This window comes from Salvelinus namaycush, chromosome 7, assembly GCF_016432855.1.
Source record: "Salvelinus namaycush isolate Seneca chromosome 7, SaNama_1.0, whole genome shotgun sequence".
Lineage (NCBI taxonomy): Eukaryota > Metazoa > Chordata > Actinopteri > Salmoniformes > Salmonidae > Salvelinus > Salvelinus namaycush.
Window position 1 is genome coordinate 38,268,302 of NC_052313.1, and position 288,358 is coordinate 38,556,659.

General features: G+C 41.6%; 1 protein-coding gene across 1 annotated transcript; it reads left to right on the top strand.

The window, feature by feature from the left end:
* Positions 1-76,793: 76,793 nt before the first annotated feature.
* On the top strand, positions 76,794-208,113 carry LOC120050711 (neural cell adhesion molecule 2-like). The gene is made up of 17 exons (XM_038997278.1): positions 76,794-76,797; positions 77,671-77,745; positions 93,442-93,648; positions 97,761-97,916; positions 100,156-100,293; positions 115,603-115,720; positions 119,874-120,043; positions 131,791-131,936; positions 135,398-135,548; positions 138,876-139,063; positions 139,344-139,440; positions 141,853-142,026; positions 149,674-149,915; positions 166,463-166,637; positions 196,816-197,020; positions 205,364-205,480; positions 207,999-208,113. Exons 1-17 carry the CDS (start codon positions 76,794-76,796, stop codon positions 208,111-208,113), a joined length of 2,478 nt encoding a protein of 825 aa, XP_038853206.1.
* The last annotated feature ends 80,245 nt before the right edge of the window (positions 208,114-288,358 follow it).

The window sequence follows — 288,358 nt, forward strand, 5'->3', positions numbered from 1 at the left end:
AAGATCACTGTGTTTACAGTGAATGTGTCCACATATGTTCAACTCATTGAGGGCTTGAAGATTAGTTGAACAGTTGAATCAGGTGTGCTTGTCCAGGGATACAATACAAATGTGTACTGTTGAGGATACTCGAGGACCAGGGTTGGGAAACACGGCTCTATGGTATTAACTAATCAGGCTTTGGGGGCTGAAACTGTCCCATCTAGGCTACAAATGACTGTACAGTATATCAACGAGTCATGTGATTGATTTCTTTCAATTTAATCGTTTCAGCGATGTGCCCGTCAAATCAGTCACGTTGGGAGGTTATACACTTCAAACAGAGCTGACACTGCCCAAAACATTTGCACAGTATGCGTTTTGGAATGTCTTCAAAGCTTTTGCCACATACTGTATACTCAACTATCCTCAAGGGTATCCTATATCCAAGGCCTTTGAAAGTGGTCTTCACTTTGCAGAAAGATCATGATATGTGAATACACAAAACTCAAACTTCATGATAACCACTTCTTGATTCATCTCTATATGTTTGGTTATTTGTTTTTCCATGGGGAGCATTGATAAATTGACAGAAATCTGTAGATTAACATTTAAAAAGCATGAAGGAAATCAAATGTTTTTTGGGTTAATTGAATGATAACCTTGTTTTCAACATCTGCCTGGAAAGTAATCAGATTGAGATTGTAGAGAAAGAAATCACAACATACCCAAAGGCGGTTTGCAGAGGACGTAGTTGAATGAAAATGTTTGTGTGTCTTTGTATTGTGTGTGGGTGTTGGTTTGCACGTTGTTTGTGTGTGTGTGTGTATGTGTGTGTGTGTTGTACGTTGTTTGTATGTGTGCGTGCGTGCGTGTATGCATACATGCTTGTGTGTGTGAATGTGTGTGGATTGGTAGTAGAAAAGGTAGCTGTATGGCAGATCAGTGGAGGGTTGAAACAAGCGCCTGTTTGGAGGTTTGGACCCTTTCGAGGCCTTGTGGCAGAACTCACAGCCCCAGAGATGTGAGAGAATAGCAGAGGTAGAAAGTGACACTTCGGGCTGTTACGGTGACCGTATTACCGCCACACCGGCGTTCACGAGTCATGACGGCAGTCAAATTCCACGTGACATTTTAGTCATGATAATTAGGCTTCTCCAAGCTCTGATGCTGCTGATGGTCATTAGCACCAAACGTGCTATCTGCCTGGTACTTAGCACTCTATTATCCCTGTAATCACTCTGACATCAATGCAAATGTAATCGAAATTCTAATCAAATACTTTGAGAGCCCATGAGAAATGTAGAAAATACTAAAAATAAAGAAAAACCCTGGAATGAGTAGGTGTGGCCAAACGTTTGACTGGTACTGTATATCATTTTGTATATGTAAAGACAATATTAAATCAAGAATGGTGTGATGGGTGACAATATTAGCCTATCACTTGTGAATGATGTACAGTATTATCACTTGTGAATGATGCCCAGCTTAAGGAAAACAGTGCATGCTTTATTAAACAGTCGCACACATCATGTAGCCAAGCCCATAGGCCTATATGTTTTGATACGGTTTGTATCACAACTAAAGAGGCCAAATAACATCTTAAAATGAAGTACATTAATCATCTTTACAACGGGTGTAGAGCCTAACTGGCATACCTCAGGCAGTGCCTGAGTTTCAAGTTTGGGGAAGATAATTTTCACCATAAAAATGAACCTTTTTATAATAAAAACATTACATGCATCACTTTTGAGAATGGTGTTTTCCTGCTCGTGGAACATTCACGCTTATAGCCTACTGCCATGTGCACATTGGTGCGCTGATAATGTGAATAAATAGCCTGAAAGTTTATCAACATTTTAAGCTAAATGTTCTCATCTGTTGCATCAGGCTTATTGCTTATATCAGGTTTTTTGATGCTAGTTGTTTTATTAATTTGGGATCTATCACATCCCACAACTGTCCCAGACTATGTTTGGAATATGTATTTCTTGCACAGAATAGAATAGGTCAACTTTTGTACTATGGGGGTGTCGTGACGTGACTACCATTAATGTGATGACTTATTTTATCGAATCAATGAACTGTGTTTAACTTCTCTAGGGTATGAATTTTGAATGAAAAGTGTGCCCAAATTAAACTGCCTGCTACTCAGCCATAAAAGCTAGAATATGCATATAATTAGTAGATTTGGATTGAAAACACTCTGAAGTTTCTAAAACTGTTTGAATGATGTATATGAGGATAACAGATCTCATATGGCAGGCAAAAACCTGAGATAAAATCCAACCAGGAAGTGGGAAATCTGAGGTTTGTAGTTTTTCAACTCTTGGCATATCGAATACACACTGTCTATGGGGTCATATTGCACTTCCTAAGGCTTCCACTAGATGTCAACATTCTTTAGAACCTTGTTTGATGCTTCTACTGTGAAGTAGGGGCGATTGAGAGGGGAATGAGTCAGAGGTCTGCCAGAGAGCCACGAGCTGACCATGCGCGTTCACGTGAGAGTTAGCTTGCGTTCCATTGCATTTCTGAAGACAAAGGAATTCTCCGGTTGGAACGTTATTGAAGATGTATGTTAAAAACATCCTAAAGATTGATTCTATACATCGTTTGACATGTTTCTACAGACAGTAACTGAACTTTTTGACTTTTCGTCTGCACCTAGTGATCGCGCAGTAAACAGTTTTGTTTACTGGGCTAAACGCGCTGACAAAAAGGAGGTATTTGGACATAAATTATAGAGATTATCGAACAAAACAAACATTTATTGTGGAACTGGGATTCCTGTGAGTGCATTCTGATGAAGATCAACAAAGATAAGTGAATATTTATAATGCTATTTCTGACTTCTGTTGACTACACAACATGGCGGATATCTGTTTGGGTTGTTTGGGCTCTGAGCGCTGTACTCAGATTATTGCATGGTGTGATTTTTCCTTAAAGTTTTTTTTAAAATCTGACACAGCGGTTGCATTAAGGAGAAGTGGATCTAAAATCCCATGCATAACAGTTGTATATTTTATCAATGTTTATTATGAGTATTTCTGTAAATTTTTGTGGCTCTGCAAAATCACCGGATGTTTTGGAACTACTGAACATAACGCGCCAATGTAAACTCAGATTTTTGGATATAAATATGAACTTTACCGAACAAGCTTTTTGTGACTCCTCTCTTTGGCTGGAAAGATAACCAGAGACTCACACAACCAGAGTCTTACATCACTCGAAAACTTGAGATGTGACTAAGTATAGAAAGATTGATTATATTCTTAGTTTGACAAGTTTATTCGACCTGTAATATAACTTTTTTAAGTTTTCGTCCAAAGTTCGCCTGGACCTGCACGAGCGTTTGGATATGTGTACCAAACGTGCTAACAAAAGTAGCTACTTGGACATAAATAATGGACATTATTTAACAAAACAACAATTTAGTAGATTGTAGATAGTAGATTGACATAGGCTAGTGCTTTTTCGGTTCATTAGGCCTTGCTGACGAAAAGTAAATATGGACAGGTCTTCCAATATCTTCAATATGCACCTCGGAATTGGATAAGGACGTGCACAGTTTCATACTCGATGTGTCTATCTTCACTTGTAGCCTGTGAGAAAGACCCAATCATGTGACGGAGAGCCATGTGAGTGAGATGTGCTTCGGCACTCAGCCGGGAGAAGGGAATTATAATTATTATATTCAGCCCAAGGGTACAATGGCGACTGGCCGCAAAAGGCATGGATTTCTTTAGGGGGCATTACAGCCACACAAACGGGATGCAGCCAGGAAATTTGAGACATTATCAAGTGCTTGTCAAATTGTGAATGAGTGACTCATCATTAGAGTCGCATCATGCAGCCTTAGAATGTATAAAAAAATCTAAAAATATAGCCCAACATTTGTATCACAACTTGTAACGGTTATCTTCCTGGGATGAAGGAGAGGACCAAAACGCAGCACGGCTAGTGTTCAACATGTTTAATAAAGAGAATTAACTACAAAACAATAAATGTGAAAACCGAAAACAGTCCTATCTGGTGCAGAACACAAAGACAGGAAACAACCACCCACAAACCCCAACACAAAACAAGCCACCTAAATATGGTTCCCAATCAGAGACAATGACAAACACCTGCCTCTGATTGAGAACCATATCAGGCATACATAGAAATGGACAAACTAGACACACAACATAGAATGCCCACCCAGCTCACGTCCTGACCAACACTAAAACAAGTAAAACACACAAGAACTATGGTCAGAACGTGACACAACTAAAGTTACATAAATAACTATAGATTACGCATATTAGATTCCGTACCTGTTTCATTGTTAACTGCTCAACACAGAATAGCCGCATCTGCGCACTCCCTCAAATCATTTGGAGAAAATATCCATGGAATTCTAAGCAAATATTGTCTGCTAGATGAACTAGCGTAGCCCACAGCCATATGGCATAGCCAAATCAGGGCCTTACATGAGGAGAACTCAGACTATGCTATTCTGTTATTCTGAAAAAAACAACATTTTCTTCATATCATGTTTCTTTAGACCTGTCTAAAATAAATAATGGATTTATTGTGATGGTGTAGGCGATATTACATGGATTTATTAGACTTTTTTACATTTAGATGTTCCAAATTTATGTTAATTAATGGTCAGTTACTGTGAGGCCGGCAGTTATTTGCTTGACAGTCATTTCATGACCACGAAATGTCATGCCCACCACATCCCTAGTGACACCCATCCCTCGTTACCTCCCCTGTTAGCACAGAGAGAGAGGACAGAAAGAGAGAGTTAATAGTGCCCTCTCAAAAGGTTAATCACCCAACACAGTAAGCAAGTTACCCACTCTCGCTCACTCACAACCAGCAGTCATAATCATAACTCCAGAAACTGCCTGGGCACAGTGCTCGAGTCATCCGTTCAAGCACATTGGCACCAGTCCTCGCCCACAGTAAAGCAATAGGTAACCCACTTGTCTCACAGTATGGCATGGGTGGGTGCGAGTGTGTGTACCGACTGTCTTAATTGAAATGTAACGACGTGCCACAAGTAGAGACCCAGAGGCGAAACATTTCTCCTCCTCTTTCCCCTCCTCTGCCCTGCTCTCTTTCCTCTTACGGGGATGACACCACTACCCACCACCCCATGACTTTTGTCTCTCTCGCTAGCTCTCCTGCTAGCTTGCTAGCTCATTAGTGACTTTTTGTGTGCAGATTGCGCCTTGATTGTTTACTAACCCTCCGTGTTTGATCTTAATGCTTTGTTTCCTGAGGGGGCTCTTGCTCTCTTGTTCACACTACAAAAAAACACAAACACCACACACACACATACACACACATACACACACAAGTATAGCTGCACATATTCACACGCACGCACATGCACGTGTTCCGCTGCCGCCGTACTCTAACTGCTCATATTACTTCCATATCTCAGTTAATGGTTCTGTTATGTGTTGAGATTACCAGGGCAGAAAAGGAGGATTTCTTTGCTAGGGATAATTCTAATTGTCACCTTCATCCTATCTGAACCCTTTATGATGCTATTGTATCAGATAACTGGTATAATGTCTCGGGTGGTTTTATTCCTATCCCAGCTAGCACATAACGTTCTGAGAACCATATGTTTCGTAGTGCTTGGTGAGAGCATGGTTGTCCTATGGTTATTTTGCGAACAACCTTACCATAACTTTCTGGGAATTGTGCAGAATAGTTGCTTGGCTTTGGAACATTTAAGGAACTTGACAAAAAACACTACTTTCTTCATATTTCATTACTTTAACAGAACGTTTCCCTAAAGTTCAAACATTTAATTACAATTTTGGTAATGTTCTAGGAACGTTCTCCAACTGGTTTGACAATGGAAATGTTCTCCAATTGTTCAGAGAAGGTTAAGAAAATGTTCCATAAAAACCACTTACTCTGTAGGAATTTCAGTACTTCAGCATAATGTTTCCTTATGGTTCTATTTAAAGTACATTTTTCATTGTTCAGAGAATATTAAGAAAAGGTTCCATTAAAAACCACAAGAAAACTAGTAACATTCAGAGAACTTTCTAAGAATGTTCTTTAAAAACATTCTTACATTCCATTTTCAGCATCAACAAAACTCTCTCTAACCTCTATCATGTGAAGTGTTTCCCGGAGTGGTGCTTTGCCCTCTTATTGGCCACACCTGCTCTTAATAAGTGATTGTTTCCTTTGAAATGGGGTCTGTTTGAATAGACTAAAATGAACGGCTTTGTATGCTTAAGAAAATATAGCATGCCACCTCCATCCTGGTGGCGCAGTGGACTAATACCATGGATAGAGAACGCAAGGTTATATATTTGAATCTCACTGATGCCGTTTCACAATAATAAAAAAAAAACATTTATTTTCATGATTAATGCCTAAAAAAAAGCATTTCCATATGTCCTATCTGTGCTTGGAGTAAAACAAAAAAAGGTAACTCAAAATATCCTAGCAGTGTTATTGAAACAGTCAGTGAAAGTTTTAACAAATTTATTCAAAAACATCAAAATAATCTATACTTTCCGTTCTCAGAGCATTACTAAAACCTCCCAGAAAAACTTTCAAGGAACTGGAGTAAAACATTATCTAAACCTCCCTGCAACCTAAAAATAAATGTTCCCAGAATAGGCAAAAATGTCACTTATGTTCTCAGAACGTTTATAAAAGTCCAGTTGTACCGATCAGGAAACATATGCCTTCATTCCCACAACCAATGTGAAACCAAAAACATATGTTCCCACAACTTCCAAGGAACCAAATATGCTAGCTGGGATGTCTGCTTGTATCTGCTCAGTAAGTACAGTATCACATTGCTAATGCAGATTTTACTGCTGGATTTGACTGAACAATTCAGATTAGCAATGCAGTGTGTGGGTGGGGTAGAGGTGTGTGTGTGTGTGTGTGTGTGTGTGTGTGTGCTGATTTGTGTCTGTGTATATACCCGCAGACACGCATTTGCGTATACAATTTTGTTTTTATGAACGTCTCCTCTAATGTGTGCTGGTGTGATTTCCTTCTCCACAGCATAGGAATAGCAGAGAGAAAAACAAAGCACGCCCCGGAGGCTGCGATCGGCTGTCTCTCTCCACCTAACACCCACCTCATCATTTACCTCTTAATGCACAGATCAGAATCCCTCATTCATCTGCATGCTGCTCTCTGTCTCTCACTGTCTAAAATAGGTTTTTAACCTAGTGATGGGGAACAGCGCTCGTCATCTCCCACCAGAATATCTATGGCAATGCTGAATCTGAATCGTGTGGGAGGAAAACAAATTTTATGGAAATCAAATGTGATACAGAAAACAAACAATACACACACACACACATAAACAAACAAAACGGAGCGCGAATCTGGCCCCCATCCACCCTGGCTTATTTCACGCCAGGGCACAGCGATTAGCATTACATTAATAAACCACACTTTTTGAAAGAGAGGGGTGATTACAGAAACAAATAATATGACGGCGGGTGGAGACACGAGCCAGGCGAGAATATCATGACTAACTGACATTTGGTATTCACATCCTCCGTCTTGGCATTCAATAGCGCCGCTTAACGGATAAGGTTTTGTTAATTATCAAATCGCGGAGACCGACCACGAGGACAACAAAACTCTGTGCCAATCATGATAATGGCGTTTTTTTTCTTCTATGGCTGGATGTTGCCGTGTGTATGGGGGGGGGGGGGGGGGGGGGGGTGTTATGTGTGTGTGTCTGGAGGATTATTTTATGTATGTCTGCATCCTGCTTCGAGAACCAGCTCCTGTAATCCAGTTTGTTTGTTTGTTCAGAACTACATGTATGTAAATGCACCCTGGGTTGTTGCTGTGATACACCTAAAGGCTAAATATGTTATACGCTTTGATCTTGTTTTTTTGGATTCCCTACCATGATCAAACATGTCGGCCAGTTTCATCATTACATTTTCACAATGTTACTCAGTCTGTCTGTAGATGATTCATGTGTATAAAATGTAATGTCAATATGTTTAGTGGTCTGGCTGGTACTTTTCTAGGCAACTGTTTCATTTGTTCACAAAAAGAGAGGGCACATCATTTGTACACTGTGACAACAATAAATGCCACATTTTAGAATGAATGAACAAAAAAAATAATTATGGGTTAATTAATGAAGGAAAGAAGGAATCATGTTTTTATGTTTGTGTCAAGTCATTCTTAGTGATACATAATATATACAGGATTAATTGACACATTTTCATGAAAAATTATAACAATTTCACAAAAACAAACAATTTCATCTTTAAGCATTATTCCTGTGTGTCTTTATTTTCCCTGTATGTATCTTTATACTGGTGACAAATCCAATTTCCCTTGTAGGGGTCAACAAAGTGTATTCATTAATTCGAGTTTCATTGTCCCCCCCATTGAGTACTGACCCAAAACATATTATGGTCACCAATTTACTTTATACAATTAAATACATTTCTACCTCCCCTCAGTTGTTGGCAATTATGAAGGTATTGTCAGGTCACAAATAATATTTATTCATTGAACCTTTATCTTACAAATTGTCTGAGAACACACTTTCAAATACTGCAACTAGCTGGGAAATAGTTGCAGAGGAGAGGGCATGAATGAGCCAGTTAGAAAACGCCGATTCCCCAGACTGTATCATTCAATTACCAAACATTCCCTCTACGTCCCAAATGACACCCTATTCACGATAATGTGCACTCCTTTTGACAAAGGCCCATTCGGCTCTGGTCAAAAGTAGTATAACTTAAAGGGAATATGGTGTCATTTGGGATGCGGACTCCATGGATGGAGTGAAACACATCTTAACACACCTTTTGGATGTACTATAGCTACATATTTCCATCTCCAATGCTCACTATGGACATCCTTTCACATTGGGCCCTAAGAAAAAAGGTGAATGTGTCCGAAAGGCTGCCGAGCATATAAAAGAGATTTCCAGAGGAGATAGGGCCGCAGACACACATGATAATGACCCATCTCCTGGCAGACCAAAGAACCGTGACTGGCTCTCATTCCCAGCTCCAGGGCAGGTTGGACCGATAAGGGCAGCCAGACAGCTAGGCAGTCTGTCCCCCATAATGTATGCTGCTGCTCTGCAACTGAACTGACAGGAACCCACAGTGGGTTGAACACTTTTATTATCGCCACTGCATTGTGTATTACCTTTACTGTGCTGTAGGTTCTGTTGTCTAAGCTGGAGACCTTACTTGTGAATGTTGAAATTTCATGAACCAAATGGTTAATTGTGGTCTTAAACTGTATAGTGTGTATTGTCTGTCAGGAGGGAGGAAGAGCGAGTGAACCAGTTGGTTGGAGGAGAGAGAAACAATGACGGATCGGGTTCAAGCTAATAGCTTTTGGATGTGGGGAAGGATGGCGAGCTGGGACACAGGAAGACAGAGTTGGGTATCTGTTGATTTCCACACAGCAGATGAACCATGTATTTAGCGAGTTGGACCGCTCCCCACTCTAAATGGTAATGGCAGAGGTTCTAGCGCTCTAGGTCCATGGCTGCCAGAGATGGCCTGCATATGTAACAGTCACAGATGACTGTCATTCAGCACGAACTGTGACAAGGTTTGCACGTGGTCAAACGGCTCAACCGTGCCACATGAGGCCAGAGTGACCTTGCACGCAGAATGGAAATGCTGCCAAGACAGTGTCCGGGAATCACTCCCTGTGTAGATGGAGAAAGTGTGAGTGTGTGTCTGAGAGATGTGAGTGTGGAGTGCAGCTATCGCAGCCTTCTGCTGGCGCTCAAGTCTGGTGGTTAGTCTGGCCAATTGCATTGGACCTCATGGCGCTGTTCATCCAAACGGCTCGAACTTCACGTGCCATTGAGCCAGTCAGCTTGGACTTGCATGATTGGTTATGCTTTGTCCCTCTCTCTCACGGTTGGAGTGTGTTGACTTGGACCAGTTTGGATGCTTTGAGGCCTCTGTCTTTCTAGTCTCAGCACACCCAATATGTTTCTGTGTCTTATCATTGATGGACAGCAGAACTAACACAAACACACACAGATACACAGACTCACACAAACTGTCTCCCCCTCCCCCACCTCACACACTGACTGACAGGCAGATATCTGGATCGGGAATGCTTTGTGTTGGCTCATAATCTATGCTGATGAGAAATTAACAAGACATTTGTGAGACATTAATGAGACAATCACATGTTAATGTTTGGCTGGTGAACACATCTATTCAGCTGCTGAGTGTGTGTGTGTGTGTGTGTGTGTGTGTGTGTGTGTGTGTGTGTGTGTGTGTGTGTGTGTGTGTGTGTGTGTGTGTGTGTGTGTGTGTGTGTGTGTGTGTGTGTGTGTGTGTGTTTGTGCATCTCCCGGCTAGGGCTCCTGGGCTACTCCTGAAGCCCACTCCTCGGCTACAATATCCGGACCCCTTCTACTGCCGGTGCGGGGCACGGGACCCCGCCAATCCTTCACGACTGGAATACCGACATAATCCCAACAGGCCCCTCAGGCGCGACGTCCCCTGAAGGCCCATTCTGCTAACCGCGGCCTGCTAGCTATCTATAGCATATTGGGCTGTTAGCTGATCCACAAGACAGTTTCTTGGACCACTATACCCATTTTGCCAATTGGACTTGGACCCCTCTGCTACTTGGAACCCTACTAATTCCACGACTGGTCTATCGACGTCACCGCACGAGGAGGCAAAAACAGACTTTTCCCCCATCGCGATGTCCCTCTAAGGCCCTTGTGCTAGCTTGCTAGCCCCAGCTTGCTAACTGCTAGCTTGCTAAAAGCCCCATATACTACTCCCCACTGCGACCTGTATGATCTCGTTTGCTGGCCCTCGCTTCATACTCGTCGCCAAACCCACTGTCTCCAGGTCATCTACAAGTCTCTGCTAGGTAAAGCCCCGCCTTAGCTGAGCTCACTGGTCACCACAGTAGCACCCACCCGTAGCACGCGCTCCAGCAAGTATATCTCACTGGTCACCCCCAAAGCCAATTCTACCTTTGGCCGCCTTTCCTTACAGTTCTCTGCTGCCAATGACTGGAACGAACTGCAAAAATCTCTGAAGCTGAAGACTCTTACCTCCCTCACTAGCTTTAAGCACCAGCTGTCAGAGCAGCTCACATATCACTGCACCTGTACATAGCTCATCTGTAAATAGCCCAAACAATCTACCTCATCCCCATACTGTATTTATTTATTTATTTTTCTTGCTCCTTTGCACCCCAGTATCTCACCTTGCACATTCATCTTCTGCACATCCTACCATTCCAGTGTTTAATTGCTATATTGTAATTACTTTGCCACCTTGGCCTATTTATTGCCTTACCTCTCTTATCCTAACTCATTTGCACATGCTGTATATAGATTTCCCTACTGTATTATTGATTGTATGGTTGTTTATTCCATGTGTAACTCTGTGTTGTTGTATGTGTCAAACTGCTTTGCTTTATCTTGGCCAGGTCGCAGTTGCAAATGAGAACTAGTACTCAACTAGCCTACCTGGTTAAATAAAGGTGAAATGAAATTTAAAAAATTAACACATTGGGTGCAAGTGGTGATCCGACATACTGCCTCTTCAGATGTAACTATCACTCTGGTGGTGGCGTGTGTGTGCGTGGGACGGTGGATGGTGGTTGTTTCTGTGTGTGTGTTTATGTCAGGGGAATGTGTTTGTGTGTGATGTAGGGGACATGTGTGTGCATGCATGTGTGTGAGAGAGTGCTCATTAGTGTGTTGTGAATATGTGACAGTGTATGTGTGTGTTTTCCAACTTGACCTCATTGTTTCACTTCAAATTTGCCAAAATTGGATGAACATAGATTTTCTTTTCCTTTTTATTAATTCCACATGGTTACATGGTTAAAACAGAAGCAACTCGAAGGGTTACGTTTAAGTATTAATTTAGAGTGCTTAAGGTTAGGACTGTGGTTTGGGGAAGGCTTAGTATCATCGAGTACTCTCACTGCTTGCAAGGGAATTGTGAACTGGTGTGGCGCAGTGGTCTAAGTAGTGTGTTCTGGCTCTGAGCCTCATGAGTTTGATCCCAGTACTCTGCCATTTTTTGGGTGAGTGCCGACGAAGGCATATATTGACGTCTTCAGGACCTTTTTTAAATGTCCGAAATTGACGTCTCTTTCTTTGTACCAGCCGGGTTCTCACGACTGTCTATCAGCAGTATTTTCTTGGTACTTTAGTTATATCCTCTACTATCCCAGCACAACTGGGCTGGTAGGATATGTGACGTTGAGGTGAGCCTAGAAGCAGGGTGGCATTTGCGTGACTACACTAACTGTAAGTCGCTCTGGATAAGAGCATCTGCTAAATGACTAAAATCGTATTATTGGTCATCTCCCTGTGCTGCTGAGTACTGCTGTGTGTGTGTGTGTGTGTGTGTGTGTGTGTGGGTCACCGACCATGGACGCGAGCCCCAGGTAGCCTCTTACTGAGTAATAATGGGATTTTCTGTATAGGGATGAGAGGCGAGCGAGCACGCGCGTGTGTGTGTGTCTGTGTGTGTGTGTGTGTGTGTGTGTGTGTGTGTGTGTGTGTGTGTGTGTGTGTGTGTGTGTGTGTGTGTACAGGGTCCACCGTGGCTGTATCTCTGCAAAGCCTGTCTGGGTGACTAATGTGTATAGTTAAGCAGTGCAGCCCCGGGTCCAGATATTAATGTATTGTTAGACAAACACACACCCACCCACACACGTCAGCCCACTCACTGTAAGCACAAACAAACATACTCACCCACTCTCCAGTCCATGGCCGCACATTCACAAACAGAAAGACCACCTACACATACACTCCATTACTCACACACACACGTAAACACACACTCAAACTCACGTGCAATCACGGACAGACACACACATGCACACTCCAACACTTAAACAAACACATTTGCTCACATTCACTTGCACACACACACACACCCCTATTAATCAACAAAATCCCAATCCTGAAGTCTTCAATACCCTCATTTTCATCCATAAGGCAATCATTTTAACTATAAGTTAGCCATATTGACCGAGTTGCTCAGACAGTACGTCAAATAAGACACGAAACAGTAGCAATCACATTAATTAATCATTTGATACGATTGCACCCAGATTGCAGCCAGACATAGTTAATGGATATTGTGTGTGTGTGCGCGTGTGTGTTCGCACAGTGAAATAAGGTCGATGTCCAGGTCTGAGGACTTATCTGAACCCAGTCCGCCGCGTTTGATTTATGCGCTTGCCCGGCCTCGCGGGGTCCCAAAGTTTTCTGGTGTCCCGGTGTAATTAATGGAATGTAGAACGCGCGACTGAGATTCCACCAGACCACAAAGCTGCTAGAGTACTGGGAGACTTCCTCCAGCCCTCCATTCGTCCCCCAGGTTGGTTTCCCGCTGCGATGGCTGTTATTGACGATTGGCTCCCGCACTCCGGAGGGGGACCTTATTGAGATGGTGTCTGTGTGGTTAGCCCATCTCCCTCTCTTTCTCTCTCTGTTTTGTGGAAAGACACACTTTAACTGCACTGGCACACACATTGCTGTTCTAACAATGAGCCTGCAGAATGGCCTTGACATTACGTAATGTTTACTCCTGCTTTTCATTGGAGTGTGTAAGCTGTGTAACCTGTGGAGTCCACATGCATCTTTTCTGTGCGTGTCCATGCATGTGCATGGCTTTGTGTGCATATGTGTGTGTGTGGCCTACCTGTCAACTCACAATGCAGACCGACCATCTGTTGCCTGCTCGGCTCTGCCCCTATTCAGATGGATGGGGAGCATGGGGTTGTCTGTTTTTTGCATTTCATTAGCTGTGTGTTTTCCTGCTCTAACTCATTAAACCACACACAGCCAGAGCAGCCACTCAAGCCCTGGGACCCATTTAGACAGGACGGACACACGCTCAGACAGCTATCAGCAGACTGGGGTCCTCGCAAAGCCAGACAGGCAGATGGTTAGACAGGGGACATAGTAAACAGGTTGGAGCAGAGTAGGGCTGGCACAAGGGATGGCACCGTGTCTCCAGCCTGATATCATTCTTTCCATCCTTCCTTTGTTCCTTCCTTCCTTGTATTATTCCATTCCTTTGCTTCTTTCCTACTTTGATTCCTTCCTTCCTTCCTTCCTTCCTTCCTTCCTTCCTTCCTTCCTTCCTTCCTTCCTTCCTTCCTTCCTTCCTTCCTTCCTTCCTTCCTTCCTTCCTTCCTGCCTTCCTTCCTGCCTTCCTCCCTTCCTTCATGCCTTCCTCCCTTCCTTCATGCCTTCCTCCCTTCCTTCATGCCTTCCTTACCTGCTTCTTCCTCCTTTTAATTGTGTCATTCCTTCTTTCATTCCTTTCCTCTTTTCTTCATTCATACATTTCATCCTACAAACATACTCACCCACTCTCTCCAGTCCATGGCCACACATTCGCAAACAGAAAGACCACCTACACATACACTCCAATACTCACACACAAGCAAAAACACGCTCTCAGTATTCACCCATTCATGATCCTTTTCACCTACACATATTCATTTTAGACCAGAGAAAGAAATAGTGGAAAAGTAGTGTGACTCGTATGACTCATTACTGCTCTCCATCATTTTCAATGTCACATTTCGCACGTTACTGATGTCAACTGAGGACAGCCAGAACTGCACACATATTCAGGTCAATATCAGACAACAATAACTCATCCGTTAAAGTACAGTACTGTACTCCAACATCAGGCCACTTTTCTGGCTCACCCAACAGGCTATTTAAAACAGGAGACAATAGAGTCACTCTCTCTAGACTTGGAACAGATCCCGCTCCAGGCAAAGCTCCAATAATATCAGACTATCGCTCAAATATGAATTAGAGTCCAAGGCAGATTGTGAATAGTACATTTACTTTAGCCCAGAATGGGACAGATCAATAGGAGATATTCCCACCGGCACAGGCATGGCTAGCAGCAATGGGTTATTGCCAAGGGTGTGTGTGTGTGTGTGGGCATGTACTTGCTTGCATGCCTCTTTGAGTGTTAGTGATGTACCACTGTATTAAATGATTCTACAACATTAGAATTACAACAATTGCTCTTTGAAACAGAGCAAAGTAGATAGCCCACGTGCATGTCAGTTCTATACAGACCAATCCAACATTTCAATCTGGCTTTTTCTCAGGGTCTCCTTCTCTGCATCCAAAATGGTCCCCTATTCCTCATATAGCGCAATACTTTTCACAAGGGCTCCCATATGGCTCTGGTCAAAAGTAGTGCATTATATGAGGAATATGGTGCAATTTGGGACACACTATTGTCTTTGCCCACAGGAAAAAATACTATATTATTTAATGTTTTGTTTTTGCGGACTTTACACTGTATTATTCACTGAAGTATACTATTTTGTAGTGTAGTATTTACAGTTTACTATAGTATAAATACTGTAGTAAAAGAAAATGGTAGTATATAGTATTTACTGTCGTACCATAGTATTTACTGTAGTGGTTTTGCGGACTGTAGTATTTACTGTAGTGTTTTTTGTGGACATCACTGTAGTATATAGAAGTGGGGGCTTTCTCTTTGAGGAAACCTACTGGAGAAATACTAAATTAGCACATGTTACATAACCTGTAAGTAGGTAGGACTGGCGTCTGAATGGATAGGTCAGAGCTTCTGCTCTTTTCTATAACCTGTAGGGAACACAATATATGATCTATACTTGGTATGTACACTACCTAATATTGAGTTGTACCCCCTTTTGCCCTCATAACCAGTTCAATTAGTCGGGGCATGGACGCTACAAGGTGTTGAAAGCATTTCAAAGGGATGCTGGCCCATGTTGTCTCCAATGCTTCCCACACTTATGTCAAGTTGGCTGGATGTCCTTTGAGTGGTGGACCATTCTTGATACACACGGGAAACGGTTGAGCGTGAAAAACCCAGCAGCGTTGCAGTTCTTGATACATTCAAACCGGTGTGCTTGGCGTCTACTACCATACCCTGTTCAAAGGCACTTAAATATTTTGTCTTGCCCATTCACCCTCTGTATAGCACACATACACAATCCATGTTTCAATTGTCTCAAGGTTTAAAAATCCTCCTTTAACATGTCTCCTCCCCTTCATCTACACTGATTTAAGTGGATTTAACAAATTACATCAATAAGGGATCATGGGTGTCACAAATTGAGATATGGGTCAGGGGAATGGGCAGGGCATGTGCACATTGAATACTGTATTATTACTATGGTTCTAAAAACTACAGTGTTTTTCAGACATTACTGTAGTATTTACTCGTGTTCTTTTTTTATATAATACTGTAGCATTTACTATAGTATTTTACAGTATACCATACAATTCTATAGGAAGTACTACACATCATCGAGGGATACTACAGTGTGTAGTATATTATTCTACAGTATACAAAAATTGACTACAGAATGATATAGTAAGTACTATTGCATTCTATTGTAAACTGTAATGTTTTTTTCATTTGGGGGTGTGAATTGAGGGATATTTAAAGCACTGAGTCCCTTTGCATTGTGGATGCAGAGCATTGTGGGTGCCGTCCTGCCAATATGCTGTCAAAGCAGTGAATGGAACTGACACACACACACACAAATTGTCTGTTTTAACCTGAGGCCAGAGCCTTCCTTTAGAGCTAGGCTCAGACACAAGAGGTAAAAAGACGTAGACTGACAGAACCCTGCGGAGAGCAGCCCAGCGTTGCCCGCCAGCATAGTAGGAATGCACTCCAACATGGCACCAATTAGTACCATGCTAATGAGCAGCGGGCATTGAGGTTTGTCTCTTTACCAGAGAGCTTAGAGTGTTATTCACATTGTTATTCCATGCCCGGTCCAGGCACCTTGTCCATGGGGTGATGTGTGGGTATATAAAGTGTGTGTGTTTAATGCTGACAGGTATGTGTGTGTGTGTGTGTGTGTGTGTGTGTGTGTGTGTGTGTGCGTGTGTGTGTCTTTCCTGCGTGTGTGTGTGTGTGTGTCTACGTGTGTGTTTTTTAACGCTGGTAGCTAAGAGGTGAGGCGTGGTACTGAGTGAATGTGTGTTTTAGGAGATGGTGTTGGCTCTGGGGACTGCCAGGTAAACACATGGAGGATGAGTCAAGGGCAGGCCGGGCGGCTAATCGAGTAATACCCATGCTTTCAGCCAAGTGTGTGTGTGTGTGTGTGTGTGTGTGTGTGTGTGTGTGTGTGTGTGTGTGTGTGTGTGTGTGTGTGTGTGTGTGTGTGTGTGTGTGTGTGTGTGTGTGTGTGTGTGTGTGTGTTTGAATACTTGAGCGTGCACGTGTATGTGCGTGTATGGATCACTCCACATTGACTAGGTAACAAGGAGTAAGGGAGGATGGGGTTGAGGAGTGGGGGGCATAGGGATAAAGAACAGGGAGTGTGGAGTTTAGGAGGAGGAATTGGATCAGCCATCTGTCTCTCTATGATTCAATGAAGGCAGTGTAGTCTGAGTGGTGGTGGGGCAACTAGCACTCAAAACAGTTCATCCAGATCGACAGTATAGCGTCATTTTTGGGCCTTTTATTCCCCCGACTCTGTAAGACTTAAGTCAGTCTCTCAATTGGCCATCAAACTCACAATTTGTCCAGACTCTTTACCCTTTTACCCTATTTATCCAGAATTCATACAAAACAATGAGAGTAAAAATAAACATTCTACAAGCTATATTGAACAGAAATGGGAGGAGGTACTTAACATTGAAATAACTGATGAAAAATGGTTGAACATATTTGAGACTCAACAAAGCTCCGCCAACTCAAGGTCATGGAGAGAATTCTGTTGGAAGAATGTTTTACGTTTCTTCATAACACCTAAACTGAAATCAAAACAGACTGGCTCCCTACACCCTTGTTGGAGAGAATGTTATACGTTTCTTCATAACACCTAAACTGAAATCAAAACAGACTGGCTCACTACACCCTTGTTGGAGAGAATGCGGTCTATCGAGGGTGGATCACTCTCACATCTTTTGGACCTGCCCTGCAATCGAAACTTACTGGGGAGAAATAAGATCTAACATTGGAAAAATAATGGGATTTGACATAGAACAAACATTCATTTATTTGTACTTGGGTGAAATACCTGATAACTTACACAATAGAGAAAAGTACCGGTTGAAGGTCCTACTGGCAGCCAGTAAAAAGGCTATCCCTAGGAAATGGCTACAAAAAGACCCTCCCACCGTGACACAATGGATAGATATTGTATAAGAAATACACCATATGGAGCGTATGACCTTTGCTTTAAGAAGTCAAGAGGAGAGAGGTCAGGAATACTGGTAAAAATGGGTTTCGTATTTGAAAATGGTCCAATTCAAAGATGATGTCAACGTAACTAATATGGTGAATGTGTGTGTGTGTGTGTGTGTGTGTGTGTGTGTGTGTGTGTGTGTGTGTGTGTGTGTGTGTGTGTGTGTGTGTGTGTGTGTGTGTGTGTGTTTAATTAAATGTACAATATCAAACGAGATAATATAAATCATAAGACAGTTATGTATATTCTTCTGTATATCAAATTATAAATTTATAACTGCCAGATCTTTATTTTTGTTCTTTTACTTTGTACTTTCTTTGTGTTCCTCAATAAAAAAAAAAGCATATAAAATTAAAAAAAACTATGAGAAAAGACTCATTGAAATGTCTCTCTTCACACTTGCTCTTCAATTTCAATGTGTGACTTCCCTTTCAGTTCTGTGAAAAGGCAAAAATGTGTCACTTGATAAGAGAGAGAAAAAGCAGAATGTATTATAGAAATGTATATTATTCACACTGTTTCTGTTGAGCTGAAGCCTTGTGCTGTCCCTTACAGCACTGGTTATTTCATTCAATGGTTATTTCATTCATACCATGGTACTACAATGTACCATTGGTTTTAGCGTTGAGGTATGATGGTACTACCATGGTACTGGCATTGTACCTAATCATTACCATGGTATAAATCTTAATCATGGAAATATACCATGATTTTAGCTTTGAAGTTTGATGGTACTGCAATGCACCTAAATAATACCATGGTATTGCATCATTTAAACGATGGTAGATGTAGATTATGGAAATACCATGATTATCATATGGTACCATCTTTATTAATTTTGCATTGGGCATGTTTCTGAAGTCAGTCAGGCTACTATTGTTGGTCCTAGTTTTTCTGGAACATCAAAGAAAAAGGGAAACGGTTGATGTGACCGATTCAAGGCCAAGACCAGAGCGAATTGAGTCCGAGTCAAAACCTAGAGTGGAGGGTGGGCGAGACCGAGTCACGAACAACACCGGGAGGGGGACAAGAGGTTCGAGACCGAGTCAAGACCGAGACTGTAATTTTGTCAAATCGTCTCCATAAGAGTTCAAAATGTCCAGTATTTCTGTGTTCATATTTCAGAAGAACATTTAGATTTTTTAGACATTCAGAATGGTGAAACAACTTATGCGGAGGGAAAATAGAGCCACTAAATACAGTGGGGCAAAAAAGTATTTAGTCAGCCACCAATTGTGCAAGTTCTCCCACTTAAAAAGATGGGAGAGGCCTGTAATTTTCATCATAGGTACACTTCAACAATGACAGACAAAATGAGAAAAACAAATCCAGAAAATCACATTGTAGGATTTTTAATGAATTTATTTGCAAATTATGGTGGAAAATAAGTATTTGGTCACCTACAAACAAGCAAGATTTCTGGCTCTCACAGACCTGTAACTTCTTCTTTAAGAGGCTTCTCTGTTCTCCACTCGTTACCTGTATTAATGGCACCTGTTTGAACTTGTTATCAGTATAAAAGACACCTGTCCACAACCTCAAACAGTCACACTCCAAACTCCACTATGGCCAAGACCAAAGAGCTGTCAAAGGACACCAGAAACAAAATTGTAGACCTGCACCAGGCTCGGAAGACTGAATCTGCAATAGGTAAGCAGCTTGGTTTGAAGAATTCAACTGTGGGAGCAATTATTAGGAAATGGAAGACATACAAGACCACTGATAATCTCCCTCGATCTGGGGCTCCACGCAAGATCTCACCCCGTGTGGTCAAAATGATCACAAGAACGGTGAGCAAAAATCCCAGAACCACACGGGGGGAGCGAGTGAATGACCTGCAGAGAGCTGGGACCAAAGTAACAAAGCCTACCATCAGTAACACACTACGCCGCCAGGGACTCAAATCCTGCAGTGCCAGACGTGTCCCCCTGCTTAAGCCAGTACATGTCCAGGCCCGTCTGAAGTTTGCTAGAGAGCATTTGGATGATCCAGAAGAAGATTGGGATAATGTATTAGGGCAACATTTTGGAGTGACAGTGGAATCAACCAATCACATTGACTTGTAATGGCCAACAGGTAACTGTGCAATAGCGAGCAGGAGTTTTCCCACAGTCTAGCTAGCTAGCTTTTGTTGTAAGCTAGTTTGCAGTGGCTGCAGCATTGTGTAATCGAAATAGGATGTTGTTGCTAATTTGTTAGCTTCTCCCTTTTCAAGAATAACTTTCAACAAGTGGTATAACATATTTTTTGTTGCAGCTTTTGTTGTCAGCCATCTCTTTGAATATAACTTGTGTGTGAAACATTGTTGCATTTAAACTTTAGATCACTGCTAACTTACTTAAACTTTGATTGGGAAATGCTTAGCCTATTGGTTGTGTTTTTGTTTGTGACCTACTGGCTTATTATATCCGAATGAATGAACTGCTGTCTTTCCATCGGGCCCTATGCAGTGATGTAGTGGTGCCTGGAGAAGTGGGTCCTTTGTGAAGGAAAGGTGCCCTATGTGGAAAAATCTTATGTTTGACTGTATATGATTTGTTGACAACAATGTTTATACCACATCAGGAGACCATTTTTGAGGTCTGGGAAAAATCAATAAAATATTTTTTGGAGGGTGAAGTTGCTTTTAATTCAATTGAGCAAAACAAATGCCCTCCCCATTGATGCACATCAGCATTATGTAATAATGTCATGTAGGCCTACGTTGCAGTCAACATTTAAATGGTAAGGTTTTTGGGAAAGCCTTGCCAAATATTCATGCAAACAGTGCATGATAACTGGATTGCACATCGCAAATAGCCTACTAACCAAGACTAAGGAGCAATTTTTGTCAATACCTGGTTTGCATACCCATTGTTGCTTTAGATAGCATTTACTGGTAGATATCATAAGTTGAAAGGTCTTTCCTACCTACCGGCTACCGATGTCATTCTTCTGAGAGCTGCTCCATGCGACAAGCAGTTGAGAGGTGTGCGCTTTTGCAGCCTGCAGATGATATTCTGCTGAAACTAGACTATGTGTGCTGCACACGTGAATATATTTCACATAATTTGTGTAGGCTACTTTCTGCATTCATGATTTCTCTATTGTACTACATATTTAATAAGTTGTATACCTCCACTACACTACTTTGATACGCAACAGAAGGAATTAAGAAGTGAGTATAGGCAATGCCCACTGAAGAAAAAGTGGGTTTAAGGCGTATACCTGCATATAGCCTCTACTACACCACTGGCCCTTTTTGTGTTACAAAAAGTGCACTCCTACATGAGTGTGCTGGTATTACCGTTGCTGTCCTTTCAACATCACGAGCCTGTCACACACTGAAGGTCCAATAGTTTTGCCACTACGCAATATAAAGACTTACAATAGTAGATATAAAGACTTACAATTTTTCCGTCTTCCCTTCACTATTAGTGAGTTCACAACATTCCAACAAGTTCTCCCACTCTTTCCTACCAGGAAGTCAAGGAAATATGGATATTTTTCAATGAAAGTATAAGACAGTAATGTTACAAGTAAAGTAGGAATCATTTCAATAGGTTTCAATAGGCAATAACATATTAATGTTTCAGGGAATGGAGTAGATATATTTGGCCTGGCAAAGCGATTTCATGCACTGACTGACTGGAAGCTGCTAATTATGAGATTTTTACTCTCTGGTCTCAGCTGGTCTCGGGAAGAAATTATGAGTCCTCAGTGTCAGAGACCAAGTCTAGACTGAGTGAAAATGTATAACTGAGACAAGACCAAGCCACTTAACATGTGGTCACGAGACCAGACTCGAGTACCACAACACTGGAGAAAGGGGCAATACATTCTGTATTAATTGTAAAAAATGTTGTTAATGTTTGGGTTCCCTGTGTTGCCAACCTGGAATTTGGGAGAATGTAAGATATATGGTAGCCTAATATTATTTATAGCCAAGGGGTGTTGGGCTTGTTTTGGCCCACAGAGGGAGCCACTCGCTCTAGCGGCTGCTTCAGGCGCTCTCACTCACGCACTAACCTGCCTAGTCAGTCAGTTGAATGAAAGTGACAACTGAAGAGAGAAGCATCGGATAAACAAAATATTTGAAACTTTATTTCTTTAATTGGCCTACCCCGGCCAAACCCTAACCCGGACGACGCTGGGCCAATTGTGCGCCGCCCTATGAGACTCCCAATCACGGCCGGTTGTGATACAGCCTGGAATCGAACCAGGGTCTGTAGTGACGCTTCTAGCACTGAGATGCAGTGCCTTAGACCGCTAAGCCACTCGGAAACCCCACAGTGAGCGAGTTATAAAGCATATGATATGAAACACCAAGTTAAGTGGGATGCAATTATATAGTTGTACTTTTTTTATGATGTTTTGATAGTTTATTCATTTAAAAAGTCTGTTATCATAGAAGCTAAAATCATCAAAAGTTAGCTCCAGTCAAGTTAGCCTGTCGTTGTCATGGCGACAAGACCAACGAACATTCACACAGTCTAAACAAAGGGAAACATTATAACTTGCTGTTTTTAGGGCTATGTTGAGAATTACATGTTGAGTATTACATGATGAAAATGTATCTATGAGATAAGATAATTATTAGCTTATTATTTATTTTTTATTATTATTATTTTTGAATTTTACCCCCTTTTCTCCCCAATTTCGTGGTATCCAATTGTTAGTAGTTACTATCTTGTCTCATCGCTACAACTCCCGTACGGGCTCGGGAGAGACGAAGGTCGAAAGCCATGCGTCCTCCGAAACACAGCCCAACCAAGCCGTACTGCTTCTTAACACAGCGCGCATCCAATGTGTCGGAGGAAACACCGTGCACTTGGCAACCTGGTTAGCACGCACTGCGCCCGGCCCGCCACAGGAGTCGTTAGTGCGTGATGAGACAAGGATATCCCTACCGGCCAAACCCTCACGACGCTAGGCCAATTGTGCGTCGCCCCATGGACCTCCCGGTCGCGGCCGGCTGCGACAGAGCCTGGGCTCGAACCCAGAGTCTCTGGTGGCACAGCTAGCACTGTGATGCAGTGCCTTAGACCACTACGCCACCCAGGAGGCCCCTAATTATTAGCTTTTTACAAATAGTTTTTTAGTATGTTGGCTATTTAGAATTGTGGAAGAGTAGCCAAGTCAGTTGAATGAGGGAGAGCCAACTGAAAACTATATTGAAGAGAGAAGCACCAGATAAACTAAACTCAGCAAAAAAAGATACGTCCCTTTTTCTCTGTCTTTCAAAGATAATTCGTAAAAATCCAAATAATCTTCATTGTAAAGGGTTTAAACCATGTTTCCCATGCTTGTTCAATGAACCATAAAAAATGTATGAACAGGTACCTGTGGAACGGTCGTTAAGACACTAACAGCTTACAGACAGTAGGCAATTGTGGTCACAGTTATGACAACTTAGGACACTAAAGAGGCCTTGCTACTGACTCTGAAAAACAACAAAATAAAAATGCCCAGGGTCCCTGCTCATCTGCGTGAACGTGCCTTAGGCATGCTGCAAGGAGGCATGAGAACTGCAGATGTGGCCAGGGCAATAAATTGCAATGTCCGTACTGTGAGACGTCTAAGACAGATTCGCGTTTATCGTCGAATGGAATGAGCGTTACACCGAGGCCTGTACTCTGAAGCGGGATCGATTTGGAGGTGGAGGGTCTGTCATGGTCTGGGGCCGTGTTTCACAGCATCATCGAACTGAGCTTGTTGTCATTGCAGGCAATCTCAACGCTGTGCGTTACAGGGAATACTTCCTCATCCCTTATCTGGTACCCTTCCTGCAGGCTCATCCTGACAGGACACTCCAGCATGACAATGCCACCAGCCATACTGCTCGTTATGTGCGTGATTTCCTGCAAGACAGGAATGTCAGTGATCTGCCATGGCCTTAGAAGAGCCCGGATCTCAATCCCATTGAGCACATCTGGGACCTGTTGGATCGGAGGGTGAGGGCTAGGGCCATTCCCCCCAAAAATGTCCGGGAACTTGCAGGTGCCTTGGTGGAATAGTGGGGTAACATCTCACAGCAAGAACTGGCAAATCTGGTGCAGTCCATGAGGAGGAGATGCACTGCAGTTCTTAATGCAGCTGGTGGCCACACCAGATACTGACTGTTACTTTTGATTTTGACCCCCCCCCTCTTGTTCAGGGACACATTATTCAATTTCTGTTAGTCACATGTCTGTGGAACTTGTTCAGTTTATGTCTCCGTTGTTGAATATTGTTATGTTCATACAAATATTTACACATGTTAAGAAATAAACGCAGTTGACAGTGAGAGGACATTTCTTATTTTGCTGAGTTCATTTAAAATCTTTAAGGTTTCAGACTCCCTTCATTCTTCTCACCATACCCTGTCCAGGTCCCTAGGTTTAAGAGGGTACACTAGACCTACGCTTTGCCATTGCAGAGCAAGTAGTCAATGTTGCATAATGTGAGTACCATAAATTACAACATTTTTGGTCACTTTAGCTGAACACCGATGGGAGACAGACCATCAGACAGAGTGATACATAGAGACAGAGAAGCACAGAAAGAGACGGAGACACATAGGACATACAGAGAGATACACACAGCACTATCGCCTAACTACCATCCACAGGATCTTTAGAAAGTAATTCCAACACTATGTGATCCATTGAGATGTGAACACTAGGGTGCCTTTGTGTGATATCACCTGAGGTATTGTATCTCATGCATTTTGTAATCTAAGTGAAGGCAACTGAGTACTTCTGTCTCCTCTCCCCGTAGGACACCCCTTACAAAAGTGTACCATGGTAGTACAATGAAAAAAATACTATGGTACTATCATTTGGTCACTACCATAGCAGGAAAATACAATGGTATTGCTGTCACGATCGTCGTTACGTGAAAAAGAGGAGGACCAAGGCGCAGCGTGAAATGAACACATATGTAATCAACGAAGAACACTTACAAACTAAACAAAACAACAAACCGACGAACGTGAAGCTATATAATGACAAGTGCAGACACAGGCAACTTAGACATAGACAATCACCCACGAACTACCTAATGACTATGGTTGCCTAAATATGGCTCCCAATCAGAGACAACGATAGACAGCTGTCTCTAATTGAGAACCAATCTAGGCAACCATAGACGTACATACACCTAGACGTACATACACCTAGACTAAACATTGCCCCATAAACATACAAAAAACCCTAGACAATCCAAAACACATACATCCCCCATGTCACACCCTGACCCAACTAAAATAATAAAGAAAACAAAGATAACTAAGGCCAGGGCGTGACAATTGCATGGTATTTTCCTGCCATGGTAGTGACCGCAAAAAAAAATGATAGTGCCATGGTCTTTTTTTTTGTACTACCATGGTATATTACATTTACATTTAAGTCATTTAGCAGACGCTCTTATCCAGAGCGACTTACAAATTGGTGCATTCACCTTATGATATCCAGTGGAACAACCACTTTACAATAGTGCATCTAACTCTTTTAAGGGGGGGGAGGGGGGGGTTAGAAGGATTACTTTATCCTATCCTAGGTATTCCTTAAAGAGGTGGGGTTTCAGGTGTCTCCGGAAGGTGGTGATTGACTCCGCTGACCTGGCGTCGTGAGGGAGTTTGTTCCACCATTGGGGTGCCAGAGCAGCGAACAGTTTTGACTGGGCTGAGCGGGAACTGTACTTCCTCAGAGGTAGGGAGGCGAGCAGGCCAGAGGTGGATGAACGCAGTGCCCTTGTTTGGGTGTAGGGCCTGATCAGAGCCTGAAGGTACGGAGGTGCCGTTCCCCTCACAGCTCCGTATATGTATTTAAGGGGTGTCCTACATGGAGAGGAGACAGGAGGCTTCAAAGTCCTCAGTTGCCTTCACTTACTTTAGATGATATTAGATGATATACATGATATACAGTGCCTCAGGTGATATCACACAATGGCACCCTAGTGTTCCCATCTCAATGGATCACAAGGTGTTGGAATGACTATGTCTAACGATCCTGTGGATGGTAGTTAGTCGATAGTGCTGTGTATACAGTTTCTTTATGTCCTTGTGAGTCTCTGTCTCTCTCTGTTAGAGGTCGGCCGATTATGATTTTTCAACACCGATGACGATTATTGGAGGACCAAATAAAGCCAATACCGATTAATCGGCTTATTTATATATATAATATATTTGTAATAATGACAATTACAACAATACTGAATGAACACTTTTATATTAACTTAATATAATACATGAATAAAATCAATTTAGTCTCAAATAAATAATGAAACATGTTCAATTTGGTTTAAATAATTCAAAAACACAGTGTTGGACAAGAAAGTAAAAGTGCCAAATGTGCCATGTGAAAAAGCTAATGTTTAAGTTCCTTGCTCAGAACATGAGAACATATGAAAGCTGGTGGTTCAATTTTCCCAGTTCTTCAATATTCCCAGTTAAGAAGTTTTAGGTTGTAGTTATTTTAGGAATTATGACACGTCAAATATTTCTCTCTATACCATTTGTATTTTATATACCTTTGACTATTGGATGTTCTTATAGGCACTTTAGTATTGCCAGGCTAATCTCGGGAGTTGATAGGCTTACGAGCCTGCTGCTGCCTACCACTGCTCAGTCAGACTGCTCTATCAAATATCAAATCATATACTTAATTATAATATAATAAATACAGAAATACGAGCCTTTGGTCATTAATATGGTAAAATCCGGAAACTATAATTTTGTTTATTCTTTCAGTGAAATACGGAACCATTCTGTATTTTATCGAATGGGTGGCAATCCTAAATCTAAATATTGCTGTTACATTGCACAACCTTCAATGTTATGTAAAATTCTGGCAAATTAGTTCACAATGAGCCAGGCGGCCCAAATGTAACGCTCTTCTGAAGAAGTGGACCAAAGCGCAGCGTGGTATGTGTTCATGATAAATTTATTCACCAAAAACGCTCAAGCAAAATAACAAAGTGAGAAACGAAACAGTTCTGTAAGGTGAGGACACAAAACCGAAAACAATTACCCACAAAACACAGGTGGGAAAAGGCTGCCTAAGTATGATTCCCAATCAGAGACAACGATAGACAGCTGCCTCTGATTGGGAACCACACTCGGCCAAAAACAAAGTAATATAACACATAGAATGCCCACCCTAATCACACCCTGGCCTAACCAAAATAGAGACTAAAACCCTCTCTATGGCCAGGGCGTGACACCAAACTGTTGCAAATACCCTGAATCTGTTCGCATTGAACGCAAGAGAAGTGACACAATTTCCTTAGTTAATATTGCCAGCTAACATTAATTTATTTTAACTAAATATACAGGTTTAAAAAAATATATACTTCTGTGTATTGATTTTAAGAAAGGCATTGATGTTTAGGTACATTTGTGAAACGATTGTGCTTTTTTCGCAAATACGCTTTTGTTAAATCATCTCCCGTTTGGCGAAGTTGAAGGAGGCTGTGATTCGATGATAAATTAATAGACACCGCATTTATTATATGCAACGCAGGACAAGCTAGTTAACCTAGTAATATCATCAACCATGGGTATTAACTAGTGAAGATTGATTGTTTTTTATAAGATACGTTTAATGCTAGCTAGAAACTTACCTTGGTTCCTTGCAGCACAAGGTCCTTTTGATGCTGCACTCGCGCTACAGGTGGTCAGCCTGCCTCGCAGTTTCCTCGTGGATTGCAATGTAATCGGCCATAATCGGCAACCAAAAAGGCAGATTACCGATTGTTATGAAAATTTGATATTGGCCCTAATTAATCGGCCATGCCAATGAATCGGTCGAACTCTAATCTCTGTGCCTCTGTCTCCATTTATCACTCTGTCACTATCTCTGTTTATCAGTCTCTGTGTATGAATTTGTACCATGTGGGTATCAAAGGAGGCTAGTCAGTTGAATGTATGGGGTCACCACTTAATAGGGCTGTGATGGTCTTGGAATTTGAGGTTACGGCAATTGGCCAGGCCAATGTACACGGTCACCGACATAACCGTTTAGGGGATGACCCCAAACATTCAGCTGTCTATCCTAAGTGTTATTATTATTTAGGTTGTTACTTATAAATATCAATCAACACTTTTTTTTATTGACACAATATTAACGGAGTCAAAAGAAAGATATATGCCTTCCTTGTCTGTTGGCTTTTCTGCAGAAGAAAGTAATAAACACTTTCCCCGAAATATTTGCATGTCACAAACCATGCTGCTGTCATATTTTGGTATTGGCATATGTTTTTCAAAGAGAGGACGCCGTAATAAGATAAGTAATGTAGCCTAAGCTACTGAAAATAGGCATTTTACAAGATTAAATCATGACAGGAGCATTATATTTTTATTGAAGAGATGGCATCCAGACTGGGTACTTTAGGAAACTTTCTATGGACATATATGCCTATAGAGAAAATCAGCGAACTTACACACGCACACCCCCAGAAAAGCACCCGTCAATCAAAGCCACAAGCAGAAACTTCTCCTTTTAAATCAAATCAAATGTTATTTGTCACATGCGCAGAATACAACAGGTGTAGGTAGACCTTACCGTGAAATGCTTACTTACAATGCAGTTCAAGAAATAGAGTTAAGAAAATATTTACTAAATAAACAAACAAAATACTATAGTAAGTAATACAGTAAAATAACATTAACGATGCTATATACAGGGGATACCAGTACCGAATCAAGGTAATTTGTACATGCAGGTAGGGGTAAAGTGACTATGCATAGAAAATAAACAGTGAGTGGCAGCAGTGTAAAAACAAGGGGGGGGGGGGGGGGGGGGGTGACAATGTAAATAGTCTGGGTAGCCATTTGATGAATTGTTCAGCAGTCTTATGGCTTGGGGGTAGAAGCTGTTAAGGAGCCTTTTGGACCTAGACTTGGCGCTACGGCACTGCTTGCCGTGTGGTAGCGGAGAGAACAGTATTAGGTGATTGGAGTCTTTGACCATTTTTTGGTCCTTTCTCTGACACCGCCTAGTATATAGGTCCTGGATGGCAGGAAGCTTGGCCCCAGTGATGTACTGGGCCGTACGCACTACCCTCTGTAGCGCCTTACAGTCGGATGCCGAGCAGTTGCCATTCCAGGCGGTGATGCAACCGGTCAGGATGCTCTCGATGTTGCAGCTGTAGAACTTTTTGAGGATCTGGGGACCCATGCCAAATCTTTTCTCCTGAGTGGGAAAAGGTGTTATACATATAAAACAAAAACGAATCATACCTTAGGTTTTCTGAAAGTAGGCTATACGATCATGAAATGACAAGGAAAGTATAAAGATGACAGCAATGCTGCAGTATGAAAATGTTATTGACAATCATTCAAATGGAAACAAATACACGCAGCATAGCCTATTTATCAGTGACACTGATTAGCGAGGGGGATAGTGATGGAATGATTTTTCAAATACTGTGACGAACTATTTATAATTTGAATGGATGTAAAAAAATATATATATATTTTTTAACTGACTTACTGTGTGAGGTGAATAAAAAATAACTACATTCCCACGATGAGTTTAAGCCAATATCTAGATAGGATAAGAAGAGGCAAAAAAGGTCATATCTTTCTCTCTCTTGGCTCTTTTGAAGTGGTGTGAGTGGAAAAGGGCAGATATATTGAAGGACTGGTGAATGATTGATAAATGCCTTCAAAGTCTCAGTGAATAATAATAGAATTGTCGCCATCATTGCTACACTGTCTCAATCCATATCTGACTTGGGTCAAATGCATATACAGTAGTTTCAAATACTTGAGATGCACTACATTTAGATAGCCAGTGGTAAAATGGAACAGTCCCAAAAACAAAAACACATTTGAAAGGTTACACTTCATTTGGATAGTCCGGATAGTCCTGCTCTACAGATGACCATACTATCAAACCATCTGTTGATAAACAACTGCTTGCTAAGGTTACAGTTAGGATTAGGTTTAGAATAAGGGATAGTGAAAGGGTTAAGTTTAGGGTTAGGGTTAGTAGATAGTTTAAACCCTCCTCCTCCTCTTACACCCTCCTCCTCTTCCTCTCACACCCTCCTCTTCCACCCTCCTCCTCCTCTTAGGAGACGCCTGGGTGTGAGTGGAAGAACAGAATAAAACCGTAAGAGGAGTTCAAATCCATGTCAGGGACTGGGTCAGTGGGTGGATGAATATTAGTAAATGAGAATCAAAGGGGAAATAGAGCATGGGAACATGATCACATTAGGCACATCAGCTAAATGAAATCCACAACTTTATGGGCCATTTACAATAATTGAAATGGAAATATGACTTTGAACTTTATAATGTCTAGGTTCGTAGACATACTTCAAATTATTTCTCTTAGCTTCTTGAAGAGCAAAGGGACTCAACAATGCATCTCTACTGAATCGTATTCTGGGCAGTTTTCTTGACTGCAGGTGATTTTATCTACATTGGTCCTTCTCCATGTTGACCGGTTAACCTTTCGTTTTTTGCCATGTCCAGGTTCAGCCACTTTAATCTCAAACAATCACTGTGCATTCTAATTTAGCTTTGGTACAATGGCAATGATTTCCGATATTGTCTTTTGTGACTGCAATGCACAGTCACTCTTCTGCACTACATTTATGGGGTCAGACTTTTTTTTCAGAGCAAATTCCCTAGCCTGTCTCAATGTCGCACAGCATCAGCCTCACCTGGACCCTGCTATCGTTAGCAATTCCACAATGAGTGTATGTTACCCGGAAACGTCTCGACGGTGACCACGGGTCAGCGGTCTCTCAGTCTGCATTACCTTCGCCATGTGACACCGGCTGCGTCTCAACACAGGCTCCGACCAGTCAGTTGAACTGGGTCATTGAGCTTTCACACATTATTAAGGCCTCGGCCTGAACGTCCAGTGCCCACACACAGACCGACCGGCCACATGAACCCCACTGTCACAAGTGTAGACGCTGTCTCAAAAGCTTGACCGAGTAACACCACTCTATGCATGGTCGGGTCATCCCTAGTACTCCCATTCTCCCACATCAGAAAAGATGTAGACATTGGAAGAGACAGACGATTGGCTGATTCAGGGCCAGTTTGCTCCGTGCTTTAGTTTGTGCGGAACTTTAATACTTTAAATGGGGCTGTAGAGTTCACACGCTACTCCAGGCTTTTAGACGTGCCCTTCAATACTGTATGTTCATTAGATATGTTTTAATGTAGGATGGATGACTCATCATCGCCATGGCTCTTAATATTCATGCTAACCCCGAAAGTATAAAGGGTGATTTCATCCCAGCGTGGACCGAAAATGTTTTTGGTATATCAGATTGTTCTGGAAACTCTCACATAGAAACTTAATTGGGAGGAAGGATGTTTGATATGCTTTTTTGTATTCAGCTTTAAAAAAAAATCATGACTTAAGCTCTTTTTATACCTATACATGATACAGACATCATCTTGGTGCCATTATACTGATAATGGGCGCAAAAATTTGGAGTATGTCTAGATTAAGGGTGTAAACATTATAAAATGTTAATCAAATTGGGATCCTTAACATTAAGAAAAATCCCTAACCCACAAATCTTTTTTATTTATTTTTATTTTTCACAAAATTAAAATCACAGTGCAGTTATCACGTGCACAATGCCATATAATGTGTATGACTGTGTGAGAGTGAAGTGTTGCATTTTGCTCATCTCAATATCCTAGCCTATTCATTGATGATAGTCCCTACTTTACTGAAGTTGCGTGACATTGCAAGCCAAGAAATTGTGAGATACATCATTCCATTGTGAGATACAGCTTTTGATCGCCGATAGATAGGCCTAGTGCACGGTTCTGACTATCTGCCTGGTGGCTGACCTGCCTATAATATGCCCCTCCCCTCTCTCTCCATCCCTCACTAGCTCGCTATGAAAGATGCAAGTCTTTGTGTTATCGGAAGTACGACAACTAATCAGTCTCCTCCTTTCAAAAAATCTTGAGCGTTAGGAATTGATCAATAGAGTCCAAGGCAACAAGGAATCAATTATTTTGGAATCGACTATCCGCCACAACATCAGCGTTGTTAACAGTTGGGAAAATAGCAGAGAAAGGCAAGTGACAGCAGCAAAGTCCTTTATTGCAATACTTTGAGAAGTTAAATGTGAAGAAAAGGCAAACTTTGCAAGGTGGAATTGAGGTACGGTAATGGTAGTACAGGTGCAATGTTTTACCATCTGAAAGGAATGCACTGTAAGAGCCTAACTGTTTCTGGCAGCACCGCAGCTGCATTGTGAATTCACATGGAATTTCATACATTTTGCTTATCGTTTTAACTGATATTTTACGGAAGTATATTATTCCCCCACCCCTACAAAAAAATCTAATCCAAAAAGTGTACTTTTGAGTTATTCATATTCATATTTTGAATGTTGAATAAATTGTAAAATCGTATTTCAGAATCTATACATACTCCATATTTTAGAGCACAGTACAGTATAAGGAGTATAATGACACCAAGATGTTGTCTGCATCATGTACGGTTCAAGGTTCACGGATCATAGGGTCTTACTTCGGAAAGTATTCAGACCCTTTGACTTTTTCCATTTAGGACGTTATAGCCTTATTCTAAAATGTATTAAATCGTTTTTTTCCTTCATCAATCTACACAATACCCCATAATGACAAATGAAAAAACGTTTTTTTGTTTACATTCTTGCTAATTTATAAAAATTCAAAAAACTGAAATATCACATTTACTAAAGTATTCAGACCCTTTACTCAGTACTTTGTTGAAGCACCTTTGGCAGCGATTACAGCCCTGGGTCTTCTTGGGTATGACGCTACAGGCTTGGCACATCTGTATTTGGGGAGTTTCTCCCATTCTTCTCTGCAGATCCTCTCAAGCTCTGTCAGGTTGGATGGGGAGCGTTGCTGCACAGCTATTTTCAGGTCTCTCCAGAGATATTCGATTGGGCTCTGGCTGGGCCACTCAAGGACATTCAGAGACTTGTCCTGAAGCCACTCCTGCATTATCTTGGTTGTGTGATTGGGGTTGTTGTCCTGTTGGAAGGTGAACCTTTACCCCAGTCTGTGGTGCCGAGCGCTCTGGAGCAGGTTTTCATCAAGGATCTCTGTACTTTGCTCCGTTCATCTTTCCCTTGATCCTGACGAGCCTCCCAGTCCTTGTCGCTGAACAACATCCCCACAGCATGATGCTGCCACCATGCTTCACCATAGGGATGGTGCCAGGTTTCCTCCAGACTTGACGCTTGGCATTCAGGCCTTTTACTGAGGAGTGGCTTAATTCTGGCCAGTCTAGCATAATTGCCTAATTGGTGGAGTGCTGCAGAGATGGTTGTCCTTCTGGAAGGTTTTCCCATCTCCACAGAGGAGCTCTATAGCCACTCCTCAGTAAAAGGCCCATGACAGTCCACTTGGAGTGACCATCGGGTTCTTCGTCACCTCCCTGACCAAGACCCTTTTCCCTTGATTGCTCAGTTTGGCCCGGGTGACCAGCTCTTGGTATAGTCTTGGTGGTTCCAAACTTCTTCCATTTAAGAATGATGGAGGCCACTGTGTTCTTGGGGACCTTCAATGCTGTAGAAATGTTTTGGTACCCTTCCCCAGATCTATGCCTAGTCACAATCCTGACTTGAGCTCTACGGACAATTACTTTGACTTCATGGCTTGGGGGACCTTGCAGTACATAGACAGGTGTGTGCCTTTCCAAATCATGTCCAATCAATTGAATTTACCACAGGTGGACGTCAATGAAGTTATAGAAGCTCATCTCAAGGATGATCAATGGAAACAGGATGCACCTGAGCTCAATTTCGAGTCTCATAGCAAAGGGTCAGAATACTTATGTAAATAAGGTATTTCTGTTTTTGATTTTTATTAAATTAGCAAACATTTCCAAAAATCTGTTTTAGCTTTGTCATTATGTGGTATTGTGTGTAAATTGATGAGGACTTTTAAAAATGTAATCCATATTAATTAACACAACACTGTATTAAACACAATCTGGAACAAGTCAATGAGTCTGACTACTTTCCAAATATACTGTATATATCTAAAAAGGGCTCTAAAATTGCCACTTTCATCAACAACAACAAAAAATATGTCTTGTGAAACAAATGTTAAAAGCAGGTCAAAAATACTTTCTCCCAATGAAGTTTGTATTTGAGAAGTGCCAGAACAATCTGACATACCCAAAATATTTTCAGGCGACGCTCGGATGGGACCGACCAAAAATCATACAATGTTTGATGTCTTTTTTTTCTCATGAGGTTACCTGTCCATTGCGTGGGAAGTTTCCTTTCCTTGTCGTTGTTGTGCTACTAGTTATATCCTGTGTTCAGGGATCTAACAGTTATGTAGTCCGATAGTTAAAATCTTTTGTTGAGCTGCTTACATGTAGGACTTCTGTTTTGAATGTTGTATATTTTAATCTAGTGTGCTTTGCAATTCCAATTTACTGGTAGGTACTAGGGCTGGGAATTGCCAGGGACCTCACGATACAATATTATCATGATACTTAGGTGCCGTAATGATATGTATTGTGATTCTCAAGATTCTACAGTACCAGTCAAAAGTTTGGACACACCTACTCATTCAAGGGGTTTTCCTTTGTTTTTACTATTTTCTAGTAATAGTGAAGACATTAAAATTATGATATAACACATATGGAATAATGCAGTAACCCAAAAAGTGTAAAACAAATCAAAATATATTTTATATTTGAGAGTCTTCAAAGTAGCCTTGATTAAAGCTTTGCACACTCTTGGCATGCTCTCAACCAGCTTCACCTGGAATGGTTTTCCAACAGTCGAAGGAGTTCCCACATATGCTGAACATTTGTTGTCTGCTTTTCCTTCACTCTGCGGTTCAACTCTTCCCAAACCATCTCAATTGGGTTTAGGTCAGGTGATTGTGGAGGCCAGGTCATCTGATGCAGCACTCCATCACTCTACTTCTTGGTCAATAGCCCTTACACAGCCTGGAGGTGTTTTGGGTCATTGTCCTGTTGAAAAACAAATTATAGTCCAATTTAAACTTCTTATGGCTGCAATCCCGTTAACGGGATCAATATGACAACAGCCAGTGAAAGTGCAGGGCGCCAAATTCAAACAACAGAAATCTCATAATTAAAATTCCTCAGGCATACAAGTATTTCACACCATTTTAAAGATACACTTCTTGTTAATCCCACCACAGTGTCCTATTTCAAAAAGGCTTTACAGCGAAAGCACCACAAACGATTATGTTAGGTCACTGCAAAATCACAGAAGAACACAGCCATTTTTCCAGCCAAAGACAGGAGTCACAAAAAGCAGAAATAGAGATCAAATTAATCACTAACCTTTGATGATCTTCATCAGATGACACTCATAGGACTTCATGTTACACAATACATATATGTTTTGTTCGATAAAGTTCATATGTATATCCAAAAACCTCAGTTTACATTGGCGCCATGTTCAGAAATGCTTCCAAAATATCCGGAGAAATTGCAGAGCCACATCAAATAACGGAAATACTCATCATAAACTTTGATGAAAGATACATCTTTTACATAGAATTAAAGATACACTTGTTCTTAATGCAACCGCTTTGTCAGATTTCAAAAAAGCTTTACGGCAAAAGCACAATATTCAATAATCTGAGAAAAGTGTTCAGCCACATACAGTTACCTGCCAAATTGTGGAGTCAACAAAAGTCATAAATAGCATTATGAATCTTCACTTACCTTTGCTGATCTTTGTCGGAATGCACTCCCAGGACTCCCACTTCCACAAGACATGTTCGTTTTGTTCAGTAATGTCCATAATTTATGTCCAAAGAGCTACTTTTGTTAGCGTGTTTGGTAAACAAATCCAAAGTCACGAAGCGCGTTCACTAAAAGCAGACGAAATGTCAAAAAGTTCCGTAACAGTCAGTAGAAACATGTCAAACGATGTATTGAATCAATCTTTAGGATGTTTTTAACATAAATCTTCAATAATGTTCCAACCGGAGAATTCCATTGTCTTCAGAAGTGCGATGGAACAGAGCTCCCTCTCATGTGAACGCGCATGGTCAGAGCATGGTCAGGTCATGATAGACCTTACTCATTCCCGTCTCCTTCGGCCCCACTTCACAGTAGAAGCATCAAACAAGGTTCTACAGACATTTGACATCTAGTGGAAGCCGTAGGAAGTGCAAACTGACCCATATCCCACTGTGTATTCGATAGGCGATGAGTTGAAAACCTACATACCTCAGATTTCCCACTTCCTGGTTGGATTTTTTTCTCAGGATTTTGCCTGCCATATGAGTTCTGTTTTACTCACAGATATCATTCAAACAGTTTTAGAAACTTCAGAGTGGTTTCTATCCAATAGTAATAATAATATTCATATATTAGCATCTGGGACAGAGTAGGAGGCCGTTCACTTTGGGCACGCTATTCATCCAAAGTGAAAATGCCCCCTATCCCTAAAAAGTTAAGCAAAAAAACAGATGGGCTGGCTTATCACTGCAGAATGCTATGGTAGCCATGCTGGTTAAGTGTGCCTTGAATTCGAAATACATCACTGACAGTGTCACCAGCAAAGTAACCCCACACTATCACACCTCCTTCTACATGCTTCACTGTGGGAACCACACATGCGGAGATCATCTGTTCACCTACTGTGCATCTCACAAAGACTCAGTGTTTGGACTCATCAGACCAAAGGACAGATTTACACCGGTCTAATGGCCATTGCTCATGTTTCTTGGCCCAAGCAAGTCTCTTCTTCTTATTGGTGTCCTTTAGTAGTGGTTTCTTTGCAGAGATTCAACCATGAAGGACTGATTCACACAGTCTCCTCTGAACAATTGATGTTGAGATGTGTCTGTTACTTGAACTCTGTGAACCATTTATTTGGGCTGCAATCTGAGGTGCAGTTAACTCTAATGACCTTATCTTCTGCAGCAGAGGTAACTCTGGGTCTTCCTTTCTTGTGGTGGTCCTCATGAGAGCCAGTTTCATCATAGCGCTTGGGGGTTTTTGTGACTGCACTTGAAGAACTTAAAAAATTCTTGACATTTTACGGATTGACTGACCTTTATGTATTAAAGTAATGATGGACTGTTGTTTTTCTTTGCGTATTTGAGCTATTCTTGCCATAATATGGACTGGTCTTTTACCAAATGCCGTTATCTTCTGTATACCACCCCTACCTTGTCACAACACAAATGATTGGCTCAAACACATTAAGAAGGAAAGAAATAACACAAATTAACGTTTGACAAGGCACACCTGTTAATTGAAATGCATTCTAGGTGACTACCTCTCGAAGCTAGTTGTGAGAATGCCACGAGTGTACAAAGCTGTCATCAAGGCAAAGGGTGGCTACTTGATTCCATACATGATACATGATTCCATATGTGTTATTTAATAGTATTGATATATTCAATATTCAATAATATAATTGCTGAAAAGGGTGGCAGGTAGTGGTTAAGAGTGTTGGGCCCGAACGGTTACTGGCCAAGCCGACTAGGTGAGCAAGGCACTTAACCCTAATTGTTCCAGTAAGTCACTCTGGATAAGAGCACCTTCTAAATTACTAAAATGTAAATGCAAATGTGTGAAACAAATTGCCTCTCTATTTAAAAAGAAGATGGAGAACAAGCTATGAAGGAAAAATACAAGGGTTTTGGTGCAGGTACAGCCAACTAGCGCACAAATAATATTACTATGTTGTTAAAACGATACATCATCAACAATAATATCCCGATATGTAACTGTATCAATCCCCCACCCCATCACTAGGAGGTACTCTCTGGGGGGGTTCTAATAAAACCACAACGTGTTTTTCTTCAAGTTTGATTGATAGATCCACTCTTATGATTCCAATATGGATGAAGTATAGTTGTTCGGCTCGAGGTTAGGATATGCATGCCCCTCAGAATGCTACCTGTCAAGGGAGCATGTACTGTTGAAATGGAGCCCACCTGCCATGCAGTGACGAGACAGCCACTAGAGAACGCTGCACGGGCCAGGTTCGGGTTTCCATGGAAACAAATGAAATTCAAAGGAGATGGGTAGGAGGATGATAAGGTAGGGGGGAAAGAGACGGTGTATCAGAATGTTAGCAGAGATGGGCAAATCATAAAATAAGATTCCTAAAAAAGAGTCAGCGTCTGTGAAATCCAAAGAATCTAGGATATGCCAAGTTATTTATTAATCAACGCTTCTGAAGAGCACTGCATCCCCAAAGTCTCTATCTGCTAACACTGCTCAATCTCCTTTCATCATTTAAACAGACAAGACTGAGTGATATTTGTCGAACGACACTTACAGTGGGGAGAACAAGTATTTGATACACTGACGATTTTGCAGGTTTTCCTACTTACAAAGCATGTAGAGGTCTGTAATCTTTACCATAGGTACACTTCAACTGTGAGAGACGGAATCTAAAACAAAAATCCAGAAAATCACATTATATGATTTTTAAGTATTTAATTTTCATTTCATTGCAAGATATAAGTATTTGATCACCTACCAACCAGTAAGAATTCTGGCTCTCACAGACCTGTTAGTTTTTCTTTAAGAAGCCCTCCTGTTCTCCACTCATTACCTGTATTAACTGCACCTGTTTGAACTCGTTACCTGTATAAAAGACACCTGTCCACACACTCAATCAAACAGACTCCAACCTCTCCACAATGGCCAAGACCAGAGAGCTGTGTAAGGACATCAGGGATAAAATTGTAGACCTGCACAAGGCTGGGATGGGCTACAGGACAATAGGCAAGCAGCTTGGTGAGAAGGCAACAACTGTTGGCCCAATTATTAGAAAATGGAAGAAGTTCAAGATGACAGTCAATCACCCTCGGTCTGGGGCTCCATGCAAGATCTCACCTCGTGGGGCATCAATGATCATGAGGAAGGTGAGGGATCAGCCCAGAACTACACGGCAGGACCTGGTCAATGACCTGAAAAGAGCTGGGACCACAGTCTCAAAGAAAACCATTAGTAACACACTACGCTGTCATGGATTAAAATCCTGCAGCGCACGCAAGGTCCCCCTGCTCAAGCCAGCGCATGTCCAGGCCCGTCTGAAGTTTGCCAATGACCATCTGGATGATCCAGAGGAGGAATGGGAGAAGGTCATGTGGTCTGATGAGACAAAAATAGAGCTTTTTGGTCTAAACTCCACTCGCCGTGTTTGGAGGAAGAAGAAGGATGAGTACAACCCCAAGAACACCATCCCAACCGTGAAGCATGGAGGTGGAAACATCATTCTTTGGGGATGCTTTTCTGCAAAGGGGACAGGACGACTGCACCATATTGAGGGGAGGATGGATGGGGCCATGTATCGCGAGATCTTGGCCAACTTCTTGTTGTTCATCTTTTCCCGGGATTTGGTGCTTGAGGTGCTTAAAGTACTTTAATTTGGCACTGAAATTCAAGTACTGGAGTACCTTGAAAATCGGACGTTTTCTCAAATTGGTATTTGAAAGGTGAGATAAAATGATAAAATATGTTTATGAAAAATATTTGAAAATTGCGTTCGTCTTGCAAATTAATTTCCAGGCAGACTACCAATTTTTATTTCCTAACATATTTCGCGCTCTGGTTGCCAGGCGAGCTCACTCATTCCACCCACACTGGCACTGGCCAGGCAGGCACAGAACTGACTGATTATGCGCTGGAAAATGCCACATCAATAGCTAAAATGCCGGGCAAATGTAGATTTAATCCTGCCTGGCAGGATATTGATGTTTATGCATGTGTTTTGCAACACCCAACCAGGGATGTAGTGGAGGGTAAACGCCGTTCACGCACCTTTTTATTTGTGACATACCTCGACTCTTGCCATGTCAACAGACCTTCCCTAAACAAAACCCCCCTCACTCTCGGAGAATGAGTGTACATCTGGTAAATAGTTGCAGACATTTCAGTCAGATGTCAATCTAGCTAGCTAGGTAGCTCAAGGGCTTTGGCTGTTAGCCAGGTAGCTATCTATAACTAGCTGGATAGAAGGATGAAGTTAGAAGCTAATGTTGAATGGATCTTGTCCTCAGCAGGTGCAGTTGACTGAAATTAAACTAGCTATAATCAAAATATGGGCTACTATAATATTTTCAGATAGTAGTGAGACAGACAGTGGGGAATCAGGCTGCAATTGAGGCAAAGGAGATACAAAGAGAGAGGAAGCATTGCATCAAGCAGGGAGAGAGGTTAGTAGTATACAGTGGTTCCCAAACTTGGCGTCTGGGATCCATGTGGGGTCCCCTAAAATGTAATCTGAGAGAATCTTAAATCTTATCAAACACATTAATTACTTGTTTCTCTTGAAATGGGAGTATATTTCAACTAAGGGTCTTTTACACTGTCAGCATTCATTTTCATGTCATTCTGTGTTGGGACAGCTTGTGGTGAAATATAAAGACAATTTTAATATTATCATGTACACTGAACAAAAATATAAATGCAACATGCAACAATTTCAAAGATTTTAGTTACAGTTCATATTAGGAAATCAGTCAACATCATCAGTACTGACTTAACACTCATGTATGTAGTAAATCAGTTGTAAGACTTTTATTATTGAGTGGAGCTTGTAAGGGAGTGATGAATAGTCAGTAGTCGCCACCAGTAGTCGCGACTACAAACAATTGCATAATAGGAACTATTACAAATGGATGGTCCGTGAAAATAAATGTTACTGCTTGAAAAAGTACTTTAACCCTTTCATGTGTGAGTTCCAAGTATCTCAAACGGTCGCCCCAGCGTGAGTTTTTTTATGCATGTGACATTAGAACGTTCTCTCCATTCCAGAATGTGATTGTTACGCAACAGTACATTTAATCCGTGCTTCCCTCAAACCAAAGCACGCAGCCTGTTTTTATTTACAGGCTGTTTTCAATTTGTCAATTTCAAATTATTTTCTAACAAGTTTTTTATTTTCTATCAAAGTAAGTGCCTTATTACTTTATAATAGTTTTTGCATGTCGTGTTATGCCGTTTACTGTAGCATAATATATTTGTGTATATTCCTTATAACCGCGGACACTCATTACTCATTTCATAACCTTTATGGTGTTATATTCAATAATACTTATGTAGCTAGCTATATTCTTCTATTAGCTCTGTCAAACAATGCTAATTGTGTCAGAGAAGTATTGGCTTGTTGTATTTTGAAGCTACCCTGGAAAAATGTAAAAATATCTTCTTATACCACTTGGTCGTTTTCTGAGTGCATTCCAAAAAGCTGTTTATCATGTCTGCCTCAACCACTGCCCCCATTTTTAGGTTATACTCAAGCACGCAGTCTGGTTAGATTTTTCTCTCTCCCGTCAGGTGGTCCACCTTCCCTGTGGCCGACATGGTTGCTGAATGGACAGTGAAGAGGACATGGATGTCTCGTTTGTCATGCCACTTCACTGTCAGCTGTTGACTTTTCTTATTTTGTATAACGGGTCATTTAGGATGGCAGTAGCATTGTTGATGAAATGCAGTCATCACAGCAGAACTAGGAAGCAATCTTGTGAAAAGAGGGTGGCAAAGAAGGGAGTTGCAAACATAAGATCTGTGCTCCAGAATTCTCTTAGGGAGTTCTTCTTTACTATCCCTATGAGAAGGACTGTCACCAGGAAGCTATACATTTCACTAATCGTGGTTGTCCCCCCCACTCCTGGCTCTCTCTTCTCCTGTAGCTCCAAGGCATAGCGATTGGTCTCTGCTATGTCTCCCACCAGCTCCTCTGTCAGAAACAACTTGAAGCACTCTGCCTGGCGTTGCACTCCAGACTTGGACTCATCAAAGCAAAAAGCAGGGCCAGGAGGGGTGAAATGGCTGGCAGCCTTCCAGCTACCACAGAACTCCTGTACTTCATCCACTGTCGGTCTGCCTCAATCACCACCAGCATCTTCAAAGGGAACTGGGACTTTGTCAGTGGACAAGGGGTCCTCAAATTCAGGGTTCTCAATGGCTGGGGGGCAGCTCCTCACTCTCACTGTCAGAATCTGATTCCTGACTTTCAGACTCATTGTCAGAATTTTTTTAAATCTCCAGAATTTACGCATTTGTGAGTTGCTCCTTTTGAAAGACATTGCTAATGCTACAGCTTAGCTCACTAGCTACATACATAAACAACAACACTGAATGGCTCAGAGTGGGAGTGAGAGGTTACGTGATTGACTGCCTGCATGCACCATTTGTATCAATAAATCACTATCAGAAAATGTTTTGTGCAGTAATTATTGATATATTTACTGTTTTATTCACATGTTTTTCAAGTACCAGTGATAAATCATGCATTCCGGTTCTTGCATAGATTGTAATGGGCACATAGTATGTGTGTAAAATACTTTTTTGAAGGTTGTACTGATTATGAGGATCTAAGCTAATTCCAGCTATGTGTGGAGCAACGTTTGTTGACATACAATGCATTCTGGGTTTCACGTAATTGTCTGTCGGACCAAAGATGCTATAACAAAATTAGGTGAGTAAGGGTTCACTCATTTTTTGAGAACTTCAGGGAGTGAATGGTGGGATGTGAACGATGGTAGACGACACACCCCTCCAACATGCATACTATAAACAAACCAAACTCATCTTGCCTTCTCTTATTATCTTTGGTTTCTGTAAGGAAAAAAAGCATGGCTGCACGCTGAAACTAATCATCGTCGGATTACTTTCGATTTCTAGAAAGTGTTTTACTCAATTATTTCCATCAATGGTGAGCTCACCCGTGATGTGATTAATTATAAATAGTAATTGCTATTAGCTAATTCATGTTGTAGTTTATGTCAGCCGAGAGTTAGAAAATATGACCACTTGTGTTGTGTCAATCTTTCCTCACTTAGCCCTAGGACAAATGTAGCCTACATTTTTCCGGTTTGGATGATTGTGTTATGCTATAGATACTTCTGTGAATATCTGAACATTACATCCACAAATAAACTGCTCACATTCTGGACATAACTTTGTAAGGACTGTGTTTGTGTAAATAGTTTCTGAAAAAAGTGTGGCCAGCTCAAATGCTGATTGTTGTGTCATTCGAAACTGGCCGTTGTAAATAAGCGTTCTAAATAAGCATTCTAATCACACGGGTGTGATCGTACGCTTCAGGGACCACTGTAGAACGATCACACCCATGTGATGGTACATGTGAAAGGGTTAAACTCCTTGAATTTGACTTGCCACTGTTTGTACGAACCCTGAGCCAAGCATCCTCTGTTCTAACTGTCATTCACTGAGGCTCCCTCACTTGGCTGCATGGAAACACAGTCATTTCTCTCTCAGAAGAGTGAGAAAACCACAGCAGCTGAGATGGATTCCCAGCGACAATAGCGGGAGAAACAGGCCACCATGAATAATAGAGGAGGCCATCAAGTGATAATGGCAACAGAGAACAAAGCTCTTTAACGACGAGGGACAAACTGCAAAGGAGAGGAAAACTTCGCTTTGAATTTAGTTTTTTTTTTTTGTCAGCACGTCGTTCACGGGAGAATATTCAGCTGCCTAGCAAATGTTGTAGGGTCTATTTAACGGGTTCTACAATAAATAAGTTAGAATTAGTGTCAGTGCTCATTGTCCGCTGCGACTATTATGTTTGTGTCAGTGAAATTATCCAAAGAGTAAAAACTTTTTATGCACACTCACAAATGCGAACAAACACACAAATTCTAGAACGTGCGTACATGCGCGCACACACACACACATACATACAGACACACACGCTCCAGCCAACAAACAATGCATAATGCATGTAGATGTCTTTCCAACCTTCGAGGCTCATACGTTCCATGTGTCCTGGTGGAGTAGCTCATTTCAAATGGTAATCAGAAATTTAGAGATCCATCCAGTTCTGAGAGCAGTGCTCTGCCTCCTCTCAGCTCTTCATAACACAATTATCGCTCGCCGTCAGAGCCACCCATGACGCCCATTGTCTTCGGGCATCCATGGTGCAGTGGCGGGAGCCAGCACCATCTCCCACTCCGCCGAAAACAAATAACGATCCACAAACAACAGCAGCAACTGGAAACAGCCAACAAAAGACAGAGGAGATAAAGGGAGGGGACACATTTGAGCATCGCGCAAAGCCAGCAGGGGCCAGCTATTCTCTCACAGATGTTAGCACGTTAGCATGGTAAAGCTTGCCAGTCACTCATTGTAGGGAGAACGCCTCTTCTGAGTATAGCACAATGGTTAGACAACAGCCAGATAATGCTAGGCCGCAGCCATCCAACCACCATTTTTATACAGGATAACTGACTGAATAAAGAGAGGGAAAAGGAAAATAAATGACAACAAAATGACTTTGTCATGGCAAGTCTCATCCGTAGATCAGATGGGAATAGGTTGGAAACTTGCTTATGCTCAGTATGTCTATTATGAAGACTTGAGTAGATTGACACACTTTCCAAACCCAAGCTAGTGTGACAAAGCAACGCTCTTGTTTGTTCCATTATGTTCTACTGCTATTCATCAAAGGCTCTGTATGATATACTTCCAATACCAAAACATCCTCCCCTCCCTTCTCTTGAGACCTGAATGCACTCAATTGGTAGCAAACTTTTTCGCAGGGAGTTTTTATTGGGGTAAAATCTGTCAAAGTCTTCGCACAGTGATTCACATATGCCCAGTTATCTATCTTCCCGAGCATGACTCAGAACATTTCCACCTGCAACTTATCCGACAGGGACGCAATATAGTGCGTTACCCCTACGCCTCCTGACACACCCAGCCAGGGGTAGTGGAAGAGTAGGTGGCCCATCAAACTTTAATGACCGGTAGCTGGATCAAACAGGATGCTGATATACGGCAGGAGAGTGTGTGTCATTAACTTGAATGAGCCAAGAGGAGGAGAGGAGTAAGGTACGTGAAGGGGGACACTTTCATGAGGCCCCCTTCCCCACTGATTTAGTGACAGACTGATTTAGTCAGTCAGCTCCTACAGCAGTTCATTAAAGTCAAATACCTGTGCCGGAGTTGAGCTTTGCTTTTATTCTAATTCCTCGCCTGTTTTTTTGATGACTTGGCAATGCATGATGGGTAAATGTATTTGGTCTATATTCCAACGTGTGCTATTGTCCTTTGTTTCACAACTGACTACTGCCTACTATAGAACACCATTGCATAGTAGCTAGTCAGTAGGTATTCATAGTAAATGTTTTTGTTCGATATCTTGACATGTGCTTTGTTTTTCTGCTCTACAATATGCCAGGCTGTAGGTACACAACCATTGCTAAGTATACTGAACAAAAATATAAACGCAACAATTTTAGCGATTTTACTGAGTATAATATAATGAAATGGCTGGCTCATATATTGGCTCATATAATTAAATCATTCATTTGAAATAAATAAATGAGGCCCTAATCTACGGATTCCACATGACTGGGCAGGAGCGTATCCATTGGGAGGGCATATCCCCCCCCCCCCCCCCCCCCCTTATGGTAGAGAAATTAACATTCAATTCTCTGGCAACAGCTCTGGTGGACATTCCTGCAGTCAGCATGCCAATTGCGCGCTCCCTCAAAACTTGAGACGGCTGTGGAATTGTGTTGTGTGACAACTTTTATTATCCCCCCTTTTATTGTCTCCAGCACAAGGTGCACCTGTGTAATGATCATTTTGTTTAATCAGCTTCTTGATATGCCACACCTGGCAGGTAAATGGATTGTCTTGGCATTTGAGAGAAATAAACATTTGAAAGAAATAAAAAATTTGTGCATTTGGAACATTTCTTGGATCTTTTATTTCAGCTCATGAAACATGTTGCTTTTATATTTTTGTTCGGTATAGTTAGTGAGTAGGTATCCATAGCAAACTGATAACAGTAATAGGTAGGCCTATTTATTGTAGCAGATTTGAGTTTTTAGCCTAGTTTCTGCCTTCTATTTTCCTATGAATGTATTTTAATTTCCTTCTTTGGTATATTCCCAAGATTCACTTGAATTAAATTCATACAAACAATGTTATACGCATTTAATTTGCAAATTTGACAGTTTTCCAGCTACCATCATGAATATGCTAATTCTTAAACTGGAGGATATGTTGTCTTTTGAGTGTCGGTGGTGACAATTATCTAAGTCATTGGTACCAAGAGAAATATTGTACTGTGTGTGTGTGTGTATGTATGTATGTATGTATGTGTGTGTGCATGTGCACATGCGTGCATGCGTGCGTGCATACATGCATGCATTTGTATGTGCTCACTGGTGTGTATGCGCATATGTGTACGTGTGTGTGAACACAATTCCATGGTTGAGAGTGTGTGTGTGTGTGTGTATGTATATGTGTGTGTGCGCTCGCATCCATATGCATGTGTTTGCATACCTTTATCTCAAATAGGATCCTGGAGTATATATTTCTTTGACAGTGGTAATTGAAAGCCATGCTGTGTGCAGTCTATGTATGCAGATGTACACGTTCCTCCAATCCATCAGAGAGAGTGGAGGAGAAGGGAGAGAGATAGGAAGGAGGGATGAGGCACTCGTCCGTGCGCTCAGACTCCTATTTAATGTGCCTACCAGAGCACCAGCAGCAGCCGCTCACACATCATACACACACTCCACTGAGCCACTGCATTCAATACACTGGGCATATTCATGCACACACGCACACATTGAAGAATAATGATGTGCATCTGATCTGAATACATTCCGATGGAAACACATATACTCGACTTACACTACCGTACAAAAGTTTGCCGTTGCTTAGAAATGTCCTTGTTTTTGAAAGAAAAGCAACATTTTTGTCCATTAAAATAACATTAAATTGATCAGAAATACAGTGTAGACATTGTTAATGTTGTAAAGGACTATTATAGCTGGAAATGGCTGATTTTTTATGAAATATCTACATAGGCGTACAGAGGCCCATTATCAGCAACCATCACTCCTGTGTTCCAATGGCACGTTGTGTTAGCTAATCCAAGTTTATCATTTTAAAAGGCTAATTGATCATTAGAAAACCCTTTTGCAATTATGTCAGCACAACTGAAAACTGTTGTTCTGATTAAAGAACCAATATTACTGACCTTCTTTAGACTAGTTGAGTATCTGGAGCATCAGCATTTGTGGGTTTGATTGCAGGTTCTAAATGGCCAGAAACAAAATAACTTTCTTCTGAAACTCGTCAGTCTATTCTTGTTCTGAGAAATGAAGGCTATTGCCTAATAGCCAAGAAACCGAAGATCTTGTACAACGCTGTGTACTACTCCCTTCACAAAACAGCGCAAACTGGCCCTAACCAGAATAGAAAGAGGAGTGGGAATCCCCAGTGCACAACTGAGCAAGAGGACAAGTACATTAGAGTGTCTAGTTTGAGAAACAGACGCCTCACAAGTCCTCAACTGGCAGCTTCATTAAATAGCACCCACAAAACACCAGTCTCAACGTCAACAGTGAAGAGGTGACTCTGGGATGATGGCCTTCTAGGCAGAGTTGCTAAGAAAAAGCCATATCTCAGACTGGCCAATAAAAAGAATAGATGAAGATGGGCAAAAGAACACAGACACTAAACAGAGGAAAATTGGAGAGAAAAAAAGTATGGACAGATAAATCTAAGTTTGTGGTGTTCGGATCACAAAGAAGAACATTTGTGAGATGCAGAATAAATGAAAATATGCTGGAGGAGTGCTTGACGCCATCTGTCAAGCATGATGGATGCAATGTGATGGTCTGGGGGGTGCTTTGGTGGTGGTAAAGTAGAAGATTTGTACAGGGTAAAAGGGATCTTGAAGAAGGAGGGCTGTCACTCCTTTTTGCAACGCCATGCCATACCCTGTGGACGGTGCTTAATTGGAGCCAATTTCCTCCTACAACAGGACAATGACCCAAAGCACAGCTCCAAACTACACAAGAACTATTTAGGGAAGAAGCAGTCAGCTGGTAGTCTGTCTTTAATGGAGTGGCAAGCACAGTCACAGGATCTCAACCCTATTGAGCTGTTGTGGGAGAAGCTTGACCGTATGGTATGTAAGAAGTGCCCATCAAGCCAATCTAACTTGTGGGAGGTGCTTCAGGAAGCATGGGGTGAAATCTCTTCAGATAACCACAACAAATTGACAACTAGAATGCCAAAGGTCCGCAAGGCTGTAATTGCTGCAAATGGAGGATTCTTTGACGAGAGCAAAGTTTGAAGGACACAATTATTATTTCAATTTAAAAAATCATTATGTATAACCTTGTCAACCTCAATCTCTTGGCTATATTTCCTATTAATTTTGCAACTCATTTCATGTATGTTTTTTCATGGAAAACAAGGACCTTTCTAAGTGATCCCAAACTTTTGAACGGTAGTGTACATATAATGCTTTCCGATAATGTATAGCCTGAACACATCCATATACAGTACATATTCAAGTATGCATGCTCACACACTCATTCTCTCTTTCTTTTTCTCTCTCTCCCTCTCCACTCATACACACACAAACATTTGAAAAATACCATTCCTCTGCGTCATTTGGATAGCTAAAGAAAATGTTGACAGCTCTGGCATTTCTGGCCAATTTCAAAGTGGCGGCATCACCCTCCCAAAGACATGGCATTTAGTCAGACGATGGAGATGGTTTCCCATGGCAACAGTTTTCCATATATCTAAACGGAGATCATCACATTGATATTCCCCTCTAATATAATTGATTTACACTAAAATGTAACAAATGAAAATGTGAAAAATATTAAAGGAGTCAAAGAATCGCTCACACATAAATCATAATATACAGTTGCCTTCAGAAAGTATTCACACCCTTTTACTTGTTCCACATTGTGTTGTTACAAAGTGGGATTAAAATGGATTTAATTGTCATTTTTTGTCAATGATCTACACAAAATACTCTGTCAAAGTGGAGCAAAAAATTAAAAAATGTTTATAAAATAGAGCTTAATATCTTGACTAGGTAGTCAACCTGTCCCACCCTGACCTTAGTTATCTATGTTTTCTTTATTATTTTGGTTAGGTCAGGGTGTGACGAGGGTGGGTATGCTTGTTTTGTATTGTCTAGGGTTTTTGTATGTCTAGGGGTGTTTGTAAGTCTAGGCATATGTAGGTCTATGGTGGCCTGAATTGGTTCCCAATCAGAGGCAGCTGTTTATCGTTGTCTCTGATTGGGGATCATATTTAGGTTGCCATTTTCCCTTTTGGTTTTGTGGGTTCTTGTCTATGTGTAGTTGCCTGTTCAGCACTCTTTGTTTAGCTTCACGGTCAGTTTTGTTCAGTGTTCATTCTTATAATAAAGAGAATGTACACATGCTGCGCCTTGGTCTCCTCCCTACGACGGCCGTGACACAACCCCCTAAGTCAATACATGTTAAAATGACCTTTGGCAGCAATTACAGCTGTGAGTCTTTCTGTTTAAGTCTCTCAGAGCTTTGCACACCTGGATTTAAATAATCTACCAATACTGTAGGTGCTGTTTTTTGCAACGCATTGGAAAACCTCCCTGGTCTTTGTAGTTGAATCAGTGTTTTAAATTCACTGCTCGAAGGGACCTAATTGTATGTGTGGGGTACAGAGATGAGGTAGTCATTCCAAAAATCATGTTAAACACTATTGTTGCACAAAGAGTGAGCCCATGCAACTTATTATGTGACTTGTTAAGTACATTTTTACTCCTGAACTTATTTAGGCTTGCCATAACAAAAGGGTTGATTGAATATTTATTGGCTCAAGACATTTGAACTTTTTTTTTTAATTTTAAAAAAATCTAAAAATGTAATTCCACTTTGACATTATAGGATATTGTGTGTAGGCCAGTGACAAAAAATATATATTTAATCAATTTAAAATTCAGGCTGTAACTTGGCAAAATGTTTAAAAAATCAAGGGGTGTAAATACTGTACTTTCTGAAGATACTGTACATAATATATGACCAATTGTTCATTTGTAGTCCTTATAATATATGTCTCCTTGCCTCCTGTCCCAGCCCTTTCTGTCCCTTCTCATCCACTCCCCACACCTCCCCTCCTCTGCTCCCCTGCCCTGTCCCCACCTCTCCCCTACCCTTTCCTCCGCTCCCCTGCCCCGTCCCCTCCTCACCCCTACCCTCTCCTCCTCTCCCCACCTGTCAGACTTTAGTAGCCTAGAGGAAGCCCCTATGGTTACATGGATAGGATTTTACTTTCCTGCAGTCTTAAACCTGACCAGAGACAGGCTAAATATGTCCAGAGTGGTCACAAACAGTATGATTTTTTTTTTGTAGGCAAAAATCACCCAGTGAGAAAATCCCAATAATTGTTTTTCTTCTCATTCTTATTGATGCTACAACTATAACTGTATCTCTTGGTAGAGCATAGGTGAAAATAAATACAACCTGAGAATAGAAATCCCCATTGTAATATTTTCTCAAAGGATGTATCACCATCATACATGCACACAATGACCTTTATTACTTTTGAAATGACTTACAAAAGGACTCGGACATTATGTGTTTGTGTACGTGCAGCCTACAGGGCTTGACATTAACTTTTTTAGCCACTTGTCCAGTAGACTTTATTATTTTACTTGTCTGAAAGCTCAAGTCACTTGTCCCAACAAAAAAAGGTCTATAACACCATTGGTAAAAAATGTGACTGAAAATGTTGTTGTATGATGCAAGGAACCACTTCACAAAATACATTTCAGGGAAATCTTGACAGCATAGGAGTTACTTGTCAATTAAGCTATTCTAAGAATATATATATTTTTACTTTGTCAGAATGACATGGCCAGTATTGAATAGAGGAGAATCCTAGCCTATTTTGAGAGCTTGAGAGACTGTTTTACAACCAGAATATGCAGCATTGGTTTCATCAACTGTGCACCCATATCACCTGCGTGTTGGCAGTTTGCGGTTATACACGAGTGCTGGTGGAAAGTTATTTTAGGACATCGGACATGACATGCTAAATAGTTAACTGGTGAGAACCACCCGAACATTTTTTGTTTTTTGAATTGGCTCTCTACACTGAGGGTACAAAACATGTATCTTTCCTTGACATATACTGACCAGGTGAATCCATGTGAAAGCTATGATCCCTCATTGAAGTCACTTTTGAAATCCACTTCAATCGGTGTAGATGGAGGGGAGGAGACAGGTTAAAGATGGATTTTTAAGCCTTGAGACAAATTGTGTGTGTGCGCCATGGGCAAGGCAAAATATTTAAATACCTTTGAATGGGGTATGGTTGTAGGTGCCAGGCACACCGGTTTGTGTCAAGATCTGCAATGCTGCTGGGTTTTTCACACTCAACAGTTTTCCTGTGTGTATCTAGAATGGTCTATCCAGCCAACTTGACACAACTGTGAGAAGCATTGGAGTTAACATGGGCCAGCATCCCTGTGGAACGCTTTCGACACCTCGTAGAGACCATGCCCTAACGAATTTAAGGCTGTTCTGATGGCAAAAGGGTGCAACTCAATATTAGGAAGGTGTTCTTAATGTTTTGTACACTCTCTGTAGTTGGTCTGTTGTATATTGTTATTTTACCTGCTACGCAAATGTCTCTCTCTCTGTCGCTCGCTTTATCTCTCCTCTGGCAACGGCCCACTGGGACCTACGCATTCGATGCAATCACCATGACTTTTCCAGGATTTTAATTGTTGAGCAAAAATTACTGGGCAATTACTCACTAACAGTTATTGTCAGCAAATGTGCGAACGTGACTAGGCTCGCTTTGATCTCAAAAACGCAGCTCACGACTGCATGATTGAAAGACCACTTGTGACGTCAATGCAGGCCTACAATAATCATACTCTAATGCGCTCTGCAGAGATTGGGACGACAGTCCGGAGGACACTTTGATCCAATAATGATCAGGTAGCCTAATTGTTTTATATTGTGATTTTTGTGTGATTTTTTTACTTGTCCATTCGGACAAGCGTTAATGTCGAGCCCTGAGCCTATATTTGCAATCATACAATAATATATTTGATTGAAGCAACTGGAAGTCATGGCAGCAACTATCTCTTTTTGTATTGTCTTGTCCCCCTACAGTGCTGTTGTCAGTCTGTGTACTTACAGCATACAAAACAACTCCACTTTAGTGCCGGGGAAATAGAGAGAAAGAGAGAGATGGTGGGGTAGAGAGTAGAGAGAGCGAGAATGGAGGGGAGAGCAAGAGAGAGATGAGTGGTGAGGAAAATATAAGAGGGAGGAGAGAGCAAGGGTGAAGAGAAGGGACGAGAGAAGTAGAAAAGGAGAGTGGAGGAATAAAGAGAGGAGGAGAATTAGGAGTGGAATGAGAGGATACATGTTTCAGTGTGGGAGATAGTGGGACCTGGTCAGATATTCAGACCACTTCCCTTTTTCCACGTTTTGTTATGTTACAGCCTTATTCTAAAATGTATTAAATTAGTTTTTTCCCCATCATCAATCTACACACAATACCCCATAAAGACAAAGCAAAAACAGATGTTTACACATTTTTTGCAAATGTATTAAAAAAAACTGGTACCTTATTACATAAGTATTCAGACCCTTTGCTATGAGACTCGAAATCGAGCTCAGGTGCATCCTGTTTCCATTGATTATCCTTGAGCTCTTTCTACAACTTGTTTGGAGTCCACCTGTGGTAAATTCAATTGATTGGACATGATTTGGAAAGGCACTCACCTGTCTATATAAGGTCCCACAGTTGACAGTACACGTCAGAGCAAAAACCAAGCCATGCAGTCAAAGGACTTGTCCATACAGCTCAGAGACAGAATTGTGTCGAGGCACAGATCTGGGGAAGGGTAACAAAAAAATTCTGCAGCACTGAAGGTCTCCAAGAACACAGTGGCCTCCATCATTCTTAAATGGAAGACGTTTGGAAACACCAAGACTCTACCTAGAGCTGGCCACCCTGCCAAACTGAGCAATCAGGGGAGAAGGGCCTTGGTCAGGGAGGTGACCAAGAACCCGATGGTCACTCTGACCATCCAGAGTTCCTCTGTGGAGCTGGAAGAACCTTCCAGAAGGACAACCATCTCTGCAGCACTCCATCAATCAGGTCTTTATGGTAGAGTGGCCAGATGGAAGTCACTCCTCACTAACATGCACATGACAGCCCACTTGGGGTTTGCCAAAAGACACCTAAAGGACACTGACTATGAGAAACAAGATGATCTAGTCTGATGAAACACAGATTTAACTCTTTGGCCTGAATGCCAAGCGTCATGTCTGGAGGAAACCTGCCACCATCCCTACAGTGAAGCATGGTGGTGGCAGCATCATGCTGTGGGGATGTTTTTCAGAGACAGTGATGGGAGACTAGTTAGGATCAAGGGAAATATGAACGGAGCGAAGTACAGAGAGATCTTTGATGAAAACCTGCTCCAGAGCGCTCAGGACCTCAGAATGGGGCGAAGGTTCACATTCCAAGAGGACAATGACCCTAAGTAGACAGCCACTAGTATACAGGAGTAGCTTCGGGACAAGTCTCTGAATGACCCTGCCCGGAGCCCGGACTTGAATCTGATCTAACATCTCTGGAGAGACCTGAAAATAACTGTGCAGCAACGCTCCCCATCCATCCTGTCAGAGCTTGAGAGGATCTGCAGAGAAGAATGGGAAAATGTCCCCAAATACAGGTGTGCTAATCTTGTAGCGTCATACCTAAGAATCCTGCCAAAGGTTCTTCAACAAAGTACTGACTGAGTAAAGGGTCTGAATACCTATGTAAATGTAAATGTTCCATTTTTTATTTGTAATAAATGTGCAAACATTTCAAAAACTTTTATTGGGGGTTGTGTGTAGATTGATGAGTGAAAAACAGCATTTTAATACATTTTAGAATAAGGCTGTAACATTACAAAATGTGGAAAAAGTATTGGGGTCTGAATATTTCCCGAATACACTGTATCTGGGCATTATGTCACGATGGTGCCACCCTGCCCTGGTATGATAGGATCTCGTTCTCAAGGCTTGCACTGACAACCTGATGACAGTGAGTGGCAGCCCCTGACAGTTACAGCACCAGTCAAACCATGAATCTGGCAGAAAGAGACAAGGAACAAGAGAGAGAGAGAGATGGAGAGGCAACGAGAGCGCGGCAGAGAGAGAGAGGGGAAGAGAGGAAAGGATAGAGAGAGTGAGAGAGAGGGGGAGAAGGAGAAAGAGAGAAAATTAGAGATAAAGAGGCTGAGACAGAACAGACAAATAAATTAGTTATTAGGTGACTTTTGACAGAGAGTGAGAAAAGGGAAATGAGGCAGGGAGATGAGGGAAAGACCATTAGGAGAGAGGGAGAAAATAAGGGAAGAAGGGTGTGGGAGGAGACGTTAATGGAGGTGAGGACATGAAAAGAGAGAGGCCATTTGTTATTTATTCAACACATTTTATCTCATTGTATTGGTCCCATGTTGATAGTGATAATCTGATGTAAAGCCCTCAGCACCTCAGTATGTTCATAATTATCCCATGGGCAAATTCAAATAAATATTTTTTTGTAGAACACAATGGATTCTAAGTTGACTTGTTTTATGTGATTTTATAAACTCAGCAAAAAAAGAAACGTCCTCTCACTGTCAACTACATTTATTTTTAGCAAACTTAACATAATTATTTGTATGAACATAACAAGATTCAACAACTGAGACATAAACTGAACAAGTAATGTGTCCCTGAACAAAGGGGGGGTCAAAATCAAAAGTAATAGTCAGTATCTGGTGTGGCCACCAGCTGCATTAAGTAATGCAGTGCATATCCTCCTCATGGACTGCACCAGATTTGCCAGGTCTTGCTGTGAGATGTTACCCCACTCTTCCACCAAGGCACCTGCAAGTTCCCGGACATTTCTGGGAGGAATGGCCCTAGCCCTCACCCTCCGATCCAACAGGTTCCAGATGTGCTCAATGGGATTGAGATCCGGGCTCTTCGCTGGCCTTAGTAGAACACTGACATTCCTGTCTTGCAGAAAATCATGCACAGAACAAGCAGTATGGCTGGTGGCATTGTCATGCTGGAGGGTCATGTCAGGATGAGCAGGAAGGGTACCACATGAGGGGGGAGGATGTCTTCCCTGTAATGCACAGTGTTGAGATTGCCTGCAATGACAACAAGCTCAGTTTGATGATGCTGTGACACACCGCCCCAGACCATGACAGACCCTCCACCTCCAAATCAATCCCACTCCAGAGTACAGGACTCTGTGTAATGCTCATTCCATTTGACGATTAACGTGAATCCGACCATCACCCCTGGTGAGACAAAACCGCGACTCGTCAGTGAAGAGCACTTTTTGCCAGTCCTGTTTGGTCCAGCGACGGTGGGTTTGTGCCCATAGGCGTTGCCAGTGATGTCTGGTGAGGACCTGCCTTACAACAGGCCTACAAGCCCTCAGTCCAGCCTCTCTCAGCCTATTGTGGACAATCTGAGCACTGATGGAGGGATTGTGCGTACCTGGTGTAACTCGGGCAGTTGTTGTTGCCATCCTGTACCTGTCCAGCAGGTGTGATGTCCGAATGTACCGATCCTGTGCAGGAGTTGTAACACGTGATCTGCCACTGTGAGGACAATCAGCTGTACGTCCTGTCTACCTGTAGCGCCTTCTTAGGCGTTTCACAGTATGGACATTGCAATTTATTCTGCAGTCCTCATGCCTCTTTGCAGCATGCCTAAGGCACGTTCACACAGATGAGCAGGGACCCTGGGCATCTTTCTTTTGTTGTTATTTCAGAGTCAGTAGAAAGGCCTCTTTAGTGTCCTAAGTTTGACCTTGTGTCCTAGTGTCCTAAGTTTGACCCTGACCTTAATTGCCTACCGTCTGTAAGCTGTTAGTGTCTTAACGACCGTTGCACAGGTGCATGTTCATTAATTGTTTATGGTTCATTGAACAAGCATGGGAAACGGAGTTTAAACCCTTTACAATGAGATCTGTGAAGTTATTTGGATTTTTACGAATTATCTTTGAAAGACAGGGTCCTGAAAAAGGGATGTTTCTTTTTTTGATGAGTTTATGAGTATTCAATGTGTAAAATCGCCCCCTCCTCTTTCTCTTTATGTAATCTCATGAATTATACATTTCGGATTTAATGTAATCTCGATTACAATTGAATCCATACTCTGTTGGAATCCAGTTGATATTTTAACACCTGAATAGAATGAGAACATTTTACACACTTAATTCAGATTACATTGTAATATTGTATCCGGTTTACAATGCATCACATTCACAATGTAGTAATATGTTTCCATGACAACAGCTCCACAAACCTGCACCAATCAGAGGAGGACACAGTCACTTGACCTTGGTGTCAACCCTCTATTACAATCAATTGACCTTTTGATGTCTATTAATGTCTCATGAGACCCCCACCTCCTCTCCCATAGACCCCTAAAGTCCCCCGTTCCTCCCCCGATCCCTCCACCCTGCTTAGCAGTGCTAAAGCATAGTGACCCCTTCTCACAGGTGAAATTAATTCCCTAGCATCCAGGATAATGGCCTTGTCTCAGGCACGAGGCGGAGAGACAAGCGAGAACACGTAATCACGCTGTCAACACAACAATGATGACAATGGCCGTTTCTCTATTTCTTCCCAGAACCAAATCATGTCAGTCATTCAGTTGTGTAGGCATTCACGGTGCAGCTTGTTGAAAAGAAACATTAAGATTCCGACACTTATGGCAAATCAGGCTGACTAGGATGGCTGGCTGTTATCTTCTTGCTTTGCTTCTTTTTTTGCTTTACAAGAGGCTTCTTTTGTCCCTGAATTATTCATTGTTGTATAGAGATGCAGAAGATCAAAGGGACTGTGGATAGCGCTGAGAGGCCCAATAGTGCTTTGTGTCTTTAAGTGAAACAGGGCTCAAAGCAGGTATTTGTTTCTCAGCAAAACAATCTTTTCTACAGAGCAATTAGGTCGGATTGGAATCTGACACATTTGCTCCCAAACAGAAAAAAAATGCTTGTTTCACTTCCTTCTTTTGGATTTTGTCAATAGTATCCCATTCAACGACACTCCAAGCCTCCCATCCATACACTAACAAATTCAATGTTGTGAGATGAGAAGAAGCCGGTTCAGTAGACTTTGAATTTAATGGTTGTTCATGTCCTGTCACGTAAATGGGTTGTATACTGTAAGAAGGGGCACTGGGTTAAAAGGGAGAGGAATACTCCATCATGGTATTACTCTATCATGAGTGAGAATGAAGAAGAATGAGAATGAAGGACTGGCGAATTGTGTGTGTGTGTGTGTGTGTGCGGGCGGGTGCGGGTGCGGTTCAGTCTGCAGACATCATTGACTCATTGATTTATCGAGACATAATGGGTTCCATAATGAATTCCATTCTCAGAGAAATGACAGAGTACAACAGTGTTTCTCCTAGATTATATTGCAGCCAGGCGGGTCTCAAAGGTCCTCACATTCGCATCAAGAAGCCCGTTAAAAAATAGTATGGTACAACCAGGGTCATATTAGTGTATATTGTAGCAAAACATAGCATAGGAAAACGAAATCAAGTGTTTCTTATTGGACAAGTTCAGGTAAATTTGGCTCCCTCTTTAAGTCAGCTTTATTCTGTTTGGTGCTTAATAATTGCAACCCTGTTCTATATAGAAATGAGCCAAAGAGAACACTCTCTTCCTCTCCTGCTAGTTTCTAAGAGTTTTCATCTGAGTTCCAAATGGCGCCAAATTTCCTATGTAGTGCACTTTTTGACCAGGAACTGTAAGGCTCTGGTCAAAAGTAGTGCACTGTGTGGGGAATAGGATGCCATTTGGGATGCTGGCACTTAGGCTAGGGTCTAATTACCCCACAAGTGGCAGAGAGGTCCGGAAATCTATCGAAGAAGGGATTAGGGAGAGGCCTTAAAAAGAACATATGCCTCTCGGTGCTCCAGTTCCACTCAGCAGGTCCCGACCCCTCATCGCATTATTGTGAGTCGACACTGAATATTCAACACATCCCAAGAACCCGAGACCTCGAGGGTCATGGCGTGGTGCAACTGGAGTCTAGACGGAGTGGAGCAGAGTGAAGAAGCCAAATCTACAGAGACGAAGAAGGCCTCGTCCTCGGTGCACTAGACTGCAGATTGTTGTAGAGTGCAATTTTTAATGGGAAATATTTAAAAAATAATGATTTCTTCACGGCATGGGTTCAGTTCTCTAGATAGACTCAAGGGTTTCATACCAGCCTGTTGAGAGTGGGGTTATTCGCTTTTTTAAACTTTCAGTTTGGCAATGTTTTAGGACAATAATTTATAAAGGCACTCCCCTTTCGTTGCAATGTCAGGTCTCAACTGAGCATGTGGTGTACGATACAGAAGTTGAGCCTTTTTGCCTAGCCTTTTACACAAAACGTGTTTTTTCCCAGGTCTAGGATACGATGCAGCAACCTTCCGGCTACTGGTCTGCTTCTCTAACCTCTGGGCTACCCACCACCTTATCAGCATACATATAATTTTACATTTAAGTCATTTAGCAGACGCTCTTATCCAGAGCGACTTACAAGTACATACATTCATACTTTTTTGTACTGGCCCCCCGTGGGAATCGAACCCACAACCCTGGCGTTGCAAGCGCCACGCTCTACCAACTGAGCCACACGGGACTACGACTATAATGTAATAATATATAATATAATAATGCAACATGTTCTGTACTACATTTAAGATCCCCTACTGAACCGCGTTACTGCCCCATATGTATGATGAACATAATAGCACTACTTCTTCCCTTAAGACCATAGACATGCAGGAGATAGCCTTCCTCTCTTCATTGTTTTATGTAGCCTTTATTTAACCAGGTAGTCCCATTGAGATCATAAGACCTCTTTCCCTAAGGGAGACCTGGCTAACACAGGGCAATTAAAAAAAGAAATAGACATGCATGTTCATAACCAGTACCGTGCATACACAGAAAATAACATAACTCTGAAACTCTTTGTTGTACAGTTGCACGGTAATTTAGTGCTTGGTGCAGGTCTTCGCTGTCAGCTTTTCTATTTTAAATCCTGGACTAAACAGCATGCTCAATGAAGAATCTACACTGAATTAGCTTTTTACTCCAGGACTAGGCTAAATCGGTGTCTGACATACTGGCCCTGAGAGGCAGGCTGTAGACTAAAGACGGGTCATTTTGACGAGTGAGCGATCTGATAGGGTCTCTCAGTGAAATGGATGACAGTCTCCTCTCTGTGTCTCGGTAGTGAGCCTCATCACATAGCAGGTGCACTAATCGAGCGTTATCGGGGGCAAATGGGGCATGAAGGCGCCATTCATACAAATGAAGATCATCTACAGAGCTCTGCGGCTGTTGGAGCTCCATCACTCTCTCCTGCTCTGATTGTTTGCCGTTCAATCGCAGGGCGATATTTTCTGTTGAAAACTGAAAAATCACAGATCTCCGCTCAAAATAATGTATTTGTCACTAGTGTGATTTCAGCGAGCGATTATTAAAATGATGGTACTGTGATTTTAATCGGCATTTCTTACATATCTAGGTCTAGGTCTAGTCAGTGTGAAACTGTGTTGCACATGATGCAATTGCCAATTGAATTGCTAACTCAAATAGCCTTTTTCTAATTGGTGCTTAAGCTATGGGAGATGGCACATGAAAGGTACTGTAGGCTAATTAAAAAGACATGTGAATGCAATTTCCACAAATGTCTACAATTTCCACCCAGCCAATCGGAAGGCAATATGAAGCTCTTACTATAATGCTTATATCTATCCAATCATCACAGATCTACTGGAGTAAAGCCCATAGTGCGTCGGAGCAAGGGGGCTTTTCTTTTAAGTACTGATTTAATTAAACTGATAGTTGCTTTATTGAGGGAAGTTTTACTTGCAATGGCTATGATATGTGTTTTGTCTTGCCTACCTCAGTTTAATGCACTCACTGTGTCACTCTGGATAAGTGTATGCTAAATGAACAAAATATCAATTTAAAAATGGATAGATTTGGAATTCAGTGCCACTGTATCTCAGAACTGATTATTCTCAAACATGTACCTGTTTATTATTCTGAACCCTACGGCACCGTGGAAATGTTTCCCTTCGACTCTCTTCAAAATGTCTTCATTCTGAAAAGGGGACACATTAAATCAGTTGGTTAGACGTCCAGTTCTGAGAGAGTGGGCGGCCATTTATAATGCGCTGATTGCCCTAATCATGTGACAGGGGACCTTTTCCCCACTGATGGAGGAGCTGATTAATGCAGAATGAAGGGTTTGCTTCCCAAATGGCACCCTGTCCCCTATAAAGTGCACTACTTTTCACCAGAGCCCTGGTCAAAAGTAGAGCACTACAAAGGGAATAAGGTGTCATTTGGGATGGAGTAGGGAATAGGGTAGGGAATAGGATGTCATTTGGGACCCATACAAAGTGTTACAGGACACGGACGGCTAACAGTGCAAGCTAGCTTCTTATCAATTACATACTTTACCTCACCTCCACTTAGAATTTTCAGTTATTAGCCTAATGTAGCTGCTGGACTAAGAAGAGATAGAGTTATGGTGAGTCACATAATTCATGGTCAAAACAGGGATACTTAATTAGTAGTTTTTCTTGTCTATAATTTTTTTTTAAATTACAGGTACATCTCATTGATACTTCTCTTTTTTGTTGTTGCAGAGAGTAGTTACTTTGACCTACCTACTGCAGGTATAGCAATTTTACCCTGTGTGGAATGGTAATAACATGAGTGACATACATGCAGTGTCTGTATAAGGTCTGGATTGATTGGTAGTCACACTATTAGCAGCTGAAATAGTATGTTATGAAGTCAGAGCTAAAACTGTGCTTTTAATTGACACAGCATGGAGGAAGTTGAGTCCCAGGCTAAGAGCTGTGTTTTGACAGGGCTGGAGGAATGCCACTCTAGCCTATGTGTTGGCTGTGTGGGGAATGCAGTGTCACTGGATAAGTGGTGTTTAACTGCTGTCGCTACTGTGAGCCTATAGCATGAGCAAGTGTGGAGTCGTTTAGGGAAATGACTGGGATTTAGTTTCCCCAGGAGGCTATCACACTGGCAGAGCCTGCTTGGAACAGAAATAGCTGGGGTGGGTTCAGTGGGCTCTGATTAGTTTGTGTTTACCAAAGGAATTTGTATCTGACAGATTTTGATCAACAATTGTCATTCATTGAGATCTGGTCGGGCTGGTGTGTTTAATTTTTATATTTTCATGGACATGCACAGACACACGCACGCACACACTCATCTGCTCAGTGACCTGGCAGAAAACTGTGCAAGAGTAGTCAACAGGCAGCATCAGGCTATGCTTATGCTTAGTGCTTTCACTCCAACTTAAGTCAGGGTCCTTGAGCTGAACTACATAGCGGATTATAATTATACAGAAGGTTGATGAATACTCCTCATCCACCTTGCTCTGATGATCTCAGCATGTGAAAGTCTCTAGAAACTTCTCAACTGCTAATATGCTTGTGTAACCTGGCAAATCAGCTAGTTGCGTCCCTTACCGCTATCTTTTCCTGAAATGTTGTTTCCAGAATTGTTGATATATTTGCAATTTCCCATTAAAATAATCCTAGTAAAGTGAACGGTTGTAGCTGTGTTGTCACAGGCTTTTACTGGGATATGGAACTAGAATGAGTCTAATTTCTTCATTTCCCCTGAAGCATCATCAGCATGCTTCCTGGAAATACTGTTTTGTTTTTGTTTTGTTCATTTCCTTCAGAGAGAGAAAGAGAATGTCTCACCAGCTCAAGGGCTCAGGGGTTAGCGCTAAAAAGAGTGGGTGATAATCACTGTGAAATCACCATTAAAGAGGAGAGAGACAGAGGGAGCTAAATGGTGATGGAGAGAGAGACTGCAAGCATCAGATATGGAGAGAGATAACAATGAAAAAGTGGGGAATAGAGGGGGAGTGAGAGACATACAGAGAAAGACTAAAAGAGTGAGAGTTAGAAAGAGAGCTTGAGAGACTGAGTGTAAGAGAATGATGGGGAGTTAGAGGGAGGAAGGTAGATATAGAGAGGGAGAGGGGCAGAGGCTAAGTGTAAGAGAGAGATGGATGGGAGACGGGAGAGAGAGAGAGAAGATGATTCCGAATGTAAGACAGAGATATAGGGATGGGGGAGGTAATGACAGGAGGGACATCTCTGAGCAGCGTTACCTGTATTTTTAGTTGCAGAATCTCTGTGATCCGCTTGACTAAGCCCAGCGCGCCTGAAGGGCTGATGTAGTCATACACAGAAACATGTGGCAGCTCCTGATTTAATTAACCAAGGGAGAGAGGGAGAGAATGGAGAAAGAGAGAGATAAGGATGACAGACCGAGGAATAGGAGAGAGGAAGAGAGAAAGAGAGGCCAAGAAATACTGTCCTAGTTAACAAGAGAGAGAGGGAAAATCAGTGAGAGAGAGCGAGAGAGAAAAATTGTCAGCAAGAGAGAGCCAATGAGAGAGGAAGAGGAAAAGAGATACAGACAGTAGGTTATAGAATTACTGATAGTCTTAGAAAGAGAACAACAGAGGAAAATATAATGAGTGCGAGGAGATAGAGAACAAAATGGAGAAAGAGGCGTAGACAGAGGACATAAAACAGGGAGTGCATTATTACGATGCCCAACTGTATTTTCCAATCGTAATCTCATTTATATTTTGAAAAGAGACAATTTTAAGGACGTTATCTCCTACCTATGTTTACCGGGGCATGTCCCGCATTTTAGCTAATGCGTTTCTATAAATACATAGGACAATACTGGAACCAATGCGATTACTCTTAATTTGCTCTATTGTAGTGTGACTCCACAGTTTGGCTTGTGAATGGGGAGGGGTTGGGGGCACAAAAAAATTGTCACAAAAAATGGTCACAAAAAAATGAATGTGTGTCTCTCAATGCCCGTGTTCCCCCCCATCACCCTGTGTGAATATAAAACCATTTTGACGCCATACAGACGCGAGGCCTTCTGAAAGTAGTGATTGCAAGGCAGTAATTGAAACCTATTGCTTTCATTTTTTCCCTTATTTTATTTTCCACAGCTCTACCAGACTACGGTGTTGATATAGCTTGTGCGATGAGACAGCATTTTTTCCCCCTCTATAATCATAGTTTTTTTGTGTTACAATTGCTGTGCTCCAATTCTTTGTATACTTTCACCCTATAAGTGTGTATTGGGCTGGAGTTTCTGCTATTTTTAGTACACCAAGTGTATGACTGTGTTTCGAACTTTCAGCAAACTTTACTGAACATGTCAATCAGCTACAGTACATCAAAGTAAGTTATTTCCATTTCCAGTGTAACATCAATATTTCTACAGAGTGCCCCCTTTCAGAGAATGGTATATTGGGACACAATGATATGATAGACTGAAAAATTTATATAAACGCAACATGCAACATTTTCAAAGATTTTACTAAGTTACAGTTCGTATAAGGAAATCAGTCAATTGAAATAAATTCATTAGGGCCTAATCTATGGATTTCACGTGACTGGGCAGGGGTGCAGCCATGGGTGGGCATTGGTTGGCAGCTCATGGTAGAGAAATTAACATTACATTCTCTGGCAACAGCTCTGGTGGACATTCCTGCAGTCAGCATTTCAATTGCACGCTCCCTCAACTTGAGACATCTGTGGCACCTGTGTAATGATCACAGTGTTTAATCAGCTTTACTCAGCCCAGATGAGGAACTTGCTCCAGTTGCTGGCCTGTGTGGAGACGAAACAGTGGAGGAACTTCTCCAGCTCCTTGTTGGCCTGCTCTGTCTGGGGGTTGAAGGCCGAGGAGAGACTCACCGACGCCTCCAACAGGGAGCAGAAGGCTTTCCAATACCGTGCAACGAAGTGGGGCCCACGATCCGCGACAATGTCCTGGGGAAGTCTGTGTAGTCGAAAGACATGGGTAATCATGAGATCAGCGGTCTCCTTCGCTGAGGGCAACTTGGGTAAGGTGATGAAATGGGCTGCCTTGGAAAACTGATCGACAACCACCAGGATAGTGGTAAGCCCTTGGGTTGGGGGTAACCCTGTGATAAAGTCTACGGACAGGTGTGACCAGGGCCAGCTGGGGATGTGCAGAGGTTGGAGCAACCCAGCCGGTTGCTGTCGTGAGAACATGCTTTGGGCACAGGTGGAGCAGGCCGTAATGAAGGATCTCACATCCTCATCCTCATGTTGGCCCACCAGAATTTCTGCCTCAGGAACTCCACTGTCTGATTAACCCCTGGATGCCCAGTTAATTTAGAGGAGTGTCCCCATTGTAGTACTCGGGAACGGGCTGATCGCGGAACATAAAGTCTGTTAGTGGGACCCCCGCCAGGGTCAGGTTCACAGGTCTGGACTCATCGGACCGTGGTCTCAATACTCAATATCACGGGGGCCACAATGCGGGAGCTGGCGATGATGGACTCGGAGTCCTTCTCCTCATTAGAGACACGTGTTGGCGGGACAGGGCGTCTGCTTTCTGATTCTTGGATCCCGGGCAAAAGGTTAGTGTGAAGTTGAACCTGTCAAAGAACAGAGGCCACCTAGCCTGGCGAGCGTTCAACCTTTTGGCTTCTTGAATGGAGACCAAGTTATTGTGGTCCGCCTGATCACGAAAGGATGAGGTGCTCCCTCCAACCAGTGTCTCCAACCCTCAAGGGTCTACTTAACTGCCAAGATTTCTCGGTTGCCTACATCGTAGTTGCATTCTGCTGGTAAGAACTGCTTGGAGAGAAAGGCACTTGGGTGCAGTTGTTCCGCTGTGAAAGATGTCCGAGGCATCCACCTTTAACACGAAGGTACGGGTAGGATCAGGATGGACGAGGATGGTTCTGGAGGTGAAATGTCCCTTGAGCTCCCCGAATGCCCTGTCAGCCTCGGGGTCCAGCAAAAATGGTTCTGGGACTTGCGGGTTAGGGCCGTGAGAGGCATTGCCACCCAAGGAACCGCAGGACTTGTTTGAGTGAGGCGGGACGGGGCCAGTCGGTGACCACCCTCACCTTTACGGGGTCCATTTGGATGTCGGCGGTAGAGATGTGACCCAGGAAAGAAACTTAGGATACATGGAACTTACTCTTCTCTTTCTTCATGTATAGCTGACTCTGCAGGGTTAAAGGCAATCATCCATTCATCTCCCTCCCTGATTCTCACCAGATTGTAAGCGTTGCGGAGGTCCAGTTTGGTGAAGAATTGGGCCCCATGGGCCAACTCCAAGGCAGCGGACATCAGGGATAGGGTTTAATTTTCTTAATCGTTAATCTGCCCTCTGTAATGGGGGTGTAGAGGAGGGAATGAAACCTGCCTCCAGTGACTCCCGGATGTAATTGTCCATGACTTCTGCTTCAGGGGTCGAGAGGGAGTACAGGCGGACCCGGGGAGGGGTGGAGCCGGGTAGGAGTTCTATTGCACAGTTGTATGGACGATGAAGAGTGAGGGTGGCGGAGTGGAATAGTCTTGGTCTTCAATGGATGCCGGGGAACATGGCGAGGCTCTTGGTGGGGGTCTTAGGCATTTAGTCTGGCAGTTCTTACCCTGTTCTAGTAGGTGTCCCGTGGACTAGGATAATAGTGGGTTATGTAACATTAGTCAGGGGTACCCTAGGATAAGGGGGTTCTCAGGAGCAGTGATCAAAAGAAAACTGAGAGTCTCTGAGTGGTTCACCCCAACCTGCAGTAGAATGGGCTTGGTCTGATATTCCACCTGGCTGGAGCCGATGGGGCGTCCATCGAGGGCTTGAATCTGCAGAGGGATGAGACATTTCACGCAGGGGATTTGTAATTCTCTGGTGAATTATCCGCGGCTCCGGAGTCCATGAAGGCTTGAATGTGGTGCTGACGGTTATCCTAATTGAGGGTTGTGGGTAGTGTCAGATGGTGACGCGGTAGCTGGAGTGTAACTGCACAGCTCGTCAGGGTCTCCCCTTGTCCTGGCGAGCCGTGGCGTTTCCTGTCAACTCTGGGCATGTAGCACAGAGATGGCCGATACCTCCGCAGTAGAGGCAGCAGCCGTCACACATGCGCCTGGCATGTTCCTGTGTGCTCAGACGTGTGCATCCCAGCTGCCTAGGCTCCTCAATGCTGGGCTCCGGAAGCGGGATACAGGGGTGGCATCAAAAAGGTGCTGTCTCACACATTCTCGGATGTAGTTGTCATTCCTGATGGCTAGCATTATCAGGGTCTCGGGGTCCTCTCCCAGTTCCCGAGCGGCCAGTCCATCCTTGATGGAGTTAGACAGACCTTGGTGGAAAGTGGTGACCAGTGCCTTGGCCGCTTGGCGGAGGTTGAACAGCTTGCCTTTTCTCGTCCGCCGACAAGGTGGTTGAAGACTCATCGCAGCTTGGCAGTGAAGGCTAATATGGAGCTGCAGGATGGTGGCTGCTGTTCCCACACCGCCGTTGCCCACACCAGGGCCTTGCCCAAGAGTAGAGAGATGATGTAGGCGATCATGGCCCGATTGGTGTGGAACAAGGAGGACTGTAGCTCAAACACCAGAGAATACTGAGTGAGGAACACCTTGCATCCTTCCGGGTGGCCGTCATACCACTCGGGGGCTGGGATCTTGGGTTCCCGGTGCAGGTTCCCTGGAGGAACTATGGCGAAGCCTGTAGCACTAGGCGATGAGACTTGGGCATTGGCTCCTCCTGGGTTGGAATCAGTAAGTGCCCGGAGGGTCTCTGATATTTGGTAGAGTTGTTCTTGTTGCCACCCCGGCAGTGCTCCTTGGTGGGTTATAGCATTCTGGATCTGGGTGATCTCTGCTGGGTCCATGTTGAGGCAGAAGCTTGCTGTGACGTGGTGAGGTTGGACCCAGGTGCAGAGAAGAGACCAGACGAGGAATAAGTGGTTCAGGATAAACATCATACTTTACTGAGAAACGGTAGCTGCAGGATCACAGTGCACTTGAAAAAACAATAAACACTAAGTCTCAAACTCCCTCAGGAAACAAATGCACGCGGTAAATAATCCAAGCTTCTGCAAAGGACAACAGAAAACTCTTATTTTAACAGGGAAATCATAACGAGTAAATAGGACACACCTGAGTGTCATTAATGTCTCTAGGACGGTCTCTGCCGTCCTCTGGTGACAGGTGGAACCATGACATGTACTTGACATTGTACTTGACATGTTGCACATCTATTGTTCATCAAGATTGACTGATTCAATGGCAAAGTGTTCATGGCCGCCAAAAGGCTAGAGACAGCCCTGTGTGTTTGTGTGTGTGTGTGAGTGTCTGTGGGTCTATGCGTGCACACGTGTGGTGTGTGTGTGTGTGTGTGTGTGTGTGTGTGTGTGTGTGTGTGTGTGTGTGTGTGTGTGTGTGTGTGTGTGTGTGTGTGTGTGTGTGTGTGTGTGTGTGTGTGTGTGTGTGTGTGTGTGTGTGTGTGTGTGTGTATGATTCCATCCATCGGCTGCTTGCGGTATGAGAGGCTTCAAGAAAGGAGAGGGAAATTGGAAAAGCAGTGGGTGAGCAATGCATCGAGGGATACATTGAGAGAGGGAAAGAGAGCTAGTTCTGCCAGGGACCATACATGAGCTGATATGTCAGTGCGATTGGACATGGTTTGGTGACATGAGCCACCACTGTCGTGTCCAGAGGATTGGATGCCATAGTGACAGGACGAGGAGTGAGACGGATGGATGGACAGACAGATGTGTCCGAGCATCAGTCACCTGCTCTCTTTCTTTCCTACCAGTACATTAATTGATTGACAAGAGTGCCCAATCAACTGCCCAATATATTGCATAGGATTTGTTTTGCATTATAGTCCTACAGTAGTCCCATTATGTAACGGGCTCTGTTACTTCCATTGCTTGGCATTCTAAACAAACACCCCTGCATAGAGCGTGTGTATTAGCAGTAATTGAGCACACAGTGCAGATGTGCCCTGAGGCGAGACTGAAAGAGACTGCTCAGCTGTAATTCCCTGTGATTTCACAGAGGACTTGAAGGCGTTCCAGGCGCCCCTCTTGACATCACATAGCTGGTGTACAATACACACACACACACACACCATTCAGCCCCCTCGACACAGAGCTACTATACAGCAACAGAGGAAAAGGAAAGTAAAATGCATTCTGGGTAATTTCCTCAACTACGTGACCACAGGCTGTGAGGTGACAGCCTGTCAGGAAGGAAACCTCAAGGGGTTATGACTGGGGGGAAGTGGGGGATCTGGGTTATTCTATCATTTTAGGAAAGAGGGAGAGAGGAGTGGGGGAGTATGTGATTGACTTAGCAGCTTGAAGTATTTTATATTGGCCTGTTGATTGGGCCTTCTAATTAATTAATTAGTACTAGTATGTGTTCGCATTCCATTGTGTGATGATTGCACAGTCTCTTGTTGTGGAGGATATGGCAACAATTATCATTTGGGATGATAGTAGAAGATGATTGCAAAAAGTGACACTGCCAGACCATGTGGGTTTTCATAACATTCTGAAGTATCTTAAATGGGTACAAATCAATATAGCTTGAGGGACATAATTTAAATAAAAGTCAATGGTAGAGAAAAAATATATATATTGAATGTTCGATCAACACCAACCATTGTTGTCATCAATTGTGCAATGGCTCATTTGTTTCCCCATTTGATCCATTGCGAGTGCTATAGCAACACTTTGCAGTGTTTGCCTCTGCTATGTGACACTTCCTATAAAATCTATTTTTTTTTGTCATGAACAACTAGTGTAGAGTAACAGTAAAATGCTCACGGGCCCTTCCCAACAATGCAGATAGAACATAATTAGATGATAAGCAGTACAGAGTAGATGTGCAGGGGTATGAGGTAATTGAGGTAGATACAGTATGTACATATAGGTAGGGATAAAGTGACGGGATAGATAATATACAGTAACAGCAGCGTATGTTATGAGTCAAAAGAGATAATTGCAAAAAGGGTCAATGCAGATATTCCGAGTAGCTATTGGTTAACTATTTAATTAAATATTTAGCAGTCTTAAAGCTTAGGGGTTGAAGCTGTTCAGGATCCTGTTGGTTCGAGACCTTGTGCATCGGTACCACTTGTCATGCGGTAGCAGAGATTGGCTGGAGTGTTTGACCATTTTTTGGGCCTTCCTCTGACTCCGCCTGGTACAGAGGTTCTGGATGGCAGGGAGCTCGGCTCCAGTGATGTACTGGGCGGTAAGCACTACCCTCTGTAGCGCCTTGCAATCGGATGACAAACAGTTGCCAAACCAAGCTGTGATGCAGCCATTAAAGATGCTCTTGATGGTGCAGCTGTATAACTTTTTGAGGATCTGAGGGCCCATGCCGAATCTTTTCAGCCTCATGAGGGGGGAGAGGTGTTGTCATGCCCTCTTCACAACTGTGTTGTGTGTGGACCATGATAGCTCCTTAGTTATGTGTGCACCAAGGAACTTGAAGCTCTCGACCTGTTCCACAACAGCCCCATCGTTGTGGATGGGGGCATGCTCGGCCCTCCATTTTCTGTAGTCCAGGATCAGCTCCTTTGTCTTGCTGATGTTGAGGGAGAGGTTATTGTCATGGCACCACACTGCCAGGTCTCTGACCTCCTCCCTGTAGGCTGTCTCATCGTTGTCGGTGATCAGGCCTACCACCGCTGTGTCGTCTGTAAACGTAATGATGTTGTTGGAGTCGTGCACGGCCACACAGTCGTGGTTGAACAGGGAGTACAGAAGGGGTCTAAGCACACACCCCCGAGGGGCCCCCGAGTTGAGGATAAGCGTGGCAGATGTGTTGCTGCCTATCCTCGCCACCTGGGGGCGGCCGTCAGGAAGTCCAGGATCCAATTGCATAGGAGGTGTTTAATCCCAGGGCCCTTAATTTAGTGATGATCATGGAGGGCACAATGTTGTTGAACGCTGAGCTGTAGTCAATGAACAGCATTATCACGTAGGTGTGAAATCAAGATTGCGTAATCTGTGGATCTGTTGTAGAGGTATGCAAATTGGAGTTGGTCCAGGGTGTCTAGGATGATGGTGTTGATGTGAGCCATGACCAGCTTTTCAAAGCATTTCATGGCTATAGATATGAGTGCTATGGGACAATAGTCATTTATGCAGGTTACCTTAGCATTCTTGGACAGAGGGACTATGGTGGTCAGGGAGAGGTTGAAAATATCAGTGAAGACACTTGCCAGCTGGTAAGCACATGCTCTGAGTATGTGTCCTGATAATCCGTCTGGCCCTGCAGCCTTCTGAATGCTAACCTGTGTAGCCCTTTCCTGCAGTCAAATTACCTAGTGGTCTCATGGGTGGAATGTTATTAATATTTTTTTAATAAACATTATTTTAAAAACCCGCCAAAAAATCTGGTGTTTCTATGCCAAACGGTTTTGTTATATTTCAGTCTTCTGTGATGTATATAAAGTTTAATATTGGAATGCAAACTCAAAATGTAATACATTTCAACTCTATATCTGACATGGCACAGGTGTCTTCTTTTTTTAAAGCCCATAACTATGTGTGTGAGGTGTATATTTTTGTTTTAAAGTAGATTTGTTTAAGACTACCAAGAAACACTCTGTTTGTCAATGATTTAGCACACAGCAGTAAAAGGGTAAAAGTATTACTCACATCGGCTATGGAGAGAGTGATAACACAGTCCGGAACAGCTGGTGCTCTCATGCGTAGTTCAGTGTTGCCAGCCTCGAAGTGTGCATAGAAGGTATTTAGCTCATCTGGTAGGCTTACGTCACTGGACAGTTCGCGGCGGGGTTTCCCTTTGTAACCTGTGCTAGTTTGCAAGCCCTGCCACATCCAACGAGAGTCAGAGCCGGTGTAGTAGGATTTGATCTTGGTACTGTATTGACGCTTTGTCTGTTTGGTGGTTCGTCGGAGGGGTAGCTTGGTTTTCTTATAAGCTTCCGGATTAGTGTCCCGCTCATTGAAAGTGACAGCTTTAGCCTTTAGCCCAATATGGATGTTGCCTGTAATCCATGGCTTCTGGTTGGGATGTACGTACGGTCACTGTGGGGACTGTCATCGATGCACTTATTAAACGTTTAATGCGTAAGTTCTAAATACTAATAACAACCCTTACAACGTGAGTTGTTTTTGCACACGGTACCAGAATTCTATGCTGACATTATTCTCTGCACACCTCACTGCATCAAGACCGCATTTTCTGCTTCGTATTAGGTTTTATTAAACTGTATTTTTTGAACCACTCAATCTCTTATCCTTTCTATCTATAGTAGTAGCAGCGAGTATCTATAGAATTATTGATAATTATTTAATTATTATAGTCATCTATGTTACATGTATTATTATCTGAAAGAGGCTTTGGTATTAGCCTGTCTGAGGGGTCTGCTCATGTAAGACAGGGCGGAACACCTGAGGTGCTAAGTCCGGTGTGTTTGTCACAATAGTTGTGAAGAAACAAAGTGAGAGTGGGGTATCAGCATATATGACATATGCCAACCATGGCTAAGGTAAACGCTGGCTTTGTAAATACTTTTTGTTCATATCAACATTTTATCACCACTGGACATGTAGCCTACAGATGCCTGCGTCGTCACCAAGTGAAGAAGATATTTCGCAATCATCAAATGTGGTGAGTATTATGGCTTGGATAGGTTTTAGCCTGGTCGGGACGGAGGAGAGTGAGAACAGGGTGGATCCAAGTCATGTAAGCAACAAAGTGAGGTAGTTTGTGTGGATGATCAGATTGAATGGTGTGTGTTGGTGTTATCAGCTACGGTGTACTGTGTGCAGAGACCGTGGCATGAGTGAGCTGAGGTTGTAGATATGGGTTATCATAAACTATGGAGCTAGACAGGATTATGTAGGTTTATGCTTTGGCGTGATCTAAGGGCTGAATGTTATGTGCGTGGACCAGCTATTGATCTCCTTCTAAAACGTGGTTACATTTGTATAAACTTAAAGTATTACTAACTACAAATCCCCCTATAATGGTTTCACCCAAATCTGGCAACACTGTTGCAGTATACTAGTATTTGAGGTGATAACATTTTATTTGCTTTGTGATTCGTCAAAAAATGTAAATGACTTGTCAAGTCATGTGCTCTGGTTCTTGTATACACTGTAACAAACACATTGAAGATTTGTAATATTCTGTGGCCAAACTAAGTTGATTTTATTTGGCCAATGGGCGCAGCCATCTTTGACTTTGTTTATTTGCGTTTTATAGTGAATGGCATTCTGGGATTAGGGAGTTGTTCCTTGTCAAACATAAACAAGCTGCCGTCATAAAGAATTTAGCCGCTGTTAGCTTAGCTGACACATATCTCCTTTCTTAACACTATTCAATTTCTCCCTTGTGCTCACCAGAGATGTTCCATTGTAAACAAGTATAGCTTCTAGGTCGCCAACTTATGTTTAGTTATTTTGTCAGCGCAACCTTAGACTGGTTTATCGAATTATATGTGCTGTGGATGTGTTCCGTGTGATGCTTAGATGATGAAGTTTGCATTTTTCTTTTACAATAAAAGGTGAAATTGACGAACAAAGTTAAGAGCTATATGTTCCATCAATACAAAACATTGTTTAGATGCTTTTCAGACAACAATGAAGTTTAGATATGTTTGTTGCATCATGTGTTCTGTTCCAATCACATATTTGCGATGGTACCCTGCAGGGACCACTCAACAATGATCACAAATATGGGTTCATACGTGTCAAAGGGTTAATGAAGCCGGTAACTGATGTGGTAAACAATCCTGTAGCTTAGCATCCTCTTCATCGGACCACTTCCGTATTGAGAGCGTCACTGGTACTTCCTGTTTTGAGTTTTTGCTTGTAAGCAGGAATTGGCTGGTAGTTAATGATGAAGTGGTTATGGAGGGAGAGGGGGTGTAGTGTGTGTGTGTGTGTGTGTGTGTGTGTGTGTGTGTGTGTGTGTGTGTGTGTGTGTGTGTGTGTGTGTGTGTGTGTGTGTGTGTGTGTGTGTGTGTGTGCATGCATCGGGCCAGAGTCTGTGTGTGTGTCTGTGTATCTGCGTACGTGCATATGAGTCCTCTGCTCGTTAATCAGCCAGTTGGAGCGACTGTAAGGTATGGCAGACGGTCTACTTGTTACCTCTGAGAGCAGGGGCACCAGGCACAGCTGGAGCTCCATGTCACAGGGAAGAGGAGGAAGTGGGGCAGAGCTGAGAGGACAGAACTGGCAACTGTAATATAGTGCTACCCTGGGGATGGGGCAGTGTGTTGTGTTTGCCGGGGTGGGGCCGGGGGGTTGTGTGTGTGAAAAGGGAGAATATATATATATATTTTTTAATTGAACCTTTATTTAACTAGGCAAGTCAGTTATGGGCAAATTCTTATTTACATTGACGGCCTACCCCAGACGACGCTGGGCCAATTGTGCGCCGCCCTATGGGACTTCCAATCACGGCCGGATGTGATACAGCCTGGATTTGAACCAGGGACTGTAGTGACATTTCTTGCACTGAGATGCAGTGCCTTAGACCGCTGCGCCACTCTGGAGCCCATAGACTAAACAAAAACATAAACGCAACATGTAAATTGTTGGTCACATGTTTCATGAGCTGAAATAATATATTCCCTGCACACAAAAAGTTTATTTCTCTCAAATTTTGTGCACAAATTTGTTTATATCCATATTAGTGAGCATTTCTCATTTTCCATTATAATCCATACACCTGACAGGTGTGTCATATCAAGAGTTTAAAAGGCCACTTTAAAATGTGCAGTTCTGTCACACAACACAATGCCACAGATGTCTCATGTTTGAGGGGGCGTGCAATTGACATGCTGACTGCAGGAATGTCCACCAGAGCTGTTGCCAGAGAATTGAATGTTCATTTCTCTACCATAAGCTGCCTCCAACATCATTTTAGAGAATTTGGCATTACATCCAACCAGCCTCACTACAGCAGACCCCGTGTAACCACTCCAGCCACATCCGGCTTCTTCATCTGCGGGATCGTCTAAGCGGAGGTGGGAGGGGGTGATGAGGAGTATTTCTGTCTATAATGAAGCCCTTTTGTGGGGAAAAACATATTCTGATTGGCTGTGCCACTGCCCAGTCATGTGAAATCAATAGATTAGTGGCTAATTTATTTATTTCAATTGACTGATTTCCTTAAATGAACTGTAACTCAGTAAAATATTAGAAATTGTTGCATTTTGTGTTTATAGTTTTGTTCAGTATAGATAAATCACAACTCTTGTGATGTAGATGTGTATTACCAGGCATGAAGCAAGGTGTTGACATTACAGTAGTGTCCACCTACTGCTATCTATAGGCAGCTCTCTGACACAGAACATTTCTTAGGGTGTGTGTGTGTACATGCACGTGTGTGTGTGTGTGTGTGTGTGTGTGTGTGTGTGTGTGTGTGTGTGTGTGTGTGTGTGTGTGTGCGCATCTACAGGACATAAACACAAACTGTAGCGAAATAAAATAAGAGATGGAAAGAAGGGATAATCAAAGGACAGAGAGACGGAGAGAGAGAGAAAAGATCAAAGGTGCTTTCTCCTCCCTAACTAGATTCACGCTATTCTTCTCTGGCTGCAGCTGTATCCCAAATGACACCCTATTCCCCATTTAGTGCACTACTTTTGACCAGGGCCCATAGGACCAGCTCACAGGCCTATGGTCAAAAGAAGTGCACTATATAGAGAATATGGTTCTATTTGGGATGCACACTTGGCTCGGGAAGGGGTAAGCAGCAAGCAAGGCACTTAAGTACAACTTGCAATGAGGTGCAGCTGAACATCTACATTCGAATTGTGTGGGTGATTTCAAGCTTTTATATGGTAAAGTGAAGTGTCGCAACTCCACTCATTACCTAGTCCTTCATCCTATGTGAACCTCCGCATGATACCCGATACCCTAGTAGTAGCAGTCTCCGAGCAAAGGGGAAAGGCTCATTGCTTTGTACTTTTGAAGACTGCCATTGAAGTAAGCCTCTTGTGATGCATAATTTGAAGTATTTGAGCTTCATAGAATGGTACAGTGGTTCTTCCTTTAAAAGTTACAAGCTTATGCCGCGACCGTTAGTGGTAGATGGTGGTATTCTGTCATTGCACCACACTATCACAAGGGGGAGTTTGAACGCCGATCTAGCGGTAGTCTAAACTGTGGCAATTAATGGAGGCGTTTTCAGTCTGAGTCTCTCCTCTGGCACTGGAGTCCTGCATCAGGCATCAACAACAACTGTAGGTGGTCCTGGAGTTAAGAGAGAACCTAGGTAAATACAATGGGGGAATTTCACTTGACATGTGGACTGACGATTTTCTGAAAAAAATATACACGGTGGGCTTTTTTTTCTCTCCCTCTACAAACAGAAATAAATAATTCTAAATAACAAACTGGCTTTATTTAGAAATCAGTTGGAATGTCTCACCACATGTTCAAGAATGGCCCTTTTCTCTTTATTCAGATTACAAAAAGTTGGTTGCCATTTCAGTTAAAAGGATCAGACCCTTTTTTTTTCCCGCCTAACATTACATACCCAAATCTAACTGCCTGTAGCTCAGGACCTGAAGCAAGTATATGCATATTATTGATACCATTTGAAAGGAAACACTTTGAAGTTTGTGGAAATGTGAAATTCATGTAGGAGAATATAACACATTAGATCTGGTAAAAGATAATACAAAGAAAAAAACATGCATTTTCAGAAAGGCAATTATATTACTTAGGAGTCTAGGCGCAATTTAGCAGTGTACGTCCAAAGTTTTAGACTCATCCAATGAGCCATTCTATTACTGTTAAAAATGTGGTATCAAGTCTGCCAAAATGTGCCGAATTGGTCAATTGATATATTTGCAAGTACATAACTATAGAGAACATACAAAAATGATATGGTAATAAAGCATTTAAGTGTACACACTCCCAGGAATGGCAAAAATGATGGATAATTAGCTTCCCTACAGAAAATACACTGTGTTAAAAGTTTTTTGTTGTTGTGCACTCTCTTCAAACAATAGCATGGTATTTGTTCACTGTATTAGCTTCTGTAAATTGGACAGTGTAGTTAGATTATCAATCATTTAAGCTTTCTGCCCATATAAGACATGCCTATGTCCTGGCAAATGTTCTTTCTTAATTACCACGTCATGCTTTTCACATTAGTGCACATTAGCTCAACCGTCCCGGAGGGGAAAATAAAAAAGTAAGTAACTTGTCTGTCGGCCCTGCATTAAAGACCAAAATTGTCATAACTAAAAATATATACCAGTTTAATTTAAGAACCAAAAAATTGACAGCTGTGACATACAGATTGCAAAATAGATTTATGAATTGACACACCATTTTCAGTTCATTATAACCTACTGCAGGCCTAAAACGTATGGGTTTAACCTTCTGAATTAATTATTATATTGAATATAGAAGCCACGTCTCAATGAGTTCTGAGAGCCGATCTGTTATCCAACAATTATTATTATTATTATTATAATTAACCCTACATTATAATTATATAAAAGCCCATTGGATATTCTCACAGACCAGATTTTCCCTAACGAAAAATGCTTTGGCTGTTTTGACCCAAGTTAATCTGCTCATGTTGTGTGTGTGTTTAATTATTTATGACATTGTGGTTACGATGAAAAATGCGTTATGTGCATTTTTTTTTTAGATGCTGTGTTTTTATTTAAAGTGGTGATGGACAGCTGGAGGCATTTTGAAAACAAGTTTACAAACACTTGTTTTTCACAAGTGTACTCTAGCAGGTGTAGACCATCATGCAAACAAGGTTTCCATGATGGGCTATTAGTAGGACATTAGACTCTTCATACATCGATTTATTTTCAAAATGGTAATTTAATAGCCCGGTTACTATATGTGTGAAAATCCCACCAATTTGCAATGTATTATTTAAACTACATTTTAGTTGCACTTCCCCCCCCCCCCCCCCCCCCCCCCCCATCTCCACGACCATGGGTAAAACCTTGCTGAGATAACCAATGCATTTGTTGCATTGTTGTATCGTCAATTTCTCAAGCCAAAACGTCTTGATGGCGTTCACCAGTTCATCTTTGCTTGTAGGCTTGGCATAGTTACGGATGAATGTTTTCAGTTGATAACAATGTCTACACTGTATTTCTGATCAATTTTATGTTATTTTAATGGACAAAAAATGTGCTTTTCTTTCAAAAACAAGGACATTTCTAAGTGACCCCAAACTTTTGAACGGTAGTGTATATATTAAATGTCTTACAGAGCCTTTCCATAAGTCCACTCAAGTTTCTTCAACTGTCATCAGTGAGTCGATGGCTTGAATCATCTCGCTAGAAATGGAAAACCATGGTAGATTGTGTTTTTGGTTGATGGCCAATATTAAAAACAGTCAAATGCATTTATGAATCGCTTTATTGTTGTATTATTTAAGGCTCCTTTCTCTTCTCTGTGCTGGTGTTCTTTTAAGAATAAAGTAGACTATTGAAGGCAACATATTGTTGCATACTGGAACACCAAAAGTCATCCAATTGTTATAATAGGATTTTAAGCAACAGCATACCCACGTGTGGTCAACTATTTCAGCACAGTTTCACTCTGCTCTTAGACACACATGGGAACTGGTCTTGATAAATCAATATTATGATTATTTTGCTCTTCACTCGCAGTCACTGAATAGCCTACTCCCGACCGGTCACGTTGTACAGCGCCACATTTTTAAATCCAGTCACCCCCCCCCACCCCCCCATGTTAACAGAACTTTTTATTTTTCTCTCTTTCTTATTCTCCTATGTTATCTTACTGAGTTTTTGTGTGTGTATATACTCATCTTTTTTCTCTTTCTCTCTCTCCTCACAGCTGTTCTACAGGTATCCATATCCTTGAACAAGGTGGAGCTAAGTGTGGGAGAGTCCAAGTTCTTCAAATGCACAGGTACGATGGCTATGGTGAAGAGAACATGCTTGTCTGTGTGTTAAATCGAATGTAAATGTGGACATGTCATCCTGAGTGTGTGGTGAGATGGGCGATGGGTTGGATGGAGGTGGTGGGGTGGATGGAACCGTTGTTTGGGCGACACGGTTGCCCCCCATCCCACACATAATCATCCCTCCCAACCAACCAACGGTATCAACCCTCTCCCCAATCCCCCAGCCTTCACCTAACCCCTTGCCCATCCCACCCTGTTGCAGATCCTGTCCTATCCGCCCCTGTTTGGGGGGTCTATGTGCCATGGGCCCCAAGCCAAGTACCTGCAGCTCTGTAGGGTGGCAGTGTGGGCTGGCAGTGCTTTGGTCCACAGTTCCACCCCTGCTGTGTCCCTGTCTTCTTCTGCCAGCACAGCACAACATGGAGCTAACAGCAGAGGGACAGGAAGGAAAGGGCCAGGGAGAAGGAATGACTGAGGGTGGCGAGGGGAGTGAGGGGTGGAGATGGTGAGGAGAGCTTATCGACAGAGAAGAGAGGGACAGGGACAGAGGGTGGTTGGTGGAGGGAGATGTAGAGTGCGGAGAGTAGAGGAAGGAAGAGGAGAGGGGTGGGGAGATGGGTAGGTGGAGAATAATGGGGTGAAAGTGGGGGAGAAATGGGTGAGAGGAGAGAAGAGGGATGGGAGAGAGAGAGGCACACACGCACACAGTCTACAATAACTAACCATGTGGGAACACATTTTCAGTCCCATTCAAAATCCTATTTTTCCTAACCTTAACCCCAAAACCTAACCTTAACCCTAAAACACACGCGCGCGCGCACACACACACACACACACACACACACACACACACACACACACACACACACACACACACACACACACACACACACACACACACACACACACACACACAGTCTTCTACAACTTACCTTGTGGGGGGACACAATTCAGTCCCATTCCAAATCCTATTTTCCCTAAACCTATCCCTAAACCTAATTATAACCTTAACCCTAAACCCCCTAGAAATAGAATTTGACCTTGTGGGAATTAACAAAATGTCCCCAGTTGGTCAAAACATTTCCGTTTACAATTCTTGTCAGGACCTCTGGTCCCCCACAAGTATAGTTAAACACATCCAGCAAACTGCATGGTTTATCTGCTTGCCATTTGTCACTATTAAAAATAGTATTATAGAGTTCTGCCAGTGTTTAATCAGATATCATTGCTAAGTGGTGCCTCTCAGTGCTCCACTCAGTCTCGAGTTACACGTTAACCACATGCTGGTTGGCAAGACATGTCAAAATATGTTTTACTTCAGGTGAATACCTCTCCCAGAGACATCCAATAGTTTTACCAGTGTCCCAGCCTTCAAACAATCCCTGCACATCATGTTAGCTCAACAGATCCTTCTGCAGACAATATGGAGGATGCTGGAGAATGGAAGCTCTATAGCATATCACTCCTCCACTGGTCTCAATGACTGAGGATATATTTATTGCCACGGGGTGCAGTGACCTCTCAGTTCTCCTTTCACAGCCAAGGCAGTTCATACATACACACACCTGCACGGGTACAGTGTACAAGCACACAAGCATACATAAACACGCACACACTCACACACACAGAGTGAGAGCGAGAAGAAGTTAGTTAGGCAGAGAGAGAGAGAGAAAGAGAACCACTGAAGGAGCGGTAATTGTCTCATGTTTGTTGACTCTTTGGATGACTCCCAGAGTGTCCTGAAGTATTCTCTAAGAGTGTGTTCATGTACCTGCGTGCGTGTGTCAGTGGAGGGGAGGACGGCTCGTAATAATGGCTGGAACGGAGCGAATGAAATGGCATCACATAAACACATAGAAACCAATTGTTTGATGTATTTGATACCATTCCACTAATTCCGCTCCAGCCATTACCACGAGCCCTTTCTCCCCAATTAAGGTGCCACCAACCTCCTGTGGTTTAGCAGAAACAGGTGTGTGTAGCAGAAATTTTAAAAAGTGTGTGTGTGACGAGAAAGAGTATATGTATATGGTTTCCATGTGTTTGATGCCATTCCATTTGTGCCGTTCCGGACATTATTATGAGCTGTCCTCCACTTAGCAGCCTCCACTGTGCAACACATACAGTTAAAGTCAGAAGTTTACATACACTTAGGTTGGAGTCATTAAAAAAGATTTTTCAACCACTCCACAAATTTCTTGTTAACAAACTATAGTTTTGGCAAGTCGGTTAGGACTTTGTGCATGACACAAGTAATTTTCTAACAATTGTTTACAGACAAATTTCACTTATAATTCACTGTATCACAATTCCAGTGGGTCAGAGTTTACATACACTAAGTTGACTGTGCCTTTAAACAGCTTGGAAAATTCAAGAAAATGATGGCATGGCTTTAGAAGCTTCTGATAGGCTAATTGACATCATTTGAGTCAATTGGAGGTGTACCTGTGGATGTATTTCAGGGCCTACCTTCAAACTCAGTGCCTCTTTGCTTGACATCATGGGAAAATCAAAAGTAATCAGCCAAGACCTCAGAAAAAAATGTGTAGCCCTCCACAAGTCTGGTTCATCCTTGAGCAATTTCCAAACGCCTGAAGGTACCACGTTCATCTGTACAAACAATACTACGCAAGTATAAACACCATGGGACCACGCAGCCGTCATACCGCTCAGGAAGGAGACGAGTTCTGTCTCCTAGAGATTAATGTACTTTGGTGCGAAAAGGGCAAATCAATCCCAGAACAACAGCAAAGGACCTTGTGAAAATGCTGGAGGAAACAGGAACAAAAGTATCTATATCCACAGTAAAACGGGATAGATATCGACATAACCTGAAAGGCCGATCAGCAAGGAAGAAGGCACTGTTTCAAAACCTCCATAAAAAGCGAGGGCCAACCAACGAGAGCGTACAGGTCGCAATGGTGGGTAGTGTATGGGGCTTTGGTGACAAAACGGATGGCACTATGATAGACTGCATCTAGTTTGTTGAGTAGAGTTTTGGAGGCTATTTTATAGATGACATCACCGAAGTCGAGGATCGGTAGGATGGTCAGTTTTACAAGGGTATGTTTGGCAGCATGAGTGAAGGATGCTTTGTTGCGATATAGGAAGCCGATTCTAGATTTAATTTTGGATTGGAGATGCTTAATGTGAGTCTGGAAAGAGAGTTTTTAGTTTAACCAGACACCTAGGTATTTGTAGTTGTCCACGTATTCTAAGTCAGAGCCGTCCAGAGTAGTGACGCTGGATGGGCGAGCAGGTGCGGGTAGTGATCGATTGAAAAGCATGCATTTAGTTTTACTTGCGTTTAAGAGCAGTTGGAGGCCACGAAAGGAGAGTTGTATGGCATTGAAGCTTGTCTGGAGGTTAGTTAACACAGTGTCCAAAGAGGGGCCAGAAGTATACAGAATGGTGTCGTCTGCGTAGAGGTGGATCAGAGAATCACCAGCAGCAAGAGCAACATCATTGATGTATACAGAGAAGAGAGTCGGCCCGATGATTGAACCCTGTGGCACCCCCATAGAGACTGCCAGAGGTCCGGACAACAGGCCCTCCGATTTGACACACTGAACTCTATCAGAGAAGTAGTTGGTAAACCAGACGAGGCAATCATTTGAGAAGCAGCCTCCACTGACCCCAAGCATACTAAGCATACTTAGCTTATGGACAACAAAGTCAAGGTATTGGAGTGGCCATCACAAAGCCCTGACCTCAATCCTATAGAACATTTGTGGGCAGAACTGAAAAAGCGTGTACGAGCAAGGAGGCCAACAAACCTGACTCAGTTACACCAGCTCTGTCAGGAGGAATGGGCCAATATTCACCCAACTTATTGTGGGAAGCTTGTGGAAGGCTACCCGAAACGTTTGACCCAAGTTAAACAATTTAAAGGCAATGCTACCAAATACTAATTGAGTGTATGTAAACTTCTTACCCACTAGGAATGTGATGAAATAAATAAAAGCTGAAATAAATCATTCTCTCTACTATTATTCTGACATTTCACATTCTTAAAATAATGAGGTGATCCTAACTGACCAAAACCAGGGAATTCTTACTAGGATTAAATGTCAGGAATTGTGAAAAACAGAGTTTAAATGTATTTGGCTAAGTTGTGTTTAACCTTCCGACTAAACTGAGATATGACTAAAGAGTTAATGAGGGCAATTTGTCCATAAATAGACAGGTATTTACCTCTCCATGGTTGCTTAAGCTTGTCTATTTTTAAAAGTTTTCTATTGAAATTCATTGTGGAAAGCTTATTTATATATTTTGTAATATGAATACCAAGTATGTCTACTTCACCGTCAGCCCATTTTGTAAGTAAACTGCAGGGTAATGTAAAAGTTGTATTTTTTAAAGATCCAATACATAATATTGTACACTTATCATAATTAGGTTTTAGTCCAGATTCCAGAAATGTTATCTAGATCTTTAATAAGACATTGCAGGGATCTAGCTAGCGGACTTAATATAAAACTTGAGTCATCGGCATACATGGACACCTTTGTTTTTAAGCCTTGGATTTCTAATCCTCTAGTGTTGTTATTGGATCTGATTTTAACTTCTCTGCGCTACGGATCCCTTTTACGGGATAATTTCCCTAAACAACCGCTGAATTGCAGGGCGCCAAATGCATAAATATTACTAAAAATATTTCTAATCATGCAATCACAAGTGAAATATACCAAAACACAGCTTAGCTTGTTGTTAATTCACCTATTGTGTCAGATTTTGAAAATATATTTTACAGCGAAAGAAATCCAAGCTTTTATGAGTGTAGCTTTCAATGCTACAACAGCTAGCCCCAAATTAGCATGGTCACGAAAGTCAGAAAAGCAATAAAATGAATCGCTTACCTTAGATAATCTTCGTATGTTTGCACTCACGAGACTCCCAGTTACACAATAAATGTTATTTTTGTTCGCTAAATATTACTGTTATCACAAAAAAACGCCATTTGGGTTACGCGTTATGTTGAGAAAACTACAGCCTCGTTCCGGTCCTGAAAGGAAGATGAACATTTCCAAACGTATCAGATTAAAAAATATTACAAAAAATATTTTTAATCATGCAATCACAAGTGAAATATAGCAAAACATAGCTTAGCTTGTTGTTAATCCACCTATCGTGTCAGATTTTGAAAATATATTTTACAGCGAAAGAAATCCAAGATTTTGTGAGTGTAGCTAGCCTTATATTAGCTTGGTTAGCTTGGTCACGAAAGTCAGAAAAGCAATGAAATTAATCGCTTACCTTTGATAATCTTCGGATGTTTCCACTCACGAGACTCCCAGTTACACAACAAATGTTATTTTTGTTTGATAAATATTACTTTTATCACAAAAAAACGCGATTTGGTTTGCGCATTATGTTGAGAAAACCAAGCCGTGTTCCGTTCGACAAATTCCAAAAAGTATCCGTAATGGTCGTAGAAACATGTCAAATGTTTTTTATAATCAATCCTCAGGTTGTTTTTAACAAACATAATCGATAATATTTCACCCGGACCATAACCTATTCAATAAGAGACAAACGGAAAATGGGGTGCCCCTCTCTCGCGCGCAGGAAATATTCAGAGGACACCTGACTACTTTTGAAAAAACTCGCTCTTTTTTAAAAGAAAAGCCTGAAACTATGTCTAAAGCCTGGTCACAGCCTGAGGAAGCCATTGGAAAAGGAATCTGGTTGATACCCCTTTAAATGGAGGTTAGACGGGCCAGGGAACACATTTTTTTTATTTTTTATATCACTTCCGGGTTACATTTTCTCAGGCTTTCGCTTGCAGAATAAGTATTGTTATACTCGCAGACAATATTTTGACAGTTTTGGAAACTTTGGAGTGTTTTCTATCCTAATCTGTAAATGATATGCATATTCTACGATCTGGGCCAGAGAAAATGTCCGTTTACGTTGGGCACGTTACTTAAAAAAAATTATAATAATCTGACCCATAGCGCTAAGAAGTTAATAGCTAGCATTTCGATGGCCATAACTAATAGATATGGTGACAGCGGACACCCTTGTTTAACTCCTCTTAACTATTCAAAACTCTCTGAGAAGTAGCCGTTATTTACTATGGGGGTCGCTATACATTACTTCTACCCATTTTATAAGACAATCACTGAAATTGAAAAAATCCTGGCATTTATAAATAAAATCCAGTCTTTATCAAATGCCTTTTCATAACCCGCTATAAATACCAGGCCTGGCTTCTTAGATGTTTCATGATGTTCTATTATTTCTGGTAGTTGTCGTATATTATCTCCAATGTATCGTCCATCTAAAAAAACTGTCTGATCAGGATGAACAATACCTAGTAAAACCTTTTTAATTCTGAGTGCTATGCATTTCGCTACTATTTTTGCATCACAACATTGAAGTGTAAGGGGCCTCCAGTTTTTTTAGATAGACTGGGTCTTTATATTTGTCATCTGGGTCTTGTTTTAATTATAGAGAAATCAGACCTTCCTGCTGAGTACTTGACAGACTACCATTTCTATAGGAGTAGTTAAAACAATCTAACAATGGAGCTTTTAGTATATCAAAAAAGGCATGAAATACCTCTACCTGACTGACTGAAAGGATTTAATAGCCTCAAAAATATTTAGCTTCCTCTTTTAAAATTTAATTCGGAGAATCATAAATGACACTGTCTTCAGTAACGAGTTTCTGCAAATTATTTTTGTTAGCGTTTTGTTAGATTCAGGAAGAATTTTGTGCATTTTTCTCCATATTCCATCCAGTTTGCTTTATTTTTTGTAATAGTTAGATCATTCTTGAATAAGTGCCTCTAGTTCTTTTTGTTTTTCCTCTAGCTTATTTTGTATCTCTGTAGTATTGTTTTTATTGCAATCTACCTGTACTATTAGTTCATGTATTTCCCTTGTTAGTCCTGTCTCTTTAGCCAGAAACAACCTTTTTATTATTGATGAATATTCAATTGAATGACCTCTGAAGGTACATTAAAGGTATCCCAAACAATAAGGGAATTTGCTGAACCAGATTATACTGGAAAAATTCAGAAGATAAATTATTTTGCCTTAGTTAAAATAAGTTGTCCTCCAGTAAACTTTGATAAAATTTCCAATATCTCTGTCCATGTGGAAATTCTATAAGAGTTACAGTATGTGAAGCCCAATTAGATGATGATCCGATTGCATTCTGTCTCATCTTATTTATTTATTTACCTTTCATGCAAGAGTGAAAGAGACAAGAAAGTAGTCAAGACGACTAGCTTGATTAAGTCTCCTCCATGTATATCTCACTCAGTCAGGGTTTTTTAGTCTACAAATATCCACTATTTCTAATGTGTCCATAATATTTGTAATTTCCTTCAGGGCACGGTGATGATAGTTTGTAGAGTGATTTCCTTTACGGTCCATTGAGGTACTTAACACTGTGTTATAGTCTCCCACCATAATGATTTGATCATTTGTTGCCTGTAAGTTCAATAAATTGGTATAAATATTTTCAAAGAAGTATGGATCATCCTGATTTGGACCATATAGATTAATGAGCCAAATCTCTTTTTCATCCACTTTCATATTAACCTCTCTTGGGCACGTGAGCCGGTAGCGTCCTACCTCTTCAACAGCCAGTGAAACTGCTGGGCGCCAAATTCAAATACAGAAATACTTATTATAAAAAATCTGTAAACAAAACATATTTTACATAGGTTTAAAGATTAACTGCTTGTGAATCCAACCACGTTGTCAGATTTTAAAAATGCTTTACGGCGAAAGCATTCCTTACGATTATTTGAGAACATAGCCCACTAGACAAATCATTACAAACAGTAGCCAGCCAGGTAGAACAGTTACACAATTTAGAAATAGAGATAAAATTAATCCCTTACCTTTTATGATCTTCATATGGTTGCACTCAGCAGACATTAATTTACTCAATAAATGTTCCTTTTGTTCGATACAGTCTCTTTATACCCAAAAACCTCAGTTTTGTTTGCGCGTTATTTTCAGTAATCCACAGGCTCAAACTCAGTCAAAACAGGAAGACAAAAAAAATCCAAATTGTATCTGTAAAGATCATAGAAACATGTCAAACGATGTTTATATTCAAACCTCAGGTTGTTTTTAGCCTCAATAATCGATAATATTTCAACCGAACAATAACGTAGTCAATTTAAAAGGTAAACAAGAAAGGCACTCTCTCGGTCTGGCGCAGGAAAAAGCTCTGTGACACGGCAGGGTCCACTCATTCAGACTGCTCTTACTTCTTCATTTTTTAGAATACAAGCCTGAAACAATTTCTGAAGACTGTTGACATCTAGTGGAATGCATAGAAACTGCAAATTGAGTCCTAAGTCAATGGATACTGTAATGGCATTGAATAGAAGAAAAAAAATAGAAGAAAAAAAAACGACTTCCTGAATGGATTTTTCTCAGGTTTTCGCCTGCCAAATCAGTTCTGTTATACTCACAGACACTATTTTAACAGTTTTGGAAACTTTAGAGTGTTTTATATCCAAATCTTCCATGCATATCATATATTCTGGGCCTGAGATGCAGGCAGTTTAATTTGGGTATGCATTTCATCCAAAATTCCGAATGCTGCCCCCTACCCTAGAGAAGTTAAAAAGATCCACCTTCCTTGCGAATCATTCCTGACTATTTGCACATTCAGATCAACATTTTTGTTAATTAATATCATCACACCTTTTGAGTTATTTTGTCCATGACAGAACATTTTTTCCCCATCCCATTCCTTTTTCCACACAACTTCATCTAAGGATGTAGAGTGAGTTTCCTGTAAACAGTAAATGTCATATTCCTTTTCTTTTAGCCATGTAAAGACTGATCTTCTTTTTATATCATCTGCTAAACCGTTACAATTATAACTGGCTGTACTTATTTCACCCCTTACCATAACTACATACTATTCTCAATCTAAATTGACCATAATTAGTACTTGTGAAGTTACTGCCATCAGAAGTATTGTGATGGTCAAAATTAGAGCTTTCAAATGTCTATATAGAATTCAAGAAATAGGTTCCAGCAATATTTGTTTTATTTAGCCTGTTTTCCTGTGAGCAGATTCCACAGATGTTAGAAAATTGAGACAAGATATTATGTGTGTAGTAAATGTCTGTGTGTGAAATGTGTGATGTCCAAATAAATAATAACACCAATTTGCATGGTTGAGTGTCTATGTGTGTAACATGTAGTGTGTATAGCCTTAATATTCATGATGATAATTGTAATCCATATCGTATCACCATTATAGTTGCATCATAATTAACTTTAACATCATTGAAAAACACATCCATCGCAGCATTTCCATAGCAATTGACGTTTCACATGATCATGAAAGAGACCTTACTATTACTATACCTTACTAAGAGGCATTACTATAGCGACGGCTTCACTACTGTACAAATGTATCCCGTACAATATGTTATTATTCCCCAATGTCCCTATTCTGATATCTTCCCCTTGCTTGTTGTAAACATATATAAACATGTAGACAAAGACATAGAAAAAATAGACAAACAAGAAACATATTTAATTATAGAACAGTTCTCAACAATAGAGAGAGAGGGGAGAGAAGAGAAGAGAAAAGAGAGAAAGACAGAATGAGAGAAGAGAGTGAGATCAAGTGTGTATGTGTATGTATATGTCTGTATTTGTAAGCGAACATGTATTTGAGTATGTGTGTTCATATCCACTTCATAGTGTTCAGATATTTTCACAGTTCCCATACTTTCTTTTTTTCATAACCTGAAGTCCCTGTAGAATTTAGTACAGCCATGCATGGTGTTATGGAGCTGTCTCGGAATAGCTGTCCATCTATAAAGAGTTTGTCCGCAATGAGAAAGGCACGCTTATCCCTCTCCCTCTGTTGCCTCTGTACAGGATACAGCCTTTTGCAACGTTCGTTTATCTCCTGTGGAAATTGGTCATTGAGACCGAATTTGGTCCCTTTAAGCTGCCTTCCCCTGCTTTTGATCAGCTCCTTTTGTTGGTAGTGTTCAAATTTTGCGATGATCGGTCGGGGACCCTTGATCTTGTCGCTCCGAGCTCCAAGTCGGTGTACTCGGTGGAAAGCCACCTTGTTTACAGTCTCTAGAGGAAGTTTCAAGGCGTATTGCTTGAATTCTCAGATTGCGCCCTCTGGATTATTGGATGCTTCCTCAGGAATCCCAGAAAATATTACATTTTCACTCATGCTATGACTTTGTATGTCTAGTAGCGACTCCCTCATCACCCTGTTTTCCCTGAGTAGACAATCATTGTTGGAATCGTGTATTTTTACCTTGGCTGTGAGTGCCTTGTTCTCTCATTGGAGCGTGAGAATTTCACTCTGGCTAAACTCCAAACTCCCCCTCAGCCCTGCTACCTCCTCACACAACTTTTCCAGTGTTGCATAGATTCCAGCCAGAGCACTAGCCTCTACTTCAACGGTAAGTAAATTGTCCGTGTCTGTAGATGAATCTGTCTTTCTTTTTTTGTTGGGTTCTTTTGTGAGGTAGCCGGTTCTTTCCATGAAGGAGTATTTTGTTCCTCCTAAGCATGAAGCTGTTGATACTCGTCGATTTCCCTCAGGATCTCTTTAGTATCGACGTTCCCCAGTCCGGAGCCTCCAGCGACGGTCTCCAGTCCGGAGCCCCCAGTGATGGACTCCAGTCCGGGGCCCGCAACGAGGGTGCCCAGTCCGGGGCCCGCAACGAGGTTGCCCAGTCCGGGGCCCGCTACGAGGGTCCCCAGTTCGGGGATGTGCCACCAAAGTGGGGTGAGCCAGTGGTGGAGCGGGGTCTGCGTCCCGCACCTGAGCCACCACCGCGGATAGATGCCCACCCAGACCCTCCCCTATAGGTTTAGGTTTTGCGGCCGGAGTCCGCACCTTTGGTGGGGGGGGGGGGGGGGGGGGGGGTACTGTCACGCCCTGACCTTAGAGATCCTTTTTATGTCTCTATTTTGGTTTGGTCAGGGTGTGAGTTGGGGTGGGTATTCTATGTTCTATTATTTGTATTTCTATGTTTTGGCCGGGTAGGGTTCTCAATCAGGGACAGCTGTCTATTGTTGTTTCTGATTGAGAACCATACTTAGGTAGCCCTTTTTCCCACCTGTCTTTGTGGGAAGTTGACTTTGTTTATGGCACATAGCCTTTAGCTTCATGGTTTGTTTTGTAGTGTTTATTGTTTTTGTCGGCATTTCCAATAATAAAGGAATATGTACGCTCACAACGCTGCACCTTGATCCACTTCATTTAACGGCCGTGACAATCCCCCTGAAAAGATGGAACAAATATTTCAACAAATATTATGGCTGAACTCAAATGTGCTGGTTGATAAAATACCTGTATTTATGGGAAAGATGTTTGAAAAGGGTATTTTGTTCATAAATGATATTGTAAATTGTAATGGTAGAGTTATGTCCTTCATGGAGTTATCAGAATTGTACGGGAACGTCTGCTCAATCCAAGACTACAACCAATTGATTACAGCATTGCCCCAAAAATGGAGGAGGTGGGTGGCACTGGGAGGAGGTAGGGAACTGGTCTGTCTGCCCAATATAAAGGATCAAAACTGGCGGATGTACCGATTCCATGGTACAGGGTGTATGGGTTGATATATAAAACAACGCAAGATTCAAGACTTCGTGCTTTTCAGCTAAAATTATTATATAGAATTCTTGCCACCAACAAAATGTTTAATATTTGGGGCATAAAATCATCGAAGCTCTGCAGATTTTGTTGTGAGGATACAGAATCAATGGACCATTTGTTTTGGTATTGCCCTCAGGTAGGTAGCCTGTTTCTGGTCTCAGGTTCAGGAATGGCTGAAAATGCATAGCATTGATCTACAATTGACCCTAGAAATAGTACTGTTAGGAGATCTGGAGAGACCGGGTCAGTCAATTACTAATATCCTAATACTCTTAGTAAAAGTATTTATCTTCAACACGCAATCTGTAGATTCTATTCGATTAGATAGATTGAAATTGCACATTAAACATCATAGCATAGTTGAAAGATATATGTGGAACACGAAGTGGGTGGCCAGCAGAGATAGATGGGATGGGCTGAGGGAAGCTGAGGGTTGGTATGTGGAATTGGAGACAAGTGGGAGTGTAGTTGCTGTGTGTGAGAGAGAATGATGGTCAAAATATAAAGGAGAAAAAAAGTCAAAATATAACATAATCAAAGTACATTTGATTGACACAAAGTGGAAGTGTTTTTACAACTAATGCCGGTTTGCCTGAGGCTGATGCCGTGCAGGTGTTTGTACACATGCATATACACACACTCTCATTCAAAGAAAACACACATACATGTAATAGTGCCAGACATGCACACAAACATATACAGTTGGCATTGCTGTTATGATTTCAGTTGTCCTTGATGTCCTTTCTTTTAAATGTATTGTTTTGTTTTATTTTTTTTGCATTGTTGTTTGCTGTTTTCTTCTGTCTTTTCCTTTTTTCTCTTTCGTTCATTCTCTTGGTTGTTGGTGCATTGGGGGGTTCTTGGGGGTGGGGAATGGAATTAATAGTATTTTTTATTTATTTTCTTCCGATGGGTGGGGGGGGGGGACTGTGGGAGGGGTCTCGAATGGTTGAGGGACAGCTATTGGGGAACTGTGGGGGGATCTTGGAGGGTTCGGGTTTCACAAGATTGTGATCATGAAAAAGGAAACTTTGACATATATTTTATATCACATGCACCCTCACACATACAAATGGCTCTGTTGCGGAAAGACTGATACATGTTTGATAGTGTCTTGATGCTATATTGTTTGTCCTTCATGATCTAATACTTTAATGTTACCCCTTCCTTGTGTTTTATTGTAATAAATAATAAATAAATAAAATAAATAAATACAATTTTAAAAAGACTGGGTTCCAGCGTAGTGAGTTGGTCGCTGTGGCCTGAGAGCCCGGCCTCAACTTCGGCCAGTGTGGTAGTGTGAGATGCCACAGAACCCCGGATGGTTTCCACGGTTGCCTGAATTGCCGCCAGTGAGTTATTCAGCCATTCGGTGAGTTCTGCTACCAAACTTTCACGCGATTTTGCCAGCTCGCTGACAAGGATCTCCAGTGTTATCGGGTTAGCCGTATCACCCGGAGTGGCTATTGAAGCCTTCAATGGAGGTGGGGTGGTAGCCATTTTAGCTGAAGTTGATTTGGTGGAATGTGAAGTTCTTTCCGTCGATTTTCCAAAGCGTGTGACTGGTTTGCACATTCTAACTTAGGTTCACTATTACTGGGTAATTAAAATGACTTTTGAGGTCATGAGAAGTATGAATTTAGGCGAAATTGAGGATTATTTACAAAAGTTGTTGGAGAACAGACCTCGTGCGACTTCTATCTACATTGCTCAACCGGAAGTCTCCTAAATTAATATCTATGGGGCTGTCACGTTCCTGACCTGTTTTCTGTTAGTTTTTGTATGTGTTAGTTGGTCAGGACGTGAGTTTGGGTGGGCAGTCTATGTTTTCTGTTTCTATGTTGGTTTAAAGGGTGACCTGATATGGCTCTCAATTGGAGGCAGGTGGTTTTCATTTCCTCTGATTGAGAGCCATATTAAGGTAGGTGTTTTCACATTGATTGTTGTGGGTGGTTGTCTCCTGTGTCTGTGTTTGTCGCGCCACACGGGACTGTCTCGGTTTGTTTGTACGTTCGTTCTTTTATGTAGTCAGTTTTCCTGTTCATGCGTTCTTCGTGTTTAATGTAAGTTCGTCGTCCAGGTCTGTCTACGTCGTTTATTGTTTTGTAGTTTGTTAAAGTGTTGTCGTGTTTTTCCATTTTGTAAATAAATATTATGTCGAATTCAAACGCTGCATTTTGGTTCAATCCCTGCTCCTCCTCTTCGGATGAAGAGGCGATAGTGGACAGTTTAAAACATTTTGTGAAGTAGCCATTATTTACTATTTTACACCTAGGGTTACTATACATTATTTTAACCCATTTTATAAGAGATTCTCCAAAATTGAAATGTTCCTTGCATTTATATATAATCTCCAGTCATACTTTATCAAAAGCATTTTCAAAGTCTGCAATGAATAGCAGGCCTGGTTTCCCAGATTTTTCATTGTGTTCTATTGTTTCCTGTACTTGCCTTATGCTATCTCCAATGTATCGTCCATGTAAAAAGCCTTCTGATTAGAATGAATAATATCCGACAATACCTTTTGAAATTCTATGCGCTATACATTTTCCTAGAATTTTTGCATCGCACACTGAAGTGTAAGGGGCCTACAATTTTTTAAATGGCCTGGATCTTTATATTTCCCACTTGTATCCTGTTTCAGTAATAAAGAAATCAGACCTTCTTGTTGAGTGTCTGATAATCTACCATTTACATAGGAGTGGTTAAAACATGCTAATGCTCTGAGTACATCAAAAAATGTTTGCCATCCAGCCCTGGAGTTTTCCCGGACTTAAAGGCTTTAATTGCATCAAGAAGTTCCTCCTCTGTAATTTCACCTTCACATGAGTCTTTCTGTATGGCTGTTAATTGTACTAATAGAAAACAAATCCATAAAACTAGCTTCGGTTAGAGGAGATGGAGGAGACTGAAACGAAAACATATTCCTGTATAGCTGAACATCCTTAGTAGCGGAAATGATTTCTGATTTATTTTTGAAATCATCAAACAATCATTATGTTGCCTCTAAAAAAGGCCTCTTTTACCATTTTTCCATCCTGGAACAGTTTCTTGTGCTTTGCTAGTATGCGACTCACCCGGAATGATGCAATCGTGGTTGCCTTTGATTTTGAGCTGTGACCTTGTAAAGATCGATTGTTGGGCAGCTAGTTGAGACTTCAACTCTTTTACTTTTGTCTTACGTAGTTAACTTTTACCTGAAAAGTCACTTTCATATTTATTGTAAACGGTTTTGAAATGCCTATTGACATTTTCCTTCTTAGCAAGAGCTATGCTTGAATGGCAGATCTTCCCACTCACTGTGAAAGTGGTAGATTTTTGTTTTCTTGCTGCTTGGTCCAGCACTCATATTAAAAACGTAACCGCAGCTTCATAGAAAAAAACCCATCGTAAAACAATTACTGCCACTGGAACATCAAAGAATATTCTGTTACAGGTCTCGCAAGCGTGGAAATGGAAACGTGCTAACTGCAGACGGTTGCTATGGTAGCGACAGTTTGGAAAACAAATGTAGCAACTATAGTGCCGTGGGTTGGTCAAATTTTATGTCAATCAAGCTGTTTTTATTTTTATTTTGGCTGTGCAATAATATTCGAGAAAGAAGCTAACCTGTAAGCAAAGCATACGGTGCTTCAGAACTGTGGACTTTATTATTTTTAAGCAGACTCGATGGTAACGCTGTGAATTGCCAAAACATATATTTTTAGTGCATACATTTTCAAAACTTTTTTGTAGACTTGCGGTCTGCTAGAAAGAAGTTTGCGGTCGACTACGATCGACGTCCTGGGCACCAATGCTCTCGAAAGTGTGAAAATCATTCAACGGCAATTTTCTCCTACTCGTCTCCAAAGTGAGATAACAAGTTTATCAAAATTCAAAGAGGCATAACTTTCCCATGTTGAACAAGGGCTGATTAGGTTACCATTTATTTCAGGTGTGCTAATGAATATATAAGTGGAACTAATGGTGGGGTACTCAAGGGGAGGTTTGGGAAATACTGCTCTAAAGTCTACGACTTGGCTCGGTTCTTTTTACAGTTACTTCATGTTACCTATAAGTTTTCTCTGTCCCACCAGTGATCGGAGAGCCGGTGAACCTGGAGTGGTTTAACCCCCAGGGGGAGAGCATCGTGTCGTCCCAGCGTGTGGCCCTGCACACCGGGGAGGACAGCTCCAGGCTGACCATCTATAATGCTGAGGTGGAGGACGCGGGCATCTACCGCTGCCAGGCCACCGACGCCCAGGGACAGACGCAGGAGGCCACCATGGTGCTGGAGATGTACCGTGAGTGTCACTTACATGCATATGTAACAGAGGAGAACACACACACCACACTCTCTTCATCCCCTCTGTATCCATTCCAGCCTCTGTAGGGGTCCTTCAGACATACAAAGACATGAGTTGAACACATCGCCGTCTCCTCTGTTAGATCATAAAGATACACCATATTTACATTCCATTGCACTTCCGTAATAACTTGCCCATTTAAAGAGTGTAGTGAATGTTCGCTGGGTCTGGTGGTGTGTGTGATGGATAGTATTGAATGTGTGCAGGCGAAGGAGGCAGGCTCTAATCGTATGGAAGAGGGAATCTTCTGTGGCCGTTAATGGGACGTGATACACGGAGGAGTTTTGCAGCTGGTAGCCATCTGGCAGACGCTTGATTTGAATCACCGGTGTGGTGTGTGTACTGTGTGTGTACAGTTGAAGTCGGAAGTTTACATACATTATGTTGGAGTCATTGAAATCATTTTTCAATCACTCCACAAATGTCTTGTTAACAAACTATAGTTTTGGCAAGTCGGTTAGGACATCTACTTTGTGCATGACAAGTAATTTTTCCAACAATTGTTGACAGACAGATTATTTCCCTTGTAATTCACTGTATCACAATTCAGTGGGTCAGTGTTTACATCCACTGTGCCTTTAAACAGCTTGGAAAATTCCAGAAAATGATGTCATGGCTTTAGAAGCTTCTGATAGGCTAATTGACATCATTTGAGTCAATTGGAGGTGTACCTGTGGATGTATTTCAAGGCCTAACTTCAAACTCAGTGCCTCTTTGCTTGACATCATGGGAAATTAAAAGAAATCAGCCAAGACCTCAGAAAAACAATTGTGCACCTCCGCAAGTCTGGTTCATCCTTGGGAGCAATTTCCAAACGCCTGAAGGTACCACATTCATCTGTACAAACAATAGTATGCAAGTATAAACACCATGGGACCACGCAGCCATCATACCACTCAGGAAGGAGATGTTTTCTGTCTCTTAGAGATGAACGTACTTTCGTTCGAAAAGGGCAAATCAATCCCAGAACATCAGCAAAGGACCTTGTGAAGATGCTGGAGGAAACATGTACAAAAGTAACTATATCCACAGTAAAACGAGTCCTATATCAACATAACCTGAAAGGCCGCTCAGCAAGGAAGAAGGCACTGCTCCAAAACCACCATTAAAAAAGCCAGACTACAGTTTCCAACTGTACATGGGGACAAAGATTGTACTTTTTGAAGAAATGTCCTCTGGTCTGATGAAACAAAAATATAACTGTTTGGCAATAATAAATAGCGTTATGTTTGGAGGTAAAAGGGGGAGGCTTGCAAGCCGATGAACACCATCTCAACCGTGAAGCACGGGGGTGGCAGCATCATGTTGTGGGGGTGCTTTGCTGCAGGAGGGAGTGGTGCACTTCACAAAATAGATAGCATCATGAGATATAATAATTATGTGGATATATTGAAGCAACATCTCAAGACATCAGTCAGGAAGTTAAAGCTTGGTCACAAATGTGTCTTCCAAATGGACAATGACCCCAAGCATACTTCCAAAGTTGTGGCAAAATGGCTTAAGGACAACAAAGTCAAGGTATTTGGAGTGGCCATCACAAGGCGCTGACCTCAATCCTATAGAACATTTGTGGACAGAACTGAAAAAGCGTGTGCGAGCAAGGAGGCCTACAAACCTGACTCAGTTATGCCAGCTCTGTCAGGAGGAATGGGTCAAAATTCACCCCTTATTGTGGAAGGCTACCCCAAAACGTTTGACCCAAGTTAAACAATTTAAAGGCGATGCTACCAAATACTAATTGAGTGTACGTAAACTTCTGACCCACTAGGAATGTGATGAAATAAATAAATGCTGAAATAAATCATTCTCTCTACTATTATTCTGAAATTTCACATTCTTAATATAAAGTGGTGATCCTAACTGACCTAACCCAGGGAATTTTTACTAGGATTAAATGTCAGGAATTGTGAAAAACTGAGTTTAAATGTATTTGGCCAAGGTGTATGTAAACTTCCGACTTCAACTGTATGTACATATGCACACGCTCTCATGCACGCACACACACACGTACGCACACCCCCTCTGGAGGGTGCTTACCTTTCTTTCCCTCTCCACAAGTCCCCCTACCTCCTCTCTCACACACCTCGTTACAGCGGCACCACAGCTTGGCAGCTGTATCCATGACAACATCAGTCAGCCACCGTTCAGCTCTGTGTGTTCAGTATGTATGAGCAGTACCAGGAAGATAGTCACCTAAAGGGCTTGAGCAGGCCAGTAGTAGCCAGCACCCATCTGAGGCGATACCGAACGCGATTTCTTGTGATAAACATATACACCACATGTTACGAAAAATGAACGGCCACTTTAAATGTGCTGCACATTACCATTTGTGAGTGTTGACATTTCCAGAAGACGTCAACACACACCCACACACACATGCACACGTCTTGACATTATCATATGTGTTCGTGCATCACAACTCACAACCTGACAAAAGCTATCCATATTCAAACTCAAATTATAACTTTATTATAGCTCACGGATGAAAGACTATAATTTTCCGCACTGCTGAGTAATTGACAAGTATAGAATTTCCAGAGTCTATCTTTGAGCACCGGCCAACGGAGAACCAGTTCAGAAAGGAGACATTGGAGGCAGTCGATGTCCCACCTGAGGGAGCTCCAAGAAAATTGTCATGTCACCCCACTTTGACAGTTGCCCTTGCAGCTATGTGGGCAAAATGACGGAAGAGGAATTCTCACTGTGTTACCAATTTGACGGTGTCAAGCGAGCGGTAGACTGTTACACGAGAGGATTTGTTTTTCGTACTGATTTTCTTGTCGAGCAGGGTAACGACAAAGGAGACAGGAAATGAAAATAAGTAGCGGGAGAACAAGGGACAACAACGTGTTTGAATCCCAGGGAGAGAACTGGGGGAAGGAGAGGGAGAGGGAATGAGAGGGAGTGAGGGGAAGAGAGAAAGCGGGAGTGAGGGAATTAAATAGAGCGCGAAAGAGAGAGAAAAATGGAGAGAGAGGGGTGGGTGAATTTGAGATGTAGTCAGAGAAGGAGAGGGAGAGAATGAAAGAGAGGGGGTAAGGGAATTAAAGGGAATGTCATAGCACAAAAGAGGGGGGTGAGGGAATGAGACACAGAGAGAGAGGAGAGAGACCAAGCGACGGATTGAGAAAATGAAAAACAAAATGTTTACAATAACAGCTCTAAAACGTGCCGTGGAATGAAACCGGGCAGATGAGGAGGGTTGAATCTCACATTCAGAGTCAGGAGGATGCAAGGCACTTTAAAGAGCGGCGAAGAGAAAAGAAAAGTATGTTTTGGAGAGCCGCCTGACATAAATCACATTGAAAACTGCTAATGTGCTAGGTTGCAGAGTGATCGAGTGGATGGGACTGAAATAAATAAGGCCATGCATGTGATTTATGCACACTTTCATTTTGCCACACACAGTGGATAACCCGGTGTCAAACTCCACATGCCAAATATGCACGCATGCATGCACACTCTTTTTTTCTCTCCATACGCCATACACACACGCCGTGTGATAAGTTGACGACACTAGCCAGCACTACGGGTTCTGAGAGGGTGGTGGAGTGTTTTTTAAGAGAAGAGAAATGCAGGTCCCAAGTCAGCTTTCCCCAGGTGTAATCTATCAACCCTCTGCCAGGGCTTGTCAGACAGGTGCCACAGCTTTAGACCGACACAAGTTGAATCAATCATTTGATTACATTTGAAACAGAACTTTCGGGGTGGGAGGATTCATTCAATATGCTGTGGGAAAGTTTATGGGACTATTTTAGAGCACAGAGAATCCGAGTTGTCTCAGTGGTGTAGAATCATAAACAATATGTAAAACAGTTTGTTCTATCGAATGGAGTTTACTCTTTACTCCACTGCAGGGTTCCCCTCAATCAATACACGTTACTTGGGTTTTGTTCCAAAGTCCACACTCGCATACTACTTAGAATGAGGTGATGTGTTGGCCATGCATTCTAAATGGTATACTTGTGTGAATATTGTAACATAAACTATCTTGGAAAGACATCTCTAATGTGTCTTCAGTTCCTGTTACCTCATTTCCTATGTGACAGAGAAGCTGACGTTCCGTGACGTGAGGTCCCCCCAGGAGTTCCGTCACAACGAGGCGGCAGAGGTCGTGTGTGATGTCATCGCCTCGCCGGCACCCGCAGTCTCTTGGTTCTACCAAAAGGGCTTCAGGAGCATGGAGATCACAGAGGAGCACTACAGTAAGTCTGCTTATGGTCATTTGATACATGCTGCCTCTGTTGATAAACCTTATTTGCTTGTTAAAATGCCTAACTTTGCGACGTGCTTACTGTAGCTACCATAACAGCAACATAACTTTACTCATGAAAAGTAATATATTGAGCAGTACAGACCATAAAGAAATCAAGTGATGTTTTCATGTGAACATGTCATTGAATGTTTTTTTATGGGCCCACTCTTTGATGGTATTTTTACAGTCTGCTTTTAATGAAGCAGCTGATAATTACATTATCATTGATATCAGAAGCCAATTAACGGGTTTGCTAGCGCATCAAAAAATGTAACATCAAATGAATTCAGTTTACATGTCAGATTGCTTCACACACCATTTTGAGACATATCCGTTTAATAAATGCGCTTACTGTAGAACATGTGTGTTTCCCAAATTGCACCCTATTCCCTATGTAGTGCACTACTTTTGACAAGAGACCTATGGTCCCTGTTTATATGCAGTGCACTGTATTGTGAAAAGGGTGTCATTTGGGATGTAACCTATTTAAACAAACTACTTATGAAAAATATATTCCCCAGATTCTGTCAGGGGTTTGACGTTATAAATTGCAAGTTCTAGCAATAAAAGCCACAGCATGTGATTTCATTAAACATATTGTTGGACAATAAAACATGTTAACGAGCCTGCCTAGAAGATGGAGGGTAGAGGATGCAAATGTCATTTGGTGGTCCGATGCTCGCTGCCATGCTGTTGAGATCTGTGTGAATCATCCTTTCTTCCTTTTGTATCTTCCTTCCTTCATGTCTACTGAATAGTGAAAGAACAGAATATTATTCCTCCATATGTCTTTCTACTTTTTATTTAATTATTTTGTTTTGTTCCCATGTTGTTGAGATCTGTGGAGAGAAGATCTTTCCACTTCCTTCTCTCATGGCCGCAGAAAAGTCACAGTACAGGATATTATTCCACCTTATTTATTTTTTCTTTCTTTATTTTGTATTATTTCTTCACTTATTTTTTGTGTGCTTATGTTGTTGACATACAGTATGTGGGGATATGAAGTGGATATTCCGTCTGTCTTGAACACTGATACTGTAAGTGACAGCACAGGAAATCATTCCACCATATTTCTCTACTTTTATTTTTCTTCATTAAATTTGTTATTTCAGATCATTGCTCCTAAAAGGAAAGGAAACAAAGGTGTCGTATACTATTGGAACACATCCTGTAACTAAGGAGGAAAGGATAAGGAAAGAACAGTGTCTTAGATTGAAACACATCATTTGGCTTAGAAGGAAAGAAGAAGGGAAAGTTATTTTAGACTATTAGAACACATTCCATTGCTAGAAGGATAGGAGAGGGAAAGTAATGTATCTTAGATTATTGGAACGCATCTTGGGGCTGAGAAAGAAAGGAGAAGGAATGAAATGTATCTTCGACTATTGGGAACACATTCATGGCTCGTGCATGATGGACAGAAGTTAATTTGCAGGTTCAGACTTGTTTACCAATACTCTGTCACCCCATCATTACTTTTCCTCCCACACCTTCCCTCTCATTCACCCATCACATAGACAGACTTCCTAGGCTGATTAGGCAAATGATTTGTTTGAATCCTTTGAAAGTAGTCAGGTTTTCTAATTGAAATTCAAAGGCCCTTCCCTTCGACACACTATCTCCCCTTGCCGTGCAGTAATGATTAAAGGTAGAGATAGCGGTGCTTTAAAAAAAAAAATCCACGCTAATTACGGGACAAGGTTTTAAATATCTTTGCGCTCAACAGAGAGAGATAGGGTTATCACTTATCTGCCAGTGACAACAATTAAGAAGGATGGGAAACTTTTTGTAAACTGCAGAACTAATTGCTAAAGTATTTATCTCACTTCGCTTAGCTAACTTTATTTTAAAAAGCTAAAAGTGATAAAGGTTTCTGAAAATATTATTTGATAGCAAGTGTGTGATTGGAGTCATGGTACTTCCTTTCACTATTTTTCCTTTCTATCGTTTTCCTTGTATCTTTCTTTCCTTATTTCACGTCTCTTTCTAACTCTCTCTCTACCCCTCTCTCTCCACCCTTCTTTCTTTCTTTCTTTCTTTCTTTCTTTCTTTCTTTCTTTCTTTCTTTCTTTCTTTCTTTCTTTCTCATGCTCTATCCCTCTCTATTCTTGCCCCGTTTTCTCTGTCTATCCCTCTCTATCACTCCCTTTGTCACTCTGTATCGCTCTCTCTATACCCTCCCCCTGAAGGCAGGTTCCAGGTGCTGCCCAACAACAACCTGCAGATCCACAAGGTGACCAAGGCGGACGAGGGCGTGTACCGCTGTGAGGCGCGAGTGGAGGCCCGCGGCGAGATCAACTTTGTCGACATCGAGCTGGTGGTGAATGGTGAGAAGCTATAGAGTCCACTATAGCTAATACCTATCCATTCATATGCAGTGGTGAACGAAGAGTTAGCCATCTAGCTAGCATATCATATCATATCTCCCCTTGACTATCATAACCAAAACGTTCAGTTATATATGTAACTTTGGTTCTCTGAAGGAACAAAGCTAAACAAATCAGAATCATTAAAACCCTACCCAGACATATTTTTCCTCTAACTGTAGCAGCTGGGCCTGATCTCAGAGCAGACTTATGAAGACTAGCGTAGCATACAGTACGGCTACCTGCTCTCGTTTTATACATATCAAAAGCCTATCCAACCATATACAGTGGTCCCTTCTACAATAGCAGCCATACAGCAGTGATGTTAAGGATGAGAAGCCCCTTACGGAGCCACAGTGTAAAGGCTCTCTTAGGCCAGGCACTGGGGTGTATCGATCAGTGGCATACAGAATTGTTGCTCCTCTCAGGGTGAAAATAGAGTCACCTAGTGAGACAGAATCATTCTCCCCTCCTACACTCCACAGTCACAGCACTGACACAGGTACAGGGTTGCCAGCTCCCAAACAATCGCACCCCAGGACCACGGGCAAAATGAAACGCTTATCGGTCCAGACACACTTGGTCTCACACAAAGAAGGAACTTCTGTCTCCGGTGGCAGGGATTAAATTGTCAATAGTGATGGAAAATGTATTTTTCTCTAATCTGATTCAATTCAGGTTCTCTTTTGAGTTATTGATACGAAAATAATCATACCTGGTGTGTAAGAATCGAGTCATTGATTCAGAATTAATCTTGCTAATTGTGTAGGTCACAAGAGGTTGGGGGCACCTTAATTGGGGAGAATGGGCTCGTGGTAATGGCTTGAGCAGAATTAGTGCAATGGTATCAAACACGTCAAACACATGGTTTCCTTGTGTTTGATGCCATTCCCTTTGCTCTGTTCCAAACATTATTATGAGCCATTTTGGAAGTGTGATGGACAAGGGTTTGAAGCTGTCCATCAGGTCTCAAGCAAGGTTACTCATCACGCAAGTGTAGTTTTGAACCACCACTGCTACAAAGGCAGTGACTCCAGCAGTTAGAACTGTAGAGTCACTAAATTGTGCTGTGTTGAACATAAGAACTGAGCATTCACCTCAGATCGGCTTAGTTTGAGAGGAAGAACAGACTCACCGATCTAGACAGGCTCATTATAAGAGCTACTTAATGATCAAAGGAGCTGCTGCCACCGCTCCTTTGACTTCCTCTATAGTCGCACTATTTCTGTGATTGAAGATTTCAATTAGCGCCAGCTCGGGGCTTTGTAGCCCAAAAAGCAAAAGGTTGTCATTTTCATTCTCTAATGTGTCCTCAGGAAGGCCCCAGTGAAGCCAGGAATGCAAGCCACCTGAGAGTGTTTCGGGAGTGATTGAAATGTGATCTCTCGCGAGCTGTAAGCACCGGTTATGCATGAGCGCCCACAATATTGTCTCGGCTATCTTGCTCTTCCCACCTAATGTAATAAACGCACTCGGTGGGGGAAAAAAACACGGATTGCGTTCAATTTAGAGCACCACTTATAGTTGTGAGGAAGATCCAATAAGCTTGCTCAATGAGGTGAATCCTATTATCCACCCGGCAACATGGCACCCGCCATCCGGCTACGGAGATGGGACAGTCCACTGCAGCCATCACTATAGAGTGTGTCCGACTGAGATAAGGAAAAACTCTGAAGTAACCCACTGGGCACAAACTGGTTGAATCAACATTGTTCAATGTAATTTTTCAACTTATTCTGACGTGGAAAATAGATTGGATTTAAAAAGAGTCATCAACTGATTTATTTAGTATTATTTTTTAATTATATTTTAGGGGGAGATCAGCTTTAATATTGCAGATACATTGTGGATTCTATCAGTGTAATTGTCTGCATAATTTCCAATCCCCCATATACCAGTCAAACATTTGGACACACCTACTCATTCAAGGGTTTTTCTTTATTTTTACTATTTTCTGCATTGTAGAATAATATTGAAGACATCAAAACTATGAAATAACACGTGGAATCATGCAGTAACCAAAAAAGTGTTTAACAACTCAAAATATATTTTATATTTGAGATTCTTCAAAGTAGCCATCCTTTGCCTTGATGACAGCTTTGCACAATCTTGGCATTCTCTCAACCAGCTTCACCTGGAATGTTTTCCAATAGTCTTGAAGGAGTTTCCACATATGCTAAGCACTTGTTGGCTGCTTTTCCTTTACTCTGCGGTCCAACTCATCCCAAACCATCTCAATTGGGTTGAGGTCGGGTGATTGTGAAGGCTAGGTCATCTGATGCAGCACTCTATCCCTCTCCTTGGTAAAATAGCTCTTACCCTGCCTGGACGTGTGTTGGGTCATTGTCCTGTTGAAAAACAAATGTTAGTCCCACTAAGCGCAAAAGCAGATGGGATGGCGTATCGCTGCAGAATGCTGTGGTAGCCATGCTGGTTAAGTGTGCCTTTAATTCTAAATAAATTCTATAATTCTAAATAAATTCTAAATTAAAGCACCCCCACACATCACACCACCCCCTCCATGCTTCACGGTGGGAACCATACATGCAGAGATCATCCGTTTACCCACTCTGCTTCTCACAAAGACATGGCGGTTGGAACCAAAAATTTCAAATGTGTACTCATCAGACCAAAGGACTGATTTCCACCGGTCTAATGTCCATTGCTCTAATGTCCATTGTTTCTTGGCCAAGGCAAGTTTCTTCTTAATATTGATGCCCTTTAGTAGTGGTTTCTCTGCAGCAATTTGACCATGAAGGCCTGATTCATGCAGTCTCCTCTGAACAGTTGATGTTGAGATGTGTCTGTTGCTTGAACTCTGTGAAGCATTTGTTTGGACTACAATTTCTGAGGCTGGTAACTGTAATGAACTTATCCTCTGCAGGAGAGGTAACTCTGGGTCTTCCTTTCCTGTGGCGTTCCTCATGAGAGCCAGTTTCATCATAGCACTTGATGGTTTTTGCGACTGCACTTGAAGAAACTTTCAAAGTTCTTGAAATGTTCCACATTGACTGACCTTCATGTCTTAAAGTAATGATGGACTGTTGTTTCTCTTTGCTCATTTGAGCTGTTCTTGCCATAATATGGACTTGGTCTTTTACCAAAAAGGGCTATCTTCTATATACCACCCTACCTTGTCACAACACAACCGATTGACTCAAATGCATTAAGAAGGAAAGATATTCAACAAATTGACTTAACAAGGCTCACCTGTTAAATGAAATGCATTCCGGGTGACTACCTCATGAAGCTGGTTTAGAGAACCCCTAACTTTTAAATATAAAAAAGTGTATTAGTATATTGAGTTTAAACATAATATTTGTTCTAATATTTGTTCTGTCTTTTCTGTTGCATTAAATTGAAATTGCAACCAGCTTTATATTGCTTGTTTTAAAAATTGCGATATTTTGGAGAAAAAGGTGATTCCATACATTCATTTCTATGTTCCTATGAAGATTAAAAATATATTGGGTACATTTTTTTCCATATTCCATCTAGTTCACTTAAAAAAATATATATATATATATATTACACTTGATCTTTCTTGAATAAGTTCCTCCATTTCTTTTTGTTTTTCCTCAAACTTATTCTTTGCCTCTGTTAGTTTTTATTGCTATCTAGCTGTACTGTTAGTTCCTCTATTTCCTTTTTTAGGAGGAACTCTTTTGACCTAAATTGTTCTTGTTATAAATATGATTGTTGAATTGCATGGCCTCTAAATGCACATTTACAAGTGGCCCATGCAATACGGGGATCTGCTGTACCTATGTTATGTAGAAAAATGCAAGTAATACATTTTCTGTCTTGGTTTATTTAAAATGTCCATATCCTCACCCTCGCGGAAATTCTGTAAGAGTTATGTGTATATCAAATATTTGATGGTCTGACCTATTATTTCTGTCCCCTATCAACACTCTTTTAACTTTTGGTAAGAAAGTAGTCAAGACGACTAGGAGATCAGATCTCCAACAACAGCACGTTCACGCTGCTCATTCCGTGGGTAAGCGAATGCTCCTTCCACTATCTCTCCCAAGCATCTTCAACCGGTATTCTGGCTTACAGCCCCGCATACTACTTGTATTCACAGCACTAACTTGTAAGTTGGTGATCTCCTGCTCGTTTAGTAAAGTGAAGCCAGGCTCCATGCAGTGAGTAAGTCCTCCGCCTTCTCTCTGTTTATCATACTGGTGCATGTGTGATCAAGTCTGTGTTGCTTGTGTGTGCTTGCCATTTCACTGGCAGAGCTTGTTTTTGGGAGGCAGAGTGTGGATTTGAGTACGAACTTATTTTAGCTCACAACAAACTTGTAGCCTGGCTAATACTAGATAGAAAAATGCTGCAATTTTCTCAAAAACACTTGAACACAAGAACTCTTACAAAGGAGACTACCTCGAAAACCAATCGAGTCACAATAACATTTTAAATCGATGGAATTGAGGACGTAAAGACTGAAACTTGGCATGACACCAAAGTTAAGGCCAAGAAACTCCTGGCAGATCAAGTCAAAGTGGACCCTAAACGAGTCGAGATGGAGAGGGCGCATAGGAATGGCACTTTCTTCCCCGATGGACGGCCCAGGTCTGCAGTGGTGAAAGTACTCAGGTTCAAAGACAAGGTGGAGAGCCACGTGCCTGAATGGAACCAAAATCAATGAAGACTTCTCCAAAAAGGTACGCCTCAAAAGAAAGGGACTGCTGTCACGAATAAGTGAAGAACAAACAAAGGCAACATCGCATACCTGAAGTATGATCAGCTGGTCGTTCACCCCCCTCTCGTAGGCCTATGGCAAGTGACTCCACTATAGTCCTCTGATTTGACACACACACCCACATATACTGTACATAAACATATTGAATCTAATTCGTTCATGTGTGTCTTCTAACCTCAGTACCAAAAACACACATTGCTCTAAATGTCATAACACCACTGAAGACTTCAGAGGTTTATGTGGACTGTGTCAATGTGTATTCCATAGGAAGTGCACCCCTATTGATAAAACTAACACACATGTATGGTTGTATTGGACATGTGAGGCATGCAATTCTATCTTTCCGTTCCACTCTGTGGATGAATTTGACTGTGTATCTCTCTTAGTTGGGCAGGATATCAACCATGATAACATGGTCTTTAACTTATTAGATATTAATGAAGTGAATTATAAATATCATGATTGTGTTGATTCAGATTCAAATTTCTTGAAATTTACCAGAAATAAGTCTATCACTTGTGATTACTATAATGTTAAGCAATTTAACAACTTGTATAGCAGTTTATCTAATTCCAAGACTATTTTATTTCTACCTTTCATTTGAACGTTTGCAGTCTTCACTCAGTCATGAATTTTCCATTGTTGCCCTTTCAGAAACATGGTTGACTGAAGAGACAACCATGCTTTATGACATGTCTCCTTATAATAATGTTCACCACCGTAGAACATCAAGAGTTGAAGGAGAAGTGTCCATTTTTGTTCATAAAAGTTTTCAATTCTTTGTAAGAGAGGACCTCGCACTTACATCTGATAACATTGATGTTGAATCTCTTTTCATAGAAATTCCCTCCTGTTAATTTTTAGGTGGTAAAAAAAGTGGTAATTGGATGCATCTATCGTCCACCTGATTAACACATTGGTATCCTTGGATTTGATTAATAATGAAGATAACATTTGTTTTCTATTGGGTGATTACAACATAAATGTATTTAAAAGTGAGAACCACTCACTGACATCTGATTTTTTTTCAAATACTTTATACTCCAGCTATCTGTATTCCCTCATCCAAAAGCCCACGAGTGACCAGTTCATCTGCCACCCTTATTGATAATGTTTTTACAAATTCTTTGAATAACGTGGCTGATACAGGTATGATTTATACTGACATTTCTGACCACTTTCCAATTTTCCACTTCTCTTTGGCAGCTGAAAATGAACAGTCGAGAATGATTAATAGCCTTAATTAAATGTGACCCGTTTCAGGAAACTAGGCGTATGTCGCGGGTCACTACTTCACTTTTTTTTAATCAAAATGCGTTTTTTTGGCAGAAATGCCTTCTCAAACTTGTGCACTTTCATGTGCCTTAATAACAAACTTGTATGCCATCCGTAAATATGAATCAAATTGTTAAATTACGAACCTAGTTGGTTTAGCCACAGAAAAAGTGAGCAACCTTCCCACTAGCCATGATTGGCTGAGATAATGAGTGGGCTGGACATGCCGAGAGATGAGTTTCGATTGGTCTGCCATATAGCATGCTTCTGTCTATTTGAGCTGCTCATAATGTCAGTATCCTGTTTAATGCAGCTTTTAAAAAAATGTATTGTGTTGTAAAACTGCATAAGTGTTGCTCTCCACTTTCTGGAGGACCGAGTTTTGAAATCAGTGGAATTAGAGTATGATAGCTAAGGAGATGGAGAATACACCTGTCTCCGGAATACATTTTCAAACTAAGGGCAGCCATTGCATCTGACACGTGTCCAACCATGAATTATGTATATGGGTAAGATAGTCTAGCTATAGTCTAGCATTTTCAGATATTACACACTTCTAACTTTGACAGAAAGTGGTTTCATTTCAAAATAAAGCATGCTGTTAGTTAGCTAGCTAACGTTAGCTGGCTCGCTAGCTAATGTTACGTATATGATCTTATTATTCGTATCTCAGAGCCATTTGCTTGGCTAGCTATAGCCTAATGTTAGCTAGCTAACATTGAACCAGGTTGGTTAGCTACCTGCTGATTTATGCAGGGTAGTAACGTCATGAGTTGGGATTATGGTTAATTGTTTACAAATAACGTCTTAACAAATCACTCCACTAATCAAGTAACCATTTCGAGTGCATTCATAAATTCAATCTGGCCATCTACTCCGATTTCAGAGCACTCTTGTCTGAGTGTGCCATAGCGCAGAATAACTGATGAATTTACAAACACTCAACACCTGTTGAATATGGCCGGTGTCAGTAAACATCTGCAAAAAAGCATAATGAAATTGTTGCCAGCAGCACAGTTACAGTCACCAACGCTCTGGATGACATGAAAACAGCCTAACCAGCTCTGCTAGGTCGATTAAAATGGTCAGAGTGGGGTGTTCTCTCATTTGTCTGGAAGTATCTAGCAAGCTAGCCAATGTTAGCCAGTTAGTTTGGGTACTTGACTGCCCTTGTGAGGTTAGAACGTTCGGATCAACCCTACTCATCGGTCAGAGCATCCAGTGTGCACTCTGAATGCTCTGAGAGCGAAACGCTCTGAATTTATGAACGGACAATCTGACAGCACAGTTGCAGTCACCAACGCTATGGATAACATAACAACCTAACCAGCTCTGCTAGGGCGAGTAATGTTCAGTGAGCTGTTCTCTAATTTGTGTCTGGAAGTAGCTAGGAAAGTTAGATTGGGTGTTTGACTGCTGCTGTTAGTACAGAATACTCGGGTCAACCTTTTAAAGAGATGGGTGAGGCTAAAGCTTAAGAAGGTGTGAACGATGCTGAATGGGTGTAGACAAATAAGGGCTCTCCAGTAGTATTACCAAAACATTCAAAGGGCATTTTCTCTAAAGTTTTTCAACTTTCAAAGCATAATTACTTTCCCATTGTTCCTCAACTGTAGTGTATGATATACCATTTTGTAGCTCTTGAGTTTCTACTTTTATCCAATGTAAAAAAATAAAAAATAAAAATTAAATTAAATGTTGCTACCTGAGACTGATTTGAACCTTTCCCTTAGTTAAACCGCGAAAGAGAGCAGCAGAATGATTCTGGAAATCTTGGTTTACAACCGGTCTCAAAACTTCCTAAGTAAAAAAAAAAAAAAGATTTGTATAAAAAGTTTCTCACAAATCCCTCTCCCCTGAATTCTGCAAATTACAAAAAGTATATGAACAAATGTACTCACCTACTTAAGATATCCCCCAAAATATATTTTGCCAAAAAATTCCAAGAATCCTTAAATCCTATAAAATCAACTTCTAAAATCATCAATCGACTGTTGAATAAGATAAATGGATCTGTAACTATTCCATCTCAATGTAATGTTGTAAATAAGATCTATAGTGATCCTGATGTTATTTAATGTCAATTAAATAACTTTCTTGTGAATGTGGGTTCCTCTCAGTCCCCCCAAAAAGAGAAAACTGATGGAAATCCCTTGGATTACATTAAGGGACATTTCCTTTCTCTGGTTCAGTTTGATCCTTCTGATGTAATGGAGGTGATGGAGGTAGTTGGTAGATATCAGCAGCAGGTCATGATGAGATTGGTGTCTCTTTGGTGAAATCAGTGGCTTCCTCGATCACTGAGCCTGTAACATATATCTTCACCAAATCTGTGCAAACTGGTATTGTTCCTAAAGATAAGAAAATTGTCAAAGTTATCCCCCTCTATAAATCTGTGGATCCAAGATATTTTACAAATTTTCGCCCAGTATTAGTACTATCATGTTTTTCTAAAATCCTACAAAAATGTGTGTGTAAGAGAATGTTGAAACATTTAAATCAACACGGTATTCTATATTCCATATGAGCACCAATATGGTTTTCATAAAAGTACTCCACAGATATGCCTCTTTTGCAACTTGTGGATAAAATCGTTAAAGCCCTTAGAAACAATGAATATGCTCTTGGTATCTTTTTATATTTATCCAAAGCGTTTGATCATGAAATATTACTTGTCCCTTTTTTCAGGACCCTGTCCCTTTTTCAAAATGTCCCTTTTTCAGGACCCTGTCTTTCAAAGATAATTCGCTAAAATCCAAATAACTTCACAGATCTTCATTGTAAAGGGTTTAAACCCCATTTCCCATGCTTGTTCAATGAACCATAAACAGTTAATGAACATGCACCTGTGGAACGGTAGTTAAGACACTAACAGCTTACAGACGGTAGGCAATTAAGGTCACAGTTATGAAAACTTAGGACACTAAAGAGGCCTTTCTAATGACTGACAAAACACCAAAAGAAAGATGCCCAGGGTCCCTGCTCATCTGTGTGAGCGTGCCTTAGGCATGCTGCAAGGAGGCATGAGGACTGCAGATGTGTCCAGGGCAATAAATTGCAATGTCCGTACTGTGAGACGCCTAAGACAGCGCTACAGGGAGACAGGACGGACAGCTGATCATCCTCGCAGTGGCAGACCACGTGTAACAACACCTGCACAGGATCGGTACATCTGAACATCACACCTGTGGGACAGGTACAGGATGGCAACAACAACTGCCCGAGTTACACCAGGAACGCACAATCCCTCCATCAGTGCTAAGACTGTCCGCATTAGGCTGTGAGAGGCTGGACTCAGGGCTTTTAGGCCTGTTGTAAGGCAGGTCCTCACCAGACATCATCGGCAACAACGTCACCTATGGGCACAAACCCACCATCGCTGGACCAAACAGGACTGGCAAAAAGTGCTCTTCACTGACGAGTCGCGGTTTTGTCTCACCAGGGGTGATGGTCGGATTCACGTTTATTTTTGGAGGAATGAGTGTTACACCGAGGACTGTACTCTGGAGCGGGATCAATTTGGAGGTGGAGGGTCCGTCATGGTCTGGGGCGGTGTGTCACAGCATCACGGACTGAGCTTGTTGTCATTGCAGGCAATCTCAACACTGTGCGTTACAGGGAAGACATCCTCCTCCCTCATGTGGTACCCTTCCTGCAGGCTCATCCTGACATGACCCTCCAGCATGACAATGCCACCAGCCATACTGCTCGTTCTGTGCGTGATTTCCTGCAAGACAGGAATGTCAGTGTTCTGCCATGGCCAGTGAAGAGCCCGGATCTCAATCCCATTGAACACGTCTGGGTCCTGTTGGATCGGAGGGTGAGGGCTAGGGCCATTTCCCCCCAGAAATGTCCGGGAACTTGCAGGTGCCTTGATGGAAGAGTGGGATAACATCTCACAGCAAGAACTGGCAAACCTATTTTGATTTTGATACGTTAGACCATTCCATTCGTGTGGGCCAGCTAATGAGTATTGGTGTCTCTGAGGGGTCTTTGTGCTGGTTTGCTAACTACCTCTCTCTAAGAGTGCTGTGTATAAAGTAAAAACATCTTCCCTCTCAGCAACTGCCTGTCACCAAGTGCGTACCCCAAGGCTCGATCCTAGACCCCATGCTCTTCTCATTTTACATCAACAACATAGCTCAGGCAGTAGGAATCTCTCATCCATATATATGCAGATGATACAGTCTTATACTCAGCTCGCTCCTCCCCGGATGTTGTGTTAAATGCTCTACAACAAAGATTTCTTAGTGTCCAACAAGCTTTCTCTACCCTTAACCTTGTTCTAAACACCTCAAAAACGAAGGTCATGTGGCTTGGTTTGAGGAATGCCCCTCCTCCCACAGGTGTTATTACTACCTCTGAGGGGTTAGAGCTTGAGGTAGTCGCATCATACAAGTACTTGGGAGTATGGCTAGACGGTGCACTGTCCTTCTCTCAGCACATATCAGAGCTGCAGGCTAAAGTTAAATCCAGACTTGGTTTCCTCTATCATAAGCGCTCCTCTTTCACCCCAGCTGCCAAACTAACCCTGATTCAGATGACCATCCTACACATGCTAGAGACATACTTTTTAGATTGGCAGGTAAGGGTGCTCTCGAGCGGCTAGATGTTCTTTACCATTCGTCCATCAGATTTGCCACCAATGCTCCTTATTCGACACATCACTGAACTCTACAGAGGAGTATAAACTGGTCATTTCTTTATACCCATCGCAACACCCACTGGTTGATGCTTATTTATAAAACCCTCTTAGGCCTCACACCCCCCTATCTGAGATATCTACTGCAGCCCTCATCCTCCACATACAATACCCATTCTGCCAGTCACATTCTGTTAAAGGTCCCCAAAGCACGCACATCCTTGGGTCGCTCCTCTTTTCAGTTCGCTGCAACTAGCGACTGGAACGAGCTGCAACAAACACTCGAACTGGACAGTTTTATCTCAATCTCTTCATTCAAAGAAAAGACTCATGGACACTGTTACTGACAGTTGTGGCTGCTTTGTGTGATGTATTGTTGTCTCTACCTTCTTGCCCTTTGTGCTGTTGTCTGTGCCCAATAATGTTTGTACCATGTTTTGTGTTGCTACCATGTTGTTGTTATGTTGTGTTGCTACCATGCTGTGTTGTCATGTGTTGCTGCCTTGTTATGCTGTTGTCTTAGGTCTCTCTTTATGTAGTGTTGTCTCTTTTGTTATTATGTGTGTTTTGTCCTATATTTATATTGTATTTATTTTTAATTTTTAATCCCAGGCCCCTGCCCCTGCAGGAGGCCTTTTGCCTTTTGGTAGGCCATCATTGTAAATAAGAATTTGTTCTTAACTGACTTGTCTCGTTAAATAAAGGTTAAATAAAAAATACAATGTAAAAAATGTTCCACTTTGAAATTATGTAATGTGCCCAGTGGGAACTTTCTAAAAGGGAGGAAATAGGGAAAGACTAACCTAAGAGTCCTAACGAGCGGAACACTAAGTAGAATGGAGGGAAGGAAACCCCACTAAAGAGCCCAAAGTAAGGCCCTCTATAGAAGCATAGATACTACAGTGGGGTAAAAAAAGTATTTAGTCAGCCACCAATTGTGCAAGTTCTCCCACTTAAAAAGATGAGAGAGGCCTGTAATATCCATCATAGGTACACTTCAACTATGACAGACAAAATGAGAAAAAAAATCCAGAAAATCACATTGTAGGATTTTTAATGAATTTATTAGCAAATTATGGTGGAAAATAAGTATTTGGTCAATAACAAAAGTTTATCTCAATACTTTGTTATATACCCTTTGTTGGCAATGACAGAGGTCAAACGTTTTCTGTAAGTCTTCACAAGGTTTTCACACACTGTTGCTGGTATTTTGGCCCATTCCTCCATGCAGATCTCCTCTAGAGCAGTGATGTTTTGGGGCTGTTGCTGGGCAACACGGACTTTCAACTCCCTCCAAAGATTTTCTATGGGGTTGAGATCTGGAGACTGGCTAGGCCACTCCAGGACCTTGAAATGCTTCTTACGAAGCCACTCCTTCGTTGCCCGGGCGGTGTGTTTGGGATCATTGTCATGCTGAAAGACCCAGACACGTTTCATCTTCAATGCCCTTGCTGATGGAAGGAGGTTTTCACTCAAAATCTCACGATACATGGCCCCATTCATTCTTTCCTTTACACGGATCAGTCGTCCTGGTCCCTTTGCAGAAAAACAGCCCCAAAACATGATGTTTCCACCCCCATGCTTCACAGTAGGTATGGTGTTCTTTGGATGCAACTCAGCATTCTTTGTCCTCCAAACACGACGAGTTGAGTTTTTACCAAAAAGTTCTATTTTGGTTTCATCTGACCATATGACATTCTCCCAATCTTCTTCTGGATCATCCAAATGCTCTCTAGCAAACTTCAGACGGGCCTGGACATGTACTGGCTTAAGCAGGGGGACACATCTGGCACTGCAGGATTTGAGTCCCTGGCGGCGTAGTGTGTTACTGATGGTAGGCTTTCTTACTTTGGTCCCAGCTCTCTGCAGGTCATTCACTAGCTCCCCCCATGTGGTTCTGGGATTTTTGCTCACCGTTCTTGTGATCATTTTGACCCCACGGGGTGAGATCTTGCGTGGAGCCCCAGATCGAGGGAGATTATCAGTGGTCTTGTATGTCTTCCAGTTCCTAATAATTGCTCCCACAGTTGATTTCTTCAAACCAAGCTGCTTACCTATTGCAGATTCAGTCTTCCCAGCCTGGTGCAGGTCTACAATTTTGTTTCTGGTGTCCTTTGACAGCTCTTTGGTCTTGGCCATAGTGGAGTTTGGAGTGTGACTGTTTGAGGTTGTGGACAGGTGTCTTTTATACTGATAACAAGTTCAAACAGGTGCCATTAATACAGGTAACGAGTGGAGGACAGAGGAGCCTCTTAAAGAAGAAGTTACAGGTCTGTGAGAGCCAGAAATCTTGCTTGTTTGTAGGTGACCAAATACTTATTTTCCACCATAATTTGCAAATAAATTCATTAAAAATCCTACAATGTGATTTTCTGGATTTTTTTTCCGCATTTTGTCTGTCATAGTTGAAGTGTACCTATGATGAAAATTACAGGCCTCTCTCATCTTTTTAAGTGGGAGAACTTGCACAATTGGTGGCTGACTAAATACTTTTTTGCCCCACTGTATATGTGGCCCTAATGGAATTTGAAGTATAGTTACACGTGCCTTAAGAAGTGAACTAGACCTTAGGAGACCATAAGTGAAACACTAAAGAAAGAAACACCCAAAGTAAGGCCCTAAGTAACATAAATATGTGTAGTCATTTGTGTGTTTTACTCACTCTGTAACACAGCTTGTCCCAAAGTGGGTATCATTTTCCCCAAGCCTCAGAATTATATATGAAACTATAGATTCAACCAAATAGTTGTGTAAAAACATATTTATAAGTTTAGTTGAGGGGGGAATATTTACATCAGTGGTTACATCAGTGGTCAGTCAGTACAGAGTTGGTCTAAAATGGAGTAAACCGCGATACGGCTCAGATGTTTTTGATTAGTATTAGCATTGACATTATCATGCAGACAGTGTGGCTAGCCTAGCGTACCCTTCCCTCTCAGACTCCGGCGTTATCATTAAGGGCTGGCCTCCCGCTGATTGGCTGGTGGATAGGGGTCAACTCAGCAGAGTGTCCTACTCCTCTTCTGATTGGCTGGCTGAAAAGAAAAGGTCGCCAGGGAAGAGGCTGAGTCATTTTAGGCTGAAACCCATCGGCTACACCTGCTTTTTCCTCACCCTTTCCAATTGAAACAACTTTTAAATACAAATGGAGCTGTAGCCTTTTCAAACTCATCATTGTTCAGACGACCTTCAGAAATAAGTTTGATTTAGGTAGATTTTTCCCATAAATTTTTTTGCGATTGATTACAGTCAATTACACTGTATGATCAAAAAATGAATTAGTTCAATTATATGTGTGTGTGTGTATGCATATGTGTGTGTTTCTGGGCACTTGTGTCTATTACCGTATGTTTGTGTGCACAAGGGAGCATGTGTTTCCCCCACATATATCTCTCAACCTTTCTTCTTCTCCAAGTCTTTGAAATTGAAATGATAAAGGAGATTAAACATTTATTATCTCTGCTACTTAGCATGTTGCTGTCTCTGTGCCTAGTATGGGTCTCCCATTAACTGAGCTGTTTTCAATGAGGCTCACTGATGTGGGAATGGACTGTATTGGATCAGGGACTTGAGAGAGTGGTGTTCGATTGGCAAGCAAATCAATGGTAATCTTGTCTGAGAGAGAGAGAGAGAAATTCTGTCTCAGCGCAACCTGTGGCACAGTAGTACTGAATAAAACACATGCAATTGATATTGCTTGGCCGTTTCAATAGCCTGAAGCTTGGAAAGTTTTGATATTCATATACAGTGGGGTCCCTTGATAAAGATGAGCAATATTGACTATATAAAATAATTAAAATACTTAGTTATGCTATATTTTATATTTTATATGCTATATAAATATAATAATATAATATATGCTATATTTTATATATATTTTATATATATATATATATAATACAAATGCTTAGAGAACGAGATTTTGTTTAACAAGTAATAACAAGAATACACCTACTGCTTTCATATAGGCTAACCAATTAGGTTTAGGACGACAGGCTAAGTGCTAGCTACTGCTGTCAACCAGGCTAACCAGCTAGGTCTATGACAGGGTAAATGCAATCTACCACTGTTAGCCTGGTTAACTAGCTAGGCTTGATTGATTTGCTACATGCTGGCTAACACTATTAGCCTGGTTAACCAGCTAGGCTAGGATGACAGGCTAAATGCTAGCTCAATGTTAGCCTGGTTAACTAGCTAAGATGACAGGCTAAATGCTAACTACCATTGCTAGCATGATTACCTGCCTACCTGTCCCTTGGAAGACTGCAGAGTGACATTACAGTGTACCCATTTCCCCTCTAAGGACAAGACAGTCCAACACGAGCATTGACCGTGCACAGTACTTGCTCATGATAAACGGTGGCGAATTAACATGTAGAATCGTTTGGAAATTTGAAAAAAATGGCTGATATTCTATGGTCAGAAGCAATAGCACGACCACTCTCTGCACAACCACTGTGCACGGCCGACATTCGTGTTGATCTGTCTAGTTAAGTCACAACAATCTTCATTTGAAGATGGGGTGGGGAAGATGACAATGCTAGTTGCCTGTGTGCATATTGTTTCACTGCCATTGTTTTGCTCTCATATGTGTAATTTGATGACGTTCTCACCACTAACTGTCATCTTTGTCTTGTTCCTATAGTTCCTCCTGTGCTGTCGGTACTACAGCAGTCATTCAATGCCACAGCAGATTACCAGGAGTCAGTGACTTTCACCTGCATCACATCAGGATCCCCCGACCCCGAGGTCACCTGGCACAGGTACAGTTAGCCCCCTACACACTACGTCATGGTTGTGTTCATTAATCACAAAACGGAAGAACACAGAGTAGGCATTACCTGAACTTCAATAAGAAACCCTTGTTTTCGTTTTACACTGCAAAACGATTTGGAACCTTGTGACCTAATATACATGATTAATGTGTCCTATTCATACATCTAAACTTCTTCATACGCTTGTGGCTTGGCAAACCAAATGCAATCCACCCATTCGTTGACAAAACTATTAGCCAACCAGACCACTAGCTCAACCACATTTGGGGTATGTTTTGATTCATATTATGGCGATGTCACCAAATGTAGTCTGGTTTTTACAGTTGAAGTCGGAAGTTTACATACACCTTAGCCAAATACATTCCCAGTGGGTCAGAAGTTTACATACACTCAATTAGCATGTGGTAGCATTGCCTTTAAATTGTTTAACTTGGGTCAAACGTTTCAGGTAGCCTTCCACAAGCTTCCAACAATAAGTTGTATGAATTTTGGCCCTTTCCTCCTGACAGAGCTGGTGTAACTGATTCAGGTTTGTAGGCCTTCTTGTTCGCACACGCTTTTTCAGTTCTGCCCACACATTTTCTATAGGATTGAGGTCAGGGCTTTGTGATGGCCACTCCAATACCTTGACTTTGTTGTCCTTAAGCCATTTTGCCACAACTTTGGAAGTATGCTTGGGGTCATTGCCCATTTGGAAGACCCAAGCTTTAACTTCCTGACTGATGTCTTGAGATGTTGCTTCAATATAACCACATAATTTTCCTACCTCATGATGCCATCTATTTTGTGAAGTGCATCAGTCCCTCCTGCAGCAAAGCACCCCCACAACATGATGCTGCCACCCCTGTGCTTCACGGTTGGGATGGTGTTCATCGGCTTGCAAGCTTCCCCCTTTTTCCTCCAAACATAACGATGGTCATTATGGCCACACAGTTCTATTTTTGTTTCATCAGACTAGAGGACATTTCTCCAAAAAGTACGATCTTTGTCCCCATGTGCAGTTGCAATCCGTAGTCTGGCTTTTTTATGGCGGTTTTGGAGCAGTGGTTTCTTCCTTGCTGAGCGGCCTTTCATGTTATGTCGATATAGGACTCGTTTTACTGTGGATATAGATACTTTTGTACCTGTTTCCTCCAGCATCTTCCCAAGGTCCTTTGCTGTTGTTCTGGGATTGATTTGTACTTTTCGCACCAATGTACATTCGTCTCTAGGAGACAGAATGTGTCTCCTTCCTGAGCGGTATGATGGCTGCGTGGTCCCATCGTGTTTATACTTGCGTACTATTGTTTGTACAGATGAACGTGGTACCTTCAGGCATTTGGAAATTGCTCCCAAGGATGAACCAGACTTGTGGAGGTCCACAAATTTTTTTCTGAGGTCTTGGCTGATTTCTTTTGATTTTCCCAAGAAGTCAGGCAAAGAGGCACTGAGTTTGAAGGTAGGCCTTGAAATACATCCACAGGTACACCTCCGACTTGCCAAAACTATTGTTTGTTAACAAGATATTTGTGGAGTGGTTGAAAAACAAGTTTTAATGACTCCAACCTAAGTGTATGTAAACTTCCGACTTCAACTGTATATCACTGTTACAGACTAGTGCCTCCTTCAATGTCGCAATGTTCTAAATGATACACACACACACACACACACTCTTCACAAGCCAGTGCTGTCGACAGACACTGTAAACGATGACATCGCATTGACACTGTGACATGTCCTTCTAGAGTGTGCCACATTAGTCATACCTGCATCAGTAACATGTTACATCTAACACACTCATTCATTCATACAACAGCTGTTGCATACATCCTGAACCTGAGTGACACACTCATTAGCATGGTGTTAGAAGCTATAATAACAGGATTGTGTTCATTAGGCACCAAATGGAAGAAAACAGTCTGAAACAAGGAGGAACCACTTGGGCTTGTCCAATTAGAAATGCAGATGTTTCCTCCATTGCAAAACGCTTTAAAACACTTTTCATTGTATGCCCTAATGAACACAACACGGTTATCCTGTTACAGATGTAGGATCTTAATTTGACCAGTATTGTCGTAGCAAAATAATCCTGCAGCAACGGGATTTGAGCGTTTAATCCATAATGTTGCTTGTCCGGTGGTTAGGCGATTAGGTGGACAAAAGTGAAAAGTGCAATACTGTTACTGTGTGTTAGTGAAGATTTTCAGTGAATTTATGTAAATCATAAAACTCATCTGTGACAGATCCTACACCTGTAACTTGTTGGTAACTTTCGTGAATGAATGGCTTGTTCTGCCCTCTTCACAGCAAGACAACAACCCCCTTTTCTCTTTCTAGATCTGTGTTTCCCATCCTCTCTTTTGCGAAAGACCCCCAGCCTTTCCCCTTATTTTGTACATTCCCGTGCTAGCACACCGGATTCTTCTAGTCAACTAATCATCAGGCCTTTAATTCGATCATGTGTGCTAGTGCTGGAATAGATGTAATAAGTGGAGTGGCTAGAGATACTTGAGGAGAGATTTGGGAAACTTTAGGAGGTCTCCCAAATGCGCATTCATATATATGCTGCTCTATCAAATGCTAATACAGTTGTGTGGGAGGAATTCATAAATGTTGTGTACATGTCAAAGTTCATTTTCAACTTTCAGAAGATAAGTCTGAACTGTGCCATGCATTTAACCTTTGGAGTGGCTCCAAATATAACAGTTTTTGTATTGGCTGTGGGAAGGATTTTGACTGACAATTTTTTTTGTTCCCGTGCCTCAAATTTACTCTTGTAATTGCTTTTCTATCAATGGGAGAGATGGAGTTTTAATTGGCCATGTAATTACGCAAAGCAATTGAAATGTTAAATCTAGGTTTATCCTGTGAAAATTATATCTCGATGTGCCTCGCCTTGCACCACTGGCTTGCCTAATTGCTCCATGTAGACTGTCACACTGTATTGAGTTCAAATAAATGGTTTAGAAAGCTCTGGTTTTTAACCATCCTGACCACCAAGCTTGACTCTGTACTGTGACTCTTAGAAAAAAAGATGCTTTCAAGAGTTCTTCGGCTGATCCCCCTTTGAAGGACCCTTTTTGGTTGCAGGTTAAACCCCTTTGGGCTCCATGTAAAACCCAGGGTTCTGCATGGAACCAAAAATGGTTCTACCTGGAACCAAAAAGGGTCCTAACAGGAACCAAAATGGTTTCTCCTATGGGAACAGCCGAATAACCCTTTTGGAACCTTTTTGTCTAAGAGTGTACTGCCCTCTTTGTTCTGCCTTGAACACTACTCCACACTGACCACAACTCAACCCGGACCGTAACTCCATCCTGACTGCAGCTTCACCCTAACACTTTGATCATCGCTCCACACGCTGACCACAGGTCATCACTGACCACAACTCAACTCTAACCACAGCTCCACTATGTCCATTGTGTTCTCTTCATCATGACAACTGCAATCTGACCACTGTGCCACCATAACCATACCCCCCTCCCTCCCCCTCACACTGGTTTGCAAGACTGCACTCATAACCATTCTGGTTTTAATGGTATTAAGGAGCTAGAGGACACCTCTTTCTTTCTCATCTTCTTTCTCTCATACACCCTCCTGCCCCTCCTCCCTCAGTTACATTTCCTGTTGTGGTGTTTCCACCTGGCTGGCTGGTTGTGCCTGCTTTCAGTCAGTCATAGACTCTGATACGGCCAGTGTAATTTCCTGTACCTAGCACGCTGCCCGCTCCACAGACCAGCTTGTACGTACACACACACACACAGTTCTTCATTTCCTCCTTGGCTCCCTCCAGCCTTATTACTTACTATACCTCAGCATTTCTCCCAGTCCACTTTCAATTACCCTCCCTCTCTCTCGCTCTCTCTTTCCTTGAGAGACGGTGTTTTAACATCATTATAATGTGTGTGGGGGATGTGTGCGTGTGACAAACTATTTATTTTGAAATGCAGTAAAGCTTTTTTTTATGCTTATCGTATCAAGGTGAAGGTGGTTGTGGTGGTGGTGGGGGGGTATGTCTGTGTGCATGCATAGAGATATACATGTTTTATCTCTATGTTTGCATGTGTGTGTAGTTGAATTGGTTGTGCACCTCTAGCCTATATGTTTTTATGTGTATTGTACGAATTAATCATCTCTACCTGCACTGTCTCTCTGTACACAGGAAGGGCCAGCAGTTGGAGAGGTCAGAGCAATACGTCCTCGACACCATGGAGGCAGGCAGGAGTACCCTGACCATCCGCAACATCATCCAGGGGGACGGGGGCGACTATACCTGCCGAGCCACCAACAAGGCCGGGTCAGAGGAGAGGGAGCTCTTCCTCAAAGTGTTTGGTGAGTGTAGCAGCATGTTCTTCGTGGGCATCCATACTTACGTTATGACATTCTCAAATTTAAGTAAACATGTCAAATGGTCTCACGTCACATTTAACAATTACAACCAAAATATAATGTCCTTCTCAGCCATCTTAATGTCGTCATGCTACTGTACTTGGATTTTATCTGTTTTTTTATGTTGCTTCGACCAGAAAACCAGAATTGGACCAATAATTGATGTAATTTTAGCATACCCATTTACTTAAGTTTTTCTTTAGATTTCTATAGGTATTAGGCACTATAGAAAGCTTTTAACATGTTTACTGTGTATTTCTTGATGTTCCTCGGGAGTGTAAAGTCTTTGACCTTTTGCACCTCTCTCTATGAATAATGGATTGGAATGAAAGATGCTGCGTCTTGAGAGCTACAAACTGCAAATTCTGCCATAATCTACATGTTTCCTGTGCATTATAAGCAACATATTCCAACATAAGCTACATATTCCTGAGTATTACCAAAGATTTTTAGAAATAACCCAAGATAGACCACAGCCTGTTGTTTCCAATGAGAACAAATAAGTCATAGTGAGCAGAACAAGTATGGAGGGGGGCAGAACCAAGCACGAGCGTTCTAGAACAGGGCTCCCCAAACCTGTTCCTGGAGAGATACCGTCCTGTAGGTTTTCGCTACAACCTTATTCTAGCGCACCTGATTCTAATTATTAGCTGGTTGATGGGTTAGTTACAACTGGAGTAACTAACGAATCAAAAACCCACAGGAGGGTGGCATTCCGGGAACAGGGTTGGAGAGCCCTTTTCTAGAATGTATTTCCATATTTCCGTTAGGGGGAACACATACTCTGTGAAGTGCAGGTGTGTAATAACTATATCCACCCTTTTTTTAAACTTTTGCACAGGGTAAAATCGACAAAACTTAGTCCACTCTGTTCGTAAAAGATTCTAGTTTTGGGAACAGAAACCTATATTGCGATCAAATGTTTAATCAATGAGTACATTTGCATAATGTCGGCGAAAATCCATTTTGTTCCATCTTCTCCCACTGCTGGCCACTGGGCTTCTTCTTATCACCATATTTGTCATTGAGTGGAAACGCCAACCAGATGCTTCACAATTATACATCCTGTGAAATATCTGGCTCATTGTTCTATCTGTGTTATTATTAATACATATTGATTTGAATATAAGGTGTTTCGTCTTGAGCGCAACAAACAGCCAATTCCTATTCACCAAGGAAAAATATTATTTCAGAGGAAAACTTTCACCATACAAATCAAATCAAAGTTTATTTGTCACGTGCGCCGAATACAACAGTGAAATGCTTACTTACAGCCTCCAACCAATAGTGCAAAAAAGGTATTAGGTGAACAATAGGTAAGTAAAGAAATAAAATCAACAGTGAAAAGTAACAGTAGCAAAGCTATATACAGTAGCGAGGCTATAACAGTAGCGGGGCTACATACAGACCGGTTAGTTGGGCTGATTGAGGTAGTATGTACATGTAGATGTGGCTATGCGTATATGACTATGCATACAGTTGCATACAGTTGCCACTACCTCAACCAATCATCCAACAACTTGAATATAATACAATTCCAGATGGAAAAAAATACATCTAATTTATTGTACAGTCGGTGACACCCTGTTCATAAAAGTTTACATTTATATTTTCATAAAGATGCCAGCATATTTCCTCCCTGATTATTCTGATGGAGCTCTTTCCTCTTTATGAAAATATATGGAGATTTGTGCTCTAGTCATCAAGATCCTTTCAAGGCCAAGTATCCGGTTGTTCTTCAAAATGCGCATTTTAAATTAAAGAAGTTAGCAGAGGGCTTGAGTTTTGTTTCGCAAAGTGCGGCGTGAAACACAGTTGTAAGATAGTTTTATTACCCCTGACAGTTGAGAGAGCAGGGGATGAAGAGAAGAGAGGTTGGTGTTGCCCGCAGAGTGCTGCACTGGCCAACATCTGGTCTACCATGAAACATCAATATATATACAGTGGTTTCTCCTTTAAAAGTTGCGTTATGGGCCTCCTGGGTGGCGCAGTGGTCTAAGGCACTGCATCGCAGTGACTCTGGGTTCAAGCCCAGGCTCTGTCGCAGCCGGCCGAGACCGGGAGGTCCATGGGGCGAAGCACAATTGGCCTAGCGTCATCCGGGTAAGAGAGGGTTTGGCCGGTAGGGATATCCTTGTCTCATCGCACACTAGTGACTCCTGTGGCGGGGCGGGCGCAGTGCACGCTAACCAGGTCGCTAGGTGTATGGTGTTTTCTCCGACACATTGGTGTGGCTGACTTCCGGGTTGGATGCGCGCTGTGTTAACTTCTTATGGCTGCAGGGGCAGTATTGAGTAGCTTGGATGAAAGATGCACAGAGGTGCCCAGAGTAAACGGCTCCTCAGTCATAGTTGCTAATATATGCATATTATTATTAGTATTGGATAGAAAACACTGAAGTTTCTAAAAAACTGTTTGAATTATGTATGTGAGTATAACAGAACTCATATGGCAGGCAAAAACCTGAGAAGTTCCACTTCCTGTTTGGATTTTTTCTGAGGCTGCTAGATTTTCAACCAAGCTCCCATTGAAATTACAGCGAGATATGGATGAGTTTTCACTTCCTATGGCTTCCACTAGATGTCAACAGTCAATAGAACTTTGTCTGATGACTCTAATGTGAAGGGGGGCCGAAGGAGACAGGAATGATTCACCACTGCCATGAGGTGACCACGCATTGAACACGCGCGTTCACGTGAGAGGCAGCTCCATTCCATCGCTCAACTGAAGTCAATGTAATTCTCCGGTTGGAACGTTATTCAAGATGTATGTTAACAACATTCTAAAGATTGATTCAATACATCGTTTGACATGTTTCTACTGACTGTTACGGAACTTTTGGACATTTCGTCACGTTATAGTGGACGCGCTTTGTGACTTTGGAATTGTTTACCAAACGCGCTAACCAAAGTAGCTAATTGGACATAAATAACGGACATTATCGAACAAATCAAGCATTTATTGTGGACCTGGGATTCCTAGGACTGCATTCTGATGAAGTTCATCATTTATCATGTATTTATCATGTATTTATCATGTATTTATCATGTATTTATCATGTATTTTCTGGTTTCTGTTGACTCCAACATGTCAGCTAATTTTACTATTGTTCTGAGCTCCGTCTCAGATTATTGCATGGTTTGCTTTTTCCATAAAGTTTTTTTGAAATCTGACACAGCGGTTGCATTAAGGAGAGGTATATCTATAATTCCATGTGTATAACTTGTATTATCATCTACATTTATGATGAGTATTTCTGTTGAAACGATGTGGCTATGCAAAATCACTTGATGTTTTTGGAACTAGTGAATGTAACGCGCCAATGTAAACTCAGATTTTTTTATATAAATATGAACTTTATCAAACAAAACATACATGTATTGTGTAACATGACGTCCTATGAGTATCATCTGATGAAGATCATCAAAGGTTAGTGATTAATTTTATCTCTATTTCTGCTTTTTGTGACTGCTATCTTTCGCTGGAAAAATTGCTGTGCTTATTGTGGTTTGGTGGTGACCTAACATAATCGTTTGTAGTGCTTTCGCTGAAAAGCATATTTGAAATCAGACACGTTGGTGGGATTAACAACAAGATTACCTTTAAAATGATATAAGACACATGTATGTTTGAGGAATTTTAATTATGAGATTTCTGTTGTTTGAATTTGGCACCCTGCACTTTCACTGGCTGTTGTCATATCGATCCCGTTAGCGGGATTGCAGCTGTAAGAAGTTTTAAGAAGCAGTGCGGCTTGGTTGGGTTGTGTTTCGGAAGACGTATGGCTCTCGACCTTCATCTCTCCCGAGCCCGTACGGGAGTTGTAGCGATGAGACAAGACAGTAACTACTAATAATAGGATACCACGAAATTGGGGACAAAAGGGGGTAAAAAAAATTATAAAATGTGTCATACTGCAACACACCTTGCGGGCTGCTGCAGTATTCTATGGCACGTTATTCAATTGTCAGCCATGTTTTGTGTATGCCGGTTAGTGCTAGTTTGAACACCAGAGGGCATCTTTCAGAAGCATTTGATAGTCTCCCATTATTGGCATTACTAGAGAATTTAAAACCTTTTTTGTAATAACATAGTACATGGGATTGATTTTAAGAAATTTGGCTTAATTAATTTGATTAATATAATGGTGTTTCTATTCCAAGAAAAACGAAAAACCCTCTGGGTTTCCGTTAGGATGGAACGGAAAATATGGTGCTTGTAATGAACACGAGGGGAGACAGAGAGCTGGGTTCAAGCGCAGGGTGCAGCAGGTGTTTATTGCAAAGGACCACAGGAGGAGGCAGGAAGCTGTGTCCAGGGGCAGGCAGAAGGTCATACACAGGGGGTCCAAAAAGGCAACAGTACAGGCAGGGAAACGGCTAGTAACATAGTCCGGGAGATCAGGTAATAGGTAGATAACAGGAAATCCGTGAGGCAGGCAAAAACTATCATACACGAGAGAAGTAATTCACGGGGAAAACAAAGCTCTGAAAGACGTGTGTCACAAAACAAACAATTCCTCATAGTGATGGGGTGTAAAGAACTGAACTGCACCCTAATTTTCTAATTCTAGTCTAACCAATACCCAAACGGAGATTCAGTGAAAATAAAAATCTCATTGATTTATCAAGACCAGTCCCCATGCTTGTCTCAGAGCAGCGCGAAATAATGCTGAAATCTTATTGCTTCAAAAATCTTATTGCTTCAAATCATATTGCTTCTAACTTTAATATGGTTTTTAAACAAATCAGACATACACCGTTTTTAACAGCACAGTACTCAACACTAGTGAGACTCATTCCGCCTATGGTAAGCCTACAGTATATCTAAAAATATATTTTTTAATTAATATTTTTTTCTCCTCCAATAATTACATTTAGAGGATTGGAGGATTCTAAATTAATATCGAAGGGGCATTTTCCATTAGGATCTGTGAGAATATCTGAGAATATCTAAGGGTATTTTATATAATTTTAAATGTATTAATAATAATAATTGCTTTGTTTAAAAATAAACTATATTTTGGAGATTTCATTTTCATTTAACCTAGAGTGAGCGAGAAAAAGGCAATTCTTGAACATGGGGTGAGACATTCTCACTAAAGCCAGTTTGTTATTTATAATTGTTTATTTCTGGAGAAACCTCACTTGCTTATATTCAGTCAACACATATATCTTAAGAATATCATGTAATAGAATTTAACATTTTCGTTTCTCCATGCTTGTCTCAGAGCAGCGCGAAACGGTGCTGAAATAGATGTCCACAGTGGGAAGGCTATTTATAACGATATTTTGGAGATTATTTTGTTTTCAGAAAAACGACAGTGAGCAATTGTAATCTGTATAAAGGCCAAAATAATATTTATAAAGGCCAAAATATAGCCCTGCTAATAGCCATAATGTTCTGTAGTTTCGACCCAATGATTTGTCTGACAAAGAAAGACTTCGCGTCCTGCAGGCCCAGGCATGGATCAAAGCTGGCAAGACATTCAATGACGTCATCTTCACAGACGAATCAACCGTGGCCCTTGAGCAATGTGCTCAAAATTGCTACAGAAAAAAAGGAAGAAGTTCAAGCAAGCCGAGTCCCAAGTAACCGCTCAAACTCCATGTGTTGGTGGCAATTTCTCGGCAGGGACCAGGCCCATATTTGATTTTTGATGGTAAGTTTGGCTATTTACAAAGCAAAAGGTATATAAAATATTGTAGCCTACACCTCACGGACTGTTATGTGTTCCACAATAATTCACTCTTGCCTCCTTATTCATGTATCGTGGCTCGAGATTTCTTTGAGGAACAAATCATCAAGAGATATGCTGGACCCTATGTCAGAGAGGTGTTTCTGGGACCACATCGTTTCTTTCAAGGTAGGATTATACCAATATTTTGTTACGTTTAGGCCTATTTACATGTATATTTCTATTATTGTACCTAATGTTGGCCGTTAGGCTAAATAAATAAAAATATTCTCCAAATGCAGACAATGACCCAAAACACATTGCCGCCCGGGTTTGTATTACAAATGAGCGCATAAACTGGGTCAAGACACCAGCAGAGTAAGTAGAGCTTCATGTAGTTAAATAAAGGTGAAATAAAAATAAATAAGTAATATCTCAAAATATTTTTTTCATCTTTACATGTAGGTCTCCTGACTTAAACCTGATCGAACTTGTTTGGCATCAACTGAAAACATTCATCCGTAACTGCCAAGCCGACAAGCAAAGATAAACTGATCAAGGCCATCAAGATGTTTTGGCTAGAGAAATTGACGATACAACAATGCAACAAATACATTGATCATCTCATCAAGGTTTTACCTGTGGTCATGGATCTGGGTGGAAGTGTGACTAAAATGTAGTTTAAATAAACATCCGCATTTGAATGTATTTTTTCTCGTTATTTTATTAACGAAAGCATAAAGATGTTGATGAAGAAATACTGTACTGCTGTTTTGAGTTAGAAATGTAACACTTTAGAGTACTTAAGCATCAAATACATTGCAAGTTGAGGGATTTTCACAACAGTAGCAGGGCTATAAAAAGTATATTGTCCTGCTAATAGGAAACATTTGCATGATGGGCTACACCTGCTACTAGCAGGTGTAGCCCATCATGCAAATGTTTCCTATTAGCAGGACAATATACTTTTTAGTACTACAGTACTACAGTACACTTGTGAAAAACAAGTGTTTGAAAACCTGTTTTCAAAATGCCTCCAGTTGTCCATCACTACTGTAAATAAAAACACAGCATCTTGCTTACATCTTGTTTACATTCTTTATTTTAACCACAATGTCACAAATAATTTGTATATTTTGTATTCCAATTTGTATTCCAATTACTTTTAGAATTTGGGATTTACAAATGTTCGCTTTTTATTATTAGTTACATTGTTATAGACTTTTTTCTTTAAATTATTGTTTTATGAAGGATAATACATTTTTGAACAGTTGCAATTGTATGTAGGCCTAATAAAGAAAATCTTACTTCTAGAAGGCTGTTAAGCCTCATAACCTCCCTCAGCCAGTTAGCTTCTTGCCACTATAGGGGGTGCTGTTTTCGCATTAGCATAATTTCCTCTACAGATTAAACTGCCTCTTATTCAATTATTGCTCTTACTATATGCATATAATTAATACCATTGGATAGAAAACAATCTATAGTTTCTAAAACCGTTTCAATTTTGTCTCTGAGTGAAACAGAAGTCATTTGACAGCACTTTCCCTGACCAAGAAGAAGAATGCAAGATGTGTATGCTCGCTTCAACGCTCTGCCTATATATGGTCACGCCACCTATGACCCGAAACACACTTCATTCGTCTTCCTCTGGGTGTCAAGAGGACGTCAGAGGAGAAATTTTTTGTTTATCTTGTACTGACGTGAAATAAGACCTATTTCTTTGACGTGACCGACAACTTCCGGTTCTCTGAATCGCGCTATTTGGAGGTGCGATTGTCTACTGTTTTGCTGCCGTTACGGATGAAAACTATCTCCGTCTCGAAGTTTGTTTGATACATGTGACCATATCATCTTAATGTATGTTTTTTCAATATAGTTTAATCAGATTATTTGAATTTTTTCGGGAGTTTTGCCGTGTTCCGTTCTGTGACTTTTTTTACTTTGGCCAGTCGACCAGTACATATGCTAAATGAAGAGGGAAAGTTGCCATTATGAATGGATTGAACGACTCATCAGGACTAAGGACACCTTGATCAACATTCTGATGAAAGATCAGCAATAGTAAGACCCAATTTACGATGTTATTTCATATATCTGTCGTGCATGTGAACTGGTCGGGGGCGCCCAGCTGGTTCTGGCTGGCGTGGCTATGCTAATTTAGCGCTACATTTTGTTTTCGCTATAAAACATTTAATAAATCTGAAATATTGTTTGGATTCACCAGATGTTGGGCTTTCAATATCTGTACGCTGTGTATTTTTCTGAAATGTTTTAAGATAAGTAATTAGTTATATGACGTTGGTCTCTGTAATTGTTCTGGCTGCGTCGGCACTATTTCAGATTGCAGCTGCAATGTAGAACTGTGATTTATACCTGAAAAATGCACATTTTTCAAAAAAAAACTATGCTATACCATAAATATGTTATCAGACTGTCATCTTATGAAGTTGTTTCTTGGTTAGTGGCTATATATATTTTTATTTAGTCGAATTAGTGATAGCTACTGACGCAGGAAAAAACTGTTGGAGTAAAAAAATTGTGTCTTATGCTAACGTGGTTAGCTAATAGATTTACATATTGTGTCTTCCCTGTAAAACATTTTAAAAATCTGAAATGGTGGCTTTATTCACAAGATCTGTATCTTTCATCTGGTGTCTTGGACTTGTGATTTAATGATATTTAGATGCTACAATTTACTTGTGACGCTATGCTAGCTATGCTACTCAGTGGGGGGGGAGTGGGGGGTGATCCCGGATCCGGGTTGGTGACTCGTTAAAGGTTAAGTTATTTTATATAGGTGTCACGCCCTGACCGTAGAGAGCTTTTTATGTCTCTATTTTGGTTTGGTCCGGGTGTGATTTGGGTGGGCATTCTATGTTCATTTTCTATGTTTTGTATTTCTTTGTGTTTGGCCGGGTGTGGTTCTCAATCAGAGGCAGCTGTCTATCGTTGTCTCTGATTGAGAACCATACTTAGGTAGCTTTTTCCCACATGGTTTTTGTGGGTAGTTATTTTCTGTTTAGTGTTTTGCACCAGACAGAACTGTTTCGGTTATTGTCTTTGTTATTTTGTTATTGGTGTTCAGTTTTCAATCCACGCTGCGCTTTGGTCCACACCTTCTTCAACAGACGACCGTTACAATAGGTCTAGGCGCCGAAGAAATAGACTCCAATTAAACCCTCTTGTTGTTTGTGAAGTAAAATTAAAATGAAGATTATGGTTGAAATGAATTGCTCGAATGCTGTAGGTTTTCTCCATCTGTTGGTGTGCAACATTTACATAACAAGTTAGCTATATTTTCAGCACCAGCCACTGTTCACCTCCTATTGATTGTGCTGCGGTTGCCAGTTGTTTTTTTAATGTAACCGTTATTTAACTAGGCAAGTCAGGTAAGAACAAATTCTTATTTACAATGACGGCCTACCATGGCCAAACCCGGATGACACTGGGCCAATTGTGCGCTTCTCTATGGCACGTCCAATTATGGTCGGATGTGTGATACAGCCTGTTTTCGAATCAGGGACTGTAGTAAAGCCTCTTGCACCGAGATGCAGTGCCTTAGACCGCTGCCTCACTCGCGGCCAAACCTGGATGACACTGGGCCAATTGTGCGCTGCTCTATAGCACTTCCAATCATGGTCGGATATATGCTCCCTGCTTATTTCATTACATTATTATGCTGGTCTCAGAGCAAATAGCCTGGATTGTTACTCCCATCTCGTTCCTCGCCCTCTTCCACGCGTCATTCTCCCCCTGAGTGGCTCGCTTGTCGGCGTGCTGGCAGGATATGGCAGCACCTTCGGTTATGCGTCAAGTATTCAGCATAGCAAGCTTGTATGAAGGTCTGGTTATTCACAGGCAAATAGTAATATGCTCTTAACCGCTCTTGTGACAAACAAACTTTGCTGCCCTGTTTTCAATCGTCCACATGGCTGGGAGAACCTCTTCAGATTAATGCAGATGAAGGGAGTTAGATATGCATAGGAAGTGTATTGTACTGTTTTTTTTCTTCTGTATATATGAATTACAATTCAGCCTTTACTTAAATCATGTTTCTAGTCCATTGCATAGTTACAATGTGTAATCATTGATGTCCCAGGAGCAGGAGTGGTAAACACTGTTGAAGTGTATAATTGTAGTACATACATGCAGACACAGCACAGCAGTTTTATACACCTGGTATTGGATAAGACTGAGAAAAAAAACAGGCTAAATAGCGATTTTCGTAAATTAACTTTATGACAAAAAAATATGCACAATCATTTGTCTCTACTAACATATTCCTCTGAATTATAAATTTTTTGCTTGACTCGTTGTGACATTATTACTTACATTTGCTTCCACCGTAATGTTTTGTCAGCCATCTTTGCTGAAGAAAGTCACCAGCAACGGGTGGCTCGCGTCGAATTCGTCATTGGAACCACTCGATATGATTGGTCAAATATAAACCTTGGGACCCAAATGCATAATGAGTGCTCTAACTCCCCCTTGCTGTGGTCTGGAGCAATGAAGCCGTAGCGTTGGGTACCTCTAAGTCCCGGGGTATAAGCTCGCAACTTTTAAAGGAGGAACCAAAGTAGGCTATATTGAAATGGGAATCTAATCTTCATGTTAAAAAACTTGAAGCAAAAGCTTATTTTACACAATAATGTGTATAAGAGAAGACCTTGATGAAGGTATTGACTAAATGCGTTGATTTTAACAATAAAACAAACTTCCATTGTGCTACCAAGAGTCGCTTAATATCTTTTCATCTTCAGCTTGCTCCACTGAGCAGTTATACGTCTATAAAGGATAAGACACACTTGCACAGCATTTACCATCTCTTATACCTGTTGTTCAGAAGCTTAAGCCCATTCCCATATCATATTGATAAATACTATCATATTTAATTTGAAGCGGGTAAGATATTGTTCATCCTTTACAGCAACTTTCCCACCCTGGAGTTATTGTATGAATCATAGGCCTCATCTGTGTATTGCTGATTGGTTCCCACTAGGGCCTCTGGGTGTAAATAAAAAAGTGTTGTAGTACTTGAGGCAGGTCTCAAGGCCGTGTTTGAAAGTATTTAGCTTACCTTGAAAAAAGAATATCCACCAAAATATGAATGACTTGTTATTTCTGTCGAAAGATAATTGTTTATGCTTCCATTTTTGGCTCTTCAAGGACTAAGCTAATTTAACTATTAAGACTATCAATTAAGAAAGTAATTGATTTTGTGTTTATATGTATGCGTGCGTGCATGTGTGTGTGTGTGTTGGTGCATATAGGCATATGTATGTGTATGACCCCGTTAGGTGACAAGCTCTAAATCCCCTTAGATGGCTCATCCACCCTAAGGTTCACTCTTTTTAAAATGACAAACGACTTCTTGATCTCAGCCTTAAAAACCAGACACACTTTAGGCCTATTTCTCCATTCACTTCCATTTCTTCACAGTTTTACAGCTCTTGCTACTTTAGTTTACTTGTACGGGTTGTCATTTCTTTTTTATATTGCACACTATTTTCCCATGACACACATGACATTCGGGCGCTGGCTTAGATGGCCATATCTGAGAGAGTGACTTAACGATGAGCGGACCTCTACACCACAGCCACAATTCCCCACTCCTTAATGCTGTTTATCGGGGGCGCTCAGCATAAAAAAATGGTTTGTCTGGAAAAAAATGTATTCTTTCAGAAGTGGAAAAGTATGATTCTGAACAGAAGATTTAGATCGTATGGCCTCAATAGTCAAGCCCAAAGTCGTCCATCCTCCAATACATGGTGTTAGCCCTAGGCGTCTCCTGTCTAAAATGATTGTCTTTCTCTTTCTCCCTATCTCTCTTTCTTCATTTCACTCTGACTCCCTATCTCTCTCTTTCTCTATTTCATCCCCTCTCTCTCTTTCCCTCCTCTATCTCTCTTGGTCTCTCTCCTGCTCTCCCTCTCTCTATTTCGCTCTCCTTTATCTATCTTGGACTCTCCCCCCTTCTCCCTCCCTCTTTTTAAATCTCTCTCTGTCCCTCCAGTCCAGCCACACATCACCCAGCTGCGTAACGTGACGGCGGTAGAGGGCAGCGCCGCCATGATCTCCTGCGTGGCTGAGGGGGAGCCGCTCCCTGAGATCTCCTGGAGGAGAGCCAGTGACGGTCAGAGCTTCGCCGATGGAGACAAGGTAACACTGGGCTGTCACCTGCTCTTACTTCCGCCCCCCTTTTCATTGTATGTTGCCTACTGTTGCACTGTACTGGTACCCGTATCACCCTCTCTAGACACATACATTCACACACACACACACACACACACACACACACACACACACACACACACACACACACACACACACACACACACACACACACACACACACACACACACACACACACACAAGGTAACCCCATTGTCCCTGCTTTTACTGTCCACCTTCCACTCACTGCGTACTGCCTACAGTCACACAAAGTACCGTCCTCAACCCTCTCTCACCCTTTATTTCTTGCACAGACACACATGCACAGACCAGATGGCCGGTATTAACAAAGAGCACGTCTGAGGAGAATGCTCAACTTTGAGGATGGATGTGACTGCGTCACAGAGTAATTCTCAGTACTGAGACATTTTTTAAGTATATGTTTTGTGGGCCCAGTAATTCCAACATCTCCTTCCTAGAGCTCTTTAGAGGCACTACGTTATATCCGCCATGCAATAAGGTATATGTGAAGTAAAAGATTGTTAATTGTGTTACTGAACAAAGAGAGAAAGGTAGGCCATAGGGTAAGCTACCTCATCCAAAGATTAGTTAGTTATTTAGTTAGTTATACTCATTGGTGACTCATTTGAAACAAAACCATGTTGTATACGACCTGGATGTTTTCAATGAAGACCGTTCATCTCTGAGATTCTCGGAGCATACATTGTGAAACATAGTGCCTCAACATACAAAGGTTAAAGAAATGCTCTAATCATGGCTAAGAGTAAACAGACAGCTACCATGTGTTTTTCTGTCATTGTCTCAGTAGCCGCCGAGCACTAATGCTTTTCGAGAGGCGCTGCATTAGCAAAGATGGCTTCTGCTTTCCCCGGGAAAAAGGTCAATGGCTGAGATAAATGAATGTGTGCGTTGGCGTAATCCGCTCGGCTTGATAAATCAAGGCACCGAATGAGAGTAAATACTTCTTTGCACGTTGAGGCAAATGAAATTATGGAAATGTGAGCGCCGAGCAACACACCTAAATGTATGGGAAAGAACAAACAGGGCTTTGTGTCTACTGCTGCCTTGATGGATGGCCATGTTCATTTAGGTGAAAAGCCCCTTCTTTCAAATTACATCTGCATATCCAGACATAGCCAGCGTGCTGCTCTCTATTCTCTTATCCAGTACCATAACACGTAACGCCACTACTTTTACGTCGGGGTAATGGAGCAAGAGCATTGTTTTGTTTTGTCTCCTTTTTGCCATGTCGCTAGCCAGCTAGCGTATTTGTTTCTCATTAAAGCAAATACAAACCAAGCAAACTAGCTGAGAAACAGTGTACGCTGACTGAAAGTCAATGATACATAGTAACAGAGCATTGTGGGTTTCTGTTTACTTCTCGTCTCAATGCCACTGGCGAGGTTATGCTAGCACTAGCAGCGAGCCACTGCAGCTCCCCATTCACGACAGCTTAATAAGGTCTTACAGCGAGACGACACTCCCAAGGTCAACAGCCACAGCCACTGTATCTTAACTGAAGAAAGAGGATAAGGAAAGATGATGCATCTTGTTTTAACTGATCCAGAGCCAGCACTAATACCATCGGAGAACTTTGCGTGGGGTTACTTGGAGTTCAGCTTTGGATATATCTTATTTAAGATCGTGTGTGATCATTGCAGGGTGTAGCAGGGCATGTCCAGTTTCCTCACATCAGATGGAGAGGGCTTCCACTGATCTGCTCTGCTCTCCATCTTTCATCTCCCACCTACCTTTACCTCTCTCTCTCTACCTATCTCTCCCTTTTTCCTCTTGCTATGTGGGCTTGCTGTCTCATTCTCTCTCTCTTTCTCCTTCCTTCTGTCTGTCTGTGTCTGAGTGTGTGCTCCTGCAGTGTCTCCTGTCCATGTCAGCTCCTCTGCACTGCATATCAAACAGACTAGTGTCTCAGTCCCTCCCTCCCTCCCTCTCTCTCTCCCTCCTCCCTTTCCTCCCCCCATCGCCTCCCTCCTTCTCCCTAGAGAGAGCATCCCTTCCTCAGCCAGCAGAACCTGGGAGTAAATAACCCACATCTAGGAGAGAGAGCAAGAGAGAGAGAGAATGCATAAAGCCCAGAGTCAGCATTCTCTTCCTCTGGCAGATTTGCTTTCTGTACCCCCCACCCCCCTGTTTATTTGACAGTGTTTCAATTCACTCCAAATGCAATGTCCAGTTCCACTCCTGAATTGTTCAAATGGAATGTGGAGGGCACCTGCTGTATATGTGCAGTAGCACACTGTGACCATGCTACTGAAAGCACCACTTTCATAGCCAACCCCAATTTTATTAAAAATAATCACATTCAAGGTAAAACCAGGATCAAACCAACTTTAATCTACACAAGTGACGATTCACCCGAGATCAAACCAACTGTATTATACCCTTTATCACTCCTTAAAGGGAGGCCTCTTTAACCTGGCAGTAGCGAGAGACTGTGTGAGCTGAAATGACTGCAAGAGACTTCACAGTCAGGGCTAATACGACTGAGGCATTATAATGGGCATTAAACAGCTGGAGCTGGATATGCATCGATTGTTTAGGGAGATCTATAGAGTGGGCGTCGGAGTCAGTTGGAGTCTGTGTGAGTCTGCCACATCTGCACACTGCAGGGGCGAGCTCCCAGGAGACACCAAGGCTCAAGACTAAAGGAGAAGGGAGGAAAATGACACAGAGATGGGTCCCAGAGGGTGGAGAGATATATATATATATATAGGCCAAATTGGCATGGGAACTCCAGAGGTTACGAATGCTGGGCCCAGTCCTGCTGGTTTCTAACCCTAGCACTTGATTAATCAATTGCAGTCACTATCTGCTTAGGGAGTCCGCACAGCTAGCAGACCTGTGTTCAAATAGTATTTGTTTACTTTCAAATATTAAAATCACCAATTGACTAGTCCCAAAAGTGCAAACCCCGCCCATCTGGCACACCAGACAGGCTTGATCAAACTCTCAAAGTATTTGAAGAACCCAAAAGATCTCCTTTCTAAGTGATGATCACGCTGAGCCAGTTTGTCTTTGTTAAGTATCATTGATGATTACAAGGAATGACTGCTGCTCCCAATCTAATTGACCCTTGGCTTCAAATTGACACCATCTGTCTTCACAGTTCTCTATCTAATTATTGCAAATCAATTGATAGTCAATCACATTAATCCTAGCCAGAGGCGTAAAACTGATTTTACATCAGATAGATGGTTTGACTGAGTGTCAGGGGGGTTTAACAGTTTTGAAGTTGTGTGAGGTCTTTTTGGAGTAAAAGGTCAACGAAGAAAGTTCTGTGAGTGGATGGAGTGGATAAAGCAAATTCTTCACATGAGATGTACAGTATACAATAGATTCACGATCCATTCGTGTGTGTGCGTGTGTGTGTGTGCGTGTGTTTGTGTGCGCATGCATGTGTGCCTGCACAGAGCCAGGATGGGCGTGTGGACGTGCGGGGCCGCCATGGCAAGTCCATGTTGACCATCAGTGGGGTGAAGCTAACTGACTTAGGCCGTTTTGACTGTGAGGCCCTCAGCAGGATCGGGGGCCACCAAAAGAGCATGTTCCTCGATATAGAGTGTAAGTACAGTTTGAGAACAAAAACACACATGCCTACACAGATACAGTATACACACACACGTTTGCACATCTGCACAGTATACAAACAATGGGAATAGTGCTCTACCTGGCTTTTTAACCAAGGTGCATGAATTGAGGCTCAAACTGAAGTAGAGATAAGATTCTCTATTAAAAAGCTTCGTTTTCATTATTACATCTAAAACCAATACAACTTGTTTTGCCCAAGCAAAACATCAAAACCACACACACAAATCTGCTGACTTGTAATATTCCATTGTTAAACACTGTTTCTGTTTTCCCTTTTTTAGCAAATGCTAGATTAATCACAACAGAGTTGTCTGCCCCCCCAGAAAGGCTAAGTAGTAGGAGGATATCCTGCTGCATCATTTATCCCACCCCCCCACACACACACACTTCCTGGTGAAAAAACTGCTTCCTCAAGTACTCTTTAATAATAAGATTAAAGCTAAAGATCTCACCATCTCATTTCAGAACACAGTCATTTCAGAACACAGTCCCCAATGGGACTTTAAACCTTTGATGCATACGATCACATATTTGTGATCATTGTTGAGTGGTCCCTGCAGTGTACCATTGCAAATATGTGATTGTAAACAGTAGCAACAGAACATCTGATGCAAGAAACGTGTCTAAACAGCATTTTTGTCTGAAAGCATCTAAACAATGTTTTGTACTGATGGGATATAAATGTCTTCACAACTTTATTTCTCAATTTCACATTTTATTGTAAAAGATAAATGCGATCTTCATCATCCAAACATCACATGGAACACATCCACAGCCAAACTCATTCCATAAACCAGTCTAAATAACAGGTTGCGCTGACAAAAAACAAAACATAAGTTAGCGACCTAAAAGCTAGATTTGTTTACAATGTACCACATCTCTGGTGAGCACAAGGGAGAAATGTAATACTGTTTAGAAAATAGCTGTGTGTCAGCTAAGCTAACAGCAGCTAAATACTTTATGATGGCAGCCATGTTTGTTTATGTTTGACAAGCGAAAACTCCATAATGCCAGAATGCCATTCACTATAAGACACAAACAGACATAGTCAAACTCAAAGATGGCTGCGCCCATTGCTTGAAAAAAATATAAGCACATGGCTTGACAAGTCGTTTACCGTTTTTGACAAATCACAAAGGACACAGATGATCACCTCAAATACAAGCCTACTGCCTAGCCTAGCCGTAGCGCGAAAGCTAGACAGGGATGAAACCATTTTAGAGGGGTTTTCAAGTCTATGGGCGGTAGAAATGGGGGAAGGTATTGTGTGGAGATATGATGCAGGAAATACTACTATAATGGGGGATTTATCAATAAATGGGGAGGAAACACAGGAGAGTTTATACGCTAAATAAAAATAAAACCCCTTGAAAGGGGGGTCTGAGCTGGCAACCCTGAGGTACCATAGTTACAATCTGATGCCGCATTCAAAACAACTGGGAACTCAGAAATCTCCGACTTCCGATTTCAGTGCGTTCAAGACAACTGGGAAGTCTGAAAAAAACTATCTCCGACTTGAGAAAAATAGTTTTGAACGGTCGTCCAACTTGGGAAATTGGGCCTCTTTCTGACCTAAAAATCACTGATGTCATGATTTGATCTTGTATTTTTCCCAGTTCCCAGTTATCTTGAAAGCACCATAAGTCAGTCGAGTGAACTATGCCTTCACCAATTTTTTTTTATAACATCTTTGGTCTGAGAGACGCTTACGTGACAACCAGAATGCATTGTATGAAATCAACAAACATGGCACCACACATAGCTGGAAAATAGCTTAGCATTAGCTCATCATAATCAGTACACATATGTGTCCATTACAATCTATGCAAGAGTTGGAATGCATGATTTGTCACTAGTACTTCAAAACGTGAATAAAACAGTAAATACATTACATACATACATACGGTATGCTACAGTAGGAACGACAACACAATATACAGAAAATAAGGCACTTACTTTGATAGGAACGCACACGTGTCCAAAGTTATTATCTGTGAAGAAACAACAAAGAAGGCAATGCGGGCGCCAGCCAGAAACTGTGCCAGGGGGAAAAAGTTTGTGCAAGACCTGTTCTGCCTAGGGATGTGCAATGTCTTCATACTTGATCTGGGGAAAAACTGGGGAAGTGCTTGGGCTCTCGTTGAAGAGAGAAGTTTGTCCGGCTCAGTCTCAAACATAAATTGTCACCAACAGTGAAATGGGCTACTTCTTATGTGAAGTAATGAGGAGGCGCAATACACCTACATTCAATCTGTTGTTAGAAAATAAAACTTGTTAGAAAATACAAAAAAATGGACAAGTTGAAACAGCCTATAGATAATTAGCAGGCAGCGTGCCTTGGTTTGAGGGCAACGTAGGTTAACTGTCTTGTTGCGTAACAATCACATTTTGGAACAGTGAGTGCATTCTGACATCACACGCATAAAAAACTCACGTTGGAGCCACCATTTGAGATATTTGGAACTCGCGTGAAAGGCTAATGGCATGAAACACACATGTAATAACTGCCAAAGTAGAGGTGCAATTGCAATAAGCAACTATATAGACCAATGTGTCTGTATTTTCTAACAAACTTGCTATAAGTGGCACCCTTTGAGGGGAGCATGCATGACAACACTGCCCTCACTTTTCCCACGCCACCCTTGGCAGTGCCACACCCTCAGAGCAGTGACCCATCAAGCCCTCCCTCAACACATGACAGTCAGAAAGTAGATGGACAAAATGGGCCCAAGAAGTGTGTGACTGAGCGTAGTAGCGGCGTGAGCTAAGCCAACTGTCACCGCAGAGCTAATTAACTCATTTATTAAGTCTGTGGCGGGACGAGAGGAGGTAGAGGCACATCTTCCTTCGTGACAAAGTGCCAGGCATCAATCTCCCTAATGGAATACTGCGAGCAAGCATCAAACAGACCATAATGCCACTCTACTGACTACTGGGTGAATGCAGCATCGAGCAGTTATGGCAAGCGGCCCCCCAATGCAGTGGGGGGATTGTTCATTAACGCCCATCCAGCTCGGTACCGCAGATTCACACACACACACACAACGACACACACACACACTCGGAAAGAGTATCGTAATGGAGATCTCTCGCCCAGCATGAGGTGTATTCAATTAAGTTAAAGCTTCCTTTTAACTTTAGCGAGAGTGTATTGAGGCATTCATGAGACACTCTCCCTTTTCACTCGCCCAACAACCCATCTTTTGGATTTTTCATCTCAGATTTTCTGGCTGTTTTTTATTTGCCCTGGTTAAGCATGACTTGGAAGCTAACCGACCAATCACGTTGTGTCTTGGATAGACATGCCCAAGTTCCAGACCAACCAAACCATATTTTACTCGTGGGAAGGCAACCCTGTAAACATCAGCTGTGACGTCAAGTCCAACCCGCCCGCCACCATGCTGTGGAAGAGAGAACGCCTCACCATCTCAGCCGAGGGCACTGCCAACACACGCATCCACACGACCGTCGGCAAGTCCCTGCTAGAGGTGGGTATAGGAAGCAACAGGGCACCCACCGGTAACAATCTAACTTCAGAAATAAAAATCATCCCCAGCTTCCAAGTGGTCTATTCAACTCCTTTCCTCTCCTCTGCATCTCTTCCCTAGGTCATTGCCAACTTATCTGGTAAAATAAGGGCTGAATGAAATAAACAATTCTTTATAATGGCTAAAATAGTGTTACCCAAAGTCTTCACTTAGTGTAATGCCAGTGTCATTGTATTGATTTACCTCTGGTCTCTGTGCTCACTCAAATGTTTGTCCCTAGGTCACCCCAGTGTCCGACAGGGATTTCGGACGCTACAACTGCACGGCCCGGAACAACATCGGAGTGAAATACCAGGAGTTCATCTTGGCCCAGGCAGGTAAGTGCTGGCCTCGTAAAGTAACCAATCCTCCCTCATTATAGCACATTGGACTTTCCCTTGATATCATACATATGGAATCGGGTAAACCATGCACCAATCGGGTAAACCATCAACATATCAAAGTTCATCCATCAATCAAATAGCTCCAACTGTGTATCATCCATGTGGTATGATCGACCAAATATCGCCCCAATCACTCAATGAAATATCTAGTGCTGACCAAAGCAACAAAGCGCCACTTCAGATAGTATCTTCCAACTGTTTTTCACCCCTCTCTCTCTCTTTTGTTGTTGATAACCTCCTTGTTTGCTGTTACCATGGCAGTAAATCCCATAACCACCCCCTAACCTCTATTTAGCCTAACCTAATCTCAAATGGTTCTCACTGATTTAACATACTGTAGCTCCCCCTATTTACTAAAGTACCGCCTAAGTACGGTTTATGTTTAGATAATACACATTCTAACTATTCAACTTTAGCGACTTGTACGACTTATTTGGAAGGTTTGAGAATCAATTGTTGAATCTGGCTTTGTGCACAGACCTTCATAGCTCAAACTTCCCTTTGTGTGTGTGTGTGTGCATTTATACTAGTGTGTTTGTGTGTATGCTGCATATTAGTGTGTACGTGCATTACTATGTGTACTGTATGTACGTGTGTGCGTTTATGCTTGCCCAGATAGTGTCTTCCAACTGTTTTGCACCCCTCTCGCTCTGTTTTGTTGTTGATAACCTACTTATTTGCCATTTCCATGGCAGTAAATCCACTAACCCCACCACAACCACCCCCCAACCTCTATTTAGCCTAACCTAATCTCAAATAGTGCTCGCTGATTTAACGTAGTTCACTCTATTTACTAAAGTACCCCCTAATTTATGGTGCATAGAGCAGGCTAATATAAAATAACACAGTCCAATTCACTTTAGTGCAGATTCAATTACTTCAAACACTCTTAGAAGTAGAATTCTGAGAAAAAAGGACTTACGATGTAGTTTTAAGAGATATTCTTCCACACACATACCCATATACGTATGCATTTTTCGCATACATGCACACACACACACGTCGGAACACACATTTCAAACACACAGAGACACCTTTACAAACTCTCTCTCTGTCACACACACAGACACAATCACTAAAGGAAAGTAAACAAGTCTTCGCTCAATTAAGATTCAGATCTCTTTCCCCTTTATCGCAATGAATGGAGTGTCGCCACATTGTGAATAACAAACCATAAGACTAAAACAGAGGTTTGGGGGATCCATGAAATGAAACAATGGGTCCTTCACACACTCTCCCTCCCATCAGTTGGATTCGGCTTCAAAGTCTGATCATTAAAGAGAGAGGAAACTCTAGTGTAACAACTCTAGATAGACGACTGTGAGCCAACCCTGTCAGCCAACTACCCCGCTAAATGCTAACACTTGATTCATGATCAGTTCATTCCTATGGAAACCGTGACGCAGCACTAACCCGCTTATCCAACTCCTTATGTAACTTGAATGATATTATGAATGTTACTGATGCAAGTAAATGGCAGATAATAGTTGAAAAGTCATGCATTATCCCTGATGTTAAGAAGTTTTGGGCCTGAATTCACAAAGCCTCTCAGAGTAGGAGTGCTGAACTACTGTAGGATCAGGTCCACCCTCTTATTCATTATGACTTAAAAGGCAAAATCAGATCAGTACTCCTACTCTGAGATGCATCGTGAATATGGTCTTTGATGTATTACTCAAGATACCATGGGGTTGTGCCAAGTTAAAAATGCAGTATATAAGACTGTTAAGGGTTGACTCTGAAGGCTTGAACTGCTTATACCCACAGTGTTAGCAAAGATAGTTCAATTTGTCTCCCTTCCCACTCTAACTTTGTGTCATATAGCAACAGAGATTGAAAGAAATACAGTTTATGTGTAAATAATAACTTGTCGTTAGATACACATTGTAACTATGCAACTTTTACAATGTGTATGAATTATTTGCACCCCATTATTCTATTTCTTGTTGAATCAGGCTTTGTACATAGACATTCATAGCTCAAACTTTGCTTTTATCCATATGGTTGATGGTTTGCCTTTGAGTGTGTGTGTGTGTGTGCGTGTGTGTGTGTGTGTGTGTGTGTGTGTGTGTGTGTGTGTGTGTGTGTGCTTTTTTTTTTGTTGCTACGCCTGAACACTGTATGTGGGTTAACACAAAGCATTCTGCATTGTAAAACCCAATAAGGCTGAGTTGCCATAGCAACATCTTTGTATCACTTGTGAGAGTTTTGATTTGCCAATAACGACACACCAACGATATTATGTTTCCAAACAAATAGAGACATCAATGTATGTGTGTTTGGATGTGTGTTGTTTCAATGGGGGACGTTTATGAGTGTGACACCTATTTCTCTGCTTTTTTGTAGACGTGCCCTCGAACCCGTACTCGGTGCGCTTGTCGGCCGTGTCACAGCGCATCGCCACGGTGACATTCATGAAACCCGACTCACATGGCGGTGTACCCATTGGCCACTACCTGGTCAACTACAAAGAAGTGGGCTCGCAGGCCTGGAGAGACGTCAAGTCACATGGTGTCCAGAGTGAGTGTTTTCCCCTATTTCCACTGTTCTGATCTTCATTATCCCTATTCTGATCATTGTCGCTGTCATTATGTCATCATCATTGTTATTTTCATTGCCATCATCATCATCTACATCAAAATGGACATCATGTTCATCATCATCATCTTCAACAACATTTTTGTCATCATCAATCATCATCGTCATTATCGTCATAAAAATGTACAATCATCATCAACAATGGTACGGACATTCTAGATGACCATCAGCGACATATCTCATGTTTTCTTACATTTACATGCTTTACATTTACTCAGACAAAGAAAAAGCTGCCGTCTTCGGGGACTAAGTAAGGTTAGGTCTTTCACTGCAAGGTCCTGCCCACCTAAGTCAGACTAAGACCCCTCATCCTTGATGAACCTTTGTTTCCGCACATTAGTCCCCCGTCCTCACACAAACATATCGAACCAGTGAACCAGCCAAACAAGCGTGAACAGGAAGCCGTCGCTACTTGATTCGCGCTGCGAACCGTCTCTCTGCGGCAAGCCTCCACAAGATCAGGAGGCCTCCTACGCTCTGGTCATAAAGCCTGTGAAAGGGAGGGAGAGAGAGAGAGAGGGAGGGAGAGAGGGGGAGGCAGCTAACCAGCAGGTCTGAAAAGCAACTGTCTTTCCCTTTCTACTCTGGCTCCACGACTCGAAATTGATTTTGGAGGCACTCAGGGGAGTGGGTGTGCGTGATGTGGAGGACTTCAAAAAAAGACCACCTCAGAAGGACGAATTCTCAGACGATAAGCAGATCTGACAAACCTGAAGGGCTTATCGCTAATATCCCTCATTTTGGAGTCTATTACAATAGTGAGATGGAGCGCGGAGAATGCTGAGAAGCATGGAAAGCATTGAGGGATAGAGAGAGAACAAAGTGATATATACAGGCAATGTGAACAGAAAGAAAGACAGACGGAGTTAAAGAGGATAGAATGAAAGAGAAAATATGAAGAAGATGGAGAGAGAAAAAAATGAAAATAAGATTTTAGAGAGATTTGGGAGAGGGATACATTCGAGGGGGGTGTACAGTGAGAAAGAAATCAAGGTTGTGAAGTATATTGTATGAATTCTTAAATGGTGTTAGTTCTTGTGTTCCACCCCCACCTGTTTCACCACCTTCCTTGTCTCGAGGTGAGCACGTTAACGGAGATAGCCAAATCAACTAATTACCAGTCGCAAATATTATTTGGAGCCACTTCAGGGACTTAATAGTAATGATGCACTTTACACTATAAAACAGCTCTGTGTATAATGAGTTGGCACAATTTGTTCATCTGAATGCCACTGGCGCTCACTAAAGGTCTCGTCAAACCCCTGGTAGAGACAAAATGTTAGCAATTAGCTCATTTTGCATTTAGATCCCCCATTATACAATTGCAAAGCAACCATTACCCTTAGCGCACTTTTAAAGCAGCGCAAGTTGCAAAACAACAACCTTCACTCAAGTTCAGCGAATGCCTATTTTATTTTTATTTTTTATTTCACCTTTATTTAACCAGCTAAGCTAGTTGAGAACAAGTTCTCATTTACAACTGCGACCTGGCCAAGATAAAGCAAAGCAGTGCGACACAAACAACAACACAGAGTTACACATGGAATAAACAAGCGTACAGTCAATAACACAATAGAAAAAAAGAAAGTCTATATACAGTGTGTGCAAATGGCGTGAGGAGGTAAGGCAATAAATAGGCCAAAACTGGTCGTCTGGTGCATTGGGGACAGAGAATAAAAGGAGCAGATTTCTGGGCATGGTAGAATAGATTCAGGGCATAATGTACAGACGGGGGTATGGTGGGGTGCGGGTACAGTGGAGGTAAACCCAGGCACCGAGTGATGATAAGAGAGGTTGCATCTCTGGACGGGCTAGTTATGCTAGGTGACGTCATCATGTGTGTGGGAGGTGGGACAAAGGAGGTATTTGAGGCATGTTGAGTGGGACTAGGGGCTCCGCAGTAAACTAAGACAATAATAACTATCCTAAACAACAGTGTGCAAGGCATATTGACATTTGAGAGAGACATAAAGCGAGGCATAAAGCAATCACAGGTGTTGATTGGGAGAGCTAGCTAAGGCAACAATGGGTAAGACAACAACAGCTTATCCGCTAAGACAACAACAACAGGTTAAATGGTGATGAATGGGCAGAGAGGGTCGGTTAACTACACACAGGGCCTGAGTTGGGGCCAACAGATGAACAAAAAAATAAACAAAATGGAGTAGCGTGATTAATGAACAGTCCAGCAGGCATCAGCTATGTAGCCAAGTGATCATAGGGTCAAGTGAACAGCAATAGATGGAACAGGGAAGCCGCAGGGTAGTCGTTACTACGCTAGCACACGGGAGACACAGCGTTTAACCTTTCAGTGATACCCATCCCGGATCCGGGAGCATCCTCATCAAAAAAGCTGACTAGCATAGCCTAGCCTAACGGGACAGGGATATCATATAATATAATTTCATGAAATCACAAGTCCAATACAGCAAATGAAAGATAAACATCTTGTGAATCCAGCCATCGTTTCCGATTTTTAAAATGTTTTACAGCGAAAACACAATATGTATTTATATTAGCTAACCACAATAGCCAAACACACAACGGCATGTTTTCACCATGTTTCCACCGCATAGGTAGCTTTCACAAAACCCAGAAATAGAGATAAAATTAATCACTAACCTTGAACAACTTCATCAGATGACAGTCTTATAACATCATGTTATACAATACATTTATGTTTTGTTCGAAAATGTGCATATTTAATTTTGGACACTCACCTAATCTGACCAAAGAACTCATCATAAACTTTACATAAAAATACTTGTTGTATGGCAAATGAAAGATACACTGGTTCTTAACCTGTTTGGGCTGCAGGGGCAGTATTGAGTAGCCGGATAAAAGGTGCCCATTTCAAACGGCCTCGTACTCAATTCTTGCTCGTACAATATGCATATTATTATTACTATTGGATAGAAAACACTCTCTAGTTTCTAAAACCGTTTGAATTATATCTGTGAGTAAAACAGAACTCATTTTGCAGCAAACTTCCTGACAGGAATTGGAAAATCTGAACTCGATGCTCTCTTCTAGGGGCTGCCTATAAAGGTCCTTGATATTTATTAGATTACATGCACTTCATACGTCTTCCACTAGATGTCGACAGGTAGTGAGAGAAGAAATTGAGTGTGTAACTTGATCTGGGCTCGAATAAATGCTCTTTATGTGTCACCAGTTTCCTGTTTTCTGGAGAGCGCGCGAAGGGACCTGGTTTTGCCTTCTGTACAGCTGTCGTTATAGACGACTAATATCTCCGGCTTTGATTTTATTTGATACATGTGACAATATCATCGTAAAGTATGTTTTTTCAATATAGTTTCATTAGATTATTGAAATTTTTTCGGGACGTTAGGCGTGTTGCGTTGTCTGCGTATGTTCAGGAAGGAGAGCTTAGCGCCACTTTGCTAGCTTTCCGTGCTAATTGACTGGAGATGAGGACATTCTAAATCCAAACAACGATTGTTCCCGACAAAGGACCCCTTGTACAACATTCTGATGAAAGATCATCAAAAGTAGGACCCATTTTATGATGTTATTTCATATATCTGTCGAACATGTTGTACTAGTAGGTTGCGGCCAGGTTTTGGGCACGCTCTCGCCATAACGTAAACTGCATATCGTAATGAAGTTATTTTTAGAATTCTAACACGGCGATTGCATTAAGAACTAGTGTATCTATCATTTCCTATACAACATGTATTTTTTAGTTATGTCTATGAATAGTTATTTGGTCAGAATATGTGAGTGCCAGAAAAATATCCGGACGTTGTGGGAAAAAGATGCTACGTTAGCACAATGTATAACCACTGATTTCAGCTCTAAATATGCACATTTTCGAACAAAACATAAGTGTATGTATAACCTGATGTTATAGGACTGTCATCTGATGAAGCTTATCAAGGTTAGTCAAAAATTATATATCTTTTGCTGGTTTGTTACGATCGCTAACTTTTGCTGCTGGGGAATGGCTTGTGTTTCTGGCTATTGTGGTAAGCTAATATAACGCTATATTGTGTTTTCGCTGTAAAACACTTAAGAAATCGGAAATATTGGCTGGAATCACAAGATGCCTGTCTTTCATTTGCTGTACACCATGTATTTTTCAGAAATGTTTTATGATGAGTATTTAGGTATTTGACGTTGGTGTCTGTAATTACTCTGGCTGCTTCGGTGCCATTTCTGACGGTAGCTGTGATGGTAGCTGCAATGTAAAACTGATTTATAGCTCAAATATGCACATTTTTCGAACAAAACATAGATTTATTGAATAACATGTTATAAGACTGTCATCTGATGAAGTTGTTTCTTGGTTAGTTTGGTTGGTTCTTGGTTAGTTAGGTTGGCTTTGTGCATGCTACCTGTGCTGTGAAAAATGTCTGTCCTTTTTTGTATTTGGTGGTGAGCTAACATAAATATATGTGGTGTTTTCGCTGTAAAACATTTTAAAAATCGGACATGTTGGCTGGATTCACAAGATGTTTATCTTTCATATGCTGTATTGGACTTGTTAATGTGTGAAAGTTAAATATTTCTAAAAAATATATTTTGAATTTCGCGCCCTGCACTTGAAGTGGCTGTTGTCATATTGTGGCCGGCCTCGGGCTTGCAGCCAGAAGAAGTTAATGCAACCGCTGTGTTAGATTTTTAAAAATAACTTTACCACAACATACGTTATTGTGAGACAGCGCTCACCTATTCTCCGCCGTGTTGGAGTCAACATATTACACAGAAATACGAAATAACATCATAAATGTTGTCTTACTTTTGCTGTTCTTCCATCAGAATGTTGTGCAAGGAGTCCTAGGTCCAGAATAAATCGTTGTTTGGTTTTAGAATTTCCATTTCTTCTGTCGAATTAGCAACTTTGGCTAGCCATGTCAAGCTCACGTGTCCATCATCTCTTGACGCATGGAACGAAAAATTCCCAAATTCCCAATAAACGTTGAATAAACTGATCAAACTCGGTTGAAAAATCCTACTTTATGATGTTTTTCTCATATGTATCAAATAAAATCAGAGCCGGAGCAATTCGCCGTGTATACCGAACGCTTTTCAGAAGACAATGTGGAGCTCCCTCGCGCGCCGTCGAAAACTGACAAAAGGGCAGACCTGCCACTCCAAAAGCTCTTATTCGGCCTCACATCAAGCTAGACACCCCATTCAACCTTCCACTGCCTGTTGACATCTAGTGGAAGGCGTATGAAGTGCATACAGATCCATAAATAAAAGCCAGTTGAATGACACAGAGCCTCGTTTTCAGATTTTTCACTTCCTGTATGGAAGTTTGCTGCCAAATGAGTTCTGTTTTACTCACAGATATAATTCAAACAGTTTTAGAAACTTGAGAGTGTTTTCTATCCAATAGTAATAATAATATGCATATTGTATGATCTAGAACAGAGTACGAGGCCGTTTAATTTGGGCACGATTGTTTCCAAAGTGAAAACAGCGCCCCCCTATTCACAAGAAGTTAAAGTTAGCAGGCCGGGGTACATAGAAGCGTCTGCTCCGACGTCCGGTGAATGGCGATTGAGGGCACAGCGGATGGAGTTAAGTCGTCGTGGTGGTACGGCGGGGCGCCGTGTCGACAAAGGGTCCAGACCAGATGGCGAAAGAGGTAATTGTAGTTGTAGTAATTTAGTTTGCTAGCCGGGAGATGCGCCTGGCTCACGGCTAACTGGTGCTAGCTTCGGGGCAGTGGCGTTAGTCACTATAGCCACTCGGTAGCAGCGATGATCCGATGCACAGGTTCAGAGCTTACGGCAAGGATCCGGTGGAGTGGTGGATTCTAGCCATGTTGGGGTAGAGTCCGGAAGACATCGGCTGAGTAGCCGGGTGATCACAGAGTAGGCCGGGAGGTAGGCCTGGCTCAGGGCTAGCTTCGGGGCTGGGTCACTCGGTGGCAGCTAGCTAGCTGTGATGATCAGGAGTAATTGTCCAGGGTTTACGGCAGGAATCCAGCGTTGTAGTGGAGAAAACAGTCCGATGCTGGCAAGTATTATCCAGGCTAAAAAAAACGGCTGGTGTCTGTGCAGAAGGAAAGGCCGCTAATAGTGGCTAACAATTGCTAAATAGCTAGTAGCTAATTAGCTGGCTAGTTTCTGATGGAGGTTCTTGGCTATAAGGTCTAAAAAAAAAATAGCGGATCCGTGTCACATTGGGTGAGGCATGTTACCGGAAGGTATATTTAATTTAAAAATGGAAAAGAGATTGAAAATAAATTGAAATATATACAAAAAAAGACGAAAAATTTAAAAGTACACGAGAGGACGACAAACCACGTCTGCACTGCTACTCCATCTTGGATACCTAACTCGGCATGAACGTCCTTTTGTAATTTCCGCATGATGAACTATGTAAATTACTTTATTGTAGAATTTACATAGAAATCTATGATTTTGGGCTGACTGCTGAGAAAAAGTTAATAAGCTCTACTGATTAATGTATTGCTATTTTAGGAGTGGTTGTATGATCTAATGGCTTTGTTAAAGAATGACCAATATGGATTTTGTAGGGTCGATGTCGATACCGTTTTTTGGGGGAGCCGATGGCCAATATTTTACGCCGATATTCAATATCATTACATTTGAAAATGTTCAAGATGTTATTGACAGATGCTTATCATTTCACTGCACACTGTGAAGTTGTCACATAGTATTTCGGTAGAGTCCGAGAGTTCCAAAGACATGTTGTCCTACTCCGAACATCGGTGCTGAAGCTTTACTATCTACTGATCCCAGAGAATCAACAATGGAGTACTACTGTTTTCATACTGTTTCCACGCAAACAGCACTCCCACATATTGGCTTAGAGCCCTTACAGCTTTACCTTCTATACTATCTCTCTGGCCATGAATGGAAGGAGGCAGGGAGGAAGAATGCTGGCTAGCTCAGCTGCAGTGAAATACTCACCCAACACAGCTAGGTACACAGATCCCTCTGTGGCACTCCACTATGGTACGTCCCACCCCCTGTATTGACAAGAGAGTGGTTCTGATAGGAACAGGGGATTTGTGGCACTAGCATTAGTTTTACCGTATGCTGCGGTCCCCTCTTTGACACATAGTGGTGTTAGCGGCTCTGTTAGCAATTAGCTTTAGCGTAGCTGGCGACCCCGCCCCCTCCCATTGACTGATAGTGGTGTTTGTGGCACTGTTAACCAATGCTGTTAGCGCGTTAAGCCAGCTTGTTTACCAGGTGGAACAAAGAGGCACTGGGGTGGATTAGTGGGATTCAACAGAGAAGAGTGGGAGGTGGTAGGCGTCTTTCACATACATACACACACGGCGTGAGAGGTTTCACTCTCACAGCTATCTGTTTCGCTGTCACTCCACTTCTGTGTCCGTCTGTATCCCTCTGACTTTCTACGTTTCTTTGTATTTCTCTATTTTTCTCTTTGTATCTATCTCTTATTCTGTCTGTCTTTTCTCTTCTCTCTACCTCTGTCTGACTGTATGTCTGTCTCTCTGTAAGTCTCTATCTCTCACGCTCTAACTCTCTGTCTGTCTGTGAACAAGCTAACAACATGATAATGTGCTAACTAACGCTCTCCCTGGTTCTCCTCCTACAGCGATAGTACTGCTGACAGGCCTAGAGCCCAACACCACCTACGAAGTGCGAGTGGCTGCAGTCAATGGGAAGGGCCAGGGGGAGTTCAGTCACACGGAGTCCTTCCAGACTTTACCCATACGTGAGCCCAGCCCCCCGGCAGTGCATGGCCAGAGAGGGATGGGCAAGGCCTACCGGCTGGGCCTTGTCAAGCAAGACGACGGGGGCATGCCCATCGTGGAGTACATTGTCAAGTACAAGACAGTGAGTAGCTGGATGTCAGGATTGCCATTAAATACTACCGTACACTCTTAGAAAAAAAGGTGCTTAGTAGAACCATAAGGTTTTTCAATTTGTCCCAATCGGGGAACCTTTTTTGGTGCTAGGTAGAACCCTTTGCAGAACGTTCTACCTAGAACCTTCTATAAAGTGTTCTTCCAAGAACCTTTTTATATTTGAAGGGTTATTCTTAGAACCCTCCATGAACTGTTCAGTTAGCTTTATTTGCATATGTTTTATGGCAATACATTACATGCACTGAGTGTACAAAACATTAAGAACACCTGCTCTTTCCATGACATAGACTGACCAGGTGAATCCAAGTGAAAGCTTTGATCCCGTATTAATACCACGTGTTAAATCCATTTCAATCAGTGTTGATGAAGGGGAGGAGACAGGTTAAAGACAGATTTTTAAGTCGAGACAATTGAGACATGGATTGTGTATGTGTGCCATTCAGAGGGCGAATGGGCAAGACAAAAAATGTAAGTGCCTTTGAACGGGGTATCGTTTGTGTCAAGAACTGCAACGCTGCTGGGTTTTTCACGCTCATCAGTTTCCCGTGTGTATCAAGAATGGTCCACCACCCAAAGGACCTCCAGCCACTGTGGAAAGCATTGGAGTCAACATGGGCCAGTATCCCTGTGGAAAGCTTTCGACACCTTGTAGAGTCCATGCGGACACGGCCAAGAACCACAGTATTTACGGACTGCCAGTGCCCCCGAACAAGGCCAATTTGGTCCACGCATTTTCAACCACACAATTACCACCGAGTCAAGATGGCCACTTCTACTCTAAAGCACTCTCGTAAAACACAATCACGGGACCACAAGTAGTTTTTGTTCTAGTTTAATGGTAGTAGATAATGTTGCATACCTACACTTAAGGTAATAGCAAATAGCAGTGTCAATCGCATTACTTTGACTGTGTGCGCACAAGGCTTATGCTCTATTTTTCTGTCCTCATGCTGACATGCACACACACACGCTCAATGCCTAAAAATAATAAGTACACCCCCTTTGTTTATGTCTGCTTTGAAGTGTTTTTGGCAGTGAAACTATGGAGGTAAATACTGTATATTATTCTGTGGAGAGACTAGTATGTACTATGGCCGGTGTCCGAAATCTGGCTTGCCTATTACTTACTTAAACTACACACTGTGAACTAACTAATCTCTCTCTTTCTCACACACACAATCTCTCTTCCCCCTCTCTCTCTCTCACACACACAATCTCTCTCCTCTCTCTCTCTCTCTCTCTCTCTCACACACACACATACACACACTCTCTCTCTCTCTCTCTCTCTCTCTCTCTCTCTTTCTCTCTCTCACATCAAATCAAGTTTATTTTATATAGCCCTTCGTACATCAGCTAATATCTCGAAGTGCTGTACAGAAACCCAGCCTAAAACCCCAAACAGCAAGCAATGCAGGTGTAGAAGCACGGCGGCTAGGAAAAACTCCCTAGAAAGGCCAAAACCTAGGAAGAAACCTAGAGAGGAACCAGGCTATGAGGGGTGGCCAGTCCTCTTCTGGCTGTGCCGGGTGGAGATTATAACAGAACATGGCCAAGATGTTCAAATGTTCATAAATGTTCACAAATAATAATCAGGAGTAAATGTCAGTTGGCTTTTCATAGCCGATCATTAAGAGTATCTCTACCGCTCCTGCGGTAGCACGTCCGGACAGGTAGCACGTCCGGTGGACAGGTCAGGGTTCCATAGCTGCAGGCAGAACAGTTGAAACTGGAACAGCAGCAAGGCCAGGTGGACTGGGGACAGCAAGGAGTCATCGTGCCCGGTAGTCCTGACGCATGGTCCTAGGGCTCAGGTCCTCCGAGAGAGAGAAAGAAAGAGAGAAGGAGAGAATTAGAGAGAGCATACTTAAATTCACACAGGACACCGGATAAGACAGGAGAAGTACTCCAGATATAACCAACTGACCCTAGCCCCCCGACACATAAACTACCGCAGCATAAATACTGGAGACTGAGACAGGAGGGGTCAGGAGACACTGTGGCCCCATCCGGTGATACCCCCGGACAGGGCCAAACAGGAAGGATATAACCCCACCCACTTTGCCAAAGCACAGCCCCCACACCACTAGAGGGATATCTTCAACCACCAACTTACCGTCCTGAGACAAGGCCGAGTATAGCCCACAAAGATCTCCACCACAGCACAAACCAAGGGGGGGCGCCAACCCAGACAGGAAGATCACGTCAGTAACTCAACCCACTCAAGTGACGCATCCCTCCTAGGGACGGCATGAAAGAGCACCAGTAAGCCAGTGACTCAGCCCCTGTAATAGGGTTAGAGGCAGAGAATCCCAGTGGAGAGAGGGGAACCGGCCAGGCAGAGACAGCAAGGGCGGTTCGTTGCTCCAGAGCCTTTCCGTTCACCTTCACACTCCTGGGCCAGACTACACTCAATCATATGACCTACTGAAGAGATAAGTCTTCAGTAAAGATTTAAAGGTTGAGACCGAGTCTGCGTCTCTCACATGGGTAGGCAGACCATTCCATAAAAATGGAGCTCTATAGGAGAAAGCCCTGCCTCCAGCTGTTTGCTTAGAAATTCTAGGGACAATTAGGAGGCCTGCGTCTTGTGACCGTAGCGTACGTGTAGGTATGTACGGCAGGACCAACTCGGAAAGATAGGGAGGAGCAAGCCCATGTAACGCTTTATAGGTTAACAGTAAAACTTTGAAATCAGCCCTTGCCTTAACAGGAAGCCAGTGTAGGGAAGCTAGCACTGGAGTAATATGATCAAATTTCTTGGTTCTAGTCAGGATTCTAGCAGCCGTATTTAGCACTAACTGAAGTTTATTTAGTGCTTTATCCGGGTAGCCGGAAAGTAGAGCATTGCAGTAGTCTAACCTAGAAGTAACAAAAGCATGGATACATTTTTCTGCATCATTTTTGGACAGAAAATTTCAGATTTTTGCAATGTTACGTAGATGGAAAAAGCTGTCCTTGAAACAGTCTTGATATGTTCGTCAAAAGAGAGATCAGGGTCCAGAGTAACGCCGAGGTCCTTCACAGTTTTATTTGAGACGACTTTACAACCATCAAGATTAATTGTCAGATTTAACAGAATATCTCTTTGTTTCTTGGGACCTAGAACAAGCATCTCTGTTTTGTCCGAGTTTAAAAGTAGAAAGTTTTCAGCCATCCACTTCCTTATGTCTGAAACACAGGCTTCTAGCGAGGGCAATTTTGAGGCTTCACCATGTTTCATTGAAATGTACAGCTGTGTGTCATCCGCATAGCAGTGAAAGTTAACATTATGTTTTCGAATGACATCCCCAAGAGGTAAAATATATAGTGAAAACAGTAGTGGTCCTTAAACGGAACCTTGAGGAACACCGAAATGTACATACACACAATCCAACCATACACACATTGATCTGTGGGATTTGATGTAACCAATGCTAATATGTCCATACAGGTGTGTCTCTGTCTCATTGGGAGGCTGACAGCGATGTGTAGTTATACTATAGCAGATGAAAGTGTGTGTGTGGAGAGAAGGTCAGGGACTCTCCAGCAGGCCCTTTGAAGGCCAAAGGCAGGGGAACGAGGGGAAGAATAGGACAATCCTCCACACCCCAGTAATCACACCATCCATCCTCCTCTCTCTCACACTGTGACCCTGACTCAGGCAAGCACGCACAGGCTGGAGTGCATACACAGATGCATGTGTGCACATACACTACCGTTCAAAAGTTTGGGGTCACTTAGAAATTTCCTTGTTTTTGAAAGAAAAGCAAAAAAAAAATTGTCCATTAAAATAACATCAAATTGATCAGAAATACAGTGTAGACATTGTTAATGTTGTAAATCACTATTGTAGCTGGAAACGGCAGATTTTTTATGGAATATCTACATAGGCGTACAGAGCCCCATTATCAGCAACCATCACTCCTGTATTCCAAAGTTATGTTGTGTTAGCTAATCCAAGTTTATCATTTTAAAAGGCTAATTGATCATTAGAAAACCCTTTTGCAATTATGTTAGAACAGCTAAAAATTGTTGTTCTAATTAAAGAAGCTATAAAACTGGCCTTCTTTAGACTAGTTGAGTATCTGTAGCATCAGCATTTGTGGGATCGATTACAGGCTCAAAATGGCCAGAAACAAAGAACTCAGTTGCTCAGTTGTGCACCGGGGCCTCCCACTCCTCTTTCTATTCTGGTTAGAGACAGTTTGCGCTGTTCTGTGAAGGGAGTAGTACACAGCGGTGTACGAGATATTCCGTTTCTTGGCAATTTCTCACATGGAATAGCCTTCATTTCTCAGAACAAGAATAGACTGATAAGTTTCAGAAGAAAGTGCTTTATTTCTGGCCATTTTGAGCCTATAATCAAACCCACAAATGCTGATGCTCCAGATACTCAACTAGTCTAAAGGCCAGTTTTATTGCTTCTTTAATCAGAACAACAGTTTTCAGCTGTGCTAACATAATTTCAAAAGTGTTTTCTAATGATCAATTAGCCTTTTAAATGATACATTTGAATTAGCCAACACAATGTGCCATTGTAACAGGAGTGATGGTTGCTGATAAATGTACATATTCCATAAAAAATCTGCCGTTTCCAGCTACAGTAGTGATTTACAACATTAACAATGTCTACACTGTATTTCTGATCAATTTGATGTTATTTTAATGGACAGAAAATGTGCTTTTCTTTCAAAAACAAGGACATTTGTAAGTGACCGCAAACTTTTTAACGGTAGTGTATATGCACTCTCTTACACAAACACATATACAGTATGCACACACACATATTTGTATTAACACACACAGTCACCCGTATCTAACTGCTTTCCAATGCTTGAATGGCCTTAGCTTTATTCCACCTTCCATGACTCTGAAAAATAAAACCATGGCCCATTTCCTAAAGCCCATTCCACACTATTATCTTTCTCTTCTATTTTGACATTTTGTGGAAGAATCCAAGGAGGCTAAATGGTTGAATATGCATTTGGCATGCTGTCAAAGCAAAGGCCTCACACTGTGACACTTCACTCTGTTTCCCTATGATGAGATAAAAAAGTTTATTTCAGAAAGGAAAAGAAAGTAAAGGAGTGGAAAAGGAAAACAATAAATAACTGGGAGGGGTACGGAGAGTAAAGAAAAGGAGAGGGAAGGGAAAGGAAAGGAAATAATAGGATAAGAAAGAAGCTATGTGGCAGTGGTGATCTGAACAGTTGTTTTTAACACACAAAAAGTGAATTTCTCCTTCTCTGTCATTGTGGAAATGTGCGTGTAATGAATACTCAGGGAGAAAAAGGTTTAGATTCACGCGCAGAGCACGGCGGGTGTTTATTTCGCCTTCGCAGAAGGCAGGAATCGTGGTCACAGGCAGGCAATGGTCATACACAGGAAGGCAAACAGGCAGGTGAATCAGAACTAGGACTGAAGGCTATAAATTGTTCTCACAAATGAGCTAGGAAAAGGCTTTGTAGTCAAAACGAGCAATACTTCACAAAGGCACAAACAGAATGAACTGAACTAAATAAGGAGCTGATGAGACCAGGTGAGTAACTAACACAGGTGAAAACAATAAACAAAAATGAAAGACAGGGCTACGTTCAAGAACACAAAGAAACAGGGCTACGTTAAAGAACACAACGAAACAGAACACAAGGTTGACTAAGAAAATAAATACAGAACCTGTGTAGCCTATTTAACTTTTTCACACATACCAACACATTTGTGTGATCGTTCTACAGTGGTCCCTGTAGCATATGATCAAACCGGTGTGATTACAACACTTGATTAGAATGCTTATTTAGAACGTCCATTTTCGAATGACACAACAATCAGCATTTGAGCTGGCCACACTGTTCTTTCAGAAACATTTTGCACAAACACAGTCCTTACAAAGTTATGTCCAGAATGTGAGCAGTTTATTTTGGAATGCGATGTTCAGACATTCACAGAAGTAGCTACAGCATAACACAATCATCCAAACCGGAAAAAATGTAGGCCACATTTGTCCTAGCGCTAACTGAGGAAAGATTGACATAACACAAGCGGTCATATTTTTATAACTCTCTGCTGACATAAACTACAATATGAATTAGCTAATAGTAATTACTAGTTATAATTAATCACATCATGGGTGAGCTCACCATTTATCGAAATAATTGAGTTAAACACTTTCTAGAAATCGAAAGTAATCCTACGATGGGTAGTTTCTGCGCTTCGCTTTGTTTGTTTTTTCACAGAAACCAAAGATAATAAGAGAAGACAAGATGAGTTTGGTCTGTTTATAGTATGCATGTTGAAAGGGGTGTGTCGTCTACCATCGTTCACATCCCACCATTCACTTGCAGAAGTTCTCGAAAATGAGTAAACCCTTACTCAACTCGTTTTGTTATAATATCTTTGGTACGACAGACGATGTGAACCCCAAAATGCATTGTATGTCAACAAACATGTGTCCACACAAGGCTGGAATTAGCTTAGCTCATCATAATCAGTACAAACTTCAGAAAAGTATTTTACACACATAATGTGTTCATTACAATCTATGCAAGAATTGGAATGCATGTTTTGTCACAGTACTTGAAAACATGTGAATAAAACAGCAAATACATAAATAATTACCAAACAAAACATTTTCTGATAGTGATTTATTGATACAAATGGCATGTGCCGGCAGTCAATCACGTAACCTCTCACTCCCTCTCTGAGCCATTCAGTGTTGTTGTTTATGTATGTAGCTAGTGAGATAAGCTGTAGCATTAGCAATGTCTTTCAAAAGGAGCAACTCACAAATGCGGAAATTCAGGAGATTTTTAAAAATTCTGACAATGAGTCTGAAAGTCAGGAATCGGATTCTGACAGTGACAGTGAGGAGCTGCCCCCAACCTTGTAACCATTGAGAACCAGAATCTGAGGACCCCTTGTCCACTGACGAAGTCCCAGGTCCCTTTGAAGATGCTGGTGGTGCTGCAGGCAGACCGACAGTGGATGAAGCTCTGAGTTCTGTAGTAGCTGGAAGGCCGCCAGCCATTTCACCCCTCCTGGCCCTGCTGTTTGTCTTTGTTGAGTCCCAGTCTGGAGTGCAAAGCCCCTTGGCATTTCCATCTGAGGCAGAGTGCTTCAAGTTGTTTCTGACAGAGGAGCTGGTGGGAGACATAGCAGAGACCAATCGCTATGCCTTGGAGCTACAGGAGGAGAGAGAGCCAGGAGTGATGGGGAAACTCGCTAAATGGGTGACAACCATAATTAGTGAAATGTATACCTTCCTGGTGACAGTCTTTCTCATGGGAATAGTAAAGAAGAACTCCCGACGAGAATACTGGAGCACAGATCCTATGTTTGCAACTCCCTTCTTTGCCACCTTTTTTTCCCAAGACCGTTTCCTAGTTCTGCTGCGATGCCTGCATTTCTTCAACAATGCTACTGCCAACCTAAATAACCCGTTATACAAAATAAGAAATGTTCATACCAGCCTGACATCAGCATTTGGTCGGGTCTTTGTGCCATATAAGGACCTATGCATTGATGAGTCCCTGATGTTATGGAAAGGTAGGCTGGCGTTACGTCAATATATTCCCTCCAAAAGGCACAGGTTTGGGGTCAAGTTCTTTGTCATGTGCGACGTGAAGACAGGATTTGTCTAAGACATTATAATTTACACAGGGTCCACCACTGACATCCAACATTATGAGGGGCTTGGGGTGTCCAGGTCCATGGTGATGACCATTCTGGCTCCTCATCTTGGCAAGGGACACACTTTGTATGTGGACAATTGATACTGCAGTCCCACACTCTTCCAGCATCTGCTCTCCAACAGCACAGGGGCCTGTGGCACAGTCAGGTCGACCAGGAAGGGGATGCCGGCATTCGGATGCAGGAAGATGCAGAGAGGGGAGGTGGAGTTCAAGGAGAACGGTCAACAGCTGGCAGTAAAGTGACATGCCAAACGAGACGTCCATGTCCTCTCCACTGTCCATACAGTAACCATGTCGGCCATAGGGAAGGTGGACCACCTGACGGGAGAGAGAAACATCAAACCATACTGTGTGCTTGACTATAACCTCAAAATGGGGGCAGTGGATAAGGCAGACATGATAAATAGCTTTGTGGAATGCACTCGGAAAAAGACCAAGTGGTATAAGAAGATATTTTTCCATCTGATCAACACTGCTGCCCTCAATGGCCACATAGTTCACTGCCAACTAACAGGTGAGATGATTAATGAACAAGGTATTTTTTGTAATTGGACGTACAGTTCACATACAAATCACATACAGCTCCATTATGCAATTATAGTGACAATATCTCACCCACCTACCCACTGCCTCATCATCCTCTCCCTTCCATCATCCTCCCCACTCCCTTATAGGTAAAGTAATTACCTACCAAAAGTACAGAGAAAACCTGAGAGAGCTGCTGGAGGAGCACCACACCCCTCAGTGCCCATTCACTGCGGGTCATCCTGCTGCACGCAATCCCCTACGCCTCACTAACGGTATTTTCCCTGCAAAGTCCCTCAAACTGCTGCTTAAGGTAGTCGCACACGGAGGCACTGCAAAATCTGCCTGTCTGGCACCAGGAGAAGGAAGCAGAGGAGGTTGACGAAATACATGTGTTTAGCTTGTGATACACCTCTATGTATTTCACCGTGCCTTGGAGAGTATCATATGCTCAAGCCCTATTGAGCACATCTGCAGCAATTACTGACTGATTGACCTGGCAGGTGACTTGACAGGTGACCTGCCATGATACTTTGCCTTTAGAGGTGGGGGGTGGAAATGCAGTTGTTGTTCAGTCAATGCATGAATATGAAATATGGGTTATGCATATTCAGTTTTTTCCCCCCTCTAGTAAAACAAGTTTTTGTTGTTGTTTTTCAACCAACCACCACCAATACTGCAATAAAATAGACAACTATTACATATTGGCCTAGGTGTTTTCTTGCTTTGTTTTCATCCAGTAAGAATGTTAAGGAGTGTACACTAGCATACAAAAGCTGGCCTCAATCTTCAGCTCCAAAGATGTCCAGCTCCAGTTCCAATTATGATATTGGCAAATACTGTTTTTGGTTTCTGAAAGTACAGAATAAAGAGGAATTATTAGTAATTAGGATATAGCAATAAAACAATATTACAAAGAAGTAACATAATAAACACTGCTATAAAAAATAATACAGTATATTGCATTGACAAAATCACAAATTTGAGTTATAACAGTAACTTTTGAGCTCCACAAGGGGGCAGGGCAGAACAGAGCTATGCTAAATAGGCCAAATGAAAACAAACCAGTCATACATTTTGTATTTCTTTAACCTGGCAAGTCATTTGAAAACAAATGATTATTTACAATGACGGCCTACACCAGCCAAACTCAGACAATGCTAGGCCAATTGTGCGCTGCCCTATGGGACTCCCAATCACGGCCGGTTGTGATACAGCCTGGATTCGAACCAGGGTGTCTGTAGTGACGCCTCCATCATTGAGATGCAATGCCTTAGACCGCTGCGCCACTTGGGAGTCTTAAGGCCACGTTGCTTCAAAATACAACACTAGCTAATACTTTGCTGACGCAATTATCATTGTTTTACAGAGCTAATAGAATAATATAGTTAGCTACATAACCACAATTGAATATAACACCATAAAGATTATGAAATGAGTAACATTACCTCGCATGTCCACGGTTCTAAGGAATATACACAAAAATATTATGCTCCATATATACAGTGAGCTACAGTACTGTAGAAACGACATAACACGACACACAGAAACTATTATAATGTAATTAAGCACTTACTTTGATAGAAACGCACACATTTCCAAAGTTATTATTAGTAATGAAAACAACCATGACTGCGATGCGGGCACCAGACATGCAGATCGAGTTCTGATGGGAGATTCGCAAATGTCTGCAGACTTGAACTGCACAAACAATTGGGAAGTGCTTGGGGAATTTTGTCCGGGTCAGAAATTGCTAAAAAAATAAGTTGTCCGCAAAAGTGAAAAAGCGGAACACACCGCAATTCAAACTGTTCTTAGAAAATATAAACTTGTTAGAAATCATTTGATATTGACAAGTTGAAACTGCCTATAAATAAAAACAGGCAGTGTGCCTTGGTTTGAGGGCAGTGCGGATGAAATGTCCTGTTATGTAACAGTCACATTTTGGAATGGTGAGTGCATTCTAACATCAGGTGCATAAAAAAACTCACGCTGTGGCGGAACTCACTTATGAAAAGGTTAACCCTTTGAGGCATAGGCACACAGGGCTGTAATCATTCAACAGTGGATCGTTCTACAGTGGTCCCTGCAGCGTACACTCAAACCAGTGTGATTGGAACACTTCATTATAACGTCTAGTTATGATTCACGCAACAGTCAGCATTTGAGCTGGCCACTGTTTTTTCACAGAAACATTTTGTACAAACACAGTCTGAGGTCCTGAGCGCTCTGGAGCAGGTTTTCATCAAAGATCTCTCTGTACTTTGCTTCGTTCATCTTTCCCTCGATCCTGACTAGTCTCCTAGTACCTGCCGCTGAAAAACATCCCCACAGCATGATGCTGCTACCACTATTCTTCACTGTAGGATTGGTGCCAGGTTTCCTCCAGACGTGACAATTTGCATTTATGCCAGAGAACTCAACCTTAGTTTCATCAACCAGAGAATCTTGTTTCTCATAGTCTGAGAGTCCTTTAGGTGCCGTTTGGCAAACTCCAAGCAGGCTGTAATGTGACTTTTAAAGGCCAGATTGGGCTCCTTGAGTGGTGCAGTGGTCTAAGATACTGCATCCCAATGCAAGAGGCATCACTGCAGTACTTGGTTCGAATCCAGGCTGCATCACATCCGGCCGTGTTTGGGAGTCCCATAGGGAGCTGCACAATTGGCCCAGCGTTGGCTGGGGTAGGCCGTCATTGTAAATTAGAATTTGTTCTTAACTGACTTTCCTAGTTAAATAAATAAAATCATTAATTGGTGGAGTGCTGCAGAGATGGTTGTCCTTCTGGAAAGTTCTACAATCTCCACAGAGGAACTCTGGAGCTCTGTCAGTGACCATTGGGTTCTTGGTCACCACCTTCTCCCCTGATTTTTTTAATTTATTTATTTCACCAGGTAGGCCAGTTGAGAACAAACAACTGCGACCTGGCCAAGATAAAGCAAAGCAGTGTGACAAAGTCAAACAACACATAGTTACACATAAAAAAACGTACAGTCAATAACACAGTATAAAAAATATATGTACAGTGTGTGCAAATGTAGAAGAGTAGGGAGGTAGGCAATAAATAAGCCATAGAGGCGAAATAGAGGCGATTGCTCTAATCGGAATGCATGATTTGTCACCAGTACTTGAAAATATGTGAATAAAAATTACGGAATTATTGCCAGACAACCAATTTTCCACAAACGAAGTTGGGCTCGCCGGTGTTATGATACTGATGATTTGTCATCACAGATGGTTTGTTTGCATTTCTACCGTTGTGGCTAGATGGAGTAGCTAAGCCTACAACAGCTCAATCTAGTGGTCGCGTTGGGGACAACAGTTAGCATTGTAACTAGGCCTAAGCCTAACATTTTTCCTTAACCTTAACATTATTCTCTTATACTCCTACTTAAATTCACTTAACCTGATGCGTTAGTTCCCCTAACCCAGGGGTGGGAAATTCCAGTCCTCGAGAGCCTGATTGGTGTCAGTTTTGCTCCAGCTCCAGCTAACACACCTGACTCCAATACTCACCTAATCATGATCTTCAGATTAGAATGCAATTTGATTAATCAGCTGTGTTTGCTAGGGATGGAGAAAAAGTGTGACACCAATCAGGCCCTCGAGGACTGGAGTTGCTCACCCCTGCCCTAACCTGCCACGTTAATTCACCTGACCTGCTTTGTAAGCAAACTATGTTTGGAGACAAATCATCAGTATCACCACACCGACAGCCAATCACTTCACCACTGACACACACTTAGAGCCATTCAGTGTTGTTGTTTATGTATGTAGCTAGTGGGCTAAGCTGTGGCATTAGCAATGTCTTTCAAAAGGAGCCAACTCACAAATGCAGAAATTCTGGAGATTTTGGTCAATTCTGACAATGAGTCTGAGTATGAAAGTGAGGAATCATACTCTGACAGTGACAGTGAGGAGCTGCCCCCTCAACCTTCTGGCTATTGAGAACCCTGAATCTGAGGACTCCTTGCCCACTGACGAAGTCCGAGGTCCCTCTGAAGATGCTGGTGGTGCTGGAGGCAGACCATCAGTTGGTGAAGTACAGGAACTCTGTGGTAGTTGGAAGGCCGCCAGCCATTTCACCCCTCCTGGCCCTGCAGTTGGCTTTGATGTGTCCCAATCTGGAGTGCAAATCCGCTTGCCATCTCCCTCCGAGGCAGAGTGCTTCAAGCTGTTTCTGACAGAGGAGCTGGTGCGAAACATAATGGAGGAGACCAATCGCTATGCCTTGGAACTACAGGAGGAGAGAGATCCACATAAATGGTGGAACACCTCATGGGACAGAGATAGGTCAAACCAGACTGTGGGCTTATGGCGCCAGAGAAGAAGACAGACGTTTTACGTGCCCCAAGCCGATTGTGTTTTTTTGTTTGTTTATTTGCGTTGTTTGTAACTTGTTTTTTTACTTACTTTGTACATAACGTTGCCCCTACTGTCTCTTATGACCGAAAATAACTTCTAGACATCAGGACTGCGATTACTCTCCACGGACTAGCAGAATTCCTTTTTTTCCTTTCACAACTCTGACGAGCTCGACGCGAAGGATATACTGCTTCCTCAGGAACAGGCCCCGATCCCGGTGATCTGCTTGAAGAAAAGGTGGAGAAAGAGGGCCCGAAGGGTGGGCTTCCTTCGGAGAATTTGTAGGCGATCCAATAAACCCCCACTTCCCTCCGTTCTGCTAGCAAACGTGCAGTCCTTGGAGAATAAAATTGACGAGTTACAAGGAAGATTAAACTACCAACGGGACATTAAAAACTGTAACATCTTATGCTTCACGGAGTCGTGGCTGAACGACGACAATATCAACATACAGCTGGCTGATTATACGATGTACCGGCAGGATAGAACAGCGGCATCTGGTAAGATAAGGGGCAGCGGACTATGTATTTTTGTAAATAACAGCTGGTGCATGATATCTAAGGAAGTCTCAAGCTATTGCTTGCCTGAGGTAGAATATCTCATGATAAGCTGGAGACCACACTACCTACTGAGAGAGTTTTCATTTGTATTCTTCGTAGCTGTTTACATACCACCACAGTCAGAGGCTGGCACTAAGACAGCATTGAATGAGCTGTATTCCACCATACACAAACAAGAAAACGCTCACCCAGAGGTGGCGCTCCTAGTAGCCGGGGACTTTAATGCAGGGAAACTTACATCCGTTTTACCAAATTTCTATCAGCATGTTAAATGTGCAACCAGAGGAAAAAGAACCCCGGACCACATATACTCCACACACAGAGACACATGCAAAGCTCTCCCTCGCCCTCCATTTTTCAAATCTGACCATAATTCTATCCTCCTGATTCCTGTTTACAAGCAAAAATTAAGGCAGGAAGCACCAGTGACTAGATAAATAAAAAAGTGGCCAGATGAAGATGCTAAGCTACCGGACTGTTTTGCTAGCACAGACTGGAATATGTTACGGGATTCCTCCGATGGCATTGAGGAGTACACCACATCAGTCATTGTGGATCAATGAAATAGGGTAGTCAAATTCCCTCAATAAGAGCTGTGACGCTAATATTTATGTAAACTCTTTATAGTTGTGTTCTGTGGGTGTCGCTGAGTAGACTGATACTCTATTTCATTGATCCATAGGTAAGGCTGTCCATAGGTAAGGCTGTACAGTGAAATATAGGTATGCCCCCAATGCAATTCTGAAGTCTAATATATCCACAGTGTGATTAGCAGATTTGTACTTTTTTTGTCCAACTGACAAATGATTGTCTTTTGTTGAAATGATATAACAACTTTCCAACCTTGTTGAGCATTTAGTCCAAATATGGCATGATTCCACTATTTGTATCCATTTACCCGCTCTTGTTCATCCACGACTGCGTGGCTGCGCACAACTCCAACACCATCATTAAGTAGACGACATGACGGTGGTAGGCCTGATCACCGACGACGATGAGACAGCCTATAGGGAGGAGGTTAGAGACCTGGCATTGTGGTGCCATGACAACAAGCTCTCCCCCAACGTCAGCAAGACAAAGGAGCTGATTGTGGACTACAGGAAACGGAGGGACGAGCACACCCCCATTCAAATCGATGGGGCTGTAGTTGAGCGGGTCGAGAGCTTCATGTTCCTCGGTGTCCACATCACTAAGGATCTATCATGGTCCACACACACCAACACAGTTGTGAAGAAGGCACGACAATGCCTCTTCCTCCCTCAGGAGGCTGAAAAGATTTGTCATGGGCCCTCAGATCTACAACTGCACCAATGAGAGCATTTTGACTGGCTGCATCACCAGTTGGTATGGCAACTACTTGGCATCCGACTGCAAGTCGCGACAGACGTTAGTGCTTACGGCCCAGTACATCACTGGGGCCGAGCTTCCTGCCATCCAGGACCTCTATACTAGGCGGTGTCAGAGGAAGGCCCTAAAAATTGTCAAAGACTCCAGCCACCGAAGTCATAGACTGTGCTACCGCATAGGAAGCGGCACGGATGCACTAAGTTTGGAACCAACACGACTCTGAACAGCTTCTACCACCAAGCCATAAGACTACTAAATAGTTAACCAAATCGCTACCTGGACTAGCATTGACACTTCTTGCACTAACTCTTTGACTCATCACACATGCTCCTGCCACTGTTTGTCTATCCTGTTGCCTAGTCACTTTTCCCCTACCTATATTTACATATCTACTTAAATTAGCTCGTACCCCTGCACATTGACTCGGCACTGGTACCCCATGTATATAGCCTAGTTATTGTTACTTAGTGTATTTATTCCTTATGTTGTTATTTTTCTATAATTGTTTATTTTTCTCTCTGCTTTGCTCGGAAGTAAGTAACAAAGCATATCACTGTTAGTCTAAACCTGTTGCATGTGACAAATAAAACCGGATTTGATTTGGATCTATTACAACAATGTTCTTGACGCTGGCTCAAAATAATATTTTCTCAGATTTTTCAGACAAACATAAAGGTTAGGTACACTCACAATGTAATTACATTACATGGCCAAAAGTATGTGGACACCTGCTCGTCGAACATCTCATTCCAAAATCATGGGCATTAATATGGAGTTGGTCCCCCCTTTGCCAGCCTCCACTCTTCTGGAAAGGCTTTCCACTAGATACTGGAACATTGCTGCGGGGACTTGCTTCCATTCAGCCACAAGGGCATTAGTGAGGCTCGCAGTCGGTGTTCCAATTCAGCCAAAAGGTGTTTCATGGGGTTCAGTCCAGGGCTCTGTGCAGGTCAGTCAAGTTCTTCCACACTGATCTCAACAAACCATTTCTGTATGGACCTCACTTTTTGCACGGGGGCATTGTCATGCTGATACAGGAAAGGGCCTTCCCCCTAACTGTTGCCATAAAGTTGTAAGCACAGAATCATCTGGAATGTAATTGTATGCTGTAGCGTTAAGATTTCCCTTCACTGGAACTAAGGGGATTAGCCCGAACCATGAAAAACAGCCCCAGACCATTATTCCCCTTCCACCAAACTTTACATTTGGCGCTAAACAGCAATCTCTTGGCATCTGCAAAACCCAGTTGTGTCTGTTGGCCTGCTAGATGGTGAAGCGTGATTCATCACTCCAGAGAACGTGTTTCCACTGCTCCAGAGTCCAAAGGCGACAAGCTTTACACCACTCCGGCCGATGGCTACTCGGCCATGGAAACTCATTTCATGAAGCACCCGACAAACAGTTCTTGTGCTGACGTTGCTTCCAGAGGCGGTTTGGAACTTGGTAGTGACGAGCTTGTGTGACCTACCACTTTGTGGGTGAGCCGTTGTTGCTCCTAGATGTTTCCACTTCACAATAACAGCACTTACAGTTGACCAGGGCAGCTCTAGCAGGGCAGAACTTTGACAAACTGACTTGTTGGAAAGGTGGCATCCTATGACGGTACCACGTTGAAAGTCACTGAACTCTCCAGTAAGGCCATTCTACTGCCAGTGTTTGTCTATGGAGATTGCATGGCTGTGTGCTCGATTTTAAAACACCTGTCAGCAACGGTTGTAGCTGAAATAGCTGAATCCACACATTTTAAGGGGAGTCCACCTACTTTTGGCCATGTAGTGTACTTTGATCTATATTTGATTTGAATTTGATCATATAAAGATGAAGTGTATACAAAGGCTGTAACTTACTGAGCGTACTTGTTCTCATACTGTCTTTAACACTCTCTCTCCCTCTCTCTTCCCCTCTCTCTCTCTCACCCTTTCTTCTTTCCCCCTCCCTCAATACCCTATTCCCCATCTAACAATCTGTCTCTCTCCTTCCCATATTCCCCTCCCCCTTTCTCTCTCTTTGCTTCTCTCCCTCTGCTCTCTCCACCCTCCTCCCCCTCTCCATAGGACAAGGAGGAGCAGTGGATGACGAAGCTGGTGTCGGGGCAGCATGACTTTGCCCTGCTGCAGCCGCTGCAGTGGAACATGCGCTACGAGGTGGAGATCACAGCTCGCAACGTCAAGGGCCTTTCGGAGCCCACCTTCTACCAGTTCTTCATGCCCCAGAAACCCGACATCATAGGTACACACAGTTGTGGGACCTGCATGTTCAAGCATGCATACACAGACCGTCATGTGCACACATACTGACAAAAATCCTTAGACAAACACACACACAAAGACAGTTGTGCACACAGACAGACACACAGTTGTGTTTATATTCACTGACACTCACAGATGCCCGCACGCACACACACATACTAGTGGTGGCTGGTGACACTTTAAATGGGGAGGACGGGCTCATAGTAATGTCTGGAATGGAATTAATGGAATGGTCTCAAACACATTACACAGCTGGTTTCCATGTGTTTGATACCATTCCATTTGCTCCATTCCATTCAGTATTATGAGCCGTCCTCCCCTTACCAGCCTCCTGTGACACACACTGCTGGGCGCAAACACATACAGTGCCTTCGGAAAGTATTCAGACCCCTTGACTTTAAAAAAAAAAATGTATGTTACAGCCTTATTCTAAAATGGATTTTTTTTTTTATTATCAGCAAACTACACACAATACCCCATAATAAGAAAGCGAAAACAGGTTTTTAGAAATGTTTGCAAATGTATTAAAAATTAAAAACAGAAATACCTTATTTACATAAGTTTTCAGCTCCTTTGCTATGAGACCCGCAATTGAGCCAAGGTGCATCCTGTTTCCATTAATCATCCTATCCTTGAGATGTTTCTACAAGTTGATTGGAGTACACCTGTGGTAAATTCAATTGATTGAACATGATTTGGAAAGGTACACACCTGTCTATATAAGGTCCCACAGTTGACATTGCATGTCAGAGCAAATACCAAGCCATGAGGTTGAAGGAATTGTCCGTAGAGCTCCAAGACAGGATTGTGTCGAGGCACAGATCAAGGCAAGGGTACCAAAAAAATTCTGCAGCATTGAAGGTCCCCAAGAACACAGTTCATTCTTAAATGGAAGATGTTTGGAACCACCAAGACCCTTCCTAATGCTGGCCGCCCAGCCAAACTGAGCAATCGCCTCTATTTCACCTCTATGGCCAATTTATGGCCTATTTATTGCCTATCTCCCTACTTTTCTACATTTGAATACACTGTGCATAGCAATTGGCGGAGAAGGGCCTTGGTCAGGGAGGTTACCAAGAACCTGGTGGTCACTCTGTCAGAGATCTAGAGTTCCTCTGTGGAGATGGGAGAACCTTCTAGGAGGACAACCATCTCTGCAGCACTCCACCAATCAGGCTTTTATGGTAGAGTGGCCAGACAGAAGCCACTCCTCAGTAAAAGGCACATGACAGCCTGCTTGGAGTTTGCCAAATGGCAAGACTCTCAGACCATGAGAAACAAGATTCTCTGGTCTGATGAAACTAAACTCTTTGTCCTGAATGCCAAGCGTCACGTCTGGAGGAAACCTGGCACCATCCCAATGGTGAAGCATAGTGGTGACAGCAAATCAAATCAAAGTTTATTTGTCACGTGCGCCGAATACAACAAATGCTTACTTACAGGCTCTAACCAATAGTGCAAAAAAGGTATTAGGTGAACAATAGGTAAGTAAAGAAATAAAACAACAGTAAAAAGACAGGCTATATACAGTAGCGAGGCTACATACAGACAACGGTTAGTCAGGCTGATTGAGGTAGTATGTACATGTAGATATGGTTAAAGTAACTATGCATATATGATGAACAGAGAGTAGCAGTAGCGTAAAAGAGGGGTTGGCGATTGGTGGGTGGCGGGACACAATGCAGATAGCCCGGTTAGCTAATGTGCGGGAGCACTGGTTGGTCGGCCCAATGCTTCCTGCCGTGGGGATGTTTTTCAGCTGCAGGGACTCTGAGACTAGTCAGGATCGAGGCAAATATGAACAGAGCAAAGTTCAGAGAGATCCTTGATGAAAACCTGCTCCAGAGCGCTCAGGACCTCAGACTGGGGCGAAGGGTCACCTTCCAACAGGACAACGACCCTAAGGACACAGCCAAGACAACGCAGGAGTGGTTTCAGGAAAGGTGTCTAAATGTCCTCTCCAGCCAGATCCCGGACTTGAACTCGATCGAACATCTCTGGAGAGACCTGAAAATAGCTGTGCAGCAACACTCCCCATCAAACTTGACAGACTCAATGCTGTAATCGCTGCCAAAGGTGCTTCAACAAAGTACTGAGTAAAGGGTCTGAATATATATGTAAATGTGATATATCAGTTGTTCATTTTTTATAAATGAGCAAAACATCCTAAAAACCTGTTTTTGCTTTGTCATTATGGGGTATTGTGTGTAGATTGATGAGGGGGGGGGGGGGATATTGAATCAATTGTAGAATAAGGCTATAACGTAACAAAATGTGGAAAAAGTCAAGGGGTCCGAATACTTTCTGAAGGCACTGTACATACACACACTGCACTGTACCTACTCACCCAGGTAAACCCACTGTAGAGTTATGAGCACACACTCAAATCACCTTCTATTGGGGTTATGTGTGGGTAAAGGGAGCAGGATCAAACGCAGAGAGCGTTGGTTTGATTAGGCCATGCTGATTGAAAAGCGTATCTGTCTGGGCCTCTCAATGTTCCTGGGAGAGAAGAGGCCGACTGTAGGATGCTTATCATTATCAAACAGTCCCCAGAGTTTTATGTAAGACCACACACACACATACACAAACCGTCACAAAGGGAACAGTTTACAGTGAGTCACCACTTCCATATATATGCCCCCCTGTGGAGCCTGATTCAAAAAACAAGGGGAGCGTGTTTTCTTTAGTGTTTACTCTTTTTGTTGCTTAGGTCGTTTCTGCTGCTGCTCATGAAGGAGCGACTGTTTGCCTCTCTCATTACTGGAGTGGCTAAACTGCCTGTGAGTTTGTGTGTCTGTGTTTGTGTGTGTGTGCGCTGCTCCTTAAATGGAAAACAAGGCTGCGAACACAGTGCTTAAGCCGAGTCACTTCGATTGGCTGTCCCCTCTCGTTAGCGAACAGAGGGAGAGAGAGACCGGGGCAAAAATAAATAAAAAAAACATTTACTTTTATCCCAGTTTATTTCCTGTTGAAGGGTCCAATGAGAGGGAAAGGAGTGGCCAAAATTGACCAATGACAATGGAGTCCTGTCCCCTGTCAGTATTCGTCATTAATCGCCACCCGTGGGGTCTATTTAGGAGGGTGAAATGTTAAAGAAAAATAAGATAAACGTATTATGTAGAATAGATATGATTGTCTGTTGAATAGGGATTCGTGACAGCTCTATTCATTATATGTATTACTGCAACCTTCTGAATAGTTCCCCTCACTGAACACATCCAAATTGTTTGACTTTTGATATTGTAGTGTCACTGTTAAATGCCTACCTGCAGTGTATCTGATATGCTGTATAACCTCCAAGGATCTACAATATGCCTCTGTGTTTCTTTTCTAGACAATCTCTATTCAATTCTCCCTCTTTATGCATTATGCGTTCCCTGGGTCTGAAATTCTTGCTTTTCTTTTTCCCGCCTCTACTCCCTTTCTTTCTCTCTCCTAGATTGTCTTGCAATGAACTGCCACTACACCTCCCCTCTCCCTTACTTTTTTTCCCCATCCATGAACTCCCCTTTGAAAAATGTCATTGATTGCCACTCTGCCCTTGGTTCCTTTCCCTCTATCCTTCTTAAATCATAGCACCACTCACTTTAGACCTCCTGAATCACTATAGAGTCTTCCCGATTTCCCTCCTAAATCCTGTCTCGTCCCGGCTGTTTCTTTTTGAATGATCTCCTTTCTAGGATTTTTGGCATCCATCTTGGTTTTATGCCCCCTATGTGTTTACCATATGGCCTGATGGATGTGAATAGAACGGAACATTTTGTATGTTGAATGATATGGCGAGTGTTTGTCTCTGTTTAAAGCTACCATAGAGGTAATCATTCTCCTGTACAATATCATATGCTACTCACTTCTAACACACACCAGTGGTATTGGTTTAAATAAATTGAAAAGAACATAACAGAAATGCCCGCAAACTATGTGCTCCTTATAACACCTTTAAAGGATCATTAAAGTTGTAAGTTGAACCACTCTTCACTGGTAATGTAAACTTCTAAAATATTCCCCTTCATTTTGGAAGAATACAACATATGCATGCTTAAACTATTGTAGTACAACACTACTGTTGCTATCAAAATAATAATGATGCCCATTAATGTAACCGCAGCTCTCATGAATTCCGTTTCTTTTTTCAGAGGAAAACAAGACAAGGTGATGTACAGCCAATTATCTTGAACACGCCCTACCCCCCAAAAAACTCACAAGCATGTACATACAAAACACTCAACACTGTTGCAATACATTTTTTCATCAAGAGTCATTTCAGTTTGGAAATGAACTATGTTGGGGAAGCAGCCTAGAAATGCTGTGAAAATGTTTACTTTCTTACAGAGCCACTTAGGGATCATGGTGGAGAAAAAAAGACTGGCAGGCAAATCCGTTCCCTAGTTTTTTTTTATCCATTCCCTCAGATGTTTTATTTGTTCCATGTTCTCCTTGTGTAGACTAATATGTTGTTCCCACTTGCCGAAAACAGCCTAAATATCATTATATTTAGTAAATTACATGCTTCAAATGGTGATGATTACTTAACATTTAATAGCTTATTTCTAGTTTCAGTGTTTTCATATGCCTCCAAATCATAAGGGCAAATAATAGGTAACGGGTGTGAAAAACACCTCAATTAGCCAAAGTAATTTCAATTAAAAAAAGTGACAGTGGCAGTCATAACTGAATGATGGACAGTACCAGTCAAAAGTTTGGACACACCTTCTCATTCAAGGGTTTTTCTTTATTTTTACTCTTTTCTACATTGTAGAATCGTAGTGAAGACATCAAAACTATGAAATAGCACATATGGAATTATGCAGTAGCCAAAAAAGTGTAAATATATATATATATTTGAGATTCTTCAAAGTAGTCACTCTTTGCCTTGATGACAGCTTTGCACACTCTTGGCATTCTCTCAACCAGCTTCAGGAGGTAGTCACCTGGAATGCATTTCAATTAACAGGTGTGCCTTTTTAAAAGTTAATTAGTGGAATTTCTTTCCTTCTTAATGCGTTTGAGCCAATCAGTTGTTTTGTGACAAGGTATGGGGTGGCATACAGAAGATAGCCCTATTTGGTAACAGACCAAGTCCATATTATGACAAGAACAGCTCAAATAAGCAAATAGAAAAGACAGTCCATCATTACTTTAATTAAGACATGAAAGTCAGTCGATTTCAAGAATTTTGAGCATTTCCTTGTGCAAAAACCTTCAAGCTCTATAATGAAACTGGCTCTCATGAGGACCACCACAGGAAAGGAAGACCCAGAGTTACCTCTGCTGCAGAGGATAAGTCATTAGAGTTACCAGCCTCAGATATTGCAGCCCAAATCAAATGTATTTATATAGCCCTTCTTACATCAGCTGATATCTCAAAGTGCTGTACAGAAACCCAGCCTAAAACCCCAAACAGCAAGCAATGCAGGTGTAGAAGCACGGTGGCTAGGAAAAACTCCCTAGAAAGTCCAAAACCTAGGAATATAAAACATATTTTGATTTGTTTAAAAAATGTTGGTTACTACATGATTCCATATGTGTTTCTTCATAGTTTTGATGCCTTCACTATTATTCTACGATGTAGAAAATAGTAAAAATAAAGAAAATCCCCCTGAATGAGTGGTTGTGTCCAATCTTTTGACTGGTACTGTATGTTTACACTTTGTGCAAACTCGTATTTATGCAACTTGGACAACATGAACAGTTGTCAATTTTGTGTGCTTACCCCTCATGCATAAAGTTAGGGCCATATAAGTCCAGTAAAACATGGTGCATCCAAGCACCTGGATGTGTTTATGTTGTTTACAATTGAGCATGTGACTCATCTGAGGCAGAACGGAAAGGCATGCAAATTTATTGTGCATAATTTACAAGAGGCTTCGGGGGTAAAAGGTGCAATTATTCCTTCGGAATATAGATATAGAACAGCTAAGGTCATGAAGCAGAGCCAGACGGAATTCCTGCCTAGGGATGAGAGTGCATCATTGCACCATATTTGCACCTTGAGTGGTTTTAAATGCTCGTTACTAATATGCCCTTATGATTCGGAGGCAAATGAAAATAAGCTATTGAATGGTCATTGATCACCACCATTTGAAGCATTTAGGCTGCAATATGTTGTTGGCCAAGTGGGACCGTCATGATAGCCTAAATAAAAAGAAGAGGGGACGAATACAAAATCAGAGGGAACAGATAAAAAGAAAGAGGGAACAGATTAATCTGGCTGTTTTATTTCTTCTCCGCCATGACCCCTAAGGGGCTCCATACTTTCTCTAACATTTCTAGGCAATAATCCCTGGTGGAACCTCTGAATATGACAGAAACTCTCCGAAAGGACAGACCATGTCAAGTCACTATGATTACAGTCGTTTGATTGTCAGGCGTCCCATTTAGGCGGCCATTTTGAGTCATTTGAGCTGTGATTTAACAAGTGGCTGATTCTAGGCCCTATCACTCTCCCTTCCCAGGAACACTTTTTGTCTGTGCTTTACAGCAATCACCACACCATCGAGCCCAAATAACCTGCCCCATTTCGTTCCACAACCCTAGCGGCAACGAGAGTACTTTGCTCTTTAAAAGTGTGTTTGGTGGTAATGCTCCATTTGGGCTCGCCATTTTGGAGTTGCGTGCAGGCCAGATCTCGGGGCCTTTTCGCGAGTCATCATTCTTGACGAATTGTTGGAGAGTGGTTAAGGAGAGAAAGTGCCTGAATGTCTGTGTCTAATGTTTCTGTGACCTTTGGTCTTGGATGTGGAAGAGATGTAGTATACCGTATAAACGGAACATTGTAAATGCACTGGGAACTTTTGGTCAAGGCAATTTTGTCTCGTAACTGCAAGGAGAATGTTTAAAATTAAATTATAGAGTAGATATTATAATATTACATGCAATTCAAGCATTAAAGTGCAAAGTTATACACTTCTTAGTTTGCTTGAAATGGCATGAGTGGAATGATTTACAACATAGTCTATGTTGCTCCAGACAACACTCTAGTTTAAAACAACATTATAATAGTTTTTGATGGGTTTTCCATTTCCTGATTATTGAAGTGTACTTCAGCTATGTCAAGGCTCTTTAATTCAGCCTTAGTAATGGTGGAGACTCATCATTCCTCTTATCTCTTAAATAAGAGGATCTGGTGTGGGTGGGCTGATTCTCTTCCAAGGCTTTCTCTAATGGAGTAGCAATACTTCCCCATGGCATAGAGCACAAATTGGACCCTTAAGTGTTGCTATGATGGCGTCACACTCATACGCACACACCCACTCACAGTGATGTTTATCCCTAAAAACCATTAGCACCCGCAAGTTTCCGCCCAATCAATGGCTCCCGTTTTGTCATCGTTAATTGACCGACTACCTCTCAGATCTAATCAAGTCCAACTCAATGAGTGCTCTAACCTAATGAGTTGATGTCAGAGACGTAGATGTATACGGATGGCTCCCACTCCGAGAGAGATGCAGGATGACTAGCATTAACAGACTATCAAATTGAGCCGCTAATGGGCTAATAAATCAAGAGCCAATAGGACGTGCTTTCTAGATTAATCACATGGAATAAGCAGACAGGGAAATTGATATACATCGGCATCGGTTTGATAGGATATAGAGTAGAAGACTAGAAAGACACAAAATTAGCGAATTTTAACTTCTTGAGGACAGGGGGCAGCTTTTTCACTTTCGGGAAAAATAGCATGCCAAAATTCAACTGCTTGCTACTCATCCCCAGAATATAAGATATGCATAGTATTAGTGGATGTGGATAGAAAACACTCTGAAGTTTCTAAAACTGTTTGAATCATGTCTGTGAGAATAACAGAACTTATGTAGCAGGCAAAACCCTGAGGACAAACCATTCAGAATTTGTATTTTTTTGATGTCACTGTCTTTTCAATTCGTTTTTTTAGAGACACCAGATTTCTAATGGACGTGCTTGCAGTTTCTACCGCTTCCACTGGATGTCGCCAGTCCTTGGAAATCGGTTGAGGTTATTCCTTTGTGTACTGAAGAAGTAGGGCTATCGTAAATGAGGGTCACATGAAGTACATTTTTGGAGAGAATCACGTTATGAAAAAAGTTGCGTCAGTTTGGTTTCGTTTTGTATTGAACACAGATCATCCCGTCTTCAAATTGATCGATTATTAACGTTTAAAAATACCTAACGTTGTATGACAAAAGTAGTTTGAAATGTTTTGGTAAATTTCCATGTAACTTTTGATATATTTTGTAGTGACTTGGCGAAGGTTGGAAGCTGTGTTTTTCTGGATGAAACGGTCCAAATAAATTGACATTTTGGATATATATCGATGGAATTAATCGAACAAAAGGACCATTTGTGATGTTTATGGGACATATTGGAGTGCCAACAAAATAATTTCGTCAAAGGTAAGGCATGATTTATATTTTATTTCTGCGTTTTGTGTCGTGCTTGCAGTGTTGAAATATGCTACTCTGTTGTTTACTGATGTGCTATCATCAGATAATAGCATCTTATGCTTTCGCCGAAAAGCTTTTTTGAAATCTGACATGTTGGCTGGATTCACAACGAGTGTAGCTTTAATTTGGTATCTTACATGTGTGATTTAATGAAAGTTTGATTTTTATATCATGTTATTTGAATATGGCTCACTGTATTTTCCCTGGCTATTGGCCGGTGGGACGTTTTGCCACCTGCCCCAGAGAAGTTAACAAACGTCATTTCCGGTCTTTGCTGCTACTATGAGCTGATTTGTCACTGCTTGGATTATGAGGATAAGATCAAAAGCTATAAGGTTTGGAGTGTCTATCCTCTCACTGGGGCTCTGAAACTGATGTGGTCTCTGTTATTCTCAACGACCTCAAAGACATAATTCGGCACTGCGAAAGGAAGTAGTAGTCGTAGTTGTCTTTTGAAGCCAAACCCAGGTAATATATTTGGTGGAATAGATTGGAATGAATTTCGAACACACACAAGGTAGGCAGCTAGAGCAGCTAACCCCAGAGGCACTTGACAGCAGAACAAGACTTCTCCTTGTTCCTCTTTTCCGTTTTCCCTCCTTTTGTCTTTATTTTCAATGTTTTCAGTCGAGAGATCTAGCTACCCCGAGACCTTGAGACACCCAGCTGTCATCGTTTGAACATTGCAAGGCACCTAATAGACATTTGTCTCTGTCAAGATTTGAATTGCATTCACTTGGCGAGGATTCTTTTTCATTTCACCTTATTGCTCAGGAAATTGGAAATCGGAGGTGTGAAAAGTAAAAAAGCGCGATGTATTTCCCCCTGGCTTCCTTCCTTGGTCCCGCTTATTTGAAATGTGTTGCTTCACGTCCATTGATTCCCTCCAATAATAAAGAGATCCAACCAGGCTCGCAATGGAATGCAAGGCAAACGAATGCTGAGCTAGCGGCTCAAGAAAGATTGATACGGTTTAGAGAGTATGTGCCACTGTGAGGAAAAAAGACACTGTTAATGGGTTCTCTCCCTTGGAATGCCCCATTTTCAATCACTAACTATTTCTAATTTACTATATATGCTTTGACAATGTTCTTTCAACTATTTGAAGCGAGGTCAGTGAACCATCATACCCAGTCGGCAAATTTGACATTGGACATTATAATGACGTTGCTTCCTACTGGTAAACTGGTTTCTAGTCATAGAGATGTCAGATTACAACCAGGTAAAAATCTTCTTAATTATAACCCCCAAACTCTACGACATTAAAGTGATGCACTAACACAATGTTTTGTCTCTCTTTTTCTTCATGTAATTGTCTTGATCGACAAGGATCTGCCTTGTCCTTCAAGAGGTTATAATTGAATAGTAAAGTTTTATTACTATGATTACAAGGGGTTTAAAGCCGTAGAGGGCATGAGCCACCAGCCTCCAAACCAAAGGAGTGGATTGGACAGGAACCAGGATGTGTGCAGAATGTGACAGTATAATACCCTTCTATGGCTATGACCAAATTCTCATAATGTGCTATTTAGAAGGTAACTATGCATAAATAAAAGTAATTTGTCTCTTCTATGTCCTTAAATTATTATTTTCTCCTTATCCTTTGTTCAGGATGGGGTTTGTAGCAATCATCCATTATTGTTTTGTTTTTGTATACGTATTCCATAGGTTTTCTCTTTTCATAACACGGCGGCTTTTGTGTGATTATTTTATTCAATTGATTTAGTTCAATTCATCCTATGTTTGTTTAACTGTTTTATTACTACCAATGCTGAAGTGATTGCATTCATTGACACGGTCTTCAAGGCCTCACCTCTACCGCCAAAGAAAAACAGCTCCACATTAGGCTGTCTATTATTTTTATTACTATTGTCTAAATCTATTGAATCTTTCACAAAGATTTGCCCTGACCAACCTTCAGATGCGCATTCAGAGCAGTTATCACTAATCTGGACACAAACGATTTCAGAGTGTTTCATCAAAATATTAAAACAGTCAATTGAACTGAGTTTTAATGCACTCTGAGAGCAAAATAGTTCAATACGACATTGCGCAGTTTTGATGAGAAAAGGTCAATAAGGTAAAACATGTTTTATCATTGTTCTGTTTACCCTTGAGGAGTACTTGCAAAGCTATGCATGCATCTCAAATGGCACCCAATTCTCTATATACTGCACTACCGCTCACCTGGTCAAAAGTAGTGCACGATAAAGGGAATAGGGTGCCATTTGAGATGCAAGCTAACATTCTTAATGGGAGACAGGAAAGTGGTTACCACCTACTAAGCTTTGGCTCATCTACCTTCAAATGAATTCAGATACATTTGCCGACAGAGAGAGCCCCGTGGCGTAGGGGAAATATTGATCCAATCAAAGAGGTTTGCCGCTGCCTCACGTCCCATGATGCAACACTAAAAACACACTACTTTAATTTAAATTCCTAGCCACAAGGCTTTCTCTTTCTCTCATGCACTCAATCTTCCTCTCTCCTTCTGTCTCTATTCCCTCTCTTCCTTGCGCTAAGCTGCTCGTTAGCTCTGACGGTGCTTGCCATTGATTGCTCTCGCCGCCAGCGTCGTTCGTTCTCGTTCAGGTGTGTCTGTAGGTATTCGGCTCTGACCCCATACCACAGGTTCTGTTTGATCAACACCAAAGTTACCGGTGCTCACCAGTGCTCACAAAAAGAAAACACCAGGGGTGTCCCCCGAATGGCAATACAGTAGTGGGGCACAGCCCAGATGAGGAGAGGAGAGGAGAGGAATCTGAGCTAACTGCTTGAGTGTGTATTCGCATAATATGTATGAAATTAGATATTTTTGCTGGGGTAAAAAAAAATCTATGTGGAAATAGCTGAGGTAGATTTCAGTGAGGGGTATTGTATGTGTTTGGTAATGACCACCTTTGTCCAGGTTACCGGCGTAGGTGATGGCTTACAATGTGTGCGTGTCTGTCTGTTTGTATGTCTGTCTAGCTGGGTGATGGTGCTCTCTATGTCCTCTTGTCCTACCTGGGCCTGCATGTATCTCCAACAGCCTGTGCCTAAGGTATATGCCTATGAAGTGTGTGTCTGTCTGGGTTGGTTATTGGCTCGCTGTGCAGGATCCTGGGCGTGAAGCATCTCAGACTATAAATATCTGGCTTGGTGAGTGACAGTGTTCTCTCTGTCCCTCTTGTCCTGCCTTAACAGTCTCTGTTGTGGAACTGGGGTGTTTTACTGTATGATTTGTACTATGTCTGTCCAGGTTATTGGCAGCAGCTACTCAGAGAGGTTGGGTTAAAAGCGGAAGACACATTTCAGTTGTACATCTGACTAGGTATCCCCCTTCCCTTTCCTTTCTTCCTGGGGTCCGAATAATGCACATTAATGCACTTACATTACACATAAAACACAAGATAAAACAGTACATGATATAACATTATTACACCACTACATACAGAGCATTCAGAAAGTATTCAGACCCCTTGACTTTTTCCAAATTTTGTTACGTTACAGATTTATTGTAAAATGGAATAAATAAAACCATTTCCTCATCAATCTACACGCAATACCCCATAATGACGAAGTGAAAACAGGTTTTGAGAAATGTTTGCATATCTATTCAGAATCTTTCTTATAAGACTTGAAATTGAGCTTCAGGTGCATCCTGTTTCCATTGATCATCCTTGATGTTTCTACAACTTGATTGGGGTCCACCTGTGGTAAATTCAATTGTACATGATTTGGAAAGGTACACAAATCAAATCAAATGTTATTGGTCACATACACATGGTTAGCAGATGTTATTGCGAGTGTAGCATAATGCTTGTGCTTCTAGTTCCGACAGTGCAGCAATATCTAGTAATCTAACAATTCCACAACACCTACCTAATACACACAAATTTAGTCGGTTAGGACATCTACTCTGTGCATGACACAAGTAATTTTTCCAACAATTGTTTACAGACAGATTATTTCACTTATAATTCACTGTATCACAATTCCAGTGGGTCAGAAGTTTACATACACTAAGTTGACTGTGCCTTTAAACAGCTTGGAAAATTCCAGAAAATAATGTCATGGCTTTAGAAGCTTCTGATAGGCTAATTGACATCATTTGAGTCAATTGGAGGTGTACCTGTAGATGTATTTCAAGGCCTACCTTCAAACTCAGTGCCTCTTTGCTTGACATCATGGGAAAATCAAAAGAAATTAGCCAAGACCTCAGAAGAAAAATTGTAGACCTCCACAAGTCTGGTTCATCCTTGGGAGCAATTTCCAAACGCCTGAAGGTACCACGTTCATCTGTACAAACAATAGTACGCAAGTATAAAGACCATGGGACCACGCAGCCGTCATACTGCTCAGGAAGGAGACGCATTCTGTCTCCTAGAGATGAACGTACTTTGGTGCGAAAAGTGCAAATCAATCCAAGAACAAAGGACCTTGTGAAGATGCTGGAGGAAACGGGTACAAAAGTATCTCTATCCACAGTACAACGAGTCCTATATCGACATAACCTGAAAGGCCGCTCAGCAAGGAAGAAGCCACTGCTCCAAAACCGCCATAAAAAAAGCCAGACTACGGTTTGCAACTGCAAGATTGTACTTTTTGGAGAAATGTCCTCCGGTCTGATGAAACAAAAATAGAACTGTTTGGTCATAATGACCATCGTTATGTTTGGAGGAAAAAGGGGGAGGCTTGCAAGCCGAAGAAGACCATCCCAACCTTGAAGCACGGGGGTGGTAGCATCATGTTGTGGGGGTGCTTTTCTGCAGGAGGGACTGGTGCACTTCACAAAATAGATGGCATCGTGAGGCAGGAAAATTATGTGGATATATTGAAGCAACATCTCAAGACATCAGTCAGGAAGTTCAAGCTTGGTCCCAAATGGGTCTTCCAAATGGACATTGACCACAAGCATACTTCCAAAGTTGTGGCAAAATGGCTTAAGGACAACAAAGTCAAGGTATTGGAGTGGCCATCCCAATGCCATGACCTCAATCCTATAGAAAACTTGTGGGCAGAACTGAAAAAGCGTATGTGAGCAAAGAGAGCTACAAACCTGAGATTGTTACACCTGCTCTGTCAGGAGGAATGGGCCAACATTCACCCAACTTATTGTGGGAAGCTTGTGGAAGACAACCTGAAATGGTTGACCCAAGTTAAACAATTAAAAGGAAATGCTCCCAAATACTAATTGAGTGTATGTTAACGCTCTCTACCATTCTCTCTACTATTATTCTGACATTTCACATTCTTCAACATTTTTCAACCTCTTCAACCTCAGGAGGCTGAAGAAATTTGGCTTGTCACCAAAAGCACTCACAAACTTCTACAGATGCACAATCGAGAGCATCCTGTCGGGCTGTATCACCGCCTGGTACGGCAACTGCTCCGCCCACAACCGTAAGGCTCTCCAGAGGGTAGTGAGGTCTGCACAACGCATCACTGGGGGCAAACTACCTGTCCTCCAGGACACCTACACCACACGATGTCACAGGAAGACCATAAAGATCATCAAGGACAACAACCACCCGAGCCGCTGCCTGTTCACCCCGCTATCATCCAGAAGGCGAGGTCAGTACAGGTGCATCAAAGCAGGGACCGAGAGACTGAAAAACAGCTTCTATCTCAAGGCCATCAGACTGTTAAACAGCCACCACTAACATCGAGTGGCTGCTGCCAACATACTGACTCAACTCCAGCTCACTTTAATAATGGAAATTGATGGAAATTAGCCACTATAAACAATGCCACTTAATATAATGTATATGTATATACTGTACTCTATATCTTCTACTGCATCTTGCCAATACATGTATCACTAGCCACTTGAAACTATGCACTTTTATGTTTACATACCCTACATTACTCATCTCATATGTATATACTGTACTCGATACCATCTACTGCATCTTGCCTATGCCGTTCTGTACCATCACTCATTCATATATCTTTATGTACATATTCTTTATCCCTTTACACTTGTGTGTATAAGGTAGTAGTTGTGGAATTGTTAGGTTAGATTACTCGTTGGTTATTACTGCATTGTCGGAACTAGAAGCACAAGCATTTCGCTACACTCGCATTAACATCTGCTAACCATGTGTATGTGACAAATAAAATTTGATTTGATTTGATTTTTTAAAATCCAAACTGACCTAAGACAAGGTATTTTTACTAGGATTAAATGTCAGGAAATGTAAAAAAAAAAAAAAAAACTGAGTTTAAATGTATTTGGCTCAGGTGTATGTAAACTTCCAACTTCAACTGTACATATGAGCAATGACCGAGCGGCATGGTAAAGATGCAATAGATGGTATAAAATACAGTTTATACATAAGGGATGAGAAGTGCAAGATATGTAAACATTATTAACGTGGCATTATTAATGTAACAATTTATTAAACCGGCCAATGATTCAATTCTGTATGTCGGCAGCAGCCTCTCTATGCTAATGATGGCTGTTTAACACTCTGACTGCGCCTTCTGGATGGTAGCAGGGTGAACAGGCAGTGGCTCAGGTGGTTGTTGTCTTTTTGGCCTTTCTGTGACATCGGGTGCTGTAGGTGTCCTGGAGGGCAGGTAGTTTGTCCCCGGTGATGCGTTGTGCAGACCGCACCACCCTCTGAAGAGCCCTGCGGTTGTTGGCGGTGCAGTTGCCATACCAGGCGGGGATACAGCTCGACAGGATGCTCTCAATTGTGCATCTGTAAAAGTTTGTGAGGGTTTTAGGTGAAAAGCCAAATTTCTTCAGCCTCCTGAGGTTGAAGAGGCGCTGTTGTGCCTTCTTCACCACACTATCTGTGTGTGTGGACCATTGTCCGTGATGTGTACGCCGAGGAACTTAAAAAAGTCTATGATCATCTCCTTTGTTTTGTTGACGTTGAGTGAGAGGTTGATTTCCTGACACCACACTCCAAGTGCCCTCACCTCCTCCCTATAGGCTGTCTTGTCGTTGTTGGTGATCAAACCTACAACTGATTGAGTTGCAAACTTTATGATTGAGTTGGAGTCGTACATGGCCACGCATTCATGGGTGAATAGGGAGTACAGGAGTGTGCTGAGCACTCACCCTTGTGGGGCTCCAGTGTTGAGGATCAGTGAATTGGAGATGTTGTTTCTTACCTTCTCCACCTGGGGGCGGCCCGTCAGGAAGTCCAGGACCAATTGCACAGGGTGGGGTTGAGACCCAGGGCTTCAAGCTTAATGATGAGCTTGGAGGGTACTATGGTGTTGAATGCTGAGCTGTAGTCAATGAACAGCAATCTTACATATGTCTTCCTCTTATCCAGATGGGATAGGGTTGTGTGCAGTGTGATGGCGATTGCATCATCTGTGCAGCTATTGGGGCGGTATGCAAATTGAAGTGGGTCTAGGGTGGCAGGTAAGGGGGAGGTGATATGATCCTTGACTAGTTTCTCAAAGAACTTTATGATGACAGAAGTGAGTGCTACGGGGCGATATTCATTTAGTTCAATTACCTTTGCCTTCTGCAGGAAAAATGGTGGCCATCGTGAAGCATGTGGGGACAGCAGACTGGGAAAGGGATTGATTGAATGTGTCCGAAAACACACCAGCCAGCTGGTCTGCGCATGCTCTGAGGATGTGGCTAGGGATGCCGTCTGGGCCGGCAGCTTTGTGAGGGTTAACACGTTTAAATGTCTTACTCACGTCGACCACGGAGAAGGAGAGCCCACATTCCTTGGTAGTGGTCTGCGTCGGTGGTACTGTATTAGCCTCAAAGCGGGCAAAGAAGGTGTTTAGTTTGTCTGGAAGCAAGACGGCGGTGTCCGTGATATGGCTGGTTTTCTTTTTGTAGTACGTGATTGTCTGTAGACCCTGCCACATACGTCTTGTGTCTGAGCTTGAATTGCGACTCCACTTTGTCTCTATACTGACATTTCGCTAGTTTGATTGCCTTGCAGAGGGAATAACCACACTGTTTGTATTCTGCCATTTTCCCAGTCACCTTTCCATGGTAAATGCGGTCGTTTGCGCTTTCAGTTTTGCACGAATGCCGCCATCTATCCATTGTTTCTGGTTAGGGTAGGTTTTAATAGTCACAGTGGGTACAAAAATGACTCTCGCTTCTGGGTGAGGATCAAAGATGGGGGAGAAGTTGGGCCGGTTTTATGCCTTAACCTCTCTGGGATAACGGGACGGTAGCGTCCCACTTGGCCAATAGCCTGGGAAAATGTAGAGCGCCAAATTCAAAAAAATTATATAAAATCAAACTTTCATTAAATCACACATGTAAGATACCAAATTAAAGCTACACTCGTTGTGAAACCAGCCATCATGTCAGATTTCAAAAAGGCTTTTCGGCGAAAGCATAAGATGCTATTATCTGATGATAGCACAATGTCAACAAAGAGAGAGTAGCATATTTCAACCCTGCAGGCGCAACTTAAAACGCAGATATAAAATATAAAACATGCATTACCTTTGACGAGATTCTTTTGTTGGCACTCCAATATGTCCCATAAACATCACAAATGGTCCTTTTGTTCGATTTATTCCGTCCATATATATCCAAATTGTCAATTTATTTGGCGCGGTTGATCCAGAAAAAAACAGCTTCCAATTTGCGCAAAGTCACTACAAAATATCTCAAAAATTACCTCTAAACTTTGCCAAAACATTTCAAAGTACTTTTGTAATACAACTTAAGGTATTTGTAAACGTTAATAATCGATCAAATTGAAAACGGGTCTATCTGTTTTCAATACAGGAGATAAACAAACTAACGCTACTTTCTTTAGTCTTGCGCAACTCTCAAACAGTACACATGACGTTACTCTACTTCCTGATGGCCTTCTTCTTCATTGCACAAATGAATAACCTCAACCTATTTCCTAAGACTGGTGACATCCAGTGGAAGCAGTAGGAACTGAGAACAGAGTGATTAGAAATCTGGCTTCCCAATGAAAACTCATTGAACAGACAGTGACTTAAAAAAAAAAAATGATGGTTAGTCCTCGGGGTTTTGCCTGCTACATAAGTTATGTTATACTTACAGATATGATTCAAACAGTTTTAGAAACTTCAGAGTGTTCTCTATCCAAATCTACTAATAATATGCATATCTTATATTCTGGGGATGAGTAGAAGGAAGTTGAAATTGGGCACGCTATTTTTACAAAAGTGAAAACTCTGCCCCCTATCCTAGAGAAGTTTTAACCTCTCTAGGGTACGTGGCATGGTAGCGTCCCACCTCGTCAACAGCCAGTGAAACCGCAGGGTGCCAAATTCAAAACAACAGAAATCCCATAATTAAAATTCCTCAAACATACATGTATTTTACACCATTTTAAAGATACAGTTGTTGTAAATCCAGCCACAGTGTCCGATTTCAAAAAGGCTTTACGACGAAAGCAAACCAAACGATTATGTTAGGTGAGTGCCTATTCACAGAATAACACAGACATTTTTTCCAGCCAAAGAGAGGATTCACAAAAAGCAGAAATATAGATAAAATGAATCACTAACCTTTGATGATCTTCATCAGATGACCCTCATAGGACTTCATGTTACACAATACATGTATGTTTTGTTCGGTAAAGTTCGTATTTATATCCAAAAATCTGAGTTTACATTGACGCGTTACGTTCAGTAGTTCCAAAACATCCGGTGATTTTTCAGAGAGCCACATCAATTTACAGAAATACTCATTATAAATGTTGATGAAAATACAAGTGTTATGCATGGAACTTTAGATGCACTTCTCCTTAATGCAACTGCTGTGTCAGATTTCAAAAAAGCTTTACGGAAATAGCAAACCATGCAATAATCTGAGGTCGGCGCTCAGAGCCCAATCAAGACAAAAATATATCTGCCATATTGTGCAGTCAACAGAAGTCAGAAATAACATTATAAACATTCACTTACCTTTGATGATCTTCATCAGAATGCACTCCCAGGAATCCCAGTTCCACAATAAATGTTTGTTTTGTTCGATAATGTCCATCATTTATGTCCAAATACCTCCTTGTTGTTCTAGCGTTCAGTACACTTTTCAAACTCACGACGCGCGTGCAAGTCCAGCGGAAAGTACGGACGAAAAGTTAAAAAAGTTATATTACAGTCCGTAGAAACATGAAAAACAAGGTATTGAATCAATCTTAAGGATGTTTTTAACATTATTCTTCAATAATGTTCCAACCGGAGAAATCCTTTGTCTTCAGAAGTGCGATGGAACAGAGCTCTCTATCACATGATCAGCGCATGGTCAGCGCATGTTCAGCTCATGGTAGACATTACTCAATCCCCTCTCATTCGGCCCCACTTCACAGTAGAAGCTTCAGACAAGGCTCTAAAGACTGTTGACATCTACTGGAAGCCTTAGGAAGTGCAACATGACCAATATACACTGTATCTTCAGTAGGGAATGAGTTGAAAAATGACCAACCTCAGATTTCCCACTTCCTGGTAGGATTTTTTCTCAGGTTTTTGCCAGCCATATGAGTTCTGTTAGACTCACAGACATTATTCAAACAGTTTTAGAAACTTCAGAGTGTTTTCTATCCAAATATACTAATAATATGCATATTCTAGATTCTATGGCTGAGTAGCAGGCAGTTTACTTTGGGCACGCTTTTCATCCAGACGTAAAAATACTGCCCCCTACCCCAAAGAAGTTAACGCCGGTCTTAAACTTTCTCTCTCTTGCCTTTGCAGTATTAAGAATGGAATGTCTGAGTGTTACAACAGAGAGACACTTGGCTAAAACATTAACATAAAAAATTGGACATTGAAACAATATTTCTAACATAAAGAATGTGGGAAATGTTTGGTGGGGGATCTAAACAATACATCCTGTCAAAAGTATATTGTTTTGTGATATCATTAAGGACAGTATAACAAGATAAATATACTCTGAAAGTAGACACGTCCGACTTACCAGGGTTGCATCTAAATGTTGTAAAACTTATGTGATTAAGAATACTTTTGTGAAGATGAAATGTGATTTTAGCCATCTAAATGAGGTAATTGTTTTTCATCTAATCTTTTGCCAAGTCAGTAACCACGCCCACGTGAGCGCCGACATTGTGGCAATGTGATGAAACCGCCCTCCAAGGTGAGTGCTTAAAATTACTCGCTGAAGAATTAACATATCAGACCAAAACATGCCGGGTTGCTGCCGGTGTGTAAAGTGGTCCTAGCTCTAACCTGAATAATCAACCATTGAGACCAGTCTACTTGCAGCGCGAGCTGAATACATAACAAATGGTTTAACACTACAAGACCAGAAAATGGTGGGACCCTCTGGAACTTTCGAGTGAAGAGGATAGGGACTATACAGGAACATTCAGTCTGCAGCTGTTTAAATACCGGTAGCCTCGTAAACTTGACCGAGGACAAATGCGTGGGTACCGCTGATGGAACCAGTCTAACGAACACTCAGAGACAAAGAAGTTTACTACAACTACTAAGGATATTGTGACTTCTGGTGGACAACCAGAGACTTGCATCGAACTCACCATAGACGGATCGAGTGGTTTCAACAGAGAGAGATGACAAAGACATACAAGCGTAAATATATTCACTACCTTTCAAAAGTTTGGCGTCACTTAGAAATGTCCTTGTTTTCCATGAAAACATACATGAAATTAGTTGCAAAATTAATAGGAAATATAGTCAAGACGTAAATAATGATTTTTAATTGAAATAATAATTGTCCTTCAAACTTTGCTTTCATCAAAGAATCCTCCATTTGCAACAATTACAGCCTTGCAGAAATTTGGCACTCTAGTTGTCAATTTGTTGAGGTAATCTAAAGAGATTTCACCCCATGCTTCCTGAACCACCTCCCACAAGTTGGATTGGCTTGATGGGCACTTTTTACGTACCATAAGGTCTAGCTGCTCCCACAACAGCTCAATAAGGTTGAGATCCGGTGACTGTGCTGGCCACTCCATTATAGACAGAATACCAGCTGACTGCTTCTTCCCGAAATAGTTATTGCATAGTTTGGAGCTGTGCTTTGGGTCATTGTCCTGTTGTAGGAGGAAATTGGCTCCAATTAAGTGCCGTACACAGTGTATGGCATGGCGTTGCAAAATGGAGTGATAGCCTTCCTTCTTCAAGATATCTTTTACGCTGTAAAGATCTCCCACTTTACCACCACCAAAGCACCCCCAGACCATCACATTGCCTCCACCATGCTTGACAGATGGCGTCAAGCAATCCTGCAGCATCTTTTCATTTTTTCTGCATCTCACGAATGTTCTTCTTTGTGAGCACCTCTAAGTTAGATTTATCTGTCCATAAAAAAATGTCCAATCTTCCTCTGTCTTGTGTCTGTGTTCTTTTGCCCATCTTAATCTTACATTTTTATTGGCCAGTCTGAGATGTGGCTTATTCTCTGCAACTCTGCCTAGAAGGCCAGCATCTCGGAGTCGCCTCTTCGCCATTGAGACTGGTAGTTCGCGGGTCCTATTTAATGAACCTGCCAGTCGAGGACTTGTGAGGCATCTGTTTCTCAAACTAGATACTCTAATGTACTTGTCCTCTTGCTCAGTTGTGCACCGGGGCTTCCCACTCCTCTTTCTATTCTGGTTAGGGACAGTTTGCGCTGTTCTGTGAAGGGAGTAATACACATCGTTGTACAAGATCTTCAATTTCTTGGCAATTTATCACATGAAATAGCCTTAATTTCTCAGAAGAAGAATAGACTGACGAGCTTCAGAAGAAAGTATTTGTTTCTGGCCACTTAGAGTCTGTAATCGAACCCACAAATGCTGATGGTCCAGATACTCAACTAGTCTAAAGTAGGCCAGTTTTATTGCTTCTTTAATCAGGACAACAGTTTTCAGCTTTGCTAAAGAGTTTTCTAATGATCAATTAGCCTTTTAAAATAATAAACTTGGATTAGCTAACACAACGTGCCATTGGAACACAGGAGTGATGGTTGCTGATAATCAAATCAAATTTATTTGTAAAGCCCTTCTTACATCAGCTGATATCTCAAAGTGCTGTACAGAAACCCAGCCTAAAACCCCAAACAGCTAGCAATGCAGGTGTAGAAGCACGGTGGCTAGGAAAAACTCCCTAGAAATGCCAGAACCTAGGAAGAAACCTAGAGAGGAACCAGGCTATGAGGGGTGGCCAGTCCTCTTCTGGCAGTGCCGGGTGGAGATTATAACAGAACATGGCCAAGATGTTCAAATGTTCATAGATAACCAACAGGGTTAAATAATAATAATCACAGTGGTTGTCGAGGGTGCAACAGGTCAGCACCTCAGGAGTAAATGTCAGTTGGCTTTTCTTGGGCGATCACATTCAGAGTATCTCTACCACTCCTGTGATCGCTTTTCGTGGGCGATCACAATTTAGAGTATCTCTACCGCTCCTGTCTCTAGAGAGTTGAAAACAGCAGGTCTGTGACAGGTAGCACGTCCGGTGAACAGGTCAGGGTTCCATAGCCGCAGGCAGAAGAGTTGAAACTGGAGCAGCAGCACGGCCAGGTGGACTGGGGACAGCAAGGAGTCATCAAGCCAGGTAGCCATGATGCATGGTCCAAGGGCTCAGGTCCTCAGAGAGAAAGAAAGAAAGAAAGAAATACTCCAGATATAACAGACTGACCCTAGCCCCCCGACACAAACTACTGCAATATAAATACTGGAGGCTGAAACAGGAGAGGTCAGGAGACACTGTGGCCCCATCCAAGGATTCTCCCGGACAGGGCCAAACAGGCAGGATATAACCCCACCCACTTTGCCAAAGCATAGCCCCCACACCACTAGAGGGATATCTTCAACCACCAACTTACCATCCTGAGCCAAGGCCGAGTATAGCCCACAAAGATCTCCGTCACGGCACAACCCAAGGGGTGGGCGCCAACCCAGACAGGATGACCACATCAGTGACTCAACCCACTCAAGTGACGCACCCCTCCTAGGGACAGTATGGAAGAGCACCAGTAAGCCAGTGACTCAGCCCCTGTAATAGGGTTAGAGGCAGAGAATCCCAGTGGAGAGAGGGGAACCGGCCAGGCAGAGACAGCAAGGGCGATTCATTGCTCCAGTGCCTTTCCGTTCACCTTCACACTCCTGGGCCGTACTACAGTCAATCATAGGACCTACTGAAGAGATGAGTCAGGCCTCCCGGGTGGCGCAGTGGTCTAGGGCACTGCATCGCAGTGCTAGCTGCGCCACCAGAGTCTCTGGGTTTGCGCCCAGGCTGGGCTGGGTTCGCGCCCAGGCTCTGTCGCAGCCGGCCGCAACCGGGAGGTCCGTGGGGCGACGCACAATTGGCATAGCGTCGTCCGGGTTAGGGAGGGTTTGGCCGGTAGGGATATCCTTGTCTCAGTATGTAACATGTAATAAAATGTATGCACTCTACTGTAAGTCGCTCTGGATAAGAGCGTCTGCTAAATGACTAAAATGTAAATGTAAATGAGTCTTCAATAAAGACTTAAAGGTTGAGTCCGAGTCTGCGTCTCTCACATGGGTAGGCAGACCATTCCATAAAAATGGAGCTCTATAGGAGAAAGCCCTGCCTCCAGCTGTTTGCTTAGGAATTCTAGGGACAATAAGGAGCCCTGCGTCTTGTGACCTTAGCGTACGTGTAGGTTTGTACTGCAGGACCAAATTGGAAAAATAGGTAGGAGCAAGCCCATGTAATGCTTTGTAGGTTAGCAGTAAAACCTTGAAATCAGCCCTTGCCTTAACAGGAAGCCAGTGTAGAGAGGCTAGCACTGGAGTAATATGATCAAAAATGATGGTTCTAGTCAAGATTCCAGCAGCCGTGTTTAGCACTTACTGAAGTTTATGTAGTGCTTTATCCAGGTAGTCGGAAAGTATAGCATTGCAGTAGTCTAACCTAGAAGTGACAAAAGCATGGATACATTTTTCTGCATCATTTTTGGACAGAAAGTTTCCGATTTTTGCAATGTTACGTAGATGGAAAAAAGCTGTCCTTGAAACAGTCTTGATATGTTCGTCAAAAGAGAGATCAGGGTCCAAAGTAACGCCGAGGTCCTTCACAGTTTTATTTGAGACAACTGTACAACCATCAAGATTAATTGTCAGATTTAACAGAATATCTCTTTGTTTCTTGGAACCTAGAACAAGCATCTATGTTTTGTCCGAGTTTAAAAGTAGAAAGTTTGCAGCCATCCACTTTCTTATGTCTGAAACACAGGCTTCCAGCGAGGGCTATTTTGAGGCTTCACCATGTTTCATCGAAATGTACAGCTGTGTGTCATCCGCATAGCAGTGAAAGTTAACATTATGTTTCCGAATGACATCACCAAGAGGTAAAATATATAGTGAAAACAATAGTGGTCCCAAAATGGAACCTTGAGGATCACCGTAATTTACAGTTGATTTGACAAACCATCCACAGAGACAAACTGATATCTATCCGACAGATAAGATCTAAACCAGGCCAGAACTTGTCCGTGTAGACCAATTTGGGTTTCCAATCTCTCCAAAAGAATGTGGTGATCGATGGTATCAAAAGCAGCACTAAGGTGTAGGAGCACGAGGACAGATGCAGAGCCTCGGTCTGACGCCATTAAAAGGTAATTTACCACCTTCACAAGTGCAGTCTCAGTGCTGTGATGGGGTCTAAAACCAGACAGAAGCGTTTTGTATACATTGTTTGTCTTCAGGAAGGCAGTGACAGCTTTTTCTAAAGATCTTTGAGAGGAATAGGAGATTTGATATAGACCGAAAGTTTTTTGATATTGGGCCTCTGTACGCCTATGTACGCCTATGTATATTCCATAAAGAATCTGCCGTTTCCAGCTACAGTAGTCATTTACAATATTAACAATGTCTACACTGTATTTCTGATCAATTTGATGTTATTTAAAGGACAAAGATGTGCTTTTCTTTCAAAAACAAGGACATTTCTAAGTGACCCCAAACTTTTGAACGGTAGTGTACATTGCATTTCTTTTCGAATGAGCGGTCGTTCTTGTGCGAAGTATTCACATTCCCATGAGCATAGTTTTCCAACTGTATGTACAATGGGTCCCCTTCTGTCTTCCCCAACCTTTATTTGTCCCCACCCTCTCTCCATTGTTTAACTATCCGCCATATCGGGTTAGTCCACTAGAGACTTTTCATTGCATTATGTTAATAATCAATTCAGCCTATACTGTGTGTTTATGTATTTCTGTGTGATTATTTAGTGAGTATGTAAATAAATAATTAAGCCAATTTGTGTATTGCTGATTTATACGTTAGGTTAGGGTTCGTGCAGATATCCAAGAATTGTGCGACGTTCAGAATGAGACTGATGAGGTAATGATTAATAATTGACTGTGATTGATGTAAGAGATATTTATATCTTTAGAGTTTAAGTCGGGAGATAGTAACTCGTTAACCCCTCTTGGGTACGTGAGACGTTAGCGTCCCACCTCTTCAACAGCCAGTGAAACTGCTGGGCGCCAAATTCAAATACAGAAATACTCATTATAAAAATTCAGAAAACAAAACATATTTTACATAGGTTTAAAGATTAACTTCTTGTGAATCCAACCACGGTGTCAGATTTAAAAAATGCTTTACGGCGAAAGCATACCTTACGATTATTTGAGAACATAGCCCAGCAGACAAATCATTACAAACAGTAACCAGCCAAGTAGAAGAGTTACACAAGTCAGAAATAGAGATAAAATTAATCCCTTACCTTTGATGGTCTTCATATGGTTGCACTCAGCAGACATTAATTTACTCAATAAATGTTCCTTTTGTTCGATAAAGTCTCTTTATATCCAAAAACCTCCGTTTTGTTCGCACGTTTTCTTCAGTAATCCACAGGCTCAAACGTAGTCAAAACAGGCAGACAAAAAATCCAAATTGTATCCTTATTGTTCATAGAAACATGTCAAACGATGTTTATATTCAATCCTCAGGTTGTTTTTAGCCTAAATAATCGATAATATTTCAACCGGACAATAACGTCGTCAATATAAAAGGTAAACAAGAAAGGCACTCTCTTGGTCGCGCGCATGAAAAAGCTCTGGGACACTTTAGGGTCCACTCATTCAGACTGCTCTTACTTCCTCATTTTTCAGAATACAAGCCTGAAACAATTTCTAAAGACTGTTGACATCTAGTGGAAGGCATAAGAACTGCAATTTGAGTCCTAAGTCAATGGGTACTGTAATGGCATTGAATAGAAAACTACAAAACCAACAACAAAAAACGACTTCCCGAATGGATTTTTCTCAGGTTTTCACCTGCCAAATCAGTTCTGTTATACTCACAGACACTATTTTAACAGTTTTGGAAACGTTAGAGTGTTTTCTATCCAAATCTACCAGTTATATGCATATCATATCTTCTGGGCCCGAGAAGCAGGCAGTTTAATTTGGGCATGCTTTTCATCCAAAATTCCGAATGCTGCCCCCTACCCTAGAGAAGTTAATGTACATGGGGAGCCAACATTAATAGTATGCATGTCAATCTCTCATGGTTCAAAGTGAAGAGATTGACTTCATCACTACTTGTTAACTTCTCTAGGATAGGGGGCAGCATTTTGACGTTTGGATGAAAAGCGTGCCCAGAGTAAACTGCCTCCTACTCAGTCCCAGATGCTAATATATGCATATTATTATTAGTATTGGATAGAAAACACTCTGAAGTTTCTAAAATTGTTGGAATCATGTCTGTGACTATAACAGAACTTATTTGGCAGGTAAAACCCAGAGGACAAACCATTCAGATTTTTTTGTTTTGAGGTCACTCTCTTTTCAATGGGGTTTCATTGGGAATTCAGATTTCTAAGGGACCTTCCTGCAGTTCCTATCGCTTCCACTGGATGTCAACAGTCTTTAGAAATTGGTTGAGGTTTTTCCTTTGAGAAATGAAGAAGTAGCCATGTTCAGAATGAGGCTCCAGTGAAGTGTACTGTTTGTTAGAGGCGCGTGACCAGAAAGCATGCTACACATTGTTTTCCTCCGGTATTGTACACAGATCATCCCGTCTTCAATTGTATCGATTAGTTACGTTAAAAAATACCTAAAGTTGTATTACAAAAATAGTTAGAATTTTGGACAAAGCTTACAGGTAACTTTTGAGATATTTTGTAGTCACGTTGTGCAAGTTGGAACCGGTGTTTTTCTGGATCAAACGTGCCAAATAAATGGACATTTTGGATATATATCGACGGAATTAATCTAACAAAAGGACCATTTGTGATGTTTATGGGACATATTGGAGTGCCAACAGAAGAAGCTCGTCAAAGGTAAGGCATGAATTATATCTTTATTTCTGTGTTTTGTGTCGCGCCGGGAGGGTTGAAATATGATGGTCTGTAATTGTTAGCTGGGGTGCTATCCTCAGATAATCGCATTGTTTACTTTCGCCGTAAAGCATTTTTGAAATCTGGTGTCTCAATGAAAACTCATTGAAAAGACAGTGACCTCAAAAAATAAAAATTCTGAATGGTTTGTCCTCGGGGTTTTGCCTGCTACATAAGTTCTGTTATTCTCACAGACATGATTCAAACAGTTTTAGAAACTTCAGAGTGTTTTCTATCCAAATCTACTAATAATATGCATATCTTATATTCTGGGGATGAGTAGCAGGCAGTTGAATTTTGGCATGCTATTTATCCAAAAGTGAAAATGCTGCCCCCTGCCCTGAAGAAGTTAAAGGGCCAGCCATGCTGCCCTGTTCTGAGTCCATTTTAAAGTCCCTCTTTGTGGCACCTGACCACACCTGAACAGTAGTCCAGGTGCGACAAAACAAGGGCCTGTAGGACCTGCCTTGTTGATGGTGTTGTTAAGAAGGCAGAGCAGCGCTTTATGTCAACATTTTTTGACCGTGTCAGTTTACAATCCAGGGTTACTCCAAGCAGTTTAGTCACCTCAACTTGCTCAATTTACACATTATTCATTACAAAATTTAGTTGAGGTTCATGGTTTAGTGAATGATTTGTTCCAAATACAATGCTTTTAGTTTTTGAAATGTTTAGGAATAACTTATTCCTTTCCACCCATTCTGAAACCAGCTGCACTTTTTGTTAACATATTCATATTCATATTCTCTTATTTAGAATGCTTATTTAGAACAGGCCAGTTTCAAATGACGCAACCATCAGCATTTGAGCTGGCAACACTTTTTTCAGAAACTATTTACACAAACACAGTCCTTACAAAGTTATGTCCAGAATGTGAGCAGTTTATTTTTGTATGCAATGTTCAGACATTCACAGAAGTAGCTACAGCATAACATAATCATCCAAACCGGAAAAATGTAGGCTACATTTGTCCTAGCACTAACTGAGGAAAGATTGACATAACACAAGAGGTCATATATTTTTACTCTCGGCTGACAGAAACTACAATATGAATTAGCTAATAGCAATTACTATGTATAATTAATTACATCACGGGTGAGCTTACCATTGATCTAAATAATTGAGTAAAACACTTTCTAGAAATCGAAAGTAATCCGACAATAGGTAGTATGTGCGCGCCGCCATGTTTGTTTTTTCGCATCAACCAAAGATAATAAGACGAGACAAGATGAGTTTGGTCTGTTTATAGTATGCATTTTGAAGGGGGTGTGTCGTCTACCATCGTTCACAACCCACCATTCACTTGCGGAAGTTCTCGAAAAATGAGTGAACCCTTACTCACCTTGGTTTGTTATAACATTTTTGGTCCGACAGATGAATTATGTGAAACTCAAAACGCATTGTATGTCAACAAACATGGCTCCACACATAGCTGGAATTAGCTTAGCTCATCATAATCAGTACAACCTTCTAAAAAGTATTTTACACACATAATAGGTGTCCATTAAAATCTATGCAATAACCGGAATGCATTATTTGTCATCAGTACTTTAAAACGTGAATAAAACTGTAAATACATTTGGAACAGTGAGTGCATTCTGACGTCAAGTGCATAAAACAACTCACGCTGGGCAACATTTAGAGATATTTGGAACTCACGTTTGAAAAGGTAAAAAAAAATTACAGTCATTTTCTTAAAACTTCTTAAGACTAGGGGGCGATATTTTCGTTTTTGGCTAAAAAACGTACCCATTTGAAACTGCCTATTTCTCAGCCCCCGAAACTAGAATATGCATATAATTGTCAGATTAGGATAGAAAACACTCTGAAGTTTCCAAAACTGTAACATTTTTGTCTGTGAGTTAAACAGAACTGATTTTGCAGGCTTAAACCTGAGGAAAATCCAATCAGGAAGTGCCCCTGTTCTTGAAACCTCTCTGTTCCTATGCATCCCTATTGCCCATATAAAGGGATATCAACCAGACTTCTTTTTCTATAGCTTCCCTAAGGTGTCAACAGCCTTTAGACATAGTTTCAGGCTTTTATTTTGAAGAATGAGCGTGAACGACCACATTGCGTAAGTGGATAGGTGAGGGCTCTCAGAGTGACTTGTGCTGTCCCGGTTGATATAACTGTCCCAGTTGATATATTATCGAATAGATATTTGAAAAACACCCTGAGGATGGATTATAAAAAACGTTTGACATGTTTCTGTGGACATTATGGATATAATTTGGAATTTTTGTCGCCGTTGTCGCGACCGCTCTTTCCGGTGGATTCCTGGGCATAACGCATCAAACTAACGGAGGTATTTGGATATAAAAAATATCTTTATGGAACAAAAGGAACATTTGTTCTCTAACTGGGAGTCTCGTGAGTGAAAACATCCGAAGATCATCAAAGGTAAACGATTAATTTGATTGCTTTTCTGATTTTCGTGACCAAGTTACCTGATGCTAGGTGTACTTATTGTTTTGTCGAGCGATCGATAAACTTACACAAACGCTTGTATTGCTTTCGCTGTAAAGCATAATTTCAAAATCTGAGACGACAGATGGATTAACAAAAGGCTAAGCTGTGTTTTGCAATATTGCACTTGTGATTTCATGCAATTATATTATATTATATACCTGTGGCGCTAGGCTAGGCTATGCTAGTCAGCGTTTCTGATGACAATTATCCCGGATCCGGGATGGGTGGTTCAGAAAGGTTAATGGCTGCATGAGTATTAGTAACTGGAATAAGCAATTTCATAAACGTGAGGTGTCTGGTTGCTCCTAAATACACACCACAGACCAACAAATATTTTTTACATCAACAACATAGGAATCAATACAAAACTTATTGTATTACCTATTACACACTCTATTAGGCCCAGCCTTTGGAACTTTGGTTTTCCTAGATATGGCTACTGTATTGTGATCACCACATCTGATGGATTTGTATTCTGCTTTAAAGCACAATTCTGCAGCATCAGTAAAGGTGTGATCAATACATGTTGATTATATAATTACTGTGCTGTTTGTAACTACCCTGGTAGGTTGACTGATAACCTGAACCAGGTTGCAGGCATTGGTTACAGTTTGAAGCTTTTTCTTGATTTGGCAGCTTGATGAAATCCAGTCAATATTAAAATCACCCAGAAAATATACCACTCTGTTGATATCACATACATTATCAAGCACATACTGACTGTTAGCACTTGGTGGTCTATAGCAGCTTCCCACAGGGCTCTCTCTCTGTTTCTCCCATCTTAGCAGACTCCCAGTTCAGCAGCTTGGGCCTGGGGGCGGTGGTGACTCGGTATATAACTTGTTGAGTGACAATACTCTCTCTCTGTCTGGCCTCCATCCAGCAGACTCCCTGTTCAGGGGCCTTGGACTCAGGCCTGTGGGTGGCCAGGGTTATGTTAATAAGATGTGTGTCACTTACTCTTTCTCTGTAACTCATTGAGTGACAGTACTCTCCCTCTGTCCGGCCTCCATCCAGCAGACTCCCTATTCAGCGGCCTGGGGTTGGGGCCTGTGGTGGGCCTGGGCCTGGTCGGCTTCCTCCTGGTACTCGTGGTGGTGGACGTCAGCTGCTACTTCCTGCGCCAGTGCGGCCTGCTCATGTGTATCACGCGCAAGCTCTGCAGCAAGAAGACGGCCACCAGCGGCAAGAGCAAGGAGATGGAGGAGGGCAAGGCCGCCTACCTGTGAGTGGACCTTTGAATTGTGAAGACCGACCTTGTGTCATAGAATGTGTGATGTGACATTGTCAGTCAGTCAGGCAGTTAGTCGCAAGTGATTGTTCACCTGCTCACTCACTCACTTGCTTACTCACTCACTCCCTCTCAGAGTGTATCTCAATTCTTTCTACTCCCTTTTCCCTCATACATTCTGATCTGGAAGAATTGGATAGGTGAAAGTTAATCCTCCATTTTGTTTCTGACATATTTATTTTCACCTGTCCAAACTTTACATATAATTGCAGATGATGGAAAGTAAGCCAATTTAGACTATTGAGACAGTTTATATCTCACCCGGACACTCCCCACTGTCAAAATATGTAAATCACTCCTTCAATCTTTTAATGCTCACTCTTCATTATGCAGAAATATACTTGGCACAGTTTGTTTTTTCATGTGAACTTGTATGTGGTATGTTTGGTGTGTATGCACGCATGTGTTGGTTTTTGCACGTTCGCGCATGTGTGTCAAATCAAATCAAATAGTATTAGTCACATGCGCCGAATACAACAGGTGTTGAACTTAGAGTGAAATGCTTACTTACAAGCCCCTAACCAACAATGCAGTTAAAAAAATATATGGTAACAAAAAAGTAACAAGTAATTAAAGTGCAGCAGTAAAATAACAACAGCGAGACTATATACAGTGGTACCGATACAGAGTCAATGTGTGGAGGCACCAGTTAGTTGAGGTAGTATGTACATGTAGATAGTTATTAAAGTGACTATGCATAGATGACAACAGAGAGTAGCAGGTGTGTAAAGAAGGGGGGGAGCAATGCAAATAGTCTGGGTAGCCATTTGACTAGATGTTTATGAGTCTTATGGCTTGGGGGTAGAAGCTGTTAAGAAGCCTCCTGTACCTAGACTTGGCGTTCCGGTATCGCTTACCATGCGGTAGCAGAGAGAACAGTCTATGACTAGGGTGGCTGGAGTCTTTGACAATTTTTAGGGCCATCCTCTGACACCACCTGGTATAGAGGTTCTGAATGGCAGGAAGCTTGGCCCCAGTGATGTACTGGGCTGTTCACACTACCCTCTGTAGTGCCTTGCGGTCGGAGGCCAAGCAGTTGCCATACCAGGCAGTGATGCAACAATTCAGGATGCTCTCGATGGTGCAGCTGTAGAACCTTTTGAGGATCTCAGGACCCATGCCAAATCTTTTCAGTCTCCTGAGGGGGGAATTCATTTTTTCGTGCCCTCTTCACGGCTGTCCTGGTGTGCTTGGACCATGTTGGTTTGTTGGTGATGTGGACACCAAGGAACTTGAAGCTCTCAACCTGCTCCACTGCAGCCCCGTCGATAAGAATGGGGGCGTGCTCGGTCCTCTTTTTTCTGTAGTCCACAATCATCTCCTTTGTCTTGATCACATTGAGGGAGAGGTTGTTGTCTTGGCACCACACGGCCAGGTCTCTGACCTCCTCCCTTTAAGCTGTCTCGTCGTTGTCGGTGATCAGACCTACCACTGTTTTGTCATCGGCAAATTTAATGATGGTGTTGGAGTCGTGCCTGGCCGTGCAGTCATGAGTGAATAGGGAGGACACAAGAGGGGACTGAGCGAACACCCCTGAGGGGCCCCTATGTTGAGGATCAGCGTAACATATGAGTTATTACCTACCCTTACCACCTGGGGGGCGGCCCGTCAGGAAGCCTAGGATCCAGTTGCAGAGGGGTGTTTAGTCCCAGGGTCCTTAGCTTATTGATGAGCTTTGAGGGCGCTATGGTGTTGAACTCTGAGCTGTAGTCAATGAATAGTATTCTCACATAAGTATTCCTTTTGTCCAGGTGGGAAAGGGCAGTGTGGAGAGCAATAGAGATTGTATCATCTGTGGATCTGTTGGGGCGGTATGCAATTTGGAGTGGGTCTAGGGTTTCTGGGATAATGGTGTTGATGTGAGCCGTGACCAGCCTTTCAAAGCACTTCATGGCTACAGACATGAGTGCTACGGGTCGGTAGTGATTTAGGGAGGTTACCTTAGTGTTCTTGGGCACGTGCACTATGGTGGTCTGCTTAAAACAGGTTGGTATTACAGACTCGGACAGGGAGAGGTTGAAAATGTCGTTGAAGACACTTGCCAGTTGATCAGTGCATGCTCGCAGTACACGTCCTGGTAATCTGTCTGGCCCTGCGGCCTTGTGAATGTTGACCTGTTTAAAGGTCTTACTCACATTGGCTGCGGAGAGTGCGATCACACTGTTTTCCGGAACAGCTGGTGCTCTCATGCATGTTTCAGTGTTATTTGCCTTGAAGCGAGCATAGAAGTAGTTTAGCTTGTCTGGTAGGCTTGTGTCACTGGGTAGCTCTCGGCTGTGCTTCCTTCCTAGTCTGTAATGGTTTGCAAGCCCTGCCACATCCGACGAGCGTCAGAGCCGGTGTAGTGCAATTCAATCTTAGTCCTGTATTGACTCTTTGCCTGTTTGATGGTTCGTCTGAGGGCATAGCGGGATTTCTTAAAAGCTTCAGTCCCGGTCCTTGAAAGCGGCAGCTCTAGCCTTTAGCTCAGTACGGAGGCTGCCTGTAATCCATGGCTTCTGGTTGGGGTATGTATGTACGGTCATTGTGGGGACGACCTCATCGATGCACTTAATGATGAAGCCAATGACTGATGTGGTGTACTCCCCAATGACATCGGAGGAATCCCGGAACATATTCCAGTCTGTGCTAGCAAAACAGTCCTGTAGCTTAGCATCTGCTTCGTCTGACCACTTTTTCACATCTAGTCACTGGTGCTTCCTGCTTTAATTGTTGCTTGTAAGCAGCATTTGTGGCGTGTGTGCACATACATGTGTACGTGAAAAAATCTGTATATGTGAAAGAGTGGAAATACAAGGCTATGTGTTTGTTCAGAGTGTCTAAATCTAGGTTACAGTGTGTGCTTATCTGTGTTCAGGATTCACTGAGCATGCCATTACAAAACCACAGCTATTACTATTTACCTCCACTTTCATTCCATGGAGCTGGAGTTTAATTTGAAACAGCATGAATAATTAATAAATGCAAGATAGGACTGATGACTCTTGCACAGCAGAATGGATGGAAAGAGTGATAGAGCTTGGGAAAGATGGAAAGAGAGAGAGGGGTTAGGGAGAGCGAGAGATAAAGAGAATGAAAGAGGAGAGAGGGACAGAGGGAGAAAGATGGATAGTGGGAGAGTTGTCAGTGTGCCTACTTGCTGTCTCTCAGCCAAGGCAAAGGAAGGGAAGAGCCTAACAAGACAGCGTGTAGCTAGACTGACATTGTGCTGAGTTACAAGGAGGTCTAATGGAGTCTACAGTGTGTGTGTGTGTGGAAATAGATGGATAGTGGGAGAGTTGTCAGTGTGCCTACTTGCTGTCTCTCAGCCAAGGCAAAGGAAGGGAAGAGCCTAACAAGACAGCGTGTAGCTAGACTGACATTGTGCTGAGTTACAAGGAGGTCTAATGGAGTCTACAGTGTGTGTGTGTGTGTGTTTGTGTGTGTGCGTGCTTGCGTGTGACTGTCTGGTCGGTGGGTGGGTGGGTGATACAGTACTTTTCAAAAGTATTCATCCCCTTGGCATTTTTCCTATTTTGTTGTATTACAACCTGTAATTTAAATAGATTTTTTGGTGATTTCATGTTGTGGACATACACCAAATAGTCGAAATTGGTGAAGTGAAATTAAAAAAATTACTTGTTTAAAAAATAAATAAAAATGTAAAACGGAAAACTGGTGGGTGCATTTGTATGCACCCCCTTTGCTATGAAGTCTCTGAATAAGATCTGGTGCAACCAACTACCTTCAGAATTCACATAATTAGTTAAATAAAGTCCACCTGTGTGCAATCTAAGTGTCACATGATCTCAGTATATACAGTGACTTGCGAAAGTATTCTCCCCCTTGGCATATTTCCTATTTTGTTGCCTTGCAACCTGGAATTAAAATAGATTTTTGGGGGGTTTGTATCATTAGATTTACACAAAATGCCTACCACTCTGAAGATGCAAAGTATTTTTTCTTGTGAAACAAACAAGAAATAAGACAAAAAAACTGAAAAGTTGAGCGTGCATAACTATTCACCCTCCCAAAGTCCATACTTTGTAGAGCCACCTTTTGCAGCAATTACAGCTGCAAGTTCTTGGGGTATGTTTCTATAAGCTTGGCACATCTTGCCAATGGGATTTTTGCCCATTCTTCAAGGCAAAACTGCTCCAGCTCCTTCAAGTTGGATGCGTTCCACTGGTGTACAGCAATCTTTAAGTCATACCACAAATTCTCAATTGGATTGAGAGGCCCCAGAGTCTGCAACACCACTAAGCAAGGGGCACCACCAAACAAGTGGCACCATGAAGACCAAGGAGCTCTCCAAACATGTCAGGGACAGAGTTGTGGAGAAGTACAGATCAGGGTTGGGTTATAAAAAAATATCCAAAACTTTGAACATCCCACGGAGCACCATTAAATCCATTATTAAAAAATGGAAAGAATATGGCACCACAACAAACCTGCCAAGAGAGGGCCGCCCACCAAAACTCATGGACCAGCCAAGGTGGGCAATAATCAGAGAGGCAACAAAGAGACCAAAGATAACCCTGAAGGAGCTGCAAAGCTCCACAGCGGAGATTGGAGTATCTGTCCATAGGACCACTTTAAGCCGCACACTCCACAGAACTGGGCTTTACGGAAGAGTGTCCAGAAAGAAACAATTGCTAAAAGACAAAAATAAGCATACACGTTTAGTGTTTGCCAAAAAGCATGTGGGAGACTCCCCAAACATTTGGAAGAAGGTACTCTGGACAGATGAGACAAAAATGTAGCTTTTTGGCCATCAAGGAAAAATACCTCTCATCACCCCAAGAACACCATCGCCACAGGGAAGCATTGTGGTGGCAGCATCATGCGGTGGGGATGTTTTTCATCGGCAGGGACTGGGAAACTGGTCAGAATTGAAGGAATGATGGATGGCGCTAAACACAGAGAAATTCTTAAGGGAAACTTGTTTCAGTCGTACAGAGATTTGAGACTGGGATAGAGGTTCACCTTCCAGCAGGACAATGACCCTAAGCATACTGCTAAAGCAACACTTGAGTGGTTTAAGGGGAAACATTTAAATGTCTTGGAATGGCCTAGTCAAAGTCCAGTCCTCAATCCAATTGAGAATCTGTGGCTTAGAGATGACTTAGAGATTGCTGTACACCAGCGGAACAGTTTTGCCTTGAAGAATGGACGAAAATCCCAGTGGCTAGATGTGCCAAGCTTATAGATACATACCCCAAGAAAGTTGCAGCTGTAATTGCTGCAGAAGGTTGCTCTACAAAGTATTGACTTTGAGGGGTTGAATAGTTATACACGCTTTGTTTCACAATAAAAAATATTTTGTATCTTCAACGTGTTAGGCATGTTGTGTAAATCAAATGATACAAATCCCCCAAAAATCTATTTTAATTCCAGGTTGTAAGGCAACAAAATAGGAAAAATGCCAAGGGGGTGAATACTTTCGCAAGCCACTGTATCTTCCTGCTGAGACTGCAGACTGCCTCTGACTTGGGCCTTTCTACATATCTGAGGGATTTGGATTAATGGAAAGTAGGAGATGCTTTAAGTTTAAGATGCTAAATCAGATCCACCACGGTGCTTAAGTGGTGCTAAAATGGGATTCTAAGTCTTAGAGATGTGTTGAATGTTCTGTAGGATTGTATATGTTATGTAAGACACTTACATGTAAATGGTCCACCTACTGATGACAGTAAGTGGTGAATGGAAAGAGATGATACCGTGTGTATAGTAACATTAGATTCTGATGGAGTTGACTTGTGTAGGGTTGTGATTCGTAATTTGTGTATGGTTGTGCTGGTCATGTCTATGACGGGAAGCATACAGCGTGTTTTACCAGTTTGCTTTGGGCAGCATCTCATTCCAGAAAGTTGTTCCCTTTTTTGCAGCCTCGCTAGATCTGATTAAAATCAGTGTAAGCAAAATAGAAGAAAATAGCTAGAACTACTGCTTACACCAACTCATTGTCTCAGATCTGCAGGGTGGTTGAACAAGGGCAGAGGGAAAGGGACACCAACCAGCCTGTATTTGTTATTATTTCCCACTCCTTCCTGCACAATAGCGGCCAACTTTATATTTCCCAAAGAATCACATTATCACTAAACAATTTGATGAAATTAAAATAACTTTAATTCACTGGCTAATGAACTATTAATTGATTTCAGGAATGCATGCTTTCAGCATTTTTAGGTGACTATGCATACAAATGTGCATTAGCAATGTATAATTATTTAGTTGCATATTTGATGTGTTTTTGCCTGCCATAATTCATTTTGTATTGAGCAAGGACGTGCTTATGTGGAAAAGGTGTTAATAAACGGTGTGTCCTTTTTAATAGATTCACATTGTGTTTCTATACAAACAGAAATAAGTCATAATCAGAATCATTTATTTAGCTTATACTGTATAGTGCTTTTCAGTACCAAAAAATAATCTCAAAGTGCTTAAAAAACTAAATAAACAAGCACAGCATTATAAAAACAAATTAACACATGTTAAAATAGAGAGAAATGCATTTGGGGACCTAATACTACTATGAATAACTATGAACACCCAACATGATTGATTAACCCATTTATGTCTTCTACAGAGATAAATGTACAAGTAATCTCCTATACTTAATTATTGTTTAGCATTTAAAGCACTGTACACTTTTCACTAAGTGGGAAATATAGTGGCAAAGTAACTGACCGTGTTTTTTTAGGTTTGTAAGACTAGTTCTGCATCTTGGAGGAAATAGTAATTGAGTCATCTTTGGCTTAGGAGTGTTGTCTTATGTTTTTAGGTTATAATTGAATATGTAAGGTCTGGTGGGACTTGAGCACTGCACTTTAGCTTCGTAAAAAGGATGGTTTATATGTGCTTCCTACATGCTGTTTGGAGAACTTGGACTCATTTCTCCCTTGTGTTTAAAGCAGGGGTCTCAAACTACAAGCCTGTAGGCCAAATGCAGAGTGGGGCCAAAAGCAAGCTGCTTTAATGTGGATGGTACTTGTCAATTGTCTTTACATGTTTATATTCGGCCTTCTCAGACTGTTTGAGGAATGAACCTTATGCTAGGCATACACTACACGCTTCTAAAATCTTAACAACTTGGACGTGCGCCAATTTCCTTGTCCCAAATATTTCATTCTGTCCCTCCTCAACCCCAGGTTGCTCACATTACACAATGATTCCCTAGTTGATCTTTCCCTGAGTTTCTCGGTTGTCATAGGAAAGAATTTCTGACACGCAAACAGTGAGCTGGTTTATTAGTGTGCATATTATTATGTGCAGAAACATTAAAAAAAGAGACAGAGGAGCAGAGTATGGACTTAATATGAAATAAAAATGATAATATGAAATTATCTTTTTGGTTTCTATCATGGTAGGATGCAGATGTAATGAACTTGCCATTGAAAAGGCATTGCGTTCTCTCCACAGCTCCACCAATCTATCTTCCATGTGTGTGTTGCTGTTGCTTTCTTCTTCGCCATCATTGTTGGTCTCACATGCTGAGTACTCATTGGCTATTGTCAGCAGTCCTTGCCCAATCGCATCATAGTACTGCACATACTACAAGATGTACGACCAAAATGTCAGAAAATTCTCAGACAACCGACAGGGGTCTGGAGAATGGAACAGCCATCATTCGTGTGTCCTTGACACGCTCAAACTTCGTGAGTCCCAACGTACTAATCCTAGCCCTATTTCATAGGATTTCACCCCGATCATGGAAAGTTGTCTGGGACGGCAAAAACGTGGCGAATTTGTGGCAAAAAAAATTAGCAGTGTATGCCCGGCAATTTGGATTTTTCAGGCTTATTATAGGACATCGGCCCCCTCAGAGTCACTACTGACATACTGTGGAGCTTAACACCCAAAACCCCTGAGATAGGAAGTGGTTGAACCCAGGGCCAGCCAGGTTCCCCCGGCTCAGCCCAATTCAATCCCTTTGGATTGTCAGCAAGCCCCAAAGCACTGGTGTGGATAGCCTTATTGGCGCGATTAACGTTGTCGTAGGAAAGAGCAAGCGAGGGAACGAGAAAGGCTTCCCCACTGTACTTTGGTGTCACTTGGAGGCTCTGTTAGATTACAGGCAGGCACACTGAGATATCGCCTCAGCATTCTGTGTGAGGGTTAAGTATACAAGGTTGCATGGAGACATGGCCGCTGGAGATATCATAGAAGAGAAGGAGAGATGAGAACAGGAAAGCGCTGCTTCTGTCTGCTTTGTGTAACAAATGGATTTGCTGAAGTTTGTGTGTAACTGTGTGCGCACGCATGTGCATGCTCATGCCTGTGTGTGTTTGTGCGTAGGGGCGATGGGTCCAAGGATCCTATCGTTGAGATGAGAACGGAAGAGGAGAGAATAACTAACCACGATGGGAGCCCAGTGCACGAACCCAACGAGACTACACCGCTCACAGAGCCAGAGTAAGGAACCAGAACCACTAGGATTCTAAGGCCCTGTCCACCCTAATGCTGTATTTAGATGGTACGAGGTAGACGACAATCCGAATGTCATTGTTTTCAATGACAGCACGACGGTAAATGCCATTGAGGCAGGCGGTGAATGCCGTCAGTTGCGACTGTAGAAGGGACTTGCCCCCAGAGTTCAAATATTTAAACTTTTGCCGTAGCGTTGTTTTCTACCGGATGTTGATTTACAGTGATAGTTTACTGAAATCACCATAGTAACGCATACGAGCGTGCTGGCTTGCTTTTGCCATCCCCCTCTTTCTTGAGTTCATGTCCAGCTATGCTTACTGGTATGGTGTTTTTTGCGTCCCTCGTCTAAATGCAGCATAATGTAACCCCACCCTAACCCAAATATGCAGCCATATTAGTAGAAAAGGGCACTTTAGCTGAAGTTGACAAGAAGCATAAGGAGTTGGTGTTTTAGTGTGTTTTCTAGGTTTTGGCTAATGGTGTTGCCCTTGCACTCACTTAACTGATATCATTTAAGGACATGGTTATAGGTTGTAGTAGTGGACTGGACATATAGTGGTGGAAATGTGCTTTAGTATGAAAGAGTATGGTGAATTCAGGCCACAACCGTGTCCAGTCATTGAAGAGCCTTCTACAGTATATGGTTCAACAGCCAGGGGCCAAAGTCAATGTTTATTCCATCTTATAACAGGCCTCTTCAACACAAGGGTGTACCTTGCCGATGGGAACGCTACTGGATTTGATAGTTGTAGTGTTGTCTTTAATCGACTGAGCTTGTATGAGTACTGTAAATGAATCAGGTGTAGATTGTTCTTGGTTGTATTTCCGACGTTATAGAGTAAGGATTGTTTTAGTTACATCCTTTTTTGTTTGTGTATTTCTTGTGTACACTACCATTCAAAAGTTTGGGGTCACTTAGAAATGTCCTTGTTTTTGAAAGAAAAGCTAATTTTTTGTCCATTAAAATAACATCAAATTGATCAGAAATATAGTGTAGTCATTGTTAATGTTGTAAATGACTACTGTAGCTAGAAACGGCAGATATTTTATGGAATATCTATATAGGCGTACAGAGGCCCATTATCAGCAACCATCACTCCTGTGTTCCAATGGCACGTTGTGTTAGCTAATCCAAGTTTATCATTTAAAAAGGCTAATTGATCATTAGAAACCCATTTTTCAGTTATGTTAGCCCAGCTGAAAACTGTTGTTCTGATTAAAGAAGCAATAAAACTGTCCTTCATCAGACTAGAGTATCTGGAGCATCAGCATTTGTGGGTTCGATTACAGGCTCAAAATGGCAAGAATCAAAATACTTTCTTCTGAAACTCGTCAGTCTACCCTTGTTCTGAGAAATTCCATGCGAGAAATTGCCAAGAAACTGAAGATCTCGTACAACGTTGGGTATTACTCCCTTCACAGAACAGTGCAAGATGACTAACCAGAATAGAAAGAGGAGTGGGAGGCCCCGGTGCACAACTGAGCAAGAGGACAAGTACATTAGAATGTCTAGTTTGAGAAACAAACGCCCCGCAAAACACCAGTCTCAACGGCAACAGTGAAGAGGCGACTACGGATGCTGGCCTTCTAGGCAGAGTTGCAAAGAAAAAGCCATATCTCAGACTGGCCAATAAAAATAAAAGATTAAGATGAGCAAAAGAACACAGAAACAACAGTTTTCAGCTGTGCTAACATAATCGCAAAAGGGTTTTCTAATGATCAATTAGCCTTTTAAAATGATAAACTTGGATTAGCTAACACAACGTGCCATTGGAACACAGGAATGATGGTTGCTGATAATGGGCCTATGTAGATATTCAATTAAAAATCAGCCGTTTCCAGCTACAATAGTCATTTACAACATTAACAATGACTACACTGTATTTCTGATCAATTTGATGTTATTTTAATGGACAGAAAATGTGCTTTTCTTTCAAAAACAAGGACATTTCTAACTGACCAAAAACGTTTGAATGGTAGTGTATGTTCAGTAAGTCATTTGAGGGTTGTTGAAACTGTTGACATTATAAACCACCATATTAATATATTGACAAAGTAAATTAATTCATTAGACAGTCAGTCAGGTAGTGCTAACTTTGAATGTATTACATGCATTGAGTAGCAGTAGGGGACCGTTACCTATGTTATGGATGCATCATTCTCCATCGTGCTCACTCTATGCTGCCATGGAAACTACCACTCATCCCACCTCTTATAGTTTGCCAATAAGGATGCATGCTCTGTATGTGTTTATGTAAATGATTTAGCTAAATGTCATATCAAAATGTATACGGCTCACAGGGTGATTAAAGTCCTTTCACATTCCACATTTCTATGTATTGATTGTTTATGAGTGTCTTCTCTGTACTGTTACCGTAATTAACAATGAACAGCCATGGTCATGAGTGAGACGTGGGTTTAGTGAAATATGTAGTTATTATTAACCCTTTCATCTGAGGTCTCTCACTCAGACGCGTCTGTCTCCTCTGTCTCTCTCCCACAGGAAGCTACCGCTGAAGGAGGAGAACGGGAAGGAGACGCTCAAGCCCGACATGATCGAGATCAAAGTGCACAGCGACAACAGCATCCACACAAAGCAGGACGACAGTAAAGCATAAAACGTGTGTGCCTTATTGCCCCTCGCTGCAAACGAGAACATTTCGGAGCATCTTACCCTGAGATCAAAATACAGAAAAAAACACAACACATAAAAAAATAAATGTCCATAAGGGCCCAGAGAAAAAGAAAAGTGTGTGTAAATACAAATAAGAGAGAGCAAGCCAGAGAGAAAGAGAGAGGAAGTCCCCAACAACAAGCGTTTATATGTGACTAATCAATTATGTTGTTTCTATCCAAGATGGCTCCAGTCGAGGACACTTCGTGTTGATCAGTGATTGTAATATTGTTTGTTTTTTTCCCTCCGACTTTGGTTTTGTTGTTGTTTTTTACGCCTTTGCCGTTGCTTATCCGTTGCTTTTATTTATTTTCCTTCCCCCTCTTATTCAATCCTCATTTGCGAAAACACACCCGCTCCTACACACATGCATAAACACACGAACACATACACACATACACACCAAAGCTCTCTGTCACACGGATAAGTACCGCCACTATCAACTCCCACTCAAGTCTGCTGTGCCTGATAAAAAGATCTCCAACAGTAGCATTGACAGAGTAAGCTACCCTACCCTCACTGCAGCAGTCTCGTCTGTATTCTATTGCGGCTCTGGTCTAAGATGTGATGTCTGGGCTGTCCTGTCTAATGCTTGTGTACTACGCTACATTCGCCCCTGTATGACTGAGTATGCCCACTCCTCTTTGAGCTTCCGGCTCAGAGAATGTTGAGCTTGCTCATCGGTTATGCCACCATTTTGTTTTGTTTTTCTTTTAAAGAAGATGAAAAAATGAACAGGTACTGTAAAGGTACCTTTGCACATTGTAGTGATACTCGTCTTGGTGTGTCTGAATGAGAGCTTCCACCGAAGCGTGTGTCTGCTGTTATAAGTGTGAGAGCTATTTTTGTGTAAATATATTCAGCATATTTGATCAAAATCGTTTGCGTTAACTATGCAGACCGTCTGTCTCCATTATTTTACTAGTGTACCATGTATTTCCATAAGGTGACAGCATGACAGGAAAAAAATCTCTGATGATAACAACTATTTGTTAGCCAGTCGGAAAGAATCCCCCAAGATCCATTATGGTTCTAGGTGGTTACATCTGGGAAGACTACATGGTCAGTACACATGGTCTGTGTGGTCAGGAAGTTAGTCAGGAAATTTAAAATATTTTGAACAGAATATGAACATAGTTACACCTGCCACTGTTGACCAATGAGCTGGCTTCATTGTAGGGGATTGTGCAAGGCTGTGTTTTAGCACTGGTTTTGATGTGATGCCATAACCAATAATGTCAAAAACAGAGTACTGCTGTTTTTTGGCAGAAAATTCATCTGTACCGAGCCCTTAGAGTTATAGGTAATGTTTCCTGTGTATATGTTAACCGTCTTCATGGTGTATCCGTAACCAGGCTACAGCGCTTGTTATCTCACACAACAATAAACAACAGAGACCATTTTGTGTTATTTCATGGTTACTCTGCTTTACATTGAATGTTATTTTAATTCATTTTTTGCAGGAAAACATTTTTTTGTCATTTTTTTCTCAAAGACAAGAAAAAAAACAATTGTTGTTGACATGAAATTGAAATGTGAAAATAATGTGGTTGTCATGCAGTTTTGTGAGTAGTTATTGGGACAAAAAGTAGTCTATAAAAAGGAAAAGACGGTCATGCCCGATATTGTTTGTTTCATTTGAAAGTTGTGCCACCATTCTATTGGCTAAAGGCGAAAACCAATGAATGTCTAATTGTTCTGTTCTCAACTGCTAAAGACTAGACTCCAACACACGGGCATAAAGTATTTCAGTCATACTATTTAGATACACTTACATTATAGCTGATTTTAGTTTAATGCCAAAATTAATGATCAAAAACCAATAACTTTTTTCTGGTCATATTCTGTATCCGATGTTGTCATGTAAATAGGTAAAGAAAAAAAAGATATTTTACAAAGCTCATGTAAATAGACCCGGAAAATATGAGTCTTTTTTCAAAAGCAAAAACAGGCTTTCTTGTGTGAATGCTCTCCAGCTGAAAAAAACACTTATTTTAGTTCTGGTCCGACAGTTCAGTGACGACGTGACAGTGATCTTGACTATTCATCACTTTACCCTCAAGAAAACACACACACAGTGAGCCCTTAGGCCACTTCACAGCATTTCAATGGAGGCTGTAATAAAGATAATAGCATGCCTTGGTTTTCCCACGGCCCATTGTCCCCCTGGTCCCTTGCTGCAGTGGCAACAGTGTAAACCATTAAATAAAAATTGAATAGGTGGCTTGTTTGCCATTAGCCGAGGGAGCGGCGCACATAATCTTTGGAGACTGGACTGTTCCTTGCAGAGTCGACGTGACGGACACCGACGTGCTGCCCATTAGTTTGTAATGACCCTGTTGTTAATTATACAGTGGTGCTGTGAATGCTGGGAAATTTAGTATTTGCCACTGCTTGAGAGCTAGGTGGACTCTAACAGTTAGCTCTGCTAGGGTGACTAGGGTTTTAGCACAGGCAGCATACAGTATTTGAGCACTGAAATGTGTGTGATACCGCGTGTGTGTGCGTGCCTGTACATACATAAGTAAGTAAGTATAAGTCCATGTGTGCTGCGTGTGTCTTACACTGAATTTAAAAACGGATTATCATCAATTCTCTGGCTGGAGCGCTCTGCATGTGTGTCTGAGAATCCCCTCTACCCCTTTTTGCTCCATTGGTTTTACCCCATAAAACTGGCTTTGTTTTCTCCCCCAAAGCACGATGTGTAAACTGTACCTGCAATCTTGGAGTTGCTCTGTAGCCTGTTAAGACAACTGTAAATAGGGAGCACAGTGCCTGATGGCCATGAGATTTGTACATGTTATTTTATATCTGAATATGAGTCTTTTCCCCCATTCCCTCCTCCCAAATCTCTCCCCCTCGGACTCCGTCTCTGTCTCTGTAGAGAGTACTGGTGTGTTTCTAGCTCCGTGGATTGTGTCCCCCCCTCTTGTCCCCCTCTGGACTCCCCAGACTGATTGTGCTTACGCAGGTGGTGGAAACTGTCGACGTGGCTGTAACCTGTGGAACACCCTGTAACAAACCTCCTGTCATTGTATCATCTGTAAATAAACATGTCCTGGTAAAAGATGATGCATGTGGGAGTCGGCCATTCAGGAGGTTTCATCTCGTCTTTTATCTTGGTTTTGGTTTTACTACATTTGGTGACCCATGTGAAGAGAATTAAAGAATAATTGTGGGTGTCCCAAATGGTACACTGAAGTGCACTATATAGGGAATAGGGTGTCATTTGGGACACAGAATCCTCATACAGAGCACCGAGTGTAGTGGTGCAACACAAAACTTGAATGGGAATTGATTCAATGTCAGACCTGGGTTGAAATACATTTGTATTTCAACCCAGTATTTTAAATATTTATTTTCTTTGTATTGGAGTATTTTCAAATACATGCCAATATTTTACAAGTGTATTTCCAAATACATTCCATTATTCAACTACTTTTATTTTCAAAGAGAAAATAGTCAAATACTCACTTCGAAATGTATGCGAATGTAATTGAAATACAATAAATAGTATTTTAACTGAGAATATTCCAAAAACACCATTTATCAGCATGCTTTAGCACATTATGAAAAGTCAGTAAGTGCATATTTGTAAATAAACCTCAATCGCACCAAGGTTGCTTCCAAACCATATCAGCAAGCCTCGGATGAGAGGGACCGAGCAAAACATATTAAACTTGATTCTATTTCAAGAGAGAAAGTGCTTTCTTAATGATAATTTACCCCAAAAAACTTAGAGCTCAGCTCAAAGGGCTCCAAATGGTTCAAAAGTTGCCCCCTCTTCAAACCTCATTTGAAGTTTATAGATAACATGTACTCGCACTACTCGCCTCTCTCCTCGCTGCTCTGTTTTCACTACGAGAGGGCACTGTTCACTGATGGTTTGATTTGGCTTTGAGGGCTTCTCTATGTTATTGCTCGATGTTAATGGACTTTTCACCAAATTGGATGATATTTGGCTGAAACCAGTTCAAAGTAGGGTGACCCAAATATGAAAAATGAATAACTGGTACATTGATCAAGTTTGATCAGGAAGTTACTGGTCCCCTCCCCCCGTGTCAAACAATTGGATTGAGGAGGCAGGCATTACCATGGATTTACTTCCGGCTTTATGCAATAAAGACAGAAATGTAATACACCAATGGTAGCCTCTTATCATCTTAAATAATTTCAATATGCACCGCTTTAAAACCGTTATCACATGTGCACCTTTACCTTGCTTTGGCTTTGTTTATAAACCGTAAAGCTCAAGCAGAACGTACTACCAAAGATACTGGTAACGTTTCATCTGGGGTTTGACTGTTAGCTAGAAAGCTACTTACCAGCATGCCGGAAAAAGCACACTGTGTTGTGACTGGATGCCGTAGTGTAAAAATAACCTTACACTATTTCCCGAAGAATGAAGACATCCGACAGCAGTGGCTGCTTTACATTTTGGGTGGAAAGGCTGCACATAAAATTACGATATGGTCACGCATGTGCAGTGTATATTTTGAGTGAAATTGTTTTATCAGTTGGGGGAGAACATACGATAGGTCTTGCCAGGAAGCTAATCCTGAAGACAGATGCTGTACCATTATTGACAGTGGATCTTGCAAGCGCTGACCATAATGTAAGTATCAGCATTTGATGAGTCTGACATGTTAGCCAACATTAAAGTTAGATAATGCAACTGTGGCTGTAGATGCTTTGACTTGTGAACGGTGTATTTTCTGTAACATACCTGATAGTCACTATATAGTTTTTGTTCTTCCATCCCTAAGGCCCCTACATTGAGTCTTAGAACTGCCAGCACACAGCTGGCATGAAGGAACGTTGTCCACAAAAGAAGTTGCGGTGTGTATAGTATTTGTAAATTACCTCTGAAAATCATATTTTGCCATCTCCTTTTGTCCTTCCACTATCACCACACTGTAATGATAGACAAAATGGGACACACCGAGCCCAGGTGTGTCCCATTTTGCTGACGACCCTCCCGGCTCCGCCCGCAGACATCCTATTAAGGAAAACAAGAGCAAAGAGACAGAATACGGCAGACAGAGTGGGAGGGTCGTCACAGCACAGCTTCCCAGGCAACCACCGCAGATCGAATGCTGTGATATAAAATCAGCTTTCCCAAGGCAAAGAAGGGGGGATATGCTGTGAAGCGTGTGAAGACAGACCCAACTGTCATAGTTATTCATTCATAGAATGAGTTGATCACTACATCAACATTTTGATAGCGTCATAACTGAACAGTAAATTAAAGGAAATCAAATTCACTAACCATTTAACAAACTTTTCCCTTTTCAAAAAACATTACAGGCTATATTAGGCTTATGGTTCTAATTCTTTTTAATGTCAAATGATGTCTCACCATTATTTTGCACCTTTATTACTCATGAGTGTTCATGTTGATCAATATTTAGTCTGTGCTGGCCTATTGTAAATCCAATCAAACTTTATTTGTCCCATGCGCCGAATACAACAAGTGTAGACCTTACCGTGAAATGCTTATTTACAAGCCCTTAACTAACGGTGCTGTTCAAGAAAGAGTTAAGAAAATATTTACCAAATACACTAACATTTAAAAAAAGTAACACAATAAAATAACAATAACCAGGCTATATACAGGGGGTAACGGTACCAAGTCAATGTGCAGAGGTACAGGTTAGTCGAGATAATTTGTACATGTAGGTAGGGGTGAAGTGACTATGCATAGATAATAAACAGCAAGTAGCAGCAGTGTAGAAAACAAATTGGGAGGGTCAATGTAAAATAGTCCGGTGGCCATTTAATTAATTGTTCAGCAGTCTTATGGCTTGGGGGTAGAAGCTGTTAAGGAGCCTTTTGGTCCTAGACTTGCCGCTCTGGTACCACTTGCCGTGCAGTAGCAGAGAAAACAGTGTATGACTTGGGTGGCTGGGGTCTCTGACAGTTTTTTGGGCTTACCTCTGACACTGCCTAGTATATAGGTCCTGGATGGCAGTGAGGTTGGCCACAGTATGTACTGGGCTGTACACACTACCCTCTGTAGCACCTTACGGTCACATGCCGAGCAGTTGCCATACCAGGCGGTAATGCAACCCGTCAGGATGCTCTCGATGGTGCAGCTGTAGAACTTTCTGAGGATCTGGGAACCCATGCCAAATCTTGATGTGTTTGAACCATGATAGTTCATTGGTGATGTGGAGACCAAGGAATTTAAAACTCTCGATCCGCTCCACTCCAGCCCTGTCGAAGTTAATGGGGGCATGTTCGGCAAGCCTCCAGGGAGTACCTGAAGGGACGAAGTACACACCCCTGAGGGCATATGTTGAGGATCAGCGTGACAGATGTGTAGTTGCCTACCCTTACCACCTGGGGGTGGCCTGTCAGGAAGTCCAGGATCCAGTTGCAGAGGGAGGTGTTTAGTCCCAGGGTCCTTGGCTTAGTGATGAGCTTTGTGGGCATTATGGTGTTGAACGATGAGCTTTAGTCAATGAACAGCATTTTCACATAGGTGTTCCCTTTGTCCAGGTGGGAAAGGGCAGTGTGGAGAGCAATTGAGCTTGTGTCATCTGTGGATCTGTTGGGGTGGTGTGCGAATTGGAGTGGGTATAGGGTATCCGGGAGCATGCTGTTCATGTGAGCCATGACCAGCCTTTCAAAGCACTTCATGGCTACCGGTGTGAGTGCTACAGGGCGTTAATCATTTAGGCAGGTTACCTTCGCTTTCTTGGGCACAGGGACCATGGTGGTCTGCTTGAAACATGTAGGTATTACAGAGTCGGTCAGGGAGAGGTTGAAAATGTCAGTGAAGACACTTGTCAGTTGGTCTGCGCATGCTTTGAGTACACGTCCTGGTAGTCTGTCTGGCCCCGCGGCCTTGTGAATGTTGACCTGTTTAAAGGTCTTGCTCACTTCGGATACCAAGAGCGTTATCACACAGTCGTCCAGAACAGATGATTCTCTCGTACATGCTTCAGTGTTGCTTGCCTCGAAGCGAGCATAAAAGGTAATTTACCTCGTCTGGTAGGCTCGCATCACTGGGCAGCTCGCGTCTGGGTTTCCCTTTGTAGTCCGTAATAGTTTAAGCCCTGCCACATCCGACGAGCATCAGAGCCAGTGTAATAGGATTCAATCTTAACTTCTTGCCACTATAGGGGGTGCTGTTTCGCATTAGCATAATTTGCTCTCCAGATTAAACTGCCTAGTACTCAATTCTTGCTCGTACAATATGCATATTATTGTTATTATTGGATAGAAAACACTCTCTAGTTTCTATAGCCGTTTGAATTATGTCTCTGAGTGGAACAGAACTCATTCTACAGCACTTTTCCTGATAGGGAGTGAGATTTCAGAAATGTTGGCCTCTGGTCCCAGGTCAGTTTTAAAGTCCCTGTAAATCCTATGAGGATACAAACACTGCCCACGCCTTCCTCTAGATGTCAGTAAGTGGTGACAATTTGAATGGAGTCGATTGCGCAATCAGGGCCTGTATAAAACAGCACAAGGCGGAAGTGGATTTCTTTTCCTGCTGCGCCTGACGCACGAAGGACGTTGGACTGGATCTCTTTCCAAGCTTTGGTTTAGCCACTTATATATCGCCGGTCATGTTTTTACTCGTTATAGGTGTTAAAGACATCATAAGGTAGTTAATTTAAACCGTTTTATAGCAATTTATATCCGTTTAGTGCGATTTTGAGGCAATTCTTGGTGATGCACTTTGAAGCTTTGGGCACGTTTCCAGTACCGGTCGAACGTTAGTGGGCATTTCGACGGACAAGCGGACATCTTTCGAAGATTAGACCCAAGAAAAGATACATTGCCCAAGATTCTGATGGAAGATCACCTCATAGTAAGAAATATTGAAGATGATAAATCGTTGTTCTGTCGAAAAATTTTAAACGCATATTCCGCCATTTTCTTTGGTATAGCTTCGCTTGGCGAACCCTGTATTGCACAGTAAGGATAATTTTAGAAATGTAATTCAGCGATTGCATTAAGAACTAATTTGTCTTTCGATAGCTGTCCAACTTATATTTTTTTAGTCAAGTTTATGAATAGTTAATCATGAGACAAGATCACTGTCAAATATGGCGCCCGACATTTTCAGGCTAGTTTTGCTAGTATTGTCATTGTATAACCACGTTTTTTTTGTGGCTAAATATGCACATTTTCGAACAAACTCTATATGTATGTTGTAATATGATGTTACAGGAGTGTCATCGGAAGAATTCTGAGAAGGTTAGTGAAAAAATTAATATATTTTGGCGATGATTACGTTATCGCTCTCTTTGGCTTGAATCGATGCTCTGGTAACGTTTGCACATGTGGTATGCTAATATAACGATTTATTGTGTTTTCGCTGTAAAACACTTAGAACATCTGAAATATTGTCTGAATTCACAAGATCTGTGTCTTTCCATTGCTGTGAGCTGTGTATTTTTAAGAAATGTTTTATGATTAGTAATTAGGTAATACACGTTGCTCTGTGTATTTATTCTAGTCGAGTTGTGATGGTGGGTGCAATTGTAAACTATGATTTATACCTGAAATATGCACATTTTTCTAACAAAACCTATCCTATACAATAAATATGTTATCAGACTGTCATCTGATGAGGTTTTTTCTTGGTTAGTGGCTATCAATATCTTTATTTGGCCGAATTGGTGATAGCACCTGATGGAGTAAGAAACTGATGGAGTTAGAAAAGTGGTGTCTTTTGCTAACGTGGTTAGCTAATAGATTTACATATTTTGTCTTCCCTGTAAAACATTTTAAAAATCTGAAATGGTGGCTTTATTCACAAGATCTGTATCTTTCATTTGGTGTCTTGGACTACTATTTAATTGTGACGCTATGCTAGCGATGCTAATCAGTGTGGGGGGGGGTGGGGGGTGATCCCGGATACGGGGTTGAGGTTCGGTAAAGGTTAATCCTGTATTGACGCTTTGCTTGTTTGGTGGTTCGTCTGAGGTTATAGTGGGATTTCTTATAAGCGTCCGGATTATTGTCCCGCTCCTTGAAAGCGGTAGCTCTAGCCTTTAGCTCGATGCGGATGTTGCCTGTAATCAATGGCTTCTGGTTGGGATATGTACGAACGTTCACTGTGGGGACGACGTCGTCGATGCACTTATTGATGAAGCCGATGACTGAGGTGGTATACTCCTGAATGCCATTGGATGAATCCCGGAACATATTCCAGTCTGTGTTTGCAAAACAGTCCTGTAGCGTAGCAACCGCGTCATCTGACCACTTCTGTATTGAGCGAGTCACTGGTACTTCCTGCTTTAGATTTTGCTTGTAAACAGGCATCAGGAGGATAGAATCATGGTCAGATTTGCCAAATGGAGGGCGGGGGAGAGCTTTGTATGCATCTCTGTGTGTGGAGCAAAAGTGGTCTAGAGTTTTTTTTTCCTCTGGTTGCACATGTGTCATGCTGGTAGAAATTAGGTCAAATGGATTTAAGTTTGCCTGCATTAAAGTCTACGGCCACTAGGAGCACCGCTTCTAGATTCACATTTTCCTGTTTGTTTATGGCCTTATAGAGTTGGTTGAGTGCTGTCTTAGTGCCAGCATCGGTTTGTGGTGGTAAATAGATGGCTACGAGTAATATAGATGAGAACTCTCTTGGTAGATAGTGTGGTCTACAGCTTTTCATAAGGTCAAATCAAATTGTATTGGTCACATACACATTGTTAGCAGATGTTATTGTGAGCGTAGCGAAATGCTTGTGCTTCTAGTTCTGACAGTGCAGCAATATCTAACAAGTAATCTAACAATTCCACAATAACTACCTAATACCAACAAATCTAAGTAAAGTGATTGCAGGTAGCCTCGAATCCCCAAGCTGACAAGGTAAAAATCTGTCATTCTGCCCATGAACAAGGCAGTTAACACAGGCCGTCATTGTAAATAAGAATGTGTTCTTAACTGACTTGCCTAGTTCAATAAAGGTTAATATAAAAAATAAAAATAATAACAATATATACATATACATATATGGATGACCGAGCGGCAAAGGCCAGATGCAATAGATGGTATAAAATACAATATATACATATGGGATGAGTAATGCAAGATATGTAAACATTATTAAAGTGGCATTATTTAAGTGACTAGTGATCCATTTATTGAAGTGGCCAATGATTTCAAGTCTGCATGTAGGCAGCAGCCTCTCTGTGTAAGTGATGGCTGTTTAACAGTCTGATGGCCTTGAGATCAAAGCTATTTTTCAGTCTTTTGGTCCCAGCTTTGATGCACCTGTACTAACCTTGCCTTCTGGATGGTAGCGAGGTGAACAGGCAGTGGCACGGGTTGTTGTTGTCCTTCATAATCTTTTTGGCCTTCCTGTGACATCGGGTGCTGTAGGTGTTCTGGAGGGCAGGTAGTTTGCCCCCAGTAATGTGTTGTGCAGACCACGCCACCCTCTGGAGAGCCCTGCGGTTGTGGGCGGTGCAGTTGTCGTACCAGGCGGTGATACAGCCCGACAGGATTCTCTCAATTGTGCATCTGTAAAAGTTTGAGGGTTTTAGGTGACAAGCAACATTTCCTCAACCTCTGGAGGTTGAAGAGGCGCCGTTGCACATTTTTAACCACACTGTCTGTGTAGGTGGACCATTTCATTTTGTCCGTGATGTGTACGCAGAGGAACTTAAAACTTTCCCCCTTCTCCACTGCTGTCCCATTGATGTGGATAGGGGGGTGCTCCCTCTGCTGTTTCCTGAAGTCCACAATCCCTTTGTTTTGTTGACGTTGAGTGAACTTCTGGACATCAGAACAGCAATTAGTGAGCAATAGGGACTCTACCTCAGGCGAGCAATACCTCGAGACTTCTATAATATTAGACATCGTGCACCAGCTGTCATTGACAAATAGACACATCCCCACCCCTCGTCTTACCAGACGTAGCTTCTCTGTCCTGCCGGTGCATGGAAAATCCCGCCAGCTATCCATGTTGTTGTTCAGCCACGACTTGGTGAAACATAAGATATTACAGTTTTTATTGTCCTGTTGGTAGGATAATCTTGATCGGAGGTCATCGCTTTTTTTTCCTCCAATGATTGCACATTGGCCAATAGAACGGATGGCAGTGGGAGTTTACTCGCTCGCCTACAAATTCTCAGAAGGCAGCCCGACCTCCGCCCCTTTTTTCTCCGTATTTTCTTCACGCAAATTCTGGGGATTTGGGCCTGTTCCCGAGAAAGGAGTACATCCTACAGAAGTAACGACAGCATAACACAATCAGCCAAATCATAAAATGTAGGCTACATTAGTCCTAGGGCTAACTGAGGAAAGATTGACAAGCGATTAAATGTAGCTAACTCTCTGCTGACAGAAACCACAATATGAATTAGCTAATAGCACGTAGCTACCATTTACAATTGATCTAAATGATTTTGTAAAACACTTTCTAAAAATCAAAAGTAATCTGACGATGGGATAGTTTGTGCGCGCCACCATGTTAGTTTTTTCGTGTCAACCAAAGATAAGAAGAGGAGACAAGATGAGGTTGGTCTGTTTGCAGTATGCATGTTGAAGGGGGTGTCGTCTACGATCATTCACTTCCCCTCATTCACTTCCGGAAGTTTACTCAAAAGATGAGTGAACCATTCCATGACCTCATTTTGTTATAACATCTTTGTTCTGACAGACGTTTCTGTGATATAAAAAATATATATATTTCACCAAGTAAGTCAGTTTAGTACAAATTCTTATTTAACAATGACAGCCTACCCCGGCCAAACTCTCCCCTAACCCGGACGATGCTGGACCAATTGTGCGCCACCCTATTGGAAGATTTAAGTGCCTTTGAACGAGGTATGGTACTAGGTGCCAGGCGCACCGGTTTGTGACGACAAACATGGCACCACACATAGCTGGCAAATAGCTTAGCATTAGCTCATCATAATCAGTACAACCTTCAAACAAGTATTTTACAGACATCATAGGTGTCCATTACAATGTATGCAATAATCGGAGTGCATGATTTGTCATCAGAACTTGAAAACATGTGAATAAAACTGTAAATACATTATGCTGTATGCTACAGTAGAAACGACAATGCAATATACAGAAAATAAGGCACTTACTTCGATAGGAACACACACATGTCCAAAGTTATTATTTATAAGGAAAACAACAATTAAGGCAATGTGAGTGCCAGCCAGAAAATGTCCAGGGGGAAAAAGTTTGTGCTTGACTGCGCAAATGTCCACATACTTGATCTGCAGAAACACTGGGAAAGTGCTTGGGCTCTCATAGAGAGAAGTTTGTCCGGCTCAGTAAAGCCTCAAACATAAATTGACCGAAACAGTGAAATCGGCTACTTCTATGTGAATGATTGAATTCATCAATTCAATTCAAGCTGTTGTTAGAAAATAGAACTTGTTAGAGAATAAGTTGAAACATAGCCTATAGATAATTAGCAGGCAGGCAGTGTGTTTTGGTTAGCCCGGGTTGACTGGCTTGTTGCATAACAATCACATTTTGGAACAGTGAGTGCATTCTGACAAAAAAAACTCAGGCTGAGGCAACTGTTAGAGATATTTGGAACTCACGCGTGAAATTATTAATAGCATACAGAAATATGGGTGATGTTTTGGTCATTCAAAGGTTATTTTTACTTGGGAAATAGGATAACTTTGCGGGACCTTTAATGCATCAAAGAGATGGCCACCCCCCCAGTTTATCTCCTTCATGAGCTCTATGAGAACACTTGTATCAGAGGGCTCATAGACACTGAGTAAACAAAACATAAAGAACACCTGCTCTTTCCATGACATGGACTGACCAGGTGAATCCAGGTGACAGATATGATCCCCTTATTGATGTTATTTGTTAAAATCCACTTCAATCATTGTAGATGAAGGGGACAGGTTTAAGAAGGATTTTTAAGCCTCGAGACAAGTGAGACATCGATTGTGTATGTGTGCCATTCAGAGGGTGAATGGGCAAGACAAAAGATTTAATAAGTGCCTTTGAATGGCGTATGGTAGTAGGTGCCAGGCGCACCGATTTGTGTCAAAAACTGCAATTTTGTATTTTTTTTATTTAACCTTTATTTAACTAGGCAAGTCAGTTAAGATCAAATTCTTATTTACAATGACGGCCAAAACCAGACGACGCTGGGCCAATTGTGTGCCGCCCTATGGGACTCCCAATCACAGCCGGATGTGATACAGCCTGGATTTGAACCAGGGACTGTAGTGACACCTCTTGCACTGAGATGCAGTGCCTTAGACCGCTGCACCACTCAAGAGCCAAATGCTGCTGTTTTATTTACACTGAAGAGTTTCCTGTGTGTATTAAGAATGGTCCACCACACAAAGGACACCCGGCCAACTTCACACAACTGTGGGAAGCATTGGAGCCAACATTTTAATTGTATTTAATTAACTAGGCAAGTCAGTTAAGAACATTTTCTCATTTACAATGACGGCCTAGGAACAGTGGGTTAACTGCCTTGTTCAGGGGCAGAACAACAGATTTTTACCTTGTCAGCTCTGGGATTCAATCTAGCAACCTTTCGGTTACTGGCCCAACGCTCTAACCACTAGGCTACCTGCCGCCCCATGAGCCAGTATGAGCCAGCATCCCTGTGGGAACGCTTTCGACATCTTGTAGATTGTCGGTAGAGGGTGCAATTCAATATTAGGAAGGTGATCCAATTGTTTGGTATACTCAATGTACTCTTTGTGTGAATGAATGAGTGAATGAGTGAGTGAGTGAGTGAGTGAGTGAGTGAGTGAGTGAGTGAGTGAGTGAGTGAGTGAGTGAGTGAGTGAGTGAGTGAGTGAGTGAGTGAGTGAGTGAGTGAGTGAGTGAGTGAGTGAGTGAGTGAGTGAGTGAGAGAGTGGTTGCTTCCCAAATGACACCCTATTCCCTACAAAGTGCAGGGCCCTGATAAAGAATAATGGCTATGCCATTGGGAAGCAGTGAAAGACAGCAGATGGTCTTGGGGCTGCAGGGAGGTGTGCTCTATGAACATATGTCAATCACTGGGTGTGTTCAGTTGGGCCAACGACAGTGAGGAAGGTCTCTGTGTTCCGAGTGCATGACAAGGTACCTATGGCTAGGCTATAAAGGATAAACTGTTGTTTTATGCATTTCATAAGTGAACACGATGATATATCTCTCTTTTCTCCCTCTCGCTCTCCACCCCCCTCTCTCTATCTTTCACACACACACACACACACACCCGCTTCCTCTGTCTAATGTCCTCCTCTGCATGAACAGATGTCTCAGCGAGCCTTCAGCCAGGTACATTTCCCCCTAATCTCCCTGTTTCCAGAATCTCCCATGATGCTGACAGCACTTTAATCCGCACAATGAGAGAACTCTGGGAAGTTTGCAAGGGAATAGTTAATGTCACTGTTGCATAGACTTACCACACACACACACGCACACAGGCAGGCATACACAGTTACAAATACACAACCAAGCACACACACATAGACACACACTTACACACACAGGTTCACAAACACACACACACACACACACACACACACACACACACACACACACACACACACACACACACACCAAAGTCAGACTTTTCCTGAAGTGCGGAGAGGCCTCCCCAAACTCTACGCCACATGAGCAAATCCTGTAAGCCTGTTGGCAGGTGCTGCCTCCCCTCCTTAATCTTCACGCTTTCAGAATCTCCCACGATGCTGTGGGGGTTATCCTGAGGCTCGCCTTACCTCTGATAACGGGAGAGGAGGGAGAGAGAAGGAGGGGGAGGTCAATGGCCCTGGAGGGACACGTGCAGATAACCACTTCCTAATTAAAGAGGGGGAGGGATGTTCCGTTCCTCTGGCTGCATCTTGCAGCTCACGCCCGGCTGCAGGCGTGCCCGGCTGCAGGAGTGGAGCACCGGGGAGACCATCTTGACTGCAGCCGAAGCCCTGCCTTTATTTGGGCCCTCAGTCTCACATAGCAGGTACTATCATGATGGGGATAGTGAGACACTTTTAATTTTCGAGCATGGTAATCCTACGAGGGAAAAAAAAAAAAAAAGTGACAAACAAAAGCAAATCTGTTTATCTGTCAAAGACATGTTGGTGGAACTTGGATCCACAGTTCCTATGTTTATGATCATACAGTATTATTCCCTAACTCTATAAGAAGAGGTGTTAACATTGCACTGTTTGAGTAGACTGTTTTTGATGTCATAACATAATTTGAAGCATGTACAAAGCTAATACATGTATGAGCCTGTGAGTCTGTCCGATGTGGCATGCATGCATCGCACCCTGGGATTGCCAGGCCCCCCTAGTCAATTACTTATGTGAGCACACTATGGAAACATCAATTGTGCACCACACAGCACCAGCAACGTATGTGAAAGCTTTCACTTGTCCCATTATTTCTTTAGACTTTCTCACAGCCGAGGCATTACATCTTAGAAGTGTGCCATCTTCAACATGCTACAATATCTCAGGGGAAGGGACAGCTACAGTACTGAATGTGCTGAGTTTGTTTCCTTTTACTCCCTCCCGCTCTCTCTTTTAGATTTGTTTTAGCTCAGAACGGGGTCAGGCCACCCACTCACAGCATTTCAATTGGTTATTGTCAATGCCTGCGGAAATGAGTATTGCCATGCATAAAGTATCCAAAAACTTGCTGACGATTTGTTCAGACTTTTAATATTTTCTCAGTCACAGAATCAAGTAATCTAGACTGATGTTCGAGCTAACGTTATTACAGCCCTCTATATTTTAGAAATTGCCTCTTGATTATGTTATTTTTACTACATTTCATTGACATACTTAACAAATAGAAAACATATTATTAGATACCGTGTTACTTTTACATTTAAAGAGTATCATTTAAGCATAGTTTTAACTCGCTTATCCTATTCCACAGATTGGGATTGGACTGGATGTAAAGTCAACAAACCATTAAAAAGCTATGAAATATTTAGCGTAACTGCTTCCAATGATTAAAGGAGCAATCTGGGATTCAAACAACGACAATGTTAATAAATGGCTATATATCATGAATTTCAAAAGTAAAAAAATGGAGGTACCAATCCCAGATTCCCCCTTTAAATCCTATGACAATTGTTATAGCAGTGAGTCCCTTGAATCACTTGTAACTGAAAATATATCTTGATGAACAGCCAACTGAGTGGAGAGGGGGATAACATTAAACCATTAGACTTCATTGTTATGGACAGTGGAATTCACTTCCATTAGTAGAATGTGCCCAAGCTTCTCCACTCTCGGCTTGTGCAAATTCATATTGGATTTTTATTACAATGCAAACCAACGGTAATAGAAATGCCTCTGGGGTAGCTTTAAAAAAAATCTATTTCCTAAACACCACACAATTACCCACCTAATTGTCTTATTGGATTGTATTACTGTTGAAGGTGATTCCAGTTCGACCGAGAGTCAACTTGACTGCCCATCTATGAATGCATTTGTTTGACTCTGCGAGGACTCAGGGACGGTGAGCACAGCGCTTGTGTCCTATCATTACCGGCGACAACGCCACTACGGCACCACAACATGGTAGCGGTTTGGGGGTCGGGTCTGCGTTTTAAACCCAAAATCACAAGACACTGCGTGAGTGCAGAGCGAGCTGGCGAGAGTCAGTTGGCCCTCTGGCGACTCAGTACCAAACTATTAATGAAGTCCGGTGAAGTCTGCCAAAGGAGCCGAAATACAGCCATAATATTTGGAATTGGAACGTGAAGACAATAAGCCAGGCTCAGCTTTTCTAATGAGCCAGGGAGAGCGAGGAGACAGACAGGATTAATTCATTACAGGCTGACATTTATGGATAATAACCTTATGGTGGATAAGACATTTGCAAATTCACACCAAATGAATATGCATGAGCTCATCAAACACAATTGAAAACAGGGAAGATGAACACATTTGAGTACTGTCCACTACACAGCGTAGTTCCTACTCTTGCTATAACGTTGCTATACCGTGTGTTAGGGAGAGGGGGTGGGGAGGTGAGTGGTTGGATGAAGACATGTTGACTGGGTGGGGTTGGGGATGGAGGCCCACTTCTTTTTTGTTTTCTTGTTTGAATATTGTACGAATATTTGTGACCATTGTATCTGTACCCCCCCCCCAAATAAAATAAACATTGGTCCCCCCCAGAAAATAGACATGTAATTTTTTTTACTGCTTGTAACTGTCCATGCTGTAATTGAAATGGGTAGTGAATATACTGTACACAGTGGTGTAAAAATACTTAAGTAGTTTTTTTGTGGTATCTGTACTTTACTTTACTATTTATATTTTTGACAACTTTTACATCACTACATTCTTAAATAAAATAATGTACCTTTTACTCCATACATTTTCTCTGACACCCAAAAGTACTCGTTACATTTTGAATGCTTAGCAGGACAGGAAAATGGTCCAATTCACACACTTATCAAGAGAACATCCCTGGTCATCCCTACTGCCTCTGATCTGGCAGACTCCCTAAATGCAAATGCTACGTTTGTAAATGATGTCTGAGTGTTGGAGTGCGGCCCTGGCTATCCATACATTTTTAAAACATGAAGATGGTGCCGTCTGGTTTCTTAATATAAGGAATTTGAAATTATTTATACTTTTACTTAGCAATTACATTTACTTTTGATATATTTAAAACCAAATACTTTTTTTAGTTTTACTCAAGTAGGATTTTACTGGGACTTTAAAGTATCTTTACTTTTACTCAAGTATGATAATTGGGTACTTTTTCCACCACTGTGAATATATCAGCACAGGGAGTTGAACACTCAGTCTGCATCCCAAATGGCAGCATATTCCCTATATATGCCCTATGGGCCCAGGTCAAAAGCAGTGCACTATAAAGGGAATAGGCACCTTCAATCAGGATAGATAGATAGATAGATAGATAGATAGATAGATAGATAGATAGATAGATAGATAGATAGATAGATAGATAGATAGATAGATAGATAGATAGATAGATAGATAGATAGATAAGATAAGATAAGATAAGATAAGATAAGATAAGATAAGATAACCAAGATTTCACAAAATGGGACAAACACCAAATTGAGACTCTGCATGCAGAATTCTGCAAAAATATCCTCCGTGTACAACGTAGAACACCAAATAATGCATGCAGAGCAGAATTAGGCCGATACCCACTAATTATCAAAATCCAGAAAAGAGCCGTTAAATTCTACAACCACCTAAAAGGAAGCGATTCCCAAACCTTCCATAACAAAGCCATCACCTACAGAGAGATGAACCTGGAGAAGAGTCCCCTAAGCAAGCTGGTCCTAGGGCTCTGTTCACAAACACAAACACACCCCACAGAGCCCCAGGACAACAGCACAATTAGACCCAACCAAATCATGAGAAAACAAAAAGATAATTACTTGACACATTGGAAAGAATTAACAAAAAAACAGATCAAACTAGAATGCTATTTGGCCCTAAACAGAGAGTACACAGTGGCAGAATACCTGACCACTGTGACTGACCCAAACTTAAGGAAAGCTTTGACTATGTACAGACTCAGTGAGCATAGCCTTGCTATTGAGAAAGGCCGCCGTAGGCAGACATGGCTCTCAAGAGAAGACAGGCTATGTGCACACTGCCCACAAAATGAGGTGGAAACTGAGCTGCACTTCCTAACCTCCTGCCCAATGTATGACCATATTAGAGAGACATATTTCCCTCAGATTACACAGATCCACAAAGAATTTGAAAACAAATCCAATTTTGATAAACTCCCATATCTACTGGGAGAAATTCCACAGTGTGCCATCACAGCAGCAAGATTTGTGACCTGTTGCCACAAGAAAAGGGCAACCAGTGAAGAACAAACACCATTGTAAATACAACCCATATTTATGCTTATTTATTTTAACTTGTGTGCTTTAACCATTTGTACATTGTTACAACACTGTATATATATAATATAACATTTGTAATGTCTTTATTGTTTTGAAACTTCTGTATGTGTAATGTTTACTGTTAATTTGTATTGTTTATTTCACTTTTGTATAATATCTACCTCACTTGCTTTGGCAATGTTAACACATGTTTCCCATGCCAATAAAGCCCCTTGAATTGAATTGAATAGATAGATAGATAGATAGATAGATAGATAGATAGATAGATAGATAGATAGATAGATAGATAGATAGATAGATAGATAGATAGATAGATAGATAGATAGATAGATAGATCCAAAGGTGTTATGTTGAGTGTCTGATTGTAGTGTTGGCCTGTAGGAATTCGTTTGCACATGCATTTATCAAGGCACAGGTACAATTTCAATCATGTTGATACAACAATGTGTGCTTTTGTAGGTTTATAGGTCAAACTAATTAAACATTGTGGTTATTAATTGGTTCCACTACAAAGAGCATGTGACTACACTGGATCTCCCTCATATTAATTGTCACAGTGGTAAAGGTCACACTAATTGGATATTGGATAAAAAATGACCAACATGTTTTCTACCGATTGGCTAAGGGTACAGCCACAGAAGGATGTTGAGTCAGAAAGTTATGGATTGAGATAATGATGTGTCAATGGGATTCATCACTTGATGGATAATGAACCACAAAGAGGATTGTCCTTAAATTTCTCTGTGTCCTTAGCCTGAATGGTTGAGCTCCCATCAAATAAGGGACATTAATGCAATGTCCACAAATGACATTCCCTAAATGATGATTGATATTGAATAGAATCAATCTTTATTTATCCTATATTTTGGGATATTGTGTCCCTTTTCTCATTGGTTTCCGTCTAGTCTACAGCGTCAATCACCATCTTGGTATGGAGAATTCATAATTTTGAGGTTAAACATGGGAATATGTAACATTTATCTTAGAATAAGAAGAAATGCTATGATATTTCTTAATGTATGGGGTTGGCGGTAACTATCGAGGAAGCCATCACCATGCCCACCATGCAGTCACCCCAATTTACCAATCACTGGAGTTCTTCCTGAAGCCAGAACCAATGAGATCACGGCATGCTGGGTCAACATCCAATCCAACCAAAGCCCTGGGTCTCCTGTCGAAAAATGAAAACATGATTCGGTTTCATCCCAATAGAGTCCCAGTAAGTGGATTAGTACCCGGCATCTCCACAGTGTTAAAACCACATGCCCCATTGATAAGGACTTAACACAGAGTGAGGGGAGTGGCAATCCTGTTAGCCTAGGGTTGCGTCTCAAATGGTGCCCTATTCCTTAGGTAGTGCACTTCTTTTGACCCTGGGCCCAATGGGTTCTGGTCAAAAATAGTGCACTATACTTAGGATGCACCCATGGCCTATGGGACGACAAGGAGGAGGCCTGCGTCTGGGATGGGATGGGGAAATGGGCAAAGGGATGAGGGGCCAGGGGGATATCACCGGAGGCTCTTGGCTAATCCTTACCACAGGGTCTCCCATGGGTCAATCGCTTCTGATACCGAAGTCCGTCCACTTTCCTATCAGGACCACCGAGGGGTTACAGATCAGTAGCAGCACCAATGCCAGGTTAGCCTGGTCCCATATCAGTTTGTGCTGTCTAGCCAACTATAGTAGTTTGGCATGGGACCGTATGCCGATAATACGGGACGTAAGTTTTTTGCTAAATTGCTAATAAAAAATCTGATAGTAGTAGTATTTCCACTGAAATGCCAAACATGCTATTTGCTAACCCGTCAGCTAACACACCAACAATCACAAAACATTGATGGCTTGATGACAAGATAACACTGTTGAAGGTAATATATTTCTTAAATACTGTTGAATATGCCGATAATACGGGTTTACTTTAATCGGTCACAAGCTTCCTTTGGATTGCCTCATCTGTTTAGAAATGCATGTGTCCTCTCCACTTTCCACTGCCTTTGCCTCTTCTATTCCCACTACAGCCTTCGCCAGCCCAGCATGTGTTCTGCGGCCAGCGGCCATCCTGTCCCTTACCAAAGAGATGAGTTATGTCACCTTTAGCGGACCCCTGAAGGTGAAATGACATTTGAGCGCTGTGCCAAATGAGAGTGGTCTCCACTCAAACGCTCCTGTCAGAATTGATCACTGCTATTTCGGCATGGCGCTCCAACGGAGTCTCGGGCGGCTCACCCCAAAAACTATATTAAGTTAGTCCAGATAGGAGCCCTCAGCGTGGTCCCTACTGGATAAATATGATTAAAGGGGGCCTAATAGCACATTGTGGGGAGAGCACTATAGTGTGTGAAGAGAAGACAGAGAAGACACAGTTAGGACTTACCCTCCGTATCATCCCCCTCTCCTCTACCTCATCTCCTTCCCCCACTCTCTCAGTTCACTATCTATTCATAGTCCCTCTCTTTCTCTCTCTCTCTTTCTCTCTCTCCACATCAGAGGGTATTATGGCACTACGGTCACCTTGGGGTGTGATGGGAACAGAATAGACCACTCAACAGACAGCGAAATCAAGTTAGCTGTTATTGGTTTTAGGTCCCACTGAATGATCAGGATTCTGTGAATGCACAGACTCACACACATACACACACACACACACACATACACACACACACACACACATACACACACACCACATGCAGCATATACTTGAGAACTACTCATAACAAAGAAAAAAGTTGGATTACGAGAACTTTGCAAATACCCATGGCCAGGACCGTGTTGTACAAAGAAGAAATAGATTTGCAACCATAATAATAATACAATGAGTGGTTGTGTGCAGCTCTTACCACATTTTGAGGAATTGCAGGTAGGCTACGGGGCTTCTTGTGATAATAGCCATGCCATAATCTTTGCTCTGAATGGTTAAGAAACATACTCTTAATTGTTTTAGAAAGCTTATTGAATAGACGTGAACTAGTCAAGAGCTGTTTGTTGGAGAGAGCTATTGGCTTGTTCCCTGAATAGGGCCTTTTATGTCCTTGTGACATTATGTGTGTACATTTGTTACCCAATAAATTACTAGGTTATACATATGGAGTGTGCGACTCTGTTTTTATACAGTAGCTTACAGTTTATTCTCTGTTAGTTAGCACCTCTACACTAAATAATTTTCTCTGGGTTTGCGTCAGCCCATTCTTTTTAATTAGACATTTGATAAAACACAGCATATAACACAGTTGGATCACTTACATCTACACTCTAACACTCTTGTGCGTTTTCATTCAAATTAATTAATTAGTTGTTTTCTCTGAAAATCCCAATTTTGGCATGTCTCACATCATGTTTGTTTGATTTCTGGGAAGATTTGAACTCACTTAACTCCATAATTTCCCCAAGTTTTCATGCTCATTGTAAAGCCCTAGTTCTGTGTTGCTTTGACAGTCATTTATGAAGATTGTTATTCATTTCATGTCATTAGTAATTAATTCACATTCGTCCCTCGGGTTTAATATTCTTAAACTGTCACTGGAATTTTTAAAACACTGCTAGCTGACTTTCGATTAACCTTTACTTAACACCCATCCCAGATCCGGGAGCATCCTCATCAGTAAAAGCTGACTAGCATAGCCTAGCATAGCGCCACAAGTAAATAATAGCATATAAATATCATGAAATCACAAGTCCAATACAGCAAATGAAAGATAAACATCTTGTGAATCCAGCCATCATTTCCTATTTTTTTAATGTTTTACAGCGAAAACACAATATGTATTTCTATTAGCTAACCACAATAGCCAAAGACTCAACCGCATATTTTCACCATGTTTCTACCGCATAGGTAGCTATCACAAAACCGACCAAATATAGATATAATTAGTCACTAACCAAGAAACAACTTCATCAGATGACAGTCTTATAACATGTTATACAATAAATTTATGTTTTGTTCGAAAATGTGCATATTTGAGGTGTAAATCATAGTTTTACATTGCAGCTACCATCGAAAATATCACCAAAGCAGCCAGAATAATTACAGAGAGCAACGTGAAATACCTAAATACTCATCATAAAACATTTATGAAAAATACATGGTGTACAGCAAATGAAAGATAAACATCTTGTGAATCCAGCCAATATTTCCGATTTTTCTAAGTGTTTTACAGCGAAAACAAAATATAGCATTATATTAGCTTACCACAATAGCCAAACACACAACCGCATTTATTCACCGCATAGATAGCATTCGCAAAAACCAGCAAAAGATATAAAATTAATCACTAACCTTGACCAACTTCATCAGATGACAGTCTTATAACATCAGGTTATACAATACACTTATGTTTTGTTCGAAAATTTGCATATTTAGAGCTGCAACCCGTGGTTATACATTGTGAATATGTAGAATCGATTCACCAGAATGTCCGGAGCTATTTTGGACACTCACCTAATCTGACCAAAGAACTCATCATAAACTTTACATAAAAATACTTGTTGTATGGCAAATGAAAGATACACTGGTTCTTAATGCAACCGCCGTGTTAGATTTTTAAAAATAACTTTACCATAACAAACAGCTTGCGTTATTGCGAGACAGCGCCCGCCAAAACGGCAGAGAATAGGAATCAACATTTTCCACAGAAATACGAAATAACATCATAAATTGTTCTTACTTTTGTTGAGCTTCCATCAGAATCTTGTACAAGGAGTCCTAGGTCCAGAATAAATCGTTGTTTGGTTTTAGAATGTCCTTTTCTCCTGTCGAATTACCAACCTTAGCTGGCCATGTGGCGCGAACATGCCCATTTTCTCTTGACGCAAAAAACTGAAAATTCCAAAAGTCCCAATAAACGTTGAATAAACTGATACAACTCGGGTGAAAAAAACTACTTTATGATGTTATTATCACATGTATCAAATAAAATCAGAGCCGGAGATATCCGCCGTGTATACCGAACGCTTTTCAGAAGCCAATGTCGACGTACTTCGCGCGCCAGAGAAGACAAAGACATTTTCAGACCTGTCACTCCAAAAGCTCTTGTTCGGCCTCAGATCAAGCTAGACACCCCATTCCACCTTCCACTGCCTGTTGACATCTAGTGGAAGGCGTATGAAGTGCATGCGTATCGATAAATATTAGGCAATTGAATAGGCAGGCCCTGGAACAGAGCATCGTTTTCAGATTTTTCACTTCCTGTATGGAAGTTTGCTGCAAAATGAGTTCTGTTTTACTCACAGATATAATTCAAATAGTTTTAGAAACTTGAGAGTGTTTTCTATCCAATAGTAATAATAATATGCATATTGTACGATCTAGAATAGAGTACGAGGCAGTTTAATTTGGGCACGATTTTTTCCAAAGTGAAAACAGCGCCCCCCTATTGACAAGAAGTTTTAACTGTTTTGAACTCCAAGCACAGATACAGATGTTGTATCTTAATTTGACCCCTTTCGTCATAGGAGGAAAATAATCCTGCAGCAGGAGGATTTGAATGACTGATATTTAGAATTGCTGCCAGAGGGCCGTTGGAAGCGGTGTTTGTATGCTATACAATCACTTAGACTGCAGGTCCACTAGACGTCAGTTCCTAAGTAGCCTATGTAGTCTATGTGTATGTGAAGTATTATGTGGATTATAATAAATTGACATTTTTAGGGGGTAGATGTATTTTTCATTAGGGAAAATCAAAATTTTTCATCAATTGTTTTATTATTGTCACGCCTACTTCCGTTCCCTCTCTCCGGCGCTTAACATTGCTGGTCTACTTTCCACTGGTCCTGGCAACCCACATTACGCACACCTGCCCCCCATCATTATGCACACCGGGACTTCATTATTACCTTGATTACTTCCTCTTTATTTAGCCCTCAGTAGCCTCAGTCTTCAGGCAGAATTGGTTTTGTTCACGTTCAGTATGCTTTCCCTTTTTTGTTTATCTGCTTATTCTCATTATTAAACTCGCGTTCTGAACCTGTTTCCTAGCGTATACATTACAATTATATCTTCAAGGCAAGTAATAGGCAGAATAAATTAATGGTTGCCTTAGTGCCTGTGTGTTCCAACGGTTACAGCCGCTAATTTTTGGAGGAACTAGTAGGCCTACTTTTCAAGTTACTCTCTGTAGGCTGTACTCTTAAGTAATTTCTGAAGGATGTAACTTACTTTTTAGTCTGCTACTTTCAGTGCCGGCTCCAGCCTCCCACCAAGTGGGAAACAGCAGAGAGAAATATATATATTTGAATGTATTTCCTGCAAATCTACACATTTTGACATGGGTGGCAGGGTGTAAAGACATTTTTGCCTTTTTAAAGCAAGTTCTGCAGTTCTACACATTTTGCCATGGGGCGGAGAGAAATGTTAGCAATTTTATAACACATTTGCTGCAATGAATGCCATGTTAATAAAATCAATGAAAAAAAATAAAAATAAAATAAAAAAACATCAATGGGGGCCAGCTGAAAGTCAGGGCCCCTGGGCACGTGCCCTGCATGCCCGGGTGGTAATCGGCCATGATTACTGCAAGTTTAGATAACTGGCTAGACCAGGGGTCTTCCACCTTTTCTTGCCCAGGGATCAGGGATGTTGTGCTGCCATAGTGCGGGGGAGTGGCACTGTCACGTTCTGACCATAGTTCTTTTGTCTTTTCTTTGTTTTAGTATGGTCAGGGCATGAGTTGGGTGGGTTATCTATGTTTTGTGTTTCTATGTTGGGTTTGTCGTTTGGCCTGATATGGTTCTCAATCAGAGGCAGGTGTTAGTCATTGTCTCTGATTGGGAACCATATTTAGGTAGCCTGTTTTTGTATTGTGGTTTGTGGGTGATTGTTCCTGTTCGTGTGTTCCTATGTTTAGTGTGCACTATTTTGGGACTGTTGCGTCTTCGTTTATTTTGTTCAGTTAATTGTTTTCGTTCTTGATGAAAAGTATTCGAATAAATATGAATACTCACCACGCTGCGTATTAGTCCGACATTTCCTACTCCTCAGATGAGGAGGACGAAGACTATCGTTACAGGCGCTCCCTCACTTTTACAATTCAAGAATACACAGTGCTGTCCACCCTGATTCAAAGGGCGCTCAAATCGCTTAAAATAACCCACATCAAGATCTGTATGTCTGTTGCCTACGCCTAATAGTCCTACTCATCACTTTTATTTATGTATTATTATTACGAATAGAAGATTATCACTTCTCACAATGGTGCTCGTTTTGTAAAGTTAGATCAAAGCTGAATCAATGTCTCGCAAGATCACATAATGATTAATTTGCATTTGACATAACCGAATATAACAGCATATGTGACCGACCACCTTGATTCGGCCTTATGTAGAAAAATTTGATATTGTGTTTTTTACATTGGATTAAAGCAGAGACACAAAGCTACAAATTTGTATATCATACACTGCATTTTTGAGGAACAATGGGAAAGTAATTCTGCTTTCAAAGTTGATAAACTTGTAACCTCAATTTTGAGAAGATGGCATTTGAATGTTTTGATACTACTAGGAGAGAGCTCTCCTTTGTCTACACCCATTCAGCATTGTTCACAAGCCAGCCCCCCCTCTCTTTAAGGATGCACATGTGAGGTCATGTGCTAAACAGTGAGTAGTGTAGTAAAGATTTAAACTAAAAGTAGTAAAAGTAGTAGCCTATAATTAGGAAAAATTACAGGTAAACAGACCGTGTCCAGATAAAAATATTAGATGATGCTTACCAAAACACACTTGTCGAAATTGATGGGTCATGTGAAAGAAATGCTATAACCCCTAGCCACATTTTGCTAAGTGGATGGGTCTCTACAGAAGTGATAAACAGTACAGCCATAGTAGCAATATCAGAAATAGTGTCAATATAAATAAAATAATATACAGTATTTACAAGAACAATATCAGTAACAATATCAGGGATATATGAGGTAGTTATATGCATACAATCAGGGGTAAAGTGGCTGAGCAGCGGGATAAAAAAAAGGTAGCAGCAACATATGGCGTGTGTGTTGGGAGAGAGTCGTGTGAATAGTGGCACTGCAGATAGTGCTGATGACTGGTCCGTCCAAGCCACGCATGAACAAGAGAATTTATATTCGGAGAGCCTGTTTCTGTCCTGCCCTTGACTTTGGTGCAGGGCATGTGATGTCCATAACCTCTTTGTCGCAAAACTCCCTGATCTTCTCAAAAATATACGTTTGTCTAGCTGTGTCCAGTCCAGGTGGTGCTTGTACAGACAAACCATCTACGGGAGGAAGGATGTCAGCGTTGCGCAGCAGCTGAAACCTGGTCCCGACTGAGTCCGAACGGTCCTTGGCGACACCAACACCAGGCTCCAGAGCATCAAAGCTGTAAAACAGGAAATAACGAAAACAAATTGAAGACTTTACAACCTTGCACAACATCAATTCACCTCCAAAGTTTAGATAAGAAGAATAACCTCATTCAATGCAATGAAAATGATATTCACCTGAAGTGTTGGTACTGCTTGATCTGTGGCAGTGGCCTGAAGTATGGAGTCAGGTTTTGTTGCCAACCATAGCTTTCCACCAGCATTGTACCATCCTCCAGTCCAAACAGCTGTGGGATGTTGACCCCTGTCATGGTGCTGTCCTTCACAACACCAGCAATCTCAGACGAGAACACTATCCCCACAGGGAAGCATGGTGGTGGCAGCATCATGCTGTGGGGATGTTTTTCATCGCCAGGGACTGGGAAACTGGTCAGAATTGAAGGAATGATGGATGGCACTAAATACAGGGAAACCTGTTTCAGTCTTCCAGAGATTTGAGAATTTGACAGAGGTTCACCTTCAAGCAGGACAATGACCCTAAGCATTCTGCTAAAGCAACACTCGAGTGGTTTACGGGGAAACATTTAAATGTCTTGGAATGGCCTAGTCAAAGCCCAGACCTCAATCTAATTGAGAATCTGTGGTATGATTTAGAGATTGCTGTACACCAGCGGAGCCCATCCAACTTGAAGGAGCTGGAGCAGTTTTGCAATGAAGAATGGGCAAAAATACCAGTGACTAGATGTGCCAAGCTTATAAAGACATACCCCAAGAGACTTGCAGCTGTAATTGCTGCAAAAGGTGGCTCTACAAAGTATTGACTTTGGGGCGTGAATAGTTATGCACGCTCAAGTTCTGTTTTTTGTCTTATTTCTTGTTTGTTTCACAATAAAAAATATTTTCTATCTTCAAATTGGTAGGCATGTTGTGTAAATCAAATGATAAAACCCCCCCAAAAATCTATTTTAATTCCAGATTGTGAGGCAACAAAATAGGGAAAATGCCAAGGGGGTGAATACTTTCTCAAGCCACTGTATTGATATAGAAGAATGAAAAAAAGTATTACTTCTATTATGCATATTGTAACATCTTGTGAGGAGTTACTTTCTATATAAACACCCTTGACATCTTTCTCATCAAACCTCGTAAGATTGCTTTCTGTGCTGTATTGACGTATCCTGAGAATGACATCTGCTGCTTTAGATTGAACGGTCATATCTCAGTTATTGTTTTCTTATCTACAAAAAATAAGCTATTTTCTTTACTTTCAGAGTGCGAGCTGATCAAGGGGACGAAAATGTAGATAATGCCAGATGTTTGTTCACTGTCCGAGGAACAGTCTGTGGAAGCTTTATTGTTGGCAAAGTGTCCATAACCAGAGGAAATTAAACTGTTCTGTGTTTTTTTTCTCTCTTCCTCTCTACCTGTCTCACATGCATTAATTTAAAAAACCTTAAGATGTCAGCTGCTAATTTTAAGATTTACACCACATAAACACTCAGCCATTTTCACTGGACTATAAAGCCCCTGTTGCTGCGAAGTCATGATTTCCCTGGGGGTTAGCCTTGCAATAACCAAGTGGTGAGACACATAGCCCTCTTTATTTAAATGTTTCAGGTACACTCAGACAGGTGTTTGAGTCACATACAGTCAGTAACCACTCACAGAGGCACACACAACTTGCATTTATATAACCTCAGACCCACCTCAGTGTTCACTATCCACAGAGGAAGACCACAGAACCACAGACATTAGGTTCCTCCCCCCACAAAACCTTTTCTCTCTCTCTGTTAGAGTGGAACGCTCATGGAGAGATGTTTGGAGTACTGTGACATGTCAGTACTACAACGTGCTGCACAGTTTGGAGGAAGAAGGCTACCTTGACCTGTCGAATTCTATCCACCTCTTCTGTGTGGGATATGTATTTCCTACCTTGTCTGCGGGCAGATCTGCAGCATTTCACAGAGAGTTGGAATAATCACCCTTTAAGTACAGAGGCGAACCTGACACCTCACCAGCGGTGGCATATCGGAATGCTCCAAACACCTGTGTCTGTGCCAGACTACAGTATGCAGAGGTATGTGTCTGTGTGATATATGAATGGCTTGACAGATCTTCCTTTAAATGCATCTTCACTAATACAGATTTGTTTCTTTTGAGCATTCCAGATTCAATAGGTGAAGGACCTGCTTTATCAGGAGGATAATCTGGAAATACTGACAATGGGGTGTAATTGTTCCTGACATCCCATGCCCCCTGTCTACTGAGAATCTTGCAACATAAAGTGAACCCAACCACTGACTCCTCATCTTTTGGTCAGGACATATACATGCCTGCGCTTCGATTAGTTATGAGTTTCCAGCCTTTTAAGGTGCAGTACTCCCACACTACGTAAGATATTGTTTTAGCCCCAGTGCCACTCTTGATAATGGCAACAACAACAAAAAATTGGGAGGAGGGAGAAAGGATAGCAGGCCCAGCTGTCAAAGTGAGAGTAGGCTATTCTGGATAGAGCAGGTACTTTTGTGTAGTCTATTTCTTGTGAGGTTTTCTGTCCGCAGATACAGAGAGCTGTGAAAGCCTGTCTGCAGATTAAAAAGGTCCAAATGAAGAGCAGCGGTTCTCAGTCCTGGTCCTGGGGACTCAAAGGGGTGCACATTTTTGTTTTTGCCTTAGCACTACACAGCTGATTCAAATGATCAAGTCATCATCAAGCTTCAAGTGGTATTTATGTATTCATTTGTGACGCTATCCTTGATATGATCCTGCTATTGTCACATCCATCTATCTACCCAATGTAATCATGATTTGATATAAGGGATATTATACAGGATGTATTATTAAAGAGATGCTTTACATTGAAATACAGATAGAGATGTAGTAGTCCCAGAGTTAATGTTCCAAGGTCAGATTTGCATTTCACCTCCTGATGATTATGATGACTGAATAAAATAAACAAAGCTTAATCATGCTCTCTCTCTCTCCATCTAGTCTATTGCATAGTTACAATGTGTAATCATTTATGTCCCAATAGCAGGAGTGGTAAACACTGTTGAAGTGTATAATTGTATATAGGACTTAGCACAATAAAGTTATTATATTCTACTCAATCCATAGGCTTCATTAACCTGTCTGGCACCGGGGTTCCGCTAGCGGAACTCCTCCCACATTCCACTGAAAAGGCAGAGCGCGAAATTCAAAAAATATTTTTGAGAAATATTTAACTTTCACACATTAACCTGTTTGGGCTGCAGGGGGAGTATTGAGTAGCCAGATAAAAGGTGCCCATTTCAAACGGCCTCGTACTCAATTCTTGCTCGTACAATATGCATATTATTATTACTATTGGATAGAAAACACTATCTAGTTTCTAAAACCGTTTGAATTATTTCTCTGAGTGAAACAGAACTCATTCTGCAGCACATTTCCTGACCAGGAAGTGGAAAGACTGAAATCGATGCTCTGTTCTACCTCCTGCCTATACATGGGCATGATACGTAAGAGTCTACGTGCACTTCATACACCTTCCCCTGGATGTCAAGAGGCGGTGAGAGAAGAAATTTCGTGTTTATCTTGGTCTGAGGTGGAATAAAAGCTCTTTGTATGACGTGACCGTCCATTTTCTGTTTTCTGGAGCGCGCGAAAGGGGACATGGATTTGCCTTCTGTTTAGCTGTCGTTATGGACGACTAATATCTCCGGCTATGATTTTATTTGATACATGTGACCATATCATCGTAAAGTATGTTTTTTCAATATAGTTTCATCAGATTATTGAAAATTTTTCGGGAGTTTTGCCGTGTTCCGTTCTCTTCCGTTTGTTGACTTGGAGAGCTTTGTGCCACTTGGCAAGTGCGCGTGCTAAATCGAGAGGGAAAATGAACGTTCTGAATCCAAACAACGACTGTTCTTTACAAAGGACACCTTCTACAACATTCTGATGAAAGATCACCAAAAGTAAGAAACATTTTATGATGCTAATTCATATATCTGTCGTGCATGTGAATTAGTCGTGGGCGCCCAACTTTGGGGTACTCAGCTATACCGAAGCTGGATGTCGTAATGAAGTTATTTTTTAGAATTCTAACACTGCGATTTCATTAAGAACTAATGGATCTATCAATTCCTATACAACATGTATTTTTTACTTATGTTTATGAATAGCTATTTGGTCAGAATATGTGTGTCAGAAAACATGTCAGAAAAATATCGTTGCTGTTTAGACGTTGTGGGAAAAAGATGCTACGTTAGCACAATGTGTAACCACCGATTTCAGCTCTAAATATGCACATTTTCGAACAAAACATAAGTGTATGTATAACCTGATGTTATAGGACTGTCATCTGATGAAGAAAATCAAGGTTAGTCAAAAATTATATATCTTTTGCTTGTTTGTTACGATCGCTAACTTTTGCTACTGGGAAATTGCTTGTGTTTTTGGCTATTGTGGTAAGCTAATATAACGCTCTATTGTGTTTTCGCTGTAAAACACTTGATAAATCGGAAATATTGGCTGGAATCACAAGATGCCTGTCTTTCAATTGCTGTACACTATGTATTTTTCAGAAATGTTTTATGATGAGTATTTAGTTATTTGGCGTTGGTGTCTGTAATTATTCTGTCTGCTTTCGGTGCAATTTCTGATTGTAGCTGCAATGTAAACTATGATTTATACCTGAAATATGCACATTTTTCTAACAAAACATATGCTATACAATAAATATGTTATCAGACTGTCATCTGATGAAGTTGTTTCTTGGTTAGTGGCTATTTATATCTTTATTTGGACGAATTTGTGATAGCTACTGATGGAGTAAAAAACTGGTGGAGTAAAAAAGTGGTGTCTTTTGCTAACGTGGTTAGCTAATAGATTTACATATTGTGTCTTCCCTGTAAAACATTTTAAAAATCGGACATGTTGGCTGGATTCACAAGATGTGTACCTTTCATATGCTGTATTGGACTTGTTAATGTGTGAAAGTTAAATATTTAAAAAAAATATCTTTTGAATTTCGCGCCCTGCACTTTGAGCTGGCTGTTGTCATAAGTGTACCGGTGTCGGGCTGCAGCCATAAGAAGTTAACAAGTCCAATACAGCAAATGAAAGATACACATCTTGTGAATCCAGTCAACATGTCCGATTTTTAAAATGTTTTACAGCGAAAACACCACATATATTTATGTTAGCTCACCACCAAATACAAAAAAGGACAGACATTTTTCACAGCACAGGTAGCATGCACAAAGCCAACCTAACTAACCAAGAACCAACCAAACTAACCAAGAAACAACTTCATCAGATGACAGTCTTATAACATGTTATACAATAAATCTATGTTTTGTTCGAAAAATGTGCATATTTGAGCTATAAATCAGTTTTACATTGCAGCTACCATCACAGCTACCGTCAGAAATAGCACCGAAGCAGCCAGAGTAATTACAGACACCAACGTCAAATACCTAAATACTCATCATAAAACATTTCTGAAAAATCGATGGTGTACAGCAAATTAAAGACAAACATCTTGTGAATCCAGCCAATATTTCCGATTTTTTAAGTGTTTTACAGCGAAAACACAATATAGCATTATATTAGCTTACTACAATAGCCTACCACACTACCGCATTCATTCATCAAGGCACGTTAGCGATAGCAATAGGCACGTTAGCGATAGCGAATAAACCAGCAAAAGATATTAATTTTCACTAACCTTCATAAACCTTCATCAGATGACAGTCCTATAACATCAGGTTATACATACACTTATGTTTTGTTCAAAAATGTGCATATTTAGAGCTGAAATCAGTGGTTATACATTGTGCTAACGTAGCATCTTTTTCCCAGAATGTGCGGATATTTTTATGACACTCAACTATTCTGACCAAATAACTATTCATAAACGTTACTAGAAAATACATGTTGTATAGGAAATGATAGATACACTAGTTCTTAATGCAATCGCCGTGTTAGAATTCTAAAAATAACTTCATTACGACATCCAGCTTAGTTATAGCGAGAGAGTGCCCAAAATCTGGGCGCAAACTACTATTTCACATGTTCGACAGATATATGAAATAGCATCATAAAATGGGTCCTACTTTTGATGATCTTCCATCAGAATGTTGTACAAGGGGTCCTTTGTCCAGAACAATCGTTGTTTGGTTTTAGAATGTCCTCTTCTCCAGTCAATTAGCACGGAAAGCTAGCAAAGTAGCGCGAAGCTCTCCTTCCTGAACAAAGGCACACAACGCAACACGCCTAACGTCCCGAATAAATTTCAATAATCTAATAAAACTATATTGAAAAAACATACTTTACGATGATATTGTCACATTTATCAAATAAAATCAAAGCCGGAGATATTAGTCGTCTATAACGACAGCTTTTCAGAAGGCAATACCAGGTCCCTTCTCGCGCGCTCCAGAAAACAGGAAACTGGTGACACGTCATGCCAAGAGCTTTTATTCGACCCCAGATCAAGTTATACACTCCATTTCTTCTCTCACTGCCAGTCGACATCTAGTGGAAGACGTATGAAGTGCATGTATACTAATAAATATCAAGGACATTTATAGGCAGGCCCTAGAACAGAGCATCGATTTCAGATTTTCCACTTCCTGTCAGGAAGTTTGCTGCAAAATGAGTTCTGTTTTACTCACAGATATAATTCAAACGGTTTTAGAAACTAGAGAGTGTTTTCTATCCAATAGTAATAATAATATGCATATTGTACGAGCAAGAATTGAGTACGAGGCCGTTTAAATTGGGCACGATTTTCCCCCAAAGTGAAAACAGCGCCCTCTGTCCTCAACAGGTTAATGCCATTCAGAGTTGAAGTCGATACTACAACTATGATAGCTGAGGTTCATAGATTTTGAACTAATAGTCATACCAAAAGTTATAGGGTCCATACACAGATCGGCTACATACTGTAGCTAGTTACACATCCATAGGCATACAGTTATTTGTATCCTCCACTACACAATAAGCAAGTAAATAGTTAGCTAGCTTTGTTACTTCAGCTGCATTGCATGGCAAATATAAGCAAGGAAAGCTTACACAATTGTATATTAAATTTGCAGTAAATGCTTTAGCTAGCTAGATTCTTTACATCCACTGTTTCACAAGACGACAGCCTGGTTTGCTGGTTTTCTCAGGAGTCCTTAAAACATTAAACACAAATTACAATTTCATACTCATGTCATAACACTAGCTAGCTAGCCGACTAGCCGATAATGTTAATATCCATTTTCGTAAATTAACTTTATGACAAAAAAATTGGCAAAATCGTTTGTCTCTAACTAACATATTCCTCTCAATTGTACATTTTTTGCTTGTCTCGTATGACGCTGAGTACATTTACTTCCACCGTAATGTTTTGTCAGCCATCTTTGTTGAAGAAAGTCACCAGGGACATATCGGGACCAATATGACAACAGCCAGTCCAAGTGCAGGGCGCCAAATTTAAAAACCAGAAATCTCATAATTAAAATTCCTCAAACATACATGTGTTACTTATATAATTTTAAAGGTAATCTTGTTGTTAATCCCACCAAAGTGTCCGATTTCAAATAGGCTTTTCAGCGAAAGCACTACAAACGATTATGTTAGGTCACCACAAAATCAAAAATAATCACAGCCATTTTTCCCAGCTAAAGATAGCTTCACAAAAACCAGAATAGAAATAAAATGAATCACTAACCTTCGATTATTTTCATCAGATGACACTCATAGGACTTCATGTTACACAATACATGCATGTTTTGTTTGATTAAATTCATATTTATATCAAAAAATCTGAGTTTACATTGAGGCTACAAGATTCACTAAATGCAAAAACATCAAGTGACTTTGCATAGCCACATCGTTTCAACATGAATACTCATCTAAATATAGATGATAATACAAGTTATACACATTGAATTATAGATATACCTCTCCTTAATGCAACCGCTATGTCAGATTTCAAAAAAACATTACGGAAAAATAATTGCACGCTATAATCTGAGACGGTGCTCAAAGTAGCATACCACAGCTGCAAAGATGGCGTCACTATAAACAATAAAATACATGATACATTTTCCATTACCTTTGTTGATCTAGATCAGAAAGCACACCAGGAATCCCAGGTCCACAATAAATGTTTGTTTTGTTCGAAAAAATGTGTGTTATGTCCAAATACCTTCTTTTGTTAGCGCGTCTGGTTTACATATCCAAACGCTAATTCTGGTCTGCGTTATATCGGACAAAAACTGTGATATTACCAGTGATATTACCGGTCGAAGAAACATTTCAAACTAAGTACTGAATCAATCATTAGGATGTTTTTAACATATAGCTTCAATAAATTTCCAACTGGAGTATTCCTTCTTGTCTGCGTGAGCAATGGAACGTCAGTGTTGTGCATGAAGAAAAGGCATGATCAGGGCATGGCTGCTTGATGGACGCCTGACTGATTCTGCTCTCATTCTCTCCCACAACATCATAGAAGTCTCATTGGAATTTCTATTGATTGCTGACATCTAGTAGGCAGTGCAACATCATTCATAACACAATTGGATTTCTTAAGGGACTCTGGTGAATACAGACAAGCTCAGATTTCTGACTTCCTGTTTTGATTTCAACTCAGGATTTTGCCTGCCAATATGAGTTCTGTTAATCTCACAGACATAATTCAAACAGTTTTAGAAACTTTGGAGTGTTTTCTATCCAATGCTAATAATAATATGCATATATTAGTAACTGGGACTGAGGAGCAGGCCGTTTACTCTGGGCACCTTTCATCCAAGCTACTCAATACTGCCCCTGCAGCCATAAAAAGTTTTAACAGTGCAAATTATTATGGTACAGCTATATGGACACTTAATCATCATGGTTCTTTTTGGAAAGTTTACAAACATTGGTTGTGGTAATTATAATTGAAATGTGGGTATCATTATGGTAAGTGGGTATCATTATGGTAAGTGGGGAAATAAGTATAGCAAGTTATAATTGTAATGGCTTAGCAGATCGTTCTTGCTGGCATCAAAAGTTTTTTTAAAGTATTAATAGGAGACCGAATGCAATCGGACCACCATCTAATTGGCCTCCATATAACTCTTACAGAATTTCCACGTGGACGGGGATATTGGAAATGTAATCAAAGCCTATTGGATGACAATTTGTTGTTAACTAAGACAAAATAATTCATAATTTACTTTTTTTGTACAACATAGGTACAGCAGATCCCTTTTTGTATGGGACACTTTCAAATGTACTTTTAGAGGCCATTCAATACTCATCATTAAAACAAAAGCAGTTTAGGTCAAAAGAGATTTAGACTAATAAAGGAAATTGAGCAAGTAACAGCGCAGGTACAGTGGTTCCTCCTTTAAAAGTTGCATCATACTGTGGCACACCCTGCGTGCTGCTGCAGCATTCTGTGGCAGTCATTTAATTCTCAGCCATTTATTCTATTACTGCAAGTAATTGCTAGTTTGACCACCAGAGAGCATCTTTGAGAAGCATTTGATAGTATTCTGTATTGGCATTACCAGAGAATTTAAAACCTTTTTTGTAATAACATAGTATATGGGATTGATTTTAATTAATTTGACTAATATTATGGTGTTTCCGTTCAGAGAATAATTGTCAGTTTGTTAATTCAGACCATTTCACCCTCGGAGCGCACACTGGACGTTTGGGCCGAGGAGTAGGGTTGATTTGAGCGTTCTGGCCTTACAATGAAGTCAAGCACCCAAGCTAACATTGGCTAGCTACTTCCAGACACAAATGTGACCAGTCTTACCATTTTATTCGCCCTAGCAGAGCTGGTATGGCAGTTTCCGTGTTAACCAGAGCGTTGGTGACTGTAAATGTGCTGCTGGAAACAATTTACTTTTTTCCCGTTGTTTACTGACACCGGCCATATTCAACAGGTGTTGAGCGCTTGTAAAGTAATTATTGTGAGCTCTGGTACACTCAGACGAGAGTGCTCTGAAATCTGTGTTGATAGGAGGCTGGACACATGACATTTTTAACAAAGTTATTTTCTGATAAAAACGAGTTCTTTGTATCCGCCGCAGAGCCCAGTTTCATAATATGACCATATTACTTAATTTTGAAGTAATCGTGAAAAAACAGGCTTTATTTTAGTGCATTTTTCACCCTGCCAGCTCCAATTTGTTCTATTGAGCACCGTGACACCAACTCACCTTCCGAACGTTCTATTCCCAGCTTATTGTTCAACGTCACAATGCATGCCTGCTTCGCTATTGTTGGCAATGAGACCTGCTCACGTTGTTTTATAGTTGAAATGTAAACAACAAAAATATTATATGAACTCTACGGTCTTCCCATTGTATCCTATGGGGGAAATATAGGCATGTCTGTCTATTTCGCCAAATATCTTGCAATGTGTATATTTAGATTTTTTTCAAGTCGGGCGTAACCGGTGTGAAATGGCTAGCTAGTTAGCGGGGTGCACGCTAATAGCATTTTAATCGGTGACGTCACTCGCTCTGAGACCTTGAAGTAGTTGTTCCCCTTGCTCTGCAAGTACCGTGGCTTTTGTGGCGCGATGGGTAACAATTTTTAAGGGTGGCTGTTGTCTGTGTGCAGAGGGTCCCTGGTTTGAGCCCAGGTAGGGGTGAGGAGAGGGACGGAAGCAAAACTGTTACACAGGCACCATTTTTAATCAGGAGAATCTCCTCTTTGTAATTATGTAAGTCTGGGCAGCGAGCTCGTTTGTCATCGATTGCTAGACCAGAAATAGTCAGCTTTTATGTTTTCCCTACTTTTTCATTACATAGACATAAGCACAGTTGACACCCTCGAGGTGCGGATGTTTACATTCTACACAAGTAGTTTTTTCCCAGTTTCGTCCGATGAACAGATTGTAGTAGTAAAATAAAAAGGATACATTTTTAATTGAATTCTAAGCATCACTCCAGTCAAAACAGGCTCTGCGAACGTTCGATGCCATTCATTTGCTATGGGCTCGCGCTAGTGTTAGAGTTTAGCCAACGTTCTTAAGCCATTTTTCAGCCTTGGGTGAATTTTGACTCGTTCTATTGTCCAGCCTATAGATGGCCAGCGTGAATTTACGAAAGCACCCGAATGTCCATTGAGAAAGTACAACGACTTTACCATTTAGCTAAGCTAGGAATGATGAGAATAATCAAATCAATAAACGTTGGGTAGTTAGATAGCCTATAGTTAATACACTGGCAAGTTTGATGTATGACTACTAACGTTAGGTAGCTAGCTAACATACCGGTACATACTGCTGTAATGATATGCTATGTGGTTCGTAAGGACAGCGTAGCTAACAAATTGTCAGCCAACATCACGTGTAAGATAACTTATTTGAAAAGTCTTTACTTTATTACATTGAGTAGCAAGCTACCCCTTGGTCGTTAGGGCAAATCTGGTCTGTGATAGGAGTTTTTTTTCTTCACACCTAGCTCGGCTATTAGACTATTCTTTAAAGGTTGAATAGTCTATTGTTCGGCTATTAGCCCTCCCCAATTTGCAAAACATTGCTGTTCCCATCTCATTCCTTTCCCTCTTCCACACGTCATCATTATGCTCCTGAATGGCTCGCTTGTGGGCATGCTGGCAGGATATGGCAGCATCTTCGTTTGTGCGTCAAGAATTCTGCATACAGTAGCACATTTGTATGAAGGTGTGGTTATTCACAGGCAAATTGTTATGTGCTATGGAGTCACATTTGTGTCGTTTTGTCGAGAGTAAAACATTTTATTTTCAATCAAAAATTATTGTTCTGAAAGCAACTTTTTTCCGACACAAAGGAAGTCAAAGCGGACACCTACGAAGATGGCATCTCAGGTAAGCAGTACTGGGCTGTATTGACGTATCTTAAAAATGACATCTGCTACTGTCACGCCCTGGCCTTAGTTATCTTTGTTTTCTGTAATATTTTGGTTAGGTCAGGGTGTGACAGGGGGGATGTTTGTGTATAGTTGTCTCGTCTGGGGTGGTTGTATGGTATAGGGGGTTTTTGGTAGAGTGTATGGGTTTGTGTTGAGTGTAGGTGTCTAGGTAAGTCTATGGTTGCCTGAATGGTTCTCAATCAGAGACAGCTGTCATTCATTGTCTCTGATTGGGAGCCATATTTAAGGCAGCCATAGGCAGTAGGCTTTTGTGGGTAATTGTCTATGTGTAGTGTTTAGTGTCAGCACTATTTGTTTGAATAGCTTCACGGTCGTCTGTTTGTTGTTTTTGTTCGTTTGTTTGTTGTTTTTGTTCGTTTGTTTGTTGTTTTTGTTCGTTTGTTCGTCTTCATAATAAAAAGAAGATGTCGTTCTATCACGCTGCGCCTTGGTCCACTCTGCCTCATTACGACGATCGTGACAGCTGCTTCAGATTGAATGGTCATATCTCAGTTTTTGTTTTCATATCAATAAAAATAAGCTGTTTTCTTTACTTTCAGAGATCGAGCTAATCAAGGGGTCGAAAATGTAGATATTGCCAGATGTTCACTGTCCGAGGAACAGGCCGTGGAAGCTTTATTGCTGTCAGTGTCCAGAACCAGAGGTAATTAAACTGTTCTGTGTTCTTTTTCTCCATCTCTACCTGTCTTGTTGTACATGGAACCTGTCTCACATGCATTAATTAAAAAAAACTTAAGATATCAGCTGCTAATTTTCTGATTTACACCACATAAAGGTTGCAAGATCGAATCCCCGAGCTGACAATGTAAAAATCTGTCATTCTGCCCCTGAACAAGGCAGTTAGACCACTGTTCCTAGGCCGTCATTGAAAATAAGAATTTGTTCTTAACTGACTTGCCTAGTTAAATAAAGATAAAATAAAAAATAAGCACAGCCATTTTAACTGGACTATCTGTCACGACTTCCGCCGCGTCCGGCGGTCGACGTCACCGGCTTTCTAGTTACTGCCGATCCACTTTTCATTTTCCATTTGTTTTGTCTTTGTTTCACACACCTGTTGTCAATCTCAAAATCACTTGTTCAATATTTAACCCTCTGTTCCCCACATGGTTTTTGTGAGTGATTGTTTATTGTAATTTCGGTCCGTCTGTGTGTGCTCAAGATGTTACTTTGTATATTTGTCTTTTTTGAGTAAAGCACGTTTTTTTACTCGTATCTGCTGTCCTGCGCCTGACTCTCTCACCAGCAACACACAGAACTCGTTATACACTCTGTTGCCGCCAAGTCATGATTTCCCTGGGGGTTAGCCTTGCAATAATCAAGTGATGAGACATAGCCCTCTATATTTAAATGGTTCAGGTACACTTCGATAGGTGTCTGCATCACGTACAGTGTCTTCTATTGACATTATCTTCTATTGTTTGTCCTCAAGTGTCTGTTTTTCAGCATAAAGTACTCTGTAGCCACTTAGTGTGGACACCAGGTGAGACCACACAACAACAGTCTCTCTTCACTTCATCCCTCTCCCCCTTCTCCCAAAATCCTCTAGGTTATATCAGCTGTTTTGGTGATGTGAGAGTGGAAGCCAGTCCCATCATTGCCACCTCACCCGCTCTTAAGATAACCTCTGGGCCAATTAGGGGCCCAAGGCTGGTTAGGAGACACAGCAATTGTGATGAACTGAGAGAATATTACGGTAGCACTATAATTCATGAATCATATGCTGTCTGCTGCTGTTCTTACCTCTGTCCTTTTGTCTTCCACACCTCTCTCCCCACCTCGTCTTTCTTTCTCGTTTTATATTGCACACCATATGTGCCTTGAAGTACAGATTGAACTTGTATTTATAATATTACAATTATCATAATTATAATGGATTTATGTATTTAACACCTGGATAATGAACTTCTTTCAATAAAGCGTTTCACATTCTCCACTGGTTGAAATGAAGTATCTCATTGAAATACTATCCTGTCCTCAGATTAATGCAGATGAAGGGAGGTAGATATGCATATTTAGTTTCTCTATCAGCTACACATCCATATGAATTATAAATCAATCATGTTCTAGTCTATTGCATAGTTAAAATGTGTAATCATTGATGGAGCAGGACTGGTAAACACTGTTGAAGTGTAGAATTGTAATACATACATGCAGACACATCATCATTCAAATAATGGAGTTTGATATGACTGAAAAAGAATCTCATAGAGATTCATACATGAACCGCACCTTTATTTGCAAAGGAAGAGTACATGATCAGTGAAAATATTCAATGTACAGGCTACAATGTGGGAATCTCATGTGTGGTAATAACTACAGTACATGTGTGTATAGGGCTTGCATCCTTGGCACAATAAAGTTATATTCTACTCTATCCATAGGCTTCATTAATGCCATTCAGACTTGAAGTTGATACAACAACTATGATAACTGAGGTTCATAGATAGGTATGAATATTAGTTCAGAACCTAATGTTTTGGGGTCCATACACAGATCGGCTACATACTGTAGCTAGCTACACATCCATAGGCATACAGTTATTTTTATCCTCCACTACACAATAAGCAAGTAAATAGTTGGCTAGCTATGTTACTTCAGATGCATTGCAAGGCAATCTTAACGTTTTAGTGACGGGGCAGTATTCGTAAATTCTGATGATTGACATGCCCAAAGTAAACTGCCTGTTACTCAGGCCCAGAAGCTAGGATATGCATATACTTGGTGGAATTGGATAGAAAACGATCTGAAGTTTCTAAAACTGTTAAAATAATGTCTGAGTATAACAGAACTGATATGGCAGGTGTTGATGTTTCATTTATATGAGAATGAGACCAAGTCAAGACGCTGGACCAGGGTGGACTTAGATATAGTAAAGGCAGTTTATTCAGAGTTAAAGATATCTTGCAAAGCGTGCACGGGCTCGTTCATTTGTGGCCTGCTGGAGGTCATTTTGCAGGGCTCTGGCAGTGCACCTCCTTGCACAAAGGCGGAGGTAGCGGTCCTGCTGCTGGGTTGTTGCCCTCCTACGGCCTCCTCCACGTCTCCTGATGTACTGGCCTGTCTCCTGGTAGCGCCTCCATGCTCTGGACACTACGCTGACAGACACAGCAAACCTTTTTGCCACAGCTCGCATTGATGTGCCATCCTGGATGAACTGCACTACCTGAGCCACTTGTGTGGGTTGTAGACTCCGTCTCATGCTACCACAAGAGTGAGAGCACCGCCAGCATTCAAAAGTGACCAAAACATCAGCTAGGAAGCATAGGAACTGAGAAGTGGTCTGTGGTCACCACCTGCAGAACCATTCCTTTATTGGGGGTGTCTTGCTAATTGCCTATAATTTCCACCTTTTGTCTATTCCATTTGCACAACAGCATGTGAAATTTATTGTCAATCAGTGTTGCTTCCTAAGTGGACAGTTTGATTTCACAGAAGTGTGATTGACTTGGAGTTACATTGTGTTGTTTAAGTGTTCCCTTTATTTTTTTGAGCAGTGTATATTGTGTAACATGAAGTCCTATGAGTGTCATCTGATGAAGATCATCAAAGGTTAGTGATTAATTTTATCTCTATTTCTGCTTTTTGTGACTCCTGTCTTTGGCTGGAAAAATGGCTGTGTTTTTCTGTGATTTTGCGGTGACCTAACATAATCGTTTGTGGTGCTTTCGCTGTAAAGCCTTTTTGAAATCGGACACTGTGGTGGGATTAACAAGAAGTGTATCTTTAAAATGGTGTGAAATACTTGTATGCTTGAGGAATTTTAATTATGAGATTTCTGTGAATTTGGCGCCCTGCACTTTCACTGGCTGTTGTCATATCGATCCCATTAACGGGATTGCAGCCATAAGAAGTTTTAACAGTTGTTTGGTTACTACATGATTCCATATTCCATTATTCTACAATGTAGAAAATAGTAAAAATAAAGAAAAACCCTGGAATATGTGCAAACTTCTGACTGGTACTGTGTACTGTAGCTAGCTAGCTTGCTGAATTTATAACAAAGAGAAAAAATTATTAAAGCTATTAATAATGTCTGTGTGCATGTCCAAATATTAATGAAGTCTGGAATCCAACATGGTTTCACTGTAGATTTCAAATGGCAAGAGTCAGACAAGCGTCAACACCTCGTATAGGCACGGTTTAGCTGAGACTCATCTCTTGACAGGTAGGCTGGTAGTATTTTTCTGAAATAATTATTTTCACCTGACTTACAGTATGCCTGTCTTAAATGAAATGGTGCTCATATAACTTTAATTAGCTGGCTAAGGTTAGCATGCTAGCTAGTTACACTGGCAGCTGTCAGTCAATGCCCTATTTGTTGTTTTTTCTATTCTACACGTGGAAATCACAACGTTACCACCCCTAATTCCTGAATATGTTTAAACAGCTTGTGTCAGACTTCAAGGTGGAACCTAAACGAGAATTTCCTCTCTAGGACAAAAATTACTCGAAATGGGTGCGGCAACACAACTAGCAATGAGGAATCGGCCCAGAAGAGGGCCGGAACTGATTGAATCGGCCCGGAATCAAAATGCATGGCTGCCCAGAATTGTCCCAAGTACATCAGGCCGTTTCCGTCTACTGGAATTCAGCCGACCTTGCCGGCATTTTACCAAAATCCCCCCAGAAGCGGCCCGATTCAATTTTAAATGTATACAAAATTACCCGATTTAGTCATTTTAAATATTACTATTATACATTTTATACATACAAATTATACCCATCCACAAAAATGTCATACAATTATATGTATTTTTTACCCCCTTTTCGTCATATCCAATTTTCCCATCTCTGCAACTCCCATACGGCCTCGGGAGAGGTGAAGTTCGAGAGCCATGCGTCCTGCAAAACATAACTCCGCCAAGCCGCCCTGCACACTTAACCCAGAAGCGAGCCGCACCAATGTGTCGGAGGAAACACCATACACCTAGTGACCGTGTAGGCGTGCATGCGCCCGGCCCACCACAGGAGTCCCTACAGCGCGATGGGACATGGACATCCCAGCCGGCCAAACCCTCCCCTAACCCGGACGACGCTGGGCCAATTGTGCGTTGCCTCATGGGTCTCCCGGGTGCGGTCGGCACAGGTATCGAACCAACATCTGCAGCAACGCAGTTTGCACTGCGATGCAGTGTCTTCGATCTCTGCGCCACTCGGGAGGCCCCATTCACAAAGTTTTTAATGCTTATCAAATGCCTTACACAAAGTATCGAAATACTAAAATACTACTTAAACAGGACTCTTAAAGAATTTAATTGAAATGTTAATTAAAACAATTTGATCACAGAAACAATGAGCAAATATGTAAAAATTATGAAATGTTAATCATATGAAGCAGCCCGTGTAATCATCTGCCAGAGAGTAGCCACAATCGGCCCGAGCCCCAAGTAATACATTTTGGCCAGATAACTCACACCAGAATCGGCCTAGTTAATCCCTGCATCCTAGCCATAAGTGGGGCAGCAGGTAACCTAGTGGTTAGAGCGTTGGGCCAGTAACCCGAAAAGTTGCTAGATCAAATCCCTGAGCTGACAAGGTAAAAATCTGTCGTTCTGCCGCTGAACAAGGCAGTTAACCCACTGTTCCTAGGCTGTCATTTTTTAATATGAATTTGTTCTTAACTGACTTGCTTAGTTAAATAAAAGTTTAAAAAGTAATACTGCCGAAGGCGGCCCAGACTCGTGCCGCATGACATCGGCCGAGTCTGACTCTCAGCCGAGTGCCCCGACTCTCAGCCAGAATCGGCCCAGATCCACTGTGCTAGCTGGGAAGTTCCTGAGATGTGCCTTTAACTCCAAATTTGTTGATTTTCATTGTTTTACATGAATCTATGCTATTGGTTTCCTTCCTTTACGTCTGTATAAACGTTTCAAGACCCATTGAATAATTAATTGTATTTAAAATAGCTTGTCATCAAAACTCTTAAGTCCATTGGCTCTCAAAGTTGTCCGTCAAACCTCTTATCTCCACCACAGCTCTTGAAGTGAAGAGCACATCTTCACTACTGAGGATATTTTTGTTCATGGATTCTTAGCCAAACACGATAATTACCTTCTGCCTTTGTAATATGATATATTTCTGGAGTAAGATAAGTATTTCTAAAATATAATTCTGCTGTTGAAATTGGGTTTCGAGGGTGAGTGCAAATAAAATGGCTAGTAGCTTTGGCTAACCCAGAATCTGACAGTTTAATCTTCTGTTTTTAACTCCCCATATGATCTCTGCTTGTTGGCTAATTAGCCACATTGTCATTGGCATAAACAGTGAACAGATTAATCAGATGTGTGTGGCAATGGCTAACTAGCTATCACATTAGGTTGCCACTAAAAAGCTGGCTAAGCTAGCTAGCTATTTTGGTCAACCATGTAGCTAACGTTAGCTAGATCAACCAGTCAGTCCAGTGCAGCATCCTCCCACTCCATTGCTCTCTCTCGGTGTGTGTGAGTCATACAGTCAGTGTATCATCTCAATATGAGTTGTGCCATATACTGGGGGTATGTGTCTTTTTATTTACAGCTTGTAGCGGAACAACCGACAGGGAAGAGAATGTGCCAGCCTAGCCCTTGATCATGACTCTCAATTCCATTACATTACACATAAGAATCAATGGATGGAACCGTCTTCTGTATGGGGGAGTTTTGTTAAGAGCCCCAACGCTCAATCTGAACATTAACCCACATTGCTTGAGGTACAGTTTTGGAAGCATAAGGATCTTATCTTTAATATCAGTGAGAATTATCTTTTTTTATTTTTTATTTACAAAATGTTAAATTGATACACCTTGATAGGGTTAGTGTTCCCACACGGCCATATCTCCATGTTACAGCACTTGTTTACGGAAGACAAGAGGCTAATTAGCTATCTAGCATGCATAAGTGTAACTCGGGACATGTAGCGGAAGTGTTGTTTCATCAGATTGAGGCGCCCATAGCTGTATGAATCTGTGCAATACTGCAACAGTATGTGTATATATTTTATTTGAATTCTTTCTCGCTGATGAAATATGTTTTTTCGAAAGTGGTATTGCAAGCAATGATTATTGACGTTTCTAAATGTTAAAACACAGCGTTGGGATTGCAGTTCACACGAGGTAGTCGTGGGCTAAGCAAATGGCTGAAAACTGTAGAGAGAAGGCAGAATGCCGTTTATTGTCTTCGAGAGCTAGGTAGCTTGGCAGGAAAAAGGTGATTGAATTGACTATGGCAATTGATATCTGCAATGTTTGATTATAGATTACTTACGTGATACTTACCTGAATACCGACCTTGATGTTTAATTCCATGCTGAATTTGACCTGATTTGCATACTAGTAACATGATTGATAGTGACATTTCAATATTGATTGCTTGACTGTTGTAACACTTAACTGATCCTCCTTGATATTTCATTCTGAGTGAAAAATGAAACATCACACTTGGTGAAAATCTTTTTAGCATGCATTCACCATCACATGCACTTGAAATGATATTCTGAAATAAATTTTCATTAAGGCTATTGAAATTGTATAATTATTCAAGTACAATTTACCTTTTTATTAAATTGAGGGCATTGTTAGATATTAAGTCAACTTTAAATAAGACTGTAATTGAAACTGTACAGCCTACGGACTGTTTGATGTCTGTCTTCATTGGAGACTACCTGTGCTGGAAGATGGTGCTGGCAGGCTTAAATAATACATGAATATCAAATCAATTGCACTAAGTTGTCCTTTTTTGTTTGCTGTCATAGTTTACCATAAGGTTTTAAAAAGTATCAAACTAAATTTGTAACTGGTACTTAAGTAGTTTTCTGACTGAATAATATTTTACTCATACTTGAGTAGTTCCTTAATAAGAGGGTTACTTTTATTTTTACAATCTAAGTGACAGTACTTTTACTTAAGTACAGATTTTCAGTACTCTACCCACTTCAAATTATACATAACCTAACTATAAAACATGGGCGAACATCCACACTGGAGAAAAGCTTATCGTTCTACAGTAGGCCTACATCTGTCAATCAACTCATGGCCCAAATCAGCTCATCAACTCAGCCAGGGAAACACAAACAGTAGCCTATTATCGGTTTTCCTACCTTTCATTATGTGACAATGGATAGGCTAACGGTTATCCTACAAAATGTAGCCTATGTGTTATTTCTTACATTATTTGCACAGAATTTTTTGTGTTATTACATACAACCGGAAAGAACTTTTGGATATCAGAGCGGCGGTAACTCACCAGCATTACGACCAGGAATACGACTTTCCTAAATTGGATCCTTTGTTCGTACCCCTCAAGGCAATTGAACTGATTCCAGAGGCTAATCCAAAACACCGCCAGCTGAAGAGAGATATTCGGAGTGGACTCCTAGTCCGACTCAGGAGGCACACACACCACCCTCCGCTTCCGAGAATATTACTCAGTAATGTTCAGTCTTTGGATAATAAAGTTGACGAGCTCATGGCGAGGATTTCCTTCCAGAGAGATATCAGGGATTGTAACATACACTGTTTCACGGAAAATGTCTCTCTTGGGATATACTGTCTGAGTCCGTACAGCCAGTTTCATCGCGTTGACAGGAATAAAGATCTCTCCGGAAAGAAGAAGGGTGGTATGTTTCATGATTAACTACACATGGTGTGATTGAGATAACATACAGAAACTCAAGTCCTTTTGTTCACCCAACCTAGAATATCTCACAATCAAATGTCGTCCGTATTACCTCCCAAGAGAATTATCTTCGGTTATAGTCCCAGCCGTGTATATTCCCCCTCAAGCCAATACCACGTCGGCCCTCAAAGTACTACACTGGACTCTATGCAGACTGGAAACCACATATCCTGAGGCCGCATTTATTGTAGCCTGGGATTTTAACAAAGCTAATTTGAGGAAAATGCTACCGAAGTTCTACCAACACATTGACTGTAGCACTCGCTCTGAGAAAACAATAGACCACTGTTACTCAGCTTTTCGAAATGCCTCCTAAGGTTGAAGAGGCGCTATTGCGCCTTCACCACACTGGCTGTGTGGGTGGACCATTTCAGATTGTTAGGGATGTGTACGCCGAGAAACTTGAAGATTTTCACCTTCTCCACTGCGGTCCCGTCGATGTGGATAGGGGGGTGCTCCCTCTGCTGTTTCCTGAAGTCCACGATCAGCTCCTTTGTTTTGTTGAAGTTGGGTGAGAGGTTATTTTCCTGGCACCATTCCGCCAGGTCCGTCACCTCCTCCCTGTAGGCTGCCTCGTCAATGTTGGTAATCAGCCCTACTACTGTTGCGTCGTCTACAAAGTTGATGATTGAGGTGGAGGTGTGCATGGCCACGCAGTCATGTTTGAACAGGGAGTACAGGAGGGGGCTGAGTACGCACCCTTGTGGGGCCCCTGTGTTGATGATCAGCGTAGTGGAGGTATTGTTTCCTACCTTCACCACCTGGGTGTAGCCCATCAGGAAGTCCAGGCCCCAGTAGCATGAGGCTCATTTGAATTTCCTGATGCAGCAGGAAAATTCTCCAAGACAAAAGAGTGATCATGTTAAGATTCGACATCTGTAAACACATGGAAATTCATTTCATTAGGCATTAATCCTTTAAAGTCTAGAGTAACATAATACAAAAATACCCATCAGATTTTAAACAGTTTAAGCTAGATATATCTTCTTGTATGGGATGCGTATCAATCCACCACATCCGCCTATGTCAGACTTCCGCATCTGCGGTGGGAAGTGGCCGAGCAATAGCAGTGTTTGTCAGACCACAAGACATCCTGAAAATCCGTCTTATCACGAAAATATCTGTATCGTCCGAACGTTTGAACAGAATACACACACTATGGAAAGATGAGATTCTCACAAACACAATTGGTGTTTTCCGTTTACTCTACAACCCGCACAAGTGTCACAGGACTCGTCTGACGGTACAGTGCATTCGGAAAGTATTCCGACCCCTTGAATTTTCCACATTTTCTTACGTTACATCCTTATTTGAAAATGTATTAAATTGTATTTTTTCCTCATCAATTGACATACATTTTTGCAAATTTATAATAAAAAGTATTCAGACCCTTTACTCAGTACTTTGCTGAAGCACTTTTGGCAATGATTACAACCTTGAGTATTCTTGGGTAGGGTGCTGCAAGCTTGGCACACCTGTATTTGGGGAGTTTCTCCCATTCTTCTCTGCAGATCAGCTCAAGCTCTGACAGGTTGGATGGCGAGCATCACTGCACAGCTATTTTCAGGTCTCTCCAGAGATGTTCTATCGGGTTCAAGGCCATTCAGAAACTTGTCCCGAAGCCACTCCTGCGTTGTCTTGGCTGTGTGCTTAGGGTAGTTGTCATGTTGGAAGGTAAACCTTCACCCCAGTCTGAGGTCTTGAGCGCTCTGTAGCAGGTTTTCATCAAGGATCTCTCTGTACTTTGCTCCGTTCATCTTTCCCTCGATCCTGACTGGTCTCCCAGTCCCTGCTGCTGAAAAACATCCCCACAACATGATGCTGCCACCACCATGCTTCACCGTAGGGATGGTGCCAGGTTTCCTCCAGATGTAACACTTTGCATTCATGCCAAAGAGTTCAATCCTGGTTTCTTCAAACCAGCAAATCTTGTTTCTCATGGTCTGAGAGTATTTAGGTGCCTTTTGGCAAACTCCAAGAAAGCTGCCATATGCCTTTTACTGAGGAGTGGCTTCCGTCTGGACACTCTACCATAACTCTACCATAAAGGCCTGATTGGTGCAGTGCTGCAGAGATGCTTGTCCTTCTGGAAGGTTCTCCCATCTCCAGAGAGGAACTCTGGAGCTCTGTGAGAGTGACCATTTGGTTCATGGTCACCTCCCTGACCAAGGCCCTTCTCCCCCGATTTATTTTTTATTTTTTTTATTTTTTTTATTTAAATTTTCTCCCCTTTTCTCCCCAATTTTCGTGGTATCCAATCGCTAGTAATTACTATCTTGTCTCATCGCTACAACTCCCGTATGGGCTCGGGAGAGACGAAGGTCGAAAGCCACGCGTCCTCCGAAGCACAACCCAACCAAGCCGCACTGCTTCTTAACACAGCGCGCCTCCAACCCAGAAGCCAGCCTGGCCCCCTTGGTTAGCGCGCACTGCGCCCGGCCCGCCACAGGAGTCGCTGGAGCGCGATGAGACAAGGATATCCCTACCGGCCAAACCCTCCCTAACCCGGACGACGCTAGCCCAATTGTGCGTCGCCCCACGGACCTCCCGGTCGCGGCCGGCTGCGACAGAGCCTGGGCGCGAACCCAGAGACTCTGGTGGCGCAGCTAGCACTGCGATGCAGTGCCCTAGACCACTGCGCCACCCGGGAGGCCTCCCCCGATTTCTAATTTTGTCCGGGCGGCCAGCTCTAGGAAGAGTCTTGGTGGTTCCAAATGGGTTCCATTTAAGAATGATGGAAGCCACTGTGTTCTTGGGGACCTTCAATGCTGCAGAAATGTGTTGGTACCCTTCCCCAGATTTGTGCCTCGACACAATACTGTCTTGGAGCTCTACGGATAATTCCTTTGAGTTCATGGCTGGGTTTTTGCTCTGACATGCACTGTCAACCGTGGGACCTTATATAGACAGGTGTGTGCCTTTCCAAATCATGTCCAATCAATTGAATTTACAACATGTACCTGAGCTCAATTTCGAGTCTCATAGCAAAGGGTATGAAGATTAATGTAAATAAGGTATCTGCTTGTAATTTGTAATACATTTGCAAAAATTTCCAAAAATCTGTTTTCACTTTGTCATTATGGGGTATTGTGTGTAGATTGATGATGAACATGTTTTTATTTAATCAATTGTAGAATAAGGCTGTTATGTAACAAAATGTGGAAAAAGTCAAGGCGTCTAAATACTTTTTCGAATACACTGTAACCTGGTCACAACAAACGGGCTATATATGTGTCGACAAAGTATATATTTACTGAGCTTTTGTATACTGCATCTCCTAGATTTTTTGATTTTATTTTTGATTTTTTGATTTTACCTTTATTTAACCAGGTAGGCTAGTTGAGAACAAGTTCTCATTTGCAACTGCGACCTGGCCAAGATAAAGCATAGCAGTGTGAACAGACAACAACACAGAGTTACACATGGAGTAAACAATAAACAAGTCAATAACATAGTAGAAAAGAACATTTAAAAAAAGAATCTATATACAATGTGTGCAAAAGGCATGACGAGGTAGGCAATAAATAGGCCATAGGAGCGAATAATTACAATTTAGCAGATTAACACTGGAGTGATAAATCATCAGATGATCATGTGCAAGTAGAGATACTGGTGTGCAAAAGAGCAGAAAAGTAAATAAATAAAAACAGTATGGGGATGAGGTAGGTAAATTGGGTGGGCTATATACCGATGGACTATGTACAGCTGCAGCGATCGGTTAGCTGCTCAGATAGCAGATGTTTAAAGTTGTTGAGGGAGATAAAAGTCTCCAACTTCAGAGATTTTTGCAATTCGTTCCAGTCGCAGGCAGCAGAGGACTGGAAGGAAAGGCGGTCAAATTAGGTTTTGGCTTTAGGGATGATCAGTGAGATACACCTGCTGGAGCGCGTGCTACGGGTGGGTGTTGCCATCGTGACCAGTGAACTGAGGTAAGGCGGCGCTTTACCTAGCATAGCCTTGTAGATGACCTGGAGCCAGTGGGTCTGACGACGAACATGTAGCGAGGGCCAGCCGACTAGAGCATACAGGTCGCAGTGGTGGGTGGTATAAGGTGCTTTAGTAACAAAACGGATGGCACTGTGATAAACTGCATCCAGTTTGCTGAGTAGAGTATTGGAAGCTATTTTGTAGATGACATCGCCGAAGTCGAGGATCGGTAGGATAGTCAGTTTTACTAGGGTAAGTTTGGCGGCGTGAGTGAAGGAGGCTTTGTTGCGAAATAGAAAGCCGACTCTAGATTTGATTTTGGATTGGAGATGTGTGATATGAGTCTGGAAGGAGAGTTTGCAGTCTAGCCAGACACCTAGGTACTTATAGATGTCCACATATTCTAGGTCGGAACCATCCAGGGTGGTGATGCTAGTCGGGCGTGCGGGTGCAGGCAGCGAACGGTTGAAAAGCATGCATTTGGTTTTACTAGCGTTTAAGAGCAGTTGGAGGCCACGGAAGGAGTGTTGTATGGCATTGAAGCTCGTTTGGAGGTTAGATAGCACAGTGTCCAAGGAAGAGCCAGAAGTATACAGAATGGTGTCGTCTGTGTAGAGGTGGATCAAGGAATCGCCCGCAGCAAGAGCAACATCATTGATATATACAGAGAAAAGAGTCGGCCCGAGAATTGAACCCTGTGGTACCCCCATAGAGACTGCCAGAGGACCGGACAACATGCCCTCCGATTTGACACGCTGAACTCTGTCTGCAAAGTAGTTGGTGAACCAGGCAAGGCAGTCATTAGAAAAACCGAGGCTACTGAGTCTGCCGATAAGAATATGGTGATTGACAGAGTCGAAAGCCTTGGCCAGGTCGATGAAGACGGCTGCACAGTACTGTCTTTTATCGATGGCGGTTATGATATCGTTTAGTACCTTGAGCGTGGCTGAGGTGCACCCGTGACCGGCTCGGAACCCGGATTGCACAGCGGAGAAGGTACGGTGGGATTCGAGATGGTCAGTGATCTGTTTGTTGACTTGGCTTTCGAAGACCTTAGATAGGCAGGGCAGGATGGATATAGGTCTGTAACAGTTTGGGTCCAGGGTGTCTCCCCCTTTGAAGAGGGGGATAACCGCAGCAGCTTTCCAATCCTTGGGGATCTCAGATGATACGAAGGAGAGGTTGAACAGGCTGGTAATAGGGGCTGCGACAATGGCGGCGGACAGTTTCAGAAATAGAGGGTCCAGATTATCAAGCCCAGCTGATTTGTATGGGTCCAGGTTTTGCAGCTCTTTCAGAACATCTGCTATCTGGATTTGGGTAAAGGAGAAGCTGGGGAGGCTTGGGCGAGTAGCAGCGGGGGGGGGCGGAGCTGTTGGCCAAGGTTGGAGTAGCCAGGAGGAAGGCATGGCCAGCCGTTGAGAAATGCTTGTTGAAGTTTTCGATTATCACGGATTTATCGGTGGTGACCGTGTTACCTAGCCTCAGTGGTGGGCAGCTGGGAGGAGGTGCTCTTGTTCTCCATGGACTTTACAGTGTCCCAGAACTTTTTGGAGTTAGAGCTACAGGATGCAAATTTCTGCTTGAAAAAGCTGGCCTTTGCTTTCCTGACTGACTGCATGTATTGGTTCCTGACTTCCCTGAACAGTTGCATATCGCGGGGACTATTCGATGCTATTGCAGTTCGCCACAGGATTTTTGTGCTGGTCGAGGGCAGTCAGGTCTGGAGTCAACCAAGGGCTATATCTGTTCTTAGTTATGCATTTTTTGAACGGAGCATGCTTGTCTAAGATGGTGAGGAAGTTACTTTTAAAGAATGACCAGGCATCCTCAACTGACGGGATGAGGTCAATATCCTTCCAGGATACCCGGGCCAGGTCGATTAGAAAGGCCTGCTCGCAGTGTTTTAGGGAGCGTTTGACAGTGATGAGAGGTGGTCGTTTGACCGCGGACCCGTAGCGGATACAGGCAATGAGGCAGTGATCGCTGAGATCCTGATTGAAGACAGCAGAGGTGTATTTGGAGGGCAAGTTGGTCAGGATAATGTCTATTAGGGTGCCCATGTTTACGGATTTAGGGTTGTACCTGGTGGGTTCCTTGATGATTTGTGTGAGATTGTGGGCATCTAGCTTAGATTGTAGGACTGCCGGGGTGTTAAGCATATCCCAGTTTAGGTCACCTAACAGAACAAACTCTGAAGCTAGATGGGGGGCGATCAATTCACAGATGGTGTCCAGGGCACAGCTGGGAGCTGAGGGGGGTCGGTAGCAGGCGGCAACAGTGAGAGACTTATTTCTGGAGAGATTAATTTTTAAAATTAGAAGTTCGAACTGTTTGGGCATAGACCTGGAAAGTACGACAGAACTTTGCAGGCTATCTCTGCAGTAGATTGCAACTCCTCCCCCTTTGGCAGTTCTATCTTGACGGAAAGTGTTATAGTTGGGTATGGAAATCTCAGAATAGATAAAGGACAAACACTTCAAAACCTTATTCCTTATGATAAATGTGTTTATTTTGACATATATTTTTGAATATAATGTTTACCTACAGGGGTCCTAAAAAAAATCTAATAGCTAAATTATACATAATATTACCATCTTAAAAACATTCCCCCCTCCAATTAATCATGCAAACACAGTTGTATATTTTGACCACCATATAATTAACTACTTTTAGAGAGAGAGAGAGAGAGAGAGAGAGGGAGAAGGTGAGAGAGAAAAGGAGAGAGAGATGTGTGGACTTTCTGCTATATAATTTGTATTTTGGGGAACATTTGCCTGTAGCTGTTGAGTGTCAACATTGCAATGGCTCACAAGCGGTCGATGGGAATGTCAGCTAATTCCGAGCGTTAAGTGCCATTACACATGACTTGCAAATTGTTGTGTTGGCATCTGTCACAGAATGAGATGTGCCTCTAACTACAATGCACAGTCCCTCATAGGAACACATAGTATATCAAATAAAGATATACCAGATGGGTCTTCTTTTTTGCATTATTTTAAGGAGACTGGAGTTCCAATCCACCCTTTTTATTTTATTTTTTATTTTTTACAGGACAGATTTAAGCAGAGATGGGGAGCTAGATACAGACAAGGGCACAGCTGTCAAACCCTCATCGCCAAGGGGGCATGTGTGGTCCAGAGTGGGAGCTTAGACCACTACAGCAGACTTCCGACCCAGATGGGTCTTATTAACAAGATTAACAGGAAATATTGGATTTCATTTCTTATTTTAGAAGGAATTATGTTCATGGTAATGTAAACATGGTGATTGATATATCTGAAATAGCTAAAAAAATATATTGTGCAAACCAAATGATAAGTGCAAGGCATTCCCAGTGGGAGAAAAAAATGGCATGTGACAAAATAATGATGTCATATTCTGCTGTCATGAAGACAGCAGGGAAAGAGGTCACATTTATGTTGTTAATGGGTCAGATAACCAGATTACAACCAATTAAAAATGTATTATTCTGGTTGCAAAGGAGTAAAAATAAATGTTATTTTACAACCAGTATAACGTGACCATAGCGCAACCAAAGACATAATAATGACGTCATTGCAACCAGTTTTCCCAATGGGTTTTGATGTTGAGGTGTCATGCTTCCATTTTGATTTCCCTCTATTCCTAATGATTCTATGGGGGTTACGCAAATAGATGTTTAATGAAATGAACTAATGATCCTCAGCTCATTGGTCGTGTGATAGCAAATAGGAACAGATCTCTATGTGTGAATAACATCCCATTATATTGGAGTGTCCTTGAGCACTATGTAAATCTGTTGGGGATGTAGAGTGTACAGTTTTACCACATGATAGACTAAACTTGAAAGCCCACTGGTTTAAAGAAAATATGCATTCAGATCCATCTTCCATTAAAGCCTGGCATTCAGATACATGGACTTCCAGGGCATACAGAGCCTTGCAAAAGTATTCACCCCCCTTGGCATGATTCCTATTTTGTTGCCTTGCAACCTGGAATTAAAATAGATTTTTTGGGGGTTTGTATCATTTGATTTACACAACATGCCTACCACTTTGAAGATGCAAAATATGTTTTATTGTGAAACAAACAAGAAATAAGTCAAAAAACCTGAAAACTTGAGCGTGCATAACTTTTCACCCCCCCAAAGTCAATACTTTGTAGAACCACCTTTTGCAGCAATTACAGCTGCAAGTCTCTTGGGGTATGTCTCTATAAGCTTGGCACATCTAGCCACTGGGATTTTTGCCCATTCTTCAAGGCAAAACTGCTCCAGCTCCTTCAAGTTGGATGGGTTCCACTGGTGTACAGCAATCTTTAAGTCATACCACAGATTCTCAATTTGATTCAGGTCTGGGCTTTGACTAGGCCATTCCAAGACATTTAAATGTTTCCCCTTAAACCACTCGAGTGTTGCTTTAGCAGTATGCTTAGGGTCATTGTCCTGCTGGAAGGTGAACCTCTGACTGAAACAGGTTTCCCTCAAGAATTTCCCTGTATTTAGTGCCATCCATCATTCCTTCAATTCTGACCAGTTTCCCAGTCCCTGGCAATGAAAAACATCCCCACCGCATGATGGTGCCACCAACATGCTGGGGATGGTGTTCTCGGGGTGATGTGAGGTGTTGGGTTTGTACCAGACATAGCGTTTTCCTTGATGGCCAAACAAAAAGCTTCATTTTAGACTCATCTGACCAGAGTACCTTCTTCCATATGTTTGGGGAGTCTCCCACATGCCTTTTGGCAAACACCAAACATGTTTGCTTATTTTTTTCTTGAAGCAATGGCTTTTTTCTGGCCACTCTTACGTAAAGCCCAGCTCTGTGGAGTGTACGGCTTAAAGTGGTCCAATGGACAGATACCCCAATCTCCGCTGTGGGGCTTTACAGCTCCTTCAGGGTTATCTTTGGTCTGATGCCTCTCTGATTAATGCCCTCCTTGCCTGGTCCGTGAGTTTTGGGGACCGGCCCTCTCTTGGCAGGTTTGTTGTGGTGCCATATTCTTTCAATTTTTTAATAACGGCTTTAATGGTGCTCCGTGGGATGTTCAAAGTTTTGTATATTTTTTTCATAACCAAACCCTGATCTGTACTTCTCCACAACTTTGTCCTTGACCTGTTTGGAAAGCTCCTTGGTCTTCATGGTGCGACTTGCTTGGTGGTGCCCCTTGCTTAGTGTTGTTGTAGACTCTAGGGCCTTTCAGAACAGGTGTATATATACTGAGATCATGTGACAGATCATTTGACACTTAGATTGCACACAGATGGACTTTATTTAACTAATTATGTCACTTCTGAAGGTAATTGGTTGCACCAGATCTTATTTAGGGGCTTCATAGCAAAGGGGGTGAATACATATGCACGCACCACATTTCCGTTGTTTTTGTTAAAAAAAAAAAGTTTCTATTTTCATTTCACTTCACCAATTTGGACTATTTTGTGTATGTCCATTACATGAAATCCAAATAAAAATACATTCAAATTACAGGTTGTAATGCAACAAAATATGAAAAACGCCAAGGGGGATGAATACTTTTCAAGGCACTGTACATTACTGTTTGATACAGACTGTTTCCTCCTGTTGTGGAAACCTCTCTCTCTCTCTGTCTTCCTTCATCTTTCTCCCTCGCTCTCTCACAGAATGGGAGGAACACCTGGCGCTTTCGTGTTATCTGTTCAACAGCAAACATCTGCTTCTCTCTGCCACGTTGTCGGCTGGTGGTGAGGAATCCTTTCTCTTGTAGTCTTTGGGTGTTTGTGAGTGACACCACCTTCTCAACCTCATTTTCCCTTTATACTCTTTCAGGCCAATCTCCCCCAACCTCCTCTCAGCCACTAGCAACCTCTCACCCCCTGGTTAGTCAGCAGGCTGCCAGCTCCCCACCTGCCCCCGACCTGTCTTACTTGCCCAGGGTCGCAGACGGCCAGGGCTAACGTGACAGACACATCTGCTAATCAACCGCCGAACTGGGTACTCACCAGCTGTGTTCGGATGTAAGGGGTTGTTCAGGTTGGCCTGCAAGAGCCACATGATGCATCTCTGCTGACTGAGACAGACGAGCAGATGCACTCGCCTCCACATAGGAAGGAGAGACCGTCCTGACTTTAGCAACACCCTGGTGGAGGAGAAGAGGGAACTTGGACACAGTAAACTTGAAGCTGGAAGTTACTTTCAGATGTTTCGAGGTTGAAAAATATGTTCAAGGCCATCAAATATGATACGTTTTTATCATTGCGACTACAGAAATGGCCTAATCGATGACAGTATTTCCTTCTATTCTAGGCCTTTTGACCAGAAAGAGCTGCAGAGAGTAGATCCTAAACAAAACCATACATTGGTCACTTTGAAAGTTTGGAATTGATAATAATATAGGCTTCCCTATTGCAGTGATGACAATCAATGCTAACACAATGGGAAGACAACCCTCTCCAGAGCTGCAGAGGATGCAACTCTCCAAACAATCTGCACAAACAAAAGTTAACCAAGCCCTCTCCGGCACTAATTGTTAATAAGAGGGTTTCGCGTAATTTAGTTTTCCTTTGTTTGGCTCTCCAATTTACCCTAGTGCGTGTGTGTGAGTGTGTGTGTGTGTGTGTGTGTGTGTGTGTGTGTGTGTGTGTGTGTGTGTGTGTGTGTGTGTGTGTGTGTGTGTGTGTGTGTGTGTGTGTGTGTATGTATATGTGAGTGTCCTTGGGGTCCAATCCAATCTAACACTTCTGTTTCCACTGGAAGAGCTTTTCAGCAATCATTCCCAACAGGCATTGAGGCAGGCAAGATATTGAGAGACTCGAAAACACACAGTGTATTTCCATTTCCCACCTATTCCCTTCACTAACAGATGCGTTTCATATGTAAATGGCAGTGCACCTTCGAGACTTTGGGATTGAGCTGTCGGCGAGGCAAAGTTCGACTCAGTTTTTGTAGTAGCTCTTGGTGGCTTTTGATGTAGCAGTAAAGTCATGGATTAGCATGGACATGGAACCACATGGAGTCACTGCATTTGCATATTGAAATAGACAGCTGCCAAACACAATTTCAGTCTTTGTTGGTGTCTCTTTGAGCCTTGAGTGTTACCATTTACCGTGTGTTTTTACCAAATACTACTGAGTAACCAAACTACCAGAAATCAGTCAATTTCGACGCTGATCTTGGGTCAGTTTTTAGCATTCTCCCCATTAATGGTTAAGGTTTGGGAAGGGGAAGCTGGTCCTATATCTTTACACAGGGGAACTTCACCCAAGAGTGTTTTCCATGGTGTTCAGAAGAAACACCCACAAGGTGTGATGCCTTACTACTACGTAGTGTGAAAACGCACTGTTATTCTATCAACATTTATGGAATCTAAACTGTGTTACAATGAAATATAGCAGAAATACGCTGAACGTTACGAACACCTGCTTTTTTTTATGACAGACTGAGCAGGTGAAAGCTATGATCCCTTATTTATGTCACTTGTTCAATCCACTTTAATCAATGAAGATGAAGGGTAGCAGACAGGTTAAATAAGTATTTTTAAGCCTTGAGACTATTGAGACATGGATTGTGTATGTGTGCCATTCAGAGGGTGAATGGGCAAGACAAAAGATTTAAGTGCCTTTGAACGGGGTATGGTAGTAGGTGCCAGGCGCACCGGTTTGAATGTGTCAAGAACTGCAACGCTGCTGTTTTTTTTACGCAGTTTCCCTTGTGTATCAAGAATGGTCCACCACCCAAAGGATATCTAGCCAACTTGACACAACTGTGGGAAGCATTGGATGTCAACATGGGCCAGCATCCCTGTTGAATGCTTTCAACACCTTGTAGAGTCCCATGCCCTGACGAATTGAGGCTGTTCTGAGGGCAAAAGGGGTGCAACTCAACATTAGGAAGGTGTTCCTAATGTTTTGTACACTCAGTGTTTATTGTGCTTGACGTTTGGTTTATTTAATGCAGAGTTTTCTTGCTCAGGACTGAATTGTAGTACAATATGCCATTTACTGCTTTGCTTTCTATTCCACCATTATCTAATTGTTCTTAGTGCTGAAGATTGATTGACATCCCATTGTAGCAACCCTTTCATTTGATATCTTCTATTTTGTTTAGACACAATGCAGTTACCACACTACTTTAAACCTTATCTTGTCAGAATCAAATTGGAATTAATCTGATTAGATTAGTAAATTAGCAGCGACTGGATTAATTCAATTAGCTGTCAAATCCTCAAAGTTTTTTTTCAAGAAATACACCGAATAGCGAAGGTCTGCAAGCTTCTACATTTGATCTCTTCTCTTTAAAAAATAAACTGTACTGCTGGGCAGCAAATGCAGGGTTTTACCCATGGACTGACTCTGACACAGAATGTGAAGAGCAGAACCTTTGTTTACTGGAATCTGTGTAGAATTGTGTTTGAACTCTTCACTCTTAGAAAAAAAAAATATTTCTAGAACCATAAAGGGTTCTTCGGCTGTCCCCATAGGAGAACCCTTTGAAGAACCCTTTTTGGTTCCAGGTAGAACCCTTTTTGGTTCCAGGTAGAACCTTTTTGGTTCCAGGTAGAACTCTTTCCACAGAGGGTTCTACATGGAACCCAAAAGGGTTGTACCTGGAAACAAAAAGGGTTTTCCTATGGGAACAGCCGAAGAACCCTTTTGGAATCCTTTTCTATAAGAGTGTTTGATAACACGGCAAATGATATGGACTCACAACTTATTCAAAGCTGCCACACATAGACTGTACACAAGCACAGCTAAACATATGGATTGATAGGCACGCTGCATCCACTGCATGCCTAGGCTACTGCTGCTTAGGGTTATCTCGGCATCACATGAGTGGGTTACATTTTTGTAATACTGGTTCACTTTACTCGTTTATACAGTATATTCAGTAACTTTTGATTGCTGAAAGTCTGTCTCTGTTTTACTCACGCACACACACACACTGGGAGAAAGTACCACAACAAAACTTGGGTTGGCTTCTCTTTACAGGGGTATAATAGTATCTACCACTTGGCAGTATATGGTATTAAACCTAAGAGGACAGTTTTCACAAGATATCATGAACAACCTCTCCTTTTGTTTTCCAAAATTGGACCCACAGTGCCTTTCTACCTTTATAACCCTGAGATGTCTTTCCCCCTTTTGTAGTTATTAATGATTATTTCCTGCAGGTCCATTTTACTTCTGTCCTATAGTACTACCTACACCATGAAAATTATTGGCTCTATCGCAAATTGTCTTTCCCCGATTCTTTGCTTCCTATCTCCTCGCCTCCTTATTGAAGGAAAAGAACCAAGGTCCCTCCCCTCAGGTCTTCTTCTCCAATGTGTTTTTTTGCAAAGGAGGCAAGGAGAGAGGGTGCAAGGAAATGAGGAAGGATGAATTGAGAAAGAGTCTATGTGTTGTTCCACAGCAGGTCAATCAATTCATTGATGGTGGCATGGTGGCTGGCCAAAGGTAGCAATGATGTTATAAACTATGTGCACCATTTCTTTGGTAATCATGAGGAAGGCAAAACAAGATTCATTTTCCATTGTGATTACTGAAGTGGCATGAACAAGAGAAAGTTAACAATCTCAACCACAAGGCACACCATTTCCTGATTGCTGGCCACACCGTGTTTGCTCCTGATTGATTCTTTGGCTTGATCAAAACATATCAGGAAGACTACGTTGGAAGGTATATCAGACAATGCTATGGATAGTTTCATTGTGGATGGAAGTACAACATTTTACAAATATCTTAGAAGTACACACATACTTCAGTTTGCTAAAATAAGTTGAACATTACGAAGAAGATGGTTTAATGGTGGCGGAAAGCTATGACTGGCACATGCATCTTGCTCTGCACTCCCCCACTGCAACACATCAAGAAGTATCTGCACTTAAGGTCTGTGTGTGTGTGCATACATGTGTGTATATGTATAAGTAAGCCTACAAAGAATTTCTGAATCTCCAAGGTCAGTGTGGTGCAGAGTTATTTTCTTTATGTTGAGGTGCTCTGTAGGATAATGTTATTATGGGTGAGCAAAACCACTTAATTCACACTGTCTGTTTGGAGCAATGTCCTTGGGAGGGGAACACGGCTTCGTACACAACCCAAAGGCCAGTGCATGAAGCTGCTCTGTCTTTCCTAGCAGTGTATATTTTCTACAAACCAGCCATATTAGCAACCTACAATAATTTCTGAGCCATCAGGTCGAGCCCTGCTTTTTCTCAATTTAGAGATCAACCCATAGTTGAATTTAAAAAATATATATTTTCTAGGAAATGTATCCTAGAAAGGAGACACTTGTTCCCCTGTTACATGACTTTTAAACAGCATTCAACTCTACAGCACTCATGTTGAATTTTTGCAGCTCACTATGCTGAACACAGGGGATAACAATGTTTGGGACAATGAATGCATTTTGGCAGAGAAAAAAAATCTCCCAAAGTGCAAAGTTCAAACATTTCCTCTCGTGGCTAACCCAATTACACATGAACAACGAACGAAAGTGAGGCGCGGGGAATTCCCTTACGTGCTGTTAGATGAAACACAAACATCAAGTGGAGATTTATTTTCTTCAGGTGGGCTCCTCTCGGGAGCTTGTTATTCCTCGTGACACCATAAGGAGGGGTCAACCGATAGTTTAGGGCTGTGGAGTACCCTGCGGCGAGCTCGTCACACCAAAGAACCTAAACAAATCTCTCTCTTTCTCCTGCTTTTGTTTATCAGCCATCTTCCCACTCCAGGAAAGCAAAAACAAAATGAATTAATAAGCACCATTAATGAACTCCTCATCTGTGACTGAGTCTGAAATGTTTCCCATACAAAACCAGGGAGAAGGGTTGTTTCAATCATATTTAATAGTTAGTTCAGAACCATCATTTAATAACAAAATTAGTTCAGAAACAAACACACAAGCGATTATCTCACCTTCTGACACAGGCTTGTTTTAATAACTACAACTAATTATAAATGTGGACCGGAATGAACTTGACACTGACACGATGAGATCTACTGTAATTACAGTATATGGTATTAGCTGGGGTTACTTCAGCATAATGTGTTGTATGTCTTGCATCAGAAAGTGGCACTAGCTTGACACTCGGTTTGTTAAAGCTGCGTTGGTCTCCTGACTGTATAAAAGTCCCCTGGTGACAGTGTCTGATTCCCAAATGGCAAACTATTCCCTATGTGGTGCACAGGCTTTGACCAGGGCCCATAGAGGAAAAACACTCTGGGTTAAAACTTGTGAACATTAGAACAAGTTTAAGCATCAGCCAATAAAAATTGTTGACGCAGTTGCACATGAATAAAGGCTGGCTACATATGAGCTGTTCCTATTACATAACCTGGCACATTTAGCCCTATGCTAACCTTACCAGGTGGCTGTGATTATATCCGGTTCAAATCTCATATCAGCCAATTAAAATCATAGATGTAGTTGGAGGTAATAGAACACTTTTCTATGCGAGCATCTTTAACAGCAGTAAACAGCACCATCTGCTAATCAAATATACTAAAACACTCACCAATTTTTAACTGGGCAATTAACACACAGTGTTGCGAGTCTGGCTCCCGGCAAGTTTGTATCCCAGCTGAGATATTGTTTTTTCTATTTGACAAGTCCATAAGGCGCTCCAACCTTTTTTAAAAATGTACTATGAACTTAAATGTTGTATAAACCTTTTTTTATTTATTTTTTATTTCACCTTTATTTAACTAGGTAAGCTAGTTGAGAACAAGTTCTCATTTACAACTGCGACCAGGCCAAGATAAAGCAAAGCAGTGCGACACAAACAACAACTCAGAGTTACACATGGAATAAACAAGCGTACAGTCAATAACACAATAGAAAAAAAAGAAGGTCAATATACAGTGTGTGCAAATGGCGTGAGGAGGTAAGGCAATAAATAGGCCATAGTAGCGAAGTAATTACAATTTAGCAGATTAATACTGGAGTGATAGATGAGCAGATGATAATGTGCAAGTAGTGATACTGGTGTGCAAAAGAGCAGAAAAGTAAATAAAAACAATATCGGGATGAGGTAGGTAGATTGGGTGGGCTATTTACAGATGGACTATGTACAGCTGCAGCGATCGGTTAGCTGCTCAGATAGCTGATGTTTAAAGTTAGTGAGGGAAATATAAAAGTTAGTGAGGGAAATATAAGTCTCCGACTATCTTTTCTCTGTAAAATCACATGGATGTGTGTGAAACCGACAAGCAAAAACGTGGTAATATTTGAAAACGAGTCTTTTGCATTTGGTCTAACGTAACGTTAGTAAGTAGCCTAGTCAAAGGTACGATGATCATGCAACGTTGACACTCAACACTTGAGACATACCAAGTTAAGAGGAGCAAAGGTAAACCTTGAATTTGGATGTTTAAATATATCTGTAATGATGTGCGCTGAGAGTCAGGAAGCAAGTTCAGGGAGGGAGTGTTTTAATAAATAAATTAAAACATAATACAAAATAAGAAACACGGCCAACGCACAGACCTGACACAGGTACAGAAACAATAACGCCTGGGGAAGGAACCAAAAAAGGAACCAAAGGGAGTGACATATTTAGGGAAGGTAATCAGGGAAGAGATGGAGTCCAGGTGAGTCTGATGACGCGCAGGTGCGCGTAACGATGGTGACAGGTGTGCGCCATAACGAGCTGCCTGGTGACCTAGAGGCCGGAGAGGGAGCACACCTGACAATATCCCTCTGTTGGCCAAGTTGACCTATTTTAAGAAATGCCATTGGTTTGTGGAGAAAAGGTTTAAGATCTTTGATAGGATGATGCGGAATTTGTTACAGGAAATAATCACTGCCACCTGGTGAGGTGAGGATAGCATAGGGATAAATGTGCCAGTTTATATAATGGGAACAGCTAACATGTAGCCTTTGATCACATGCAACTACGTCAATGTTTATAATTGGCTGATGCCATAACTAAAACAAACTTTTTCTAGTATTCGCAGGTATGGACTCACAGTGCCTACTCCACTAGTTAGCCAATTAGCAGATTACACTGAGATCAAACAAATCTGTGGCATGTCGATTTTGGCACTACTAAACCTATAGACAAAAAAATGCATGAATACTTAGATAGGTACCACATGTTGTGATTCATGTTTGAGAGATATCCACATACAGGTATGTGTGAGTGATATGATATACGCACACTCAGTTATCTTTTGAAGTGAGTCTCAAAATAATTCTGAGAGGCTCTCAGAACATTGTCTCTTTTGTTTTTGTCCCTTTTTGTTTTTGTTGTTGTTTTGGACATGCGTGGTGCTTTATTGAAGGTGATTTGGACACCGCAGACTTGAGACAGCGAAGGCAATTGTGGGCTTCCTCAAAGGTGCTGGTGGGTGGCAAACCGGCGCTAGTGCACGGTGTTTACAGCCTAGCATGTAGTTCCCCTCCTCGCCATACGGGGTGCCATTAATCATTCCTCATCAAAGGTCTCGCCTCCCTCAGGGATAAACACACGCCGGGGGCCCCATCGTCAAAGGCGCCTCCAACTTTTTAAAGAGCCTATATGCCTCGCCAATACGTGGAGTTTGCATGAATTACCTCTTCAACACAGACCCCTGGACTCCCTACTCCTTTTGGAGTATGGCTTCAAATATGTAGGAGGAATTGTGAGGAATCTGGGTACATTATTAGCGTGAGGATGAGCTGATACACTCTATGTTGCCCAGTGTCGGTCACTAATGTGGCACTTTAAAGGGCATTGATTGGGTTCTGCCTTAACTTGATGCTAAGCACAGCGAGCAACCAAGTCAAACAGGGAGTCATCTTGAACCCCTAACATGAGTTGTTGACGTATTCCGGTTCTTATTTGTGTCTGTTATGCATCTCCCACCCCAGCATTTATCATCCACAAACCTTAGACAGATGACACCCATGTATTCAATTAACCACAGCCTCCACAGCAATAAATCACCATGTTGCCTTTCAATTTTCTTTGCCCATATTAGCAGTAACACACAAACGCTTACAGACAAAAACAAACTAAGCAGATGGTTAACCATTCCTCACCTTAGGATATGGGAGAAAGAGAATGTTTATTATGTGGCATCTTGTTTGCAATTGGCTTTAGATATTCAGCATTCTATACTACTTTTTAGCTTTTTTCACAATATTATGATATTCTATTTCAGCTCGCCCTCAAGCCCAGGAGCTGAGAGGTCGACGCCCTCCTCAGAACTTGTTAAAGAGATGAATACCAGTTACCATGGCAACTCGACGGGTTGGCTGAAGTCAGTTTAACCTTGAACAACCTACCAGAGAGGGAGGACAAAAGCTGTGCACGACTGAAAACAAACTATTCGTCCTTCTAGTGAGCAGTAATTCTCTCCCTTTTGTGTGTCTTCTTTTAACTCAATGTCTCAATCAATAAATATTTTGAAATTGAATTTCTTCTGTGCAATGCCTTCCATCCCAAAACAAAACAAATATTGACAATGCAAAATTCAATGCTACTACTGTGTGATTGGCTTATGATGTTTTTCCTTGTTCTCTGGAGAGTAAATGCATAAAAACTGAATCTGTGTTTTGTGTTCGTCACATGGAAATGTTGGGCAACACAAGAACAAATTAAGTATATTGTTGTATGCCAATTATGACTAAGACCGACGAGGCATTAGCCAAATAATTTAAAAGTCCATTATAAAATCATGTTTGCATATTTTTGTCTGTGCGAAGGTAATGACATATGAGACCATATTTTAAAACCTGCACTGTGTTTACGACTGAGAAGTCTGTCAAAAACAATATCTGGTGATTTTAATATCCAATGATGGACTCCATGTATAGTTAGCTCGTTAATTGTACATGGATTCACATTGGAGCAAAATGCAAAACACTTTTTACTTGATATAACCACAAAAAAACAAAGCACAATGATTTGAACAGCTTTTGAAAAACTCTCTATCAACGAGATATTACACATGTAATACAATGTAATAGCTGCATAGTCTACATCTTCCAATTGCGTTTCTCAATTGAATAAATAGGAAACCACTGGAAAATGCGCTACACTGTAAATAAATAAATCCCAGCAAATAAATCCCCTCTTATTGCGATCCATTCGCTTTTCATTACGGCTTAGTTGGGAGGATGTTTCGCCTTGGAAGCCAAGACTACATTTTACTGCGGTTATAAGCAACCCTGTGCATCCTCTCACTCATGTCTAAAGGCAGCTAATCTCCCCTTCCTGTGAGCAGAGAGACAGGATTACGGCGACGCTTTGTGTGCCTGTGTGGGGCGAGAGTGAGACCCGAGTTTGGGGCTAAGCCTCTCTGTGTTCTATTAGAGAAAATGGCAGATCCTATTACAAGGGTTGATATTCTGGCTGGGGCCAGAATATCCCATATGGCCCCTATGTGTCCCATATGTGTCCCATATGGCCCCTATTCCCTCCACAATTCACTACTTTTGACCAGGTCTTATTGGGCTCTGGTCAAATCTAGTGCACTATGTAGGGAATAGAGTGCCATTTGGGATGTAGCCCTGGGCCATAGCAGTGTCCAGTGACCTTGCTGAACCCAACCAATCTCCTGTGGCAGATCAAAGTCAATAACTAGTTTAGAGTTGGTGTTGTTGTCGCTCGGAGTTGGTGTCTTTCTGGCTTGAGATGGTGTCATTGTCGCTTGGAGTCGTTGATGCTTGGAGTTGGTGTTGTTGTCGCTTGAAGTACAGTGCCTTCAGAAAGTATTCATACCCCACATTTTTGTTGTGTTAGACTGAATTCAAAATAGTTTAAATACAGTTTTTTCTCTCACCCATCTACACACAATACCCCACAATGACAAAGTGCTAACATGTTTTTCGAAATTTTTGCAATATATTGAAAATGGAGGACAAAAATATCTAATTTTCATACGTATTCATGTTAGAATTAACTTTGGCAGAGATTACAGCTGTGAGTCTTTCCGGGTAAGTATCTAAGAACTTTGCACACCTGGATTGTACAATATTTGGACATTATTCATGAACAAATTCTTCAAGCTTTGTCAAGTTGGTTGTTGATCATTGCTAGACAGCCATTTTCCAGTCTTGCCATAGATTTCCAAGACGATATAATTCAAAACTGTAACTAGGCCACTCAGGAACATTCAATGTTGTCTCGGTGAGCAAACTCCATTGTATATTTGGCCTTGTGTTTTAGGTTGTTGTCCTGCTGAAAGGTGAATTTGTCTCCCAGTGTCTGTTGGAATGCAGACTTAACTAGGTTTTCCTCTAGGATTTTTCCTGTGATTAGATCTATTCCATTTATTTTTATCCTAAACAATGCTTGCCGATGACAAGCATGGCCATAACATGATGCAGCCAGAACCATGCTTGAAAATATGAGGAATGGTACTCTGTGATGTGTTGTGTTGGATTTGCCCCAAACATAACACTTTGTATTCACAACATAAAGTTAATTTCTTTGCCACATTCTTTGCAGTTTTCCTTTAGGGCCTTATTGCAAACAGAATGCATGTTTTAAATATTTTTTTATCTGTACATGTGTCCTTCTTTCCACTCTGTCATTTAGGTTATTATTGCAGAGTAACTACAATGTTGTTAATCTATCCTCAGTTGTCTCCTGTCACAGCTATTACACTCTGTAACTGTTTTAAAGCCACCATTGACCTCATGGTGAAATCCCTGAGTGGTTTCCTTCCTCTCTCGCAATTGAGTTAGGATGGACGCCTGTATCTTTGTAGTGACTGGATGTATTGATACACCATCCGAATGGTAATTAATAACTTCAACATGCCCAATGGGATATTCAATGTCTGTTAGATTTTTTTTTACCCATCCACCAATTGGTGCACTTCTGTCTGAGGCATTGGAAAACCTCCCTGGTCTTTGGGGTTGAATCTGTGTTTGCAGTGGTGGAAAAAGTATCCAATTGTCATACTTGAATAAAAGTAAAGATATCTTAATAGAAAATGACTCAAGTAAAAGTGAAAGTCGCCCAGTAAAGTACTACTTGAGTAAAAATCTAAAAGTATTCGGTTTGAAATATACTTAACATCAAATGTAAATGTAATTGCTAAAATAAAAGTAAAAGTCTACATCATTTCAAATTCCTTATATAACCAAACGGCACCATTTTCTTGTTTTTTAAATTTATTTACAGATAGCCAGGGGCACACTCCAACACTCCAACATAATTTACAAACGAAGCATGTGTGTTTAGTGAACCCGCCAGATCAGAGGCAGTAGGGATGACCAGAGATGTTCTCTTGATAAGTGTGCGAATTGGACAATTTTCCTGTTCTGATAAGCATTCAAAATGTAACAACTATTTTTGCGTGTCAGGGAAAATGTATGGAGTAAAAAGTACATTATTTACTTCAGGAATGTCGGGAATAAAAAGTAAAAGTTGTGAAAAAATATGAATAGTAAAGTACAGATACCACCAAAATGTTTACTTAAGTACTTTACACCACTGTGTGTTTGAAATGTACTGCTCGACTGAGGGACCTTACAGATAATTGTATGTGTGGGGTACAGAGATAAGGTAGTCATTCACAAATCATGTTAAACACTGTTATTGCACACAGTGGGGTACAGAGATAAGGTAGTCATTCAAAAATCATGTTAAACACTATTATTGCACACAGAGTCCATGCAATTTTATTATGTGACTTGTTACGCAAAGATTTACTACTCAACTTATTCAGGCTTGCCATAACACAGGAGTTGAATACTTATTGACTCAAGACATTTCAGCAGTTTTATTTCATTTACATTTTTTACACATTTTTATTGACATAATTACACTTTGACATTACGAGGTATAGTATGTTGGCCAGTGACACAAAATCTCAATTCAATCCATTTTACAATCAGGTTGTAACACAACAAAATGTGGAACAAGTAAATGGGTGTGAATACTTTCTGAAGGCACTGTAAGGGAATGCAATAAGTGAATCCTTTCCTCGATGTGTGACTGTCCTAATATGGACACCGCACTCATAATTAATTATCTCGACAGATGGAACCCAATTGACACATGAAAGAGAAACAGGGAATGTAAATGCAAATGAGATCTGATATGGCTCCTTCGACAGATCAGTCTCATCATCATCAGATCTAAATATACTGTATAGTGAATGAACATGACACATAGTTGACTAGAATGGACTGCCTTTATTGACTTCGATTCTATTTTGTATTTTTGCACTGACTCTATGCACACTCATAAGACTCTATACACTCACTCATACACAAACTCACACTGACACTCCAACAAACACTAACACACACACACACTTCATTTGCTCACAAACATAACATGCACACACGTTCATACTGACTCTACACAACATGCATACACACTCACCATCATCACGCCATCACATCACATCGTCACATACAATCATCATATACACAGCTGCTACTCTGTTTGTCATATATCCTGATGCCTAGTCACCTTACCACATTGTAAATATCGTATTGGCACTGACACTGGAAGTTACACTATTTTTCGTTCGTTTTTGTTCTACTTAACTTTTTTTTAAATCTGGTACTACTGATATTGATTGTTGGGAAAGTGCTTGCAAAAAAGGCATTTCACTGTACTTGTGCACGTGACAATAAGAAACGTTAAACTTGAACCAACGAATGACTGAAAGAAGCAAAAGCACCTCACCAGACCCAGGTACTTTAGCTTTAGCCAACTTGTATTAGTCAGCTCACCGGGCTGATTAATGAAATACAGGTCCAATTCACACATATTGGTAAACAGACAGAGCCACATGTGACTGGTGCCAGGAATCTCCTCACATGTGTAATAATCAATGTGGTGACTTCCTTTTTCTGGGGGGAGTAATAGGTGTGATAGTCTATAATGGAGATTTAGGGATATAGGGATTATTTGAAACATTGTCTTGGCTTTTGTTGTGTGTGTATGTGGAAACAATGGTGCATAAGATACGGTTGGTAGTTATTCTAATGTAAATACTGCATTCATTGAAAAAACTACCATATTGACCACACACAAACCCCCCCCCCCCCCAGAAATCTGGATAGTCATTTGTTGGGGGCATGCGAAAGCTAATCCTTAGTTGTACGGCGGTCTTATTGTGGGTTACAATATGATCCGAGACTTAGCGTTGGGGTCACCAAGCCGTCGTCACCTATTCAGGGACCCTTGTCATAGAAACTAATGCACCGTAATGCTTTTGTCACAGCAACATTGTGTCTCGTGAAATTAGCCAACGAGTCAATTTATCCCGGATTAATGCTACTCACAACTACAAAAAGACTCCCTTAACTCCCCTTCTCCGTTCCTCATTCCCTCTGCCATGTATGCGACCCAAACGGTACCCCTTTTCCAATATAGTGCACTACTTTTGACTGGGGCCCATATAGCTCTATAGAGGGAATAGGGTCCCATTTTGGACGCAGATCCTGTTTCATTTTGGATACACTGCTGTACTGTATACAGTGTGTGTTTGAAATAGTACTCCAAGCACATATACCATTTGTCTACTGTATATGTGATTGCTGGTATTGGGGTTTAGAGGGAATTTAATTCCGTGTTGGCCTGACATCCGCCTTGTGAGCAGCACACTCCAAAAGCTATTCCATACGATGGAAAACTAAGATAATTTATAAGCCCCTTTGACTGACACATCGGTCAGAATGACTGAACGTCGATGGGGAAAGAGAGAGAGAGAGCAAATGGATGCAGATAGGGAGGAGAAAAAAAGAAAGATGACTATCACACAACAGGACTCTCAGCGAGACATGAGTATCACGCACCGACAGGCATCTGGGTCATTTGGGTGAGAGATGGGCCGGGAAAAACAGGAGCGCCTTGTGTGTGTATGTCTTAGAAGCTCCACGTGTGTGTGTGTTTCGCGTGTGTGTTATGGTGGGAGGCATGAAACAACATGAGCTCCCTGTGTAAACTCATACTGCCCCGCTGAAAGATGTGTGGTACACCGCAGAAGTCCTTAGGTACGCCCGGATTCCTGAAAGATGGTCGACACACAACGGGACACGGTGAAGCTTGGCGTGTAGTGAGAAATGGGGGTAAAAATGGGGGAGTTATAACTTTACATTTGGTGTAGTGAGGGGGATATGTGTGTGTGTGTGTGTGTGTGTGTGTGTAGAGAGCTGTGATAGACATCTTGAAGATGGAAGTATTTTTTCCTGTGTGTGTGTGTGTGTGTGTGTGTGTGTGTGTGTGTGTGTGTGTGTGTGTGTGTGTGTGTGTGTGTGTGTGTGTGTGTGTGTGTGTGTGTGTGTGTGTGTGTGTGTGTGTGTGTGTGTGTGTGTGCATGATCAAAGTAGCCTAGCTGACTGACTAGATATTGTATTTTTACAATGATTCATGATTGTCCCTAAAGGACGGTTAGCAATGACTCGTGCAGGCTGCTGTGCAATGTACAACAGGGTGGTATTCATTAGTTTACACTGTCGCAAAACTCTTTGCAATAGAAAACAAAAACAAGCATTTCTCATTGAACAAGTTCAGGTAGCCACTCCCTGTTTGTCAGTTTTCTTCTGTTTGGTGCCAAGTGAATAAAACCCTGATTTACAGTATATTCTACCTACCTGAATTGTAGTTTCGTTTGATGATCTCCCTGGCACAATTGAGTTGCAGGCTAAAACTATCCTCACTGGCCATCTATACGCCAAACACTGGTCAACATAACTCATGAAACGAATTTAATATAACTCAAACCATATGGTGTACATTTTAGGACAGTCTCATCCGTAGCTATTGTGTCAGTCACAACTTCTGTGATGTGACTGTCCTAATATGTACACTGTACACCGAACAGTGATTTCCTTTAATTGAGTGAACATATGGCAGGGACAGCCACCTGTCCTGTACATATGCATATTAATATTCTCAATAATAAAGATGCAGATGTTTAGTAACGAGATCAGACTGCTGTAACGAGTGGTGGCTGGAGCTGGTAGCTGGTGCCCTCGTGTTTTCCTTTTGACTAGCTTAGCATGTTTTTTTTTCACTTGACTCGGTGGTACAGACACCCCTCACAGGTTGCCTTTTCTGCCTTTCATGGGTGGTTCTTTCGTAACAAAAGGCTTGCGGATGTAAAAAAATTAATAAATAATAATAAGTCTTTCAGGGTTTGCCGAGTGCCTCTACACCCAGTGGGCTGAGAACATTCTATTGTGGATTAATTATTTTACATGCTCACACACAAACAAATATCGGTGCGCACACACAAAGACACTTTTTTTTTTACAAATAAACTTTTAACCTAAATTCGATGAATGCTTTGTTGATTTTCTGTTGTATTCATGTTAGTTGACGACCAAACCAAATATATATCAAAAATAGACGTTGAACTGACGTCTGTGCCCAGTGGGAACATACACACAAACACATACACACACAAAAGGCATAACTAATCCACCACTCCCATAAAGCATATGTTGGGTCTCAGCGATGCATCTGTCACTCTGATGTCCACTAGTGTGGCCTGGACACGCCAGGCCTAATCCATCTGTGGTCTTCGGGGATGCTCTCCCTGCCAACTGAATCTATCCCTAAACCACAGCAGAAGCCTTCGGATCCAATCCGAAGCTTCCAACAGCATGCTTTAATAAGTGTTTATTTATGGTTTTGACGAATGTGTTCTCTGATGAATCGGAAGCCTGGGCGGCTGGTTCTTTGATGTCGTTGGTTGAGCTTGATGTTCCCGTGAGAGATGGAGTCGGGAAAACTTTAATCCCAGACACCAAAGGCAGAATAGGAGGCCCTCCGCTTTGATCTCGCTCATGTGAGAATTCCGTAATTTTCCACTGCTACGCCACCGTGGTAGTCATATTGGATTGGAAATATCTGATGTTCCTTTTTAATCTTTCCTGTCCACTCGTGTAACGGCCCGAGGTGTCGACGCGCACGGCCCGTTGGCGCAACCTCATCCCGGTACGGACTATAGCGAGAGGGGAGAGCGAGAAAGAGAGGGAGAGAGAGAGAATCTGTTTTTGCTGTAACATGTGAAACTTTGTTGCTCCTTTCTGACACAAGCAAGGTGTTGTAACAAACAAGTCTTCGGTTGCCTAGGTATCACCCTCCTCTGCAGCAGCAGCACATGCAGTCAGGAGCGGAGGAGAGGATAACATGTTTTAAAAAATATATAAAAAATGCTATTCGAACAGTTATAACGGTGACTGTGGTCATTTGGCTGAGCAATAACCATCATCCAAAATTCCATGACTGTCATAGCCCTAGTACGGATATAGTATATCCTCATGAATAAAAAGGTACCATAGCCATTCCTTAAGCCCCGTGACAGACTAGTGTCTGGTCTGTTCTGGCTTGGACAAGTTTTGCTCTTACTTAAAGCAATTCTTGTGGATAGTGTGTGTGTGTGTGTGAGACTGGCGGCCTCACACACACACTATCCAGGTCTGTAACTTGCTATGGTAATGTACAGAATGATCAGACATCATGTAATACATTGTGTAATATATTTGTGTTTACATATAAGGATAAGGGGGTATTCAAGTTGGTTGGAAAAAAGCCAGTGACTTCAATGTCAAGTGAGCTACTGCTGAGTAGTGGATAGTGTTACTGCTGTTATGCCCAGTCCCATAGTGATGACACGTGTGTACAGCCAAAGTGAAGGTTACAAGATCCACTGTATCCCCCATCTTGTCAGGGCTTAAGTCTTTATTGCGCTCTCTATTTCACAGACACACACATACGCACACACACATGCAGGTGCCCTCACGCACACACACAAGAACACACTCTCTTTCCCCGACACACACTTTCAGGAGAGCTCCCTTGGAGACACTCACTCCTGGTATCTGGGCTATTAAAATGGCCTGTCCATCAAGGGTATTTGTGTCTGAACCCCGCACATCTCCGCAGACACCTCTGCCCAGAAACCACAGGGACCAGAAACCATGGCAACACTTTAAGGGGGTTGAAAATACAATAAAGTACTGTGACTCCATTGAACTCACTCAATTGGCTACTATGCAGTAAAGTCCAGTATAGAACACTGCCAAGGTTTTAATCTGGCATAGCGTATAATAATACATGACCCTAGCACACCCACACCGCCCCAATGCTCTGCATTGCGTGACATGTTGATTATACGGTATGTGCTGGTCTATATAAATGTTTCTCTGCCCACGAGGATATGTCTGCGTCCCATAGGGCTCTGGTCTAAAAGTAGTGCTCTACCCAGCAAACAGGGGACATCCTGAGGACATTCGGTAACAGTTCCCATTAGGTCCCTTAAGGTTTTCGGCAAGACGTTATTCCACTGAGGTTTTGAGAACGTTCTAAGAATGTTGCGTGATGGTCCCAAGGGAATGTTGAAGACAGCTTGTCTGTCAAAACGTTGGTTATTAGGTTATTCAATTATTACGCCTGAGCTCCTAGAATGTGTAGCTCTCCTTTTCTTTTTCAAGTGTTCTACTCCGCTAGCCAGCACCTCGCCTTAACAGGTTAAAACTTCTTATGGCTGGGATCCCGTTAACGGGATCGATATGACAACAGCCAGTGAAAGTGCAGGGCGCCAACTTCAAAACAACAGAAATCTCATAATTAAAATTCCTCAGACATACAAGTATTTTACATCATTTTAAAGATGAACTTGTTGTTAATGCCACCACAGTGTCCGATTTCAAAAAGGCTTTACGACGAAAGCACAACATATCATTATGTTAGGTCAGCACCTAGTCACAGAAAAACACAGCCATTTTTCCAGCCAAAGAGAGGAGTCACAAAAAGCAGAAATAGAGATAAAATTAATCACTAACCTTTGATGATTTTCATCAGATGACACTCATAGGACTTCATGTTACACAATACATGTATGTTTTGTTCGATAAAGTTCATATTTATATCCAAAAATCTCAGTTTACATTGGCGCGTTATGTTCAGTAATGTTTTGCCTCCAAAACTTCCAGTGATTTTGCAGAGAGCCACATCAATTTACAGATTTAAAAAAACTTTACAGAAAAAGCACCCCATGCTATAATCTGAGTATAGCGCTCAGAGCCCAAACAAGCCATGAAGACATTCGTTATGTTGTGGAGTCAACAGATGTCAGAATAACATTATAAATATTCAGTTACCTTTGATGATCTTCATCAGAATGCACTCCCAGGAATCCCAGTTCCACAATAAATGTTTGATTTGTTCCATAAAGTCCATAATTTATGTCCATTTATGTCCAGTACACAATCCAAACTCACGACGCGCGGGCAAGGCCATGCGAAAGTTCAGACGAAAGTCATATTACAGTTCGTAGAAACATGTCAAACGAAGTATAGAATCAATCTTTAGGATGTTTTTAACATAAATCTTCAATAATGTTCCAACCTGAGAATTCCTTTGTCTTCAGAAATGCAATGGAACGCAAGCTAACTCTCTCACGTGAACGCGCGTGGTCAGCTCATGGCACTCTGCCAGAGCCCTGACTCAAAGAGCCCTCATTCCCCATTCCTTCACAGTAGAAGCATTAAACAAGGTTCTAAAGACTGTTGACATCTAGTGGAAGCCTTAGGAAGTGCAATATGACCAATATCCCACTGTATATTCGATAGGCGATGAGTTGAAAAGCTACAAACCTCAGATTTCCCACTTCCTGGTTGGATTTTCTTCTCAGGTTTATGCCTGCCATATGAGTTCTGTCTTACTCACAGACATCATTCAAACAGTTTTAGAAACGTCAGAGTGTTTTCTATCCAAATATACTACTAAGATTATATTTGACATGATCACTTAGTATTGACTTTTCAATATGACCCCACCTGAGATTTGAACTCATGATCTCTGGATTTTAGGTATGCTTATCTTTCTGCTTTGCCACAAAGTCTGCAGAATTTCAGAAATCAGAATGAATTTCACATTCATTACCTATAATACATCTCTTCACTTAGCAAAATAATGCCATCTGCGCTGCTATTTTAAGTTATTAGTTAATCTGACTATTCTCTCATTGATTCAATTACTTATTTTGGCAATTTGAGTTTGGGTTTTCAGTATAGTTGTCTAATGTTGGTGGGGTATATTATTCTAATTTAATGTTACTCCTGAATCCCTATGATAAATATAATAGTTTTTCTTCAGTGTATTTTTAACAGAGCTGAGATTTACTTTGAAGTGCAATGTGTTGGAATAGGTCTAAAGGTCAAATCAGTAATTGATACAGACATGGTGGCATAGCAGGAAGATCAGAATGTGGTGAACCAAGAGATTGTGACTTCAAATCCCAGGTAAGGACATGTTAAATGATAATCACTATATGAATAAACATACACAATGTAATCATGTCAAATATATACGTTTGGGATAGGGGGCAGCATTTTCACTTTTGCATGAAATGCGTGCCCAGAGTAAACTGCCTGCTACTCTGTCCCAGATGCTAATATATGCATATTATTAGTAGTATTGGATAAAAAACACTCTGAAGTTTCTAAAACTGTTAGAATGATGTCTGTGAGTATAACCTGAGAAAAATCCAACCAGGAAGTGGGAAATCTGAGGTTTGTAGTTTTTCAAAGCTTGGCCTATCGAATACACAATGTCACTTTCTAAGGCTTCCACTAGATGTCAACCGTCTTTAGAAACTTGTTTCAGGCTTCTGCTATAAAGGAGGGGGGAATGGGAGCTGAATGAGTCAGTGGTCTGGCAGAGTGTCTCAGGCTCGTGACGCGCGCTCCCGACAGAGTTAGCTCTCGTTCCAGTGCTTTGCTACAGACGATGAAATTCTCCGGTTGGAACATTATTGATGATTTATGTTAAAAACATCCTAAAGATTGATTCCATACATAGTTTGATATGTTTCTACGACCTGTAACGGAACTTTTCGAGTTTTTGTCTCGACCTAGTGCTCATGAAGATGGATTACTGGGCTGAACACGCTAACAACTAGTTGCTATTTAGACATAAATGATGGACTTTATGGAACTTTATGGAACAAATCAGTCATTTATTGTCGAACTGGGATTCCTGGGAGTGCATTCTGATGAAGATCATCAAAGGTAAGTGAATATTTATCATGTTATTTCTAACTTCTGTTGACTCCAACATGGCGGAAATTTCCTTGGGATTTGGCTGGATTGGGCTCTGAGCGCCGTACTCAGAATATGCTTTTTCCGTAAAGTTTTTTGGAAATCTGACACAGCGGTTGCATTAAAACCTGTTGAGGATAGAGGGCGCTATTTACACTTTGGGGGAAAATCGTGCCCAATTTAAACGGCCTCGTACTCTATTCTTGCTCGTACAATATGCATATTATTATTACTATTGGATAGAAAACACTCTCTAGTTTCTAAAACCGTTTGAATTATATCTGTGAGTAAAACAGAACTCATTTTGCAGCAAACTTCCTGATAGGAAGTGGAAAATCTGAAATCGATGCTCTGTTCTAGGGCCTGCCTATAAATGTGCTTGATATTTATTAGTATACATGCACTTCATACGCCTTCCACTAGATGTCAACAGGCAGTGAGAGAAGAAATGAAGTGTATAACATCATCTGAGGTTGAATAAAAGCTCTTGGCATGACGTGACCCCAATTTCCTGTTTTCTGGAACGCGCGAGAAGTGACCTGGTATTGCCTTCTGTAAAGCTGTCGTTATAGACGACTAATATCTCCGGCTTTGATTTTATTTGATACATGTGACAATATCATCGTAAAGTATGTTTTTTCAATATAGTTTTATTAGATTATTGAAATTTATTCGGGACGTTAGGCGTGTTGCTTTGTTTGCGTATGTTCAGGAAGGAGAGCTTCGCGCCACTTTGCTAGCTTTCCGTGCTAATTGACTGGAGAAGAGGACATTCTAAATCCAAACAACGATTGTTCTGGACAAAGGACCCCTTGTACAACATTCTGATGGAAGATCATCAAAAGTAGGACCCATTTTATGATGCTATTTCATATATCTGTCGAACATGTGAACTAGTAGTTTGCGCCCAGATTTTGGGCACGCTCTCGCCATAACGTAAACTGCATGTCGTAATGAAATTATTTTTAGAATTCTAACACGGCGATTGCATTAAGAACTAGTGTATCTATCATTTCCTATACAACATGTAATTTTTAGTAATGTTTATGAATAGTTATTTGGTCAGAATATGTGAGTGTCAGAAAAATATCCGGACGTTGTGGGAAAAAGATGCTACGTTAGCACAATGTATAACCACTGATTTCAGCTCTAAATATGCACATTTTCGAACAAAACATAAGTGTATGTATAACCTGATGTTATAGGACTGTCATCTGATGAAGCTTATCAAGGTTAGTCAAAAGTTATATATCTTTTGCTGGTTTGTTACGATCGCTAACTTTTGCTGCTGGTAAATGGCTTGTGTTTCTGGCTATTGTGGTAAGCTAATATAATGCTATATTGTGTTTTCGCTGTAAAACACTTAAGAAATCGGAAATATTGGCTGGAATCACTAGATGCCTATCTTTCATTTGCTGTACACCATGTATTTTTCAGAAATGTTTTATGATGAGTATTTAGGTATTTCACGTTGGTGTCTGTAATTACTCTGGCTGCTTCGGTGCTATTTCTGACGGTAGCTGTGGTGGTAGCTGCGATGTAAAACTGATTTATACCTCAAATATGCACATTTTTCGAACAAAACATAGATTTATTGTATAACATGTTATAAGACTGTCATCTGATGAAGTTGTTTCTTGGTTAGTTTGGTTGGTTCTTGGTTAGTTAGGTTGGCTTTGTGCATGCTACCTGTGCTGTGAAAAATGTCTGTCCTTTTTTGTATTTGGTGGTGAGCTAACATAAATATATGTGGTGTTTTCGCTGTAAAACATTTTAAAAATCGGACATGTTGACTGGATTCACAAGATGTGTATCTTTCATTTGCTGTATTGGACTTGTTAATGTGTGAAAGTAAAATATTTCTCAAAAATATTTTTTGAATTTCGCGCTCTGCCTTTTCAGTGGAATGTGGGAGGAGTTCCGCTAGCGGAACGCTGGGGCTAGACAGGTTAAGGAGAAGTCTATCTTTAATTCTGTGAATAACACTTGTATCTTTTATCTATGTTTATTATGAGTATTTCTGGGATTTCTGTGGCTATCTGCAAGACCACCGGATGTTTTGGAATCAAAACATTACTGCACGTAATGCGCCAATGTAAACTGAGATTTTTGGATATAAATATGCACATTATCGAACAAAACATACATGTATTGTGTAACATGATGTCCTATGAGTGTGTTCTGATGAAGATCATCAAAGGTTAGTGATTAATTTTATCTATATTTCTGCTGTGACTCCTATCTTTGGCTGGAAAATGTCTGTGTGTTTTTTTGACTTGGCTCTGAACTAACATAATCATATGTTGTGCTTTCGCTGTAAAGCCTTTTTGAAATCGGACACGATGGGTAGATTAACAAGATGTTCATCTTTCATTTGCTGTATTGGACTTGTTAATGTGTGAAAGTTACATATTTAAAAAAAAGACTTTTGAATTTCCCGCGCTGCCTTTTCAGCGGAATGTTGTCGAGGGGTTTCGCTAGCGGAGATGTGTAATGACACTAGGGTGCACATGCCCTGTGTAAAACACATTGTTTTGGGGGGGGGGGGGGGGGGGGGGCACTTCTTTGCGACCATCAGGTGACGTCAAAACGGGAACTAGACAAAAACCTTAAGGGAACCATGACACAACAATCCAAGAAAGTTTTTAAAAAGTTACCGGGACAAACCA

What these genes read in the sequence shown, in the direction of transcription:
- LOC120050711 (XM_038997278.1), top strand. An exon ending in GATCACAGAGGAGCACTACA is followed by an intron (nt 97,917 to 100,155) that starts GTAAGTCTGCTT and finishes CTCCCCCTGAAG; the next exon opens with GCAGGTTCCAGGTGCTGCCC. An exon ending in TCGGCAAGTCCCTGCTAGAG is followed by an intron (nt 139,064 to 139,343) that starts GTGGGTATAGGA and finishes GTTTGTCCCTAG; the next exon opens with GTCACCCCAGTGTCCGACAG.